The following is a 262,760-nucleotide window of genomic DNA, read 5'->3' as shown; positions in this document are numbered from 1 at the left end:
AAAACGATGGAGCAAAGTAGTATTTCATATATAAACTTGATCTAAACATTACGATACATCATACGTGCGATTCCCTTTTTCAAATGTTTGTATAGACGTCCATTATTGTACTGAAAAGGGACATATATTACCCAGATATTATTTTCTAGAAATTAAAATGATACAAAATGGTAAACTAAAAATATCTTAAATTAAACTTAAACAAAATTGATTTAGTATATATGTGTTGTAACTGGTTACATATCTTGCAAATCTAGGCTGACAACAAAGGAAAAAATCTTGCCATTATAGAGTACCTGCATTTTCTGAATTCTAGAAATCTTGCAAATATATGTTGAGTACTCGCATTTTAATTATACAAATAAATTATCCTTGTGATTCTGTTTAAAGATGGCGTACTTGTCATATATAAACTCTCAGCCTTAACGATATATATCCGTAACTAAGAATAAGTTTATTTGGAGAAGTATAGAAGCCATCTAATTAGTAGCATGTAGCCTGGATTGCTTGTGGTTTTATATTTTAACTAAACCTGATGAGTTCTAATGGATACTTTTCTTCCATTACTTTATTTTCTTCCAAATTCCAATATTCTATTGAGGAGGAAAAAAAATAAATAAAAAATTGTCTTTAGTTCAAAAACTTCAAACAACAAAGTACCAGACTTTATGCGTTGATACTTTGATTATTGGCTTTTAGCTATGTATTTATTTGGCAAAATACATATATTTTTTAGTTGGCCTTTGTATCGAGACTCAAAATTAAGTAATTTTTTTTTACAAGAACAAAAAGATATTTAGTTTCTCACTTTGTTACTAGTTCTCTTGTTTGTTGACCATTAAACAGTCTAAAATTAACCCGTAGAAAGAAGTGACTCATTGAAGTAAACTGTACAAGTATTGTTAGTTTGTTACACAAGCCCTACCTTGTTCCACAAGTCGTATATATCTCGCTTCTTCCCCAAAATCTTCACGCTCTTCTCTCACTCACCTCTGCAACACATTCTTGCGCCAGAGATTGTTCGAGCTTTCCTCTCTCTAATGGCGGATGAGAATGCTAAACAACCAGATCCTCCCGCCGGTATGTCTGTTCAACTGAATCCTCCCCGATCGGCTTGCTTGTAACATTTCGATCACGATCTTCATTAATTAGGGTTTTCGAGTAGGATTAGCTAGGTTTTCGGAATCCTCTGCTTTTCTTTTTCTCTTCTCTCTCTCTGCCATTGATAGAAACGATTGATCGTAAGGGTAGTTTCCTTGTCTGTGAACCGAGCGATCTTGATTCTGTTACTCCTCGTGATGCAGATGATCCAAAGTTTCTCCCAATAAAGAAGAGAGCAATGGCTGAAAAATCAGTTGCTGGGTATAATAACAGAGTCCCCGAGTCAAAGCCAGACCCCGATTCCGAGTCCGAGTCCGAGTCCGAGTCCAGCGATAGCGATAGCGATGACTATGACGATGACGATGACGATGAAGATGGGATGTATCTGTTAGGAGAAGATTACAGCAAAAATACTCTCGTAGAACTAAAGAAAAAGGCTTTATACTCTGTTCTCCGTGCTTTCAGAGCAGAAACCTCGACAACAACAAACGTAAACACTTTCTCTCTCTCGTGTACTCTGCTTCTCGTCATTGAATCTTTCCTCTTCTCTGATTTCATTCGGGTCTTAAGGGTTGTGTTTTTGTGTATCTTGTTGTTCAGAAGAGGACTCAGATCATAGAAAATCTGATGAACCAATGGAACATTGCTGAGGAAACACTTGTCTCTTTGGAGGATAACATTCAGAAAGAACTTTTTGCTCAACAACAAAGGTATATATATATATATATATATATATATATATCCTTTCATCAAAAAGCATTTGACTTTGAAGATGTTAATCACTCCCTTTGTTTAAAGATCCCATTTTTTGTTTCCTCAGGGTTGATTCATCTGCGCCTGATAACAAGGGGATAGTAAAACCGAAGCCAAGGACCATATTTGTAAGGCAGAGAAGTAGACAAACTCTGATTTGACTTGTTATGAAAAAAATCCCATTTTTAACTTTCATTTCTCTTTTATCTTCTCTGTTTGCTTTAGGAGGAAAAGAAGGAAACTTTGATTCCGACTTCTGTTGATAGATTTGGCTCAGGCTGGGGCAGTGTTGATCCCGAGTCTCTTATTGGAAAATTGGTCAGTGTAAGAATGCCTGGTGAAGATCGTTTTGAAGAATTCACGATCCAAATATATGACGCACAACAAGTAATAAACCCTTTCTTGCTTCTCCCATTGCCTTGTTCTCCAAGGAGCAATTTTAAGTAAAACCTACTTTGCATTCTATCCAGGAAATGCATCGTCTAGAGCCCGTATACGTAGAGTCGGATGCAATGAAGATAGATGAGATGCTAAACTGGGTGGATTTGAGAGAGGTAATACAGAAAACTGATATATATATATATATATATATATATATATATTATCATCTCCTTTCATCGAATAAGAAGATGAAAATCTTATATCTCAAACTGATTTATCTGCAGATTCCGCCTGAAGAGATCATGTGGGAGGGTGGAGAAAGGCCAAATTTTGATTCCACCTACGATTGTTTCCCTCGCCGATGATTACATTTTTGAGATCAATGATTAGAAGCAACTTTGATGAGGTAACTTTTTCCAACACACACATTCTCAGAGAAACTCTTAAACAGTATAAGAGAAACTTACCATTGAAACTCCTGCTTTCGGTGCAGGACAATGGTGAGAAGAGAGACTGACCAAAACCCTCTTATGCACTTGTTAGAGGTCTTTGAGTACTTTGTACAGTCACTGAGCACACTTTTCTTTTTGGTGTTGTTTTGCTGGAATTTAGAGAAGAAACGGGTCGGTGTAAAGTGTAAACAAGATTTCAGTAGCTTCTTTTGTTGTGAATAGTTGCATCATTAACAAAAAAAACTTGATTTTACTAGTTGATCATTGAAGTAGCTAGCTCACCACCTCCTTGAATTCTTGTTCGTGCGAGAAAATAGTTAAGTATTGAAATACCTCTTCTCTTCCTTTTCACCGGCCTCTCTCTTTAACAGAGGTTTCTTCTTCCTCACCCCTTCTCTTTTGAGGATTCTTCCTCTTGTGTCGTCAAGTGACAGTAATTTCAAGTATTAAAAATTGTTCGTTGTCGTAAAAAAACAAAAATGTTCGTTTGTGAAATTAAAATGAACAGAATAAATATGCCTAACCACATATTAATTCTCGAAATTTGCTACTATCGAAACAAAGAAAGAAGAAATTTGCTATTATCAGGTATCCGTCAATACTATTCCAGTATATCAATCTAAACAGTAATGACTATTGGTTAAATGAAGTTTAGATTTATTGCAGTTTAGTTCGTAATAACTCTATATTCTTTAACTTTTTAAATCACCTGACCTGAGTAAAGAAACTGCTGACGTGGCAGTACTTAATCCCGATTAAGTCAAGTTTATCAAAAGCCCAACAGCAACAAGCCCTACTTTCTAGTCTTTCTTCCACAACAAGTTTACTTTCTTTACATTTCCCTCGTAAACCCTTAGGACTTTCACGTCAAAACAAAATCCATAATCTCGCTACTCTTCTCTCTGCAACATTATTGGAGATCGTTCTCGTTCTCTGCAACTTTTTAGGGTTTCTCTCAAGATTCATCAAGAAGAGAAGAAGAACACCATTCTCGGCTTCCTCTCTTCGCTTGGTTCTCTACAATGTCGGACGAGAAAGATCAAGCCCCAAATTCTCCACCCCGTAAGTCTGTTCAATACTTTCTGATGCTTCTCGATCAATTAGGGTTTTAAGGTTTCGGATTCCTCTGTTTTCATCTTCTTTCTCCCTCTCTCTTGTTCTCTCCCACTGACGGAATTGACTGATCGGTGGTGATGTTCTGGTGATCTAGATTCCGTTGCAGAAGAATCAACGGGTCTCACTGGGTCAAAAGCCGAGACTATGTCGAGCAATAGCAATTCCGATGATTTCTTCTTCCACATGAGCAAGAAAAATAATCTTTACGAACTCCAGAGACAGGCTTACTATGATGTTCTTTACGCCTTCGCGGCAGAATCTTCTGCAATATCCAGCGTAATACATCGGTCTAATCTTTCATGTTTCTTATCCACTGATTCGGTTCTCGTTCTCGGAGGTTATGCTCATAGCTCATGTTCTGATTTTTCAGCCTGGGATTACGATCATCAAGGAACTGAAGAAAGAATGGAACATTACCTACAAAATTCATAACTTTTTTCAGGAAGAAATCAAAGCTGATCCACTGGTCCAAAAATTGAGGTATCCAAGCTTTTACTACCATAAAGATGTGATCTTCTCTCCTTTCTTCTCTGACCTTTCTTCTCTGTTTATTCAGGAGAATATCACTGGCTTCCGATGACAAGGAAAAGCAGAAAGTCGCTGCAGCCGAAGAACAGAAAACTACTGCTGTACAAGGCACTAAATTGAAACCCCGTCTGATTTTGAAAAACGACGACCTACTCCAATTGGTAGGTTTTGTAACATCATCTCTTTCCAAATCCTGTAGCCAACAACTCGATTTGGCTTTAACTTCCATTGTGTTTTTTTTCTTTTCTGTTTGCTTAGCTTGAAAAGCTAAATGTAGCTCCTACAAAGATGCCAAAAGAAAAGGCAAAACCGAGTTCTTTTCCTGACGATTCAACTATCCTCAGCTGGGGCCAAGTTTCTCCTGCGTCTCTTGTTAACAGATGGATCAACATAAGAATGCCTGGTGAATCTGATTACACTTCATTCCTCATCGAAGAGTATAACCCCAAAACGGTATAAATATCTTCATGTTCCTTGTGTTGTTTTCATCAGCTCAGGTCTACGCCATTCTAAGAAATGTTGTTTCCAATATACAGGAAATGCACTACCTGGTCACTGCTCCAAGCAAAAACGATTTGGTTGACCTTGACCCGTGCAATTGGATTGATATCAGACATGTAAAATCAAAATTGTTGCATGTCTTTTCTTCCAAGATTTCTATTTTTTCCTTAACTTTTTCCAGAAGCTTAAACCCCTGAGATCTTAAACTCATTGCAGTTTCCGGCAGAAGATGTTGTATGGGATGAGGAACATCCCGGGTTCCCATCACGTAAAGGCTTTCTTAAACCAGGCGAAACTATCTTGCACGCAACCAGTACAGCTCGAGAAAAGAAGCAACTTAAGGAGGTATCTTGCAAAACAGCTCCAGCAAAATTTCTTAAGATGCTAAACACTTCACTGACACATTTTTGTTCAATAAACCCTCTGATAGGTTGGAAAAACTGCCAGTGGGATTCCTATTATTATGAGAAAGCTTGATAAGGGAAAGTCTATATGCACATGAGCAAAGTCTCCACAGCAGTAGGATGTAGAGATGGCAGATGGATGACAACAATCCAGACCGGAACACTCTTATAACCTTGTTTGAGATCTTTGGTTCTTATACAATGAATAAAAACACATGCTACCTGAAACTAGCAAATTCTCCTTTGTAAACAAGATTCCAGTACTTCTTTGTACATGACTGCCTTATAAACTTGTTAGCAGATTCTTGATCCTATGGAAGAATAGTTAAGTGTTGCAATGATTCATAGCCTCCTTGAACGCTTCTTTGGGCGAGCTGAAGAACCTGCCTCCTTTTTACTAGTTTCGATGCCCCGCTTTGCCACCATAGGAGAAGACGGGGCAGCGCTTCTTTTAGAGGCGGCGCTACTGTTTTTCTTTGCAGGACTACCCTTTTCAACTGTTGGCTTCTTCCCGGTTGCTCGTTTCTGACTTCCTGCATCACCTTTGTCATTCTTACTGTTACCTCTTCTCTGTTCAGCTCCTTTCTTACCATTAGAGGAATCTGCCTTCATTGTCTCTATCACAGTTTCAGACGAAGAAACCCCTTTCATTCTCTTTAGAAAACTAGCAGCACTTTGCTTTTTTGATCCACCATTTGTGTTGTTACCTTTCTTTTCTTGATCGGTTTTCTTCGGCTCAGAGCTATCGTTTGAAGACCGGCCTTTACTAGGGAGACCAGCATTCAAACTGGTCTTAACGTTTCTGTTTCCGACTTTTTTAGCTGTTGAGCTTGTTCTCCCTCTAGCCATCTTCTTGGAAACAATAGGTTCCTGATCTTTGTCAGAGGTTTCAACTTCCTCGTCAGCCTCTGAAGCTGGACTCTCATTCATTGATGGAACTACTTTAGTCTTTTTCTTGAACGGTTCGGCGACTGACGCTGAAGATTTAACAGCCAAGGAACTACGTTTCCGACAAGCTGTAATAGGCACTGACATTTTCGGTCTTAGAGACAATTGAGGTGAAGAGACTGTGACTTCCTCCTTAGACGTCACCAAAGATTCCTCTTTTGGTGGTGAGGTTTGTTTAGGAATCTTGAGAGTCGTCATCTGTTTCTTGATGAGTTGGTTAAGCTCCTTTGCAGAGTTATACTCAGAAGATTGCTCGCCACAAAAAACCCTCGCATTGTTGATTAGTAGCAGTAAATCTCGAAAAAACTTGCTCCTGGAGCTTTCGTAATAACCTTCTTCCACACGAGTTCGAATCATCTCAAAGTCTATGTGCTGTCTTATTATCATCTCGTACCCAGGTGTTTCCTGCAGCTTCAGAATCAAACAAGACATTAAGACAAGCCGTATGATAGTAAATTTATCTTGATACTAAACTCTAAAATAAAGACTGCAGATTATAGTTCATTTAAAAAAAAAAAATTATCAGTAATCATTTGCTATTGTGTTTCGGTCATTATCAATTTGCCAAGATAAAGTTGTAACCAAAAACATGGAATTTAAGTTGCTTTTTTATAAAACGATATTTAAATCGTTGTCAAAAAAAAAGGGACTTTTAATTTTTACCTGGCTCTCGAGCCGGCGCGAAAACAGGGAGCCGCGCGAAAACAGGGAGCCAATGGGGTGAGTCTGAAGAATCTCGATGATATCAATTAACGGCCGAGATTCAATCGGGATTCTATTGACGGTCAGAGATTGATCCTCGTTATCCGGTTGGTATTGTTCTACCGTTTCCTTTCTCGGCAAGCTCACCGAGCTCTGCACATCACTCGTTTCTTTCGCTTCTTCTTCTCCCTTCGACTCGTTCATTGACTCAACAAACTCGGGCGAGTCATTTCCCTCTCTTCCTGAGTCTGCTCTACCCGAGTTCCCCGCCGATTCCTTCGCCACGCTCTCGCAACTTCCTTTACCCGAATCCTCTCTGGCCGGTTTCTCGTCTCCGCCGAACCGGTTCGGTTCTTCGTCCACTGGCTCGACGATTTTCCAATCTCGGTTTGTGTTCTCCGATCCGGTTCCGAGACTGTTGTCCTTCAGACATGGAGAACTAGGCGGCTCGGTGACCGGGACGCCGGAGCCGTTACTCGATTCACGGTGGATCTCTTTCGTCTCGGCGATTTTACCTAGATCTGAATTCTCGGTTTCCTTCTCCGACTCCTTCAAGCTCTTCTCTCTCTCATCTTCCAATCTCTTCACCTTCAACTGCAAGGACCTGCGTAACAAAATCCCCCGATTCAAAAACCAAGGTGATGCAAATCTGGAAATCGAAATCAGAAAGGGCCGTGCGGAGATTACGAGATGGATAGATCGTAACGTTCGACTTCGCGACGGAGCTCATCGACACGGAGCTTTCTCAATTCCTCAAGCCAGGGAACGGAAGAGATCTCGGCGACGGTTTCTCCATCAGCGGAAGAGAATCGTCGCTTGATGTGGTTGTACCTGTGACGACAGTCGAAGGCGGTGAAGGTACGAAAAGCGGAGTTGTGTTTCTGGATTTCGGCGGCGACGGAGTCCCATGAATCAGTACCGTAACGGTGAACGGCGCAGGCGAGGAGGAGCTCCTCCCATGTGCTCCATGTTTGTGTCTCTCGACAATTTTCGTCGTTTTCCGGTTTTGCCATTGACACAGACAGTAAAAATTAAAAGGTTTTTATCGTTAAAAAAGGAACAGAGTGGATTTGCGCTTATTGTCACTTCTCCAATTTGTAAATGGTTCGTCCTCCACTAAAAGACCTTTGGAACTGATTAATTTTTTATTTTAATTTATTTTTGGTTATTGGTTTTGGTTCGTCGGATGAAATAATTTCGTTGATAAAGTGTTCGTACAAGGCGCACCGATTGAGAAAATGTTAAAACAACTTTGCTCGTTTTGTCTTATCATGTAGTGGGCCGAACCTTAACCACTGGACTGGACTCATGACCGATTTGGAAACCAAATACCCCAAATCAAGAGTGTCCAATTCTGTGTTTATCGAATCATGCAAGTGCACCAAGCTGTGGCACTAAGCTCTACCAAATAAGTGCAAAAATCTTCTGATTCAAAATCCATATGATTCGATCTAATCCAACCACACTTGCCCTTGTAGTACATTCAAGCTCATTGCAAACAAGAATAACCAATCAAAGCTTTACATTGATGGATATAATGCTAATTCAAATCACGTCATTTCAAGTTCAAAACACAATCTTTCCCATATTAAACTCTAGCAATTTCATGGAAAGATCCAAAAACAAGTTCTGCAAATCTTTTTTTTTAAAACAGAAATTTAACGCATATATACAAAAGCCATAGCTAAATTAAGAAGAAGAAGAAGAAGAAGAATGTAGTGCAGTTCGAATAAAACTTTATCTAAAGCTCAAGTTCATGGCGAGTACCAAACACCATCGAAGCTTCAAGCAGCTCCTTTCAAGGCTTTCTTCAGCTCTTCTGCCACGTCACCCTCTTCCTTGTTTTTCTTCCCGCCGTAATCCGACGACGCTCTCTCGCTGCTCCACCGGTCAGCTCTCGATCTTCCGTTGTTGCTGTTATTGCTGCTCCTCTCGGATTCTCGGTACTTTGAGTGCGATCCGTAATCTATCGTCGCCGGCGAGAATGGACGGACGTTTGCTATTACTCCTCGGAGATCCTCGACGGCTCTCTTCAACTGTCTATTCTCTGATCGAAGCTCCTCGAGAGCCAAAGACACCTCCGCCACTTCTCCACTTCTTTTCGGTAGACCCGGACCCGAAACAGAACCCGGGTCGGTCTTTGATTTGGGCTCTTTAGCATCTGAGCCGTCAACGTGTTCGATCCCTATTTTATTCATCACGAGAAAAGGGAATCTCCTAAGAGAAATCGCAGCCGTTGGATCAAAATCTCGCCTTATCTCCGTTGGAACCCTAACGCCCCACCTGAAATTCACGACGGCGCGTCCTCTCACAGGCAAAGACGTCCTAGCCGCTACCTCGACGCCGGTCAGCAACCCGGCGATGTCTCCGGCAGAAGTCGAAGGCAAAACCGTGACTTTTCTAAATCCACCGCCGCATCCGTTGACCGCCGGCGAATCCACCACCTCGATCGAGGAATCCTCCTCCGAAACAGATCCGTTGATCGGATTGATCAGATTTCCGTCGAAGCCAGACGAAGAGTGAGACTTTTTGATTGAGAAGTCGCCGAATTGTGGTTTGAAGTGAAGCATGAAGCTAGGGTTACCTTTATTACCGAGGAGGTTGAATTCGGCGCTCATGAGCATGGAGCTTGAGATTGGCGACCCGAAAGATCCGGTTCCGGTTTTGACGATTAGGGAGAAAGGGTTCCACGAGTCGTTTGGACGGTAAGCGATCTTGAGAGATGGCCCAGATTCGAAGAAAGTTGAGAGATTGAGACTGAGCTCTTTGGATTCTCCGGCGACGATTCCAGATTGAAACGGTAAACCTAAGATGCTTAGAGGAACCTTAGCCCTGAAAAGAGGCTTCTGTTCCTCCCGAAACTTCATCGACGCCTTCATCTTCTTCGCCGCACAAATCCCCAAATTCAAAAATCGAGAAAAGAAATTGATCAATTTTCCAAACAAGTTCCTACGGAGAGTGTAGTGATCTAGTGGAAAATTTTATACGAGTTTCAGAGACTCTTTCTACTACTAATCTAAAGGGAAATTTTCATATATCTTATTTTTTAAAGAAAAACTCAATGGAAAAGTTCCAATTTTCTCCTAAGAATTGGAAATTTTGTAATATTGTTATCTTTTGTGGTTGGACATGAGGCTAGAGGCTCCAGAGGTCAAGCCTTTTCCGTTTTTACCCTCGTGTTATAAAAAGAATAACGGTTAACACCTGCTGGTCTGTGCTGTAATTATATGCAAGTCACAAGGCGAAAAGATAAGGCGCGTAAATGCTTAAAATGAATGGTGGACAGATCCCTGGTGTTTGGTTTCTTTTGTTTCTGTTCTGCTTCTGTCGTTGCTGTGTTTATTTTGTATCCGTTATACGTGATAGATAATATCAAGCCCGTAAAAAATTGGGCCAAAGTTTATACTAATGAGGCCTATAAGCTTAAGCTGCTCTCTTGTTTATTTCTCTCGCACGCCGTTTGTTTTGTTTTTTTGGGCCTTTAAATTTTTCAAATAGATTTTAAGAGAGTGAAAAGGGAATAACTAAACCCTTTAGCGATGGCTGATGAAGAACCTATGGGATTCTTTTCTTTCGTGCACATTTAGAGATGAACCTGTTCATTTATCTTGACTAGATAAACATATTTGAATCTGCATATATGACTAGATTACCATACTTATATCTGTATATATTTTATCCTCCCTTTTTTAACATTATATATGTGAGAGTTTAAATGTTAAGTTGGTTCGTCATTGTAGTTCATCCATTGTAGTTGCAGTAAGAAGTAAGGTCTATAAGGACATTACAGTAATTAGGGGTAGAATAAGAATCAGGTTCGTCATCTATGCTAGAATTTGTAAGTTTACGGAGCAAAGCAGATTTAAAAAAGTAGCTAGGATGCATCTGATAGTGATATGATAATATCTCATGCATGACTCTTTGCAATACTATCATTAAAGTTATCAAACAAGTTACTATCATTTCCTCAAATTAAGTCATGGGCAGTTGGATTTACAAAAAAAAAAAAAAAAAAAAAGAAGGTAATCATAGATTCATATTGACTTTGTTGACAGAATACAAAAACCAAAAAAAAATATGCAACAAAATAAAATAAAATAAAGTTTGTATGTTGGGGGTCCACATTCCAGCTGAGCAGAGATGTACAAAAAGATTGGAAGAGGGAACCACGTCAAACAAATACGGGGAGGACCACAATCTATACAGCTTAGATATGGACGCGTGTCTAACATCTAACGGCGTAGTTACCCGCATGTGGGCCGAATCTAGAAGAGAGCACAAGACTCTCGTGTGTTCGACTCTGTGTCTCTGACGCACGCCGTTGCTGTACAAACCAGACCCCTTCATTAGTTTAAGTGTTAAGTTTCAGCTCTCTCTCTCTTTTTTAATTCTAGCCGTTGGATGTCTTTCATATCTCTACTCTTCACTTCTACATCCAACGGCAATTAATCGTTGTATCTTGTAGTGATCGTTCACCATTGAAGTCTATTTCCCTGTATATTTATATATAGCTTACCTAATATTAAAAAAAAACAACCATAGTTTAATTTAGTTCGAACTATCTGAGACAAAGTTCAGATCGTGCGACAAAAACCTAGGGGGTTATTTAAGGTTTAATTTGTTTTTATTAAGATGATCGATACACGTATATGTACTCTAAGTACCAATTTTTGTGTTGAGGTATTTTAGTTATATATAGTAGGACGCTAGTTGTCTTCGTTATTTTATTTTCTTGTAAAGTTGTCATAGCTACATATATTAATTAATGATATATATATATATATAGCTATGCCTATGCGTATTGGTATAAAATTCTTTTCTTATTCGTGGTTGATCACTAATATAGTTAAGTATATGAGCTTGTTGTATATAGATTTCGATTTGTTTTAGATAACTAATATATATATATATATATGATATATGTAATAAATTGTATATACAGTAACTATATATATAGTACGTTAGATGAGATAATCCAGAAAGATATATATATATAATATATAAGTAATAAAACATTTTTGTTAAAATTAATTATTAGTATTAATCCTTTCTTTTCTACTGGTAAAATAAAGTTGTCAGTTTTGATAAAGAAGAAGGAAAAGAAGAAAACTTGTCAAAAATAGACGCACGGAAGTGAAAGTGTGAAACTGCCTCGTGCATTATGAGAAGAAGGACGTAAGACAACTAAAGGTAAAAGGTGAGTGAGAATCACCGCAGAGTCATGCCATCTCCATGTCTTCACATTCTACTTTATCATTTACCTCCAACTTTTCTACATTATATTTTGTCTCCATTTGATGATTAATATCTTCTTTTGTTTTGTTTTTTTGTTTGACAAAGGGCTAATATCTTCTATTGTTCTCAAATGGTCTTCTTTAATATAAACTCATGTGAATACATTAGGATGTGTGTATAAGGTAGTTACTTTGAAGATTGAACTATCAATTATATCGTTTCAACACACAATGCAGTTTTTTTTTCTTTTTTTTTTTGTGTGGCTAAAACTTAGTTAGAAACTGATGTGAGTTGAAGGTCCATAATATACTAATCTATGCCAAAATTGATATATATCATGACTAACATAATAATATAAATATAAGTAAATTTACTTTCATATACACCAATTATATATATATATGTTTTGTTTCACATTGAATTGTTGAGTCATATTATTATAATATGGGTATACATAAAGCCGTATTAATTCTTAACAGGTTAGTTAATTAATTCATATTATCAAGAAGTTTAGTACTTGTGGAAAGAACAAAAAAAAATACAATCATAAGTTTGTTGAGTTTGTGTGCATTACATGGGGCCAAGTTTGTGAAATCTTACTTATTTGTTTAATCAATGAATTAGGACCACCTGCATTAATCTATTATACACTAGCACAAACAGACACAAAACATAAAGATTTCAATTATTACGTTAAATATTAAAATGAGATATTAAAGAAATTACAACATGAGGACTTGGTTAGTGGGAGGGGATATGCCCTTCTTGTTCGTCTGTTTCATATATTGGGAGGCATACTTACACAGTTACACGAAATTAATTAATCCGACTAGTTTCATTTTTTTGTTTGTTTGATTAACAAGTGAATTTATTTTAATCAAATTCAATAAATATATATCAACAAGAGTACAAGACCAGAGATTTCTGTTAACTACATATGTTTGTAACTAACATAGAGAATTTACGTGGCAACTATAATAAATTTGAATATGTGTTTTGACCACAACGTGGGTTTCCCGGTTATCAACTATAACAACCATTAAATTAGTTGCCAATCGCTAGTTCATATATATAAACTCCACATATCACAGTATTTAACAGGATTTAAAATACTGATCAAGAGGAATGGTTTAAGATAATAAAAGTGTTTGTTGCTTATCATTTCCTCTCCTCCTATATAAGCTTTACATATATCCACTTACAATCACATTCACCAACTCTCTCTCTCTCTCTCTCTCTCTCTCTCTCTCCCTCTCTAGGAAAGAAACCCTAATTATTTCTAAAAATGGAAGCCACGATCTTCGAGAAAAGAAGAACCTCAACATCAACCATAGCGATGCACAAACAATCATACTCAATAACCAAATCAAAGCCAAAGATCCGAATAATTCACATATTTGCTCCTGAGATCATCAAGACTGACGTTGCCAACTTCCGTGAGCTCGTGCAAAGCCTAACCGGCAAACCAGAAGAACGTGGCGTTTCCAAAGCAAAACATAGAAGAGACATTCAGCGTCAAGTCCAAGACATGATCAGCATGGAGTCACTAAGAGAACCCGACCATGGTGATCAAAGGTTTTGCTTAAACTCGGAAATGGAAGATAATGAAGAGATCTCGATGACTTGGAACGGTAATAATGGCGTTGGTGAGAGCTCAGGAGGGTTCTTGAATGGTTTGGGAGATTTCGAAGGGCTTATCCAAGAACTTGGTGAATTTCCTTATTTGCCCTTGTCCATGGACGCTTCTGCTTCTTCTAATTCGTCTTCTTCCTCTCATTTACATGGTGGATCAATTTTCTCAGATTCTCGTCACCAATTCGCGTAACTCTTGTCTCTCAAACGAAGTAACAGTCTGTTTTCTTGTTTAATTTGTGTCTTTTATTCTGTTTATTAGGTTTTTTTTGTGGAAATAAATTTAATTTATTATTATTTTGTTTAATAGGAGACTAATTAATTTATTTGATGAAGAGCTTAGACTCCATTTTATGTCTCCATTAATGTCTTACGATTTGTTCATCGTGTTAAACACTAATACATGTCATTTAAACTATTTATTGTATCCATTTTTAGTTTGTTTTCTTCTACGTCCTCTATGCGATTTTGACACAAAAGTACACGCTACTGATTGAATTAGCATCTCTTTCAAAATATTTGCTTGAAACCCAATTCCTAATACTATAGAGGGAAGAAAAAACATGAAAAGATAGTCTTCGAAGGAGGACCTGTAAACTCCTCTTTTGTTCAAAGTGATGACAAATTTTTGATAATCGACTTAGACAAAAGACAACGTAGAAGAAGAAAAGAGGTCTCAGTGTGTCCGGAGATATATGTATTGTGTTCAAGGTTGGTAAGTTGTATACACTTTTTTTCTCTTTTACATTTACAGACAGAAACAGGGTAACATATGCATGGACCTGTTTCTAACTGTTGTATTCAAGATTATCTACAATGCTTGATGAAGACGATGTTTCCACCCTCGTCAGTACTTCAGGCACTCCCGCGGTATCTCTTACAATCTACACAACAACAACAGAGAAGACCCGTTTAATATTTTGGTAAGCTTCAACTTCAATGAACATAACATTTTCATGAACTTACAAGAATCTCGTCGTCTAGATAAGATATCATGAAGAATCTCTGGTAAGATCCACCTGAAAGTCCAACACCGCGTGGTTACAATGTTACCTTGTGAGGAGGAAAAAGTTAAAATGTTGGTTATGGCTTACCAAGTGGAATTCTTAGACCATTGGTTAGAGTGCCCTTGATAGGTTCAGGAAGCTGCTGCAACGTGGTGGTAGCTTGACCAAATAAACCTCTTAGCTGTTCAGGTAATGCTTCTTCGATCACCGTTGGCGACTCGAGCATTCCCTCTAGATACTCTTCTCTCATCCTCAAAGGCCCTTCCACTGTCAGTTTCGATGACAGAATGACTTTGTTTTCTATCTGCATTTTTTTTTCCAACAGAGACAAATAACTTTTTTTTTTTAAGTGTGCATTATAAATCCATAGTTCTTATCAGGGAAGAGTATATTAACCATGTTTAGCAGTTTGATGTTTGCGGTGGCCTTTGTGTTAGCATCCTTAATGACTATGTCCATATTGGATAGACTCGCCAATGTGGAAGGAAACCTCCTGAGACAATTCCAAACAGATAAGAGGAATGCTTACAAAAAAAATGTAGGGATATGAACAAAATGTTTCTAAGCTTATCGATGAGCAGATTGTAAGAAGACTGACTCGAATATAACCCGAGCAGCAAGTGAGCCAGGAGTGTTGGATCCAAACCACTCGAAACTCCATCTCCCTTCAAGATAAGGAGACCTGGAAAGCTATTAGGAACCAGTTAATGGCACTGTCCCTAAGAAAAAAGCACATAAGACCTTAAAAACCTGAAGCTGAAATCAAGACACATACGTGGTTGGTCTAGGAGTTGGGTTAAGACGCTCAAGAGTCGTTATCCTCTCATTCACATCAATCTTTTGCAAATCAGTGATCTTCCCTGTAACTAAAGCCTCGAAGCCTCCAGCATCATTGAACTGTAATCTAAAAATGGTTTTCAGAAATCTAACAGAGAGAATCAAAAACACTATTTCACTAATAAAGTTGCAACCTTTTAATTTCCATCCAAGCAATCTAAGAATTTCCGATACCGGATTACCAAATTCAACCTAATTCTCACCAATTTCTAAGCAACGGGGACATAAGGAGAGCATCTCAAAACTTCAAATTCAGATTTTGGAAATCAAAGACCTAAATACGAGAGAAAAATAAAATGGTATTTAAGAATGACTTTACGGCTAGAATCAGCGATTCCTTAGCAGAGAGACGCTCCATTTCTCTGGCGTAAACCGAAGGAATCCCTTGAATCGCCTCTTGAACCATAGCTCTACATATCATTCTCCGGCAGCAACTCCTCCTCCAACCCTTCTTCTCCGGCTGAAAATTGAGAGACGACGGTGGTGACGCGGCGGATGAGAAGCTCAACCGAACCGCACAAGTCCCAGAAACTGAACCATGTTGTATCAATGCCATTGAAGAAAAAGAAGGTAGAAAGGGGAAAGTCAAAGATTGGTTTGATATTTCGCTGCGTTCTGAGGAATGAAGAAGAAGAAGACGAGAGAGAGCGAGCGAGCTGAGTCTTTTATTTACTGTTTAATTTAATAAAGAGGACTCGCAATCAAATGTGGCCAATCATCTTTAGTCAATGTGGATTATCAGATTAAATTAGCTTTTCACATGTTTATTAGTTTTTCATTGTCAATAAATAATACTAATAATGTGGTTATTTTAAAGAGTAATATCACTATATACTAATAGATAATATAAAAATTAAGTGGTCTTGAAAAGTGGTTTTGACCACATACTATTCACTGAAAAAAGTTCATAAAACCCATAAGACATATATCTGAAAAATTAAGTTTTCTCTCATGCGGTAGATCTTAAAGATACGAAAAGGTGTCAAGAAATATTGTGTATATTTCACATACAATTGTTCGCTGTAATCGAAACAAAATAGAGGAAAGATAAAACAACAAGGTCAATAGAGAGAGAAAGTAGTTATTTACCATTTTTTAGTTGGGTCCAACTAAATTACAGATGCTCTCTTATATTTTACATCACTAACTAATATGTTAACATATTAACAATAATATTGTACTTATAACATTTGGACAATACTTGTTATTATTGTTACCACGCTATCAAATATCGGATAACACGCCAACAAACACTACATATTATTGTTAACATTTTAATAAATATCTGATATTATTATTAGCACGTTAACAAATATCATATATTTTACTACACCATAGTAACAAACTATGTTAACATGTTATAATACTTAGATATTATTGTTAACAAGTAGAAATATTAACATATATCATTGTTAACAAATATAGATGTTAACATATGTCATTGTTAACATGTAACAATAAGTATTGTTAACATGTTAATTTGTATTAGCATAATCCGGACAAATGATAACACTCATATGTAGTTATCGGATATATATACATCAAATTTAGCAAACGATAACCATAATACATAAACCGTTATATCGCATCTACCACATATGATACACCATATCTTGTGGCAGGTGACAGGTGTCATTATCCAGAAAATAATTATCAAGACTATCTCTGATCCCAACTGACGAGCATTAAATGCTGCTGTCGGTTAATTTCTCTTTTTTTTTTGCAAATGTAGTGACGTCAATTGGATGTATGGGTAAAAATGTGAAGTTTTGCTGATGTGGCATAAGCCACTTAATTTTAAAATATCTTTTGGTATATATTTAATTAAGTGGTCAAATTTTGGTATATACTAAATGATCCTAAAATTTATAACCTCAAAATTTACTGTTATAAGAAAAATGTGACATACTATTTCTTACAAGAAAAATGTGGTTATTTAATTTTGTTTTTGTGTGGCTTAGACAAGTGTCTTTCCTCAACAATATGATCAAATGTATGCATTGGTATCGGTACATAGAAAACCGATATCAAACCGGATAAACGGGAGGCGGATTTTCCCACAAAGATTTTCCCACAAAAGTTGTCAGCATTCATACCTCCAAACCTTTAAAACATAGTCTCCCATTATTTGTTTGAGCTTAATGTTTTTGTTTTGAAATATAAATGTTTAGAAAAAAAAGGAAAAACTTACAATACGTTAAAAAGAAAACTTGCCATTATAGTACGCGTACTTCGGAAAATTGGCCTATGCCAACTTAATCTATTGAAAAATGTTAAATTTAAACCTAAACAAATTTTCTGGTGTAAACATACTTAATTGTTATAAAAATTTGAATTTCATCCTTAAGCTATTGTTTTTGTGCGTAAACCAATTTCCATCCAATCAGTGTTAACAATCCGTTAAACGAACGTTTATGTGACATCCACGTCATCAACGGTGTCGTTTTGGATTTGCGGATTTAACAAAAGAAAACTAAAATTGTTTAGTTATAGGAGAAAACGGCATCGCTTTGTTTTTTTTTTTACTTCCTCCTCTTTCATTCAAACCTTTGACACTCGACGGCAACATAATCGATTTAGGGATTCAGAACCAGTCGGAAAAGTACACTCATTCATAATTTTATTCGAACTGCTCTCTCATGTATTCCCAATTCGATTGGAGAAGACGAAGAAGAGAAAAAACCTAAAGATAAGAAAATTAGTTCCAATAAGAGTCTACTACAATGAAGCTGAATCTGACGGTGTCGTCTCTATCAAATTGAATCTCTGTTTTTTGTGTATCGTGTGTTTTGTTATTGAATTTCTTTCTAAAAAAAACTAAAATTTGTTCTGGAGTGTAATTACATATGCCTATGCTTTTTTTGTTGTCTATGAATATATTTCAATGTCAAGCCTATACAATTTCTCGGACCAAAAAACTTGATATAACCAGTACGATTAGATCCTAAATCGCTGCAGTTTCAAGCTCTGCCTGCAATCTCTCTTCTTCTTCTTCTTCCTCCTCCTCTGCAATATCTGTCCAGCTCGTCTTAGATCCACTCTTCATACAATCTGCAGTATCTTTGATATAAGCATCAGCATGTTCCAGGTGTATTTTCCAGGAACACCTCGGAACACCTTTGCATCTTCGTTTTGCTTTGTTAATTTTTACAGCAACTGCCGTTTTATGTTGCCGCAGCCGCCGATGCAGCGTCCGAGAAAAGAACAGACCCATATTCATGGAAATTATGAATCATGTTCTGGTCGAGTTTCTTTTCCTTCTTGGGTTATTTTTCATAGTTATGTAGCTGTAAATGAACCCAGCTGAAGTTTCCTAGTACCCTAAAATGTGGAATGAACAATGGAGAAGACAGTTCAAGAGACAAAAGTACTCATTAAGAGAACAAGAGAGGAGTAAATTGTCACCTTGTTTTCTCTTGCTCGATAGTCATTGTGACATGTTTGCCTTATCTTTTTAGCTCTAATAAATCTACCACTAAGTCCCATTCCTTGTTCGAGTGATTTCAGTTTGTGCAAAGTAATTCAGCTTCTTCTTTGATCCTCTCTGACTTCTGCAAAAACCCATTTTCACATATTAACACTAAAGAAAACATACATAACACTTGCATAATAATAAAAAAAAAGAAGAGTTGTTCTCAATTACTTTGTATAGTTCGAGGAGTATGTTATCAATGGAGTCTTGAGCCTCGAAAGGACAGAGATACCAAAAGGACTTGATGGCTTCAATTCCTTCATCAGATTGGTTTAACTGTTTTATCACAACCGCCATGTCCTTCAATGCACTATCGACTCAATCTCCAATGTTTATTGCAGCCCAAAATATTTTTTTCTGCCTCTTTGTCATCTCCGATCGAATTGGGGATACATAAGAGAATGAAACTTCTGCTTTTAAAGAATCATTCTTGGATTTACCGGTTTTCTTCTTGGGAGTTGTAAAATTTTTGGATTTCTTCAACTCCTCTTCATCGTCGTTGGTCATGAAAATTCTCTTACCCATTTCGTCCTGATTTTTTTTTTCTTAACATTGCGGATGTGGCGGCCACGTCAACAAGACTTGACCGCTCTTGGTCTCACCTACGTTTTAGCATAAAAACAAAAGTTTAGATATGAAATTCAAATAACTAAGAACTTGAAGAATGTTTAACCACCAGATAAAGTTTAGAAATGAATTTAACATTTTTTCATAGTTTAAGTAGAAAAAAGCCAATTTTCCTGCGTACTTCATATCGTATTAATTGATGTTTTAACATACATACTTATTTCCATTAATTTGTTTTCTTGGGGAAAAAATGGAAAGAGTCGTCGTTCCCATAAAGGACGATACTCAAATCTAACTTAAGAAATTATACATTGCAGTATAGTAATTAATTGAGGTAATTAAGTCACGCTGCCACGCTGCCAAATTAATTGATGTCGAGTATATATATTAGCTGAGGCTTGGATCCATGCAAAACTCCAAGTTGCTATTTTCTTGAAGTTTTCTTTTCTCCGTTACAGTTTGAAATCAAGAGTGCTTGCTTGTCCTGTTTCTACGAGTTCCTTATTTTCCCTGAAGAAGATGATGAAGTCTTCTTCCTCACTCATGAAGATTATGGTGAAATTCATGACCGCCGGTCTGATCCTAGCCCTTTTGATAACTTCCGTCGCCGCAAGAGGTGGTGGTGTGGTCGTGGCGGTGGTGGTCGCGGTGGTGGCATATTTTGGTTCGGTCATCATAAGAATCATGGTAATAGCGTTTCCGATGACGGATCAAATATGGTTTTGACGATGACGTGTGTGTTGTCTTGTGTTTTGTTTACGCTGCGTTTATAAAAGTGTCTGAAATTTGAGATTCTGAAGAACATATCAGAATTATGACTTTGTTCTTTAGAAGGCTTTTTGTGTGAGTAAGTCACGCTGTCGATCATATTTAATCGAACATTTGAATTAAAGATTTGTCAATTTGGTAAACAAAAAGCCTTCGTAGAGGAATATATGAGAACAGAAAGTTGAAAAAGAGGCTTATGAAGCATGATTTGTTTATGCTCGTCCTATAATACTGTATATTTTCTCTTCCACTCACCATATGGCTTAATTAGAAGCATTTGCTGTGTGTGAACAATCGACGATCCAAATATATTGCACTCAGCTTTCGCTACTCACATCCATCCGTTCACACATCACAATGATACACGATATTAAGTTCACAATCACATTCAAAATACACCGTACAAAATAGCATCTGATTTGTATATAGTAAGTAATTTAATGGCTATAGAGAAATATAATTTTTGATCCAAATTTCAGTCTTTAGCCCCCCAAAAAAAAAATTAAAAGGTAAAAAAAAAAAGATAAACTTAAATTAAGCTAAACTTATGAGCACTTTATTTTATTTTTCGATTTTATCAGCACTTAGATTTACTATATATGCGGATATGCCGTGCTTCATATCGTATTAGTTTGGATTTGCTTCAAATTACTATAATCCTCTTTTAATTTATAGATTAAAACGAAGAGTGCTTTCTCCTGAAGAGAAAATGATGAAATCTTGTTCCTCACAGACAGACAATGCCGTGTTTAGATCTGCGGTGGCTTTAGGCGAACTAAAAAAATGTGACCCTTACAAAAAATTAGTATTAAAATATCATCTTAAACATACAAAAAAATAATAATAACCAAAATTATAAAAATTATAAAACATAATTTTTCTTCTTTTCTTTTCTAAAAAATTATTTACCAAACTCACATAATCGAGTTGTTTAACCACAAATCAGACGGCTATGTAACGTATAACCGGGAATCGGCTGACAATCCAGTCAGACTTTTAAAAACCAAATAAATCTAGAAATACTAATTAAAAATTTTCAAACCGATTGATTCAGTCAAACCCAAACTTTGTTTAAACATTGGTTTTTAAGCTTAAAAAGATTTTAATTGATACTAGATTTTGTGGGTACTTTTAAAAACCAGATAAATCTGGAAATACTAATTAAAATTTTTCAAGTCGATTGATCCAGTCAAACCCAAACTTTGTTTGAACATTGGTTTTTAAGCTTAAAAAGAATTTAATTGATACTAATGCTTATATTGAAGAAAAATTATAGACCTCCTCATTTAGATATGGATGTGAGACTTTTTTAATTATACTTATTTTAAGTTTTTAGTTAAAATTTCCTTTTTAAATTTTCCTTTTTTATGTTTGAATATCCATAAAAATAAATATCAATAATACTAGTATATTGGCTTATCTTAAAGGAATAACCCAACAATATTTACCTCATTAACTATATACATGAACTAATTAATAAAATTGTGGCCTTAAACTTTTTTCAATTTTTGGTGGCGTTAGGCTAATGCCTAACTCACAAGACATGAAGCACGGCTTTGCTCACAGAAGATGATGATAGTGATGCAATTCTTGACCGGCGGTCTAATCTTAGCCCTTTTGATAACCTCCGTCGCTGCAAGAGGTGGACACGGTGGTGGCGGACACAATGCTGATGAGATTTATAGGACTCTATTACGGTTGAGATAATACAAAATCATAAGTACTCTCATTGATCAAGGGTTTACTTAATTAGATCACATATCTACTTTGTTCATTTGTTGATGTCATGATCCACATATGATTGAGAAGGGTTTACGTCTCCACTGTCTTGCCTACCTTTCTTTCACACTCCTTCGTCTGCATTGCCTAGTAAAGTAGTAATGACTCTATGTGTCTAATGTGTGAGCGTTTCTTGACATGTAATTATTTCTTCCTTCTTCATAAAAGTTACAGTAGTGATAGTCTTAAATCTCAATCTCATGTCTCAGCCGGTTTACTTTTGCAGCGTACCTGTTGGGCTGGGCCTTGTAGAGACAGCTATATACATAACAAAGGGGTAGAAGCCATTAACTTAGATCATTTAGACCCACCGAATTAAAGTCCTTGAAATGTCTGGTTTATACTCTACCAAGTCTAAACCGATGTCAAAAAAAAAAAAAAAGTTTTTATCAACCGGTACATATGCCTCAACGGTGGGTTGAGTCAAGCCCGAGTCCAAAACGCCTCGGATCTTCTTTTCGCCGCCGGAGAATGATCGCCGCCGTTAGAGCAGCGATTCTCAAGCCGCAAGCCAATCCTTCTCACCTCAATACTGCCTTTTTCCATTCTACTCCCATCCTACAACGCAATCATCAATCCGTCAGTCTCTCTCTCTCTCTCTCTCTCTCTCTCTCTCTTCTTCTTCTTCCTCTTCTTCTTCTTCTTCTTCACATTTGCTTGTATATGTGCTATGGATTATATAATTTCTCCGATTTCTTGTCCAGATTTTGGATATGTTTTTAGTGTTCAGAGTTTGAACCTATGGATAACTTGAATTTCTCCATTCGTCATCTATATATCTGTCAGAATTCAAAAGCTCGAAACAGGAGCTCTGGAAGAAATAGGGCAAAGCCAGACTTACGTCGCAATGTGAATGCTTTTGCAGAACATTTATTTGGGGTAATGTCAAATGTTCGAGCTTGTTTATCGGAATTGAACATTTTTTTCGTTTCATTGTAAAAGTTCTCAGTTTGATGCACTTTAGATACTAATTTGTTTCAACAGATTTGGAGTGATGGGTTTGATTACTCTGGTAAGCACGCCTCGTGGTTTGAAAAACAGTACTCAAGGGTTTGCAAAAGAAACCGGATTGGTAGACACATCCCTCATAGTTTGGATAAAAGTAAGACAACTCTTCTTTGCTTCTGGTTCCTCTTCTATGGCTGAAAACTGTACTATATAGGGATATACTAGTTTGGTAATTGCTTATACAATGAGGCCTTTGTTTCTTTTGTTCTATAGACTGTTTAGCTGCTAATGGTGTATATTTAAGTAAACAAAAGGCAGTCTTATGAATTTCTAGATTTGTTGTTTTGTTGTTGGTTTCAGTTAATTTGGATGTTGATTTTTGGTCACCAACAGTGCTTTTTAATCTGTGTAGGTTGTTTTGATTTCTGCGGAGTTGATGAGGGATCTGAAATCGAATACTTTATACGGACTACATTGGGTGGATCCAGGGGTTTCTCTTGCTCATTCACACATAAAGAGAGCAAATCTCGATGGAGATCCCGAGATTTCTCTGGTTCAAACACCCATGAAGAGGGGGAAACTCGCTCGTGGAGGTATTCTTCTAACAGTTCTGGACGATCTTGGGGCTCGAGACGACGATTAGATCAAGACGAAGATAAACAAGAACAAGACGACGGATATACTTCAACAGAATTCAGCGACTTAGGCTCAAACCAAGAGTCTCATAGACAGGAACTTGGTCTGAGTTCCTCAGGTCCCTTAAATCTTGAAGATGTCAAAAATGCGTAAGTAAATTAGTCACTTCATCTCATCATAGGGAAACTATAATTACATATATCATGTTTTATTTCTCATCTTGACTCTTGCTGGCCAACTTTTTCCTCAGATACCGAGCTTGTGCATTAAGATGGCATCCAGATCGTCACCACGACTCTACCAAGGTAATCCATACAATCTCTAATCACGCCTCCATTGTGTTTTGAGCTACTTAATGTGTAGAGCTCGGGATGCGTTTCTCGTCACTAATCACAAATTGATATGATATGAAACACAGAATGCAGCCGAGGAAAAATTCAAGCTCTGCACTGTGGCATATCAATCGTTATGCGAAAAGCTTGCCATGAACTAATAGGATAGTTTATCTCCTCGGGTTTTTGAATGTACACTGTGATAAGAGTTGGATAGGGTTTATCGACTCACCGGGTGCCTTGGTCAGAGTGAGTCATATTTAAACTCAGCTTTGGTCCAGTAATTCTTGTGTTAACAATGGCAGATTGTAGAAGCCTCCATTTGTTGATAGCTACTTTCAGAATCTGGTTTTGAAAAAAGGGTTCATATTTTTGGCTGGCACTCATGACCTATAAATGGTCAAGGCAATGCAGATGATCCTGAGCTAATCATCTCAGAGATTGATAAAGACCTGCACTTCAAGGTTGACATTTTCCTTCCCCTGTAATTGTGTATTGTATCGATATTGGTCAAGTCAAGTAAAGATCCTCAGGTGAACAAGAACTTCTTCCTTTTTGGAATGGCCTATCTATAGCTAGTATCAGAGAGCTTTTGTTTTCAATTTTGGATAGCTCTTATCCTCTTGGTTTACTAAGAGTTGATGAGGAGAGAATAGGTACAAGAAGCTACTTCTTGGAATAAGAAGCTACTTTCTTCTGTATTATAGACCATTCTAAAACAAAAAGTTCAAAATAAAATTGGCAGAGTATATACACTTGCTAAATTATCATATTTATTGGACGTGTCAGCTAGCAGAGTTGATGAACCCTTTAAACTTAGCGAGAGTCAAAAAATGTGATTTGCATAATAAATTGCACTCCTATAACTTTGTATGAAAACGAAGAATATATAAAGATTAGCATCTAAATATGGGTTTTCACACCAAAAACGAAGGACACCTAATGAGATTTGGTATACATTTATTTATAGACATCATTGGGTATCTTTTTAAGAGATCAAATAATATATATAAACAATAGAGAGGTGCACATTAACAGCATATTTTTTTCTATAATCAGAAAAGAAACTCGTCTCACAAATGATTCTAATATTTCCCTAGCCGTCCGATCACAAGAGAGCGTGATCATCGCGTGGAACTTTAAGAGTTTTAGACTGTTCTTTGCCTGAACCGGAGCGTACCAGATTCCTCTCCCTCTCTTCTCTCTCTCTCTCTGCTTAGAGGTTTCGGTTCGTTTTCCCACTTAGCAAATTTTGACAAGATTTGGACGTTTGTGTCTAAAGGAAAAAGGGCGAATTTCCATGGCGTTGTGGGGTGCTTCAGCTAGCTTTCACGAGCTCTGAGCTTGGTGTTGTAGCTGATTGAATCAACCATTTTTCTTCTGATTTTACCGACCTAGTCCAGTTCCAGGTCGTTGATTGTTCCTCTCTCCAGCTCCAGATTTTCTGATTTTTTTTTTGTTTTATCATTTTTTTGGGGGTATGATTTGTATCGGTTTCTGGGTTTCGTAGGCTGATTTTTGCTGGATCGAGAGTCGACGAAAGCTTGGGTTTTGTTCAATCTGGGTTTTTTTATATATTAGAATTGCAGATTTCTCAGGCGGGGACTTGAGAGAATTAGGGTTTTCTGATTGGGGGTTTCTTGATGCTGTTATCCCCTAATTGTTTTTTGGAGATCTAGGGCTCAGTAATGGAATAATGGTTGGTCTCTTGCCATCTCTATTTGTAATTAGCGCCTTGTTCGTCCAGAGACTCGGTTTCTTCTTCTTCTTCTTCTTCTCTTCGTTAACCCATCGTTATCATTTGAATCTGAAGCAAATCTGAGATTACACCAACTCTCTCGCCTGTAAATTGCTTCCGCGGTAAATATCTCTTCTTCTGAATTTCTTTATGTTGAATTTAGATATTCAGGATTGAATCAGCATTTTTTCTATTGCAAAGCTCGAAATTTTGCTACATATTTGCTTCTCCTTTTGTTAATTCACCTGGCCTTAGCTTTTCTTGTGCACCATCTCTTAGCTTTTAAAGTCTGGCTTTGTCTTCTTGTTTCACTAATGTTTTTAACGTTGTCTATGTTCTTTTTGTTAATGGTTTTACTTATCTTGGGTGAATATATTACGAAAGCTTTCGCATTGTGTTTTTGTTTGTCGAGTGTGTGCCTGCAAAGAAGCTAGATTGATTGTTTTTATGAGATCTACCTATTTGATTTTGTTTGATATGACTTTCTTTGTTCACCTTTTTGAAGTTTTATCAAAACAACTTGTGAACCCGAATAAGCTTATATTGGGTCATCGTATCTCCTCCATGCAGGATAATAAAGATCCTGCGAAGTACAATTGTTTATTGATGGGTGAGGAGTTAGCTGACACAATGAACCTGGATTTGAATCTTGGGCCTGGTCCTGAGTCAGATCTCCTACCGGCACCAAACGAGACTGTGAATTTGGCTGACTGGACTAATGAGCCTTCTGAGAGATCCTCGGAAGCTGTGACGAGGATCAGGACCCGGCATAGGACGCGATTCAGACAACTTAATCTCCCAATCCCGGTTCTGTCTGAAACCCATACCATGGCTATTGAACTGAACCAGTTGATGGGAAGTTCTGTAAATGGAGCTTCTTTGCAGACTGGTGAGGGTAGTGAAAGAGGCAATGAGGATTTGAAAATGTGTGAGAACGGAGATGGAGCGATTGGGGACGGTGTATCGGAGAAGAAAGCTGATGTCGAGAAAAACAGTGGCAGCGACGGTAACTTTTTCGACTGTAATATATGTTTGGATCTTTCAAAGGAGCCGGTTCTCACCTGTTGTGGCCATCTTTACTGTTGGCCTTGTCTATACCAATGGTTACAAATCTCGGATGCAAAGGAATGTCCAGTTTGCAAAGGAGAGGTGACCCCTAAAACCGTGACACCGATCTATGGGCGTGGAAACCATAAAAGAGAAATTGAAGAGAGTTTAGATACTAAGATCCCTATGAGACCCCACGCGAGACGCATCGAGAGTTTGAGGAATACAATTCAAAGGTCGCCTTTTACAATACCGATGGAAGAGATGATTAGACGTCTACAGAGTAGGTTTGACAGGGATTCAACCCCGTTACCTGATTTTAGTAACCGCGAGGCGTCAGAAAGAGTGAACGATCGAGCCAATTCAATTCTTAACCGGTTGATGACTTCTAGGGGAGTTAGATCAGAGCAGAGCCAGGCTAGTGCTGCAGCAGCCGCCATTGCAGCAGCATCAGAGGATATCGACCTGAACCCGAACATTGCTCCTGAACTTGAAGGAGAAACCACCACAAGATTCCATCCTCTGTTGATCAGGAGACAGTTACAGTCGCACCGAGTCGCAAGGATCTCAACGTTCACCTCCGCTTTGAGTTCTGCTGAGAGGCTCGTAGATGCGTATTTTAGAACTCATCCATTGGGGAGGAACCACCAAGAGCAAAACCATCATGCTCCTGTTGTGGTTGATGATAGAGACTCATTCTCAAGCATTGCAGCTGTTATAAACTCGGAGAGTCAGGTGGATACTGCAGTTGAGATTGATTCTATGGTCACTCTGTCGACATCTTCTTCGAGGAGAAGAAATGAGAATGGCTCCAGGGTTTCTGATGTAGACAGTGCAGATTCTCGCCCGCCTAGGAGAAGGAGATTTACTTGAAACAAATAAAAAACAAATCTTTCAATCTGTGGAAGATGATGAAGAAGAAGATTGTAACTTTATTTTTCTTGGTGCTTGTTGGTTTGTTGTATTTGTTTTGTAACTTTCGCAATAGGGATGGTATTTTAATCAAAGTTTTATGATCTTGTCTTTTTCAGGAATATATCTTTTCTGATTGAACCTGGCCATATTTTCTCAATCCAGTGAATCCAATGTGGAATGTGTTCTTATTGGACTCGTACTGGATTATAGTTCTTCGAATATATTTTAGATCATACTAATCTACTCTAAATTATAAATATCAAGTTATCTCTATGGATAAAAGTCAAAAGCCAAGATTTTGATTCTATCTAAAAACTTTTATATCGAGAAATACTATTCCACTCTAAAGTCAACCTAACATTTTGTTGGATTTTAAGTTGACAAAAAAAATTCTTCAATAAGAAAATAATTGAGAAAAGTATAAATCATGAATCTTCTAAACATACAGACAATGTTGGCATCATGTTGACAGTTTTACTATAAATATATATTATACTTGCAGATTCCTGTCAGTAAGTCGCTTTGGCCGAGTGGTTAAGGCGTGTGCCTGCTAAGTACATGGGGTTTCCCCGCGAGAGTTCGAATCTCTCAGGCGACGTCATTTTTTTTTCTGTTTTTGCTTTGACGAATATGTTACAAAACGATATATGTGGTTCTCGAAAAAATCCAAAATACTTTAAGTAGTGTACATGTCACATGCGCACAGCGACATCCGACACGTAAATTATTCTTGTAAATTATCTTCATGTTTTCTTTCAATTATTTCACTTTTGATGAGAACAAAACTCTTGAGTTAAGATTTTTTTTATTTCTGGCATATTATTATGATATTAAAAAACCCCGCATAAATACATTCACACGATGGGGAAAACAATTAAACCCCACAAAAAGGGTCATCTTCAACTATTTTCAGGCTTTCAGCAATTACTATTAGAATTGAAAAAAATTCGTGAACATTTGTAATATATATAAGCTTCAGCCTTCAGCATGTTGCTAAAATCTATCAGCTTAATAATGCTCTGTTTAATTAAATATAATTTTTCGTTTATATCCTTAGACCATCTTCAGTGGTAGAGTTTTTAATTTGAGATTTTAAACAAATAAATATTAATATTATAATATAATATAATTATTTAATTAAATTTTAATTCTAAAAATTAAAATAGACTAATGAGAAAGTGACAAATGTAGAATCTCTGAAAAATGGGGTTTTCAAATAAGAGTTGTAAGGATTGATTCTTATTTTTTAATTAATTAAATTTATTTTTAATCTCTTAACATTTAAAAAAATTTCTAAGAACCTCCCCATTGGAGGTGCTCACAGCACAAAAATGATTGACAAATTCAAAAATACTCCATCAAACATGTCTAAGTAGACTAAAATTACGTCAATGGCAGGTATTAAAACTTTGTTAAACCTAAATTTTAAATTGAGAGAAGACTCATTTATTTAAGAAAAAAAACTCAAATGATGTGTGCGGGAAAAGAGCGTCGTCTCGGTATTCGATGCACGAACTCTAGCCAATAAGATAAATAATTTGAAATGGTTATTAGATATTTAGCAATTGGTCACTATTTTGTATTTTTACTCAACAGAAATTTACTTTTGGAGACCAAACTGGAGAGTAGAGACTATCATTTCAAAGTCTTTACCTGCTATTTACTGCTTCTTTTGTTTTTCACTTACAAGTCACAAACGTATAAATGGTATTATTTTAGGGGATAAAAGTATTATTGGAATTTTGCATAAGTGAAGAATGTGATGCAATAAAAATTTAAAAACGAGGAAATACTTTTCCTTTTATGTTCTGTTAGATATCTGAACAAATAAATACATAAAGAAAGTACTCGAGCGTTGTAAGTTGTAACGCACCATAATGGGAAAAAATACTCGAATAGTAATAATCATGAAGATAGTAGTACAAAATAGGATAAATATAAATAATTGTAATTAAGAGAGATTAATATATTTCTTAAAAAAAAAGGGAACCACCTTCGTGAATTGTGATTCGGTGGTTTTAAAAGTGGAATAAAGACAAAACAGAGACCACCATTAATGGCTTTCACCGATACGAACAAGACAGGACACAACCATCCTCCTCCGCCTCCTCCCGTCTGTTTTCGTTTTCTGGGAAATCCTCAAATATTTTTTTTTTTTCAAAAATCGATCGAATTCTCCTCTTAATTTGAATCTGAAGCAAACCAAAAACTGATAATCACGCGAACGCTGAGTCTGGAATTTCCTCCGGGTAATGAACTTCTTCTCCTCCTCCTTTTGAATTCGGGGATTTTTTTTTTTTTATATAATTTTGAAATCGGGGAAAAAGATCGAGCATCACCGAATTCTGAAATTGGTTTTCGGGTCGGATTCTCGGGCCGGTGGTGCTTTATCTTTGATATCAGGAGGCATCATGTGACGAATCTAGCTCACTTTTTTTTGGGGAAATATATCTCGTAAGGTCAAATAAAATTTCGAATTTTTGGGAAAACCTTTTCTCTGTTTTGTCGTCTTTGAATCGTTTTGATTCAATGGTGGATTGTGTGAAATCGTTTCAGTAGGGCAAAGATAATGTTGAGATTTATGATATTGGGGTTGTGCATTTTCAAACACCGTTCTCTATAGACTTCTGGTTAAACCTGGTTTAGATTGAACTTTGAAACCTTGCTTGCACGATCTTTGTTAGCTGTCAGAAGGTTAGATTTTCTTGATTTCTGTTCTAGTTAGATCCATTATTATGTTTCTCTGTCTAGTTAGATTGAAAAGGATTGTCTGTAAAGAGGCAATGTTTTTACTATTTGTTTTGTTATCTTCTTTGATGTTCTGCGATTGATTACTGTTAACTGTTAAAGTCATTGGAATGTGCAAAGGTCTAGCTTTTAGCATTGTTCATAGCTTTAGGCCTATTGCTTTGGTACCTACCTGAATGTGCATTTAATGTTTTACCTCAATTGTTTGTTTTCTTTGAATTATCTCATTTTTATTCTTTTGTTTTCCTTAAGAAGCTAACAGATGCCAGAAATAAAGTAAAAAGACTTGATCAAGTGAACTAAGTATCTGCCCCTTAGTCTACTTTTTTCTCAATTTATATGACATGTGAATCAGATAAGCTTATATTGGTCTTGATTCCTTTCTCCTCCTGCAGAATAACAAATAGATCCAAAAGAAGTAAATCAACTGACTACAAGTGAGATACAAGGGCATCTCATTCTATTGAATTAGGGATTTGGACTCACCATGGCTCCTGGAGGCAGTGCTTTGAAAGAGGTCCTGGAATCTAATTCGACGGGAATGGATTACGAGGTTAAAATGGCAAAAGTTGAAGTTAATAATAACAAACCTACAAAGCCAGGTAGCGCAGGCATTGGAAAATATGGGATGCATTCGAATAATGGTGTTTATGAGCTTCTTGAATGTCCCGTATGTACAAATTTAATGTACCCTCCAATTCATCAGGTCTGTCACCTTTTTCTACTTAAAGATTTGTAATGCAATGTTCATGTTCTTAACGATGTTAAATTCTACAGTGTCCAAATGGCCACACCTTATGTTCAAACTGCAAAGTGAGAGTGCAGAACACATGCCCCACATGTCGCTACGAGCTTGGTAACATAAGATGCTTAGCACTGGAGAAAGTTGCTGAGTCGTTGGAAGTTCCATGCCGGTACCAGAATTTGGGGTGTCATGACATTTTCCCTTACTATAGCAAGCTTAAGCACGAGCAGCATTGCAGGTTTAGGCCGTACACTTGCCCTTATGCTGGCTCTGAGTGCTCAGTTACAGGTGATATCCCCACACTAGTTGTGCATCTCAAAGATGATCACAAAGTCGATATGCATGATGGATGCACTTTTAACCACCGTTATGTAAAGTCAAATCCACATGAGGTCGAAAATGCTACATGGATGCTTACGGTAAAATTTTCTTCTTTCGATATGTTTCCTTCTCTTTTCAAAGGTCTTAAATTTAAAGTCCGACTCAGGTTATTTCTTTCAAATGAAATTTTCACGTAGCTTGTGTTATTATATCACTATTGACTTTTGCTTATTTTATTGTCATTTGACATAAGCTTCACATTCACCTTCTGTCACTCTCTTTATCCTGAAGCATGAATTTTTCTTGGCTCTAGCTCTCTTTCCAAAAAAACAGATTGGATCCTTATTAGGAACTATTGTAATCTCCATCTTTAGTTGAAGCTACTTGTGCTACTCTTATTTTGCCCAAGTTTGCATTAGATTTTGGATTTGTCGATCCGCTGCCATGAGCAGAAGGCATAGGTTCACATTCCTGCTCTGTTAGCGCAGAAAACTCCCTTATTGGCTGCTTTTCCGGTTCTCGCTTTGTTCCTCTTTCTAAGCCCAATTTTCTCTCAGTTTACTTTTGTTTCTGCTGGCTCAATAAGCCACATCTAAAACGGTTGCTCTCTCATTTTTATCTTAGTCTTTCATCACATGTTACTTTGCTCTTTATCTCGCATCTTGGTTTCTTAAGTTTTGTTTTTTAAATCGGATTCCAGGTGTTCAACTGTTTTGGGAGACAGTTCTGTTTACACTTTGAGGCGTTCCAGCTGGGGATGGCTCCAGTGTACATGGCATTCCTTCGTTTCATGGGAGATGAAAACGAGGCGAAGAAGTTCAGTTATAGCTTGGAAGTAGGAGCTCACGGACGTAAACTAACATGGCAAGGGATCCCTAGAAGCATCCGTGACAGTCACAGGAAAGTCCGGGACAGCCAAGACGGTCTCATCATCCCAAGAAACCTCGCACTCTACTTCTCTGGAGGGGATAGGCAAGAACTCAAGTTGAGAGTGACCGGTCGAATCTGGAAAGAAGAGTAAATCGAAAGGAAGCAACAAAGAGTTGATTGAAAAATTGATGTACATAAGAAGAAGCCTCATGGAGAGCTAATGATCATATGGAAGATTTGGAGTTTGTTGTCTGGTTTTAGTATGTTATAATTGAGTCTTCTCCGATGGGGATGAAGGTGAGATGATGATGATGATGATAATCTTCTATGATGAATCAGTTTGGAGGGAGCCATTGTTACTATTTTGTGGCTGCAAGAATTATATTTTCTCTGTACTTTTTTGGGTTTTTTCTGTTGGGTTTTTGTGGTTTCAGACAGGATGTAGGAAAAGTAAGACATGATTTTGGCTATTGTTCTTGTTGTAAAACAACCATATACGAATCAGTTTGGTGCGTTTTCTTTCAATTACAATGGTTATTGTGATGCAAGACCATCATTGGAACTTGTTAGAGACTACATGATGACAGTGTCCACAGGAAAAATACAAGATTTTTGTAAATGCAGAAATCCAATGTAAATGGGATTCAAAAATATATTTTATCAAACTTGAAAATGTTATATTTTATAAAAATGTGTAAATGAAAACTCAAACATTTTTTTTTAAATTACGATTAGACTGCAGATTTATATATAAAGATGTGAAAATTTTATTTGTGGGAAAACTTTAAATCTGTTACCATGTGTCCAACTCCCAACTAATCAAATTAGACTAGATATTGTTAGAGGTGAAAACCGCACTCCGGTTTTCTCCGGTACAAACCGAGATCGGCAAACCATAAGCTCGGTTTACGAAGAAACGTACCGAGAAAAGATGGGCCGAACAAAGATGGGCCGAATACGGTCCATCAGGCCGAGGTCGGTGAGAAACCTCTCAAAGAAATAGAGAGTTTCCGTGAGCTCGGTCGAAACAGGAAAGTTTCCTAATAGAAAAAGGAAACTTGGGAGAGAAAAGGAAAGGAACCGAGAGAAAAGGAAACTCCTCTCGGCCCCATATCGTCTAAGGCGGGCTTGAATACCGACTTAGGAGATATATATAAAGGGAGACGAATCGACACCAGAGAACACAAGTTATTTTTTCCCGAGAAGACTTAAAGACTGAGAACTCATTACGATAGCTTCTTAGTCGCATTAAGTCTTAGTTCGTTATTACCTATCGAAATAACCGAACTCAGTTGTATTTTGCTTGATTCGATCTAATAAAACCGAGCTTCCGATCTAAATTACTGTTTAGTCCCTTGTCGATATTTGCATATCAACAAATGGCGCGCTAGGAAGGGGGTTTAAACAGATTTCTCAAGTTTTAGATCGGACTTCGGAAAGATTGAATCAGCGATGACAGACCAAGCCAACATTCACGAAGAAGGAAACCCTCTCGGTGGAAACAACGCTAACGCCCCAACAGAACAAGGAGGAGGAACTCCTGGAGAAAGCACTGGAACTATAGCCGGCCAAACCCCCACAGCCGTAGGAGGTTATGGAACCGAACTACTGCTCCAAGTGTTCAATGCCCAGTTTGAGGCTATCAACAAAAGAAGCGGGGAACGCTTCAGTCAGATGACGGCACAGATCACCGAGCTCAGTGAAGCACGAACTCCTCTTCGAGTTCGGAACATCATAGACGATCTTAATACTGACGGAGATCCAGCCGGAACTATGAGATCTGCCGCAGTCGGGTCAGCGAATGCACCAGCGTCGGATTTAAGCCGAGACGCCGAGCTCGAAGCAATGAAGGCGCAGCTTCGCGATATCACCTCAAAAATACACCAAGCCACGAGCGCGGCTCCGGAAATCGAGCGCGTCATTCAGGAAACACAGAAGACTCCCTTCACGTCGCGCGTAGCAGGAACGCCGGTCAAACACATGGAGAAACTAAAGATAAAAGTCTATGAAGGCAACTCTGACCCCCGACACTTCTTGACATCGTTCGGCATCTGCATGAACCGATACCAATTCAGGTCCGCCGAGGAAAGAGATGCGGTTCAGTGCCAACTGTTTGTGGAAAGTCTGGGAGGAGTAGCCCTCGACTGGTTCTCACGGCTCGAAGCCAATTCGATCGACAACTACAAGGAGTTAACAACGGCTTTCGTCAAACACTTCTCCATGTTCATTGGACAGAACACCAAGAACTCCGAACTCTGGCAAATAGCTCAAGGACCAAGCGAGAGCCTTCGCGACTTCATCCAGCGCTTCAAGACGATCGTCGCCAATTGTACGATTAGCGATGAAGCTGCTCTCTTATGTCTTCAAAAAGGAGCTCGGATAAAGACTAGCTTCCGAAGCGCGATCACGCATAACCCTCCGCAGACGTTAGAAGATGCGTTGCACCGAGCTAATACTTACATTGCTGAAGAAGAAGAAGAAGCTGCGTACGAGCAAAGTCACTCAACGAAGCAACCCGAACGTCCGAAAGCCGCGACTAATGAGCCGCAGTCAGGATACGGTCGAGGATATGAGAATCGCAAGAAGTTCTACGCCAACGCAATCCAACAACCGAACAAGCAGTGGAACAATAAATGGGTCCGCGGTGAAGAAGACCAAGACGAGTCATTATTCTGCGAATTCCATAACCGTAGAGGCCACAGCACCGAAGAATGCAGACATCTGCGAGAATACCTACTCGGCCTATATCGAAAGGAACCAATCTCGGTCGATGATCTCCGACGTTCGAACGTGTCTAAGAGCGGCGGGCAACTCTCAATTGACGATCTCCGTCGTTCACATATGCCTCGACCAAACAATGAACAGCTTGAGAAAGCACCCGCCAAAGATCCACCAACTCCACCGGCTTTACCGACACTACCACCGCCACCACCAAATCCACCTGTTTTGCCCGAGCAACAGAAACGGAATCATGATGACCGAGCACCAGAGAATCACGCTCTTAAGGCGCGGAAACGCGTCAACATGATAATGGGGGCCATCGAAGCTTGCAGTTATTCGGTCCGAGCCATCAAAGAGTACAGCAGACAGGCCGCCAGCGCGCCCAATGCCCCGCATGATCCGCCGAAGGGAACGCCCTTGGTATTTACCGAGGCCGATACAATCAGGCTGCATAAACCACATAACGACGCCCTCGTCGTCGAGCTGCTCCTCGACGACGTCGAAGTTAGCCGCATTCTGGTCGATACGGGCAGCTCGGTTAACGTTATCTTCAAGGATGCACTTGACCAACTTGAGTTGGCATCAGATAGGATTGAACCGTTTATCGAACCACTTACCGGATTCGATGGGGAACGTTGTATGACGGTCGGCATGGTCAACATTCCGATCTACGTCGGCGGAGTCGCAAAGATTATCAAGTTCCTTATCCCCGATAAACCGGCGATCTACAACACTATTCTCGGAACACCCTGGCTACACGCAATGAAAGCAGTCGCCTCGACGTACCATCAATGCCTAAAGTTCCAGACTCCCGACGGTGTTTATACTCTCCGAGGAAACCAAGCCGTTGCTCGATCGTGCTACATAAACGAATGCAGACTTCATTCGGCCAACCAAGCTTGTGTTATTAGCTCGTTAGGACCGACTGACAAGCTCATCATCCAGAATACAAAACCTAAACAGGAGTCGATCGTTCAAGTTTGCATCGACGAACTAAGGCCAGAACGTCAAGTCGGAATCGGCGCCGAGCTCGACTCAGTCATCCGCAAGCCACTCATTCACTTTCTGAAACAACATTCATCGACCTTCGCTTGGTCGGCAGAAGATATGCCCGGGATCGATCCACAGATCGCGTGTCACGAGCTCAACATTGATCCCACGTATAAGCCGATCAAGCAGAAACACCGAAAGCTCGGACCAGAGAAAGCACAAGCCGTGAACGATGAGGTCGAGCGTTTACTCAAAGCCGGATCTATCACCGAAGTCAAGTATCTAGATTGGTTGGCAAACCCCGTGGTCGTAAAGAAGAAGAATGGTAAATGGAGGATTGGCGTCGACTTCACTGACCTCAATAAGGCGTGTCCGAAAGATAGCTTTCCATTGCCTCATATCGATCGCCTTGTGGAAGCAACTGCCGGAAACGAACTCCTCTCGTTTATGGACGCGTTCTCCGGTTACAATCAGATTCTCATGCATCCGCAAGATCGAGAGAAGACATCGTTCATCACGGACCGTGGCATCTACTGCTACAAGGTCATGCCCTTTGGCCTGAAGAATGCTGGAGCAACGTACCAACGACTGGTAAACCGGATGTTCGCGATGTCATGCCCTTTACATCGATGATATGCTCGTAAAGCCACTCATCGCTTCCGATCACGTTGGCCATCTTCGCACATACTTTGATATCTTGGATCAGTATGGTATGAAGCTTAATCCAACTAAGTGTACGTTCGGCGTGACATCTGGAGAGTTCCTCGGATACATCGTTACACGGCGAGGCATTGAAGCTAATCCAAAGCAGATCGCCGCTATTCTCGAGCTCTCATCGCCGACAACTAAACGCGAAGTTCAGCGACTTACCGGACGTATCGCGGCACTTAACCGATTCATATCCAGATCAACAGATAAGTGCTTGCCTTTCTACCAACTTCTTCGCGGTAACAAGCATCTCGAATGGAATGAGAAGTGTGAAGAAGCCTTCGCCGAGCTGAAGAAATACTTGTCCACTCCGCCAGTTTTATCCAAACCAGAAACCGGCGAGACGCTTTATCTTTACATCGCGATTTCAGAGTTCGCAGTCAGCAGCGTTCTTGTTCGAGAAGATCGCGGCGAGCAGAAGCCAATTTTCTACACAAGCAAGTCTCTCGATGGATCGGAGTATCGTTATCCAATTCGCCTTTGCCGTGGTTATTTCTGCGCAGAAGCTACGCCCGTACTTCCAGTCTCACGCAATCGTGGTCCTGACCGATCACCCTCTTCGTACTTTCCTCCATAGCCCAAGTCAATCCGGACGACTCGCTAAGTGGGCTATCGAATTTAGTGAATATGACATCGAATACCGAAATCGAATAGCAACGAAATCTCAAGTCCTAGCAGATTTCTTGGTCGAACTCCCACCGGAGCTCGTCGAAGATAAGCCGGTCATACAACCCTGGATTCTTCACGCCGATGGTTCATCGTCCCATAAAGGATCCGGAGTCGGAATTCTTCTAAAATCACCCGAAGGAGAAGTTATCGAGCAGTCGTTTCGTCTCGGCTTCCCAGCATCCAACAACGAAGCCGAGTACGAAGCATTGATTGCCGGACTACGACTCGCCAAAGGCATCGGCGCCGAGCACGTACACGCCTACTGCGACTCTCAACTCGTGGCTAACCAGTTTCACGGCGAATACGAGGCCAAGAACGACCGCATGGACGCATACCTCAAAGTCTTTAAGGATGTCGCTTCGGAGTTTTCTACCTTCGAGCTTACAAAGATACCTCGAGATGAGAATGCAACCGCCGACGCCTTAGCCACACTCGCGACTAATTCCGATCCTGACCTTCGGCGAACCATCCCAATTGTGGCAATTGAGCGACCAAGTATCGAGCCCGCTCCGAACTGCAACATCATTACAAGACGATGTGACTACGAAAACCAACCCAATCTCGCCCCACCACTCACCCGGAGGACGAAACCCAAAGAGATCATTCCCGATCACGACAACAATACGGACGAGCTCAATGGTAATGAATCCGATCCCGAAGACGAATCTGAAGGATAACACGTTCCAATCGATATCGAGGCCGAAGGCGAGGACGAACCCGAAGATTGGACCTTAGAAATCGTGGGATACATCGGAGACGGAACAGTCCCTGCGGCTAAATGGGCAGCTCGGCGCCTTAAGGCTCGCGCAGCTCGATATGTGGTCATTAAAGGTACTCTTCTCAGATGGGATGCTTCCGGTGTACTTTTGACTTGTGTTCGCGGCAACGACATCATGGAAGTAATGCAGAAGTTTCACGAAGGAGAAGGAGGCAATCACTCCGGAGCTCGGTCTTTGGCATTCAAGATTAAAAAAGGTGGCTATTACTGGCTCACTATGCTTTCTGATTGCGAGAAGTATACGGCACGCTGCGAGAAGTGCCAACGTCATGGTCCGATGATCAACCTTCCTACCGAGCTCCTGATGACCTCGACCGCACCATATCCTTTCATGCGCTGGGCAATGGACATCATCGGTCAATTTCGCCGATCTACGACTCAGAAGCAATACGTTCTCGTCGTCACGGACTACTTCACCAAATGGGTTGAAGCCGAAGCATATCCCGAGATTCATGGAATCGATGTCAAAAAGTTCGTCTGGAAGTTCCTCATCTGCCGACACGGAGTCCCGTACGAGATCGTTACGGATAACGGAACCCAGTTGACTTCGATCGTTTTCCAAGATTTTTGTGCTAAGTGGAAGATCCGACTTAGTTTCTCTACCCCACGGACTGAAGAAACGACTCGATACTGCTAAGGGAACTTGGGCAGACGAACTCGACGGCGTCTTGTGGTCTCACCGAACTACACCGCGACGCTCGACCGGTCAGTCACCATTCTTCCTCCCTTATGGCATAGAAGCTATGTGTCCAGCCGAACTCAACGTCCCAAGTATTCGCCGAACTATGCTTACCCAGCAACCCGACGCGAATGACAACATGATGATCGACGCACTCGACTTAGTTGAAGAACATCGCGAACGAGCATTGCTCCGGATACAGAACTACCAACAACTTGCAGCTCGTTACTACAACAAAAAAGTTAAGGGCCGTCACTTTGAAGACGGCGACCTCGTTCTTCGCAAAGTCTATCAAAACACAGAAGAGAAGAACACAGGAAAACTTGGCGCGAACTGGGAAGGACCATATCAGATTATGAAGGTTGTTAAGCCCGGTGTTTATCAACTCATGAAGTTAGATGGAACTCCGATCCCGCGATGTTGGAACTCAATGCATCTCAAACGATACTACTACTAGTTCGTTTCGAGCTTCGCAAAAAAAAAAAAAAAAAAAAATAAAAGCCTCCGAACTACTTAGTCGGAGCAAAAATCCCTTTTGTACTTAGAACTACGAATGGCTTGATCCCTTTAAAGGGTACGTAGGCAGCTCATAACCGAGTCTAGCTATAACATCAATAAAATTTTATTAAGTCAAATATGACTAAGTTTTAGTTCGGAAATCACAAGGGACCGAACTCCTTGTCTTTACATCGACTTCCTGGCCAGTTGTTCGATAGCATTCCACATGAATGCAAACTTAAAAGCCGAGATCCGTCTCGCGAGCACCCACATGGTGTCGTGGTTAAGCCACATATCAAAATCCGGGCCCAGTCCCGCAGTTGAATTTCTAATTCACCAAGAACAATAAGCCGAGCACATCTCGCATACTTAGCTTCGACTTAGAAAAACCTTGAACTCGTTTCGTACGTTTACAGGAGTTCGAACTAGTTCACTCTTCCAGTACGAAATGATTCACTTGGGTTCCCCAGGCCGAGCTCGTATGCTCGCACAATAAGCCGAACTCCTGAGATTCGCACTATAAGCCAAGTTCACAACACTCGCAAAACGTAAGCCGAATTATCGCAATTCGCTATCAAAAGATGAAAACCACGTTCAAATATCATCTCTTATATACCGATCTAGTACTTGAGCACTAATCTCAAATCATTACCGACGAAACAAAGTTAAAATTCGAGTTAGATGCCGATCTACTACTTGAAAGATTTTTTCTAAATTTTCAAGGCAAGAAATAAGAAGAACGAGCATATATTTAAAAGCCTCCTGAAAGGCAAACGAGTTCAAAAGAAGCCCACCAAGGGCCCAGAAAGAAATAAAAATTACAAAAGAACCCATGCAAGGGTAGTCGAGTTCGATTAAAAAGAAGAAAGGAGAAAAACTAAGCAGTCTTAGAGGTGGCAGTTTGATCGACCTTCAGCATCTCTTCGTTAGAACCGAACTGCTCACCAACCATCGGATCCTGAGCGCTTTGAGTCGCGTTCACAGCCGGCGCATCTTCTTCCTCAGCAAAAGGAGACATCCGTTTATCCTCTTCGGTAAGGACGCAAGCGTCAACCGAACAGAACTCCTCCAGGGCCTTGGTGTGCTTCGCCTCAATGTCCGCCACCATCTCGGGTGGAACCTCGTACAAACCTTTCCTCTTGAGCTGCTTGATAAAACCGAGGACCCCAGTGAGTTGGTTGTAGACCGGGTACGGCTTACGAGCTCGATCAGCGTCATCCAAGCTTTGGATAACCTTCTCTAGGCGCTCGCAAGCCTTTGCGTGCACACTCCTAGCCCGAGCCCTCCAATGTGCCACCATGTCCTGCAGCCGCCCTTTGTCTTTCTCGAACTCCCTGGAAAGTAGGCTCTGGGCCTCAGTCAACTCGGCCTTCACCGCCTTCAGCTCCGCGCTCTCACTACAAGAAAGATTGGGTTTTACGTCGGCATATATCGACGTAAAATCGACGTAAAACAGCATTTTCGTCGAATTAACGACGAAAAAAAATTCATCGTAAAACGATCGTCGTAAAACCAAAATCGTCGTAAAATCGTCGTAAAATTACCAACTCCGGAAAATCGTCGTAAAATCGTCGGAAACTATTCGTCGTAAATGCGACGTAAAATTTCCAACGGAAGTACAACGAAAGAACTCCAACATAAAAACGACGTAAAATCGATGTAAAATTACATCGATTTAACAACGATTAGGAGACGAACAATTTCAATTAAGGGAAACTAATTTTTTAATTGTCGATGTTAAATCGTCGTAAATTTTCGACGTAAATTCGACGTAAACTTATTCGACGTAAACTCGTCGTTAAATATTCGACGAATTAAATATTTAATTTATAAATCGACGTAAATTCGTCGTAAATTTACGTCGATTTATAAATTAAATATTTATTTCGATTTTAATTTAATTAATGAATTTTGAAAATAATAAAAAATTAAAAATAGAAAAAAACAATTTAAATTCAAAAATAATTTATAAATAAAAAAAAAATTTAATACAAATTGTTTTTTACAAAAAAACTAATCTACAATGTGATTTCGTTATCGTCGAGGTTCAGATCGACGTCACGAGGAGGCTCTCCGTCTTGGCCGCCCGTCGCTGCTGGACCGTCGTTTCCCGTCTGCACTACCGGAGCCGAAGACTGACCTTGCGTCTGCTGGTCCGATGGTCCAGTACCGGAAGTACCACCGGTCTCAAAGACCCCTCGTGCTCGCTGTTGCCTCGCTCGGATTGCGGAACCGCTTCCGCAATGATGTCGAAGAGACCGTGCATCTCGGTGAGCTCCTGCTTCTGGGCCACTTGCTCATGCCTGAGAGTGGTGATCTCAGCATTGGCCGTAGCAAGCTCCTGGCGAAGCTGACTCGGATCCTCCTGCGTGCGGAATCCGGAAGCCGAGGCGGCAGGACAGTCTCTAATAGAGCCCATCCCTAAAGTTCGGCCCTTCTTCTTCGGAGCAACCTACAAATAGAAAATAAAAACGTTAATTATTTATTAAGTAATAAATATAATAAATTTTTAAAAAAATTGAAATAGATCATACCGCTTCGAAAATCTGGTCTTGCTCAGCGACGGTCAACGGTACTTGGATAGTACCGTCAGGTGTGGCCTGGGTCTCCCGCTCGGCGATCCGCTGCATAGCGGCATTGTAGATCTCCTCGGACCGAGCGTCGACAAAGCTCCCGTCCCTCTTCCGGTGAGTGGTCTCGAAGAGCTTCGTCATTGGAGGTAGTTCTCCTCCGTTCTCCTCGGCCTACGAATTAGTAAACATTAGTGAAAAATATTTAATAAATTATAGCAATAAATAAAATTAAATTAAAATAATAATTACTTACCATCATGAGACGTCTTCCCGCAAAAGATATTTGGCCAGAAGTGTGCGGGGTCACTAACTTCTCACCAGTCACCGGATCGACCCGGTTTCGGACGGCCGAACACTTAGCAGCGGTGGTTTGGGCATGCGGGTCCAGCCAGTACGCCTTCAACCCGTTCCAACAGGTAGTGGACATGGAGCTCGGCTTTGCGTCGTCGCCGTCGGTCTCCCATTTCCGCTTCCAATCGGAAACGGTGTTGACTAGGCGTTTCTGCGCCTTCAGCCGGAAAGCTTCGTGGACCGTCTCGTTGATCCCGATGTCCCAGTTCCACCGTTGCTGCAAAAGAAAACAAAAAATTAGATAAATAATATAAAAGTAAGATTAATTGAATTTTACTACAATTTAAAATGATATAAATAATATTTAAAAAATATTACATACCGCAAAGCACTTGTACCAGGTGTCGAACGTCTCTTGCGACACCTTGCTCCAATTGTAGTGTGGCTCCACGAAATGACTCTTAATTGTGTCGGAAACGCTCCGACCGACACAATTATCCAAACTAAACCTATGAAACAAAAAAAAAACTTATTACATTAATATTTAAGTAAATTAAAACATTAATTTAAAAAAATATAAAAAACTAAAAAGTTTACTTACCAATAAGAGCCCGGTTCCGCTTTTTCGGGAACCAGACGTCGTAAAGCCCCCCGTCCCGGTAGGGCTAGTAAATCCTCAACCGTAAACTGGGCATACGGATGAGGAGGGGCGGGTACCGGTTCGGCAGCCGGCGGTGGAGGTGGTGGTGGAGGCGATGGTGGAGGCGGTGGTGGAGACGGCTCCGCGGTATTCGGAACCTGGGAGGCTCCGGAAGATGAAGGGACATCGGTCCCGGTGTTTCCCGAGGCAGACGCCCGGGAAGAGTGTCCGTCCGCCTAAATCTAAGAAATTCCGATCCTAAATCTACCAAATTCCGAGCCTAAACTAATTCCCGACCTAAACCGTTTGAATTTCTACCTAAACTAATTCCCGACCTAAACCGTTTGAATTTCTAAACTATTTAATAATAAAATAATTTAAAGTAATTAAAAAAAAATAATTACCTTTTTTATGCGTCAAAGGAGGAATGCAAGAGAGGACGAAGCAGAGAGAGAGGAAGGAGAGATAAGCGACGAAATGAGGAAGGGGTGAGGTCCTATATATAAAATTTATATTCGTCGTAAATTCGACGTAATAGTTACGTCGAATTTACGACGAATCCGTCGTAAATTCGTCGCAAAGGTCCCACCGTATAATAAAGCGAATAAGACAAACACACGTGGCTGTATCTGGGCTTTGCGACGATTTTACGATGATCCGTGTTATTCGTCGTAAAATCGTCGTAAAGTTACGACGATTTTACGATGATCCGTGTTATTCGTCGTAAAATCGTCGTAACTATAATCATAAAAATTTAAGACGGCTGTGTATCCACAAATCGTCGTAAATTCGTCGTAATATTACGACGAATTTACGACGAATTATACCAAAACTGATGAAATTCAAAAATTGAAACATCCATAAGGACATACAAGCATGTCTATTCATGATAAATGTGGTGTGTATAACTTTCTAGCATGTTTACATAACTTAATGAAGAATTTAGTAAGATGTAAGATAAATCCATACATCTTGTGTAAATGTATATAACACCTTAAGATTATTTGATAAACACATATATGTCAAATTTTGAATTTTTTTTTTTTTGTTTAGAAAGTTGTTTTACCTTATGAGATGGTAAGACATTTTATTCTCTTCATCAAAATCCCCCCTAAACCCGAGAAAAGATAGATTATAAGATTTAGGGGTTACATTTCGTCGTAATCTCGATGGTATATTACGACGGATTTACGACGTTAACACCCATTCGTCGTAATCTCGATGGTATATTACGACGGATTTACGACGTTAACACCCATTCGTCGTAAATTCGTCGTAATAAAACCACATTTCTACAAGTTCCTGAACCTTATACTACAGACCCTTATATAATACATCAGTTTACTTAGGAAAATAAACCCAAAAACCATTCTGTAAGTTGGGAAAGCTAAACCCTATAGGGTTTAGGGTTTGCATTTTACGACGAATTTACGACGAATTCCAAAAAAATCGTCGTAAATTCATCGTAAAAGTCAACATATGTCCAAGTCAACACTTTAACAAATTTTCATCAACATTTAATTAGTTTTCATTAATTGGCTTTAATTAATGTTACATTGAAACGTTCAAAGCATGCAATTAAATGTCAACATATTTAATTAGTCTTCATCAACATTTTCCTCGGTGTCCTCATCATCATTGTCATCATCATCACTGCATTGAAATTCGTCAGCACCTTCTTCAGTTTCGTCCCCATATAGATCTTCGACTTGTCGATTACGTGGATCAACATTTTCTTCAACATCCGGGTGCTGTAATGTCGACACAATCATCTTGTTGCATTGGCGGGAGATCTACACCATCAATTATACCCCTTGGAGCAACTTTGACAACCGCCAGCCATGAAATTCCCGTATTCCGAACTCGAGGAAATGGAACAAAGGTGACTTATTCTGCTTGAGATGCAAGTATAAAAGGCTCGAACTTATTGTATCGCCGAGATGCGTTTACATCTACCACTCCGAATTTGTTAATTCGCACTCCACGACCTACCGTAGGATCAAACCAATCACATTTGAATAGAACAGTTTTCATTCTGACTAATCCGGGGTATTCCACTTCAATTATCTCTTTGATGATCCCATAAAAGTCTACTTCACCTCGTACACAAACTCCATAGTTTGTAGTTGCCCGTTGAGTGCCATGACTATAAGTATGAAAAACATAGCCACGTGTGAAATACATAGGTGCAGTAGTTATCTTCGAAATAGGACCTAGGAGCAACTCATGAAACCATACTGCATATGTCATGTCATCATGCTCGACTTGACCTTTTAACCACAATGCATAATGTTGGTCTTTTCGCTTGTTAATTCATCTTCTGAAACACCGTCAATGTATTCTCGGACTTGACTGACGAAAGTGCTGAAATTTTAAAACATTGTTAAGGACATTTCGTCTGTTCAATCAAATTTTAATAATACATGGTTATAATTATGTACCTCTCGTAAGGTGCCAATTCCTCGCAATTCAGATGTATATATGTATGTGCGCTGTGGTAGTCTTGTTCGTTTGACCAACAAGTTTCTTTTAGTTTCCCACTTAGACGTCCAATTGGTGAGAATATATCAGGCACACCTTCTACTGCGTAACTTTGTCCTACACCCCCATCGTCGTAACGTCTTGGAGCCCGTTTGCGTGTACAAACCTTTGGAGCAAAGTAATAAGACGTGAAATGAGAAGTCTCTTCTGTCAGACTTCCCGCCACGATAGACCCTTCAACTTTTGCTAAGTTTTTGGCCTTACCCTTCAAATGCTTCATAAATCGTTCAAACGGATACATCCACCTAAACTGAACAGGTCCTCCTAAATCTGCTTCATGAGGGAGGTGTATAGGTAAATGTTCCATAACATCGAAGAAAGCAGGTGGGAATATTTTCTCTAAATTGCACAACAATATTGAAATATTTGTAGACAGTTGTGCAACTACATCTTCTGATAATGTCCTTGTACTTAGATCACGGAAGAAAGCTCCAATGCCTCCTAGTGCCTCATGGACATGTCCCGATAGGAGTTCAGCAAACGCAAAAGGAAGTAACCGTTGCATAAACACATGACAATCATGACTTTTCATCCCTGAAAACTTTTGTCCTTTATCCACAGATTTAGCCAGATTAGATACATATCCATCAGGAAATTTCACGGCTGATGATACCCAATTAAACAATGCTGTTTTTTGTTCAGCACCCAACCGAAATACAGGAACAGGTGCTTTCCCATTACTCACCATATGCAACTCAATTATGTTACATATATCAGGTAAGTCCATCCGTGATTTAACGCTGTCTTTGGTTCTTTCTTGGACGTTCAAAACAGTATGCATGATGTTATCGAAAAAATTCTTCTCAATGTGCATAACATCAAGATTGTGTCTAAGCAAATGATCTTTCCAGTAAGGCAGATCCCAAAATATACTTTTCTTGTGCCAATTGTGATGAACCCCATATCCGTCAGGCATATTCGCAGGAGTGTGCCAATTTCTTCCAAGGGGGACCGTTTCAAGTCCACCCCAATGATCTATTTGCGCTTCAAGCTCTACTCCAGTTAGGTACACTGGTGGAGGGAGACGAACCAATTTGTTCTTTATAAACAAACGCCTATTTCTTCTATATTGATGGTTTGGTGGTAAAAACCGACGGTGGCAATCAAACCAACAGGTTTTCCTAACATGTTTAAGCTGAAATACATCAGTCCTATGAAGACAATAAGGACATGATAACCTCCCATGCGTTGTCCAACCTGATAGCATTCCGTATGCCGGGAAATCGCTTATTGTCCACATAAGCACCGCTCGCATCGTAAAATTTTTACCACTCGAACAGTCATATGTTCGTACTCCAACATGCCACAACTGGTTTAACTCATGTATGAGTGGTTGCAAAAACACATCAAGGGCCCGCTTCGGGTGATTTGGACCAGGGACTAATATACTTAGAAACAAAAACTCTCTTTGCATGCACATATCTGGAGGAAGGTTATATGGCGTAAGAATCACAGGCCATAATGAATATTGCCTACCAGACATACCAAATGGACTAAACCCGTCAGTGCAAAGACCAAGATAAACATTTCGCTTAGACCTAGCAAAGTCTGGATGTACGGTGTTAAAATGTTTCCAAGATTTCCCGTCAGACGGGTGAGTCATTTTGCCATATGTTTGTGAATGTTCTGCATGCCATCTCATCGACGCAGCTGTCCGTTCGGATTGATATAGTCTTTTTAACCTATCAGTGATAGGAAGATACCACATTCGTTGGTAAGGAATCTTCTTACGCCCAGCAATTTGCGGTCTATATCTTGGCTTTTGGCAGAAACGACATTCTTCAAGCTTCTCATCATCTCTCCAAAAAAGCATACAATTATCAACACAAACATCAATCATCTCAGAAGGCAATCCAAGACTAAAAACCAGCTTCTGAATTTCATAATACGTTTCAGCAGCCAAATTATCATCTGGCATATACTCTTTAATAAGATCTGCCCAATCGTTCATGCAAACTTCAGATAGATTGTGATCAGTTTTTATTGTCATCATCCGAGCTGCCAATGATAATTTTGATAAACCTTCCCTACATCCCTCGTACAGAGGCTGTTTTGCTGCGTTTAACATATCATAAAAGCGTTTCGCATCTGCATTGGGCTCCTCAACAGTATCAGCATGTGTTTCATGAAATGCATCAGTAATCATTTCATGCATCCTATCATGATCTTCACCCTGAACTTGACTACTTTGATAATCATTGGACGCTTCAAAATCCACATGTTCTTGATGATTACTACTACTCCGTGCAGCCATCTGACCACTACTTTGACCATATCCCTTTCCATGCTGATACCAAATAAAGTATTGGGGCATGAACCCTCTATTCAATAAATGCTGCCAGACAGTGTCAATAAGAATATGTTTCCTATTTTTGCATTTCACACAAGGACAATACATTTTGCCGCTTTCAATTACAGTTTCCAGAAGGCCGGCTTGGTACATGAATATTTCCAATTCGTTTTTGAAGTCTTCAGTCAACGACCCATCACCATTTTTGGGCGTATACATCCACTTTCGTAGATCGTATATAGACATTTCAAAAACAAATATTTGACTTTTTGTTTCTGAAATTTGATAGAAATTTCAACTACTAAAAATATTACTTAAACATTCAAAGACTCAAAAAATTTGTGTCTTTATATGTTTTTTTGGTTGATGGAATAATGAGAGAAGAAAGGGTATATATAGAATTTTTTGTTTGGTTACCAACATATTACCATTGCATATTTACATCAAATTTACGTCGAAATAAAATTTACATCACATTTACATCGATTTTACGTCAACTACAAGATAGAGGACAATTCGTCGTATTATCGATGTAAATATTACGACAAGATTACGACGAAATAAAATTCGTTCTTTATTCGTCGTAATATCATTGTAACATTACGACGATTTTACGAGGGTTATTTTTTACGTCGAATTTACGACGAAATTTTTTATCGTCGTAAATTTACGACGACTACAAATCGTCGTAAATAATTCGACGGAAAAGCCCCTCTTTCTTGTAGTGTCTCCTGTTTTAATAGCTCCACCGAAGAGTGCAGAGTCTCGTTAATTTGAAGCTCGGTGGCGAGACGCTCCTCCGCCTTGGCTACCCTTTCCTCGAGCTCGGAGACCCTTACTTGCTCGTCGAACAGGGCTACTTCGTATGCAGCAACCAAGTTATTGGTCTGACTGGCGAGCTGCACAGAGGAAACAAGAATTAAAACTCATACTTGGAGAAATGTCCAAATCTATAAAACCGTAAGTAGATTACCACTGCAGTCGTGTGAGCGATTCCCATGTACATGTTGGGAAACCGGAGCTCGGGAACCGAAGGAAGGCTTGGAACCTCTGAGGAAATTTTGTGATAAAGCTCGGCGCAGGCATCTACGTTCTCCTCGAAAGGAGTCTCCTCATCATAGTCAAAACAAACTCGGACCCTCTTAGCCGGCCCGTGCTCTGGAGAACCCTCGACATGGTCTCTGGTTTGCCTCTTGCGGGAGTGCGAAGCTTCAGCTCGGTCTTGAGAAAGAGCGAGGTCTGACGCCACAGCCGCCGGTGGATCGATCTCAACGGGTACATCTTCCACCCGAGGAGAATCCTCTGTCTTCTTAGTCTTCTTCGAAGACTTCTTCTTCTTCGTCTTCTTCTGACCAACCTGGTCAGATGAGTTCGTAGCAGGTGGCAACTCCTCCGGCTGTACATTGGCCTGTTCGGTAGCAAGGACTGCGGTCGGATCAGCCACGTCTGGTTCCTCCTCGTCGAAGAGAGTTGGGATCTCGTCTATTGAAAGCATCCTGGCAGTTCGGGTGCGTTGAGTTCGCGACTTCGGTGCTTTGCGTTTAGGAGCGGCTCGAGGCTTGCTAGCTCGAGTTTTTGGTTTCCACGGTTTTGGTTCGCGAACAGAACCTACAATAAAAATCTGTCAAAGGAGGAAGTCGAAGCAAATAAAGAAGTAGACTGAGTAAAAACGGAATTTAGTAAACGGACCTGCTTTCTTAGCTCGGCGCTGAAGGATTTCTTCACAAACTTCAGGCCAACGACCCTTACCAGCTTCACTGAAGGCTTCTTGGAACTCAGAGGTGAGTCCGGAGTTGAGGATAAGGCTCGGGAGATGACGACCTGCGAAAGATGAAACAAAAGAAAGTTAGTCAAAAATGAGGTCAAAAATTAGTAAAAGTATAAGCTCGTCTAGTTCACCGATCGGAATCTTCCACTCCGATTGAGTTGGGATGTCAGAGTTGCTGACGGTGAGATCGTTCATCTCCAGATAAAAGTAGAGAGATTCCCAGTCGTTGAATTTACTGGGCTTCGGTCCAGTAACAATATTCTTCTTCGGCTTGGCGTTCGCAGCGAAGAACCACTCCTTCGATTTGTGGATGTTGACCGAGAAGAGATCTTCAAAAAGCCGACTAGTTGGATCCCTGCCGAGCTCGTCGCAAAGAGATATGAACCCTACGTAGTTCGTTATCGAAGCTGGCATCACTTGCGAGCAACGCCGCGACGATTGCAGTAGCCGATCAAACGAGAAGGAATTGGGAAGGAGAGCCCGCACTGCTTAAAATACGTCAGATAGATGCAGAGGAAGCCCTCGGGGACGTCCCATGGCCGATCTCCAGCTTCCGGGATGATAAAGACAACTTTATCTTCAAGCCCGTTTTCTTCAAGCACGGCACGAACGCCGCCAGGAAAAATGGAAGAAGAAGGTACGGTGTGGGGGCGAACGACTTTTCGTCTCGGAAGAGGTGGTGATGCATGAATTACCGCCTCAAGATCTTCTTCGGCACCTCCTGTTTCAGTAACGTTTTCCTCGGCATTGCCTTCTTCAATCTCCTCGACCCCTTGGATCTCCTCAATCTCCTCATCGATGTTCGGCCCAGCACGAGCATCTGTCTTACGAGCTTCTGGTTGTCCGGTCACTTCGACTCGTGGTCGAGAACGGCTACTATTGGCACCAACCGATTTTGAGTTTTTTCGGATTAACTGTGGAGGGTTATTCTCTTCTTGAGACGAGTTCGATAGATGAGGGTTTGAAGAGGAAGAGCTCGGTTCTGAGGATTCGCGACGATCTTCCGGAAGGATTTGGTTAGAAGAATAGTTAATTGAAGAGCTGGAAGACATCTTTGAGTTCGGAAAAGTAGATCTAAAGGGAATCTGAGAGAAATGAAGAACAGTATGAAGATCAATTGGAAAAGAATGAAGATTGATCGGATAATTTGAAGATCGAACGGAAAACTCGAAGGTAACTCGGAAAAATCAAGGATTCGCGGCGGCGAGAGTTGAAGAAACGAGAGGAAACAAAGAACAAAAGCTAGAGAGAGAAATGAAATCTAGAGAGAAGGGAGAGCAGCGTACCTTATATATGCTTGAGGCAAGAATAATGAATGCGATAAGAAGTTTGCCTTTTATACACAGTGGGAATCGTGGGTTCCTCGATTTTCGCAAGGATCCCGTAATTCACGCGCCTCATTGAAGACAGGGGCGAAACGTCCGGGAATGCGAATCGACGGCAGTTGCCGAGCTCGGTTCGTGATCCATTAACTAAGAAATGAGTTCGACTGAAAGTCATCCCCTTTCACCGAAATGAAGGGGGGGCTAACTGTTGGAGGTGAAAACCGCACCCCGGTTTTCTCCGGTATAAACCGAGATCGGCAAACCATAAGCCCGGTTTACGAAGGGACGTACCGAGAAAAGATGGGCCGAACAAAGATGGGCCGAATACGGCTCATCAGGCCGAGGTCGGTGAGAAACCTCTCGAAGAAATAGAGAGTTTCCGTGAGCTCGGTCGAAACAGGAAAGTTTCCTAATGGAAAAAGGAAACTTGGGAGAGAAAAGGAAAGGAACCGAGAGAAAAGGAAACTCCTCTCGGCCCCATATCGTCTAAGGCGGGCTTGAAGACCGACTTAGGAGATATATATAAAGGGAGACGAATCGACACCAGAGAACACAAGTTATTTTTTCTCGAGAAGACTTAAAGACTGAGAACTCATTACGATAGCTTCTTAGTCGCATTAAGTCTTAGTTCGTTATTACCTATCGAAATAACTGAACTCAGTTGTATTTTGCTTGATTCGATCTAATAAAACCGAGCTTCCGATCTAAATTACTGTTTAGTCCCTTGTCAATATTTGCATATCAATAGATATGTAGAATGTTATATGAGTTAGGAAAAAAAAAACCAGTAAAATGTCTAATTCAAAGTCAAACTATCAATTTTAATTTTACGCTTTTAAAAAAAATTCATTAACGCACATTTCAATAGCGAAGAACTTAAACTGCAATGTATCAAGCTGCAGATATAGTACAGGAGCATTAAATAAACAAAAGGAACAAAAAAAGCAGAAACACATATATATATATATAGTTATATATGCATATAATCCTCATAAATCGTTTGGGATTGTAGAAAGAACAGAGTGTTCAGGCTTGTGATGGCACTCGAAATCCAGATGAACAAAAGCCCTTTCCACTTCTGGAAGTTCTTCAAGCTTTATTTGCAATGACTCACCAATTGCATGAGCTTCTTTCAATGGCAAATCCTCTGGGAGTTCTATATCCACCTGCCAACACACACATAACAAACAATATATATAAACCTATATAACTATGAATTAATTAAACAAATGTAAGTAGAAATTGATTTCCAAAATCTAAATTTATTAATTTTATGATTGCGACATTAAGACATATAATAGACATACCTCGACAAAATAAAGAACACCAAAGGTATAGGCCCGGACAGTATCAACACGTTTGATCTTATCTGCGCCTTGTCGCAATACTAGGTATGTCAGTTTCTGTAGTACTTCTGGAGGAGCTGACTGTCCGATCAATGAAACTACATATATATAGAGAGAAAAAATATCATCGTAAGAATCTCAATAGATGTTATTATAGATTGAAGAACACAACAACATTGAAATAGAAAAAAAAGTTACCTGCATTTTCCATAACGGTCCCGGACCAATTGACAATAGTGTAGATGGCTAAGAGAATAGCACCAGCCGGATCGATCCACCAATAGAAAGCATTCCCAAGGACAGCCGCAATTAATCCAAGAACGTTTGTCACCACATCGAAATGATGATCCTATATATTTAAACTTATCAATCAATCTCCATTTTTTACATAAAATTATAAGAATATATATATACTATGTATACCTTTGCATATGCGCGGACGATATGATTTCTCGAGCTTTTGCAGTAGATCCATAAGACGAGTTTAATAGCTGTTGCGCTTAGCATGATTGAATATAACCAAACCAATTGGTCATGACTCATTTTCTCTGAAGGTTCATTTGTAATCAACTGTTCAGCTGCCACAAGCAGCACTTGGAACCCTACACAAATGTATATGGTTTATTTTCATCAACAAACTTATATAACATATAGTTTTGGGTTGTACAAAATTTCGGAAAAGAATGAATAATATACCAAGAGTGGCCATAACGGCGGCGAAAATGATGATTCCAACGGGTTGTACCCTAAGCTTTCCAATGGGATATTTGTAGATATTTATGTTCTTCATTGACAAATGTGTGAACCAAAGTATTCCTCCCGCCATTAGGTCAAGCAAAGAGTCAAGTGTAGATGCTGCAATGGCTATCGATCCACTCTTTATCGTAGCATATATCTACACATTATAGAACATTTTGATGAATATAGAGACATATCACTTAAATCAATGTATAAAAATATTTCGATAGAAAGTCACACCTTGAGAGCAAGTAAAAAGATGTTAGCCCAATTGGAGATTTGCATGGCTATTTCTTGTGCAGCTCTCTCAGCTCGATCTTCTTCTTCACTTTTTTCATCGATGACATACTCATCTGATCGAGCTAAGAAACTTTCTACTTCCTCAAATGATTTTAGTGTTGCCAGTTGCCGTTCATAGTACTCCTTTTCATCTTTAAAATATCAAAATTTTAGAAAACATTCTTGGTTTAGTAGTTGTGAGTCTTAATTATGACACTATTATCTAAATTTGAAAGTAAGACAGTTTGATGTGTGTGTGTATATATACTGTTACCTCTTTTGAGGCCTACGGCTTTGGAGACATCAAGGTGAAAAGGGTTCTCGGGATCGGTTTTGGATCGAAGTTTTTGAGGCAAATCCGTGAAAAAATTTGATTTCATTGTAGAAACCAAACCGGTTGACTTCGGTTTGTGATCATTAGCCTCATGATCGTTTGACGAAAGCAACGGTGTTTCCGTACAATTGACTTCCATTTCTGGAAAAGTATTAATCAAATGACCGTAAAAGAAAAAAAGTAAAGCATAAAGAGGCACGGATAATACTAGTTCAATATATTTGAAGGAGTTAAAAACCCTTAAATAAATAAATAAACGAAAGAACAAAAGAAATATATACCGATGATATCCAAGAGGAATTTTTATGCCTGCAGATGATGAACAAAGAAAAGGATTAAAGGGTTGTACACAAAAGATTGGTTTTTATAGATAGATATGAGGTTTTCTATGGAATTCGTTGAATTTTGAGGATTAATTAATAAATAATTGTATGGAAGAAAGAAGATGGTGATGATGATAGAGACAAGCCCTGGTACTTGCCCACATGCCTAAGCATCAAGAACGCTTGTCTGATCCACGCCTTAATCAGGAGCTTCTTGTTCCGTGACTATTTTGTCTTCTGCGTAAATAACAAATGTCAATTTATTATTTGCTAAACGACACGTATTATTTACAAGGTTGTAATCGCAAAGTACAAAAATGAATCAACTCTCGGAACCCTAGTCTTGCACTATGCTCACATGGGTGTCTCAACAAAAATAAAAATTAGAATTTCGATACAAGAAATTAAACCTTTTTAATAATCATGAATGGTCTGAAAATTTTGACAAATGAACGTTGAAGCTAGAAGAGCCCGAAGTAAATTATGTGAAAATATAAGGTCAACAACCTTTCGAAATATTTATCAAACTAAATTTGTATCTTTCGATCTAAATATCTATAAATTAATACATGAACAATTGTATAATAACACACTGAGATCACTGCAATCTATTAGTGAATATACTATATTAGAATAATTTTGCAAACATCACATTTAAACAAATACCCACACATTCCTACAGATTCACATATACTATTCATGTTTGACTGGTATATACAATGGATACAATCGATACTACATATAATATAATTTACCTGACGTGAACTTTCAAAAACTTATTTGACTTGAAACTTCACCAATCCAAAATGAGTCGAAAACGTATACAGAACTTTAGGTTATTAACTTTTTAAATCCTGGGAGAGTTAACAGAGAAAAGGAAAAAGTAGAACACCCCAAAATGAGCAACAGTGAAGAATATAATTTCCTAGTATTTTGTTTTATTTTTATTCTATGGAATTTTTTCTTAGAATTATTTTCAGTTTGCAGTTACAGACGATCGATATATTGGTAAGGTTATTTGGAAAACAGCATAGACCATTTTTTTAATATAAAAATAATTGTTTACCCAATTTTTTATATAGAAATTTTTGTATCTCCGGGAAGATTTCTTTCTTTTTGTATTTAACAGATTATTTATAGAGAAAATACATTATAGAATTTTTTTAAAAAATTTCCCTATCTAAAGATACACATGCTCTGTTCTCTTTGGGTGATTTAATAAAACGATCTTTTTGTGTTAAAAAAAAAAAAGATACACATGCTCTCTGGCTTATTGGTAGTTTTCTTTGTTTTTATTGAAAATCAAATAATTATAGAAAAATGTTTGTTATAGAATCCCCCAATATTTACAGTTACGAACGCTGTATATGACATATTGGTAGATTTCTTTATTTTCTTAGTACCCCCACGTTTTATAGAAGAGGAAAGATCCGTTAATTACAAATTTACAACCACGCTTGAGTCACAACCACGCTTCAGCGATAATACTTATAGCATAAACGTAAGTAAACCATTATGTAATTAGTGATTAATTTCCCCATCAGGAGACTTTAGGAACATTCCCGGAAGCTTAATAATGATTTTGAATCATGATTTCTTTATCTCTTTGACTTTTTTTTGTTTTTTAAAAAAAAGAAGAAATATAATAGAATAATTCTCGCAGTTTGCATCTTATTCAAATTAAATATTGATTATAGAACATTTTATATATACGGTATATGATGAGTGTCTCTAAAAGGAAATATTAGCAAACACCATCATTTTCTCATATTATTTATCTTCGTTACTGTAATATTGATAACACAATTCAAAGATTATTATATAAGATACATATACATTCTTGCTTATAATACAAGTAATTGCCCTTGTCATCATCGTTTAGGTTGATCGAGTTAACTTTTTTGATAAAAAGAGAAAACGATTTATCTAAGGTAACATCTCTTCTTGAAACTTACTTTTAACACTCAAGTTATTATTCATGATCATGCGAAAGTGTAAAATGTACGGATGATATACTATATAAAAATAATCTCACAATTGACATCACAAAGCCTTATTATAGACAAATGCAAAGTCACCAACCCTGCCCAAAAAGTCCAATCTTCTGTTTTCGTACGTTCGTCAAACGAATATTATAAAGTACACTATTTCATTTCGTCAAACGAATATTATAAAGTACACTATGTATATGAAATAAAGAGCTGAAAGACGTTCGACTGTATATTATTATGTTGCCTATATGAGCCGTGATTGGTCAACCATCAATCTAATTGGAATAAAACACCAATCTAATATCAATGGATTTGAGCCGATTGCGTCGAAGTCACAACTTGCTAAGGCTATCGATAATCGGTGAATTCTTTGTCTGCACCCAGTAGTAGTATCCAGCCTACAATGGGTTCAAATTTCATGAAATTTCCGTGTCTAGTCCGCCAAAAATCTCGTGTAGATAATGTTTTATAAACATTGCAATGTGTGCCGTATATTTTCTATATAAGACTTTTTGTATTTATTCATAAATGAAAGCACAATTCGTTGTCAATCTGATTCCGCGCGATATGTATCGTCAAGATCATCATAAGAAACAAAATCCATGGATATGACTATAATGCTGCAACTGATATGCTAGATCACTTTGCACAAATGAATAATTAATAAGTAGTACGTATATGATTGTGGCGACTGGTACAATCATTAGAATCATGACCATTCCAAATCTATAACTGTGATAGTCTGACAATAAACACAATAACGTTTCAATATAAACTTGCCAAAATTATGGTGATATATATGTATATATATAGATATATATTTATATTTTCATCTAAGCTAAGGTGTTGTAAAAGAAAATTTAGAAAACTATACAAAAATAGCAAATATTTAATTACTTTTACACAAATATCAATTAATTGTAAATTGTGGCAGTTTCGTGAGGTATGTTGTACTAATCCTTTAAAATGGATCTCATACTACGGTGGAGAAAATTCCTCTGTAAAGAGGGTAATTTATACAGTTAATGGTGTTTTTTTAAGACAAATTAAATGAAGTTTCAGCAAATATTAGTAAAGACAAAGAGGATAGCAAACGTTGTTTTCTAATTAATAGCATAAGACGAAATTTGAAGATACTTGGTTCGAATGGAGCCAAATTGATTATCATGCAGAAGCCATACCCTTTTTTCATCAAAGAAGGCCTATTGGCCTTAAAGACACACGTGAGAGCTTTATACTGTTAATTAGAAACATTGAGCGGGATTTTGATAAACCAATCCGTGATGATGTGATCATGTGAAACTTTGATATATATGTATATATAAAATGATGCGTATAAAATCTAGATCGATCAGCGTAATTCCGTTTTATTGGTCAAGGCTTCCTATCAAATCCGATAAACTAATGCACATAATACTTGATCACCGGAAATTTTATTATGTAGATCCTTTCATCAACATAACATTTATTTAAACGCTTCTGAAAAGAAGTGATTTACTGTAGAAATTTAGCTTCAAAAAAATATTTATTTAAAAAAACATTAAAAAAAAAAACAGATTGTTGTTCTTGGTTCTTATTTGTGTCCGAGTTAGGGAGGCCCAATTTTGAAAGTAGGACAACTTAATGGGCCTAAAGGGGATTCGACCGGTCCAATTGCTAATTCGGTCTGGGTTTGACATTCGCAAACCCGACCACTGGATGGAACCGTCCGGTTCGTTGGTCAAGTCATTTGTTTTACCCCGTTGGAGATTGAGAACAAAGGAGAAAGACATGTTTGGCACGAATCGATTTTCAGCTTCACTCTTTGGGTAATCTTTTCCAAAAATTCTGCTCCCGCGTACTCTCTTTTAGGTTTTCAGTGTATGTTTTTTTTTGTTTCAAAAGTTGGAAAATTTTGAAGGTGTATGCTTTTTTTTTTTGGGGTCTAAGAAGGTGTATGTTTTGTGTCAATGGTTTAGACTTTAGAGGAAGAGGATCCAGGTCTGTTTCTGAACCAGTTTGGGCAAGTAGTTACTGTGCATGATGCTTAAACTATCATATTTCTGTGCAATTGAAAGGTCCAAACAAAGGATTCTCAACTTCTTTTTCCTTAAATTTGGTTTAATCTGGTTGCAGTTTAATTGACCATTCCAAGGAAAAAATTTCAAGTTTTATTCTCACTGGCCATTGTTATGTAACCACGAGGGTATATAATCTATGAGTTGCACATTGTAAGGGAAAGAACAATGCGAGTATTATAATGAATTGCGATTCTGCTATGTTATGTGTTTTTTCAAGTGTTATGTTTGTAAGCATTTTTAGAGAAATTTTTTTTTTTTTTCTTCTTGGGTTTTGGTGCGAATGGTCCAAGGTGTTCAGCAATCCTTTTTCTTATTTAAGGTATTGAGTTTATTCCTTAGGGCCTCTGTTTTGATCAACTGACTTTTCCCCTTTAAATTTCGCTCTGTGTTCACTTTTAACAATAAAAATTAAAGATCAGTGTCCTTTTTTCTCAATCTTACTATTAGTTATAATTTATGGTCTGCATAACTAAACATGTTACCCTTTCGTACATGAAAGTGAAAGATAAATTACTCACATTAATATCACATTTCTCACCGTGTTCATTAGTTTTGTGTCTCTGTCTATATATAGAGAGAATGCAATATCTTCAATTTGATAGTGGTGCGTTTGGTATTAGCACCTAGCTTTACATGTGCGTTCTCGTTTTCTGTAGACATCTGCCACTCTTCAGAAAGCACCTGAATTATATAAAACTTTCTCTGAATATTGACATTTGTAGGTTAGGCACTTGAAAAGCTTTCCAAACCAAAAATCACCTCACATTATTGCCTCTTCTAAGTGCTTCATAATAATGGACTTCTCTTCTTGAGAGATATCTCTTCTTCTATTTGCTATCGTGCAAGCTGCATTATTGAGAACCAGGTCCATAAATTTTTTTAACTCTATTGTCTCTAATACTGTTTCTTTACCCTGTCCAGGAATTTTATGCTTTGCAGCTGCAGTATCTTCCTGGTCCCAAGTTGAAAATAGTCATGGAACTACATGAACCTCGGTATCTGCCTTTACCTATGGATTGATCTTTCTATATTACGGTTGCTAGTTTATTCTACACTCTGGTTTAACTTTCTTACGAGTGATGCAACATCACCAAAAGAAGAGCATAAAAAGAAAGGACACAAAGCATAGAGATGTTGAAATTTAGGAATCAATGGAAAACAGTCATCTCAGTTATCCAACCACATGGTCTTGGCTTTTAACCTTTAACTTTACCCAAACCGTCAGTTAGTGCTCTGAGATGTCTACTGTTCGAACTATCATCCTCAATATTGCAACTTTTTCTTTTTTTTGGCCTAGGGGTATGGGCCACTGTTCCTCAGATTCTACCAAGTTCTTTGCACATCTTAAAAAAAAAAAAAAATCTGAGCACAAAAGTGGTCCTATAAGATTTTATACAATGTCTTTACTTGTGCCTCTTTTTATCACCTTGTACACTCATCACATGCTTCCTTCTCAATTGCAGTAGCTGGTGGGTCCACTTGTTGCTGCTACTGATGTTAACTCGTTTGACAGTATTCTCCTAGTAGATAGTTTCCTTAAACTTCCTACTATATACGATAAGACGCTCCTCTAATTCTCAACTTGCACTGTTTGTAGCTGAGGAACTGTTCCCGGAGGGCAGATACGTCTTTTAACTTATTCTGTGTTTTGTTACAACTCTTGGTGACAATTGAAACATCCTTGTTGCAAAAGTTATGTTCAAACATGTCCATAACCTTGTCACTTCTATTTTAATCTACAGGCTGAGGTTGCAGCATCTGGTCCCTTCCCTGTAAAGTAGAAAACTGTTCCGCAGCTAAAGTCTTCAGGTCAGGAGAATCGCAGTGTCTCTCTAGGCTGGTGTCACTGATATTTCCGACGTTAGTTAGATCTTATCCATCGTGCTACAATGTCTAAACACATATAATTGGTTAGAGAAAAAGTACAAGGAAGAATTTTTGTGATGTTGCATCTACTTGCATTTCCGGATGGAGTGTCTAAAGATGTTGTATTAGCATATCCTTTTCCATTTCCATTCATAGGAGACTTGATTGAATCAGATTAGCTCACTTCTAAAAGAAAGCATATATGTAACCATCACGAGTTGGTGCATACTCCATTATACTGGTGGAGAGTGTTAATCAATGCTTCTCATATATTGTGTGATTAAAGTCTTGCCAAATGTGGAAACTCGTATGCTATTCTGAATCTTTGGCCTAAACAAAATCCGTAGCTACATTGTCATATATCATTAATGTTTGGATTTGATACTTTAACATAACAAAACAACATGGTTAATTAGGTACAAGGGTTTTTCCCATGTTATTGTCGCAGAAACCAATTCGGGTCATTGCCATTTTCTGGTATCATTAAGTAGTTATTGTAGGGCATATAGTTATATGGCTTCTATCAAAATATGTCCTTTTGAATGCAATAAGACGGACCCGTCATACTCTTTCGCGTTGGCATCTGTTAAGTGGAGTCTACCGTATGTGACTCACAACTTTTTGAGTTCATTGATTGCGATATATATATATATATATATAGAGGTTGTTGATTCTTTAGGATTTTGCCAAAAATAAAAGTTAAAATAGAAAAAAAAAAACACAAAAGAAGAAAGCATGAGGAATTTTGCTTTGCGTTAGCTTCTTCTTTATGTTTTTTACTAGAAATTGCAAAGTTAAGAGAGTAGTAACATTAGGGACAGATGAGAAAGCTCTATTACAAACTCTACATTTGTGTTATACGATGGACCACTTCACTCTCTTTGTCTCTCTCTACTCTTTTGTCTTGTCCATTGTCTTCACTTACCCACACGCACCAAATCATCAGAGCTTATTACCCATCTTGAGTTTTTTTTTTTTTTTTGGGTTTAAAATCTTGAGTCCCATTGGTCATTAGATCCCGTTTTAAATCTCGTAAAAAGTTTGTACTCAAGAAGTATATCTCTATATGATCTTACAGTTTCTACTGGCAGCTCAGTTTTGTACAGTGAAAATTTGAGTCGCTGTGTGATATTAATGAAAACTCCCCTCATTACTATGACTGACCATTTCTCTGAATTTTACCCAAAACAATAATGTTCGATGCTGAAACTTCAAGGCCTAACCGTGGGCACGTGAAATGATATTACAGTAATTCATTTCCCTCATTTACGCACGTTTGGAAAAATCATATATCGATGAATATCAAAACATCAAACTCTTAACGAAATAAATTACGGAACGTGAAATCTACATATCCTGCCGTTTCTCATTCAGAAACCTAAACACCGTGTCATTTGTTCTTTCCCTAATTAAGTTACATATAACAAACTCAAATCTTACAGAAAAGAAGTGTAAAAATGGATACCATAGATTTTTTTTGTTCTGTAACGTCAAAGATGAAGATCGAGACTCACGTGATCTTGCACATTGGGACCCAAACCGTACCGGTATGACGACATGCGGTTTTGAACTGCGGTTCCACCCACCTGTACCGGTGGATGCGGCTGAGAACCGGCCATGAACGGTAAAGTCGAGTTATTAGAAGAGTCATGACTAGTGAACGCTGCGTTTGAGTTATAAACGCCTTGAACGCTGGAAGACGAAGGCGGTTCACACCAATGTCCTAATGTACTCCCATTGACCTGTCGTGTGTAATACGAGGAGGATGGACCTGAAGTGTGTCCTCCATATAACCTAGCGGCCGGTAAAGAACCACTGTTCCACGAAGGGTAATGACGGTAGCCATAAAGGTTAGCGCCAGGATGATGAAAGTAAGAGGAAGCACCGCGTTTGGCGAGTTGGCGTTCACGTTTGTGAGCGTTTTGGTGTCCACCTAGGGCTTGTGAAGTAGGGAAGTTTCTAAAGCAATAGTGACACTCGAATCTCCTATTGTTGTTATTGATGCTTTTGTCCTTACCGTTATCTCCGGTTTCGTCTTCTTCGTATTCTTCTTCTTCTTCTTTGTTTTTGGTCTCGGAGGAATCGGAGTAGTCTTCTTGACCGGTGGTGGCAGAGTAATTTCCGCCGGTGAAATCTTTTCCGAAGAGACGAATGGGCTTAGGGTTCTTATCTTTGGAGGGAGGACGACGGAAGAATGGAAGCTGAGAGAAGGATTCAACGTTCATGAAATCTTGAGTTTCTGCTTCTCCACTTGCTTCGTCCATAGAGAGAGAGAGAGAGAGAGAGAGAGAGAGAGAGAGAGAGAGAGAGAGAGAGAGAGAGAGAGAAAGAGATGAATGAATATTGAGTTGTGAGGCTGAATGTTCCAGAGAGAAAGACAACGTTTATATAGAACTGGCTTGTTCCCATTAATTTTTTATGGTAAATCATGATTTTTTTTTTTTTTACTTTTTTGTTTGTTTGTTAGAAGGTTGATAAAACTTCTAATTATTTTTAACAAGGGTTGATAGTTTATCCATGTTATTTTAAGAGTGATGAACATATCTACTGATTTTGTTTCTTATTAATTTCTCAGGAGTGTTTTCCCAAATGTTGGGACATAAAACATTTATGAATATTCAGTTCAAAATTTCGAATATCAATAAAATTTTCAGTAGTCCTGACTTTAAAAGAAATATTACTGATTTTAACCGAATCTACGACATAATATTTTTTGTACAATTTTTTATTTCAATATTGATTCAACCTTTTTATAAGATATATATTTCTGTAGATGTTCTTATAAAGAATTTAGTCACCTAAAAAGTACCAAATTAAATTTCTTTAGGTCCTCAAAACAGTTTTTCGGTCCATATATGATCCATTCAGCTTTTCCGGATTTAACATTATTACTTCGAAGTACAAGGATTATGGTAAATTTATGATATTCAACTAAAACGAGTTGACAATTATTAGGTAAATGGGTTCATTATACTAACGTCTATGCCAAGTTAGTTTTGTACTCTTTGATCACATACTTAATAATTTGCTTGTAATTCTCTCTCTCTGTATTTATATGTACGTACGATGTTACTATTAATAGATAGAGAAAGATTTAGTTTCTCTCTCAAGGACTACCTTTTACTTCTTTCATCATCTCTCTCTGCATCATGCAAAGATGTTATGTAGAGAGTACTTAAAGGTCAGTGGTCCTTACATGCTGATCATTCAATAATGGCTAATCAACTTGTTGATGTCATCAGTAAAATTGAAAGCATTTGTCTGTGAGAGTCATCATCATGTAATCAAAATAAACCAAGTATAAACTAATATAATCATCAATATTTCATGATACTTCTAGACAAATTTAAACTTATGTGAGTTAATAAGTTTCCATGATTGGTCCGACACACATGATTTTGGCAAAATATCCGAATAAGAAAAAAGCATGCTATCTCACAGACAAATAATCGACCGATTCCCGACTCGATTTGAAACAGTTAAATAGTAAATATATAGTACACCAAAGTTATATTTCTATAAGAGTTTCGGTGATATCATACCATTACATGATTTATAAAACTTATATAACAAATGCGCCAATTCGGTCTACATCGAGACCACGAGCATGAAGACAAAAGAAGATAAAAATCTAGCTAACCACATCAAGAATATTTCATTAAAGAAAATTAACATCAAGAGAACCAAACAAACTTGTGCATTTTTCTTGCATCGATTAATATATAGTGTTCCATGTATTAGCTGTGTGGAGAGAAAGTATCTCGGTCGACTTTAGCTGAGTACAGAATCGTAATTAGTATTTTCATTGTGTACCACATTATGTGAGGTACGTATAGACTACGATCATGATACACATGTTAGTGAAGAGATTGAGGTTTTAGTCTTGAGGTTTTAAAGGCATAATCAAAAACTTAATATACAATATAATGGTGTTATTATCATATTTTAAAATCTGTCTAAAGCAAAATCTAAGACACTTTTACCTTATATACAATCGTGATTATGTACTTTTTAAGAAAATGTTGGGTAATAAACTGATAGCTAGCTTTGAGTTTTTGGTGGAAATTTAAAAATAAAAACATCATACTTTACAAACCAAACAAAACAGAAAATATTGGTGGGTCCGTAGAATGGAGTTGAACCCCACATGGCCTTAAAAGCCCACAAAGTCTCTCCGAAACCCTAACAGCAACACCTTTGCTTTGCCATTAAAGTCATAGTCATATGCTTCAGAGATTAGATGGCTTTTGGTGAAGGGACCATAAACCTCTCACTTTCTCTGCTTCATCTCCTCCTTTTCTTCGATGCAACTCCTCCACTACTCTGCTATCCATGTATCTATACTTTTCATATATACATTTACTTGTTCTTTCTCTTCTCCTTTTTTAAACAAAAAATAATAATAATAACAACAAAAAGATATATATGTGTTTATTTTGATTAGAGATGAGATTTTATCTAAAGTTAATTTGTACTACATGAAAAAATTCCGTAGACCCATAACATAATTCTTAGAATATCTGTTTTTGAAACAAGGTTCAAATCTAACTAGGTCGATCCATATAAAATAAATCATGCCAAAACGAACGCTTTCCAACGCGTCTAATTACGCACGATCACATGATTTGAACCGGATTAGACCTGAATTCTAAAGAATCAGAGTCAAATGAGGATTGGTTCGCAAAACCGCAAGACCTATCATAAACCTGGATTGAGTTAACTAATGAGCTCATGATCGCAATATACATTAATACATTGATAAGTAACAATTCAGTATATACATGAAAGAAGTGAAAAAAAAAAAAATCTTGAAAGACAAGCATGCCTTGTACCTTTAATAACATGTAACCCCACACGGTGTAATTACATCAATTTATCGTGATAATTATATGTTTTAGCAGATTAGAAACAGAATTTCTAACAGAACAAATTCAAGTGGAGTTAAAGAACATGAACCCACCAGTCTCTTTCAGAGTTAGACACTGTAGATTCTAACTCTATAGTATGTATACAATCAATGTTAATTAAAAAAAAAAACTAAGACTTTATTAGAGACCGGTCTAAAAAAATCTAAGAAAATGGTAACTTTGTTAGAAACCGATCTAAAAAATCTAAGAAAATGGTACCATTTTCGAAAATTAGACATATACCCTAATAAAAATGCATAGTTTTATATATATTTTTTTAATCACAATGTTTTAGGATTAAAAAAAAATGATAGATGAGTTTGATTTAATGTAAAATTTGTTTCGTATGGACCACCATTTATATTAATATAAATGGGGAAAGCATCTTTTCAGATATTGCATTAACGATGTTAGATGTATGTGGGGAAGCTTTCTCTAGATTGTCATATTGTATGTCTCCCGACCTCTTGTCAATTTTCATTTTTTCAAACATTTCCTATCTTGCTGAATTTAAATTTTGATAAGGTCAACAGCCCCTTGACTCTCCCTTAAATGAGACAGAAACTTTTTGAAACGAAACATAAAAATTAAATAGATTACGGTTATAATTCAAAATTTTAAAACATAAAACTAATGTTTGTAAACCGAATTGATATACCGGACCAATCCAACCTTAACCCGATAAAAAGGGTTTAGATTAGTCATTTCCGGTAATATTAGTTAACCATTAAATAAAACATGAACAATATTAAAAAAAAAACTATTGACTATGACATTGACATCTAATCTAGTGGTTTGTGTTAGTGTTATCACTTGGCTATTATTTTAGATTCGACCTCATATTATATGTTATTGACCAAAAAGAAAACTACTTGTTAAAAAAAAAAATTATCAATTGAAATCATTGTTCATATATAGCATTCGCATCTTCTATTACCAACTCAACCACATGATCCATGTGAGCGCGATTCAGTTTCAGAACATGCATCGGTTAGATTTTGGTATAGAATTTAGATTTAGGTTAATTGGCTTTAAATGTGATCAGATCCGTATTGGGCTTAGGCCCAGTTAGATCAAATACTCATCCACATTTCTGCAATGCAACATCGACAACGGCTGCCACCCACAAATCCGAAGGCGGTGATTAAGGATTATGAAATGTCTCACTCGTCGATGAGTGTTGTTAGACGCCAATGTTACACTATATTTTATATTTAAACTAATTTTCTTTTTTGTCCAAAGAAAACTACGTTTATTTTTAGATACATTAAAAACAAGAACAACAACAACAAGTGTAGCCAATCCATGTTGAAAATGGTCGTTGCTCTATAAAGTCAAGTGATCTTTTTAGTCGTTATATTGCGAAAATGGTTCAAGAGCTTGCATAATTGATACACAAAACAGAGTAATTATATTGTATTGGCTTGACAGCAAAACAGAGTAATTATTTAAAGCACGAATGTATGTATGTGTAAATTATATTCATATTGTTTGATTAATCAAAGCCACAGGGAAACACATAAGCAAGAGACGTGCTAACAAGCAAATTCTAACAAAATTTGTTCATTACCAATTCAACTACACATGACCCTAACGTAAAACTAATCCGTCGCTATTCGATTCGGCTTCATAAGCACTCCGCAAGACAAGCGGTGGCTCATTAGATTTTTGGTAAATGTACCGTAAAGATCAAATTATTAACGAAATAAAAGTTTCCACCAACGCAATGTTCCGAAGGTTAAATTATTTTGGTCATTGTCTCTATTATCTCATTGTTACTTTTACGGAAAATTTAACAAAACAATGAAATAATGAATAAAACTATTTTTTATATAGTAGGCAGTAAATCGTCTTGAAAAACAACGAAATATATATATTATCAACAAATTCACACCTACAGTACAGCTTTTAACCACAATCTCTTACAAGAAAATACATCAAAATCACAATATCAATTCAAAACTGAAAATAAAACATTTATTCCACCAATTTTTTTTCTTTTGGTATTCAACCAAAACTTCCGTTTTTCACCAAAAAAAAAAAAAAAAAAAATTGAAAAGAACAAAGAAGTCGATAGTTTTTTTTTTTTTATAAAAAAAAAGTAAAGAAGTCAATAGTTAATGCCAAACATAGACATTATACTCAACCACAGCATCTCCAGTCGTAGTATTGAACCGAACAGTCTTGGCTTGTGCATAACCTCTTCCGAACCTGAAAGCTCCCGTGCCTCCGACGATCGGTATCTCTCTCACCTTTGACATTACCGAATTCCGGCCATACATGGCGACGGTGCTGCCTGAAAACTCACCCTTCGTGAACACCAAGTTTAAAGCCATAAGCAGACCAAAAGTCTTCTGGTCGGACGATGAGTACATTCCTTGGGCTCTCCCAACTTCCTCTGAGGTGATGTTGGGCCCAACGGTCAACGGGTCGTCAACGACTGCAACCATACCAAAAGCCGATGCAGAGGAGTTTGTGTTGGGACCTGTAGCCACCACGACGGCCGTTGGTTTGTCTCCGGAGACAGTGTCGTGGAAGTAGAAATGGAGGTGGGTTAGCTTCTCCGGATTATGTCCTGGAAATCGTGACTTCACTGTTTTCGAGAAAGCTTCTGATTTTGTGATGGCTGTTACCAAAAGAAGAGCTGAGAACAGAGGAAGAAAAGGATGTCTAGCCATGGTTTAAAAAAAAATGGTCGTTGTTTCAGGCTATGTGTTGAATGTGATGGGGGTTATTTTTTGGAAGTGCTTGCATCATTTATACACAAACCAGAGTGATTAATTATTTGAAAGCAAACATGTATATAAATAATAGATTTGCTTGATAATAACAGCTAAAGTAAGAAGGATACGTGCTAACAAGCAAAAAGTATGAAAATCTTGGAATTATTCTTAAAATGTTTAAGGTAGATACAGATAAGTTTAAACAATTTGGAATGAATCAAGACAGAGAGATGTTCAATAAAAAAAAGTATGAAAAGTTGGAGACAATTATTAAACGCTTCCAAAAACATAGCTATCTAGTACCAAAGTTCTTTTTTCTCCGGACTAATACGAAACTTCATTCATTTTTCTAATTTGTTGTCAAACAAAAACCTTAAGTCTGACTTTTGAAATTTCATGATCATTGTACAAAAAAACGCTATTTATCACTAATGTTTCTACTATTCCATTGGTTCTAAGTAAGTAAGTTTTCAACAGTCTATTCAAATGTTACCAATATGAAGGCATAAAGGATGTAATCTTTCTTTCCTGCTTCACACATACTCACTCTTCGCGATAAGCCAAGACCCTTTTGTGTTGGAGTTCTTGGACTAGCGTTATTACATGCGTCCATATGCTTTGGCCTGTGATTGACGATTCTTGATGATCCACAACGAGATTGATCTGAGTGGGACAGTAACATCCAAAGGCAGAAGTACCTCTTCTAGCTCAGACCAGTCAAGTTCTTCAGAATCACCATCTTCATACTCAACCATGTACCACCCAGTATCTTTGTCGAACTTTGTCACCGTACCAGAATAGTACTGACCCAAGAAAAACTTCCGAACTTCTCTACCCTCAAGCCACTCGCCGCTTCCTACAGTGCCACTTGATATTGGCTCGTCTTTGGCAATTACACAATCTGTTTCAGGTTCTTCAGGCACACCATTGATAACAACTGCAGGCTCTCCCGGTATCTCAAAGATCTTTAGAGGAAGAGGCAGTGTTTCTGGATTAATGCTCACGGTGTTCTCCATTATGAGTTACCTTCAAAGAAAGAATATACAAGTGAATTTTTCAGATGCGATGGTGATCAACTGCAACAAATGCTTAAACAATATGATGAATGTGGATTCTGAAAAGATTCATACATTTTACTATAATGTTATAACGGATAAGAGATCATTAGGCCAACGAATTTCATTAGATTCGCATCTTTTTTCCTTCTAAATCATTCATCAACAGAAACAGAACCAAATTCAAGGAAAGTCAATCATAGCACATACGAAAAGCGCAAACTTGAACGAAACGAATCGATCTTTCTTGATATGCGATAGAAACCCCAAAATGAAATCCCTAAATCTTGTACGAGAACGATTGAATTGTCCTCGACATAATTCAGCATTTGATTAGCAGCACAAACCCTAATTCCACTTTAAGCATAAACGACACAATCGAGAGTCAAAACGTTAAAAGAAAAGAAGAGGCTCACCAATTTCGGCCGGAGATAGTCTATCGGAGAAGAAGATCGACGAGATTGGGCTACCGGCGTTCGTAGTTCGTCGAGTTTTCGGCGGCGACGGGAGGCGGGAGGTTTGCCAGCGCGAACAACTCTATTCAGGATGGACGAGGAATTCAAATCATTTATTAGGTCGGTTCAATTCGGGTAGGTGCAGGTACACTTTTCGGTTTTGCTAACCGGCTAATTTTATTTTCGTCATCTTCATTTCATTTTTAACTTCAAATGACCCAACTTTTAATTCCTCTGTCTTTGTGTTCCTTGTTCTGCATATTAATAGCGTATTATATGATTTTTCACATTAAATCTATAAGCTAATTTTGGTTGATAACATTACATCATTATATATATTCATTGACAAAGACAAATATCACTACCAATTCCCATTGAAGCTTATGTCGAAACAGACTCCATGCGAGATCGCAAAGTCAAAAGATGGCAGAAAATTAGATATTAGACCTATCTTCTTCATAGGTAGTTTGGTATAGATAAAAATGGCAACTTTCTCATGAATCATTGAGCTTGTGCGTGTGGCCTAAAGATGAATTATCCGTGTCATCGTCAATAATATGCTGCCAAAACCGATGAAGGCCAAGATCCAATTGCTGGAAATTCGTCTGCCATGGCTCATATCTGCTTGCCCTGCACCCATTGAAGTGTCTTCCGCTACTCGCCCATTGCTCACTCTCTTACTGCACATCCATGAGATTTACCAAGTATAGTCGAGTTACATAAGAATACATAACAAATGAGATCAGTTATAGATGGTGAAGGAGAATCATCAGTAAGAAAGAAAGCAACACAAAGAATACAAGATGTAAAACAAAAGGAAGTCAAAGACATTCCATTCATGTTCATCATGTATTGAACAGTATTAGAACCAAACCATTCTCCATTCATTCTTACCAAAACAAGATTTGCTCTTTTTAAGGAAACTGATGAGCATATAAGGAAATTGAAGAATTCATATCACCAAACCATCTTCCATATCATTAAACTTTACATCGATTTAGAAATGATCAAAAGCAGTTTGAAACATCACTCAAAGGGCACAAAGTTATTACCTCGAAGGGTATTTGCAAGTTCCTTGACCTGAAACACACACATGAGAAATGAATTCAACAAGCTACACAAATGTATATACCACATTGGAATCTGGAACTCAAATTCCCGAAAAGGTGATCAATATGATCCCTTATATTTAACTATCCTAACAGATAGAGATTTCGATTTCATGTTAAAAAAGAGAAGAGGCTATACTGGGATTGATAGAAGTAAGAGCAGCGTTGTTGTCGAAATTGCAAGCATCATCGGCGAGGCCGTTCTTCAGGTAGTAATTGTTGAATACATACGAAGCCATCTTCTGGATATCCGTCGGGTCGTTGCAGGGTCCACCTTGCTGGATCGGGCCGCAATCGGCGCCGCCTTGTCCACAAGCCCAATCGATCGCCGTCTGGAGCGACGAATCTTCCGCGTTGTTCTTCGCTACGCACCATAGCTCCACCTGCAACACTTGACCGCCGGCTTGCGCAGCCGCAACCACCATTAACATTGTCGCCGTCGCGGCGAGGAGAGAGAGATGCAGATGAAAACACCGAGAGAGAGACATAACCATTTCCGCAGAGAAAGAGAAGATCAAGCAAAGTAACGTTACGAAGAAGGTTCAGCGTTTTTTATAGCCCCTGATTCCCAATGGTACCAGAAAGTTACCGTTAAAGGTATCGGGAAAATGGAAGATCTAACAGTGACGCGATTCTGAGTGAGAATCGGAAGAGACGAAAGAGAGGAAGATTTGTGAATTTTTTGGATTTTAGCGGTTAATGATTGGAGATCTTGGGCCTCTCTTTAGGCCCATAAAAGAGGGAAAAGAGTGAGGTGGGGCCACATGAGGAGTTGGACTCTTTATCTCCCAAGGAATGTAAATTTGGGTTGCTCGGATTGATGACGTGTCTCTCTATGAATGGTTGATGTCCTTGAGAAGGGCGTTGAACTTTTGGCCTCGTGACCGTGAAATTGACTCAGTTAAGTTTTAGCATTTCCGAAGAAAAAATCAGCCATGGCTTCACCGTCAGATCCCACCGATTCTAGTCGAGAATCAGTTGCAGAGCCAGAAACACTTTCAACGAACCCTATTCTAATCCAGAAACCGAGCGTAGAGCAAGGAAGTGTTTCAACGGAGAATGCGAATTCTGTCGCTAACAAAGCCCTAAATCTAGACTCGACACAGGAGGAAACGCAGAACCCGCAGGATCCGGAGGAATCCGACGCTAGAGATCAGCAAACAGAGGCGTCGATTGAGGAAAGTAGGAACGAGGAGGACGATATGGACGCCACGCCAGCAATTAGCTCTTCGGTATACCGTCGTGGAGGTGGGTCGAAGCGAAAGAAAGTGAATCAGAAGAAACGCAAGCAGGAAGCGAAATCAAAGGAGAAGCTTGAGGTACTGCTAAAAACCTTGAAGCCCATTCCTTTCGTCCCAGCTGAAACCCTAGATTTTTCTCGGCATGAAAAGCTCTTGAAGACGCTAGGTCTCTGGGACTTTCTGCACTTGGAGTTCGACCAAAACATTCGTCAGGATCTAGTAGCGAACCTTGTAGCTTATTATAGTCCAGAGGGTAGATGCAGCTATGTGAATGGGGCTAGGATCAATGTCAGCCGTCCTGATTTGGCTCGAGCTTTGAAATTGCCTAAGAAGAAAGACATTGTCGTTACAGAGGAGGAGAGAGAGATTCTGGAGAAGGATGAATCAGTCAGGTTTGTCAAAGAGATTCTTTCAACTTGGGTTCTACTGCAAAGAGATGATATGTGGATTATGCCTGTTGAGGTAATTGAATGGGATAGGGATATAAAGCAAAAACAATTAGAAAAGTTAGATTGGGCTGCACTGCTCTGGTTCATGGTTGAGAAAGAACTGAAAGCGGAGCCTCCACTCGGTGACTGTTTTTTTGCTTCGCATATGCAGCTGTTGATCAAAACACAGAAAGAAGATTTGCTAAGGGAAAAATCTAGAGTGGCTGAGGAAGATGATGATGTAAAGGAGGTTGATTTTTTGGTAAAATCTCCAAAAGAAGATTCTTTGGAGGTTAAGGAGGAAGATGTTGTTGGTGCTGCAGATTCAGGAAGGTACGATTGTGCCACCGAGTCAAAGGAAGAAGAGAATTGTGTGCAAGAACATATGATCGAATTGAATCTTGGACAAGAGACTGTGTCAGAAATGGTCTCTGAGGAAGAGCAAGGTCCTGTTGAAGGACAGCCAATGGATGTTGAGGAAAATAAGAACGAAGAGGATGAAAAGTGGCCATGGAAGGAAGACAATCATGCTCCTCCTCCTCATTTCCTCCGCCGCTGCGATCATAGTAGTGCTAGAGAAGGAGAGGAAGAGAATAAAATAGAAGAACCCATGGAAATGGGAGAAGACGAACCAATTGAAGATTTCGAGGAAGAGGAAACCGAGGAAGATAAAGAAAAGCATGAAGGAGGGTTTCCCTTTTTTCCAAATGGGGATTCCCTTCATGGAGTTGGCCAAGAGAATCTCATGTTAGGAGATGCATCTCCTCTAGGTTATGGCTCTGGGTTACAAATTCATGGCAATTCGACTGGTGGTGATTTCCTTACTTCTAGGGTTGACATGCATATGGCTATGGGTTCAGGTAGTTCTTCACTGTTCGGAAATGGCAACAACAAGAGGGAGATTGATCACGAGAATGATATTTCCTATCATGCTCATAACCCCGGCAGTAAGAGGTTGAGGACTGAAGAACCCTCGTGGAATGAAAAACCTCCAGTTGAGATGTGCATGGATCAGATTGAGTACTGGATTGAAAAAGCTAGGATGTCATGTGCTGAAAAAGATCGAGAGCGTGGACAATCTGCTATGAACCAGGAATATCTGATGAGCGAACTGCAAAGAAAGGCAGAAATGATTCAGGATCTGGAAAGAACCAAGTTTGAGGAGCAACAGAGAAAAGATATGATGATCTATAGGCTTGAAAGTGAGCTTCGGATGATGACAAGCGTAGTAGAGGGATATAGGAAGGCTTTGAAAGAAACAAAAAAGGCATCAAGAGAGCACAGGAAACGTTGCCCTTTGCGTGATGAAGAAGCGGTCTACAAGGATGTCAAAGGTTCTGGAGGTTTAGTTCTGAGCAATACCGAAATTGAAAAGCTGAGATTGAAGCAAGAAGTGGAAGACAGGATTGCACGAGGTCGAATAGAGAGACAAATTGAGGAGTTTGGAAGTGACTGGCTTAAAGTATTTCAAGGACACATGGAAGCGGTAGAGTTGCTAACCGAGAGATTGACTGAGGTTGAAAATGAAGTGAAGATCTGTCGAGAAACACTTTCGGTAAGCAAGGATCATGAGACTTCTGAAGTTGCTGCTGCTACAGAAGAAACTTGAGATGCTCTTAAGGTACTTAACTACTCTCTTTTACTCAAATTTTCATCATAACGTTGCTCTCTTTCTTTGATTGGTGATAAAGCTTTATATTCCCTCCCTGTATTCATTAGATAGGAATCTTGAATCCGCTCTCGCATTTCCACGTTCCAAAAAGTACTTTGTGGTGTTAACGGATATATTAGATGAATAGTGAGAGTAGAATCGTGAAAGAGTGGAAAAACTATAGTTGAATAGGTTAATGTTAATTTAGTAGATAAACAGAATTTTGTTGTGGCTCAGTTATGATTCACGTATAATCATAATATTCCAATCATCTCAATTACATTAATCATTGTTTATCTCACAGTGTCGTTATAAGATCCACCACCAATGCTTGGTTTTCTTTTTCTTTCTCCTCTATGGCGTATTGGTTTTTTTTTTTTTTAAACTAAGTATATAGCTGATTTGTCTCGATGTTTTTTTCTTACCCTGTAGGTTTCTGCAAATCGGTGAAGCTGTTGAAGCTCGTTTAAACAAAAATCATTCTAGCCTCGTTTTGTATGAAAAAGACAATAATGGTCGAATTGCATCTCTTCTTAATCTTTTTCTAGGAAATGTTATCAACGGTTGTGATCAATGTCAGTCTTAGTTAGCACTGCCTTATATCAAACATTTAATCATCTTTGGGATTCGTTAACTAGTGCTGAACAGCTTCGATTTCGTTAACACATATCAGATTCCTGGTATTTCGAAGTGCGTGTCTGGTCTGTAGTATTCATATCGAGGTCAAATTGATCTAATCCAAATATATATTTTCAGTATTTTGAAAACCGGCCCGTTTGACAGGTACATAAGTTTTTTTTATCTACTTACTATATATTACATTACATCTATCGACCCATTAAACGGAAATGTTCTTTACCCATTTGACCTAGACCTGTAGTCTAATACTTTGTGATTATGTCGTTTGATCACTAAAAATTAGCGATATCCATTTTGTTGATCAGAAAACGATATCCCCGTTTTAAAAAAGAGAGGAATCTTAGGAAACATATAGTAAAACGAAACTTACAGGGAAAATGTTAATTTATTTTTCTTTGTGGTATGTAATACTGTAAAGATGTTAAAAAAAAGGGATATAAACATGTTTTTATACCCAATAAGAGGGATTGGGTGTTAAAACCAAAAAGAGAGAGAGAGAAATCCAATGAAAGGAACGAATTGGTATTGGCACTGACATAAGTTCAAACACTGAAACTGACAACATCTCGCTTTCATACATATCCCAACACAATACCACTAAGACCATCTCCAACCATGGTCTCTACTTAGAGAATTTAATCATATTTTTTAATAGTTTTTTGTTCACTTTAATGTTTTAGAACCTGTTATAGATTTTTTCATTTTTTGGTGTCCAATGGTAATATCTAATGGGAGACTCTAAAAAAAAAAATTGTTTTTATTATTTTTTTTTAAATACCAACAATTTATTAATACAAATTATTTCATTGATTTGAAATTTAAACATAGAATACAGAAAATTAAATTATAATTTGAAATTTAAACATAGTTGTAATCTTGAATTGTACTAAACTTATAATTGAAATATAGTTGAAGAAAATAGAATTTTGGAGTTTTAAATAGTTCAGCTGAGAAAAAAAATTTATTAAAAAAATAAAAATAAAAAATATTTAACCAATCAAACATTGTCACATATGAAGTTCAGAAGAATCTCTAAAAATCCTAAAACAAGAGACGTTTCTACTTTTTCTAACCATTAAAATATTAATTTTAATGCAAAAAGAATACTAGAACCCCACATCATATCAACGATGGAAGTGGTCTAAGCTCTGTCTTTTAAAACTTATCCTCTTCAGTTTTCTTTTTAATTATAATCCTTTTAAATTTAATCTTCCTATCTTTGGAGCTTTCCTCTGTAACTTTATTTTTTCCTCTTTTTAACTTTGACCGTCTCCTTCCACCTTGGAAAGAAATTTTAAAAGATCAATTTCTATTCATTTAAACATTATTTACCACGGCTAAGCAAATAAAACAAAACAAAATTAGAAAGAAGAGGAAACAATGCCAATCATGTAGCGAAACCGTAGTGGTCCAGCCCAAGGAACATAGCACGTGAACTTACAGCTTACTCTTCAGATGTCTCCACGTTCCCCCTTTCTTTCTTTCTTTTTTTTTCCCTTATTTTTCACCCCACATTTTCAGATTTGACCCACTTTGACCCCAATTTCTCAGAAAGGTTTTGATTATATAAAAAAAAGTTCATCAATACTTTTTTCTCTATAATTTCCGCCATTGATACTAGGGGTGATACTATTCGTTAGCTGTTTGTGTTTCTAATAATTATACACATGACCATCTAGATTCTATATGACATCATCTACATCCAGGCCCTACGTTAAGAAATAGTAACATTTTACATTCTTACTTGTTGTTTTTGTCAATATTAAATCATTATATAAGTAATTGGTTTTTCTCTCCTAATAATGAAATAATCTCGTATGAGTTTTTAAGGAATGAGAAATCGCTTTCAGGCACTTCAAATATAAAATCTTAAAACTATTTGTAAAAACTTTCATGGTTCGATAAGATTGTTCGTTCTGTCATTCGAAACAAGTAAAAATTATTACTTTTTTATTATATGGATGCATGAGACATATCAAAATTTGAAACATGTGATAAAAATGCAATCCTTAACTATTTGATCATCCAAACTTTGCCAAGAAATTGATGAAGAAACAACTATTCAGGAAATAAATCAAGAGATTAGTAGACAATGCTTAGACACTCCAACAAAAAAATTGAATAAACAACAAATCAGCTAAGTTCTTTTTACATATCATTCCCACTTTCCCCCCTCCCACTCCATAAGACAAAAAAAAAAAAAATCAGATACATTAAAGCAAATTCATCACAACTTAAAAAAATGTGATTAGATTAAATAAGAATGTCTTCTTCTTTGATAAATTAACTTCTTGACATAAAGAGGTTTTATTGTCAGGAATCTTTTCGCCACGCATGTAGAGATAAAATCTTAATGAATGAAGAGCAGCTTTAGGCATTGAGGAGCTGCTCTTTCTCAACGGACGGTTTGATATCGGCCGGAGATTGGTCGGAGACATTATTCTCCATCTTCTTGAGGCTCTGTTGGTGATATACTTGTCGAAGTCTCTCTATTTCTCTCTTCAATGCTTCTTGGTGAGCTGAAAATATTATTTTATAATCATTGTAAAATATTAATTTATAATCATTGTAATTATTATCAATAAACCTCAAAGTTCACATGTTTCATCTATACTTTTGTCATATGAACACACATGGACAGTTGTTGTAGCTTATTAATCAGGCTATTAATTGTTAATGTTATAATTTATGATCACTAGCTAGACCCATACTATATATAAAAATGTTATAATAAAATAATTAGTAGAAAGTCCATAAACCCTTAAAACTAAGAAAACCATATCAACAAAAATTATTCATGCTTGAACATACATATATATATATATTATAATATAATTCATGTAAAGTTTTTAGTTATATGAATTTATGAAGCATGCATATTGGCCGAGCCTAGATATAAATACTTTTTTTTATAAAAGCCTATATATTGTCAGTGATAATTAAATACATGGAGTGAAAATAATGGTAAAAATAGTAATAGAATATAACTTGATAGTCAGACATTTTTTTATATATCCTAAATAACGTAATTATAGAAAAATGAATTTAAAAGAAATTAAGATATATAAGGAAATTACCGTCTTTGAAAATCTTGTCTTGGGCCAGAGCGGCGATTCGTTGCTTGATAGCACTATTGTCGACGTTGAGAAGCAATCGCTGGTGATCCAAAAACGCAACTCTTGGCGATAACACTGAAACTTCCGTCTTCATTCCACAATTTTTCATCATAAGTTAGTATTATACAATTTTCGCTTATACATTAACATATATACTGTATATGTGTGTGTAAATTTTACCTGCAATGAAGTAACGCTCCGTTCGAGCTCTGATATGTATTGCAGTTTCCTCACCCTTGATCTCTGTGCTGATTGCCTATTTGCTAAAATTCTGTAGAAAATTTCAGCAAAAAATTAAATTATTGTTATCGATGTGACTCTAAAATTTTTAACTCTTTTTTTTTGTTGCTGTTTTAAATCGGTATATCTGTACGTGCATGCATGACCTTCTTGGTTAATTTTTTTTTTGTTTTTTGAAACACCTTCTTGTTTTTTTTTCTTTTATTTGAAATCATAATTTAACAAACAAGAAAATGATAAATTACCTTTTAACCCTTTTGGGATCATGAATCCGATTACCGGAGCTTCCGCCGGAGTTTTGATTCGCCGACGGACCGTCCTGTGGCTCCGTCTTGCATTGGCTTTGAACCTCGTCTGATTCGTTGTAATTGTTACCGGCGACGTTGTTTTGATTGGCTGTGGTGTCCATGTGATTATGATCGGACGGTGGTGGCTCTTTGTTGTCGTCGTCGCTGAGGCTATTGTGATCGGACGGCGTGGAGGTATTGGAAGAAGAACGCGTGGGACCTACATTGTTGTGATGATGATTGTGGTGGTTATTGTTGTTGTTGTGGTTTTGTTGGTGTACGTCGTCGTTGAACATGGACATGAATTGCTCGTCGTCGAACCTGTCGAAGTGGTGGTTTCCGACGCCGGAAGAAGGTGCTTCGAGGAAAGCGATGGAGTCGCTGATTGAACGACGGTGAGTGCCACGGCGAGTCGCTGAGAAGTCGAGAAACTCATCCATCCACGACGGGTTGTTTTGCTGACCGGCGGTTACTGCGGTTGCGACGGCGGTTGCGGCGATGGATGGGAGTTTTTGGGAGGAAAAGTCAGGCCAATGTGGCGTCGTCGTCGTCGTCATGGTTGGGATTTTTGGAGGGAGTTGTGCCATTAATGAGCTTTTTAATGGCACACCAAAACCAAAAACAAAAAACTTTGTTGTTTATTGGATTTTCAGAAATGAAAGGAAAAAAAAAAAAACCCTTGAACTGAATTACGAGGAGATGAAAATTAAACAAAGGGAATGATCAAAGTTTGAGTGAGGATCAAGGAATTTAGAAATTTAGATGATCAAAGTTCTAAAACAGATGAAGAGCTATTAGAGAGAGAGAGAGAAGGAAGGAATGGGGAACGAACCAGAGTAACTAAAATGGCTATGTATAACAAAGAGTAGTTATACAAAACAGAAGTAAGAGATATAGAGAGAGGGATGCATGAGATAAGATAAATTTTATAATAGAAAAAAGCTAAAAAAATCAATTAATAATATATATGGATTCGATCTCAAAGGGTTTATATCTCTGAGTGGGGTCACATGGGGGGAGAGAGAGATCGGACAGCTATGAAACAGCTGTTTGGGAAGAAAAAAGCTTTGAGAGGTCTTAAGAGAAAAATGGAGAATCAGGCAGCACGTGCTCTTAGTGAACCCCTCTCCCTTAATTTTGTTTGCTTAATTATTTAGTCTCCCTTTTTTTATTCTTTTACAAAAATGTATAATATAATAGTGATTCTTGGGAAACATTCTTATAGATGCTTCTCTCTTCCACATCTCCCGCTTTTCTCTCCTCCCGTTTGATCATTTCCTCCGCCTTGATTCCTCTTGGCCGTCCGTCGAGCTGACACATGGCCAAGTGCTACCGGATGCTCGTATTTTAATTTCTCTCTTTTATTATATGGAAATCTTTTGAATTTTATGTAAATGATTATTTGTATACCACTAATCGATTGAAAAGAAACGCTTGTATAACTTCTTAAGCTTTGGTTTAGGTTTCGCCTACCATAGATAAAGGATCCGGGCCGAAACCTAAATGATCAAGTGGTACATGCAAAAGTTTACAAAGAGTAAATTCGAACCTTGACTAGTAACGAGTTTACACCCTTAGCCCTAGCTAAACATGGTTTTATCTGGCACTTCATTAATTGTATGTTATGTATGATTTTAATGTTTTTCTTTTGTGGTAAATGTATGATTTGAATGTTACCAAGTGCATTTTTCATAATCATCTATAAATTAATATCTATCAGTAAATGTTACCATGTGACTCATTGTATACAGCAAACAAAATTCTCTAATGTTGTGACAAAAAAAAAAATTATAATGTTGTTTAGTTTAACGCACAATTACATACAATGCAAATATCATAATACATAAGGTAAATTGAAATGGTTATAATGAAATGATCATAAGCAGGAATATGGAAGCTACCCATCTTGATTTCCATGGGGTTGTAGTTCAAGCGGTCAGAGACCTCATTGTGTATGGACATTAATGAGTTGATAGCAGAAGAGTGGCCACTTTATCAAATGACAAAGAAGAATAGTCCACTACAATTAATACATTTCTCTTTCTGTCCTTCACATGTACAATTTAGTTTATAGAAAAGCATATATATATATATATATGTATATATATATCTATATGTAAATTAGTTCCCTCTTTCTATAAACAATCTAATAACAAGAAAATCAATCATTTGTATAAATTTATGACAGTGCAATGCTAATTATATATATTAAGATACAATGGAATAGAGGATATGAATTAAGTGGGCTGCTGAGAGTAGTGGAAGAGTGGAGAGATAGAGAGAGATGAGCTGTTGAAAGAGCAAAAGAAAAGGAGAAGTGAAGAAGGGAACCATGTTCATGTGTCAGAACATGTGCTTTGTTTTTATTTTTTCCTAAAATATTTTGTGACTTGTGAGACCTCTCCCTCTCTATTTGATTTGTCCCCAAACCAAAGCTCCATGTAGGCCAATCCTTTTTATTCATTGTTTTAAAACACTACCCAAGAGAATTTATTGAATCAAATTCACTATGTAGATAATATTTTCCTTGATAATAAATATAGGAATTTTAAAATATGTACATGAATAAAATGAATTGTTAATTAATGATATAACAAAAAACTATATATGTCAGACGACCTTGGCTCGATATATTTCTGAATTTTTCATCCAGGTTTCTTTTCATCCAATCTCACAACTTTTCGTAACACTTCATTATATTGTAAAAAGGTTTTCTATTGCAATAAAAGTTTACATAACATATATATATATATAATATATGTGTGCTAAATATCAGTAGTTCATTGACAAAAGAAATATATATATATATATAGGTAGTTAAAATAATTTTAATGTATTATTTTAACTATTTTTAGCTTTAGAACTATATATATATATATATATAACGGCCCAACGATCTATTGTTTTAATGTATCACTACTCATATGACACATACAATTCATTATTTTTTTCGTTAGTACCCTCTTTACTCAAAACAACCCAAACAGTAGTGGTTGTCTTCTAACAAAGTATTCTAGGAATATTCTCTTTAATTTTCTACATAAGACCAATCTTCAAATTCCTACAACAAGCCCGGCAACAACAACATTTAACGAGATGTTGCAGAAATTTAAATAACGGTTTTTTCAAAGTATATTGGACGACTTTGACACGAAAATAAATACTTTTACTTAAACAAAAAAAAATTCGCTAACTAATCAGTAAAATTTGGAAATGGTCAGTATTTACGGCATTGGCTGATCATATGATTAGCTATAGAGAGATACATAATTAGCTGTGTTAATTAGTGATTAGAATGTAATTTTTTTTTTTAACATTAAAATCTAAGTGAAAAAGAAACAAGACAAGAGTGTATAGAAAGCTGTTATTGTTTTGCAGTGTATACGCGAATTAAGATTCCACTTAAGAGGAAAATCCTTATAAAACCCCTCTTTTTGTTCGAAAAGTTTACATATAAAAGGTTATAATTTTTCGGTGTAAAAGAAGTAAAACATATACTATAAAAATGTTATGTAGTAGTAATGTTTGCAACTTCTCCATTAATGTATAAAATTGAAAGCGGTTTGCCTGTGAATACAAACATGTTCATGCAAGTGTGCTTCCATGTGCTTCTTCTCTCATTCTCAATCCACCCAATTCTACTTCACATGTGAATATATATATATATATATATATATATGTGTGTGTGTATAGAGTGTAATGGGGAAGGAATAATGTATGTATGCACATCTCTATTGTTTATACGTTCCGTGCATATACAAATACATACTGTGGTCCGCAATGTTTTTTTCTTATCGGTTTACGACCTTCAAAATATTTCTTTAAGCATTCTTATTTTTGATTTTTGACAACACAAATCGATTTCAATAAATTGTGTAAAAAAATAGCATGGCTTAAATTATTAATCCTACCAAAAACTTATATAAAATTTTAACATTAAAGCAAAAAAAAAACTTATATAAAAAGACGAAAGATTAACATCCTCCGTAAAATCAATACTCAATCAAGTGAGTTGTTCACATTCATTTGTAATATAGGCTCAAATTCAACTTTTTCAAATATTGGTTGGATATGAAAGAATGGGCTCATTCCCATTTTTCAAGTATTTTTGTAAGTGCACAAATTTCAAAAATGCATTTAGCTTAATAATATCTTGAGACCAGCAGAATGATTGAGCATTGAGAATCGGAATATCTGACACGACAAATCAAATGTGACAGATTATTATTAGATAAAGTAGTTAATGTAGGCTTAAAGCCTCATGACACCAAATTGTTAATATAATTCGGGTTTTAGTAGAAAGACTAAATACTACGTATTTACCAAACCAATTTTAACATCTCGTTTGTTTAGAAAGGTAGATTTTTCTCTTCAGGCCAAAAGAATATACTGTCGTGCATCTGATGATCATAAGTAAACCGAAAAATTAAACAAAATAATCATAAATAGGAAAATTGTGGAAATCAATTCCAGCCCATAAAATTGGGGGCAAAAGAGAAAAACATACGGAATCTTCCGTAACGGTTCGTACATGATTTCACTGTCATATACGGCCACAAATCACAACACTGCAAGTCTGCACATTTTCCCGATCCAAAATCTATTTAATTACTACAAAATCTCAATTTGTATAATATAATGATAAGATGGATCACCCAATTTTTTTTTTTAAAAAAAGTGTGTAAATATTTCTCTTTTGTACGAATCTGACAACAACAAATATACATGGTAAAAACTGTTGGGAAACAAACAACCAGTGTTTTTAATAGGGTTTTGCTGTTGCTCGATCGTACCAATTTTTTCGTGATACTAAAAACATATACTATAAATATATTTAAAACTGTTAACTGATAACTAAGTTTTTTTTTTTTAATTGACCAATGACTGATAACTAAGTTACACGGAAGCTACGCGTTCACAACATAAAATACAAAATAAAAGAGAAGAAAAGCATCGAATTTTAATACAGTTCAACTTGTGACTAATGATTATGCATGTTACCGTGTTTTAGTGAATTGGAAAAGCTTGATCTGAATGAATAATAACAAAAGGCAGTTTGTATATGATAAATATATAATCAGTATAATAAGGTGGGGAGCATAAGTAACGTGAAGGCAGTTTGATCTGTCGGGAAAGTTTTATACTTTATGGTCCTAATGGAAATTAGATAAGGTAAAGTAGTTTTCTCTCTCAACTCGTGAACCCATCATTTGTAAGAAAAAAAAAAACGATATATATTGGCTTAAAAATGTCATTAAAATCACAAATAAAAGTACTTCCTATCCTCTCATAAACTACACATTTTCCATAATTTGATTTCCAACGATTTTCAACAGAGGGTAGATAATTGAATGTGGGCCATAAATGGGCATCCAAAGCCCAATTATCTTCTTTGTGTGAACTAAAAAGTATCTGCAAGCTCTTGTTGATTATGTTGTAATGTTGGATCATTGAAAATTTGTATTCTTTCCTTTAGAATTAAAAAAAAACAATGTACATATATTTTATTTGAAGGTAATGAATTCTCTCCCAAAAGTAAATAATATAATATAAGAATTACAAAGTTGAAACTTGACATGTTCATCATCGTCTGCAGCAACTCTACTATTCAAAATTTCTCACCTTAATTCAACATTTAGCTTCCTCTGCACCTCATCACGCACCTTACTCTGTATTTGGAAAAATCACCATTTGAAAACAATTTAACACCAACACATAATAGTAACACCTCCCTACTAAGATTTGTCATATGACTATTTGAAAAGTATAACTTTAGCTATAAAAAGGTTTTCCATTCGTTTAACAAGTTCCCTTTAATTTATGCTTTTTCCCAATGGTAATTTATGGATCAATGACGAAAGGAGAAGCAAAAATGATTACCTGCAGATCATTAATCTCCTCGTCAGTAAGAGAGCGCTCCATGGAACGGAACACAATTCTGTAACAGTGACTCGTCATACCTTTCTTATTCGTGAAATTGTCAATTAACTTCACCTGTGCATCGACAATAAAGTCTATGAACAATCACACTGACGAATGTAGGAATGCTGAAATTTAAATCTTGATTCCTGTAAAGTAGGTATCCTCTCCCAACCAATCAAACGACAAGGAATGTACCTCTTCAACAAGATCCCCAGCAATTCCTCTAACAACTTCACAAAAGTTATTCTCTGTGAATGATTCACTGATCCAGAAACTGATGTCCTTGTAACATGGAGGATACTGCAGAACAAAATTTTGTTTATCCCCCGTTAAAGCTAGCAGGACAAATGAGTTTTGGGACTGAAATTCATTTGACAACGAGTAATGGACATGAAGATGGAAATAGATTGCTTTACCTTTGAAAATGGCTTGAATTTGACTCCGAGCTCTCCTTTTCCAAACTGCACGTAAACGTCAAATACACTGATATGAGAAAAGAAACCAAATTTTGAGACGATTAATTTCAACATCCTAATTTTGTAAGCTGGAATCACCTGGGACGTAAACCGTTCATCGTCTGACCAGAAAAGTCTTATATCAGGGATGTCAAACAAAACCATAGCAAGTCGCTCCAATCCAAGTCCAAAGGCCCAAGCAACATTATTTTCTAATCCGCTCTGCTTCAGAATTCCTTGTTCCGTCACCCCACAGCCCAAAACCTCCAACCAGTCTTCCTGAATCAATAACCAGATAACACTTGCGTTAGATGAGAAAAAGAAGTTTGTGTAACTACTATAATTGATAGCCAAAAACAATTCTAACATAAGTGTCCAGCCTTTCCCACGTGTAAATTTGAATCTACAATATGTCATAATCGATCCACCAAAAAAAGACCAATCTGTTTTTCTGTTTTTAGATAAAAGAGACCACACAAAAGTAGAAGTATGTCTCTTTAAATCAGAGCAAGCATATGATTATGCGAAGTTTCAGAATGGAAAAGATCACCTTAAAATATATCTCAAGCTCGAAAGATGGTTCGGTAAATGGGAAATATGTATCAACCCATCTCATCTCCACCGCACCTGGCAGCCAAAACAAAGTTAACATTAAAGAGTCACAGACACACAAGCTTGTTCTATGTTAAATTGTTTCATCAAAACATCTGCATCTTCATCTTAAAGTTGATGCTATAATCATTCATTCGTAACAACTCTCCTTTGAAATTAACTGTGAACTAGCTGAAGAATATACATAGCTGAGGATTACTTGTGTTGAATGGATCTTAATTTACCAAACAAGTGACGTGCCAATCCCTCGAGACATTTCTTTAAATCCTCAGCAGCATATAATGTGGAATCCATGCCAGACTCGCTCCAGTCCTCGGGAGAAAAAACACAAAAGCCTTCCATCTGTATGAGATTAAAGATAAAACATACACATCTTGTATAAGAAAGACATGATGTCGAGCCTAAACAGCCCAAGTAAGAAAAAATTAAAAGCACAGGGGCCTCAAGAATAGAACACCTGATGGAAAACAGGATAATGAGTAGAGTCGATAGAATCTCTACGGTAAACATCCCCGGTTACAAGGAAACGTCTATGACCTTTCCTCAACAGCTCAGCTTGATGAGCACTTGTATGGCATCTCAACACAGTTTGGGAGTCTACATAGTACGTGTCATTAAGGCTTCTGCTTACATGATCAGCAGGGACTAGCACATCATCAAAGTTCTGATACCGAAAACAAAAAAAAAAACAAAGTTAAAAGACACGCATAAACATTCCCAGACAAAAAAAAAAGCAAGCTTGAGTATGGAGAGCTTACTTGCTTGGTGGAAACAATTGGGGAAAGGTCTTCGATTTTCTCAAACTTTTTGGAGTAATTGGAATCGAAGTAGTCGTAAATAGCATTTTTTAAAATCCCAATCGGATGTTTATCCCTTCTGTGTAGCTGCATTCCTAGTTTAGAGAAAATCGAGTCTGGTACATTGTTTGTAGGATCATCATCTCTCACCACATCTGCAAATTCCTCCATTTGACAATCAAAAACATCCAAATTTACATTAGAAACAACATTAAAGTAATATAGAAAAATGTAAAAAACTCGACTTCTTATCGAGCAAGTCTGATGTTATAGCTCTTCTCTTGTTATCCATAACAATCCACTAACGAGCTTATACTAAATCAAATTCAAAAACTCGGTTTCACAAATCAGAAGTACGAACCATTTCTAGCGATAGTGACGCCACCGATGTCAACAGCAGAGACGATGGGGAACCGCCGCTTCTTCATTTTGGGGAGAGGTGGAGAATAAACTGCCGTCGAGGAGAACGAAGAAGCGAAAGAAAACCGTTTGAATCCATTGCTAGAGAAAAGAACTACTGAAGCTCGACTGAAGATAGTGGACTGAACTGAGAAAATGGTCATGGCGTCTCGAATTGGGTAGACGCAGCCAATCCCTTGAATTGTAAACGAAAAATAGCAACGAGACACACCGCGAAGATAAGCCTCCGATGACGAAAATCGCGGCGGCGACTGGCGGCTGCAAAGAGAAGCGAGACGGGAAGAAAACAAATATCGCCGATTGGGTGGAAAGATGACGTGTCGTTAGTAGCAGTAGGGTTGGATGGATTGAATTCAGTAATTGACTACTTTACCCCTTCTCAAAATTACTAAAAATTTGCAAATTGACTCTTTATCTTTTCATAAATGACGTACTGAACCTTCATGTTTTTTCAAGACCTCCATTTTCCCAAGTCGATGTCGATACCTGTACTTTTGATCTCTGATTTTAAAATCACAAATCTTAATGAAAAAGAAAAATGGAGAAATAGTGAAGATCAAATGAAGAGAAACCATATACGCAGAGAAAATAGTTTGATTTTTTTTTGTTGTTGTTGTTTTTTGATTCTTACACACCAATCTTGGTATTGAGTCTTCTTACAGGCTGAAATGAGAAAGCTTGAAATGAGGCTATTGACAGAGTCAAAAATCAAGAACAACCTCTAGAGTTTTCCTTTCACTGTAATAAGAATTTGGAGTTTTGGTTTATGAGACAGATGTTCGAAGCCTGAACTCTGAAGGAACACATATCTCTTCTCTTCTCTTCTGCAGACGTTAACCTATCTGGTTATATCTGAAACTATTTACAAGCAAAAGCTATTACAGCTTGCAAAGTAACGGATCATCTTTGGGGCTTTTGTTCATTTTTAGCCTTCCTGCTGTACTTTTTCAGGAGCACTCGGATAATACATGAAGTTGAAGAGCCAAGCGAGTCCTCTTGGTTTAGAAAGCTCTTCAGCAGTCGTCAGAGAGCACTCATGGTGTCTTTGTTTCATCTCTTCTAGCTCTTCAGCAATCTTCAGCGAAATCTCTTGGTATCTTCGTTTCAGCTCTTCGATTTCATTCTCCATCTTCTCATGTTTGCGTCTGATTTCCTGGTAATCAAATATGAGCACAGAGAGAGAGAGATCAGACTTTCAAGTGTTTGAAAGAAAGAAAGAAATAAAGAACAGTGGGGAAGAGTTTTGGAAAACTCTTAGAAACTAATGAACAGAGGAGATGCAAACTCACTCGTAGTTCTTCTTGTCGCTTCTCTTCTTTTCTAGCTTCTCCTCTGGAATTTTTCTGCACCTCATAGACAAGAGCAGCACCTGCAACCTATAAAAGAAGAAGAACATGTTTGTCAAATTTCATAACCAATTCCATTCATAAAAACAAGTTTAATTAAGAGGAGCAGGTGATCTAATGGGTATTGAGTAGTTGATGCTATGTTCTTGGGATCTTGCAGACGCAAAAGAACTTTCATTGAGATAGAATTCGAAGAACTACGGCTGTAAAAATGTCTCCTAATAAGTTCTTAAGAGCGATCAAAATCTCTTAAAAGACATGAAATTTAAGATACCGTGAAGGCGAAGAGTTCCCCGAGAAGATCTGCAGCGGCTTGAACAGCTCTCTCTTCGTTTAAAGGGCGAATAACTGCATCGGTTACACGACCAGAAGCGCGTCTCTGTAACTTCGTCGTAAATCTGTGATTCGCCTGTCACATTTCACAATTTCGATCATATCAATTCTTAAGCTTTTCATAAACCCTTGAAGATTCTTCTCCCTAAAATCAAGACTATGCATGTTCCGATCGATGATAATAAACCCAAGTCTCGATTTTGGTGGAGAATCAAACTCAAAGATGGGAAATTGGGGCGTTGAGAAAAGGGTTTACCTGTGCAATGTTGATGATGAATTGACGGAATCTAGGGTTGACTCCAGCTTCCTTTTTGAGGCGATTAGCGATGGGTTTGCAGATAGTTCGAAGAGCTAGGGTTCCTAGCTTCAGAAGCGGAGACACCATGCTCTGCTGCAACAGAGTCTTCGGCTTGCTCATGAGAGAATTACAGGTTTAAGTGGGTTTTTAGGCTTCCTCTTATGTAAGATCCAATCAGAACTTGTCCGGCAAGAAATTTTTAATTTTATGATGTACTGTAATTTACGAGAATTAGATTCGAATCAATCAATTGGTCGGGTTTTTCTTGGCGGGTCGGGTCTTTAAGGTAAACGGGGATACTGGTGTTTGCAAGTGAAAGTCTCTCCCGCTAAAAATGGGAGGGAATGAGAGAGAGAGACAAAGACAATGGCATCCACAGGAATGGCGAAATCGAAGGGGATGCGTCACTCTCTGCAGAAATCGATCACACGCCATGAGAAAGAATATTCATTTTTCAAATTTGCGTTTGAATCCAGAAGAACAAGCGATCAAGACCATGAAATTCGAGCCTCGTTCGTTTGGTGTTATACGAATACCGGATCCGATTTTCTTCTAAGAATCCGATTTTCTTCTGAGATTCTTCTTCTCGAAAGGTCTCATAGCTCCGCCGATCGGAAATTGGTGAAAATTTACGCATTCCTTCGAACGATTGAAGGTGTTCCTTTTTTTTTTTCAGAAGAAGAAATGTTGAGTCCATCGCTGCTATGTAAAAGAAATTTTGAGAAAGAGCCAATTTTTATGACCTTTCTAGCCTTGGATTTTATAGTTTGATTATGTCTTGTTATCTTATAGAATGGTAGCTATGTGCATCTAGATGTGAAATCACAAGAATGAACCTGTATATATGTACTTACTATCCGCTGAAAGTTTGTGGTGGTTGCTTAAATGCTAGGAAGATTCTTACGGAATGGCTGAAAATATAATGGTGGATTCTCATGTTTGGGTGGAAGACCCAGAAATGGCATGGGTTGATGGGGTTGTACTTAACATAAAGGGAGACGAAGCCGAGGTTAAAACCAATGATGGCAGAGAGGTAAAAAGACAATTTTTTTCTTTCTCCAGTTATCTAATGCTTGTGTAGCTCATATTGCTTCAATGGTTTTGTATTCAGGCTTTTGCCGGTGTTGTTTTGCTTCCTCTACTTCTGATTCACATTTCCTTTTACTGGTCCAGGTTATTGCTAACTTATCAAAACTCTATCCAAAAGATGCTGAAGCTCCTTCAGAGGGAGTAGAGGACATGACAAGATTATCTTATCTGCATGAGCCTGCTGTTCTTGACAACTTGGCTACCAGATATGAGCTGAATGAAATTTATGTAAGAATATTTCACTTCTGGTTGAATAACCAAATCTTTTCACCCTGGTCCTTGGTAAAAACCATTCCAGTGATAGGTGAGTCTGTTATAATATTTTGACATCATGACAGACTTATACAGGAAATATCCTTATTGCTGTCAATCCCTTTCAAGGACTCCCACATCTTTATGATGCTGAGGTTATGGAGAAGTACAAGGAAGCCTCGTTCAAAGAGTTGAGTCCTCATGTTTTTGCAATTGGTGGTATTGCATATAGGTGATTAATTATGAGCTCTTTATTTGTTCATTTCTATCCTTTTTTTTTTCTAATAAAAGTGGCAGAAGTGTTTTATTAATTAGTTTGAGAAATTTTGCAACAGGGAAATGATTAATGAGGGCAGAAATAAATGTATACTTGTCAGTGGTGAAAGTGGGTCTGGAAAGACAGAAACGACTAAGATGCTCATGCGTTACCTTGCATACTTTGGAGGCCATACTGCAGCTGAAGGAAGGACAGTTGAAAACCAAGTCTTAGAAGTAAGTCTGGAGAGATATCCCTGCATTTGAAATCCTTAGATTGGAGCTTGCTCATTATGTGATACCACTTGGGACTCTTCTTTTTTGGTTTTGGATTTAATTCTTTATCCAATTGGATTATGTTGCAGTCAAATCCAGTTCTCGAGGCATTTGGAAATGCGAAGACGGTTAAGAACAACAATTCCAGGTAAACTTTAAAGCTTTTATCATCGACTGCTTCCATTTTCTCTTCTTTTTTTTTTCAATTTGCTGGTCCTCCTGGCTCTTTTATCTGCCGTTAGTGGATATTAATACTTTTTCTTGTTGCAGTCGTTTTGGGAAATTTGTGGAGATTCAGTTTGATGACGTGGGTCGAATATCTGGGGCAGCCATCAGAACCTACCTTTTGGAGAGGTCTCGTGTTTGTCAAGTTTCAGATCCTGAACGTAACTATCACTGCTTTTATCTACTGTGTGCTGCTCCTCCAGAGGTAGATTATCTAAGTTGTCCATATATACCTATAATCGGATGAATCTTTGAAGTGATAGATGATATTATATTGTTGCAGGATGTCGAGAGATTTAAATTGGGGGATCCTAAATCATTTCGCTATCTTAACCAATCTAGCTGCTACGAACTTGATGGTGTAAATGATGCAGAGGAGTATCTTGCTACTAGAAGGGCTATGGATGTAGTTGGAATAAGTGAAAAAGAACAGGTTTGCAATTTGTTTTTTGCAAATTTTCCTATCACCTGTTGGTTGCTATACAGGGTTTAGGCATATCTTCTTTTGTCTCTTCAGGATGCAATTTTCAGAGTTGTGGCTGCCATTCTCCATCTCGGAAATATTGAATTTTGCAAGGGAGAAGATGCTGATTCATCATCTCTAAAAGATGAACAGTCAATGTTTCATCTCCAAATGACATCAGAACTGCTCATGTATTATATGTCTACTACTTTTCCAACTAAATTCTGATTCTTGTACTGCATGTGATTGCAACTTGTTGTTTTATAGGTGTGATCCCAATTCCTTGGAAGATGCTTTGTGTAAGCGCATGATGGTCACCCCAGAAGAAGTTATCAAGAGAAGTCTTGATCCTCTTGGCGCTGCTGTTAGCAGGGATGGTTTAGCAAAGACAATATACTCTAGACTCTTTGATTGGTAAATTTTAAAGTGCTCAAATATCTACTTTTTTCACTTGCCACTGAAGGGGACATCTACTAAGTACTTGTTATCATTTCCAGGTTGGTAAACAAAATAAATATCTCTATCGGGCAAGATTCTCACTCTAGGCGCTTGATTGGAGTCCTTGATATTTATGGCTTTGAGAGCTTTAAAACTAACAGGTGATGGCCGAGAGCATGCATGGCTCACTGTACATGCATATGTGCTTGGGGTGATCATCTTTATTGTCAAAATACACCGAGTGTCCTAGCATTTAATAGATAAATTTACTCTCAGCTGAGATATTATAAAACATATTATTTAGCCTTGACAATCCTCTAAACATTTGATCTTAGTAAATGGATGTCTTTGTATAAATTCCCAGGACTCAAGAGATATCTGTTGCATCACCTAATCTAACTTCTACTTCAGTTGTTCACTGACTTGTTTATACTTTCTGTGCAGTTTTGAGCAGTTCTGTATTAATTACACGAATGAAAAGCTACAACAGCATTTCAACCAGGTATGAGGTCAGTCATAGGTTATGGCTTCTAATTTGGCTCAAGATTCTGTCGATTAATCTGAACTCATTGATATTGTACAGCATGTATTTAAAATGGAACAAGGTGAATATCAGAAAGAAGAAATAGATTGGAGCTACGTGGAGTTTGTAGATAATCAAGATGTTGTGGATCTGATTGAAAAGGTTTGTTTTCTCTACTTATCTGTTTCTTTTCCCTTATAAAGACAGATTCATGGCTTGATGTTTGCAACAATTTGGACAATTTCAAATACTGGACAGTAGGAATCCCCTTTAGATAGCATTCTGGCATCATCTAGAGTAGTATATTATCCTACAGCTCACCTATGTGATTACAGAGAATGCTTTCACTTGTAGCTTAGAATCCATGTTGGATATCTTGCCTAGATAAATCATAAGAAGAACACCCTGAAAGATTCATGAAAGCATGCTCAAGCTCTATGTGTTTTCACTAATGCTCAAGTGTCCTGACTATGCATCATTCTGACTTGAACACACATGGACAAGCGGGTCTTTTTTCCATTACTTTGTGCTGCGTTTCTTTCGTTTCTTTTCTGAGTCTCTGATTTCAATCTTTTGCAGAAGCCGGGTGGTATTATTGCTCTTCTAGATGAAGCATGGTATAATGAAGTTTTCTCAACCTGAAGCTGTACTATAGTGTTTTTCTTACATAATAACCATATTTTCGAAGCACCATAGTTATGTATTATAAATCAAACGTATATTCTCTCTGCAGCATGCTACCAAAATCAACTCCTGAAACATTTTCTGAGAAGCTGTATCAAACATTCAAGGATCATAAGCGCTTCATAAAACCAAAACTGACTCGATCAGATTTTACATTAGTTCATTATGCAGGGGATGTGAGTTGCATTTCACACTCTGTTGCTTCTAGAAATAAAAGTATATATATGATTACGATTTTGAAGTCGTCTTTCCCATGTTATTTTTTTTTTCAGGTGCAATACCAGTCCGATCAATTTTTAGACAAAAACAAAGATTATGTTGTTGCCGAGCATCAGGATTTGTTAAATGCTTCCAAATGTTCTTTTGTGTCGGGCCTCTTTCCTCCTCTTTCTAAAGAGAGTAGCAAATCTAAGTTTTCCTCAATTGGTGCTCGTTTCAAGGTGACTTGCCTGCAAATCCTTTAAGACTTTTGAACTAATATGAAGCCACAACCATCATCTTAATGGGTTGACATGTTCAAACAATTGGTGCAGCTACAATTGCAACAGCTGATGGAGACACTGAATTCTACGGAACCGCACTACATCAGATGTGTTAAGCCAAACAATTTGTTGCAACCAACAGTGTTTGACAATGCCAATGTCTTGCATCAATTACGTTCCGGGGTCAGTATTTCCTTTGAATTGTTCATATTAACATGTTTTGAGGTGTTATCTAATCTTGTCTTATGCAGGGTGTTCTTGAGGCCATCAGAGTGAAATGCGCTGGATATCCAACAAATAGGACTTTCATTGAATTCTTAAATCGATTTGTCATTCTTGCACCAGAAATTCTGAAAGGAGAGTATGTATCAGTTCTATCCACTAAGCTTGAACTTTCTTCTGCTCTTTTCTACCTTATTGGTCCTGGAGTTTGTTATCTCAGTTTCCCTACCTTACACTGTAAGCAGGTACGAAGCAGATGTTGCATGCAAGTGGATTTTGGAGAAAAAAGGGCTTACAGGTTATCAGGTAAGGTTCCTATAAACTTCACTAAATGTATTACATGAACTGAATGCAAGTAGAATTTTCTGTATTCTATGAAATTTGAGTTTCTCAGGTAGCATAATTTTCCTTGGTGCGTAATGGTATAATATCTAATTTGCAGATTGGAAAAAACAAAGTTTTCCTGAGAGCTGGTCAAATGGCTGAGCTAGATGCACACAGAACAAGAGTTCTTGGCGAAGCAGCGAGGATGATTCAAGGGCAAGTTAGAACTCGCCTGACAAGAGAACGATATGTTCTCATGCGAAGGGCTTCAGTTCAGATACAGGCTAGCTGGAGAGGTGAATGCCTTAGGTTTTTTCTTTTTTAATATCCCCAGGAAATTAGTAATGCTGATAATGTCTCTCTTTCATAATTTAGGAAATCTTGCACGAAAGATATCCAAGGAAATGAGAAGAGAGGAAGCTGCCATCAAAATTCAGAAAAACTTACGTAGACAGATTGCAAAGAAAGATTATGTAACGACCAAATCTTCTGCAGTCACCTTGCAAAGTGGAGTGCGGACAATGGTTGCACGCCATGAATTCCATTATAAATTGAAGTCTAGGGCAGCAACTGTGATTCAGGTCTTTTTCTCACTATTCTTTTTCGTACTTCACAGATTCTCATGGAATCTTGCTAACTCTAGAAATAGAAAATGACTAATAACTCTAAGAAACTTGCAGGCGTACTGGCGTGGTTATAGTGCTATATCTGACTACAAGAAACTGAAAAGAGCTTCTCTTGTTTATCAAAGTAAACTCAGAGGAAGAATTGCCAGAAAACAGTTGGCGCAGTCAAATCAGGTAATCCAGACCAATCCCTGCAGCTTGTTTGAGTATCTATACAGTATGTAGAAATAAGTGGAACAAGACTCTCCTCATTAGAGGAAGAAGTATTTTTCTTAAATTGATGTAAAATCATGGGTGTAGGCTGACAAAAGGAAAGAGACAGAACATGAAAGAGAGGTGGAACTTTCCAATCGAGTGGAAGAGGCAGTTGATATGTGCTCTGTATTGCATTCAGAGCGAAGTGATGATGCAGAGATTGGAGATGAACAGAAACCAAAACTTCCCATCCAAGCAGAAAATGAACTTGATAAGTCCTTTGTACTGCATTCAGAGAAAAGTGATGATGAAGAGATTGGAGATGAACAGTACCCAAAGCTTTCCATCCAAGCAGACAATGAACTTGATAAATCCTTTGTCATGCATTCAGAGCAAAGTGACGATGAAGAGATTGGAGATGAACATAAACAAAATCTTTCCATCCAAGCAGAAACTGGACTTGATAAGTCCTTTGTAATGCATTCAGATCAAAGTGATGATGAAGAGATTAGAGATGAACAGAAGCCAAAGCTTTCCATCCAAGCAGAAACTGGACTTGATAAGTCATTTGTAATGCATTCAGAGCAAAGTGATGATGAAGAGACTGGAGATGAACAAAAGCAAAAGCTTTCCATCCAAGCAGACAATGGACTTGATAAGTCCTTTGTAATGCATTCAGATCAAAGTGACGATGAAGAAATAGGACATGAAAGACAGACAAAACATTCCATCCAAGCAGAAGATGGCATTGAAAAGTCATTTGTTCACGATTCAGAGAAGCCTTACAACAATTTTTCTGTTGTAAGCCAAGTCCCGGATCCTATTCGTGATACAGAGATTGAGTCCCTCACTGCCGAAGTCGAGATGCTGAAGGTAATGTTTCTATTTCCAACGTTTTGAACAGCTTCTAGACATGGCATGACAGTGATCTCCAGATTCTCCAGATTTTCAACCTGTTCTACTTTATTTTTTATTACCTGATACGCAATCTTATATCCTGAACAAAATGTATTTGCGGCCATCATCATAATCAATGCATCTGGAGGATAAACTGAAAAATTTATTGTACTCTTCAGGCCTTGTTGCAAGTTGAGAAACAAAGAGCTGACATTGCCGAAAGAAAATGTGCTGAAGCCCGAGAACTTGGTGAGAGAAGACGCAAGAGATTAGAAGAAACAGAAAGAAGAGTTTACCAATTACAAGACTCTTTAAACAGGTATTATTGATTCGTAATTTAACAACCAGAGATAATCTTAGATTCATCTTCCTTCAAATAATGTTAACTGTCTAGTGAAAAACTTAATATATGTCTTAGGTGCTTCAGTAAATGAAACCAAACTGCAGTGGTTTTTAAATTTTTTAAAATCTTGGACATTTCCTGATGCTAAGTCTTGTTTAGTGTATTCCAGGTTGTTATATTCTATGTCGGACCAGTTCTCGCAACTGAAGTCCATCTTGAGATCTCCATCTATGTCTTCAACGATGGCATCAGCACCAGTTGTACGAGATGATCTTGCTGACAGCTCTGAGAACTCTGAAGCTTCATCAAGTGATTCTGATTTCACATTTCCGGCTCCATCTCCTTCCTCAGACAGCTTTTCGACATTTAATCCGAATCAGCTGCAAGTCATTGTTCAAGATCTATCAACCACAGAAGCCAAAGGTCAGTGGTAATAGCACTAAAATCCCATGTTTTTCTATGAAAATAAATAGGTAGTATAGATTATACAACAAATTGGATTGTTTTTCCAAGTTATAGAAGTCTTGGTTAGTTTCTTTACCTCAAAATATAGATTTGATCCCGTTCTTTTAAATACACTAGCCTCTAGATCCGCCTTAATATAATAAACATTTTGCAGAAAGTATACATTTTTAATGGAATCATCCTTCTTCTCATCTTGTAGAACAATAATATTGCAGGAACAGAGGGCCATGACAGTGATAAGGAAGGGGGCTTTGAAGATTACTTTTGATGATGAAGGGCAGATTTGATATCTTCACCAGATATTTGGAGTGCTGATACATAATCTCATTTTCTCTTTACTCCATTGTTGTGCCACAGGGCAATTGTGTTAGTGTTTTATTACACTTAGTTCAGACTCCAATTGTAATTTTCTCATATGATTAGATGCTGCAATAAGCCGTGTAGGTTCTATATGTATAATGCATACAAAAGCCATGTTTGTTTCTTCAACTAATACAATTGCTACTGAAATCCAGAATTATCAATTTGCTTTTTTTTGGTTCTCATCAGTGCAATTTATGAGTTTGAGATCCCTGTCTTAGATCCATAAAAGAAATAATTTTGTGTTATGCTAGATATCCACGAGAGTATTGAAGTAAATGGAACTACCTCGCGGAGAAGACTATCTGTCAATATTTAAAACTATAGAAGCATGTCCACAACAAGCACCAGTGGTCTAGTGGTAGAATAGTACCCTGCCACGGTACAGACCCGGGTTCGATTCCCGGCTGGTGCATAAATATTTTTTTATTTATTTAGCCATTGAATTTCATTGCAGTCTACGGACAATTCACATTATTATAGGTTTTCATAAGCTCGATGCGGCAGTTACAACGATCTATAAAATCCATCACATGAATATTTTGAATTTTTGTCTTTTATCTTAAGCACTGGATCACACTATAACACTAGAGTCATATCATTCATTACACTGACAGTGATAATAAGATTGTAGGAATGAAAATATCATAAGATCATGGATAGATTGTTCAGAATACTCCGGCTTGCCAATTTTAACGAGTAAGATAGTAAATAACTAGAAATAAACCCACGAATGATGCCACGAGTGTCAGCATTCGTCGGCTTGATTTTGTCTCAAACACCTGCAAGGATTCAGTTCAACAGATCAGAGACCTTTTGCAACACTTAGTGAAGCTGGGGTAAGGGAGATTTACCGTTTTAAACCGGTCCATCGTTCCTGAGAGAATTCCCCTCGACGAATCCATATCGTTGCCCTACATAGAAACCTTGCAAAATGTTCAGTAACAATGGAATCTCTGAGAATAAGAAGAAAAAAAAAAGTACCAGAAAAAGTTGGGAAATACCATTCTGTCAAGCATGCGGTTATGAGTATCGACCTCTTCGTTTATATCGCCAGATAGCTGTTCATGAAAAAGAGACAAATCAGTATCTGTTTCAAACCATAGAGTCCAACTTCATGTAACAATCGTTGAGACATAACTATGTCACGGTTTCTATTCTACAACTATGGGCCTTGGTCTCAAATGTATTGCAAAGTATGTTACCACTACGTTTATGGCTTTTCCATCTACAAAAATTTGATCATTTCCATGTTTCATGGTTGTTGTGATGTTATGCTCGCCATTCATAAACTGGGAACACAAGTTTGAACATGACAGAAGAACCAGAAGAAGCAATCTTACTCGTTTCAAGAGAATGACTCTGTCTTGCAATCCTTCCAAGGCACGCTCGTTTTCATGTTCATTGATTTCATGAGAGTAAGAAGAAGCAGCTCTGATTCCTCCCTCTTCAATGCCATCAAAGAGTGCACTTCTTCCACCACGAGGCTCCCTGATTAGAAAAAAAAAAAAATAGACCTCAGCAAGGACACAGTACCATCTTCCAATCGGATTATGATTCCAAGAGATCGACAGATACAGAACTCAAAGGAACTACTCTCTTGAGCGAATTGCTTATGTGAACAACATGACTCACTTGCAAGCTTAGATGCTATGTGTATTCTTATCTCTTTTATCCGTTATCATGAAACAATCGCACAGGACATCGATTCAGCTAATTTCAGATCCAGATTTTGAATACTGAAAGAAAATTCTAAATTAGATGAACTGGGACTGATCTACATCTACCAGAATACAGAGGAACAGTCCTAACTCTATCGATATCTATATTCACTGCTTCTTCAGATCCGCCCGATGAACCCTAATCTACAAATTACAGAGCTCATGACAACATATATAATCATCAGACTCGCGAGATCATTACTTTCAGAATCGATAGAGATTTGTTGGAACATAAGTGACGATTAGAGTTAATGGATCTAACCTTCTAGGATTCATCGATCAATCGATTTCGTTCTCGATTTCGCTTCGAGGTTCCTCAGATGTTTCCAGATATCACTTTGGATCTATGGTTTTCGAACGCAAATTGAGGAAGAAAACGGTTGAAATGTCGAAAGAAAAGCTCTGATTATCCCTTAAGCGAATCAACACTCAACAGACCGACCGAACAAAATGTTTTCACCCACGTGTACACGCTGGGGGATAATGAAACTATGGGGTCAAATTAAAATTATAAGATTATTATAGGGACAAACAATAAATTTCGGTTATTAGCGGAATAGGTCCCGCGTTTTTCCTTCCCTTCACGAATCGGATTCTCTCTCCTCTGGAATAAAAAAACCCTAGTCGTCGGCTCTGTTACTCCGTCGTCCTCGTGTCGGAGACCAAATTTTTCAAACGCCGACGAGAGAGGTTTCTAATGGACTCTAAAGGATCAGTTTCAGCGACGGAAAACGGCGGCGTAAGTAACTTGGAGAAGTTTCTGTGCGAGCGATTGGTGGACCAGTCGCAGCCGATCTCGGAGCGATTTAGAGCTCTATTCTCTCTTCGCAACCTGAAAGGCCCGGGACCTCGCAACGCTCTAATCCTCGGTTTGGTCACTTTAATCTCTGCTGTTCTCTATCTTCTTTGTTTGTTTGAATTTCATTTGCACTAGCTTGAATCGAATTTGCAAACAACTGGTAGGAAAATCCTGGCACTTGATGAATATCCTAAATGTGGAAACTTTGATTTTTGTTTTCATTAAGCTTCTGTATAAAGGCTACTTGATTAATGTATCTAAAACTACAAGTTTCCGCATTCCCTTCTAGTCAATGATTGGACAAAACTTCCCCAGGCTTCGTGTGCTGATACTGCTTGTGTTTTTCTTTTGATTAGTCAAGGTTTGGTTCATCAAGATGTGGTTGATATGTTTTGATTTTTGTGCTACTTATGTCATTGCGGGTTGTTTCCTAGTTTTAAGTATGAGACGTTGGCATTAACTTGGCATGTATCTGTTTTTTCCTCCTCCTGTAGCATCGAGAGACTCCTCTAATTTGTTAGCACATGAAGCTGCATTTGCATTGGGTCAGATGCAAGATGCTGAAGCAATTCCTGCTCTAGAGTCGGTTCTGAATGATATGTCTTTGCATCCAATAGTACGCCATGAGTTGAGTACAGTCGATCCTTGTGTTAGATTTAATCTCAGATAATTCTCATTATCCTTATTTCCCCTGTCTCAGTATACACTTTCTGATTATTGCAAATCGCTGATGCGCTGTTGATATAACAGGCCGCGGAAGCTCTTGGAGCCATTGGTTTAGCGGGAAATGTTGACATCTTGAAGAGAAGCTTGGCCTTGGATCCAGCTCAGGAGGTTAGGGAAACATGTGAGTTAGCTCTCAAAAGGATTGAAGAGTTGAGCAATGTTGATGCTGAGAACCAGTCATCCACGACAGAGAAATCACCTTTCATGTCTGTTGACCCAGCTGCTCCAGCTGCTGCTTTCTCTTCTGTCCACCAATTGAGGTTCTTCTAAACTTAACCAACTCAGAAGATCTAGATGGTTTACCAGTTTGTAACAGGTTATTGAATAACTTCAGGCAAATTCTTCTGGATGAAACAAAAGGCATGTATGAGAGATATGCTGCACTTTTCGCTCTAAGGAATCATGGTGGAGACGAAGCTGTTTCTGCCATAGTTGATTCATTGAGAGCTAATAGTGCCCTTCTACGTCACGAGGTTTGTCAAGTTTTCTTCATTTGATGACCTTCTGTTTGATCATTGTTTTCTAGTGAGAATTTACTCTTCAAAGATGTTAATGAACTTGTATGAGTCTGTTTTGTTAAGGTCTTGTATATTGAGTTTTTGCTTTACTGTCTCCAACCTGAAGTGCTGCCTTGTAACTGATGCAAATCTCGTTTAGGTGGCTTATGTCTTGGGGCAATTACAAAACAAAGCTGCTTTAGCTACTCTAAGCAAAATACTGAGAGATGTGAATGAACACCCAATGGTTAGACACGAGGCTGCAGAAGCGCTTGGTTCTATAGCAGGTACCTCCCCTTGAATGCAATGCATCGCTGGAACTTTCACAATTCGGCTGACTTTACTTGCTCTGTTTGCATTGCTCGGCTATTTTCAGATGAGCAGAGCGTTGCATTGCTACAGGAATTCTCAAGGGACCCTGAGCCTATTGTTTCACAAAGCTGTGAAGTTGCATTGAGCATGTTGGAATTTGAAAATTCCGGCAAATCGTTCGAGGTAAATACTTTGATCTCAAACTCTTACCCTATTGAATGCATCTGGTGAAACTGTAATGACCCGTATCAAAACCTGTTTGCAGTTCTTTTTCACGCAAGACCCGCTTGTTCACTAAGAATGCTTAAGGATCTTACCATTCTTCTTCGACCATTTACCAAAAAAGAGACCCAAACTTAAGCAGAAAGCAAACATTTTCTGCACAGAGCAGAAACTGCTATATTAAAAACACCTCATTATGGACGATTATTATGATTCTCTTCATTGAGTTTAAGGTTAAGATAACTTGTCTTGATGGGTATAGAAGCTTTCCAGTGTTAATCTGGGCATATTGATTGTAAACAGTAAACCAAATCCAAGTAAAGTTTTGTTTTGCAACATTGATTAAAGTTTGAAATATCTATAGGTTTGGGAGGTAAAATTATGAATCCAATGTGACAAAAAAAATTGGGTTAATCAAAGCGCTTTTAGCAACATTGGTCAAAGTACGAGCGATCATTAACTTAATAAACCACTTAACGACCATTAGTTTATTTCAGTTTAGTGTTTTTGTCGAGGGAAAACTTTAATTAGCTTATAGTTACGCAACTTGATTAAATATTACGTACCTGGCTTCCTTAACACCTTTAACCGGCACTTTCCGGTTAACCTGGTCCCAAGACATGACAAACGGCAACATTTTCCAATGTCCGGCGTTCGGCGGTAGAAGTCAAGATAATAACACTAAAATCTGTTTTGTAAGGAAAAACTATTAAACAATATAAGCATAAAAGGGAAATATAGACATATAAACCAATAAGTTGTTATAAAATTAAACATCTAGCTTACTAATCGGCCGTCTAACTTATTAATTAATTGTCTGACAGTTAACTGAATAGCATTAAGTCAAGTAGTCAACTAATCATTCAAACAATTAACAAAAAACAAAATTAAGCATAATCAGAATAGTTTTGCTGGACTGCCAATTAATCGATATAGTGACTGAGCCTTGGAACTAACTGACAAAAGACCAGAGACCGGCTCACTATTGGCCAAAGCCTAGACTATTTTTTCTTTTTTATAGTAAAAAGTTATCAGAAGAAAAAATTTTGAATTCATCCATAAGACCATAAGAAATATAATTAGACTTAATTGAAAAAAAGTAATATAGTGTAATTATGTTGTATTGCCGGATTGCCCATTACTATTTGTCTCCGTAGAACCTGCACGATGACCTTGCATTGTCAACCATTCACACCCTTTAATTTGGTTCACTCAAAAGTTTTTGACATTTTCTGTTCTGTTTGAAACAAGGGTTGAAGTTTAACGTTAACTGCACATTTTTCGTCAAGTCAAAAGAAATCAAATCTCTCTTGGGCAACTTATTAGTTACTACTGAAAAGTTGAAACCAATCTTTTTTAGTAATAATCGAACACACATTTGACAGTTATAGTAAAAACAAGGATTCAAACTGAATATAGAAAACATTTCTAACGATTATTCTCTTAATGAATTTGTGTTGATCATTGAACAACATTGTATTTGTTTATAATTAGCAGTAGTACAACATAACATCAATAAAAACACTAAACAATCGTTGATTTCGTGGGCTACCAATAGCCTAACTGGGCGGACTTAAATTTGTTTTATGAATACGAAGATTTTGTTCAATGAACACGAGAATCAGAGTAATTATAAATTCGATTTACGTCATAAAAAACTGTAATATCTTATTTGGATTACAATTGTTTCATCATGCATCTACTATAGATGGACTAAAGGACATAATAGGAATCCAAGTTCTAGTGATGATACTCATAAGAAATAACAATGTAATGGGAAAAAGGTGACGCTAGTGGTAGAATTAAAGACGAAAGAAAACTAATTGTTATCATACAATGTATCGCAATGCTACCTATCTAAAATAAATAAACAAAAAAATACCAACACAACTCGTCATACCATAAGCCCTTTTTATAACCGAAGCAAAGACAGCAACACTTCTCCACCATCGGATCTTGTTTTTGTTAATATGTTCTACTTCTCTATCTTTTCAACTTGCACCATCTCCTAGTCCTAGTTTGCTCGTGCACATTTTCGACGACCTTTTTCGAGATTATTCCTAAATATACAATAACTGCATACATACGGTCATGTAGAGAACAAAACGAAGACAATTTCTTTGCTTTTTTACAAAAAGGATATTTTGGTTGTAACTAGCTACAAAGAAAAACTTTTGTTCTTATGGCATCTTCGAGCACCAGAACGGGTTCTCCTTGCGGCGCATGCAAGTTTCTAAGGAGAAAATGCGTGTTGGATTGCGTATTCGCACCGTACTTCTCCACGGATGAAAGTCCGGTGAGATTCGCCGCCATACACAAGGTGTTCGGAGCAAGTAACGTTTCCAAGATCTTACTCCACGTTCCCGTCCAACAACGGTACGAGGTCGTCTTCACCATGGCCTACGAAGCTGAGTCTCGTCTCCATGACCCTGTCTATGGTTGTGTCTCTCATGTTTTCGCACTTCAACAACAGGTGAAATCGATAAATATCCTTGTCTTTTTTATGCATAACAACATTGAATACTCATCATATAAAAAAAAAACAGCAACGTATATTTGAAGTTATTTAGTTGTATCGCTTTCTCTTTAATCCTATATCGTTGGAATTATAATATTTAGTATTTTTGGTTTAAAAAAAATATCAATTGTTTTGATTTTAATCCATATATTTATTTTATTTACTTAAACAAAGGTGTTTTATCAAACTACAGTATTTAAAAAATATATATTTCTGATAAATACTGTGAAAATTGTTTTAATATAAAAATCGATATGCGCATATATGTATATAGGTGGCGTTTTTGCAAGCACAACTGATGCAACTCAAGGCAAACCTCGCCCACCAAACCATCACCACAGTCGTCGGAGATCTGAGAAACAGATCGGAGATGACTTGGCAACAGACAAATGGGCACACGACAACGTACAAGCCCTACTACAGTTACGATCACTCTAATAAACCGGTTTTACCACCACAGAGCTCTATTGAATCATTGGAACACAGCAACACTAGTAGTGAAGTCACGACCAACGTGCCAAAAATTCAAATTGGCCGGTTTGGGTTTCTCCAGGACTGTTATCCAAACTACTGATGTAGCAATTCATAAGACAGTGAAAATTATATATATGTCATGTGCTTGAATTTCTTCTTATTATTTCTTTCCACTGATGACAGTTTTTTTCAAGAAAAAAATATCACAATCGTTGCCTACTATTAGTATTTATCGAAGAAATGCTTCTTCCAAATAAAAAAAGGTAACATTAAATCTAGTGAAACATATGTATTAATAAAAAAAAATGTTTCATTGTAAATGATTACAAGTCTACTGTACATCAATAAAACTATTGTTAATTGACTTATTAGTGTAAGAGAATCTGAGAAATAAATGAAATGATTTTTACATCGCAACTTCATTCTCCAATAGTTTAGATATTTTTTTTTTGGATAGTAAAAATAGTTTAGATTTATACGGCCTATAGTTGAACTATTTGCAAACAATTTTTGTTTTTGTTTTTTTAGATTTTGGTCTTTAAAGATTTGGATTTTAGCTATCTGAAAAATTCCAGTTAAATAGACTGAACTAATCAATTGGAATTCAATCCAATTTAAACTGGATTGAACAATAAATGATACAACACAATTGGCACAAAATTTTCATATAATGTTATTGAATATTACATATATATTAAAAAAGAACGAAGTTATGTATTTTAAAAGAAAAAAATTGTTAAAGAATTATTCAAACAACATACGAGGGGTGAATGTTAAAAAACTGGTTTTCGAAGAAGTGATAAGCAAAATCATCATCGAAAACTCATTTTTTATTCATGTCTAAATATAATCATAATCGGAGCACACGTTAGTTTTAAATTATAAAAGGTTAGACAAGCTCTTCTAACTTTAAATTAAGAAGTGTCTTAATATATTCATTAGAATGGTGTTGAGATTTTTAGACAAAATGTTCCCTAAATAGGATGCAACTCAACCACTTAATTTGTTGATTTGTTCTTTGTCACTTCCGATTGCTTTAAGTTATCTTTAAACCATTCATTGGTTTTGCTTTTGCTAACTCTGATTAGTAGTTTCATCTAATCCAATTTGGAAGTTCTCACCAAGAAGCTTCTCTAGTTGATCACACACCTACACGGCTACACCACAAAGCGTTACACCTAGCTAGAAAATACTATACTCATTCCGTTTTACAAAAAGTGTTATTCTGACATTCTTCACACAAATTAAAAAATAAGATAAAAAGTCTTTTATACATTTATTAATTTACAGAAAATGACTCTTGGAATTATATTTATAATTAATTTTCTAAATTTATTGAGGTTAAAAATAGTATTTTATGTTAAAAATTATATTAAAATTTTAAAACAACATTCTTTTTAAAATAAAAAAAGTGTCAGAACGACATTCTTTGTGAAACGGAAAAAATATTTTGTTTTGACCAAAAATATGACCTCAAGCGCTGCTAATGTGGCTACTTACTTTTCTTTGTAATCTCGAGGTAACCTACGATCGTTATTAAGTACTTATTAATTTATTAAACTCATAGCTAATGTTAAGCCAATCTTGAAAAAGGAAAAAGAAATACGAAACAAAAGGAGAAAAAGAGTCTTTAGTTTCTTAAGCAGGAAAGCGTTTGACTTTGACCATGAAAAAGCCCACACGTGCGACAACTCCAAATGAGCTAAACAGCTTAATGGTGGGAGTACTCACATCTTCAGATCTCTCAGCACTCTCGTGCCATCGGTGACATTGACACTTGTAATTTAGAGTATCAGTGACATTGCCGTAGAACAATTTTTTTTTCCAGCTTTTATTACCATTATAGAAATAAAACATATTTCTTTAAAACTATGAAATAAACCTTTTTAATAAATTCTAAGATCGAATTAAAAGATCAGATTTTGTATACTCCCTACAGTCCGACGTATACGAGAGAAGTTTACTCTCAAAAATCAAAATAACCTCCTCATGTTTCTGGGCCTCGAAAAGATAATTCTAATTGCAGAGAGTATATGGTGGCAGCTTTAATGGGCTTTCATGTTTTTCTACGCTATCGTGTAGGCTGAACTATTTGACGTATGGATTACTCAGTGAGAGGCCTGAATTTTACAGGAATCGGGACGGGAATTTACGGGTAAGAGATGGGAATGAGAATTTCGGGAATCTGAATATATTACCCAAAATATTCCCACAAAATAATGAGAAAAGAATTTACGAGTATGGGACGGGAACGGGAAATTCGGGAATCAAAATATACCATCGATACAATCTCAAAATAAAATATAATCGGGAAATGAACGGGAATAGAATGGGAAAAGGACGGGAAAATTTCGGATAATTTCGGATAATTAGATTAAAATCAATCTTTTTAAAAAAAATAATTATTTGTTAATAAATTAGAAAAAATCATTATTTATTATAAAAAAATTTCAATTAACCAAAATCTCTAAAATTTTACTTTATATAATTACCCAACGGGAAACTTGGGTAATCCTATTCTCGTTTCTATCCTTTCTCTTACCTATTCAAGAATTTTGGGATGGGTATAAGACATGGGACAGGTTACCTTTCCCCAAAAAATTCGGGCCTATGTGAGACCATGTGTTCTCTTACATAATGCTAGTCGGTAATGGATAAGTTCATGTTAGGTGGCTTGACCATATAAAGATATGGTCTATATATGTTTTTAACTCGATTATGTTCGGTTTTCCGTGATTAATGATGACAATATTGTGTATGCGTGTATTGGATGAATATTTCTTTCGATTTTTTTTTACGTATTTACTACCGATAAAACACTGCGAAAATATAATTTGAACTAGTTGATACAAAAAAAGCTGAGGCGAAATAACCAATTCGAGTTGTGCTTTAGATTCACATCAAACTAGTTTCTAAGTGGGTTGTATGCTCATATACTACTTTTTTTCATAGCAAAATATGTTATTATGTCCGGGTTTAATAAATGATTATATGGAATTATGGATGAACCCTAAATCCATATCTAGATATTAGCTACGACCTACTATCTTACTAGTTACCTAAATCCACATCTAGATATTAGCTACTACCTACTCCCTCCTAGCTTAGTAGTTACTAGCTAGTACTTACTAAAAGTAGGGTAGTTTCATATATAACCAGTGGTGGGGGGGGGGGGGGGGGTTAGCGTTTAGCTAGATAGAATTAGACATAGATACTATCGATCTCTTATAAAATGTAATCACATCTTTATTCATTATGTTTGCTATCAATTAGTTAATTCTAGGATTGCATTTTACGTAAACTATACATGAATAGACAAAACTAAAAACTGAAAGAAAAAAAACAATCCCAACAACCAAACAAACAATTAATTTAAGCAAAACAACTATTGTTAGGCCAAAATATTTTTTTACAGAACTTATTTTCAAAACAAAAACTATATTAGATGAGTGTATATTGTTATATATTATTATTATTGATAGACAAATGATAATCAGACGGAAATCACAATAATTGTAATGAACCAAAAAAAACTAAATTCATTGACGTGCTATATCTACAAACTTGAGAATAATGATGCAACAATGTCATTTTATTAAGAACATCAATGAAACTATGTATTGAAAAAACAACAACAACACGAAAACATATCAGATAGTCTGATAAGCAATTTTTGGATAAAAGTATCTAAATCTATCATGAGCAAATCATACCGAGTATAAACATGTATATAAGATAATATGCCAAGGTATCCAACTAATTTAGATGTATATATATATATATATATATATATATACAATTTGATCATTTCAAAAGAAATAAGAAGTAGAACAATTTCATTTGTAAGAAAAAAAAAAACCATAATTGGCTAGCCTAAAGAAGAGCTTCTTGTGTATGCTCAAGACAATTTTCTATCATGTATATATAAGTAAATCCAATATCATTTACCTAAATATGATCCAAAACCGGTTTCTCCAATGAAGGAAACACAAGGTTGGGTATACTAGACTGCACGTACTAGCAAAACCTAAATTAAGAATCAAGACAGACAAAGTTTCACTAGCTAAGGATGTGTGTTATTTTAAGTTAAGTTCGTGATAGAATCGAGACGGTATCAGGAATATTAACATGATTACTGCGGAAATATAAATCAAAACTTGAAATGTAGTTTAACACATCTTGAGGATATGCATATACTGTATTTGGTATCTATATATTTCTAGGGCATCTAGCATACTTTATTTATTTATGAGTACAAAGCCAGTTCTTTGAGCTAGGCAACATCATCAATCGAGAGACTAAAACCATCAAAAAGTCTTGACACATATAAACTATATATATATATAGAGAGAGAGAGAGAGTTATTCTCTCTATATATAGAGATATTGATACGAATCAACCCATGTCTTGATAGAACCATCAAGAGAAGGAGATGTAGCCTAAATTTGTTGACTGAATCTCTTTGAGATGAACTTGATTGAAAGTGTTCAAGTGTTGTCCCAAATCAGAGAAGATGGAGAATTCCCCAGTGCTTGAAGAGTTTTCGGTGGGGTAACAATTGGCCGTGGCATCCTCGTTGTGAACCATCCCTGAAATTCCGGTTTGGTAAACCAAATGGGTCTGATCATGGTGATAATGATTATGATGTTCGTGTTGATGATCATGATGATAAGAAGGAGCCTTAGTAGTATCTCCATAATAGCTATCAAGGTTTTCTGATGATGGTGAATCAGCAAACATCATGCTTTGTGCAGCTTGTTGCTTTAGAATCTCAAGCTGTGCTTGTAGATTCACAACCTATAATCCAACACAAATGAACATTTACCAAAAAAAATGAGTCGGCTAAATTAAAAATTTATACATATATTTATGTAGATATGGAGTATTAAAAATTAGGGTTTTGAAAGGAAGTACCTGTTGTTGGAGAGCAAAAATATGAGAGACGCAGCCATAGATGGGATCTTGAAGCCTAGCTTGAGCTTCATAAGAGATTGTAATGGCGGCTTCACAGCGATCACTAGTGGGAAGATTAGAGAGCAATTTAGAAGCATTGCTAGCTCCAAAGACCTTGTGAATGGCTGCAAAGTGTGAAGCTCCTTGTTCATGACAAAAGTATGGAGCAAACACACATCCCTTTGCACATTTCCTCCTAAGGAACTTACAAGCTCCACAAGGAGAGCCAGAGCTAGAGCTAGAGCTGCTCATGATGACGATTCTTGATATTATAAAGGTAAATCGAATTTTGGGATTAATTGTGTTTGTTGCTATTGTAATTAGGTTTTTGATTTAACCTTGAGTATAGCTATAAGGAGAGAGATTTTATAAACAAGACGAAGGTGAAGATGAAGGTGGGTTACATGTAATATTTCATTTGTTTAATTACATTTTGTCTGCTTAATGGCCTACAATTCTCACATTAATTTTATTCATTCCTTTTGCATTAGTACAAATTTGTTTTCTTGTTAAAAAAATTGACAATCCTTTTGGATTTTTGTTTGCATAAATTATGAGGGATGTTTTTAAAATTAAGAGATCAAATACAAGCTTGATTTTTGTTTTCTTAAGTACCACAACAAGATATTGCATTATAGAATCGACGTGTACATCTCTACTGAACCAATTTGATTAAACTTAAAGCAAAACATAAAAATAAAGAACAAACGAATTACACAATAGACCTTCTTATTTTTTTAATTTTTGTTGGGATTAGAGCTCCTAACCCAACCCTTCCAAGTTCCAACATTTGAGAATTTGTTTTTCTTTTACTTTAGATCCTTTTTGTTAAAAAAGATTTAGATGAAACTGCAGACAATTAGATAAACAAACCATAACAATTCCTAAATTTCTATAAAATCATCCAAAAATATATTAAAATTCAAATCACTCCAAATGTTTGGTTGAATACACTCCTTAGGTGCCAGCCAAAAAATAAATCATACTCATCCATTGGTTTCTTACCATGTTTCATAATAAATTAAATAAATGCAGTCTCACATTCTTCTTTTATTTTAGCTATACAGTCTCACATTCATTTTATTTTCTTTCACAATTTATTTACTTAAGCATGATCAAAAGTAACTCTCTTTTTTCTAGAATAATGAGTGTAACATCCTAATTGCATAAAATTTTCTCCATGCTCAATCAATTATAGTATAATGGTTGGAGCGCCCAGTATCGTAAGGACTCGTACTTCAATTATCCAAGAGCTGCTAATTATAATGTTGAAAACTTTTCTCCAGTACCAATAACTATAAGAAATCCATTGGTGAAGAATTATTATTGTATGTGTATACGTAGGACTACCTATACATACTCTAATTGTGTACCTACTCCATTCCACCCACATTCTTGCATATAATATATATTGCTAATTCCTCAGTCTTCTTATCGATCTAGATAGTAGATATGATCCCTTAATTTTTTTCTGGGGATCCATTAACTATTAAGAATTGCGCTAGATACACATGCGTTGTAAACATTCGAATTGATATATATACATATATATATATATATATATATATATATGAGACAACATAATTTTGTCAAATTATATCGTACCTATATTTTTCTATTTTCTTCTTTGTGTTGCCAACAAAAGAAATGATAAATCAACAAGAAATTCAAAATGCATACATTTAACATTTTGAATTTCATAATATGTATATATATATATATATATAATAATAAGGACTTTGATTTACTTTTATATTAGAAAAATAGAAAAGAAAATGTGCCAACAATAGAGACATGGACACGACGTAATGGTATATGATATATTTGAACAGGAGGGGTAGGGTTGTCGAGAAATATATATTGAGAATCATAATCTAAAACTTAAACAATATTTCGATATATATTAAAAATTGATTTGTCATTAAGTATATACTTAAATATATAAATATATTTGTGTCACACATATAAACCAACATGTAGACCTTTAATTTCTGAATTCTGAGCTCCCATAGTGACTCATAATCCCATAAGACTACTCTTAAGTTTCTAAATAATTATTCGATAATTAAAATGAACCAACTGTAATCATCATCAACCCGAAGAAAACTGATCGTTTTATCAGATGATTTAGATCAATGATTAAAAAACATTTGAGGTCTTAACCTTTCTATAGTGATAAGGTCTTATCAATGTACATTCTTCAAGTATCGATAAAAAAAAAACATTCTTCAAGTTTTTTAAGATTTTAAATATCTACATATAATTTATGTAAAGATGAGTTTAGTTAAATTAATTATACGCTAAATTTCATTAATTAAGAGCAAAAGAAATATGTAAATTAAATATACCTTTCTATAGTGATGAGGCCTCTTGGTGTAACGAAAGGACTTAGTTTTGTTTTTTCCTTCGATGCGTACGTACGTAACTTTGTTTAAATATTATATATATATATATATATAATTATATAATAATAAAACTAAGGAAATGATTAGACAGAAAAAACCTGATTAAGTAATATTCTATTTAATTAAGACCTGACACCAAATTAACTTTTGTCAGCATTATATGTTTAAGCAGACAACTTTTCATGTTCTCGCGCAACAATTCCTTTCGCCTTCTTAACTCTATCTCCCTCAATTTTCTCTATGTTTTTTTAATTATTATCTTATTCTTTTTATTATTATCTTATCCTGATTAAGTTAGTGATCATCTGACAAAAAACAAAAATCTTCGTAGCTGAATAATTCCATCCAACTTGAAATTGATCGAGTACCAATCCTTGGCGATAATTAGTGTCAGCGGATCCATATTCGACTCATTCTATTTCTCTGAACAATATGTTTTAGAGAATCACTGAGGGAAAACTAGAAATCCTTTTCAATGCAACAGGATTTCTTCATATTACATGTTTGCGTTTGCTTTTTATATTTGGTGTGCAAGCGTTTGCGTTTGCTAATGGAAATTTTATTTTATTAACTTTTAAGAATTGAACAGTCGGTGAATATCTAATGTATTACCAACTAGAGATTATACTAATTAAATTTTAGAAAATTTAATAGTTTACCTCTTAATAGTGAAATAATGTACTTTGTACTTTAACATAAAAACAAATAGTGAATTATTATAATCTTGAAAAAAGAACAAGTTATGTATCCCCATAATAAACCGCCTTGTGTTCTTTGTCGAAGTTAGGGTTTTTTTTTTGTTAGTGCCAGTTGTCCAATTCGTTATAGCATCCAGATAAAAAGGTAAATAAAGTTGTTTTATAAGATATACACATGTATTTTCGCATAATTCGTCGTACTGATTAGGGGTGAGCGCGGAGCGGATATCCATGATTCGTTCCGCTCCGTCCGGATAATCATTTTTCTTTCTGATCCGTATCCGTTCCGTAATTATCCGGATATCTGTTTTCCGGATATCCACCAAAAATCTAAATATTTGCCGGATATCCGATCCGCCCTATAAAAATATTTAAATAATAATATATTTAAAATAAAAGTTTAAAAATTCAAAATTTAGCTAAAAATTATAATATTTTTTTTAAAAAATATTTTTTTCTTAACTTATTAAATTTTAATATTTTTTTTTTGAACATCTAAATTTTAATATTTATAATAATCAAATTTAAAAACAAAAACTCACAAAAATTACATTTATATATAATAATTATACACTTTATATGAATTATTATCTATCTATATATACATATATATTTATAACGGAGCGGAGCGGATATCCGTCTTAAATGTTTTTAGTATTTGTGATTTGTTCTGTTTTAACGGATATTGAATTTTAGTATTTGTTTTGCTTCATAAAATTACGGATATCCGGATTTTTCGGATCGAATCAAAATGAATAACAGATCGAAGCAAATATAATGGATATTTTGCCCAGCCCTAATAATGATTGCGTCCATGATGTTGGAAATGAATGTAAAAAAACTCCGAATAACGGTTCAATCCCGAAAAGATGGTCAACTGAGGTCAATAATATACATTAGAAATAATGTTTATCGTACGTACAAATGATACAGACTGTACAGTAAGAATAATAATGATTCCGCCAATTAAACCTGTACAAAAATATATATCCAAGAAAATGGAAATAAACTACGGTTGGTGGACATACTAACGAGTTTATTATCTGGCTCTACTCTCCTTTCTATAGCTTCAGCTTCATTTTATCTTTGTGACTTGTTGTCTCATTTAATCAATTTGTCTGTTTGACACTAAAATATATCTTGTAATATTTGTTCTTCATTTCATTTGAGATTTCTTTATAAAGACCCTTAAAGGCTTAAAGTTCATAAATATTGCTACATTAAGAATTTATAAAATAATAAAATATGATACGCGTCGACGAAAAAGGCCAAACATAACGCCGCACGGGTGTACAACTCTTGGAGTGAGTTTGATATATCATGCGGGTCCTACTTTGACCATTTTTCCACGTCACGCACTTCCTCTTGACAATTCATCGCCCACTTTCACTTTATAATCATCATTATTACTCCATTTATGCGTTTATAAAATCATTATTGGTCTTTATAAAATCTCAATATATTAAGATCAGAGGGGTTTATACTATCATTTGAAGTTTTACTAATTCATCATCCGTACAATCAAAACTACCCAAGACGCTTTTTTTTTTGTTTTAAACAAAATATATACTTAATCAGTTAAAAACCCATGCCAATAATAACGAGTCTACATATTAAATATTTTTAAAAAAACGCAAGCATTTCATATTATTTTTACCCTTTTTGTGACGTTTACGATAAGCAAAAATATTAAACAGTTCTTTACTTCTCATGAATTTCTCAAATATTTAATTAGTGTTTGAAATTTTTTAACATTAGTTATATTTTTAAACGTAGATTGTTTTGATGAAATCCAAACCAGTGAAATTAGATATCTTTCAATGATAATAATTTTATAATAAATTTTATGAACTTTTTTGACTAAAAAATAATTGAAAATATCTTTTAATATATGATCTCATAGTCTCATCTATATTTTCGATGTGAGATATTCTTATATGTTCTCTCAAAATAATGATCCATCTAATCATCTCAATAATATTTTATCGGATTTGATCAATTAAATGAATTTTGGATTGGTCAAATTTAGATCAGATTAATAAACTACTTTTACTTGACCGGACTGATTTTGATTCAGATTAAATAGTGCATGTTCAATCTTTAATATCATGTCAAGTTATGGATCTACAACTCGAATCTGTTTAGTAATGTGTATATAACCGATATCTTTTATATATTACTTAAATTTTATCTGAAGTTGTTGACAAATAAAAATTTCTATCTTAATATAAAGTATTCTTACATAAATCAATATACTAAGAATAGTCATTATTGAATTTCTATCGGTAGCTTTATATTTAGCATTGAGATACAAGTGATGATACATATAATGTATGAGTTGCTTAACCTCATTACGTTAACAACACAAAAAGCGCATCGTTCGTTTGAGCTTAATGTACATAAATAACTACATATGAATAAATATGATATGACTTGTGGGGGAGATTAATGTTAGACTAAAATTGTGTATATATTTTTTGTTTGAGTATAGAAATAAAATGTTGGCAAATGATGCTGACCTTTCTGACCCTGAGGAGGGTCAACCCGACAAAATATGACCTCACGTGGGTCCATCACACGTGTTTGGAAGTTTGCTGATTATATACACTGAGGCTTCAAAATTAAATTAACACACATAAATACACACGTATTTATTGTATATAGATAGGTTATAGATAATCTTTTATGAGAAAGGGTTTCGATAGGTTATAGATATCTTTTATGAGAAAGGGTTTCGTTAGGTTATAAATATTGTACATTTATATTTGGTACGTAATATAGCATGGTCTCTATATATCTCTTTGTGCAAGTACCGCTCGTTTGATAATGATATGTACAGTATCATACACGCAGGTACTAGAGCATATACACGTAAAGAACATATTAAACTATCATTTTCAATATAACTTATAAAATACCACATTTTCCCTACTCTCTATTTAGGAAGAATAAAGCTCCAAAAAAAAAACGATGAACTTAATGATAATTATATATACTACAAGTGACAATTGCAAAAACCATTGTTAAACCACAAAAGTTCTATATTTTCTCATAACAATAATAGCTTGTCTTATTCAAAAGAGTAGTTTTATCAAGAGTACTGTATGTTGTTCAATGGTTTGTTTATATGGATAGAAAATTGTGTAGACATATAGTAAGGAATCGGTTTCATCATCTATAATGCTCGTTTTGATTTTTCAGCCATTGTAAACGGTTTGAAAGATAAATACATTTACTTTCGATATGTTTTGAGAATTATTTTGGATTTTAACCTATGGTTTATTTCGGTTTAGAAAGAAAATTTGTCTAATTAAGTTAAAAAAACGGTATAATTATATACTTTGACGAAAAGGCAATAATTCAAAGTCTAAACCACAATATAAGGGAATGGTTTACTATAGTCAATTAAGTTAGCGAGAGTAGTGACAAAGAAAGCTGTATTTTATAAGATAAACTACTGATGATCAAATTTGTATTTTGTGTGAAATGAATCGGTGCAATTTATTATAGTCAAGACGCGTAACAATACGAGAACCCTTTCTCAAAAAAAAAAATAAAAAAAAAAACAATACGAGAACCCTAGAAACGTCCTTTCTGAATGGACGATGAGTATGTATATATAATCTACACACACACAAAAGTATATATATATATATATGTATATATATATGTATATATAACTGCCTGAATAAAGCATTTTTATATGTGGTATTTTTCAAATATGATTTTTTCCATAAACACATGAATTAGCGTTTGAAACAAGACCCTCGAAAATTGAGGCTTAAATGATAAATCTGACATCTAACGTATTGGAGTGGGTTCAACCTTTAAATTATTAGTATGGTGAGATAAATATATGTTGGTCTATATATATATATATTTATATATATAGGCATAGGCAAAGGCTAAAAGGCTAAAACATAAAAAGTAAAGACCAATCATCCGAAAATTGGAAAGTAAAAATCTATATATATATATATATAATAAAAGATGATTACTTGTGTTAAGTTATTTCTTTCCAACAATATGTAATATAAGGGGTTTGAATTTAAATGACGACAAAAGTCACATAACGATAGAGCTAAGTTGTGGGAGGCGCGCGCGAGTCGAGGGAGAGTTAGCGTAGTTGGTTCGACCTATGCGACTGAGCGGATCTCAATGGCGAAGTGTAAGTTCTAGCTGGTTCGGTTATCTTATTTGTAAACCAGCTCTCAATTTGGGACGATATTAATACAATCATTTTAATTAACACAAACGATGGCAAATCCGATTGTCTTATACAATTAGATTTTTTTTTTTCGGTAACATTTTCTTGACATTTAGATTTCTTTTATCGTCTATTAACTCACAAAGACAATCGGTGTCGGTACTAATGCACACTAATTAAGTACAAATTTAGGCCTAATAGTAGTTTTGAACTTTTTTGGGTGGGAAAAAGGGATAACATAAATAAATATATGTGACTATTAATTAAGCCCGACAAATAGGAGAATTATGGCTAAAGAAAAGCTTAGAATACTATATATATTGCAAACTGCAAAGACACACTTGATAATGTCTGATAGAAGAAAACGACTTTATGTAAAGTGATGCACACAAGTTGGAGAATTTCCTTTTAAAATATAGATAGATATTGGACATAATGCATAACAGTTAGTTAACACAATTCAACATGATTCATATGTTGTACATTTCTTGTAATGAATAGTCAATATACAAGCCAACTTATAATTATTCATTTTATATCTTCTCCTTTGCAGAAGCTCTAATTATGTTTAACTAATTAACTATGATTGGATGAGTGTGTGGAGTGAGATTAGGCTTGAAAAAGCCCTAAGGCCGTAATCTTATGATGTTTATAATAATTCACAACTCAGAAGTGTCGTCTGAAAACAATAAACTTCAGAGAAGCACCTTAACTTCCATTGACCTGATCTCAAGGGTGTTCCTAGAACATATATTTAATTCTTCACACAATGTAACACATGTAACCGGAATTGCCTAGAAATATTTCCTTAATCGAAATTTCGAGGCATCAACAAACTAGTTAATGTTAGAAACCAGCTTACCAATTGGATTTCATTCCTTAACATTGCTAGAGAATCTGTTGTACTTGTCTTTGTATAATAAAGCTTTGGAAAATTGGGCCAAATTTTCCTCCCACAATAAAGCTTCACTGTCACAAAAACCTGGACTTAGCTGGGCCTATTTTCGGCCCTTTATAATTTGGTCAATTGAAAGAAACCACTAGGTATTTACGAGGAAACCCCAAAGAAGCCCTAGTTTTATCGATGTATATATATATGCCTCCATCTCAATGGGATTTTCTCTGAGCTCGCTTTCTCGATTACTCTGTTTCAATCTAGATTGAGTTTGTAGGAATCAAATTTCGAGTTTTCTGTGATGGGTTTACTTCGTTTTTTTTTTTGTTTCTCAATTCTCTGCTTTGCCGATAGAAAAGATCTCGTCTTTTAAGAAAAAAAAAGATCGTTTTTGTTTGTGTGATTTGAAGATAATTAAGGAGGAAAAAAGAGATGTGATGATGGAAATTGTTTTCCCTATTGGTTTGATCGCCGATATGATGGCATCTTACGTATTAGCTCTATCTGATCTTTCTTCTCCTCTCACTTTTCAAAAATTTCAATACGTTTTGGGTTATACATGGTTTTGTACGGTTTGTTTTCTGTTTTGGGTCATAAAAAGAGGGTTAGAGAGAAGAGAATGGAATGATGAATGTTGAACTTTGTTTCCCTATTGGTTTGATCGCCGATATGATGGCATCTTACGTATTAGCTCTATCTGATCCCATTCTCTTCACTTATATCCTTGTTTTGAATTCGTTTTTTGTTTGATGTCTGTGTACTTTCTCAATGTTGTCTCTTGAAATTGTTGTGCAGTATCATCAAAAGCATAAATGTCGATCCAATACCATGGAAACAGCTTTAAGGAGCTATGTTACAAATAAAACTTTAAGGAGCTATGACATATAAAACTTTAAGGAGCTAATGTTTCAAATAAAATCATGAAATCAAAATTTGCTTCGGAGCTGAGGACATTGCTCTTTTCCAATCGACCAACTTAGAAATAGCTTCGGGGCTGAGGACATTGTTGTTTTCTTGAGCAATTACTGTAATTTGGAAAATCTTTACCATATAAATACCAAAGATCAAGCTTTTAGAAAACCCAATTAAGTCGTGTTAACAAACAAAATGCTTCTATATGGAAGAACCACACAGCTTGCCGATAATTTTTCGAACACTTAAAAATTATTTGGGCCAAATATGTCCAAAGCCCATCTAGAGGTAATGAGGTACTGCTTCTATGGTTTATCATATGGGCTTGTGTTTCAAGCCTTTATTTCTGGAATTCGAGTATTCGACCCAATTTACCATTTCGTCCCAAGGTTTTGCCGTATTGTGTGAGTTTGTTTGTTTACAAATTATCTGCTTTGCCGAAAGGTTTAGCTTACGAACAACTCTTCTTTGTGAAAACGATCGATTTTTTATAAGACTTTGAAGAGAATTTCAAGAAGAAGAGTTGTGATGATCGAATCTAAGCAAGTCTGAAACTAAAAAATTGAGAGAACACCATAAACTCTGTGATTTATAATATAAGTTCATAGCTGATGAGACTTTGAGTTCTTTAGAAAATTCTCATAGAGTCCCTAAAAATTACTTCTTTACAGAGTATGGGAACTTCCAAGAGTTCAATGTTAAAACCTAAGTCATCAAACAACATCCAACGTTAGAACAGGAGCTCTCGCGGCCAACACCTTTGCCTCCTCTTCCCCTAGAAGGGTTTCAAGATCTGTGCACTTGCGCTTCAAATCCTTAAGTTCTTCCTCTAATTCTTGGATCCGAGTCTCACCAGTCTGCTCTTCCTTCTTCTTTTCCTTAACTTCCTCCACCTTCTGCTCCAAGCAATCCACCTTAATGCCCGAATATCTTAGGTATTTTAGTGCATTATCTGCTTCCATCAGATCATCATTGGAGAGCTCTTGCACTGACTTGCACAATGTCTCGATTAGGCTGAGGAACACATGCACGTATGCTGTCCTCACAGTTTTTGTCTTTGCTCGGAGTTCTAATGCAATGTCGGGATATTTTTTAAAAACACGGGTCACAAATTCCGCCTGCAAATGAGAGCGCATGAATAAAGTTAAATCCCATATGTCTACCAATATCCAAAAACCGAAGCAAATCAGGAAAAGCAATCTCTTATCCCCAAAATTCAAATGATACCGCCTCTTGAGGTTGAAATTTATATAAGTTTGCACCTCTATTAACTACTTACTTGTGAAGGAAAAACTTGAAACCCATCGACATCAATATCTTCCTTTATAGGTGAATTCTGGTTGAGCAAAACAGTAGACACTGCATAATTATCCTCTAGCTTTATCCTTTTTATAGGTTGGTTTGCCTCTTCGTATTCATCTACGTTGCCAATAACTTCAAGAACCTCTACCTCGGCAACAATTTTGACTTCTCCGTTTACTAGAAATCCACCATCTTTGGCAAGAAGTTGGGAGAGGGGAAGCATTGCTGAGTATCCCAATGCATGACTTTTCTGATCAAACCACTGGTGTGCTTCTATACAATCACAAAACATTAAAAAAAAAAACTCAAGTCAAAAACAAGTATTTGCACAACACGTAGACAGAATTTCACAGCAGAATCATAGAGTAGAAGAAGCGTAAAAGTAATCACTTTTCACTTGAGAGAGCCTTTCTGAAATTTGATTGACTATACTTAGAGAAAATTTTGTGTGTCTCCTCCATCCAGAAGGCAAAGTTTTAGAATCAGCAACCACCAGATAAAGAGGCAAACAACTTTTACCACTATCTCCCTTGGGATATGCCAGAAGACGCCTGAAAGCAGAAACCACTGAAAATTATTGATGTTCTCGATCCTAAACCTAAATTATTGGACTAAAAACATAAAACATTATCGTTACCAACTGCAGCCACCGATAACGAATTTATCGGAATAGATATGCTCGGATTGCAAAGATGCAAAATTCTTAATTACCCAAGTGAACTTGTTCACCATTGAAAACTCCCTCAAAATCAAACTACCAGAACATGAAAGATAAGATAATCCCTAAAACCCTAATGGCAAACACCCAAATTATCAAATAAAAACCCCGCCTCTCCAAATGGGTTTGTGTTGTTTCTTCTTCAGGTTTGGACTTCGGCCCAGTATACCATTTTAGCCCAAATTGTCTAAATTATGTCTCGGGGTCCGTTACTGTATATCATTACAAATTAGCTTCTTAAGATTTTATTTTATGAAACATCATATATTTTAAACTATACACAAAAAGATTACAACATTTTATAAATTGATGAAGTGTTATTATAAACATAAGTCGATTGTTCAAATAAGTCAACCTTATAAAAAACCTGTAAAAAAATAATATAAATTTATCACACGAAATAAGTCCATAAAGATAAAATATAAGTTGATGAGTAGAAAAATTTAAGTCAATGGTTAATTAAGTAAAATTAAATTTGTAAAAAAATCAACCAACCAAAATAAAAGTTGATTGCTTAAAAACAAGTCGATCAAAGTCAAAACTAAATCAACTTCTTTATTATAATATAAAGTCCATTTGTTCAAACAACCTTTAAAAACACCAAAATAACAATACTTATAAATACTTTTAGGATCTGAGGTTTTTTTCCATAAAACTAAAAAAAAAAAACTGTCTTTTATTCAATCGGTTTTGTAATTAGATAACGATTAACGACACATTTTCTGAAGTACGTGAGATGAAAGCTAAGAACAATAGACTTCACTGGTGATCACCTTTATTCAATTCAAACAACATCCTCAAAACCAAGTCGAGCACTGTCGGAAACAGCCTCGTTCTCTTCATTCTTCAGTTCGGCTTCAAGCTCAAGCAACACCTGTCTCTGTTCCACGATCATTCTGTCGAGTTCTCTCATGCGGGCCCCACGTGCTTCCATTTTCTTCTTCTTCACGCAAAGCTCCTCCAGCTTCCTCTTCAACCAATCCAACTCGAAACCTACCCCTACCAGATCCAAAAGCGTGTTCTCTGCATCTCTTAGTTCCTCCTCTGTGAGCTCCTGAGGAGCTAAGCAAATTATGTCGATGAGGTCGAGGAGGTTATTCATATAAGCATTCTTCACCAGTTGGTTCTTTGGACGAATATTCGACGCGGTTTCTGGGTGTCTTTCAAAGATTCTCCTCACATAATCCACCTGAGAACAAGTTTTATGTAAAAACCACAAACCAAAGAGAGATCATTTTTTAATGTTAAATGAAGAAATATATAGCGGTGCTTACCTCTGAATAGAAAACTCGAAAGCCATTGACGTCCACGGTTCCATCACCGTTCCACATTGATACGATCTGAGTTTCTTGTATGTGATACAGAAAAAATCAAGCTACTTGTAGATTCTTCAAATGGAGTTTTGTGATTTGAGGATTTTCTTCTTGTAACCGAAATATATACTAAAGAAGATGCATGCATCTTAAATAAACGTGAGTTATCGTTACTTAATAATAATACCTTGTCATAATTAATAACTTATAAATGTTAATGGCGTCACACGTCAAGCTACTTGTCTTGAGAAATGACTTTATGCTCTGTTCAGAGACCCAAATATATTTACTTTTTCATCAAGAAACACAGTGGAATTAAGAAAACCTAGGGAGTCCTCTACTTTCTTCGCAAAATGTGGAAACCTTTACTGATATAAGAGCTTCCTAAGTTAAAACAGAGGCTAAAACACCAAAAAAAAAAAAAAAAAAAACTAGAAGCAAATTCCAAGTCATTGAACAGCATCATTGTGCCCTCTCCTTGTGTAGCTGAGCTTTTAGGGCTTTGTACTTCTGCAACAAGTCATCTAGCCGTTGCTCTAATTCGCACACCCGGCCCGGGTACATTTCTTCTTGTTTTCTTTTACTCTATCAAGTTTCTTCTCCAACCAATCCAAATTAATTAAACCCTAATCTTGAATAGGCTGAGGAGGGAGGACATTCATGTATGATGTTCTCGTATCTTGGTTCTCCGTACGGCAATCTTCTAATGCAATCTCTGGGTGTCTTTCAAAGATGCGTCCGTCTCACAAAAGCCACCTGCGAGTGGAAAATGAATAATAAATATATACAAATATCTAGAAACTGAAGGATTATGATGAGGGACTTATTATTATTATTATTATTATTATTATTATTATTATTATTATTATTATTATTATTATTATTATTATTATTATTATTATTATTATTATTATTATTATTATTCTTATTATTATTATTATTATTATTATTATTATTATTATTATTATTATAATTATTATTATTATTATTATTATTATTATTATTATTATTATTTCTCTGTCTTTGTAAATGTTGTTTATGTTAACCAAAGTACTGTAATTGTAATTTAAAAAAAAAGGGAACCACATCTTGCCCAGTTGATGAGAACGTCCCAAGAGGTTGAAATTTCTAAAAAGTTAAACAAAGTTTGCTTAACAAATTATAGTACTAGTCACCATCATCATTCATCTTTATATTTTTTAGAGCTTGGGTTGGTGATACATCTAAGCGTTTAACAAAGTTTTGATTATTTTTATGAAATAATAAGAAATTAAAAAAAGAAAAACTAAATGGGAACTAAAAATTTGCCTTGTGAGTTGTATGATTTTCTCTGGTGAGACGCGTTCAGTTTTCTAATTGCATACAATTGGTTATGCTAATCTGAATATCAATTAATTCTCACATGTTAGCAATTAATTTGTTTGATTTATCAATCCATCCTCGGTTAAACGAATAAGCATTAAAGTAGTAAGAGATTAGAGTTTTTTATTCTATCAAGTCATTGTTTAAATTAATATTTATTATCATCTTATCATGCAATTAAATGAGTAGTCGGTTGAATAAGCCGAGATATTCCAATCCAAGGTGTCTACACAACCTCCTCTAATGTTTCTAAAAAAAAATTCCTTAAATCTTTTTAGTGGTCATAAAAAAAATCCTTAATCTTTTTAGAGATGAGAATTCACTCTGAAAACCTATAATATCCGAGCCTCACTATAAATTGATGGCGATTTCATCTCAAACACTGAAATCAAGTGGAGCACGGGCAGTCATAGACATGTTCTTTTCATTCTCTAGTTCGTTCTCAAAGTAGAACTATACAAGCTTTTGTTTCTGCACCTTTTCTTGGAGTTCTCTGATCCTGGCGCTACTTTCTTGCTCTTGCTTCTTCTTCACGTAAACCTTCCAAAGCTTCATCTTTACCCAATCCAACTTAAACCCTACATCTTCTAGGTCAAAAATCGTGTTGTCGAGAGGCGATGTTAGCTCATGAGGCGATCGACACAGTGTCTCAATGACGTCGAGGAGGACATCGATGTAAGCTTTCTTAAGCTGTTGTTACTTTGGACGGAACTCTGATGCAGTGGCTGGGTGTCTTTCAAATATCCGCCTTACCCATTTGACCTAGTAAGTAGTACTAAAGACGATGTACAACAATAATAGAGACTAGACGATCCGAGATTCAGTATTTGGTTACCTGTGAAGAAAGAATCTGAAACCCATTGACGTCAACTGTTTCATCATCACTATCTCCTATGCATCATCGGAATAAAATACGGTTAACTGACTCCCTTTCTTTCTTTCCCTCTTGAGTGGAATCCAAACTGCAAAGAGCATGTATAAAAAGAATTGATCTTAGTTGAGGAGAATTAACCTTTAATTTGTTTAAGAGAAACGGAGACAGAATAAGGCAATACTTACAAAAGAAACAAGTTGCCTTTGGGTTCCTGCAAGAAATAGATATATGAAGAAAATGCATGCATCTGTAAATTGACGAATGCGAGAAGCCTTGGATTTCTTGTGACTTGATACGTTTCAACAAATTAATAAATGATATTATATAATACCAATGGAGAAAGAATGGAATTAAATTCGTTTGGCTTTCAACTCTTCGTTTGCCTATTATTCAAAATATTTTTTTAAAAAAATCTTCGTTTGCACTAGACATTACATTACTATGTCATCAACAAACTTAAATCCAGCATTAGTCATGGATTCCAGTGCAAGATCATCCTTTGAGATTTTCTTAGGCGACTGGCGCAAAGTCTCAGTCAGGCTGAGTAGGACATTCATGTACCCTGTCTTCAGATATTGGTTCTTTACATGGAGTTTTGTTGCAATTAACATCTGGATGTCTTTCAAACAAACGGTTCACAGATTCCACCTGCGAGTGATGTAAATATAATAAAAATTGATGTAAGAATTAGTAAAACCATATCAGATAGCAATCTTGGGAGACAATGGAAACAGACCCAAAAACATATACTCTTAATTTGCATTGTTTGGTTATCACCGTATTAATGAACGGAACGCTGCGTTTCATTAATGGAAATCTTCCTATATGTTTCGTGGGAATGAAGAAACATATAGTGGGAAGATATCCATTGGAAATGTTTTGGCTATTTGTATTAGCCGATTTTGGTGTGTGGTTTCATTATTTCAAATTAAACAAGTATTTCTTCTTCTTCTTCTTCTTTCTTTCGTTTGTTAGTGTCTCTTTTGCTTTCTGAGCAAGTAATTTATCTTCAAGATATCTTTTTCATTTTGTTTTTCTATTGCTCTAAATGGAAAAATCGATCACAAAAATCAATTATGAAAAAGGTACATGCAAAAGCAAGAACATCACTTTTCAACACCAAGAACATCACTTTTCCATCAAAACACAAACGACAAACCAAAAGCATAACCAAAAGCCCAACTCAGACTAAGAACTCAAGTACTGATCAAACGAGTGAGGAGCTCTTGCTTCCAACAACTCTGCCTTCTCCTTATCCACCTGAGCTTCCAGCTCTAAGCACTTCTGCTTCAATGGCTTAAGCTGTTCCTTCATTTCTTGCAGCCTAGCCAAACAAGCCTCCTCTTTCTTCTTCTTTTCCTTTACTTCCTCCAATATCTTATCTAACCAACCCATATCAAACCCTGCATCTGCCATGTATGTCAGTGCAACGCCTGCATCTGAGAGTTCATCGTTAGAAAGTTCCTGGGGCGATTTGCCTAGCTTCTGGGTTAATCTGAGGAGAACATTAATGTAACCTGTCCTCAAATGCGGGTTCTTGGAACGGAACTCTAATGCAACTTCTGGATGCTTTTCAAATAAACGGCTCACAAATTCCATCTGCGAGTGAAAGATATATGAACAGAAGTATCCAATAACTATTTTATGATATTTTTGTATCTAGAAGTGTTTCTACTTGATATATCAGAAGTACTTACCATCCTTATCCCACAAAAGAAAAAGTAACGAGAAAAAACAGAGGATGCTAACAGTCTTTTGTGGTTGAAATTTCTACAAAGATTAAACAAATTTTCCGTCTTTCCTTAATTAAGTTTCTTACTTGTGAAGGAAGAACTTGAACCCCATTGACATCAATCGTATCCTTGTGCAAGTCACTAGACACCGCGCATTTATCGCTAAGCTTTATCTTTTTCACAGGATTGGTTGTCTCTTCAGACTCTTCTGATACATCTAGTTTACTAGTAACGTGAAGAGAACCAAACACTGCAGAAAAATTGACTCTTACATTCACCAAGACTCCGCCATTTTTGGCCTTAAATTTGCCAAGGGGATATGAGGACTTTAAACCCAACTTGAAGAGATTCTGATTATCACCAATCCACAAGTCGTGTGATTCTGTAAAGTCACGGAACATAGAACTGAACTAGTCAAACAAGCATTGCACACACCACAAATATAGAATCTTGCTGCAGCATAAGTCTCGTGAACAAGCAGAATCAACTGAATAAACTAAGCCAACATAGAAATACTAATCACCTCGCAGTTTGGAGAGTTTTTTCCGAACTTTGATTTACTAAAGTAAAATAAAGTTTTGTTTGCCTTAATAAAGAAAATGTAGGCAATGATCCAGAGTCGACTTCCAGAAACAAGAAACAGAGACAAGTAACCATCGTTATTTCCTTCATGATGGACACCAAAACGACTGCAAGCAAACTACGAATAAAAGAATCACCAAAACGAAGGAGAATATCCGGTTTAACCTAAACTGGACGAAGACAACAAGTTATCTTCTTACCACATGCTGCCACAGAACAAGAACTGATCACAGTAGATTTTCTCACAGAACAAGAACTGATCAGAGTAGATTTTCTCAGATTGCAAAGAGAGGAAATTTTTAGTAACCCACAGGACCTTCTTCTCAAATTGCTTCTCCATTGATGTCGATGAAAGACTATTCGCTATCAAATGACCAGAATATGAAGAGAACGCGAAACCCTAGAACTGGAGTGCCCCCACACCAGACTCGTGACTCGAAAAAATTAAACAGAAATCTCGAGCAATATGAACGAAACTAGGAGTTCAGATTACAATTTGGAATCAAAGCTTTATAAAACTTATAGATATTTTCCTTATAAATATTCTGATAATTTAAAGACAGACTCTTCGTGTACCACTCTCTGTTTCTCAGACACCAATGATGATAATTAAACACAAGTGCGTTAAAGAAAACGTAACGAGTACTCCTCAACAACAAAATATATATGTACTTCTTTACAGGATGCGGAAACTTATAACCCAAGTTAAGTCACTTATAATATATCGAACAATGATATGGCTCTTAGACTTCTCCTTAATTGAGTCAATAGTCTTTGTGATGATTAAATGCACTTAGCATCGATAGCATGTAGAAAATTGATTTTAAAATTAATCACAATATTTTGGAATTTAATCACAATATTTACTCGTCTCATCTCGTATCCCACGGATTCTATCAATTCTCAATCTCTCCTTGAATGTTATTTTGGGTGTTATATGCATCCTTTATAATTGTCTCTTTGATGTTCCAGTTTTGTATCACTCCTAAGCGAGTTATTGGGTTGTAATAGCATTAGTATGTATTTTCACTTTTTTTGGTAATAAAATTAACATTAAAACCAAAAAATTCGGTCTTTTGTAAAGTTTCTTCATACACCTCAGAAAATTTATGAATGACAGCTACAGACAGTGTTTGCTTGAACACAACTTGGTTAGAGCTTCCCATCTTTCAGAGAGATCCCATTGCTACATATTCATCATACCATGAATTAAAGTTAATTTGACTGTCTTTGTGCGCCAACAGTCACCGTTCAGACTTGGGACACCAAAACAATTCTGATTACTTTCCCATCAAGAAACAAACTGCAATTAAAGAAACCTAGCCACACCTTAAAGATGAAAACAAACAAAACTAGAACACTAGTTAGATCCAAACTCTTAAGTGCATAGTCCTTAAACAACCTCATCGTAAGAATTCAAGTAGAGCATCCATGTCTGAGCACTTATGCTTCAAATCCTTCTACTCCTCCTCGATTTCTTGCATCCGACTCTCACCAGCCTCTTTGAGTTTCTTCTCCAACCAATCCAATTTAAACCCTGCCATTGCTACATATCTCAGTGAAGAATATGCGTCGGCCAGATCACCATTGGAGAGTGCCTCAGGGGACTTGGACAGAATTTCAGTAAGGCTTAGTAGGACATTCAAGTATGTTGTTCTCAGATGTGGGTTCTTTGGACGGAGTTTTGATGCAATGTTTGGGTGCTTTTCAAACAGACTGTTCACAGATTCTACCTGCAAGTGAAAAAATGGACATATAAAGTAAAGCCATATTAGATATTGGTTTTTGGAGACTTGAAAATAGACCCACAAAACATATATGCAGCTTGTATATATCAAGGAACTACACTATAGTATGAGAGTCTTCCGTATATTTTTTTTTTTCAATTTTTTTCCGATTACCTGTGAAGGAATAACTTGAAACCCATTGATTTCCACTACAGATGAAGTTTCCTCTAACACATCTGATTTTCCAATAACATCAAGATTCTCCACCTCGGCAGCAATCTTGAGTTCCCCATTCACCAGAAATCCACCATCTTTGGCATGAAGATTGGTAAGGCAAAGCATTTCTAAGAAACCCCAGGCGGGAAACTTCTGATCATACACCTCTTGTGCTTCTGTAGAATCATGAAACATATAGAGATGATCTAGTAAAAACAAGCATTGCACAACACATTAATAGAATCTCGCAGCAGCATAAGCCCCATGAGTCCATTACAGATAGAATCATAAAGTAGAATCTCGGACTCCGCCTTAATCATAAAGTAGAGCTAGTGTAGAAATAATCCACCTTGCACTTGGGAGAGTTTTCCCGGAAGTTGATTAACAACAGTTAGGCGAAACTTTGTGTATCTTCTCCTTCCAGAAGGCAAAGCTTCCTTATCAGCAACCGCCAGAAACAGAGACAAATAATTACCCGCACAATTTCCCTTGGGATACAACTCAAGACGCCTGTAAGCAAAAACCATAGACAACAATGGATGTGTCACGTAACACTAGATAAATTGGACGAAACCCGTTAGAAAACAAGTTATCTTATCACCATTTGGAGCCACCGACGACGAATTGATCAGAGCAAATTTTCTCAGATTGCAAAGAGGAGAAATTCTTAATCGCCCAAGTAATCTTCTTTTCATATTGCTTCCCCATTGATTCTTGATGAAGAAGATTCCTCTGCAGCCAAACAACCAGATTTACAAGAAGTGAGGTTATATACCGTAGAAGCGGAGTGGCGCACAACCAAATTTTGTTGATCGGAAAATCAAATTACAATTTCAAGCAGCAAATTACGGGATGAACTCGAAGTTCAAATAACAAACACAACAAATTTTACTAGTAATTCAATACGAGAAAACGCGCATAATCAAGGAAATGAAGCATGAGAGGATCTAAATGGTCAAACTGTATAGCGTTTACTTTACTATTTACCCCTTAGAGTCGCCTTAAACTCAAAAAGATAGCCATTCCAACAGTGACAACACCACCGCTTAAATAGCAGCCAGGTTATAAAGTGAATCGTGTTGATTACAAACACTAAAGGCATACGAAAAAAAATAAAAATAAATAAGGAATACGAAACGCTTCGGCTTCTCCTAGCTCATAGGTAAAGTTTCTTCCTACAAATCGGATATACATAAAGAAGATGAATCTAGCATATAAATATAGGAATTCGAACAGTTGAGTCATCTTGTTTCGATGATCTGTCTTAATTACGAATTAAGGGACTTCTAAAAACGATTCTTCATGTGCCACTCTGTTTCTCAGACAATAATAGCATTGGCTTATTTATCAAGAAACATAACTGCATACCACAAAATACTTTTTACATGATGCGGAAACTTCCACACCATGTTAAGTCACTTATCTTCCAGAGTTTTCACTTCCACACCAAAGTGAACTAAATTCAAGTGAAGACGAACTCAAAATTTGAAGCCATCAAACAATATCATCCGAACAGGTTTGGCTCATCGTGTCTTGGTAATCTTTCATAATTACGAATTAATAACTTAATAAAAACCGACTCTTCGTGTGCTACTCTCTGTTTCTCAGACACCAATGACAAATTGACAATCAAACAAAAGTGCTCCAAAGAAACGTAACGAGTACTCCTCAACCACAAAATACTTCTTTACAAGATGCGGAAACTTGTAATCCAAGTTAAGTCACTTATCTTCCATAGTTTTAAGAAAATTCGAAACAACGACACAATCCACAGCCGAGACTGCAACAAAAAACATAACTAAAATCCACGTGACTAAGAAAACCTCAAATCTGCAGCCATCAAACAACGTCATCGAATGATAGTGAAGCTCTGGCCAAAGACACAACTTCTTTCTCCTTCTCCAGCTGAGCTTCCAAGTTTGAGCACTTCAGCTTCAAATCCTTCAACTCTTCCTCTATCTCTTGCATCCGAGTCTCACCAGCTTCCTCTTTCTCCTTCTTTGCTGACACTTGTTCCAATTTCTCTTCCAACCAATTCAAATTCAACCCCGCTTTTGTCAAGTATTCAAGAGCAGCCTCAGCGTCTGCCAGATCATCCTTGGAGAGTTCCTGAGTCGACTGGCACAATGTCTCGATTAAGCTGAGGAGAACACTCATGTTGGCTGACCTCAGGTGCTGATTCTTTGGACGCAACTTTGATGCAATGTCAGGGTGTCTTTCAAGTATACGGCTCACAGATTCTACCTGCAAGCGGAAAGAAAGGATGAATATAGTAAAAAAATATATTCATACGGCAATTATCAGAGACTTGAAAACACTCAAAACAGACCACAACATACTCAAATATTCCAGTTTTTTCTTTTTCTTATTTTCACTAAATTTAAAATTTGCTCTTTTAATACTTCAGAAATATTTGCAAAACATAAAATTCATACCTGTGAAGGAAGAACTTGAAACTCATTGACGTCCATGCTTTCCTTTACCGGTGAAGCTTCCTCAAGAAAATCGCTAGACTTTGCACCATCATCTTCCTCTAACTTGCTCAGTGATTTGGTTGCCTCTTCAGATTCATCTGGAACATCTAGTTTTCCAATAACTTCAAGAACATCTACACTAGCAACAATATTCAACTCTCCATTTACTAGAAATCCACCATCTTTGTCGTGAAGTTTAGAAAGGGGAAACATTGATGTAAAACCCCAGTCGGAAGACGTCGCATCAAACCAGTGTTGTGTTGCTGCAAAACAACGAAATAGATTCCATCTCATCATTGTCATCACATCAAATAACATTGCACCGAAACTTTGAAACTAGTCTAAACCCTAAACCCAACTCAAACACAGTCCAGCAACACAGAAACAGAGTTCAACAGCATAGTTACTGTCTAGTTGATTAACTTGTCACAAATAAGAATCTGGGGACAATAACTGTGTTGCAACTTGCAACTATTCGCCCAACGCATATCAAGTAGTGAGCGGTGTGGGAACAATCACCTTTAGTTTCAGAGAGTTTTTCAGAAACTTGATTCACAATACTGAGACGCAGTAATGCGTTTCTTTTCCATCCAGAAGGCAATGATTCACTACAAGCAACGTCCAGGTACAGAGACAAGCACTCAACATTATTTCCTTTAGGGAAGGCCAAAAGACGCCTGCAAGGAAAACAAAGGAATACAAAATCAATCAAACAACGGAAAAAAATACCCAAAATTGACCAAAACCATCAGAAAACGAGATCACTTCTTACCATTTGCAGCCATCGACGACGAATTCATCAGAATAAATTTTCTTCGCTCGTACAGAGCAGAAATTCTTAATCACCCAAGAGAACTTTTTATCAACTTCCTTCCCCATTGATTTTTACAAACACTCACTCACCTGAAATCAAACTACCACAACACTCAAATTTTGTAAAGCATACAATCGTGACACAAAATAACCCAAAATTGAGAATCTAACACTTCGTTCGACACTCTTAAACATCAATTTTTACAAATGACCATAATCGACACAGCAAACAGTGTATCGGAAAATCAAAAGAGTAGAAGAATCAGTGGTTTAGGATTTACCTCTGAGATTAATGCGTGAGGATTTACCACTTAGATCACTTCCACCAAGACAGAGCCCTAACAAGAAACTCAAAATGGTCGCAAAGAAAATGAAACTGAATTGGGCTGAATATAAAGACTGATGTCATATCCTAGTAAAATTGAATTGGGCTGAATAGACGGGCCCAGTAGAAAAAAAAAAAAACTATGATAAAATTAAAAAAGCACGGATTTATGATAAGTCCCACATCGGTTATAACAAAGAAGGAGAGAATATAAACTCGGTATAAAAAAAGAAGTGGAGACATCGACCAAATCACTTACCTGGACGGGGTCAACTCGTGATCAAGAAGACGAGTGGTCTAGGCTAGTGGCTACCATTGCACATTAAGGAAGGGTGCTTAGCTTAAGGTCTTCCAAATGGAAGAGCCTACGTCATTATTTGTGGCAGAGGGGGCCTGCGTTCGCGCGGTCCCTACCATTCTTCTCAGTCTTAAAATGCTATATAGAATAAGCTATAATATATATATATATGTGAAACAAAACCTCTCCTAGGTCGTTTTGTTTGCCTTTGAAAGTTCTTGGAAAGGCTTACTTTGGTGCCCTACAATTTTGTAGTATGGCTACATTTTCTTTGAATTTTATAACGATGTAGTGCAAAAACATTATTAAACGAAATCAATGTTTTAATAGTTTTATCAAGCTACTCTCTGCTTTCTTCTTTAACCACAATTTCATCACTACAACTGAAATTACGAGACTTTCTTGCATTCAAAACCGCAGGGCGTGAAGACGAATTAGCATAGAGATTGCTTAATTGGGTGATTATTTTTCAGTGTGGCAGAAAAACGACAGAGAGAAGGCTACGTACACACTTGACCATACATTATATTACTTTTGAGTCAAGAAACTAAAGCCCTTGAGAAACTATCAACTCAACAAAAGAGTGTGGAAAGTTCTGACATAAGTCTTTTAATATACCTAAGTTGAAATAGAGGAATTTGATTTCTCAAAATGAAGAAAGCTAAATAGAAAGACTGAAAGAATAAAACACTATATATTCCTAATAAACTTCCCACCATTATGGAGAAGACTCAAGTTATAAGAAGCATAGACTCACCCAAAAAAAAATCAGTCAGAAAATATGGTTGCAACCGAAGCCGCTGCTTTCTCTTTCTCCAGGTCGCCTTCAAGTTCTGTCAATGCCAGCTTTCGCTTTTTCACCTGTTTCTCGAGTTCTCTGATCCGTGTGTCATAAGCTATCTGTTTATCCAAACCCTGATCCAACTTCTGACGCAACCAATCCAAATTGAAGCCTGCTTTTATCAGATCAGAGAGCATATTGTCTGCTTTGTTCAGGTCTTCCACGGTGAGCTCCTTAGGAGCTTTGCACAGTGTTTTGATCAGGTCAAGAAGAGCATACATGTAAGCATTCTTGATCTGTTGATTCTTTAAACTGAAATTCGACGTGAGATCTGGATGTTTCTCAAAGATTGCCTTCACCTGAGTAACCTGTGGTAGTGATGTTAAAACAAGAAAAAAAGGGTCAAAATATCAGTTGACATTGAAACAAGAGTTGAATAAATCGTCAAGCTTTATGAAGAATTTGAAAGCCGTTTACTTGGGAATGATGTTACCTGCGAATGAAGAACTTGAAAGCCGTTTACTTCAATAGCTACATCATCTTTGTTCTGCAACTCGTCAGATGAAGATGAATAATCATGAGCTCTGTCTTCACTAATCTCTGCAACTTGTGACGGGTTTAATGTATCAATAACTTCAAGAGCTTCTACTTCAGCAATAACCATGACGCCTCCTCCGTTCACCAGGAATCCACTATTTGGGGCAGTAAGATTGAATAGGGAAATCATATCTGGCCAACCCCAGTTCGGAGTGTTCTTATCAAACCAAATTCGTCTTTCTGTAACATTTTCATCCATTAATGGGTTAATCAACATAGAATAGTTAAAGCACTACACGAACTAAAGTCCTCCCTTGGGGATGGAACATATCAAATTGCTACTGTCCAAACTGATTTTTATTCTTTCTTATAAAGTTTTCACTTTTTTGACATGCATAACGTTTCATTATATTTTCACGTTTTCGAAAAGGAAAAAAAAAAAATCTTTCATCACTCTTAAACACCAAGTCGTAGCTTTCTTTATATAAGCAGTTCTATCCTTCTGTAACAATTCACCCATTAATTGGTTAATCAACATAAATATATAATATATGACACTAAAATCCTCACTGTGGATTAGGAAAATCAAATTGCGATTGTTCCATAAGAGTAACCTCATGTTGTGAATTATTCCGTTATTCTATATCACTAGTCATGACCATTGTGCATATTATATACCTCTACGTACGGAGAGTTCCTCACAGGTTTGATTAACAATAGTTATGCTATATTCCACAAATCTTCTCAATCCAGATGGCAGTGCTTTCAAATCAACAGCTTCCAGATACAGAGACAATGAATCAGTTCCCTTTTTAGAGAAGGCAATAAGACGCCTGTCAGAAAAGGAAAAAAACAAAAACAAAAAACAACAAAAAAAATGAATATTCACCAAATCTGTATATGCATGATTTCAAGATTGATATCACGTTAGCTTAAATGGACGAAAACATCTCTGAAAAATAACAAAAGAAACTATGATTTTTACCATTTGAAGCCACCTATCACGACTGGATCAGAGTAACACAACTTCGATCGCAAAAAGGAGAAATAGTCTATCTCCCAACAAAACTTCTTATAATCTACTTGATTTGCCATTGAAGTGCGATGAGAGGTTACTTGCAATCAAAGGACCAGAACCTGGAGACAAGATAAAAAAAACTTCTTTAACTGGATGTCACGCACCCTCGAGATACAAAATTAGACCAATTAAAAACTAAGATTCCACTGCAAGCAATTGATTTTTGAACCACAATTATCTTCTCCTCTAGTTGCAACGCTCAGAATCGAATAAATTAAGGGTCAGTGCCTTAGTTAAATATTAAGCTTCAGTGTTTCAGAAAAGGAACAGAGAATGGTTAGCGAATTCGAGTAGAAGTTTCCTCGCAATCAAACTATGACGAGAAGCGGAGAGGACGAGGTGAAGAATTAAAAACCCTAGAACCTGAATGACGCATACACACTCCCAAAGTGGTAAATCGAACAAACAATAAATAAGTAATAACAATCTCGAGCAACAGAAAACCACAATAGATATCATTAAATCGAGATACCACTGGTCCACTGTGAAAATCGAGGGAAAAGGATTTACCACTTCAAAGTTTTGAATGCGAAGAGCTAGGGTTTACTGTTTGTTTGTGTATATAGAATGAAAATCATATATTTTTAGCCTTTAAATTTTGCACCTTTATATAAGATTATAGATCGAATTTATTTTGAATTTTTGTATTATAGATCAATTTTTGTTTCTTCCATCTGAACTTTATTCCGGAAACAGAGGATTCCAAACAGAGTATTCATGAAAAGTATTTGTATGTAACATCAGGATCCATCACTTAAAATATAGATTTATACTTATTTCATTTAAATAAATTGTATTCATATTTTACATCAGGGCTTTTATAAATCAATGAAAATATAGATTTTTATATTCATTTCATTTAAATAAAGTAAGCATATCCAAAATAAAACCCAAAATTAAGAAACAAAACAATATCCAAAAGAGAATTTGCTGAAACAAGAAAAGCTAAAATTTAAAGACCACTCTTAGAAGGTGATATAAACGCAGCAGATTATAATAAGAAACAAAGCTTAACCTCAAATCGTCATCTTATGACTTTTTCATTCAGACAATATCGCTGAAATCAAATGGAATTTCAGCAGCCAAAGCTGCAGCTTTCTGTTTCTTCAGATCAGATTCTAAATCCGACAAATTCAGCCTTCGCTTCTTGACTTGTTGCTCAAGTACTCTGATCCGTTCCCCAATGGCCCGTTTTTTCTCCTTCTTCAAGAAAGCTTCGTCCAGTTTCTGACGCAACCAATGCAACTTCAAGCCTGCTTTTGTCAAATCCAAAACCGTGCGGTCTGCTTTCTTTAGATCATCCAATGTGAGCTCCTTAGGGGATTGGCACAGTGTCATAATTAGGTCGAGAAGAACACCCATGTAAGCATTTCTGAGCTGTTGATTCTTTAAACTGAAATCTGATGCAATATCTGGATGTTTTTCAAAGATTGCCATCACTTGGTTTACCTGTGAAACAAGAAATGTCAAATCGTTGTTTTATTTTTCATTATTGATATTGATTTTTTTATTTCACACTGATATGATACAAGAGTTGTATTTGTATAATTTCATGACTTATAAGTCAAGAAGACTTGGACCATTCTTCAAATAATTATCACCTGGGAATCAAGAACCTGAAACCCGTTGACTTCAGCAATTTCATCAGCATGGTCTGATGCGTTGGACCATTCTTCAGATGAAGATGAATAACTCTGTTCATCATCGCTAGATTCAGTACTTTCTGTATTCTTCACCATTGATGCGACGATCATCACTCACTTTAAAAATTGGAGACTGTTAGTTGAGGGTTAGTTAACCTTCAGTGTTGAAGTCTTGCTGAGAGGAATGGAGACCACCGAGAATATATATTTGCGGAGTTAAGAGCGAAATATTTACAAAATGCATGCATTAGTGACATTCTTGTCATTATAACAAAACTAATAAATGGTAAAGCTAAACAACCGGTGGATATTAATGGTGTTCATCCAATTGAGACACTTGTTTGTCGTGTGCAATGTTTGTGGAGTGGATGTAATCACTTTTGTTTGAATTCAAGGTAAATAGTCTTTAATTACTTAAGGAAATGTTTTTTTTTCTTTTGAACTGAATGTCAAATTTATTCAAATAAAAAAAACTCAATGTTATATATTACAAAAGACTTTTACTTCTTCGTGATGAGGTAACTAAACGCATCATTTATTATAGGGTGGATTATTCAAGTATCCTGCAAACCAATGTTTATTAATAGTTTGACATACTTTTATTGTTTATGCTAAATTAACCTCGTATACCGATCTTGCCCTTTAAAGCTTTGTTGAAAAAAACATTATTACGAAAATGCCATTATTTTTTATATGCCACGTAAGCAAAAAGTATCGCGACATTATGCATAAGTCTACCACTATTTATAGTAGACTTGTTTGAATTTGGTCAACGCAATTTTTTGATGGTAGATTTATTTGAGAGTTGGTAGATTTGTTGAACCTTAGTAGACTTGTTTTGGTAGACATATTTTTATAGCATAGTAGACTTATTTTGTGTTGGTAGACATATTTATTGTTGGTATATTTATTATATTTAATAATAGACTTATGAAAATATCGTTAACTTATCGTAAGTGTTTGACTTTTTTGGTAGATTTAAATAATAATGGCGACAGATTTATTTATAATGGTGACAAATTTATTTAGTTTGATGTACAGTAGATTTATTTTGCTTGGTAGACTTATTGCTATTAATAGTAGCTTTATCAGGAGTTAGTAGACTTATTCGTATATATGGTAGACTTAAAACAGTTGTATTTTAGAAAATAATATGGTAGATTTTAATTATAAGTATGGTAGGTTTATTAAATTTTGGTAGATTTAATATTTGTAATTTACAATACTGGTAGACTTATGTTTGTATTTTGTTCTTACTCAAAATAATCTTCAGTTTAATATACATATAATTATTTGAGTGATGGTAGACTATACACCTATCCATTAAAATAATCTTCAGATAATGTACTGCGTGGACTATGCACCTATCCATTAAAGATCATCATCAGTGCTCGAAAGATTAAAGCTAATCTAAACCACTTAACTCAAACACCTCTTTACAACATAGAGATCCAATCTAGACAAGCGTTAGCTCGTAAAACTTTTGCAAACATTCACCTAATGAATCAAGACTGATGAGCCATATATTAACAATTACCTTTCCTAACGGAGAGTTTTTTCGAAACTTGATTTACTATTTTTAAGCGGAAATATGTTTTTCTTCTCCAATCAAAAGACAATGATCCACAATCAGCAAGATCCTCCAGATAGAGAGACATGTGATCATCAACGCCATTTCCATTGGGACATGCTAAAAGTTGCCTGCCAGAAGATAAACAAAGTAAGGAATAATCAGAACTTAGAGATTATCAAATGAACATATATATGTGCACACCAAATCATCATACTTTTTTATTATTATCTGCTTACCATATACAGCCACCTATCACAAATGGATCAGAATAAATTTTCTCAGATTGCAAAAAGGAAAAATTCTTTATCACCCAGACAAATTTCCCAACAACCTTCTTCTCCATCGGCGTTATGTAGATTTCTCGCAATCAACCTACAGCGCATGCAAGAAGATGAGGAAACATTACAACTCAACATAAAAAGCACAGACCCAAAATTGATAAAGCTACCACTCGATGAGCACACTCTGGAGCAAATCCCTCTAAGAAACCCTAGAATATTCCTAGAACTTGAGTAGTACACACTCAACAATATTAAATCGGACAACCAAACAACAATCTTGAGCAGCACAACCAGTACTGAAATTATATTATTCCAATACGTGTAATCGAAACCTTGACAAGTTCGGATGCCACTCTTAAATGAATTCTTTCTGCTATTCCTAATCCTAGGGTTTTAACATTTTGGTACATGTGCATCTCTGGATAAAAAAAAAAAAAAATAATTGAATTTATTCTATATATGCGGAAACTAATTTTTGAAAAACGTTTTATTCATAAAATATAATTAATTTCTAGGATATAAAATGAAATAAAATGTTATTTCAAATTTTCTTAACAATATCGTTTTAACGATACCTATATACACGGACAAGTGGTTAAAGGAATAAAGTTTATAGACGTATTAACAGCAACTTCGTAGTCAAGCTTTCACAGTGGAAATTTTCATGGCTAAAAATCTCTGCCGAGATATACTAACGAGAAATGAAGAACTTATAAAATTCGATTGTGCCAAAGTTAGATGGACCGACCGTAGTAGCGTCAATATGGTTTTTTCACAAAATGACATAAGATCAATGACAAGAAGCCTAACTGAGACAGACTAATAATCATCAAACAACATCGTAAAAAGACAGAGGAGTTCTTGTGGCCGACAACTCTGCCTTACGCTCCTCCGCTAAAGCATCCAACTCTGAACACTTTTGCTTCAGTTTCAGTAAATTCTCCTCTGTTTCTTGGAGCATGGCCAAATCAGACTTCTCTTTCTCCTTCTTTTCTTTGACTTGGTCCAGCTTCTTCTCCAACCAATCCACCTTAAATCCTGCATCTTTCACATATGTCAGTGCAATGTCTGCTTCCACCAGATCTTCATTGGTGAGCTCCTCAAGTGACTGGCACAGCGTCTCGATTAAGCTGAGCAAGAAATTCATGCACGCTTGCCTCAGATGTTGGTTCTTTGCACGAAACTCCACTGCAATCTCAGGATGTCTCTCAAATATACGCCTCACAGATTCCACCTGCAAGGGAAAAGCAAATGTACCGAGCAGTCTTTTGGACATCTGGAATAAAGCTTGCATCATTATTGATTTCATACCTGTGAAGGAAGAACTTGAAAGCCATTGACATCCATGTATTCCTTTCCTAATGAAGCTTCTTTGAGCGAACCATTAGATTCCTCTGATTCATCTAAAGTGCCAATAACTTCAAGAACGTCTACCTCAGCAACAACCTCGAGATCTCCATTATTCAGAAACCCTTCCTTCTCGTCATCAAGTGTGGTAAGGGGAATCATGTATCGAAACCCCCATCCCAATGACTTCTCATCAAACCAGCGATGTGTTTCTGTAAAACAATTCATTCTAATAGTTAATATAGCATCGAAGAAAGTTCTGCTTGAACTATATAATACTTGAGGACTAGACATCAGTGTTCACAACTTAGGCACAATAATTTACTATACTAAATCACTTGCATCCTTCTAAGTACCCTTGAGAAACATAGAACTTAAGAACAAACCTTGTACAGCACATCATATAGAAAGATTTGCGGCATATGATGGCAAGCAATATTCAAGAAAATTAATCAACAAGATTGAAGTAAGAATCACCTTTCACTACTGAGTCTATTTCCGAAACTTGTCTCGCTATAGTTAGCCGAAGTTTTACATATCTTCTCCATCCACAAGGCAATGATTCAAAATCAGCAACTTGCAGGTACAAAGACAAGTAATCAACGTCGTTTCCGTTAGGAAAGGCTTGAAGACTCCTGAAGAAAAAGAAACAAGTCACCTAAACAATGAATAATGATAGATCCTATTTCCAGATCGAAAAAACATTTGAACAAAGTAAAAAAAAAAACTTGCTCTTTTTACCATTTGCAGTCAGCGATCAGGACAGGAACAGAGTAACAGATCTTACATTGCAAAGAGGAGAAGTTCTTTATCACCCAAGCGAACTTCTTACCAACTTTCTTGGCCATTGATGTGATAAAGATTCCTCCGAATCAAATTGCTAGGCCCTGAAGAAAAAGAAATCACCTTAAATAAATGAAGAAAATGCATTGAAACTCTGAATAGTGTGCGCGAATGCAAACCGTCGTGGTCCTTCGTAAATTGATACTCTGCCATTATTACGAAACAAATCAGTTTTTAAAACAAATGACTATTAAAGAAGTCAACGCAGAGCCATTGGAAGCAACTCTTCGAGTACCACTCTCTGATCATATTCATTCCCAAAGAGATTGCTTTATCATCAAGGAACTCGGTACTTTATACAAACCTAAATAAAGAGAACTATAAACCCCAAAAAAAAAAATATAAAAGAGAGCAACTTCGAGCACAAAATATGATAGACGAACAGACTAGAAAACCGAACTCCAATTCTGCCAAGAACTCGATTCATGGAACAATAGAGGAACATTGGCGTTTGAAACTTCTGTCTTCTCTTCTCCACCAAAGCTTCCAGGTTTCAGCATCTCTTCCGTAATTCTTCCTCCATTTTTTGCAGGAAAAGTTATAACTTATAATTAAATATCCTAATAATAAAAAACAGAGTAGTCTGTTTCTCACCCTGTTCTTCATTATTTTCAGTCTCATTAGTCTGAAGTTATGATCCAAAACTGAAGAGTGACCACTTACTCAAAGAAGAAAAGCTTAAGGATTCTTCAGAAGAGTGGAGAGAGTAATCAGACGTGCGCAACATTCTTACAGCCTGTCAAACTTATTTTCAAATGATTCAACTTTTCAGGTTAATTTCACTACCGAGTCCACTTCGACAAAAAGAATCGGAAGATATGAACCTAAAAGACTTGTTCCATGACAACAAAAGACAAAGATTCACCTACAGTTCTACAAGAATCCTCACAAATCAGCAAACAACATCATTAAATGTGAGAGGAACTCTAGCAGCCAAAGCCTCCACGGCCATCGATGGTCATTGAAATTTTTTAATTAAAAAACAAATATAGGATTTTGATATAAAACAACTAAGATATTATTTTAAATTTTGTTCGTAGGTTTTTTTTAAAATAAATTTGTGATTTTACATATCACTGTTTGTCATGAAAATATTTATCAATTTTTTTTTGCCTTTCATAATATTCGTAAACATTAGACAAAAACACTGAAACTGAAAGCATTAATATATATATATATATATAGACTATATAGTAGTCTTTATTCTACCATTATGGTTACAAGTACGAAACCAAGTACGTAAGAACTTAAAACTTGTTATGCCATCATCCTCACGACCTTTTTCCTTCTTTAGCTTGGCTTCAATATCAAAATTCGCTACTTCATCTGTTGCTAAGTTATTCATGCATCCCTTAGTCATAGTCATAGAAATCACTGAAGTCTTCTGAATAAGCATCATCATGATCCCAATCATCTTCATATTCATAGCAATCACTTGGGGCCTCCGAACCAGAATCATCATGATCCCACTCTTCATCTTCATAGCCATCACTTGGGGCCTCTGAACCAGTATCATCATGATCCCACTCTTCATCTTCATAGCCATCACTCTAAACCCTAAAAGACGCAAGGCTTGATCACCATCAATGGCGTTAATTGTGCTTCTACTCACACAGATCCTCCACCCTACAAGCCTCGAATTTACTTCTTCTTCCTCATCCATGCTTCTCACATCTTCATCCTCATCTTCTTCCCGCCATTACACGCAACAGAAATCTTCTAGACCAACAACACTCGACGCGACGACGACACTATCAAGATCTCACCTCCTCACGAAGATCCTCAAGTTTCTAGAGTTATGATCGATTTGTTCTAGACTTATTATGATTTTGTGTAATTTTTGCCCTTTTTCCCCACATATTGCAGTAATATATATAAATAATCGATCAGCGAATTTAAACCTTTCACAAACAGAGTGTTCCTTAAAGTCATTTTTTTTTTTTTGGTCCTTAAATTGCAAAGCGTATATATAGACATGAAATTATTAGTTTGGGATTGCAGTTTCATAAGCACCTTCCATATAATAAAGTTTGGGAGATTTTGCGGTAAGAGTACAAACTGGAGGTGAATGGCACCAAGCCCAGCCCTAATGCTCATCAAGTCAAACAAACAAGGACTTGCAAGTCGGTTGGCTTTGACGGAACCGGCCTCACCATTACATAACACAAACCTTGGCGAATTAGGATCTTTCAAATTAACCACTATCAAAACCCTGCATTTAACCACGCAGCAGAGAGAGAAGGCTAATTAAATCCACTAAACCAAACACAGAGCATTCTATAAACATAATAAACTGTTCGGTAGATGAACTCATGAATGTAATAACTGTGTGATCTCGAAATCAAAATTTATTGCCTCATTTCACGCTTTGCAAAGAACATCGAATCGTATATTGCTTCCACAACACGGTACTTTCTTCGCCTCTGTCTCACAATCACATTCGGTGCAGTGGAATTGGCTTCAAGAATGACGAGAGAAATGCTTGCGTCCCCGCCGAACGGAGAAGAGATATTTCCATGGCGATCGCCACGATCAGATGAAGAAGAAGATAAGACCTTTTCTCAGTTTTGTCAAACTCTATTATCCGATAAACAACTTGTTCAATTGTTCAACTATGATAAACCTTCCCCCTCTTTCAGAGGCTTTTGATTGCAATAAACCTTTTTACGCTGCCAAATATGGCTTCAGTTATTATCAATTGGCCCATAAGCTCAGTGTTTTGGGTTAATTACATTTGCATATTATACGTCTTTATAAGGCCCGACCTAAGGCCCAAAACCCATTAATATATACATACAGTTACAATTAGTGATTAAAGAAAATAAAAAAATTACTTTGATAACACATAACAGAAAGCGAAAGAATATCTGACCTATATATATATATATATATATATATGCATAAAATTAACATTCGAATACATCTCTCTCTATATATATATAACTAATGTGTTTGCATAATGTGAGACAATATATAATCATAAGGACTTTAATTTACTTTTTATTTTATAAAATAGAAAAGAAAATGTGCCAACACTATATATAGACAATGGACACAACGTAATGGTATATTATATATTTGAACAGGATGGGTAGGGCTGTCGAGCAATATTGAGAATCATAGTCTAAACCTTAAAATAATAATTCGATATATTAAAAATTGGGTTGTGACTAAATATATACTTAAATAAATTTTTACCAAAAAAAATATATATATATACTTAAATAAATATATTTGTGCCACACATAGAAACCAATCATGTAGACCTTTCTGAATTCTGAGTTTGCAAATTAATCAGTCCTCACACCCAAAAGCTCCCATAGTGACTCTTAATCGCATATGGCTACTCTTAAGTTTCTAAATAATTATTCGATAAATAAAATGAACCAACTGTCATCATCAAATCAAAGAAAACTGGTCATTTTATCAGATGATTCAGATCAATGATTAAAGGGAAATATCACTAGATATCACAGATAATTTGGAAATTAATCATTCCTGAAAAGTGATTTTGACCAAATATTGTAGTCCGCGAAAACTCCATTTAACCTCTATAACATATATTACGTAGATGTGTTTCTCTTTCATGGCATGGACTCTGGTATCTGAAAAAGGTGTTAGTAAAAAGTTTTATATCTGGGCGGGCATACGCAACCATTCACTTTTGTCGATATGTTTTAGGAGAAAGAGAAACTCTTGAAACTGATATTCTCTATAACTCACATCTAACTGAATTTACATACACACTTCAAAACCGATATCATCTTCCATCGTTTTGTCTCCTCTAAACCTCTTTTCAAATCTGTTTTTTTTTCCAATCGGTGTCAGCCGGATTCCACATCGGTGTGAGCCTACTTACTCGAATAATTGGTATAGAGTTTTCTCTTTCATCATTCTCAAAGTTTTTATATAAAAAAAAAAAGAGAAATTCTGGATTTAGGGTTACATCTGAAGTTGCTAATAGAGTTATTGTTGCAGGTTTAATGGCGGATCTGGAGATTCTTCAGCGAATTTTTGCCGCCGATTATGTCCCCACCGCCGATTAGGGGTTAAATGGGGTTTTCGCGGACTACAGTATTTGGTCAAAGTCGCTTTTCAGGTTACATCTGAAGTTGCTAATAGAGTTATTTTTGCAGGTTTAATGGCGGATCTGGAGATTCCTCAGTGAATTCTTGCCGCCGATTATGTCCCCACCGGCGAGAGAGTGAATATATATCAAAAACTCTCTGTGCTTTCAGATATCGAACATGCACTTGACGACGAGGAACGAAAGTTATAAGCCGTTTAGAGGAAGTAAGAGTCATATCATTCCGGAATACAGTGGTGTAGTTCCATGTGTAGATAATAACTAACTGTGTTATATCGTTACTTATATTGTCGCTAACATTGTTTTGTAATCTGGATTAGGATAATTACACTAGTTGGAGCCAAGAATCGTTAATTACATTATCACTAAGCTAGGATAAGGTAAACATTATAACATTGTCTAAATAAATATATGATAACAACATTATCAACGTTAAAGTCCAAAGACATTCAGTGCACATGATAACAAAGTTAACGATCGAAGACATTGCATTTGCAAATCACATAAGGGTGTAATTCTATGTTATATTATCACTAAGTTATGATATTATAAGATTTGTCTAAATAAATACATGATAACAACGTTATCAACGTTAACGTCGGAAGACATTCAGTGCACATGATAACAAAGTTAACGATCGAAGACATTGCATTTGCAAATCACATAAGGGTGTAATTCTATGTTGTTAACAAAGTTAACGGTAAAAAATATTGTTATATTAGCACTAAGTTAGGATAAGGTCAACATTATAACATTTGTCTAAATAAATACGTGATAACAACGTTATCAACGTTAACGTCCGAAGACATTCAGTGCACATGATAACAAAGTTAACGGTCGAAGACATTGCATTTGCAAATCACATAAAGGTGTAATTCCATATTGTTAACAAAGTTAACAATAAAAAACATTGTTATATCGGTAACTTTTATCGTGTTAACAATATTATATATATGATTAGCAATTGCCAACACTATTAAATATGTTCGCTTGGTTATTTACAACCTTTTTACGCCATATGGTCTTGTTTTAACTCTTGTTAACAATATTACTTACTTGTTAACATTTTGTTCGTACGTGGTGGAAAACATCTAAGTCACACACATTTTGTTACTTGTTTACTGATGTTCTTATCTTTTATCTACCACACATTTTATTGATTCTGCATATCTTTATTGCAGACAGTATTTGTAGCTCCACAGGCTATTCTGTCCCAACTGAGCAGCATTAAATGCACATGTCGGTTTATTCTACCTTTTTGGCAGAAAATTCTTTACGTCAAGTTAAATAGTTATAGGGGTACTGAGGTCAATTTTTAATGATGTTGCATAGACCTCCTAATTTCCAAGTTATTTTTTGGTATATTGTTAATTTCTTAATCAACTTTTGGTATAGAGTGAAATGACTCATAATTAAATCATCGTTACTTTTATTTCAATTTTGTCATCCTCTATAAATTCTAGGATTCAACAGAGATTCCGCCTAGAATTATCCAATTTAAAGAAAAAAAAATCATTTTAGAAGAAAATGTACGTGTACAATAGGAAAATAAAAATATCGTTAGCAATTTTTTCCCTAAATGTAATGTTGTAAGACAAACGCAATCAAATAACCTAGTCCTCAAATTTGGTAAATGGATAGTTTATGTTGTGTCATTGTGTGAATAGGGAGAAGGAATAGTATTTGACAGTTAAAATAATATTTACGATAAACGTGACATGAATTTGACAATTGGATAAGAAATAATTTATGGTATGTGGGATATGAATTTTTTTATTTTTGTCAAAAGAAATATATACTATTAAAATACTAATATTTACGATAAACGTAAATTTAGGACTTTATCAATTAAAAAATTAATTAGTTTTAAGTGTATCCTTAATTTAATGTTTATTTCTGCTTTTTAAAATAAATTTTCTGATAAATAGTAAAATTATAATAATTGTTAATTAGATTAATTTTGTCATTTCACTTATAAAGTGTAGTTTCCAAAAAAAAATGAAATGACATAGTTTTCAAAATCTATCTTCTCTTCTTCTTTGAATATATTTTTTACAAACTGATTCTAATTATTATCTTATATATATATATATATATATCATAGGAAACGGATGATTTAATTCCAAACTCTACTATATATATAACAAAATTCAGGCTCCATATTTGATAATTCTGATATATTTGTGGTATGATACTGAATATTCCAAAAATATTTTAACCAGTAGATATGTAGCAGATTGCATTGCCCACCTAAAGTCTTATAAATTGACGGAAAATGGAAAAACCCTAAAACTCAAAAGGTTCCTCAAGTCTGTTTGAATTTCCCAAAAAATTAATTAATATCTTTTTTGACTTTTGGGTTTAAGCCTTTAAGGTAGTCAAAAGGTTCCTAAAGTTACTAGAACATGGATGCAACAAGGCGGTTTGGTCTGGTCAGTAGATAAGATAGAAGTTTGGTCGTAGAGGCAACACAAAAAAAAAAAGAGAGGAAGAAGAGCGATGGCCGCTGGTAATTCGTATATTGCTCACGATCTCCTTGAAGAAGTCCTCCTGAGGCTTCCGTTGAAGTCTATCATCAGATTCAAGTCCGTTTCGAGGCAATGGAAAATTTCAATCGAATCCCAGAGTTTCGTCGAGAGACATCGAAAGAATTCCCCACGGAAAATCCTTTTAGCTCTCAACGGCGGTTGCAGCGACGGCGAGCCGCCGAGTCAATTCCCCGGCGAAGAAGAAAAAATCTGCTATATCCGCAATTGCGAAGCTTCCAGAGTTTCGCTGACATGCGACGGCTTAATCTGCATCCCGGGGTCGGATTCGATTGAAGTTTGTAACCCGGTGACACGAGAATCCCGGCGATTCCCTCCCCGAGAACCTCTCGTCTCGACCAAACGTCCTACCGGAAACCCTATCCCCGTCAGATCAATTGTGCACAACAAAATGTTAAAGGATCGTGTGGCTCGATTACCGATGGGAGGAAGCTCTTTTGGATTCGGTAAAGATGAAGTGACGGGAGCATATAAAGTGGTTGTGCTACGTGGTAACGGTCTCTCATTTTTGGTTGAGGATTGCAATGTTCTTGATCTTGAAACAGGGCAATGGAGACAAGTAAGCGTCGTTGCTCACCGGATTTTTCCTTCAGAAAGATCGGTCCATGTCAATGGTTCGGTTCACTGGTTCACGGTTGATCTATGGGAACCGAGCGCAACGAGAATAGTTGCATTTGATCTTCACACTGAAGAGTTTAGAGTCGTCCCGTACCCAAACACTGGCTATTCATACCCAAACACTGGCTATTCAGACAGTGATCGACCCTATTTGTGTGAGCTTCTCAGCCTTGGAAACCGTCTCACAGTGTCCGAGATGAGGACATCTCCCCGTGTCCATCTAGATATTTGGAGAATGGTGGACGTAGAGGAAGAAAGATGGGCTAAGATGCATTCAGTATGTTTATGCGGTCGTTACCAACCACGATTAAGCACACATCAGCTATTCACACCCTTGACCATTTCTGAGCAAGGAGACGGAGTCGTGGTGATCATGATTTGGGATTATCAAGAGACATTGTACAAGTCCTTCTCAAACAGATTCTCTATTCACATGTTTTCTACAGGCGCTCGTGTTGTTGCTTCTTCTTATATCCCAACTCTGGTCCGGGTTCCCTACCACCTTACTTGATTCTAAGGCACCACACTAGCTATATGAGTTTCCTGAACTTGCCTTAGTTTCATTTTCGTGTATTTTATACCCAATTGCTTTAATATTTGCTCAATAAATCTTGAAGAGGCATACTTATGATTCCATCAATCTCTCTCATAGTACCAACCAATCGTTTGATTGTTATATAACAATGGCAAAAGTAGACTCCATGTGCCTAAGAACTCAAGAACATTAAACAACATCATCGAATGATACAGGTGCTTTTGCAGGCATAACCTCTGCTTCCCCTTCTCCAGCTGAGCTTCGAGACCTAACCACTTCAGCTTCAAGTCCTTCAATTCTTTCTCAGTTTCTTTAATTCGAGTCTCACCGGCCTCCCCTTTCTCCTTCTTTTCCGACATCTCATCAAGTTTCTTCTCCAACCAATCCAATTTGAATCCAGCGTTAGTAATGGATCTCTGTGCATCATATGCCTTGGCCAGATCAGCCTCGGGGACCTCGTGAGGCGACTGGCGTAGAGTCTCAATCAGCAAACTCATGTAACGTGTCCTTAGCTTTGGGTTCTTTGTGGGAATTCAGATGAAATCTCTGGGTGTCTTTCAGACATATGGCTCACAAATTCCACCTAGAAGTGAAAAAAAAAAAAAAAAGAAGCATGAAGCTGAATCCATTATTCAGCGATAAATTTTAGGAGACAACACTAAAGCACCATACTGTATGATAGAACACATAATGTTGTCTGTCGTGGCTGAAAATGAATGTTTACACACAAAGTTTGTAACATTTTTAATTTCTAACCTGTGAAGGAGAAAGCTTGAAACCCATTGACATGATGAGACATCCATGGTTTTCATTACTGATGATGTTGCCTCTGTTACATCTAACTTGCCAAAAACTTTAAGAACCTCTATCTCAGCAACAATTTTTAGTTCTCCCCTTACCACGAACCCACTCTCTTTAGCATGAATTTCATTCTTGATTCTATTTCTGGATTCCAAGGTTTTTATTTCTCCTTTTTTCCGCCACACCAAGATTCTTCTACTCTCTTCGAACTCCACCCTTCTCTCCTCTCCACTTTCTTCTTTTATTTCTCTCTTTTCTTCTTTCGACGTTTTGTACAGAGCCGTGCCTGACTTTTCACGGACTACAAGCCAAGAAAAAAAATTGGCCCCTTTAGACATTTTTCTTCGTTAAAAGCTCATTATTATTTTTAAACAAAAACTTTTATTAGTGCAGCTAATACCCGCAATTAAGTAGTCAAGAGCATCAGTCCACTCTTATTTATAGTGTAGCTTCCCTTTTTAAATTTTTAAAACTTTTCGATGTGGGATAGCAGATAGAACATTTTGTAAAAATAAGTAAAAACATCACAAAACATTTCTGACTACATAAGACCAACTGGACTAGTTTAAGTTTTGCAAAATTAGCCCCAAAATAAAATTTAAAGTCACCGGCTCTAAATGCTTCATCAACCTGTGTCCAAACACGACTCTGGGTCTGTACATAATTTACTTCTCTATTATTTCTCTTGATTTTGTTTTCGATTTATTTATATCAGTGATTTATTGCTTTGAAATCGAGTCTATGTAGATATGTTAACCACTCTGTATTCAGACATCAAGCTATTACTTCTTCCTCAAGAAACACAGATTTTAGCAGAATCCTTGACCACAAAATGCAGAAACTTCCCAGAAAAAAAATCTCTTTCGGTTCCTAAGACTATAATAGGACTCATTTCGAAAGAAATATGCAAACGAACAAAATCAACTCCAATATAAAGGCCGTAAGAACTCAGTTCATATATCAAACAACATCTTCCAATGATAGAGGAACGTTGGCGGGAAAAACCTCTCTTCACCTTTTCTATCTGAGCTTTCAAGTCTGAGTACTTCTGCTTCATTTCCTGCAAATGAGCATGATAAACATAAACTTTTTCCTTCTTCTCCTTTACTTCATCAAGTTTCTTCTCCATCCTGTTCACAAATGGTCTTTTCAACTCTTTGGTATCTAAGAGAAACATGAACTGAAAGCTAGAGTAACTACTGGTGCATGTAAATTATTACACATTTAAATGATCTATAGTTTCCCAAAATATCACGATTCACCAGGGTATGACTAAAATCATATATAGTCGTTTAGAACAAACAAATAAACTAGAAGCAGATACTCTGAATTTCTTGACACGCAGTTTTCATTTTACAAAACTAACATATTTTCCTCATGGAACAGTTAGATTATATTGTTAAACACATTTATGACCAATAACTTAATCAAACATAATAACATTTCCTAACAAGGTTATTTTAATAGACCTAAACGTAATTACTCAGAAAACAGAGACTCTATTTTCAATTAATCCTTACCATATAAGAGAACAGACATTGTATTCCTGTGATGCATATGTATCTGAATATACTCTAAAACCAAACAAGATGATGAAACACATATTGAGATCCTTCCTTTTCAAATTCTTCAACGTTAGTAAAATGAGAATCATACGGCAAATGAGAATCATACGGCAAATGCATGAAGAAGAGAAAACAGAGAATTAATCCTAGTTGATGATTAATCTAAAGTGTTTCTAACCATGACAATGGTAACTTAATCTTTAAACTATTTTTACACCCATAGAAAGACATTTCTTGTACATCATGAAATTAGCCATATCAACTTTACTTTCATAAGTTTAAAAGAACTCTCGTTTCAAAGACACAATCAAACATTTATAGTTCGCCTGAGCTAAAAAAAAAAATTGTATTGACAACTACGCGACGAAACAAAATTCTTGAACTATTTTAAGAATTCTATATATGTTTAATGTAATCGAGTACGAATATTTTACGTAAAAACCGTATAACAATATTCTGCCCTGCATTGATCTTTAAACCGCTGTCCAATAACTTTTTTTTTGTTTTTGGGTCCATTAAGTCGAAAGCAAGTCGCTTTATATTCCCATAGTTGATTACCAAGAAGAATTTTTATATCGCTTAGGGAATAGGTCTGAGCTAGAGTAACTCTATTGCTCCTTGCTTCCGAGTTTCTGCATTGAATCATCATTAGTTTCACAGCTACTCTGTTTTCCTTGTAGTTACTACGACAATTTAAAGAGAACCTAAATGTTACTGCTAGGTGGGAAAAGATAATTTTACCGCTATGAAAACAAAGAATGGAGGAAAACTTCATCTTGTTCAGTCTCATACCCTGTAGTTTTTTAGCAGAACAAAGCAGGGCCTTAATGCATGAGCATTCAGAGAAACTCCAAAATGAGAAATGGCACAATTGCTCAAGTAGAAAACATGTTTTTTGGATTCTCATAAGGAGTGGAGAGTGATTAGGTGCATGGAACATTGCAACGTTTTGCAGCCTGCTTGCAAAACTTAAATCCTCAGAGATACACTTTCGTTGTTAAAATGGTTAACTGAAAAGTTACTTTTCAGGTTAATTCACTACTCAGTCCCATTCGACAAAAGACTCCGAATATGAACTTGAGACATGAGACTTGTTCAGAGACATCAAAAGACAAAAAAATTACCTACAGTTCTACAAGAATCCTCGCAAATCAGCACATAACATCGTTGAATGAGAGAGGAGCTCTAGCAGCCAAAGACTCCATTTTTTCATTCTGCAGCTGAGTTTCAAGATCCAAGAACATCAGCTTCAGCTTCTGTAATTGTTCCTCCATTGTTCGTAGCAGAGCCCCACTACTCTGTTCCTTCTTCTTCTTTTCAGAAACCTCCTTCAGCTTTGTCTTCAGCCAATCCAATTTAAAGCCGACATCAATCAGATCGACTAGTGTGTCATCAGCATTGCTCAGATCATCTTCGGAGAGCTTCTCTGGTGACTGGCACAGCGCCTCGATGAGGCGAAGGAGTTCATTCATGTAAGCTCTTCTGATCTGTTGGTTCTTTGGACGGAATCCTAACGCTATGTCCGGGTGTCTTTTGAAGATATGGCTCACCCACTCTGCCTGCTAACCAAAAAACAACATAAAACTATATTGGCAACAAGATTGTGATTTTAAAACCTGAAAAGAGAAAAAGAAAAAGAAAAACCAGAAATATGCACCATCCAGAATTGTTTTCAAAATAAACGTTTTTCTCATAAAAATAAGAGATTGGGACATATGATATTAAACATGCGGTCACATTCAGTTTTCAGATTAGAGCTTTCTCTCTAAAAACAACAGAAGATGAATCATTCTTACCTGAGAAGAAAAAACGTTAAACCCATTGACATCTATAGTTTCCTTCGCTGGTTGAATCTCAGTGAGCAAACTATTAGCAGTCTCAGTAACATTTTCTACTGTCTGAGTCTGAGAGGCAACTTCCAAGGACTTCACTTGGTCTAGAGAACTCCCCTTTCGGGCACTACCATTCGAACCAGGATAAGAATCCTCATCATCAACATCTTCTTTAGGTGCATCATCACTTTCACCGTTGGAAACCTCAGTCTCAGATGCCTCAGTGTTAGACCTTAAACCATGATTTCCTACTGTACAAGATCCATCCTTCAAGGGATTTGATTGGTTCAAAAGACTTACGTACCTACCTCCATCATCTGAAACAGGAGATGAAGCATCATCATTATCCACATTCTCTTCACAAGAACCATCATCATCCGAACCTTCTTCAGATGCGGCGTCGTCATCATCATCATCATCATCATCATCATCATCATCATCATCATCTAAACCCTCTTCAGATGCGTTATCATCTTCTAAATTTTCTTCAGATGCATTCTCAGTTTTTTGCGCCTGAGATTTGCCATCAGGTGCATCAGAAGCTTGATTTCCTTCTTTGTTTCTCGGAAGTTCAATGATTTTCACAGTTTCCTCTGGTACAACAACAGCTGGAAGAACGTGAAGTTCAGTGATGATAATGAGTTTGTTATTCACGAGAAATCCTTCATCCTTGGCATGAAGTTTGGTAAGGGACACGAAATCAATGAAACCCCAGCCGTAATTCTTTGCAGTGAAACAGCGTTGCCCTTCTGCAACGAAACAGAAGATAAGAAAAGATCTAGAATTATACAGAGCACCAAACGAATTTCAAGGAGTGAAGAAAAATAATCAGACTTTGCATAGTCAACAAATGTAAAACATGGAGAAAAGACAGGGTATAAGGCTCAAATATCATAGGACAAGCAATAATCTTTCCTGGTTCAGAGAAATCAAAAGATAAGTAGGAATTGACACGCATAGCACAATTAATGGTCCCAAGAACTTCGCCAACCCAAACATGATTGGAAGAGAACAGTTACCCAATACTTTGTTGGATTTGCCCCAACCCTTAGTCACAAGAGTGAGGCTAAATCTAACGTCTCTTGACCATCCCGGTGGCAAAGACGCAGGATCAGCAAGTTCCAGATACAAGGCCAAGTGACCGTCATTCGTATTTCCCTTCCGATAAGCAACAAGGCGCCTGTAATAACAAAAACAAAACCCATCTAAAATCAAATCCCCACCCAAAAGAGAAATGTACGAAAATGGTAGATGTGAATCGTTTCTCTCTTTACCAATTGCAGCCAGCGACGGCGAAAGGGCGAGAGTAGCATCTCTCATCTCGCAAAGAAGAGAACTTTTTCAAAACCCAAGTGAATTTCTTCTCCATTCGCTCACCCATCAATACCGATGAAAAGTTATCGCCAGAACACGAAAAGAAAAACCTTTAAAAAAAACTGATTCCGATGCCCACGGTCGTAAAGCCAACACACTCCAGTGCAGTGAGAAACTTAGACCATCTCCATCAGGAGTTTTTAGCAGGTTTTTGACACAGAATCATAGGAGTTTTGGATTAAAAAAAATGAAAAAGCCCATAATTTTTATGAACCGCTCCTTATATAAGACCTGCAAGAGACGGTCTCATAAACCACGTGTAAACAGATTATTGGTTTGTTCGGTTTTTTTTTTATAAGTTTTTTTTGGGTTTTTGATGTTTGCAGAACAAAGATGGAAGCCAAAATGGTTCGTGAAAGACATGCAGAAAAGAAAAAGGGTCAGGATATGCCGGATGTATCGCGAGAATCGTTAGTTTATCGCTTGGAAGATTCGATTTCTCATCGAACCCTAGAATTTGAAATTGATTTTTCCATCTCGATTGAGCATTCCAAAAACCTTCAATGGTTTATGAGTTTCTATTTTCTTTTTTCCTGGATCTAATTACAGAATCGTAACTCAAACATCTCTACTACTTTCTTTTTCAAGTCTCTCTGCAGACTCAAACATCATGTTTGATGTTTAATGCTTTGGAATTCCTGTTTCAGATTTTGAAAATTAAGTCTTTGCTCTCTGTTTGTTTGTTGTGATTAGGATTCAATTGCAGAAGGCTCTTTCCCAGGGATACGACGACTGCACCTGGACTCTCCAAACTAAAACTGGGAGGTAATAACATTGGTTTCACTAATTATGTTTAGGAATCGATAGTTGCATTGTTCACATTGGTCTAGCTCATTTTTGGTGATGTACTTGCTCATTTTTAATGCAATTTTTGGCAGTGGTTCTGTTTGTAGCATAGAGTGCTTGAATATATAGTCTCCTCAGTTGCGTTACATGCGTGTTCCCTATGCCTTCTACTTGGTTGAATATTTTTCCATTTATTTACACTGTTCGCACTTGACATGGAAGCATGGTTTCGTTCACTTATCTGAGTCATTATGTGAGTTTCTAAATGTCTGTTTATCTTTGCATGAGAAACTTCAGCTTGAAACTGCCAGATTGTATAAACTTGCTGGAATAACCACTTGCAGGTACAGTTTGCTGCTTCAGATCTCCGTTTGATAACCACTTGCAAGAAGCAAAGAGATGTCGAGAAAAAGAAGAGGGGAGGCAGAAAGCTGAAGCAGCTCTGTCAAATAAAAATACAGACAACTGCTTTCTCCACTAGAAGAAACAGCGGATGACTCTGTCGTTTTGAATGTGAAGCCATTCATTTAAAAGAACGAGACTACAAACGGGAAATTAGGCGTTAGCCATGTAACATAACAACACCACAGAGAAGTTGTGTTTATGGATGGCCACACCACAGAACAACACGACAGGGAAACAGAACAATCTTACGAAGTTGTGTTTCTTAAGATTGTGATCTCTTGCTGTGTAGTATGCAATTGATATTCAAATAGACTTTCTGATGATTTATAACATATCAAAGTGATAAAACAGAACAAATTTTTGTAAGAATCCTAATGAAGTTCACTAATGGAGGAAGAAAAAAAGAGAGGTTCTTAACTATTTATTTGATCAAAAAAAATTATTAAAAAATTCTTTAAAACCTCATGAAGAGGTTCACTAATGGAGATGCCCTTAGTGCGTATAGAGATTCAGGAATCAGGGTTTAAGGAACCCACTCGCTTGCCTAGCTGGCTGCCTGGCTGGCTAGCTTGTGTCATAGATTTGTGATGCAGAGCATAAACCAGAAAATAACCAAACCATATGTAATCATAAGAAAACCAAATTAAGCTGAATTACTGAACTTCAGTCGGTTTACTGAAACTAAAGTGAAATTAAACCGACCCGTTTATAATCTAAACCAAGATATTGTATTGTATCAAATTGAAACTAAACCACAGTAAACAACATTATCCAAAATATGGTCGTTTTGGTAAATTTTCGCCCAGCCAAACCAATTAGCTATTTGAAACCAAACTCAATTCTAAACCAAAAGCCGTTTAAAAACTTTTTTCAAAGATCTACTACTACTACTACTATATATGCATTGAATATTCAAAAAGAACGAGCTTCCCTCCACAGTCAACTAACACAGTTGTCAACCACAGAAGCAAGACACGTTTCCAACTTTCCACATCACAAATGAAATGTGTCGATCGAAAGATCCATCGTAAACATCTGTTAACAATCTCCAGCTTCCACCTACTCAATATACACACTAGCACTACGTAACACATGGTACATATAAAAGTGTAGTGTAGTGCCTGATCCTAAAGCCGAAAGTAAAAATCATACGTACGAAAAATGGAGACTTACGTTGATGCGAGTGGTGTGGACACGGCAGGCCCAACAACAACGACGGAGACGGCCGCGAACGTGAGAACTAGCAAAAAGAAGTTGAACGTTATGGTTGCGATTGACGAAAGCAAGAACAGCTTTTATGCGGTGGAATGGGCTGTGCAACATCTCAGAGATGTTATTAGCTCCGAACCGGAAACCGGTCAGGAAGGCGGTTTACTTACGTTGGTTCATGTTCATCCAACGTATCTTCAATACATCTACCCTTCTGGTGGAACCGGTGAAGAGAAAAACTTCTCTTTTTTTTTTTTATCTATTTTTAAATTCACTATTTGCACATATATACTAGGGGAATTTATTCACACAAATATTGAGAGGATTTGAACATTGATAGCATCGGCGCTGTATGCGACAGACTCAGTTCCTGAATCAATGAAGAAAGCACGCGAAGAGAGCACGACCAGAATGTTCACACGGGCATTGGAGATTTGTCGTGGCAAAATGGTGCGTGATTATGAATAAAATTATGTAAAAAGTTTTATGAAGTTTAGATATGGTTTTAAAAAGTTTTAAAAAGTTTTTTAAAAAAAAGTTTAGATATGGTTTTTTCCTTCAAAATTCAAGAAATTGTTGTCGTTTTGCAAAACATGATTTTCATTTTTTTTTTTAATATTTCGAGTTTTGGTTTTGTGTTTTGTAGGTGAAGACGGAAACGATGATATTGGAAGGAGATCCTAAGGAGATGATATGCCAAGCGGTCGAGCAAACTCACGTGGATCTTCTTGTTGTTGGTAGCCGTGGACTCGGCATGATCAAAAGGTTACAACTCTTTATCTCCTCTTAACTAAAGAGTAGAAATATTTATTTAATTTGCGGTAATTAATTTGGGATATATATGCAGGGCCTTTCTTGGGAGTGTCAGTGATTACTGTGCCCAACATGCCAAATGTCCAATTCTCATCGTACGACCACCTAGAGAAACCTCAGCTACCGAGGACCACAAGAGCAAGTGAGAAAACCTGTGATAACTACTTTTCTTTTTTTTGAATGTGACACCTACTTTCTTTTCACTCCTCTTTTGTATGAACAAAAATATATAATGTCAATAAACAATTTGTTCATTGTAATTGCAATCACATGACACGAAACAATTAGTTAACCGAATCAAAACCGAACTAATTCAGGTTTCTTTGGAAGCTTTCTGAAAATAAGTAGGTTATTTTGCCACAAAAACGAAACTAAACCCAACCTTTCGTTTGTATAGATTCTGAACCGGGAAACCGGTTTTGATGGTCTGGTTAAAGAACATCCTTAGAGAATACAGACGCTATACACTTTCTAAATGCAAGTAAAAAAACATGGAACGAGACACAAGCGTTGCAATACAAGCCAACTTATGACTTGTTCGGACAACTTTTTATACTTGTTGGCTCATTAAGATCTCCACAGCTACGTTTAGATCGTCATCGCCAGCAGCAAGTGCAACCTCCACTTGTGTCTGAAGCAAAACCAAGACACTTTTTAAGACATTTACTTCACAACTTGTTACGGTCCGGTATAAATCAAGAAACGTACCCTGTCGAAGCCCATCGCAACGAGTTTCTGAATTTGTTCTTCGGAACCAGCAACACGACCCTGCGTCTAACAGTTCAGTCAGAGAAATTCTTATAGATGCCTTGAAAGTGCTCCGGCCTAAGCCAAGGAACTAACCTGGGGCTGAGGCTGGACTGCTGCATTTGCTATTGGCACCTGTCTGCAAAACGTTGACAAAAAGCAACGGAGGTCAATGAAATCGTGCATAATAAGCAAATAAGTTATACATTGTAGAAATCAAATACCTTGCGGCGGGGATTGGCTCTGCCATGCCGGTCACAGTTGAATCAGAAAGGCGGTCTGGAGTGCTATCTTCCAACAGTCTAGCATGGAGGTTTGGGTCTGTTTCTCCAGCTGGAGCGGTTGGATCACGGGAAGTGCTAAGAGTTCTACCTCTTCCCGGAAATCTACTGTCCTCGGAAGACTGCAAGTGAAGTAGTATGGTTAGATCATAAATGTGACTGCATCCACCAAGTCAAAGAAAAGTGGCTGACAAGATTAGCATGAATGTACCTGATTAGATACTTCCCTCTGTGGCAACCATGAAGACAAAGATCTCCAGGCATTTCCTGTAGAGAAACCACTGTTCAAAGAAAATGTCAATAGAATGTTCTCTAGGCAAACAGTTCAGTTTTTGTATATAGTTAGGGAATCGCACCTGGATGTTGCGTTTTGTGCAGAATAAGTGGGCATGTAGCTGGAAGGATTCCCGCCAGTGCACATAATGAACTTGGGTCGCCTAATTAGGCTAGACTGGAACAGAACATAGAATCTGAATAATCAACGACTAATTCAAAGATAAACGTATGTATTGCACCACTCACAGCCTCATATCAAAATTGATAGCAAGACTAGAAAGTTGTTGGCAATTAAAGTTGTAGTGAGTAGCTGAGAATAAAGCGGTATGACTTTTTGATTCTCGATGGCTTTTCATTTAACAAAATAAAAGAAGCTTTAAGAAGCCTGATGCGCTGGAGTACATACCATCCAGGAGGCTGACTCAATGGTGGTGAAAAATGAAGAGCCGGGCATCAGGAAATTGAAGAGGCCATAAGAATCTAAAATCCAATGCGACTAAAATTAAATGCACGTTTAGAAAGAAAAAAGCAATGAATAGGTAAAAAAATCATACATGAAAATCCAGACAGGATGCCACAGAGATGGCCAAGCAGTGAAACTTTTGTCATGAGAAGCTGGAAGGCTATCAATAAGATCCATGGATATCTGCAAAATGACACAAATTTTACATCATATGTGCAACAAGAAAGGTGGACATTAAGATGCCAACAAGCAAGAAAATGAGCTTACAGTTTAGCGGGCACGTTGAAGAGACCAAACACACTGCACAGAGAAAGAAAGCAGCAAGTCAAGATACAACCCACACTCGGAAAGCATTAAACGGCATATCTTAAAAATATATGAGCAAAAGTCACTTTCACAGGCATGTGGAGCATTAACATGTTTATAGAGAATGTTTCTGAAGTCTCAAGACAAGCTCATATTTGCTTGCACTTTAATCTTCCAGAGCATACTAAACTATTTAAATAGCCATAGAAGTGTTACCTCCTAGAGGTGACTCCACTGAGACTCGTCTCTATGACAATCATAGAAAACAAGATTCCAGAGAATCCAATCGCGCATTCATTCATGAAATGATCATATTGATAGAAAGGATTATATCCCGCCAAGGATGCTATAAGAAGATGCAATATGGCATTGGTTGTTGCCAGTAAAATTGTCAGGTAAAGCAAGCGAACAGATCCCATGATTCTCTCCAGTTCGGAGCCCATAGGAACCAATGCCATCATGTTGAACAGAACATGAAGCAGCGATCCATGGAAAATAATGGCTGTATAGAACCTATAAACTGCACAACAGATAACCCCAAAAAGAGTGAGTAAAGAAGAGAAAACAATCAGCACAGTTCAGGCATTCTAAGTAAAACGCAAAGACTTCACCTAAACCAGTTTATCAGACAGAAAATAATGTAATTTTTAATGCCAATAGAAATATCAACAACCTTGGATAATTTGTTTCAAAAAACAGAAATCAGCAAAGTTAAGAACCGATTATACATGAAATGCAAGCCTCAATACTACGAGAAGAATACCTTGGAACCGCGATATAATTGCCGAGGGTAAGAAGCATACTTCATAGAAAGTGTCATATCCAGTTAAGAGGCATATCAGGTAGATAATCCCACAAACTACCACCACTGATGACGTGAGGAAAGGTATTGCATTCCACCATTGTCCAACTCTAGTTTGAACCCCAGCCTTATAAGAAAATAAGAATCCACAGCAGAATCAAAAAACGACTCTATTACAAGACCTTTGTCACTTTAAAAACTAAACCTTGTGCCAATTTCCTACTTGTCTGGACATGGAAACCTGATTGTCTGATTCCATAACAGATAATCATATATTTGACCTTTTTATTGATTTCAGATATCTTGAGCTCCCAAGTGTGATATACAATAATAGTCTGATTCAGAGTCACAGTTTTATAGTAGAATAGTGGTGCTTTCTTATTCAAAGCTTTGAAGTTGTATTACAATACCTAGAACTCGAAGAACTAATGAAACAACACAACTTCACGGATCAAATTACAAATTCCTAAGGCAAAAGAATTTGCCACAAAGCTATGCCGAATCCAACTAAAGACTAGTTCATTCTTCCGAAAGAAACAGCCACTTTTAGAGACTTTAGCAATCGGCCATAGCTCTTTCACTAGCAGATTCTCGGCAATCAACCAAGCGAAAACTTCAGGAATTTCTGGTTGAGATCAAGGAAAATAGTTGAGCAGATGGGAAAATTTAACGGATCTCACCTCGGTAACAATGTTCGGCCTCATTTCCAAAGTCGCGAGAATTAGCCCCCTTCTCTTCTCTGCTGATTGTGTATTTGAATTTCGACGACTATGGAAGAACCTTACTTGTCTCGTTTCTCTCTCCACCGTAAGACTCTTCTCGAGATCTTAACTTCTTCGCCCGGTTTATAACTTTGGTTCCGGTAGAGGCTGGCAAACCGAATCAAACCGGTTTTTATTTTATTTTGTATGTTTTCCAGTTTTAAAAATTCGTAATGTTATTAACCGGTTTCTGTTGTCTTCGTTGGAGCTGCTACTTTTGTGTTAAATTCTTTTCTTTAAGCATCATGTGTATATTGAACCGATAACGAGTTGCTCTCTTAACATAACAAGAACAAGACAGGAAAGGAAGATTACGTCTCTTACAGACAAAAAAAATTGCTCTGTTTCTTGTGATCAGAAGGATAAAAGAACCAGCACTGGTTAACCAAAGAACAGTGTAAGACAACTTACAAGCAAATCAACATAGATGGTAGATGAAAAGATGGACAAGTGACACACAACTAGCTGTCTTCTTCCAAGCCCCCTAATCTGGTGCCTGGATCGTAACTTATAAATAGTCGAAACTCGTTTCCGAGTTTGCTAGAGTGATGAGGCTTAAACACACAAGGGCGAACACCCAATAGCTCAGCCGCCCGATCTCTCTGCACCTCTCCTGCAAGAGGTGTAACATCTCTCAGTTAAATAAACATAAAATCCTATGAAATGGAGAAAACAGAAGTTATTGATTGATGTACCTGTGAGTAGAAGCAACAAAGGATCCACTGGACTTGCGAGGAACGAAATTGTTTGGCTAACTCTTTCCAAACATTCTCTACTCTGCCAAGCATAAACAGATCAAGATCACTAAGCTGCTGACTAGAAGGTACTCAAAGACATTTATGTTTCGAAGAGTGGCAAACAATAGCAACCCCAAACCATCATAGATTACTGATGTGCTTACAAGCACTTTATCCCGGAAATGTATTGGATGATAACGTTAACAGGGCAGAGAGCCACAAAGCATCCCTCTTTACGAACCGAGAATTAAGCCATGACCATAATCAACTGATAATACTCCATTGTAAGAGTAGATCTTTAAACGTTCAAACAATCTGTTTAGCAAAAAAAGCATACTCTTTTTTCTTCACGTTGTTCTAAGTTATGACTTTCTATAATCTTTTAGAAATACTCTACGATAAAAGAGGTTGAGACTCGATAAATGACACTGTCTAAGAAATGCCCATCAAACATAAGCTTATTGAATGTTACAAGTTGAGAACTTTAAAAATGGGAAACAGAAAAGTTAAGAACTTGAAGAAAGGTTACCAAGTAGGGAGGATCTGCAACGATGATATGGAAGGAATGTTTCAGCTGCAGTGGCAGATCTTCTGGTTCGTTGTAATCATAAAACGTAAATTCACTTCCATATCTCTCGAATCTCATATCGTACTCCAACAATTGCACCTGGAGACTCGGATCCCGTTTCTGATCCAATCACACATCAAATCAGCAACAGCAACAACAAAAGTATCCATATTTAGCAAAACGGATTCGATACAAATGCAGGGTATTTCTTAAATTGATCTATAGTAGTACCTTGAGATAAACGTAGAGAGTAGGGCAAGCGATGCAAGCAACTCGACAGCCTGAGAGTCTACTGGAGAGAGTGACCACTTCCTCAGCTACAGTATCTGCGGTTTCAGGTTCGTACCAGAACTGGCTGAGTCTCCAATCTTCCGTAACCAGCTCAACTTTATCGGAATCCTCTTCTCCGGCGACTGAAGACGCCGGCGGCGTGCTCGAGACTGTCTTGTTCTGGTCGGCTAGAAATTCATGGAGCGCCGCCAATGCTTGAGAGCTCAACACTAGCGGATCGTCATCTTCAACATCTCTGTCTCGTGGAGCTGGAACTTCGCCGTTTAGTTTCCGGAGCTCATCTTCTCCTTCCATTGAGTTTGGGATTCGGAGTTTGGGATAAAGTCAGATTCCTCGGCAAGGAGAGGAGTTAACGGACACGACCCAAAATGATTTTTTAGGGGTTAGGGTTTTGGTTTAATTTGTTTAAAGGGACACTACAAAAATACCTCCGTGATAAACGACGTCAATATAACTGGACGGAAATCAAAATGCTGTCGTTTTGGGTTTGACTAGCCAAATTTAGGAGAAATGGGAAGCCAGCAAATAAAATTACATTGCGATCGTGAGAGCTCCTCTATGTTTAGTAGTTTGAAGAAAAAAACAGAGGATTCTATTTTCTCCCCGCCAATGGAACACATTCACGTCGATAGATTGAGATTTCATGAGAATCTCTTAATCAAAAAACGGCCGCCATTGTCGTTCTCTCTCACGTTCCCATCTAATCCTAGACACCAACCCCATTCAAGAGTTTTCGTACGCTTTCTCCTCTTTTTTTTTCAGGATTCTTTTTTGGCTCTGTTATGTTCCTCCATTAAAGTACCTCTTCTCTGTCTCATTTCGTCTCATGTGTTCTGTTTGACTCGAGGTTTGATTCTTTGACCCTTTATTGGTTTCTTTCTCCTGAAATACAGAACTTAGGAATCTCGTGCTTTTGGGTCAATGTTTATAAGATTCAAGTATAAATTTCTGTTTTTTTTTTTCTTTTTTCGGTGGTTAGAAAAGGCAAAGCATGAAACTTTAGAAACATGATGGTGACCATTTTGGAAAAGTGGAGTGCGTTATGTGTGTTTGATTGGTGATCTTTTTGTGTTCGATGTAATGTCTCAGAGGTGATGGTGGTTATTTGAATATCTGACATTTTCAGGGACGTAGCAAGGAAATGCTTGAATCTGGCTTCGAGTGAAAATGGGTTGGTATTCGTCACGAATTCGATTTGTTTTTGGAAGATTTGGCGATCTAGACTGAAAATTCAATGCATTAGTTCTGAGATACATTTTTCTTGGTTCTGCAGAAATGAAGACCATTCTTCGATCGATCAGCTTTAATGACAATGAATCGGATTCAACCATCACTGAATCACCTGAAACTATAAAGACGCTATACAACAGATCCCTTAGCGTCAAAGGGACACAACGATCTAGAATTTCTCCAGGGGATGTGGAGAACAATTTTTCTGGAAAACCTTTAACTTTTATGAAAGAACATGACAGATATAAAACGCGAAGATGGAAACCGTTTCTCGACAACGATATTGGAAACGAGTTTTTAGCTTTATTAGGTGACGGAAGATACCAAGCTGCGTTGAAGTTGCAGAAGGTTTATAGAAGCTTTCGAACCAGAAGAAGGCTAGCTGATTGTGCTGTAGTCGTTGAGCAAAGATGGTTCGTAGAGCTATATATAATTGTTGGCATTGTATTTGTAAAGAGAACACAATTATATTTTTAGTGACTAAATGGAATTTGCAGGTGGAAGGCACTTGACTTTGCTGAACTTAAATGAAGTTTCTATTTCGTTTTTTGAAATTTGAGAAGCAGAGACAGCAGTTTCACGCTGGTCTAGAGCAAGAACAAGAGCTGCTAAGGTGACAACATTAAGTTTATCAAACATGTCGGTTTGATGCACGCATTTTCTTCCCTTGATCCAATCTTTAATTAATGATTTGACAATTTTATCGCCTAGGTGGGTAAAGGCTTGTCAAAAGACGAGAAAGCTAGGAAGTTGGCTTTGCAGCACTGGCTTGAGGCAGTAAGAATACTATAGTACACTTTGTTCTTTTCTGTGGCTGTAAGTTTCAAGTAAAGCCATGTGATCTTAATTTTCTAGCTTTAACAGATCGATCCTCGACATCGCTATGGCCACAATCTGCAATTTTATTATCATGCTTGGCTCCACTGTGACAGTAAACAACCCTTTTTTTATTGGTAAATTTGCTATCACAATCAAAAGTTTGACTGTATCAGGAGTTCACACGATTTACGAGCTAACATCCAACTTTGGACATGTAGGCTTGACATTGGACAAGGAAAAGAATTAAACCACGAAAGATGTCCAAGATCAAAACTTTACCAGCAAAGCATCAAGTATCTTGGTCCGGTGAGTTTTACTCTCTACTTACTGTGCTTGGTAGACCTATTCTGATGAAATTCAGATATTCTCCTCAGCCAACTTTGGTAGAGCAATTATCTTTTTCGGGAAAACAAATACTCTTGCGATGTTGTTGACATACTTGTTAGATATCTTTTTGGTAAAGTTTTATTCTTTCACACGAACAGACTGAAAGAGAGGCATATGAAGTGGTAATTGAGAATGGGAAACTAATATATAAGCAAAGTGGGATAGTTCTCGACACAAAAGAAGGTCCTCCGGATGCAAAATGGATCTTTGTCCTAAGCGTGTCTAAAATATTGTATGTTGGAATGAAGAAAAAGGGGAACTTTCAGCATTCGAGTTTCCTGGCCGGGGGAGCCACATTATCTGCTGGAAGAATTGTGGTCGATGATGGTGTTCTTAAGGTGAGAGAATAAAGGAATTTCCATTGGACTGTTCCTTGTTTATTCTTACGGAATAGAAGAGAAGTAAGACTTGGTTAAAACTCTTTTAAGTTTGAGTTCTTCGGATGATCTTTTTAGGCAGTTTGGCCTCACAGTGGACATTATCTTCCAACAGAAGAGAATTTTCAGGCGTTCATGTCGTTTCTTAGGGAGAACAAGGTAGACCTCACCAATGTAAAGGTAAATCCATTCCATTCTGAGTTTTAAGTTAACAACATTTCATATTTTTGGCTAGGCTGCATGATTCACGCAATTACAGAGACTTTCTTTTTCGTTTTCTGTAGAAGAGTCCAGATGAAGAAGATGGAGAAGCTCTTGCTAAGGTCAAGAGAATGCCTTCAAGAATCAAAGAGACCGAAGAAGAACCATGTGACTTTGTGGACGCTGAGACCGGTGAAAGTCCAAACGCTGAACCGAACAGTCATCCAGAGCTACAAATATTAACAAGGTTCCATTCAAAACTTTCAAGACCGAAGATTGACAACCACATGACTGAGGACGATCAGGATGATCAAGAAGAACCTGAAACGCCATCAGAACAAGGGTATGAGACAGCAGAAGAGACATTCATAGCTGAGGAAGAGTTCACATATCCAAAATCGAATCTATTCGATGAAGACATTGAAGAATACGAGAAGCCTGTCCCGAAGGAAAAGATAATGAAACGGATAGATTCACACAAGGGAATTAAATCATACCAGTTAGCTGAGCGGCTACATTCGAGATGGAGTACTGGTGCAGGCCCTAGAATCAGTTGTATGAGAGATTACCCTTCAGAGCTTCAATTTAGGGTTCTTGAACATGCTCAGCTATCTCCAAGAGCTTCAAGCTCTTCTTCTAACCCATCTCCTTTTGCCCCGGTTAGATCACGAGGAACAAGTCTGGGGAGAAGTCCTTTGGCTCAAGAGCTTGAGGGGCTTTAGGTCTAAAATGTATATGAAGCAAATGCTCATTGATGAAGTGACCGGCTTGAATATTTTTTCATTTTTTGTTACGCAAGGTGCAGAACTAATGAACAATGATCTTCTTAAGTGCCTTCCTTCTTCTTCTAGTCACCTTTACATTATTATTTCATATTTTTGTCGTGTGGTTATGTTGTAATTCACTGAATCATATATTGTCGATGTCCCTAATGATCTTTGATCTTCATTAATCTAAATCAATCAAAACAATCCACTCTATACTGATGCTGTTCGTTGGTCAGTCTGTCTTTGGCGGTAGCGACCAGTGGCAACGACCAAAAATAGTTTATTTAGCTGATGTCGTGTAAAACCAAACCAAACGCTGCGACCAGCGATCCAAATTTTGAGTCGCTAGTTAATTAAGCGATGCGTTTTGGATCCGATAGAAAATGTGAATATTACTAAAAAGCCCTTGAGTTTTTTGGGAAACCACATAAAAAACTAACCCTAAATCGTGTTCTTCTCATCGTGTCGTTTATTCTTTACATCAACTCTTAGATTTGGAGCTGCTCTCAAGCTTGGTAATCTCTCTTCTCCAGGTGAGTTCTTCCTCTCCATTCGTTTGAAGCCCACTGTTAAATCTGATTTGATTTTGGTGATAATCTGATTTTGCCCAATTGATTGGTGCGGCGTGAGTGGTTTTGAGGAGTTACGAATCGATTTTTTCTTGCAAATAGCTGTTGCTCACTTTTGTTGAATCTGTTATTGCTGTGATTGTAATTTTGAGAAAATAGAAAACATTAAGCAGATAGATATGAATTGTAAATCATCGGAAGTTGTGAATTCACCTCTGTTTGTGGCCTCCATTGTCAATTTCAGTTTCATGGCTCTTATTAATTTGATTCATGTTTCTCGTGTTGGCTCTTGTTCCACTGATATTGTGGTTGCCTCGAGTTACTTTATCTTTTCAGCTAGCTTATTTTGCAGTGTCTTTCGTGAAATGCAGGTTCTCCTTGCTTCCATTGCCTAACGTTTACCTCTCCCGCTAAGAAAGATGTCTAAGTTCTTTGCTCAGGTTTCGCTCGAATCTTCTATACTTTTCAGTTACCTATTTAGTATGGTCTATTGCCTTGACCCATTGGTTTTACTTACATCACTTTCTCATTGCACCTTGTTCACCAGACCGGAAGTGACAGTGAATATGAGAGTGACATCGAGGAAGAGTTGGAAGAGGTTCAAGATACCAATGCTGGTGGTGCCGCACGTTATCTTCCAGGTGCCAGTGATAGTGACGATGAGGATCTCCGTAAACGTGTTGTTCAGCCAGCCAAAGACAAGCGTTTTGAAGAGATGGTTAACACCGCCGAGCAGATGAAGAATGCCATAAAGATCAATGATTGGGTTAGTCTACAAGAGAACTTTGATAAGATCAACAAGCAGCTGGAAAAGGTTATGAGAATCACAGAGGCTGTGAAGGCTCCAATCTTGTACATCAAAACCCTTGTGATGTTGGAGGATTTCTTAAATCAAACTCTGGCCAACAAGGAAGCAAAGAAAAAGATGAGCCCTAGTAACTCCAAGGCCTTGAATTCAATGAGACAGAGATTGAAGAAGAACAATAAGCTGTATGAAGACGAAATCAACAAATATAGGGAGTCTCCGGAAACCGAGGAAGTGAAGGAATCTGAGGATGGAGATACGGATGATGATGGCGATGAAGAAGAGGAGGATGATTTCGAGGAAGATGTGAATGTGGAGGCTGAGTCTGAAGAGGAGGAAGATAGCAACAAAGGTGATCCATCTTGGGAGAAGATGCTAAGCAAGAAAGATAAGCTTATGGAGAAGTTGTATAATAAAGATCCTAAAGAAATCACATGGGAATGGGTCAACCAAAAATTCAAAGAAATTGTTGCTGCCCGTGGCAAGAAGGGAACTGCCCGCTCTGAACTGGTTGATCAGCTTACACACCTGACGAGGATTGCCAAAACTCCAGCACAGAAACTTGAAATCTTGTTCAGCGTTATTTCTGCACAGTTTGATGTGAACCCTGGTCTCAGCGGACACATGCCTATCAATGTCTGGAAGAAGTGTGTGAATAACATGCTTACAATACTGGACATTCTTGTCAAATATGATAACATCGTTGTCGATGACACGGTTGAGCCTGATGAGAATGAAACTTCAAAACCAGAAGATTATGATGGAAAAATTCGGGTCTGGGGAAATCTTGTTGCATTCGTGGAGAGGATAGACACTGAATTTTTCAAGAGTTTGCAGAGCATAGATCCTCATACACGTGAGTATGTGGAGAGATTGAGAGATGAGCCGATGTTCTTAGCTCTTGCTCAGAACATCCAGGACTACTTTGAGCGGTCTGGTGACTATAAAGCTGCGGCAAAGGTGGCCTTAAGACGAGTTGAACTAGTTTACTACAAGCCTCAGCAAGTTTATGATGCCATGAGGAAACTGGCTGAGCTGGTGGTAGAAGAAGAAGAAGATAGTGAGGAGCCCAAAGAGGAAACTGGACCTCCTTCTTCGTTCATTGTTGTTCCAGAGGTTGTTCCTCGTAAGCCTACCTTCCCAGAGAGTAGTCGAGCTATGATGGATGTTCTAGTCTCCCTTATTTACAAATATGGAGATGAACGGACTAAAGCTCGTGCGATGTTATGTGATATTTATCACCATGCTTTAGTGGACAACTTTGCGACTGCTAGGGATTTGTTGCTAATGAGTCACCTGCAGGACAATGTTCAGCACATGGACATCTCAACCCAGATCCTCTTTAACAGATCCATGGCACAGCTTGGTCTCTGCGCGTTCCGGGTTGGAATGATTACTGAGGCTCACAGCTGCCTCTCTGAGCTGTATTCTGGTCAAAGGGTGCGGGAGTTGCTTGCTCAAGGTGTCTCACAAAGTAGATACCACGAGAAGACTCCCGAACAGGTAAATCTTTTTGTTTTTTGTATTATTTATTATTTGTCTGTTGCATCTCAGGTTCATCGAACTTGGTTTCCTCTTAAGACCTTGGATGTAGCCTAAGGCTGTTTTTAGTTTCTTGTAGTTCCTTGTAGTGAGGAAGGAAGTTCAATATCAAATGTAGTTTTCCTTATTGTTGTGTGGTAAACTTCAATTCGTTTGTTCAGTTGAGATTTTAGTTCCCTATTTGAGGAATAGTTTAATTCCCTGTATATCTGCCATTTTTTATGGGTTTGTCTGAACAGACAAAACTCTTTTGTCTTTTGGGTGGTGACGTAGGTTCCATGATAAAGGATTTGGATTTCTTCCCCGAATAGTGGAAAACATTATAGAACTTAGGACTCATTATGTTGAACATATAAATTACAAAATGTTAAGATTAGTATGAATAAAGGGGAAGCGTTTATTTATGATGTAAATTTAGTTGGTCCAAGAGCATCTTGGTTTGGCATCATTGTTTCTGCTCTGTTAAGTATGGATCGTTTAAGATGATACATGTCAAGTAATTAGTATTAAGTCGAAAATCAACTAGATATAGGTGTTATAATTGGTTTGGTGGTGAGATTCTCCCATCCATTGTGGTTTTTGATCTGAATTTTAGCTTAACTAAATGTTGATATCAATAATCGTGTTTTGCCATATTTTATGTTCATTCATATCAAAATGGTTCAATGATTTCCTATGTTATTCTCTCAGCTGAATTTATCTGTTCAAAGTGACATTTAGAACTGTAAAACTCGATGTTCATTGGTGTTTCTAATTAGATTTAAAATGGAGCTAACTGTTTACATCCTTTTGGTCCCACCAGGAAAGATTGGAGAGGAGACGACAGATGCCATATCACATGCACATAAACCTTGAGCTTCTCGAAGCTGTTCATCTCATCTGTGCCATGCTACTAGAGGTCCCTAACATGGCAGCCAATTCTCATGATGCCAGACGCAAAGTGATTAGCAAGAATTTCCGACGCCTGCTCGAGGTCAGCGAGAGGCAAGCATTCACTGCTCCTCCTGAGAACGTCCGTGATCATGTCATGGCAGCAACCCGAGCCCTCACCAAAGGAGACTTCCAAAAGGCTTTTGAGGTTTTGAACTCTCTTGATGTTTGGAAACTGCTTAAGAATCGGGAGACCGTCCTTGGTATGGTGAAGGATAGGATCAAAGAGGAGGCTTTGAGGACTTACCTCTTCACATACTCGGCCTCTTACGAGTCCCTAAGTCTGGATCATCTTGCCAAGATGTTTGATATCTCTGAGAACCAAGTACACAGCATCGTGAGCAAGATGATGATCAGTGAAGAACTTCATGCAAACTGGGACCAACCGACACGTTGCATTGTCTTCCACGATGTTCAGCACAACAGGTTGCAAACCTTGGCTTTCCAGTTAACAGAGAAACTTGCTGTTCTTGCAGAGAGCAACGAAAGAGCAATGGAGGCTAAGACAGGCGGTGGCGGTCTGGATCTGAGCTCAAGGAGAAGAGACAACAATCAGGACTATGCAGGAGGAGCTGGTGGTGGAAAATGGCAAGACAATAATATGGCTTACTCGCAAGGCAGACAAGGTTACAATGGCGGTGCTAGATCTGGTTACGGTGGTAACAGATCATATGGGCATGGTGGTCAGACAAGAGAGTGGTCTGGTCAGAACCGAGGGACAGGTGGGTATGGAGGAAGAGGTGGAACAGGGAACAGAGGAATGCAGATGGATGGCACGAGCCGTATGGTAAGTCTTAACCGAGGTGTGCGTGGATAGACTTACTTTGATCACATTCAATTACTTAAAAAGCCAAAGGAGGAGAGAAATCATAAGACTTTCTTGTCAGTCTGTAATAAGACCGAGAAACCATTTGGTTCGACTTTTTGTTCTGTTTTAGTTTTTATTGTTTGTCGTAAGAGATTTTGATCTCATTGGAGGAACCCCAATAGATGTTGTCCCTTCTCTTCTACCTCGAAATTGACAATTTTTGGTTGCTTATGAGTTGCTCTTTTTTATGCTTATGAATTTCTTGAGGGGTGAGATTTTTTATTGAGGAGATGAATTTCAGGAATTATTGAGTTAAGAAGCCATAAATAAATCAAAGTGCCATTTAATTATTTCTCGACTTACAAATTAGAGGTCAGAAGTGTAAACAAAAATATTATAAAGAATTCTTTACTTATCGTTTACACTAAAAGTTTTATTTTCAACACACTAATCGTTTGTTTAATTTGTCTTCTACGTTACACTTTATTTTTACAATTTCTTGTAACATATATGGACTCTTATACCGGCCTATTAGGCCCATCAGGGCATTGTACTTAACCTAGATTCCCTATGTACTCTATATATACATTCCAGTGATTAATAAAGTTTCTAAAAAGTTTTCACAACACGTTATCAGCACGATAAGACTCTCTGAGCGAAAAACCCTAATAAATCCGGCCACCACTAAAACCCTAAAAGCAAGTCGAAACTTAAAAGACGCATATCTTCCAAACCGTGAGGAACCAGAAGACGATCTACATATCAAATCGAAGCCCTCGACGAGACGAATCTACTGGTGAAAACCGTTTGTCGATCCAACGTCGGACGCGCCCTCACGCGCACTTACAGTACACGACGATCAACCGAAAAAAAAAACCAGATCCGAGTTTTTCCTTCTTCAACCAGCAGCTTCTCCAGTTTTGGTGATCAATCCTTGGAATTTGTAGCGGCTAACTGAGGTCTATTAGCTCCCAGTTTCATTAGCCTGTCAGAAATCCAAAGGTGGAAAAAGTATCTTCTAAAACTGAAAGCCATAGAACATGTTGTTTAAACACTTCAAAACCCTATAAAAAAAAAAAAAAAAAAAAAAAAAAAAAAATCGATCTCTAATTGATTGAAAGTGTTTGATACTCTGATGATTGATTGATAACTTGTTGATTGATTGTTTAAATTACAAGTTTATGCATGTTCAAAGGTTTTAAACTCGTTTTATAAAACCCTAATCTACAAAAACCTAACAACCGTTTTTGGCCATGTTTATGGCATAAACCTATTCGATTTTCTTCATGTTTAATAAGCTTGTTGCAGCTTATTTGATTGTTGATTCTCTTGCTTGAAACACTTGATTGAATAAACTAAGAAAATCAACCCTAAATCCTAAGCTTGATTCACGATTTTGTAATCTTCAAGGCCCATAAAACCCTAGATAAAACCTTACCAATATTCGGCTCCCCTAGGGTTCCTCCTAAACCGCCTAAAACCGGCTAAACCTGGTTCTCATTAACCGAAATTATATTCGGCTTTAACCGATTAAATCACAGCTATTAAACCGACATCATGTTCGGGGTAACTAAAACCATACCCTTTAAAATTTACTATTTCCGAGAAAGTTCCCTCTAATAGAAAGTTTCCTCATATAAAAACTTTCCTCATATAGAAATTTTCCCGACATAGAAACTTTCCTCATTTAGAAAATTACCCAAATTAGAAACTTTCCAAATTTAGAAACTTTCCTAAAATAGAAATATTCTCAAAATAGAAAGTTTCATCATCAGCATTCAAAATTTTCTCAAAACAATCCCTAACAAAATCAATCTCATGTTTCAGATGTCAAACATTCAGAAATGTGAATTCGAGGCCCTTCACGTCTCCGGGGATAACTACCTCGAGTGGGCCCTAGACATGCGCTTGTTCCTTGCATCGAAAGAACTCGATGCATGTATTACCGACGGTAACACCGCATCCCGTAAGGGACAGTCTCAGGCGATATGTCACATACGCCATCATCTGGCCCCGAGCCTTAAGCAGCAATATCTCACTCTTGAGAATCCACTTGAATTGTGGCAAGCGCTGAAAAAGCGATATGACCATCAGAAAATGGTCCAGTTGCCTCAGGCAGATTTCGACTGGAAGAACCTTCGGTTCCAGGACTACAAATCCATAGATGATTACAACAACGAACTCTTTCGTATTGTTGCCATCCGGAAACTCTGTGGCGAGGATGTGACAGATAATGATCTCCTCGAGAAAACATTATCCACATTCAGCACAGAGAATGTTGTGCTCCAACAACAATACCGTGCAATGAAACACACATTGTACGAAGACTTGTTGTCATGTCTTCTCCTCGCTGAGAAGAATAACCAGCTGCTTATGAGGAACAGCGCTATGAGGCCCCCGGGATCGGCTCCTGTCCCAGCTTCTCGTCAAGAGTCCTACCATGTTCAACCCGATAGATCCTCAGATCACCGCCGTGGACGTGGTAATGGACGTGGTAATGGCCGAGGACATGGACGTGGCAACCGACCTAACCTCAGTTATGGTCCTGGTCGTGGTCGAGGCATCACCAAGCCGACCCGCCACACCAACCCCGATCACTCTGCTTGTACCAGATGTGGGATGTTCAACCACCCAACAAAGCAATGTCGCACCCCCAAGATCCACTGCGATCTATATCAGAAGTACGGAAAAGCTCCTGCTGAAGCCAACATGACTCAGCCAGTCAATGCTGCTAACCTGGAAGGTGACGACCTCCTTGATGATGAGAACACCACAAACGAGCAGACCGACCCCATGGACTATGAAACAGCTGATCTCCTCGATTAATTCAATAATCTGAAACTCTGATACAATTTGATTTTGTTCTTTATTTTTTTTTTTTCATTCATTTTGGGATTTGTTTCATTTTTTTTTCCATTTGCCTTTATTCTCAGACACTGCTTTACTTTATGATTTATCACATTTTCTGAATTCCTCAATACTGAATTCTATCTTCTATTCATAATGAAGCACACCAGCAAATGGAAACCATAGTCGTAGATAGTGGATCCAGCCACACTATCTTAAGAAACAAAAGTTACTTCATAAACCTAACCTATCAAACCGCAAATATTAGCACCATCGCGGGTCCCTCAAACCTTATCGAAGGATATGGCCATGCCTATGTGTTGCTATCAAATGGCACACAACTTGAAATACCAAATGCTCTATATTCTCCTAGTTCGAAGAGAAATCTTCTGAGCTTCAAGGATATAAGACAGAATGGTTTCCACATAGAAACCCAAGGTCAAGGGAACAAAGAATCCCTCCTAGTCACTAAAACCGTAGACGGCCATAAACAAATCCTCGAAACCATACCCGCGCTCTCTACTGGACTTTACCATGCTAAAGTCAGTATGATTGAAGCTAATACCACTCTCAAAGCCCGGTTTACTGATTATACTATTTGGCACGACCGGCTCGGTCATCCCGGTGCAAATATGATGCGTAAACTAATTCAAAACTCTCAAGGGCATACCCTCAAAGAAAACCGAGCTTATCCTCAACACCTCATGTGCACAGCTTGTTCTCAAGGCAAATTGATCACTCGGCCTTCACCAGTTAAAATCTCTAAACAAACACTTCATTTCCTAGAAAGAATCCAGGACGATATCTGTGGACCTATACATCCATCTTCCGGACCATTCCGGTACTTCATGGTCCTTATAGACGCATCGACCCGTTGGTCATATGTTTGTCTCTTGTCCTCTCGGAACCAAGCCTTCGCTAGGTTCTTGGCCCAAATCATCAAATTACGGGCCCATTTCCCTGCCTTCCCACTAAAGACTATCCGCCTTGACAATGCTGGTGAATTTACCTCACAAGCGTTTAATGACTACTGTATGGCCATGGGGGTAACCGTGGAACATCCTGTAGCACATGTCCATACTCAAAATGGATTCGCTGAATCATTCATTAAACGCATTCAATGGATAGCCCGACCATTACTCATGAGATCAAAGCTCCCGGCCTCAGCATGGGGACATGCAGTATTACATGCTGCTGAACTCATACGCATCCGGCCATCTAGTGAACACAAATATTCCCCATCCCAACTACTCTCGGGTCATGAGCCAGACATCTCCCATCTCAAAACATTTGGGTGTTCAGTATATGTACCCATTGCTCCACCACATCGAACCAAAATGGGACCTCAAAGAAGGATGGGAATATATGTTGGTTTTGACTCTCCCACCATCATAAGATATCTCGAGCCAACCACTGGAGATCTCTTCAAGGCCAGATATGTGGATTGCCAATTCGATGAATCGGTATATCCCTCTTTAGGTGGTGAGACAAACAAGCTGGTCAAAGATCTTTCATGGAATCAAACATCATTAAATTGGCAAGATCCTCGGACTCTAGAATGTGATTCAGAGATCCAAAAGATTATTCATTACCAAAAGCTAGCTAATCAATTGCCAGATTCCTTTGCTGACCCGACCAAAGTAACCAAATCGTACATCCCAGCTTGTAATGCACCAGTACGAATAGCTGTCCCAACGGGACAGACCCAAGTTGCTACAGAGTCTGCACCACGTCTCAAACGGGGCAGACCTCTCGGTTCCAAAGATAAGAATCCCCGGAAATCAAAGAAAGGTGCAATAACCGAAACCGGGATTCCTGCAATATCAGACATAGCCGCGGCTGAGACTCAATCTAATGAACCCTCAATGGAAGTTCGGGACGCCGAATCTCCAGGTTCAGAAGATAACAATGAGATCTCCATCAATTACAATATGTCCGGAATACAATGGAATCGAAATGAAGTCGACTTAAATGCACTCTTTGCATACAAAGTAGCACTTGATGTTGCGCTCACGCAAGAGGATCTAGAACCCATGTCAATAACACAGTGTACACATCGAACAGATTGGCTAAAATGGAAAGAAGCCATAAACGTGGAATTAAAGAGTCTCAAACTCAGAAACGTGTTCGGTCCGATCATCCGGACCCCATCACACATCAAGCCAGTGGGCCACAAATGGGTCTTTGTGCGCAAAAGGAACGAACTCGGTGAAGTCGTTCGATACAAAGCACGGCTTGTAGCACAAGGATTCTCACAGAGACCCGGAATCGATTATGAGGAGACTTATTCTCCAGTGGTGGATGCAACAACATTCCGATTCCTCATAAGTCTGGCCATAAGAGAAAATCTTGATCTGCGGTTAATGGATGTTGTAACCGCATATCTCTATGGGCCCCTGGACAACGAAATATATATGAGACTCCCAGATGGCATTGAACTAAAAGACAAAAATGCATCTCGAGATCAATACTGCATCAGGCTGAACAAATCCTTGGATGGACTGAAACAAAGTGGGCGTATGTGGTACAACCGCCTCAGCGATTACCTCATCAAAGAAGGCTACAAAAATGACCCCATCAGTCCATGCATCTTCATCAAGAAGTACTCAAACAAAGGATTTGTAATCATAGCAGTATACGTGGATGATCTAAACATCCTCGGAACATCTGGTGAGATCTCCCAAACAGTCGACTGCTTAAAAGCAGAATTCGAAATGAAAGACCTAGGCAAAACAAAGTACTGTTTGGGATTACAACTTGAGTACATCAAAGGAGGAATCCTTGTGCATCAATCGGCTTATATCGAAAAGGTACTCAAGCAATTTAATATGGACCAAGCTCACCCATTGACCAGCCCAATGGTAGTTAGAAGCTTAAGTGATGACCCTCTTGGTCCCAAAAAGGATGATGAAGAAATCCTTGGTCCTGAAAAGCCATACCTCAGTGCTGTAGGAGCGTTAATGTACCTGGCTAGTCACACTAGACCAGACATATGTTTCGCCGTGAACCTCCTCGCTCGATATAGTTCATCCCCAACTCAGAGGCACTGGAACGGTATAAAACATCTCCTAAGATACCTTCGAGGTACTCAAGACTTAGGACTCTTCTATACTAACCAAAATAAAGATGGGTTAGTCGGCTTCGCCGATGCAGGATATCTATCAGATCCGCACACTGCCAAGTCTCAAACTGGCTACGTTTTTACGCATGGAGGAACAGCCATCTCTTGGAGATCAATGAAGCAGACACTCACTGCCACTTCATCAAACCATGCTGAAATCCTAGCCATTCATGAGGCTAGTAGGGAATGCGTCTGGCTGCGCTCCATGACTCAGCACATCCGCAGAGATTGTGGTATGGACGAAGACACACAGCCCACGGTGATGTATGAAGACAACGCGGCATGCATAGCTCAGCTCAAGGAAGGATATATCAAAGGAGATCGGACGAAGCACATTCTACCGAAGTTCTTCTCAACCTCAGACTGGCAGAAGGACGGCACTCTCAGCGTTCAGCAGGTCCGATCCAGTGAGAATTCAGCTGACCTCTTCACCAAATCATTGCCTACTTCAACACACCGGAAGCTCGTCAAACAGATAGGAATGTATAGACTTAGAGATCTGCAGTGATGCTACAATCAGGGGGAGTAATGCGTGTTGTACTCTTTTTCTTTCACCATGGTTTTGTCCCATTGGGTTTTTCCTGGTAAGGTTTTAATGAGGCAACATTCCCCAGCGCATTATCGAGATCCCGATTGAGTAGCTGGCCCGGTTCACTCGTCCAAGGGGGAGTGTTGTAACACATATCATATATGGACTCTTATACCGGCCCATTAGGCCCATCAGAGCATTGTACTTAACTTAGATTTCCTATATACTTTATATATACATTCCAGTGATTAATAAAGTTTCTAAGAAGTTTTCACAACAGTTTCAGTTTATTTTAACAATTTTATTTGTCCATTCAATATGTATTTATTTTATAAAAAAAATTAAACTTTGGTAGCACAAAAGTAATAAAATCCTAAAATGGCATTTGACTGAAATTTTAGGTTGACTTAAGTCAGGGGAATCCACACGTAGACCTCACTTTGAAAAAGTGGTGGCTCAAAACTGGTGGCTATGAATTTTCCCGATTAACTCGCTCTCAAATCCTTCTTCATAATCAAATCAAAATGCTTACTATATTTATTCTCCCATTCGCTTTATGACTCTCTCTTCTCTGCCAGCGAACATCCATTGGAGCTCCTTACTGTACGGCGCGAGAGACATCCCACGAGGATAATTTGGATAACTAGTCGTCTAAATCTGCTTCTTAGGTTTCTTGACTCCATTTTCTCGATTCTCTCTCTCTCCTCTTTCTTGGAACGGGAAAGAGGGAGGGAAAGAAAAAGGAGGAAGAAGAAGATTCTAGAAAGATCAATGGAAGGCTCAGGGACATGGCAAGGATTGATCCTCGTGGGTATTGCGACATGGATCTGTCTTTCTTCATATCTGAAATTGACCCATAAATTTAGATCTCTTCTACAACCATGGGTCGCTCGTCAAGTCGTCGGTGGTGTTCCTCTCATTCTCGAAATTCAGGTGCCTAATTTAGCCAAAAAACCAAACAGCTCTAAATAGTAGAATCCAAACTTCATTGTCTCTGATTTGGGGATCAGTTATAACCTTTCTTCTATGGTTATTGTATCGCAGAAACATCAGAATGGACTGCTGGATGCTTTCTTCTCGGGGCTATCATGTGTTGTCTCAGTGCCCTTTTACACTGCTTTTTTGCCTTTGCTCTTCTGGGTAAAATTCCAGACTTCTTCTTCTTCACCATTGAAGTTTGAAACTTCCTTTTCATTTGGATACCTTGAAGTTTACTAATCGGTGAGTGTAATTGCGAGGTGATCTTGCAGAGTGGACATGGTAGATTGGCTAGGCAGATGACTCTATTGATAGCATTCTGTGATTACTTGGGAAACTGCATAAAGGTATTAACTTTTGGGTCTTCTGTAAGCGCATTCTCTTAGTTTACAAGTTTAAAAGAAGGAACTTTCGGTTTATACAGTCTTCTGTATTTAGGATGTAGTATCAGCTCCTCGTCCTAGCTGCCCACCAGTTAGAAGGATTACTGCCACAAAAGACGAGGAAGACAATGCAATGGAATATGGCTTGCCTTCTTCCCATACTTTAAACACTGTTTGTTTATCCGGGTATGCTGTCGACTCTCGTAGTTATTTCTTAGCTAGTAATGCCTACCCTCGGTTTTACAATGTCGTGAGAAGATAAAATCGGCTAAAAGTTGTATCCGGAATGCCATCGAATCTGATAGTTAACAGTGGCTCACAACTGATGCTTACTGATAGTTGTTTATTCGGATATATACGAAACACTTGTGGTGTTATCTGTTTTCCTTGGTGTGAACAATGCATCGCTCTTTCTTAAAGCAAATTTTGCTTTGGGTATGAGGGTTTTAACACTTGTATCCTTATTGGTTGTTGTTACAGATATCTCTTGCACTATGTGTTATCCTCTTATGAACACGAAAATGCGTCTATCCAATACTATGGATTTGCACTTGCTTGTCTGTTGGTAGCCTTAATTGCCTTGGGTAAGATCATACTCATACCAGAGAAATGCACATACCTTATTAGTAATTGAATCCACAATTGACATCACTGTTTTTCTTCCTAGGAAGGATATACTTGGGTATGCACAGTGTAGTCGATATCATCTCTGGTCTTGCTATTGGAGTCCTGATTCTAGGTCTTTGGCTCACCGTCAACGAAAAAATCGATGATTTCATTACCTCAAAACAGAATGGTAAACATCATTCCTCCTAGTTTCACAAAATGCTTCTACTTGCAAACACTGAATAACAGAGAAGCCATGACTCTGTTGATTGTGCAGTTAGCTCCTTCTGGACTGCTCTGAGTTTCTTATTGCTCTTTGCTTATCCGACGCCCGAGCATCCAACTCCAAGCTACGAGTATCACACCGCCTTCAATGGGGTTGCGCTAGGAATTGTAAGCAATCAAGAGAAGTTATATAATGCAAGAGTGCTAATGGTTCATTCAGAAAATGGCCTTAAATTGATGGTTTTACTTGTCTTAGGTGGCTGGAGTACAGCAAACGTACAGCCAATTCCACCACGAAGGTGTTCCACGAATCTTCTCACCAGAGCTTCCTGTTTCAGCCTACCTTGGGAGAGTCATGGTGGGGATACCCACGATACTCTTAGTGAAATTCTGCAGTAAATCCCTTGCAAAATGGATCTTACCAACAGTATCCAACGCACTTGGGATCCCAATAAGGTCTAGCACATACATTCCCAGACTCAAGCTCGATAAAGAATATGCAAATGGGAAGAAGACGGACGAAGTTAAGATCTCGGTTGGGTATTTACAGAAACTATGCGAGTTCTTGAACCAGAACTCGTTTGATATTGACACCGGTATAAGGTTCTTACAATACGCAGGCCTTGCCTGGTCTGTCGTTGACCTTGTTCCTTCGCTATTCTCTTACATTAACTTGTAGCGACAGTTCCATTGTCTGGTATTATGAAAAAAAATCTTACATGCCACTGACCATACACAGTCTCCTCTGTAATGGCTTTGAAGAACTAAATATTCGTCATGTTCATAACAAAATGAAAAAAACAGAAACTGAAGGGAAGGGAAGGGAAGAATTGCGTAAAATTAAATCAAAATAATATCTCACAATGAAAAGATTCTGATACAAAAGGGAGCTGAATAAGTTCAGCAAAACACAAATATTCATGGGGGTTTTAAAGTTCATTGACCTCGTTGCCTATATTACACTATTCCAAGGAAAAGGGCTAAATTGATTTTAAAGAAAAGCAAGCTGGAACACAATGCGTTGAACCAAATGGAATAAGCAGAGATCTTCAAAAACCAACAACCGGACTTTGCAGCTAAGAGGAGGTGACTTGTGCTTATAGGAAGTAGTCAGGTGTCCTTCGAGTCACATCTGGTTCTCCTCTCCTCGGGGCTGGTTCAAACTGTTTCACAATTTAGACTTTGTTAGTTTTTATCCTTTCGCAGAGGTCAAAATGAAGATTTCTAGACAGAGTTTGCAAAAGACCTGAATGAAGGTGTGGTTCCTGCAGTCATCGACCTCAAGAATGGAGGCCATGTTTCCACAGCGATAGCAATAGTTTGGTGCACTGAAAATAGTAACCACCTTTTGCTCCTGTCAAAGGGAATATATATTTAGACATAGTTAGCAAAGATTCTCAGGTCTGGCTTATCTATGCAGGGAAGAGGAGTTTGATTGTATTACGTGTGCCCAGTTGAATCCATCCATAACCAGCTGATGTGCTCGGGCAATCAGTTTTAAGTTGTTAGTGTGATTGAATTGTTCGGAAATGTCCTATGGAAACAAAAATGAAAAAAACGAAAGTCAATTACATACTTCTTTGCAACCAAAAAAGAAAGGAGATTCAGGACAGCTTCTGAAACTGAGGCTTCATAATTCAATACCTGACCAAATGTATATCCGGCACCACGAGGAGAAATTCCCCAGCCACATCTGTCATCAGGATCAGACCATAATAAGTCACACATAGGCCCTTCATGAGGAACTTCTTGAACTCTATCAAAGTTCCTAATGTTGTCAAGGGTCTCAATAGAAGGTGACAATCCACCGTGAAGGCAAAATATTTCTGACTCCACCTGCAAACAGGGCATATGACGTGAGATAGATAGCCTCGTTATTTGTTGGAACTAAAACTCTTAGACAGCACCATCAGTTAATAAGAGCAAGTAGTAGCAGATGCAATTTATATCATCATTCACAACATTTCAGAATACAAACCATCTCTAATTGAAGGGCCACTTGCCAACCAAATATGCTAACACACGCACAAGCATGCAGACAAAAAAAAACAATCTATTCATTTTATCGAATATTGAGCGCGCCAAAATAGACAATAGGTCATCTATCGGATATTGAAAGCGCCAAAATAGACAATGGGTCATCTATCCAATATTGAGAGTGCCGAAACAGAATGGGTCATCTATATTATAAGAGTATACAAAGATGTACGTTATGACTAAGTACTAACCAAGGCTGTCAGAGGGAAATAGTCAAAGAGGTCTGTAAATATCTTCCAAACATTCGCATTGCCATACCTGCAAGTACAAGAAAGCTTTTTCAAACAAAATGCAAACGAAATAACCCAAATATTTTCTAACAGGCATAGAAGGAGAAATGTATGTCTTTGATTAGCACCACAAACAACTACGGTACGAAAAATATACCATTGAGAACAGTCAAATGAGAAAAGCAATATCATTCGCGAAGGTTAATACAAACTAGCCAGAACTTGGAAAAAGAAAATATTGATATTCGCCCATTAACAGACACGAGCAACAACAATGGAAACCAAAAGTACGTGCAGAATATTAGTGAAAAAAGAAGTTATATGACATGAACAAAGTGAGTTAACAGTTTATACAGCATAAGGATGTTTGAGACTCACTTTCGTAGGCATTCATCATAAAATCCATAAACCTGAGTAATCTGCCAGAGCAAAAACAGTGTGTTAAACCATGAGTCAGATAAAAAAGATGGAGGACAAAACTTACAGCAACAAAATATAGGAAAAGCTTCACTGACTTCTAAATGTATATAGCATAGACATGAATAACTAGATTGTAGTTGTGAAAAAGTCTCGTCTAAGATTTCAATGACACAACAGAAAAACGTTTTCCACACTGTATACCTCAGAATGTGAACGTACAAGTAAAGACAAAAGTAATTTTACCTGACGACTTTCATGGTTTCCCCTAAGAATAGTGATTCGCTGAGGATACCGTACTTTCAAGCCAACTAACAGCTGGAAATGAAATTGAAACAGAAAGAAAGTATGAGCAACGTTAATCTAACATACATACATAAACTTTACGAAGAGAAAACATCCATAGACACAGAACATTTGATTTAACAATATAACAAGAAAAATATGTCTTTCTACTTGAAAATCAGAATATTATTACTGAAAAAAAAAATCTGCAGATGATGTGAGCGTCGTACCGTAACAGTTTCGACAGAATAATATCCACGGTCGACATAGTCTCCCATAAATAGATAGTTGGTGTCAGGGCACTGCAAAAGAGTGTAAGATGAACATTCATCAGACAACAAAAATTAGAACCAGAAACGTAACTTAAGCACTACTGTCAAATATGACCCCTTATAGAAGGTTCCAAATAGTTCTGATTATTCAGAGAGCATCCACTCAGACTTTGTATTACCCAACCAGAACTAATAATTGCTAGAAAAGGGATTAAAAACCAGACTGCATCCTTATGTCCGTTGTGCATCTCAATAAGTGTTACAGATCTTACCTTTCCTCCAATACGGAAAAGCTCTGCAAGATCATGGAACTGTCCATGAATATCACCGCAGATTGTCACTGGGCTTTTAACAGGCTGCATGCAGGAAAAAAAAAATATAAAATTAACTATACTTAAACCAAACATAATGAATGTGTGCTTAAAATGAATTCAGGCTGGTTACACAATCTACCATATGGGAATTATGATAACCAAGGGATGCAAGATCAAAAACTAACCTGAACGTTGCTTTCATCCATCAAGATCTCCTTAGCTTTCTCGCATAATGATCTAACCTAAAGAAGATAAAGAAACAGCGCATGTGATAAGTTCATCTTCGCCTCTTTTAAGTGTTAACGAGGTGCAAGAGTAACAGTACAATCCAGTATCGATCATAGCACAAGAATGTAAATGTCAAACTGGAGACACCATTTTGACACAAGCAGCAAATAGAAAGATCATTTACAGCAAAAAAGGGCTTCTTTTTACAGATATTGACCAGTTTTCCCTCGTCATACACCAGCAAAAACTACTTTCATTTTCATTTTTGATCTGTTCGCTCAACTGAAAATCCAGTAATGCATCTAAATGATGAAATATGATCTTGTTAATCACCTGAGTCAGGCAAACCCACACTACAAGGGATATCAAAATGCCTATTCAGAACCCAATACAATCTTTTCAACCCATAAAACTGACGTGAAATTCGAACACCTGTGAGAATATTTACAAACGGACCTCTATCTATTCCCGAAGATCTTCTTAAAAAAAAACACCCTTTTCATTCAAAACAAAATCGGAGATCCAATCATCGATAGTGACCAAGTTAACCCGAAAACCAAAATACGGATCCAATTTAAACGACGAAAAAAGGGTAAGAAGAATCTGTTTTCTAAGAAAATCGCAGGCACCTGTTGCTCGGAGAGGGGCTTGCACTGCATGAGCTGTGAGATCTGCTCATCTAGATCGAGGGTTGAGTCCGTCGGAAGCGAATTCGCGCCCATCTTGTAGTTACTGCGTCTTCTTCCTCTTTCCTCTAGACGGATCCGGAAAACAGATCAGAAACCAGGACAAGGTTTCCAGATTAGGGGCAGCCCTAACCCTATATTTGGATGGATTCTGCGTATTCTTCGCTTTCTCTCTCTCTCTCTCTCGCTCCGTGTGCAGTGAGAGGAAATGGAAATGAGAGGGGCGCGTGAGGAAAGTGGCGAGTGGGTTTGTAGCTTTCGAGCCGTGTCTTCAATTTACTTTAATACCCTTTACTCTTTTGAGATCTAAATTTGAAAGAGAGACAAGTAAAATACTACTAAAATCTGTTTAATTAATTTTTGCTACTGTAGATTGAATGATCGGTTTTTAGTAATTCTCTCAATTATGATAAACTTTGAACTCTAAACCAAATATCATCCTTGTCTTTGACAAGAGTACCTAGACAATTTCTTGGTCTGCCCTTTTGTTTATTTATTTTTCTTGAGTGTGTGGTGACATGTTTTTTCTTTTTTGATAGATTTTGTTGCTTCATGTTGAGTTTGGAGCTAGTGACAACAAACAGAATGCAGAATGCAAGAGTAGAGATCAGACGGAATCCTCGCATCTTTTATGTCCTAATTCAATTATGATCTTAGCTCAAGAAACATTACTGCTACTATTATACATAGAATACACATTTGTCAATATTTATTATAATCCATGAATCTGGCCAGTAGCCACCAAGTCATGCAACAACTTAAGAACCTAAAATATGGCATTTTATCACCCTATACCTCTTACGTATATGTTGTTGACATGTGAAAAGTAGCAGTAACATTGCTAGCTAAACTTCAACCATTTATGTATACATTGCTAGCTAAACTTCAACCATTGTGATATGAATAATTTGAATACGTTTTTGTCCAAGATTTATGTATACATTTTCCTTGTTTCTCTAAAACCCAAACATTAAAAAAAAAAAAAATCAATGGCATCCGTCCTTAAGATTTTTAGAAATGGAAAGTTGAAAGAAAATGTTGGCGAAGAAATTATATTTTCACACTTCGTTAAAACAGAAATAGCAAAAAAAAAAAAACAGAAATAGCTTAAAAAATATTTTAGTTCTTTCTTAAAAATATCTAAAATAAAATTAAAAGACTAGCTAATCTCAAATTTTCGTAGGTCATTTGAAGTCAGATTAATAAAAGGTAATCATCTATTTTCTCGCGTTGTGTCCGATCCAAAAGCAAAACAAGGAATTTAGGGTTTTTCTCTCCCCGAGCTTTTCCGTTGGGTAAACGACTACCGTTGAATTGATTTCTTCGATTCGATTCGATTCTCTCTGCCGATTTTTGAGGTTCTATCTCTATATCCTCTCCTTTTTGTGTGTTCTGCGAACGTATCTCTCGATTTCGAGCTACCATTTTTGTCTCTTCTAATTTCGTCTTGAGTTGTTTGATAAGATTTGTTTGGGATTTTGGGGTTTCCTGTTTCCAGCTTATGGAGCTCGATTACAGTACCCAGATGCTATTTTGATTTCTAGGATTGCGTTTCTCTGCTAACTAGACCTATTTTGAATTTGCCAGGTTCCTTGTTTCCGCAGCTGCAATCGTTTTCATTATCTCCTTCTTTCGTTGATAAGTTTTCTTCTGGGAAGCTGCAACTTTTATTTCTAGATTTAGGACGTCACAAGTTTCAGTTATGAGTGCATCATGGGCAGATGTGGCTGATTCAGAGAAGGCCGGTTCTAGGGCAAAACCTGCTTATGTTCCCCCACATCTACGGAACAGGCAATCAGAGCCTGTTGCTCCTTTGCCTGAAAATAATCGTCCAGGGTATGGTGTTCAACCAGCTGCGTCTCGATGGACTCCTGGTGGTGCTGGTGGTGGCGCAGGCTACAGGGCTGATGCAGGGCGTCCCGGATATGGTTATGGTGGTGGAGGAAGCGGTGGTGGCTGGAACAACAGGAGTGGAGGGTGGGACCGTAAAGAACGTGAAGTAAACCCATTTGGAGACGATGCTGATTTAGAACCCGTCTTTACCGAGAAGGAGAATACAGGCATTAATTTTGATGCCTATGAAGATATTCCAATTGAGACCAGTGGGGGAGACGTGCCTCCTCCTGTTAACACATTTGCAGACATTGATCTTGGGGAGGCTCTGAATCTGAACATCCGGAGGTGCAAATACGTGAGGCCAACACCCGTACAGCGTCACGCGATTCCTATACTGCTTGGAGAGAGGGATTTGATGGCCTGTGCTCAGACAGGGTCTGGGAAGACAGCTGCTTTTTGCTTTCCAATAATTAGTGGAATCATGAGAGATCAGCATGTACAGAGACCCCGTGGTTTACGGACGGTTTTCCCTCTTGCAGTCATCCTCTCGCCAACAAGGGAGTTGGCATGTCAGGTAACATTGACAATCCATTCATTCCCTCAAAGAGTGAGTTCTCGGGGAAGATTATATGTATTTTATATACACTACTCTCATTATGTGGCTTTTTTGGTAGATACATGATGAAGCCAAAAAATTCTCCTACCAAACTGGTGTGAAGGTAGTTGTTGCTTATGGAGGAACCCCCATTAACCAGCAGGTAAAAACCGTACACATATAGTTCTTTTTTGGTTGTCAGATTTTTTCTTTGGTTATTGCTACATGCTTATATCACTGTTTTCTGGTTTATGTGAGTATCAGCTAATACTTGCTGATTTTGGTTGTCCTAGTTCTTTCCTTCGTAATGCCAGTCTCGTGTGTTGAAAATTGTTTTGATTTTGGAGTAAGTAATGCATAAATAATCTTGTATCTTAAAGCATTTTTTCCTATGTTGTCAACGTTGCCATTTCGCTTGGAGCATCATTACATAATATGCAGAAGCATTGGAGTTAATTTTCGTTGCAGGTGTTCGTCAACCAGTCTTCAAGCATGGATTTGTTGATCTCATCTTTAATTGTTTGTACAGCTCAGGGAACTTGAGAGGGGAGTCGATATTTTGGTGGCAACTCCTGGCCGGTTAAATGATTTGTTAGAGAGAGCTAGAGTCTCAATGCAGATGATTAAATTTTTAGCTCTTGATGAGGCGGACAGGATGCTGGACATGGGTTTTGAACCACAAATTAGAAAGATTGTTGAACAGATGGACATGCCTCCACGTGGGGTGAGACAGACAATGTTGTTTAGTGCTACATTTCCAAGGGAGATCCAGGTTGGTTTTACTTTTCCACTGTTTCCTTGTCTTGTTCTTGAATTCTATTCTAGTGAAGTAGAATGGTATGGAGAGCTTAATCTCTCAAAGGATGATAATGTTCTTCCCCTTATATCTGTAAATCATGATAGTGAACTTTGAGGGTTTAGTTTTAGACAGGCAAAGAGGTAAAATGCCTTATGAGTGTTAGATTTCGTATGTGAGAACTGCTGCGTAATATTTAGCACAAGAGTGTATGGTTCTTAACGTTTCTATTAATACCTGCATACTTGTTTCTTGTACAGAGACTCGCAGCTGATTTCCTGTCAAACTATATATTTTTGGCTGTGGGAAGGGTGGGTTCAAGCACTGACTTAATTGCTCAAAGGGTTGAGTTTGTCCATGAGTCTGATAAGAAAAGCCACCTCATGGACCTGCTACATGCGCAGAGAGAGAATGGCGCCCAAGACAAGGTGATCGATAGTGACCACTGTTGTTTGCTTATTTAAGATATCACGTCACATGGATTTGTCACGCCCTGACTAATGCTGGCTTTTCTTCTCCTTTCATACACAGCAATCATTGACATTGGTTTTTGTGGAGACAAAGAGGGGAGCTGACACTTTGGAAAATTGGTTGTGCATGAATGATTTTCCAGCAACCTCCATTCACGGCGATAGAACACAACAGGTTCGTTGTTAATCGTTTGAAGTTATATTCCATTGATGTAAATGTGAACATCTTACCTTGCTATTGTGAACTAGTATTATATACTTCACTCCAACTAAAGCTAAAACCAAATTACAAAACTATGATATTTATAAACAAGCTTGGTGATATTGCTGAAACTAACTCTTTCAGGTTCATCATCAAGAAGTTTGTTCTCTGTTGACTATTTCTGACTAAATTATGTGTGTTGTTATGCTTTAAAGGAAAGAGAAGTGGCACTGAGATCATTCAAAAGTGGGAGGACACCCATTTTGGTTGCAACAGACGTGGCAGCACGTGGGCTTGACATTCCACACGTGGCTCATGTAGTGAACTTTGATCTACCAAACGAGATTGATGATTATGTTCACCGTATCGGGCGAACAGGACGTGCAGGCAAATCTGGAATAGCAACCGCCTTTTTCAACGAGAAAAATGCAATACTGGCTAGGCCGCTCGCTGAGCTGATGCAAGAAGCCAACCAAGAAGTGCCTGAGTGGCTCACACGATACGCTTCACGTGCCTCATTTGGTGGTGGTAAGAAACGGGGCGGTGGTCGGTTTGGTGGCCGTGACTTCAGAAGGGAAGGGTCTTTCAGTAGAGGCGGAGGCGGTGGTGGTGGCAGTGACTACTACGGAGGAGGAGGGTATGGTGGCGGTGGATATGGTGGTGGTCCAAGTGGTGGGTACGGTGGTGGTCCAAGTGGTGGGTATGGTGCAGGAGTGACCAGTGCTTGGGATTAGCCGGTTAAGGCCTCCCAAATTTTCGTCCTTTTAACCTGACTTTATATTTCTTCTCTTCTACATTCACAAGAGAGAACATGTATTTGCCCCCACCTCTTAGATCTCTCATTCAAGAGATAGATATAACTAATCGTGCAATTAGGGGAGTCTCTGTTTTTGTTTTCAGGCTATTTTTAGGATTTGTCCTAAAAAAATAGACAGTAGTGTTTTCCGATTTTGATCTTGTTCTCGTGTTTCTTCTAACAAATTCATTTGTTAGTTTGAAATCCAATTTGTTTTACATTCCTTTGTTGTAGACAATCTTTCCTGGTGAAATACAATCTATCATTACAGCCTTTGAGAACTTTATGCTTACAGAGATCAAACTAAGTGCCATAAGACAAGATTGCAGTAATATTGTTGCTGTGTGAATCAACCGCAGATGAGAGAACATAAGTCTTACACTTGAATTCACCAGCTATAGCTATTCATCTTCTGAATCTTCTTCAAGTTCACTTCCTTCCACAATCTCTTCTTCTTCAGAGCCTTCTTCCTCAGGGCCATCATCGTCCGGCTTATCCAGCAAAAGTTCATCTCTCGAGACCATGCCTAACCCTCTAGCACGGTAAAGAAACCCTGTTCTCATCACATGATAGAACTTATCTCTAAGACGAGTAAGAGGATGCGGATCCACTAGTTTTCCTCGTCGATACCCTTCCTTGAGAATCACAGTTGTTGTCTTGCACTTCAATGAGAGGTAGAAAATCCCGGGGTATCGCGTGAAGAGACGAGTGAACTTATGAGGAATGTTGAGCTCTGCTCTCATGCTTCTCAAGTAGTTCCTCTTGGTTTTCTTGTGGATAGTCAAGCTTAAGAGCTCGTGCAAAACCCCAACAGCTCGTTTCTCCATGAGATCGCTTTCCGGGTCAATGTTACTCGAGTCATCGTAAGGAGATATGTAAGGAAGATTTTGAAACTCGTCCATCCATGCCTTGACCTTCTTCTGTGCTCCATATCCTCTGGGGAAACTCATAGGGAATGTTAATGCGGATTGACCTCTTTTGAACTCACGGTAACGAGAATCCTCCCCAGTGACTACATTGCTCTCGTTTCGCTTCTGCAACGCAGAGAATGCGAATTCATCACGCCAATTCACAAGCTTTAGACACGGGTTTCCATTAGAAGCCTTGACGAAGCAGAAATGATCAGGGTACTTCATGACTAGTGTCTTTTCGTAGTTGTCGGGTAACCCGAGATCGAATTTCAGAGAGTGTAGTGACCTTAAAGAGATGGTTCTTGTTCTCATCATCATTAGAACTCTACAGAGTCTCTCCACTGTATCAGCCTCGTGGCTTTGATGAATGATCTCTTCCTGTGAGTCAAGCATAAGTGCAGTGTCCGTTAGCTTGAAACACGGTAAGCTTGCGTAACGAGCATGCGGAAATTCGTGAAACAGAGTCGGATACCTGCAAAAAGTGTCAGACTTTCATCAGCACTCTCACGAGTTTTCTATCAATTCCGTCAAAATTCCAATTTTCTACAGCAACAACTTAAAGCCAGAAGATATTGAAGGAGAAGCTTATTGATACCTGCGCAAGAAGCGGAGAACAGGGACGGTGAGTCCGAGGAGTTTTTGCCAATCCGCGACGGATTTCGCAGTGAGGAAACCGGTGGGAGATCGTTTAATGGCGTCCTTGAGAATGCAAGCTGCTTTGAGATCGGTCTCAGTATCAATGACGTGATCCAGGTTCTTGTTCTTCACCCATTTCAATCTCACCTTTGTCATTCCACCCATTCCTCGCCATTGTTGATGCTGGTGAAACAGCTTACTCACTGAAAAGAGAAAGTTTTGGGATTTGACGAACATCTAAAGAGTTCTACAGAAAGTTTCGACTATCAAGTAACGCTTGCAGTTTCCACGATCTGATGAAATTGCGAGACCTGGATGATCTGCAATAGAAATTGCAAAATGGGTTTAGGGTTTAATGTTCTCTCGGAGTTTACATATGTTTTTGGAAGGGTAGAGATATGCGGGGAAGAGTAATTCAGACAAGGTGCTCGACGGAATTCCCGAACGAATCTCAAAGCGAGATTTTTCGACTTCTACTCTAAGGCCCACATGCTACAGTAAAGGTCTAAACCCTTTCAAAATAGCTTCACGATATGTTTTTACGGACAGAACCTAAAAGTTCCAACTTTTGTCGGTAAAACCATATTCGCAGAAACAAGTTTTAGCTCGTCGAGTCTCGCAGAGCTTGTACCGAGAATCATGGAAGCGAAGAAAGTGACAGAAGAGGAAGAAGAGACATGGAGGAGAGAGATAGTAACAAGCGTGATGAGAATAGTGAGCACGAGATTGCCTCAGAGAGATCTAATTTCACTCCTTCTCGTTAGCCCTTGGCTCTATCGCACCCTCGTCTCCTACCCTTCCATCTGGCTGGTAAACAAAGCTTGATTGCTTCTTAAGGTCTTTTCAAGTTTTCAAATTTTTGTTTTCAAATATTAATCTGATACCAGTTTTGATTGCTCTCTTTCAGAACATCGATTTGCGCGAGATGACCAATGCAGGGGATCGGCTTTTAGCTGCTATGTCCTTGGTTAGTGAAAACTGAAACTTTGATACTTAATTGTGCTGGAATTCTTGGGATTGATATCTTGTTGTTTGAGCTGAAGTGACTCACCGTGCTTTCAATTTTGTAGCCAAGATATCGTCAAGTGAAGCATATCAATCTTGAATTTGCCCAGGGTATTGAGGATAGTCATCTTAAACTTGTGAAAAGCAGGGTAAATTTTTTGCACTTTCCTACCAGTTAATACATGTGAATTTATATGTTTTCCAGATATTCAAGTTCATGAATGTTTGACCATGTGGTTCTTTCTAACCGGACAATATTGTATTGGTTTCTGTATGAACATTTCAGTGCCTGGATGCTCTTTTAAGTTTAGAATGCTTAAATCTGAATGGGTGCCAAAAGATATCGGACAGCGGAGTCGAAGCTATAACTAGCATATGCCCGAAACTAAAAGTTTTCTCTATCTACTGGAACGTGAGGTGATACTCTATCTGACTCATTTGTGTCATACTTCTTGATTTTCATCTTCTCAGAAAAGCGTAATTCTTGGTTTTATTACCCAGGGTGACTGATGCTGGCATTAGACATCTAGTGAAGAATTGCAGACATATCAATGATTTGAACCTAAGTGGCTGCAAGGTATCTTAATCTATATTCTTGGAGGTTTATGGCTAGCTATAGTTACGGCAATTTTTTACACACATGGACACCCCTTTCTCTTATTTATTCTCTGTTTGTATTGGATGGGGAATTTGATTTGGATGTGCACCAATTGATGCAGAGCCTAACCGACAAAAGTATGCAGCTAGTAGCTGAAAATTATCAAGGCTTAGAGTCACTGAATATCACTAGGTAATTTAAATATGTTAAAAGTATTACCTCTCAATAAATACCTATCCCTGTGGTTATTTGATAATAGTGGATAATCCGTAATATTGTTGGATAATGTCATTCGTCATTTTCAATTGGTTATAAAGATGACAGTATGGTTTCTAATGCTAGATTGTTATTTGAATACTTCTGGTGGTTGGTCTTGTTGTTTATGATGTCGCCAGGTGTGTTAAGATCTCAGATGATGGATTACTACAAGTGCTACACAAGTGTTCCTCACTCCAGACCTTAAATCTCTATGCTCTTTCAGGGTATGTAAGAAGCATAATTTTGTCTCTGACTATATTGAAAATATAGTTGTTCCAAATTCTGGAACTGATATGCAACACTTGCAGCTTCACAGACAAAGCCTACCGGAAGATATCACTTTTGGCTGATCTAAGGTTCTTAGACCTATGTGGTGCTCAGGTACTAGTTGGTGAATCCCAATCTCTTACTGGCTTTTAGAATATAACTAAGCATTCGATTGCTACCAATTCTTAGCACATATTAAATACACTAGTATGATTTCTTATCTTCGATATAATCTGTAACTAAGCTTGCCACTTTGGTTGTCAGAATTTATCTGATGAGGGGCTTGCTGATATAGCTAAGTGCAGCAAGCTAGAGTCCCTCAACTTGACATGGTAAGCTAAGTCTCCTCGTACAAGAAAGATGATGAGCGAAAAGCTGCGTCTTCATTCAAAATACCTTAACGCAAATGATTCTTAAACATGGCAGGTGTGTGCGTATCACAGATGTAGGTGTGATTACCATTGCTAATAGTTGTACCTCCCTCGAATTTCTCAGGTACTAAATCCAATCCTCGAACTATATTTGCTTCTTTTTCTTTATGCTTCTTTTTGCTGACACCATCCAATTAAAAAAAAAAAATGCAGCTTATTTGGAATAGTTGGGGTGACTGATAGATGTCTGGAGACCCTCTCGCAGACCTGCTCTGCTACACTCACCACTCTTGATGTCAATGGCTGCATCGGCATTAAGGTGTGTACTATGATGATTTTCATTTTTTTTTTCCATCCTATCAAATATACAGTTTTTACTTTGTGGAGATGCTCGAGACTAACACTTTCTCTTTACATAATGTTAACCGCATGATTTAATTATGCAGCGACGAAACCGTGAAATATTGCTTCAGATGTTCCCTCGTCTGACATGCTTCAAAGTACACAGCTAATTTGCTCATAACTCCAGGACTCTCAACAAATCTAGCCCCTTACTAAAGGTTAGTGGCTCCATATGAGGATTCTCCGCAGTTATGTAACTTATAGTCACATAGTATTTTAATCAGATGCTAAGTGTTCTCCATATGTTTTATTAACAAGCCATGGTACATTACAGCTGATAGATATGACTCGTATAGCGGTTTTGGTTGTATTTATCAACTTGCATAACAAATGATTACACTAAGTACCATACTGAAAAAGCTCCAGCCATCACCAAACCAAACTGCTTCTTATCTCTTCCTTTGACGCTTAAACCTGTGGAGGCTGCTGCAATAATTTTGTTTGTATGTTATTTTTTGCTTCTAGTTCTAAGAAACGAGATGAAAAACGTTTGCACGAGTAGAATTGAAACTGTAAAAAGAGTTGTATTAGTACCTCTAGGTCCAACATTCTGAGAGGATTCAGTAAATTGCTTAAAAATCTGAGCGGCTAGTGAATCTGGAGGCAAATGTAGAAGCTCTTCTTGCAACAAAATGAAATAATGAGAAAGATATAATCTTGTGACTATGCAAACCTGCTAATTCATCTTCTATATTGCCAGAAAAAACTGTAGAAGAGATTTGGGTATGAAATTTATCACCTGGGCATTGTGAGATATTTGTAGGGACATGACAAGTGGAAGGGAGACTCATTGCACGATTGGCTTCAACTTTGAACCCTAAACCAGGATCATCCCTGTCTTTGACAAGAGTACAAAGACATCTCTTGGTCTGCCCTTTGTCTAATATTTCCTTGAGTGTGGTGCAACATGTTGAGTCTGGAGCTTTAGCTTTGCTAGTGACAAAAGGAAGACACGAGTAGAGATCAGACAAGGAATCCTGACATCCCTTTATGTCCTGATTCAGTTCTGATCTCACACCAAGAAACATTATTGCTACTGTTATGCATAGAGCGAGCATTTGTCGATTTTGATTGTGACCCATGAATCTAACCACCAGTTTATGCAACAAAGAACTCAATATGCCTTTTTATAAACTTACCACAAACTTGTTTGTTGTTCACCAAGGTTTCCTTCAACTTGGATAACCAGAATTCTAATTCAGCAAGAAACTTGATTAAAATGTTTAAAATCATGACTACTAGTTGACATGTCTCATATCTGAATTGAAATTTGAGTTTTGTTACATATAAATATATATAAGTTGTTCACAGTTCGTTTTCACAATCTCTGCAAGAAATCCACAAGGAAAGAGTCTAGAACATTGATAGCTAAATCACAGGATTTGGATTTGTGTATAGAGCCATTTAAAAATGAGTTATAGAGAGAATATAATACTCAAGTGAAGTGACTGTAAACTCAAGCCACTATTTTCTTGAAGAAATTAAAGTTTACATTGTTACAATGACACGCCATGGAAGATAAAATCTACGGGCGAAGAGGAACAATTATAAGAAGAAAAAACATCCATCGGGACCAGTCTTTTAAGTACCAGTTACAGCTATGGAATCTCCATAAAATATTTGCTTTTCATCTGTGAGTTGCAGCATCAGCGTCTGGTCTTTGGCATGCAGCGGAATTCAGCCAAAAGTGCAATGTGATCAGAAGACCATTCTGGAGATGGAAGGGCCGTGTCCTTCCTCAAGCTCTCTTCATCCAGCAGTTCCAATAACGACTCCACTGCTAGCGTATCCGCTGAAACCAAAAAAAAAGGGGGAAATGTTTACAAGATAAAAAGAAATCTGAGTTGCAAATTTGCAGGGATTGGCTACGAACCAGTGTAAAATATGTAATCAAGTGTGCCTATAAAGTCCCTGGTACAGTTGGTAAACAACGGTTCATTTGACGCAGGATCCATTCTTCTCCTTTGCTGCTCAGCAGTAAGGCTACCTCCCATTCTTGCAAAGGATGAGTAAGCACTAACCTGCATTGCTCACAAGGTAAGATGATTATGCATACGCTGCAATTTGCTACACACAAAAGTATGTCTTTCATGATTCTTTGGGAAAGATAACCTACCAGTGGCAGCTGGTGAGTTAGCTTGGTGTGAGGCCGCAAAATTCCAAGAGGATCAACCATCAAATCTGGGTGCATTGGATCGACCTTCCCCATAGCAAGAAGTGAATGAGGAGCACTGAAAATAGTTGGAAAGAACTCTAAGTTAAAACGACTAGAGACCAGAATCAAAATCTGATCTAAGTTTTGACATTTTTTGCAATTTTGGCATAACACCTTGCTGGTACTGTATTGAAATCTCCACACACAAGCATTGGAATATCTGCACTGGCAGCTATTTTCTCCAGCCCCTTCAATAATGTGTGAACCTGTTTTGAGGAAGAATAAAATATGGATTATTAGTAATGATATTAGAATCCGAAATCTGCAAGTTTTTCGCAATCAGAAATAACGATCAACCTGCCAGAGCTTGACATCCTTCAGTTCATGAGGAACGTTTACATGCGTGTTAGCCTGCATTCAACAAATAATTAAAGAGCGAAAAATGATCAGCCCGAGACCTTTAAGGCATAAGAGAAGGTGGAAAAACAAAAATTTATCTTTAGAGCCATCTCTTGCCAAAAAAGAACAATATTAAAAAGATGGAAACTCACCACACAAAGTAGCTGGCGCTTCCCAGGAATGTCAGAAGCCTGATTACCGAATTTTGCTTCCAGGACAACTATTAATGCAACATTGTCCTAAAAAGAAAGAAACTAAGTCAGTTTTACATGGAAATTAAACAAGAAGCATTTTTGGAAACAAGAATCGCAGAGTAGAGCATCTTTGAATATACCTTAACCAATCGATTCAAAGCAATTTTCTTCTGGGCAACAGGAATCAGAGCCTCAGTCAAAGATTGGGCAGCCTTATTGAACTCAACCTGGAAGACCAGCTTGATGATTTAGCAAGAGGAACTAAACAGAGACAGGTAATAAAGAGGAAAACTATGAACTACCTCGTATTTTTTAACATGAGAAAACCTGTCTCTTCTGAAAAAAGTAGCACATCCATCAATCGCGTTTGTATTACCGACAAAAACCTAAGATTATCGAGTGAATAAAAATGTTCTGGTCAGCACATTTTGCCATAGAAGTGGCCAGTAAAAGGTTATGAGGGATCAAGGGGAGGCGCCTATACAAACCTCATTTGTTTTCCGTTTAAAAAGAGCTTGGTATCCATGCTTATCCAGCTCAGGAGCGAAAAACTCATCAAAATGATCATTTTGTACCTGCAAGATGAAAAAAAAGGAAAATATTTATTTCTCTCTAATAATTAAACCAGAAGCAATTGCATCGTTTTCCAAATCAGTACAACCTCGGCAGATTATTATAACATACCTCCTGTAGACATACTACATCTGCATGGTACTTAACAATTTCCCGTAATAAATTCTGTCTACGGTATGTCCATGAAAGAGCCCATGTGGGGCAATAATTGTATATATCGCTACTAGCATACGCATCAGCCAATATATTATAGGAGAGCACAGTGAATGATCCCATAGAAAAAGGTCGGCCATTGGAATCTAGGTGCCCGACAACATCAGCTCCACTAACAGGGATCAGCCGACGCGGAGAAGGTGATGGAGCTGGAATAACACGGGAAGTCAATATGGTACAAGAAAGGCCCACATTCTGTTTTGTCTCGGCATTGACAACTACACACTCAAACTTCAAAACATGGCCAACATCATCGGCCATTGGTGTGTATGTCTTGGAGCGTCCAACCTCAACAAGTGTTTCCCCTCCTGAGCCAGTCTTTTGAGTTATGGCTGGGGGATAAATTGACGATGATCCATTTGTTAAACTACCACTGGTGCTGAGAAGGCCAGAGCCTGAGCCTGTACTATTTAAACGTAGCAACTCTTCTTCATCGTTTCCTTCAGCAGCAGCACTGGCTGCACGCTCGTGCAAGACACGGTGATGCTGCCACGCATCTGTAAAGCACTTTGTTGAGCAGTGGTAGCTTTTGTTGACAGGAACCTTTGACTTTAGACAGCCTAGACATTGCAATGTGGCTGCCTCGGATGGATGCACACTACAAATCGCTACTTTCTTATCGCTCTGTACCCGATACCTGCAAATTGAAAATCCAGAGGATGCAACTCAATTACAGAATCAAACAAAAATAGACTGAAGACTTATCAATCCCGCTTTTTAAGGAAATGAATCATCTCTCACGCTCAATTTGCCCAAAATAGAAACTGAGCAAAGACTTGAGTGAGACAAAGACATTGGCACAACTTACCATCTGTATTTTAAGAAGTGACCTTCAAGCGGGGCTGACTCAGGCACATCATCGGTGGTGGCGGTCTTATCCGGCCGCCGGAGAAGCACGTAAGGCGTAAGTTCGCAGCCAACAATAGGTATCTCCGACGGTAGATGCACCCGTATAACGCTAAGCATTGCTTTTCCGTAACTAACTGTAATACTCAAAGGAATTCAACACTAACAAATCCCAAAGGTTGAGACTTTTAGCTGTGTATTGAAGCAGGAGAGCAAAAGAGATATAGCGGATCCCTAGTGGATCCGCCATTTACTTGAGACCTTAAAACCCACCAGCATTTGATGAACCCTAATAATCTCCGAACCCTAGATTACGCCCAATTTTTGCCAACAGAAAACTTCTCAAAACCCAAAATTACGACCTAGAAATTAATAAATCGAAGAGTGGGATCGATTGTTTTGTTACGAGAAAAACAAAGCAGAAAAAAAAGGTATAATTTCGGACGAACCAATACGGTGTATTTTTTTAATTTTCAAAAGGTTACGAAAAGCTGAAGACTACAGTTTTTTTTTTTATACACACACATTTACAAAGAGCTATCATCATGTCTGATATATATCATTTGTTTACGACTTGTATTTCAAAAATGCTTAAATAAAATAAAATTTATCTACTACAGTTTGTTTTTTTTTGAAAATTTTAAATAATTTTTTATTTGGAATAGTTTTTTTCTTTTATTTTCATTGCAACAAAATTATGATATTTTAAGTTCAAATCTGTGAGAGATTTGATTATTAATTTATTAGATACTTTTAAATGAAAATGATAGCACAGACTCTTTTCAATGAAAATTATAAAATTAAATTTATTTTCAGCATAATAGACTCATCAGTGACATTTGTTAAAAATAAGTTGGTAATACTTTTTTGGCAATTAATTTCTAAATTTGTCAGTAATTACTTTTGTCCAGACCACAATAAATATTCGTCTCTATCCAATCCTTGCTCGTCGTTTTCATCACGCGCTATGATAAATTATTACCGACACACAGTTCACTTCATTGTAGCCACGCCGTCACGCTTTTCGTTACTAGAAAACGGCAAACAATCTGAAATAAATAAAAAACGAGGAAGCTTGGAAATAATAAAAGTTCATCGAAATACAAATATCTCTTCATCTTTCTCTTTTGCTCATTTCCCAGAAACCTTGTTTCATTGCTTCGTGTACGATCGCGAGAAGAAGGGAAAATTAGGGTTTATATTCTGGAGACTTTCCGTACACCATCGATCCTTGATCTCGTTTTTGTTTCTATTCGAGTTTCTGAAGGTCTGGCTTTGTCTCTCTGTGCATGGTTTTGTTCCGTCTATGCAGCGATGTCCTGTTCGATTTCTCTTTGCTTCTAGGGTTTAGTGATTTGTGCATTTTTTGGTTGTAGGAAAGGATTGTTCTCAGCTTTGTGTTAGTTCGTCGTGATTGTGTGTTGTTACGACCTTTTATTGTTTTGATTATCGTCTTATTCGATTAGCTGAGGTTTTTCTCGATTGTTCTAGAGACAGCTTCTCTCCAATCGATCCGCATTTGCCTATTTTCGGTTCTTGGATTTGATGACTTTTATTTCCTACATGCACAGCTGCAACTTATTTCTGGAAAACGAACTTGTTCTAACTGAAATTTCTTACGATCTCCAGGGCTTTGATCTACTCAAAATCGAAGACTAAGAAATTGGAGTCTTCTGGTAAAACCAAAATCAGCTGATTCTTTCTGAGTTGTTGTAATTTGCAAGTATGAGTTCATCATGGGCTGATGTTTCTGAATCGGAGAGGGCACCATCTGGTTGGGGTTACGGGAACTCTCGTCCGTCGCGAACCAACTACGTTCCTCCACATCTTAGGAGCCGTACGCCATCTTCGGATTTTGCTGCTCCTTCACCTGGTAATGATCGTGTGGGATATGGTGGTGCACATAGTGGTTATGGTGGTCGGGGCCAAGGCTATGGTGGTCGAGGCTCAGGCTATGCCGGTAGAGGAGGAGGAGGTGGTGGTGGCGGTTGGAATAACAGAGGTTGGGACCGTCGGGATACTGAAACCAATCCGTTTGGTAATGATGTGAATGCAGACCCGGCTACTAACGAGCAGGAAAACACAGTCATTAACTTTGAGGCGTATGAAGATATTCCCATCGAGACAAGTGGGGATAATGTGCCACCCCCTGTTAATACATTTGCAGAGATAGACCTTGGAGAGGCGCTGAATCTAAATATTCAGAGGTGCAAATACGTGAAGCCGACCCCTGTGCAGCGTAATGCAATTCCCATACTGGCTGCTGGGAGGGATTTGATGGCTTGTGCTCAGACAGGGTCTGGGAAGACAGCTGCTTTCTGTTTTCCGATTATTAGTGGGATTATGAAGGAGCAGCATGGAGAGAGACCACGTGGAGTACGGGGGGTCTATCCTCTTGCTGTCATTCTCTCACCAACAAGGGAGCTGGCATGCCAGGTCTGAATCACTGGTCTACTATCAAAGTCTATGTGCATTCGTAGATCACTCGAAGATCTCATGAAAAAAGTTGTGTCTATTTTATGATTTTGTTGGCAGATACACGATGAAGCCAGAAAATTCTCCTATCAAACTGGTGTGAAAGTTGTGGTTGCTTATGGAGGAACACCAGTCAACCAACAGGTTTTCCTTTACTGTTTGATCACTGCTTCATTTTTTCACCTCTCATACACTGTGTGTGCGGGGGAGAAAGAGAAAGTGTGCTTTTCCAGGCTGTTATTATACTAGAGTTTTCTAGTGCGCCTTGTTAAATTTTGCTTTGATAGCTGTTTTAGCTCTTAGTTTTGTTGTTGACATGCCTAGCTGTTCTTTGCTCTGTAGTTTGCCAGAAATCCTCCTGTATACGTGGGTGTATAATAGTTATCCTTCAAATGAAAACTGCAGGAGTCGGCTACATCATGACAGATAATATGGTCCCTTTTAATCTGTTCTTGTTTTGTTGTTTTACAGATTAGGGAGCTTGAAAGAGGAGTTGACATTCTTGTTGCAACTCCAGGAAGATTAAATGATTTGCTTGAGAGAGGTAGAGTCTCACTACAGATGGTAAAATACTTAGCACTTGATGAGGCGGACAGGATGCTGGACATGGGTTTTGAACCACAAATCAGGAAGATCGTTCAGCAGATGGACATGCCTCCTCCTGGTGTCCGGCAGACAATGTTGTTCAGTGCTACATTTCCTAGAGAGATACAGGTTTGTGGAACTCACTCAAATGCCATTTTCCATGTTTTATCCTTACCGGTAAAGAGATTCAGCTGGCTCCTCCTTCGATCTCTCGTTCTCTGTTAGTGTCTTCATTGTTAGTACACTGCTTTATCTGGCACTTTGGGTATCTAGTACACTTGTACTGAGAATAACTGTTCTTTTTTTTTTACTTGGAGAATACTGACTGGACCACTTATTCTTGTAAATGATTTGATATTTGAATATTGGAATGAGGAAATAGCGTTTCTTATATTAGTGATATGAAAGACCAAGGTAGAGATGCAATTTCCAATAAAAATTAATATACTTGTGAGGAAGAGAGAGCTAAGGGTTGCTGCTTGCTTTATTTCCGTGACTACTGCTACTGCAATATTACTGTAGAAAAAAGTAAGATTTGGTAGGTCCGGGAAATGATAAGGATGGTCAGTAGAGAATCTTGCTTGGAAGGTTCACTTTGTTGTCTTAATTATTTTTGTTTTTACTTGATACTTCCAAAAGTTTGTCTCTTAAAATCACACGATAGAAGTTACCTACTATGCAGGAAATGGATTTATTTCCATGCCACATGCACTAATTTTTATTTTATTTTTATGTGCAGAGACTTGCATCTGATTTTCTTTCAAATTACATATTTCTGGCTGTTGGAAGAGTGGGTTCAAGTACGGATTTAATTGTCCAAAGGGTAGAGTTTGTCCACGATTCTGACAAAAGAAGCCATCTAATGGACCTTCTTCATGCCCAGAGGGAGAATGGTAACCAAGGAAAGGTAATGCAAACTAATATGATTGGTTTCTTAATAATAGTGAACAGAGTCAATACTAGTGCTCCTTTCGGTTTTGTTCATTGTCTCGTTGTTCTATATAATTAATCGCAGTTCAAGAGAACCTTGATGATCTTTCCATTCTATTTTACAGCAAGCTTTGACTCTAGTATTTGTGGAGACCAAGAAGGGAGCTGACTCTTTGGAGAATTGGTTGTGCATCAATGGATTCCCAGCAACGACCATCCATGGTGATAGGTCACAACAGGTTAGCGAGTTGTTGATATATATATATATATTAAAAAAAAGAGGAAATCGTAGAGTATATAGAATATAGTTCAGTGCAACCAAACCTAAAACCATATTTTGTTGGTTATGCATACAAGGAAAGAGAAGTGGCACTGAGATCATTCAAGACTGGGCGGACACCTATTTTGGTTGCAACCGACGTTGCTGCACGTGGGCTTGACATACCACATGTGGCTCATGTTGTTAACTTTGATCTACCAAACGACATCGATGACTATGTCCACCGTATCGGACGAACAGGACGTGCAGGCAATTCAGGACTAGCAACTGCTTTCTTCAACGACAACAACACATCAATGGCCAAGCCACTCGCTGAGCTAATGCAAGAAGCTAACCAGGAGGTCCCTGACTGGTTGACTCGGTACGCATCTCGTGCTTCTTTTGGAGGTGGTAAAAACCGACGGTCTGGTGGACGGTTCGGTGGGCGTGACTTCAGGAGAGAATCGTATGGCCGAGGCGGTGGTGGTGGTGACTACTATGGTGGTGGTGGTGGGTATGGAGCTGTTCCTGGTGGTGGCTATGGAGCAATGCCTGGTGGGTATGGAACCGTACCAGGTGGTGGATATGGAACGGTTCCTGGTGGTGGTTATGCACCTTACGGTAGAGGCGGTGGTGCTTACTATGGTGGAGGATATGGAACCGTTCCTAGCCAAGGGTATGGCCCTGGAGTGGCTAGTGCGTGGGACTAAGCTATTTACTTCAATTCTTCAAGAACCAATTATGGTCTCTCTTACTTATCTCTACTGTTTACTAATAGAGAGCATCGATGTGTATGGTTGCTCTTTAAATGGTTATTATGTAGACAGGAGTCTTCACTTGTTTCACTGTGAAAGAAGAAAAAAAAATCTACTATTTATTTTAACGAGTTGCTCTAGTCTTACAAAGCATCTATAACAAGCAACAATAGTTTGATCTAAAGACATACTTTTATTAAAAATGGTAGGATAACAAAAAAAAAGCAACAAGTGTTTTTCTAAGATTTAAGGATCAAAATGAGAAGAAAAGAGGTTAGACAAAAGCCACACAGAAGGTCATCATAAAGAATGACCCGACTTCAGAAAGTGATCTGCCTTAACTTTGGATCAGAACCACTTCCGACCTGTGCGTCATCTCTATCACAGATTTTGGTAGAGGTTTGGTTTTGTCTAAAGAGTTGCTGTCATAATCTGATGATTAAAAACCGGAAAACAAAAAAAAAAAAAAAAAAAAAAAAAAAACCTATCTGTAAGCGATTGCGAAGATGAAAAGGTGGTGAAGGCGGTTAGCGTCTGGTCCTAGGCTTGCATCGAAATTCAGCTAAGAGTGCAATGTGATTAGAAGACCATTCCGGGGAAGGAAGAGCTGTATCCTTTCTCAATCCATCTTCATCCAGCAATTCCAATAATGATTCCACCATTAACGTATCCGCTAAAACCAACCAAAAAAAAAAAACAAAAAATATCATCTTCCCGCTTAGTTAACTTGTTATTTTCTGATGTAGTCGAAGAAGGACAGTGAGTTAAAAAATGGTGAAACCTGTGTAAAATATGTAGTCATGAGTGCCAATGAAGTCCCTTGTGCAATTGGTAAACAAAGGCTCGTTTGTGTTAAGATCCATTCTTCTTCTGTGTTGTTCCAATCCAAGAACGATTCCCATTCTCACAAACGACGAGTATGCGCTCACCTGAAACAACAAATCCTCTTATCAAAGATCCAGACGAGAGGCAAACAAAGGGCAAATCAAAATGTTACCAGAGGCAATTGATGAGTCAATTTGGTATGAGGACGCAGGATTCCAAGGGGATCAACCAACAGATCTGGGTGCATTGCATCCACCTTTCCCATTACAAGAAGTGAATGAGGGGCACTGTAATAAAAATTCCAAAGGCGGAGATTTAGCTTTCTACATCAAGAATCAATCATTAAGAGAATACTGAATTTGATATATATCAGGTAGTAGGAAGTAACAAAACCTCCCGGGAAGCGTATTGAAGTCTCCACACACAAGCATAGGAATATCGGCACTAGCAGCTATTTTCTCCAGCCCCTTTAATAAGGTATGAACCTAAACTCAAAAGAATAAAACAAATACGGAGGTGAACACTAAATCTCTTGAGTTCAATGAAAATTGAGTTCTTTAGAAGAGAGAGATACACATACTTGCCAGAGCTTCACGTCCTTGAGTTCTTGTTGAACATTAACATGCGTGTTAGCCTAACAAGTTACAGCAACAAAATGAGAAAATTAGCCGGCTTTCACACAAAATAACCGATTTCACGAAAACACACTTCTTGACAAACAATTGAATGGGAAGAAAAAGGAAATTCTACCACACAAACAAGCTGGCGCTTTCCAGAAGGATCAGCAGGTTGATTACCAAACTTTGCTTCAAGAACAACTATCAGGGCAATGTTATCCTACGCCATAACAATCACCGGAATTAGCGATGTAAACAATAACTCTCTAAGAATCGGCTGTGACCATTACAAATGTATAGAATGTCAAAAATACCTTAACTAGTCGGTTTAAAGCAGTTCTCTTCTGCGCAGGAGGGATTAGAGCCTCAGTCAAAGACTGAGCAGCCTTATTGAATTCAACCTGGATTAACAGTCCTATGAATTAGTATGAGGATCTAAATAGGTAGAGCGCATAAACATATAGCACAGATACAAACATCATATTTCTTGACGTGTGTAAATCTATCCCGTCGGAAAAATGTTGCACACCCGTCAATCGCACTTGTACTTCCGCTGAGAACCTAGCAACAAGTAACTTATGGTTAAGAGACTTTCTAACATAAAACCATTAAAGGAAGGAGTGTGTGGAATCAATGACCAAACCTCATTAGTTTTCCTCTTGTAGAGAGCTTGATATCCATGCTTATCCAACTCAGGAGCAAAAATTTCATGGAAATGATCACTTTGTACCTGCCAGATAGAGAAAGAGTGATGAATATTTATTTCGTTTATACTGCTTAAACTGATAATTTGAAACGAAACATTAACAAGGCCTGGAAAAAAAAACATACCTCCTGAAGGCAAACTACATCAGCACGATAACCAACAATCTCCCTTAATAAATTCTGTCTGCGGTATGGCCAAGAAAGAGCCCAAGGAGGGCAGTAACTGTAAAGGTCACTACTTGCAGAAGTATCAGACAAAATATTATAGGAAAGAACAGTGAATGATCCTGCAGACTGAATCCGACCATCATGATCTAAGTGACCCATCACATCAGCTCCATTGACAGGGATAAGCTTACGGGGACTTGGAGAAGGAGCAGGAATAACACGTGAAGTCAAAATGGTACTAGGGTGTCCCACAAACTGTTTCGTCTCTGCGTTAGCCACAACACACTCGAACTTCAAAACATAGCCAATATCATCAGCTGTTGGCGTGTAAGTTTTGCAACACCCGACCTCGATTAGCGTCTCTCCTCCATTTTTCTGCGTGACATTAGAAGGATAAAACGGCGTTGGGCCATTGTTGGTAAGATTGAGATTTGACATAGACCCGGACAAGCTACCGGCAAGAACACCAGAGCCAGTGCTGTTGAACCGGACTAACTCATCTTCCTCGTTTCCGTTCTCGGCGGCTGCTCGCTCGTGCAAAGTCCTGTGATGCTGCCACGCATCTGTAAAGCATTTTGGAGAACAGTGGTAGCTTTTTGCAACAAGGGCTCTACGCTTTGAACAGAATACGCATTGCAAGGTGGCTTGTTCCGTTGGATGCACACTGCAAATCGTTACTTTCTTATCGCTCTGTACACGATACCTACCAAACAAAAAGTAGAAATCAAAAGAATGAATCTAAAACAAGATCAGAAGTAGAAAAGCATAGTATTTTCTTAAATTCCCCCTTTCCTACAATCGCCAAACCAATTATCAAAACCTTTGACGACCTGAATCAGAATATCGAAATCAGAAATCTCTGAAATCAGATCAAGTTTCAAACTTTGATTAAACCCCAATCAGCCAGAGGATCCAAGAAGAAGTAAAGGGCCAATCCACGAAGACAGAGACAGATCAGGAATCAGGAGGAACCTTACCATCTGTATCTCAAAAAGTAACCTTCGAGAGGAGCCGATTCAGGCACATCGTCAGTGGCGGCGGTCTTGTCCGGACGGCGAACAAGCACGTAAGGCGTTAATTCACAGCCTACAATGGGAATTTCGGAAGGTAGATGCACTCGGATCACGCTCAGCATTTCTTTCCTGACACAACTGGTGATTGTCGAAGCACTCTAACACTATCGAAGCACAGAATCGAACGCACAGCTTGATTACCGATATATTCTCGTAGATATACAAATGAAATAGAATCGACCGTAGGCTGATCCACCATTTACTTTCTCCACCTAAAGACCAGAGCTTTCCTCAAAAACTACCCGAAACCCTAAAATATTGTCTCCCCAAATTTTAGTAACCAACTTGGATCCAAATTGAAAGAGAAAAAAGAAAATCACGAAAGATTTTTGAGAAGATGGAAAACTTCCAGGATCGATTCTTACGCTGGGAAGGATGGAAAAAATCAAAGATTTTGTTTTTATTTTTTATTTTCTAATTTTTTTTTCTTTTGTTGAGAGTGGAATCAATAGCAAAGAAAATGAAAAAATATGAAGTTTTAGGCTTTAGACCAGACACCCAAAGAAAATGAATAATTTCCTTGGAATTTTATTGATGGCATTTTTGTAAACTACACCTACAAAAAAATCGGTTTTGGCGCTGAAAGATTGAAAGTTTTGGTTGTTTTTAACTATCACAAGTTCACAACAAATCAATTTGCGGAAAAGAGAGAATCTACAACTAAATTATTTATTAACCAAGGTAAAGCCTTAAGAAATCAAAACCATAAGCCTTTGGTTAAAAAAATAATAATAATAATCAAAACCGGGAAGAGGAGTCAATGGACAAGATTGTTCAACATTCCATATAAGGTGGGGTGCAATTTTGCTCGTAGAGATCAAGAGTCATTGATCCTGTAAGATTAAAAAATTAAGACGGTCGATAATAATTATTGTTTCATGAGAAAAAAGTATATTGATGTGGTAGGGAAAGGTTGAAGACTGCAAAATTATTTCGTTCGGTGTTTATATATCTTTTAACTAAAATGAATACCGTTGTGATGTCTTTCCAAATATTTTTGAATATTCAAGTCATAACTAAAATCACGCAAATTGTTGAAGATCGAGGGGAGAAAAAAGGGTTTGAGTCAGTTATAAATTAAGTGTAGTGTGATTGCTGTCTCATGACTGTGTCTGAATAGTCGGAAATCATAAAAATGTAAGACATGTACCTTAGAAAAGAAATAGCGAGTTTGAAGTGTGAAATGATGTAATACTTGCAGGATATATAGGCATAAATATATGTATACAAGACCTTTTCATCGTGCGGAAAGGAGTTGTATATATTTACAATGTCTATCTTATCTGAATTCGTGTATCTGATTGCCAGAGTTTTAAGTCAGGTATTTCATTTCATGTGGGAAGTGAAACATATGATCTGTAAGATTTAGCAGTTATATATCTCTGACATAGTTGACTAGCTAGTTTAACCTCGTGTCTCTACTCTCTAAGGTAAGCATGTCTACTAGGTTCCAAGGGTGATGGCAAATATTTCTTGTCGTATTGTATGGTTACGTATAATACGGTGTAAGGTGTGTTCAGTTAATTTCTAATGAAATGCTACTTGAATTGAGACCTAGAGCGATGCCTCTTGCTTCCTTCCTTTGAGGATGTAACCTTCTGTCTCCGGGTGAGGCAAAACCTTCATATAAAGTCATAAAACCAAAACCGGAGCCTCTAGCTCTGGTGGTAAAGGACCCTCAGCTGAGGTATCCGCCATCACGAATTCGAGCCCCAGCCATTACAAAATTTATATATGGGCTGCAGCGTTCCAGGAGCCGACACATGGAGTGTCATTTGGCCGCTCACGTGGCTAGCCTGGACCCACTTCGGTGAGGGCCAGGACACCTGAGTTATAAAAAAAAAAAAAAAATCATAAAACCAATGTGAAGAAGTTTTTCTGAAGATGATGATCCTTCATCTCCACCTATAAGCATTTTAGTCATTGTCATTGATAAATGAAAAAAGGTCCGTTGAGCTACAACGGGCCGGTCAAACGACCCATTTACTGGTAGGAGTCGGACTCCCAAAATGAGAAACGACGGCCACATTCTTTTTTTCAACTGACTAGAAAGCGCTTTTCTATTAAAATAAAATATTATTTCTAGCCGTTTCTTAGCTAATTCAAAACTTAGAAAAATATATTAAATAGTAACATTAATAATAATTTTTAAGTTATCATTTTAAGATATTTTCCATAAATACAGTCAATACTATAATTGAGAATACTACGAAATACAAGTACTTGACTACTTGGCCTATGTGCAAAAACATGGGTACAACTTTTGGTCATCGGTTTGGTTTGAAATGGTATTTTAGTTCGGGTTGTGAAGATTTTAATTGAATATAGTCACATTTGGTTTGAGTACGTTCAGTTTTGATCCGGTTTGCTCAATTTTAAACGTAAATTTTATTCGTTTTGATTTCGTTAGTTTGCGGATCTATAATGGTTTAATTCGGTTCAACTCTGCTCGTTTCGGTTTGAATACTTTTCAGACTAGTAAGCACTTTACTAAATTTTGACAACTACTAAGAAAATTATTTTTTATACTAATTAAGGAAAAAAAAAGTAATGTTGGGTTTTTCTTATTTAATATTTTGAGCCTCAAGCACTCTATATAACTAGCAAGAAAAGACAACGCTACTGTGTAACTAACATCTCCAAACCCGTCGAGAACAGAAAAAAACATTAGAATTTGATTTATGTCAACATCGATGATGATGAGTGAACGTGTAAAACTTTTCCATAGCGTTGTGGTAGCTGATGTGAGAGTGCAATATGATGGTAATTCACATTTCCTTTATCGATTAAACTTTGTTTTTTCCCTTCTCTATATATAGTGTAAATTGTTGAATAATTCTTTTGGTTGAATATTTTACCCTTTTATGTTAGTTTTGGTGGAAGCCCTCAAAAATATACAGAAATTGGAAGCTGAGCTAACAGTGGGAGAGAAGAATTGCATAAGAATGGTGCATAACAATCTAATCTGTGAGATGAAAAAGACATGGAACACTCTCAAAGCTATGAAGCTTAAGGAAAGAGTAGAAGGGAATGATAATCTGGAGATGGTTCAAGAGTATTTGCAGAAGCAATTGATTGACCTTAAAAGCACATCTGACGAGATAAAAAAATTATTGGGTATAACTGTCTAAGTTTAATTACTTTTACTGTGTTTTATCTTTCCAGAGTTTCAAAGGGTGTATTTTTTTTTATGTATTAGTTATGAAAAAGATGAGGTATCATCCAAGAAATGTGAAAGAAAGATGGAAGAGGTGTTGGACAACCCTTTTCTTATGAAAAACACTGAAAGAATGACAAATAAGTAGAATCATGATATAAAAAAGGAATTTAACATACAGTTGATTTTTCGTAAAACTAGAAGCATAGTAATGTTTTTTTTCCAATTGCCAAATTCTAAAATAAAATATTTGACATAAGTTTTCGACAAGCTTAGCTCACCATATTTCAAACATATGGAGTGAAGCCAACAACAATCCAAGTGACACAAACAAAAGATCAGAAGAGTGCAATCCTCTTTCTCTAAATCCTAGTCCAACTACAAGTAGACCACCGTGCTTGGGTTTAAAATGGGTAGTTTAGTGACAATGTTTTCAACATTTTGTATTTATTTTTATTTTCAGGTTTTCTTGATTTTATATAAATAAACTCAATTTTTAAATCATATTTTTATTTATATTAGATTTTTCTATATCAAATAATGGACAACTATGCATCTCAAATTTGGTAAATAGAAATTTAGTAATATGAAAGCAACTTTAGCTAACTTACTAGTAAAAATGGAATGTCAAATTTCTATTCTCTTCAATTTATACCATGTGATGAGTTAAAATCTATGGAGTTTAAAAATTACATGTGTTTATATTGAAAAAATTACCACATAATTTAGATCATGTATGAAATTTTTGTTTTTCAATTTACAAATAAATCTAGAATTTGGTTAAGTATGGGCGAAATTCGGATATTTTCTCTCAGATACGTCTCAACGAAGTTTGATGATGGTTTCCAATGGTATTTTGCCACCAGATAAAATTTTTTCTGTAAACTAGTTATTTTACTTTAATTTTAGTGATTTTAAATTTCAAAACAATGAGGTATTTATTGTAAAAAGATTTTTTTGGTGAATAAATTTTCCATTCTTAAAAAAATAAATAATAATAAGTATGGGCCAAATTGAATTTGTAGGAATTCAACGAGGTGTCGTGGAGATTCTTTAACTTTTAAACCAGGACCACGTTAGTCGGTTAGACCGGTCAATCCATGATCTTGTGAATAGATCAGCCGGTTAACGGTTTAAATCACGAGTCTTCGTGCTCGTGACTCGTCAGTCACTCGTAAAATCGTTTCAGATCATCGTGGTAACCTCAAATTCGACTTCTCGCGACTGAGCTGTTGTGATCGGTGCATACACTTAGCTAGATTAGTGAAACTGACACTTGAGTATTTGATATCACAACTTATTTTTTCTTCCCTTTGTATTCGCAGAACCAAAAAAATTGCTTCAAAGCCTGAGATTGAGCTCGGTTTTAAGTTTATTTATATGCATTGTGCCTAGGAAATTCTCTCTGTTTTCATTTTCCTCCTGCATGAGCCTCAGCCATGGAGATTTCGCCAATCACAACAACCGTCTACTTAGCTTGCTCAGCGTCTGCAGAAAATCTCCTTCCTTTGCAAGGACCAAAGCTCTTCACGCACTCTCCATCACTTTATGCTATACTCTTCAGCAGCCCATTTATATCTGCAACAATATCATATACCTTTATTCGGAGCTTGGCCAGGTTCCCTGTGCAGCCAAGGTGTTCGATAAAATGCCTGACAGAAACACGGCATCGTTCAACACGATCATTAGTGGGTATAGCAAATGCGGGTATGCGGAGAAAGCCTGGGGTGTATTCTCTGAGATGAGGCATTTTGGATATTCGCCGAATCAGGTAACTGTTGGTGGTTTGTTGTCATGTGCGTCGTTGGATATTCGTGCCGGAACTCAGTTGCACGGTTTGAGCTTGAAGTATGGCTTGTTTCTAGCTGATGCATTTGTCGGTACTCATTTGTTGTGTTTGTATGGGAGGCTTGAGTTATTGGAAATGGCAGAACATGTTTTTGAAGATATGCCATTCAAGAGCTTAGTAACATGGAACCATATGATGTCTTTGTTGGGGCGTCGTGGGTTTCTCAAAGAATGCATTTTTCTCTTCCGTGAGCTTGTTAGGACGGGGGTATGTTTATCTGAAGGCTCTTTCTTGGGTGTATTGTCTGGTGTATCTTGTGGAAATGACTTGGAAAATAGCAAACAATTGCATTGCTCAGCAATGAAAAAAGGGTTAGACTGTGAAATTTCCATCGTTAACTCTCTTATCAGCGCATATGGGAGATGTGGCAACACACTTATGGCTGAGAGAATGTTTGCGGAGACAAGTTCCCGGGATATAGTGTCATGGAACGCCATTATTGGTGCAACAGCCAAAAGTGAGAACCCGTTAAATGCACTCAAACTCTTTCTAAATATGCTAGAGCATGAATTTTCTCCGAACCAAGGTACATTCGTTAGTGTTCTTAGCGCCTCTTCTCATACACAGATGTTGAGTTTCGGACGCCAGATTCATGGCACATTAATCAAGAACGGCTGCGAAACTGACATATTTTTGGGGAATGCATTGACCGACTTTTATGCTAAATGTGGTAGTCTGGAAGATTGCCGGCTATGCTTTGATTCCATACGTGATAAGAACATTGTTTGTTGGAATGCACTGCTTTGGGCTTTTGCCAATAAAGATGGTCCCATTTGTCTCTCTTTGTTTCTTCAAATGCTTCAAATGGGTTTCAGGCCAACTGAATATACTCTTTCGACAGCCCTCAAATCATGTGGTGTCATAGAGTTACAACAGCTGCACTCTGTTATTTTGAGAATGGGCTATGAAGATAATGACTATGTGTTAAGCTCTCTTATGAAATCCTATGCCAAGAATCAATTGATGAGTGATGCTCTTCTTCTGCTGGATTTGTCTAGCAGGCCATCTTCTGTCGTCTCATCGAACATTGTCGCCGGAATATATAGTAGAACAGGCCAGTACCATGAATCGGTGAAGCTTATTTCGACACTAGAACAACCCGACACTGTATCTTGGAACATTGCAATTGCGGCTTGCTCTCGTTCTGATAACCACGGAGAGGTTATTGAACTTTTCAAACACATGCTTCAATCAAACATCCGCCCTGATAACTACACATACGTTAGTATCTTAAGTATGTGCTCCAAGTTCTGCGACTTTACGCTTGGAAGTTCTATTCACGGTGTAATCACCAAAACAGATTTCAACCGGGCCGACACATTTGTTTGCAACGTATTGATTGACATGTATTGGAAATGCGGAAGCATTAGGAGTGCAATCAAAGTCTTTGAAGAAACAAGAGAGAAGAACCTCATTACATGGACGGCATTGATTTCGTCTCTTGGCTTCCATGGATATGGACACGAGGCATTTGAAAAGTTTGAGGAAATGGTATCTCTGGGTTTAAAGCCAGACCGTGTCTCTTTCATCTCTATGCTAACTGCTTGCAGACATGGTGGTATGGTCAAAGAAGGAATGGAGTTGTTTCGGAAAATGAAGCATTATGGAGTTGAACCCGAAATGGATCATTATCGTTGTGCCGTTGATCTTTTGGCTAGAAACGGTTACCTGAAGGAAGCTGAGCAACTGATTTGTGGAATGCCTTTCCCTGCAGACGCCCCTGTATGGCGTACGTTTCTTGATGGTTGCAATAGATTTGCAGCAGAACAGAGTAGCACCCTCTCTGTTCAGTAGTTGTAGAATTGCAACAGGCTTCTCTTGCAATGTTCGTATTTTTGTATGGTGAATGAAAAAAAACTACAAATTTGATCTAACAAGCTCAGAGAAATAGTTTGTATTTTGCAATTGTACAAAAGGTCAGTAGCAAACAATCCAAACTTGGATCAGTCCCATTACTCATAAAACGATGTTGTGTATGGTAAAAAGATTTTACGGTTAAATCAACCCGCGGCCTGGAAATCTCCAAAGTCATCATCTGGTGCATCTTCAACGCCTATATCTTTAGCTTCTTGGTCTTCTTTCTTCTCTACTTCTTCTCGCTTTGTATCTAAATCTTGTTGTTCAGATGATCTCTGGAGGCTGACGCTTGGTGGCAGACTTGATGGGGACTTCTGAGCAGTTGTGGCAGGAGAAAGCGGTCCAGGAGGTGGAGGCGGAGGGATGATTGAAGGAATGGTTTCTAACGACTTGCCCTTATCCTCTAACGTTAGATTGCTCAGACTCTTCTCCACCATCTTCGACTTTGCGTCTTTATCGCTTCTCTGTTTTCATCGTTTTGATATGAGAAAACAAAAAAACTTGAGGAAAACGTATCTACACAGTAACTCTAAATCTTACGTTTTTCAGTTGGAGAACAATGGTTTCTCCTTCCTTTAAGCTGTAATCGACGGATGAAGTGTTCTGAAAGTGTTGTTCCATTTCTTCTGCTGTTTTCTTCTTATTCAAATACCTTAGCAAAGAGAGTGCGACACAGAGATAAGAGATGATTTAGTTGTCTTGAAAGAATTGCTTATTGTCTGAATCTAAAAGAACATTTGTATATTTGGATGGAAGTGGAATGTTACTTCATGTGGTCATGTAATGCTGCTTGGAAATCATATGCTTCAGTTCTTTCCCGGAATCCGATCCCAATAAAAGCATGTCGAACACGTCCAGCTGCAATGCTTCAAACAAGTATACTCAAAAACAACTGCTACAATTGTACAATCCGTATATCTTCATGGTAAGTAAGTACCTATCTTTTCTTCAACACGGAGGACAAAATATCTACAAGACAAAACATAATTGTTTTGTTAGACTAGCTGCACATCATGATAAAGACCAAGTTAAATTCTATGGTTATTTTTTTTGTTACCTGCTACTGTCGATTACAGCTTCTACTGGATGAGGTTCACCATCTCGCAGAAAGGCCTGAGCGTAAAGTTCCCCTGTGGTTTTATCTACAAGTTTAATAATGCACTCTTCTCCTTTGCTCACCACTTTCAATGCTCCTTCCCATGCCCATTTGTTCACGTCCCACTCATCTGCTCTGCACGGATCAATTATAAAAAAGGTATCACTGAATGTCTCTATATCAATCTATCTTCCAGTGGATTACTCGATGCATCTTTGACCTAAGAACCCAAGTTGAGCTGATCAAAATCGAATGTAATTAGAAAAATTACTATCTTGATACAAATTAAGGTTAAGTGAACATTCCTACTAGCTTTAACAATTGGTTCAATAAGGGTTTTGCAAGAATCTCCTAACTACAGATCAGAATGGCTTTCTAATTTTCTGTGATGGAGGCAAGAACGAACCTGTAGGAAGCTGCGCTTTTCCTTGGAGGTATCTGCATACACACAAGAACAAAATTAAGACGAAGACGAGCTCACTTGCTGTGACATTCCCGCAAATTAACAGACACAGGAGAAAACATAAACCGTAGGATAAAATTCAAAACAAATCCATCAAGCTCCAATGTTGTCTATAATCCATTTGTCTTTTGGGAATTCTTTAGTTTATCTAAATAAGGACACTTCACAATGTCAATGAGTTCAAGGCAACCAATTTGGAATCTCAAAACGGTACATGAATGAAGTAATTACGTCACAATTATCTCAAACAGATACTATGATTTCAGAGACCTTATCAAGAAATCATCGAGCCAACAATTTATACCAAAATCCTTGAGAATCTACTATACGAAATCTCTTTGAAAAAATTATGGCGTGATAGTTAACTGTGCAATCGATCATCGATCACTTAAACCATCTAACTGAGACAACAAATTAGGGTGATCAAGACATGAACTTCGACATATGCATATGAAGATGATTTTCTCAATACCTTTGCAAGAAATGATTTTCTCAATACCTTTGCAAGAAATCTATAATGCGAGACTGAGTTTACTAATTAACTTATGATCAGATCCAAATCCATCGAGGGAACTTACAAAAAAAGACCATAACTTCAGCATAAAAGACGCAAAATTCATCACAAATTTCAAATACCCATCTCACTAACTTAATCAAAGCTAGAAATTTACCAAATAAACATAGCATTCAGGCACTTGGAAGAGAGCGATCTCTATAGCTTCTCTCTCCTCGTTATCGTCGACGGACACAGGATCAATGGAAGATTTCTTGTTCTCCTCACTATTTGAGGAAGAAGAAGCTTGATCCATCACAAACCAGATTACTAATCGATCAAACACCTCGTAAAATCTTCAATGTTAAGTCTATGCCGTACTGTGATTACACAATCTGACGAGTCGCGAAGACGAAGAAACGCAGAGGTTTCGCGTTAGGTGTATTACCTCAAAACCATAAGATCTGATTAATTTAATTAAATCTAAACCGTCCATTATGTTGACTTTGAAGACCCGGATATAGCCTGGACACGTGTATTTCGTCCGGCGCTGGGAAGTGGGAAGTCAACATAAAACAGTTGATGGATCAAGTCAAAAACGCTCACGTTTAGCTTTATGGGCCTTAAATGATGGGCATTGGGACAGTCAATCTTTTTGGCATCTTCAGGCTTAATTTTTTTAATCTAGTTTCTGTGTTTGTTTTTAGATGGTTTTTTAATCTAGTTTGAGATATTTATTTTTCTATGTAGCTTGAGATGGTTTAACGTATCTTTGAATCAGTTTTATGGAATGAGACTCAGAGACGTTTAATTATTTTACCTTTTATGGAATGAGACTCAGAGACTTTTATGTATTTTATCTTCTTCTTTCACAATTTTACAATTTTTTTTTGTCCTAAATGGATTATTCCAAGAGGAATTGATAAACCAACCAATGAAAACACGTCCACTTTAAGCCTATGAGCTTTAATGAATGGGCTTTGGCCCAATATAAATATACTGGATATTTTGTTTAAATTAAAATATATGACTCTTCGTGGTGTTGAATAGGTTAAACGCGTGCTTTATTAATTTCTCCTTACCAACTCTCTGTGAGCCAACACTCCTTAAGTCTCAGTGACCCTAATTTGCGCACACGTTACATTGAGAAATGGCGGCTGCAACTTCATCCATAGCTCCTTCTCTCTCATGCCCATCTCCTTCTTCTTCCTCCAAAACCCTTAGGTCTTCGAAAGCCAGAGCCTTGGCTCTTCCCAATATCGGTTTCCTCTCGTCTGCATCCAAGTCTCTGCGGTCGCTAACTGCAACCTTCGCTGGAAATGGTATCGGTTCCGCCACTGGATCTTCCCTCTCCGCTCGGATGGTTGCGTCGTCTGCGGTCAGAACCCCTGTTTCTCTCGATTTCGAGACATCTGTCTTCCAAAAGGAGAAAGTCTCTCTTGCTGGTTACGAAGAGGTTTCTATTCGAATTTGTGGTGATTCTAATTTTTTTTTATTGGCTATCGCTGTTATTGTTGCTAATGTTTTTTTTTGTTTGCCACTGTTTGTTTAGTACATTGTGAGAGGAGGAAGGGATTTGTTCAAGCATCTTCCAGATGCTTTCAAGGGGATTAAGCAGATTGGTGTGATTGGCTGGGGATCTCAGGTAGTTAAATTGTTGGCTCTCTTATCTGATTTTGTTTGTTCTTTCCTTAATCAACATGTTTCCTATTTTTGTGCTTACTAAATTGGTGTGCTTCAATTTGTGAATTCATTACTTAAAGAGCTTGAAACTCAGCTATGATGCTTGTCTACTTTGAAATTGTGAAGATAGTATCTTGATTACGTCATGTGAAAAATTGGAACCTGGAATAAATATAAAGTGTTCTCATTTTCATCCTTTTGATATGTTTGAGTTTGAATGAACAAGATGAATCGATAGGTTGCATGTTCTTTCTCTTCTGCATTTCTCGTAATAAGTTCGATATCTATGTGCAGGGACCTGCTCAAGCTCAGAATTTAAGGGATTCGCTTGTGGAGGCGAAGTCTGACATTGTTGTTAAGGTAATCTCAACTGGTGTGCTGGCTTCATACTGTTATTTATTAGCTTTAGCTTTGCTTTCTGGTGTTACTTGAAGGATATGACTTGATTCAGTTTCCTTTTTTCCTCTACGGAATTGTAGATTGGGCTTAGAAAGGGCTCTCGCTCATTTGAGGAGGCACGTGCTGTTGGCTTCACCGAAGAAAGTGGTACTTTGGGTGATATATGGGAAACTATTTCTGGCAGCGATCTTGTATTGCTTTTGATCTCTGATGCTGCTCAGGTATGTGCATTTCGGAGTCTTAATTATCTTGAATTTTTTTTCTGTAGGTATATGCATCGAGTTTAATGTATCCTCTTTTTTGCAGGCTGATAACTATGAGAAAATATTCTCTCACATGAAGCCAAACAGCATCCTCGGTTTGTCACACGGGTTTCTGTTAGGGCATTTACAGTCCATGGGACTCGATTTCCCAAAAAACATCAGTGTGGTCGCTGTTTGTCCTAAGGGAATGGGTCCCTCTGTGAGGAGGCTTTACGTCCAAGGAAAAGAAATCAACGGTGCTGGAATCAATGCCAGTTTTGCAGTCCACCAGGTTTTCTATCTCTCTACCTGTCTCTACAGTGAAAAGTTATTAGACCCCTGTATTCATTTTTCATCACTGATGCTATATCTGTTTGCAGGATGTTGACGGTAGAGCAGCCGATGTTGCTTTGGGATGGTCAGTAGCACTTGGTTCTCCTTTTACTTTTGCTACTACTCTTGAGCAAGAGTACAGGAGTGACATCTTTGGAGAAAGAGGTGAGTTAGGCATCACTTATAGAACTGTCTTTCTATCGCTTAATCCCATATGTAAAACCTGTCTTTTTTTTTTTGTTAAAGGCATTTTGCTTGGTGCTGTTCACGGAATCGTGGAGTCTCTGTTTAGAAGGTACACCGAAAATGGGATGAGTGAAGAGTTGGCTTACAAGAACACAGTAGAGTGCATCACGGGAACAATTTCGAGAACTATCTCTACCCAGGTTAGTTGGTAGATATCTGTAGAGACCGGAGATATTCGTTTTTGGCCTAAACGGAAATCAAAATTCGAAACCTGTTTCTGATGAATTATAAAATTCAGGGAATGTTGGCTGTGTACAACTCCTTGTCTGAAGAAGGTAAAAAGGATTTCGAGACTGCATACAGTGCATCGTTCTATCCTTGTATGGAGATTCTCTATGAATGTTACGAGGATGTAGCTGCGGGTAGCGAAATCCGAAGTGTTGTCTTAGCTGGTCGTCGCTTCTATGTAAAGACTCCTCTTTCAAAGTTTTCCTTTTTACTTAACCCAAAACAAGTTTGTGCAGGCATGTTGATTGTTGTTTATTTTTACTTGTAACAGGATAAGGAGGGATTGCCTGCATTCCCAATGGGAAAGATTGATCAAACAAGAATGTGGAAGGTCGGTGAACGTGTCAGGAAGTCCAGACCAGCTGGTGACTTGGGTCCGTTGTATCCCTTCACCGCTGGAGTTTACGTTGCGCTTATGATGGCTCAGGTATGTCTTTTGTTTATGTTCGGTTCATGCGGTGTTTTGGTTTCAAATTGGATTTAGATATTTAAAAAAATGTAACTTTAATCTGAAGATTCGTTATTTGGTTTATCGTCGTTTTGGTTCGGTCTTTGTTTGAAGTGTTTTAAAGATAATGTGAATTCCATTGGTTTGTTTTCTTTTTTGTCTCAGTTTGGTTTTGGTTTTGAGAAATTGTGATATCAATTGGTTGGATCTGTTTTGGTTCGGATGTGGCTTAACCCAGATTAAAAGATCCCCTAATTTATTCTACATTATCCAGTGATTTCATGGAATCTAAATCTTGATTTCTGTGGGCTTATGTAGATCGAGATCTTGAGAAAGAAAGGTCACTCTTACTCAGAGATTATCAACGAGAGCGTGATAGAATCTGTGGACTCTCTAAACCCATTTATGCATGCTAGAGGAGTTTCCTTCATGGTGGACAACTGCTCAACCACAGCAAGATTGGGATCGAGGAAATGGGCCCCGCGGTTCGACTACAACTTGACCCAACAAGCTCTGGTGGCTGTGGACAACGGTGCAGCGATCAACAGAGACTTGATCAGCAATTTCTTCTCTGATCCAGTCCATGGTGCTATCGAGGTCTGTGCACAGCTCAGGCCTACGGTCGATATCTCTGTGCCTGAGGACGCAGACTTTGTTCGACCTGAGCTGCGCCAGTCTAGCAACTGAGTGAAGTATTGAAAAGTTTACGAGTCTTCTCTTATTGTAATCGGATTTTTCGTAAAAGCCAGAGTTTGGTATGTTTTTTCTTAGGCGTGAGTGAGGATTTGAATAATTATGTCTCTTTGTCTCTTTGGAAATCCAATAATGGGATGCTCTCTGCTTTTGGTCTTAAAATCTTGTTAAAGAGTTTCTCGCGAGACTAATTACTGATATCTATCTTCTTCTTCCTTGTTTTCAATCCATCGATTTCTATTTCATTCCAAGGGCAGCTAATGCTAGAGCTGACTCCATCGCAAAACAGGCTTTAGTGGGCCTGAATATTGTCTCTATTTAAGTTTCTATAAGAAGGATTTGAACACAAAAAAAAAAGAGTTTCTCGCGAGACTAATTATCATTTTTAGGACATTTGAAAAATTACAACTTAATTTTGGGTAAGAACGTCCAGAATTCAGGATAATTTGGCGGCTATGTGATTCTATCATCAAAGAAGCTAGAATTGTTTAAAGTTATTTATTGATCATTCGAGTTCTAAGGGTTTTAGCTGCTATGCATAATTTCACGAATTAATTTTGGTTCCAATAGAAAACTTGCTATGTATAATTTCACGAATTAATTTTGGTTGGTTTCGATAGTAACTTGATTGAAATTATATTTGCATGTTGAATGATTGAACAAAGGATAAAGGGATAAGTTTCTGCAAATGCCAGATAAATATTATTTTATTGATTGGGATATATGTATATACTATACTATGTAGTCACTAGTGACTCCATTTCCAAATATATATATATATATATATAACTATTATTACAATAGGAATAATAATTTCTGTTCTTTTTTTCAAAATTAAAGATAAAGAGAAACTTGGCAGAGCGCAATGCTTTTGTCTCTCTTTTAACTGTGAAATGAAGAATCTAAATTATTAGAATCACATGTAATGACATGTGCTCTCTCTCCCTCTGCACATTTTCATTATATGTCAAGTCTTTTTCTCTTCCCCCTATTTTTTTAAAAAAGAGAGATAAAAATCCACAAAGCCTGAAGAAAAAAGGGAAAACAGAGAGGAAAAAAAGTTCAGAATAAATAAACAAATAAAAATTCTGCAATCATATGATAGTGTGACTCAAGAATTAGAGAAAGACAAGACTAACATGTGTAGCCAATCATATTGTATAACTCTTTTCCCACATTTCATGTTCATTTATCCCAGAAAAAGAACACTAAAAACAAACTTTTCTCTTCTAGCTTCAAACTTGGTTTCCAGTCTCTCAATTGGTCTTAGTTAATCATAAACTTTGTATACACTATGGTTTTGTTCGATATGTGTTCCCATAAAATTATGCCCATAGTGTATCTCTTATTTCTCCTGTCCCCGTGAACACATATCGAGTCAGTGAGTAAACCATAATAATATGTCGTCTATTGTATTTTTAAGCATTAGAAAGTCATGGTTACCAATTACTATGAGAAATTTTAGTTATTTTTGGAAGTCAAAAAAAAATTAGTAACTAGTGGAATCTCATGAAGGGAGCAATACCCTTTCAGTTTGTTTATTTTTTTGTTATAAAGACAAAATCTTGTTGTTTACTGTCAAGAATCATATATGATTTTGATTTGACACCAATTAATGCTTTGTAATCATATCTGTTAATAGTAATATATATTCAAGCATGATGTCTATTTTTGTTTTTAATAGTAATACCAATTCAACTATTATCAATCTTTTTGATATTCTGTGATTATTTCTGTTAGTGGTAATACTAATTTGTTTTTTTCGTGATCACTCTTTTATGGTATCAGCAGTTGTTCTGTGTTCAGTTTAAATAAAAGGAATTATAAACAATGACTCGAAAGTCATACAGGGTTTTTGCTAAATTTATATGTAGTTATTCTACGACAGATAAATCTTCGTCTTTCATTTGCCAAACGTGGCACCATATTTGAATTCAACTTCAACAACGTTCAAACAACATCTATATAACTACATATAAACAACATCTATATAACTACATTTATATATATATATATATAAATGTATATATATATATATAACAATCTTCTAAATTTGATACACCGGCATGCGAAACGTTAAATAAACAGCACACATATATGATATCGTGCATAGTATACGAAAAGCTCTTCAACTTTTTCTCGTTCGTGATTATAATTAAGAAACAAAAATAAAAGATTCATTTTAAGAAACTCCTTTATTAATATGTTTATTGATGATGATAAAGGAGAGAAATTCACAGTTGAGCATATGCTCACATGCTTCGCCATATAACCTCAGGTGGCAACCAATAAGTATCATTTTTTTTTGTAAAATATTAGTATCATTGTTAGTTTTCTTAATGGTTTTAATTACTAATATAATTCTATAACTATATAATTTTGGATTTCTTTCTATTAGTAAACCTACTTGCCATCTCGTCCTTCTCATTTCCAGTATTACTAAATTACTAGTTACATTTTGCTCTACGTTTTTTGATAAAAAGCGCGATTCATTTATGGCCTTGTTAACACCATACCACAAAATTAAAGGATATGAATACAGAATACTAGTTACTGATATTTTCTGTATTTAATTTAGACCACCAGCTGATATACTTCTATATCAAATGGTTTATCATCATTAGAACAGGATCCAAATGCCGTTAAACAACTTTTTTTATTAGAAAAGAGTTGTTATAGTTTCAACATATATACATCGAAATACCAAATTAAATATCAATAGCCGCTATATTAATTAAGAGCCAAAGTACAAATCGATCTTCGGTCTGAGTTATAGAAAAAGCACAGTTTATCGTTGTCTTCGATCAACCATGACGCGATAATACTAAAAGCCTAAAAGAACATACATTCAATTAATTGAACATAATCTAACTGAATACTTTCAATTTGAACAGCGTATTTACAACAACTCTAAAATACGTATTTTGTTTTTGCATACTTGTACTGTGCATCAAAAAATAATGTTTATTTGAATCAGATACTATAAGTTAATTAGTTCTGTCTAGCAGTCTCGCTTAAACGTGGAAGAATTTTATTTATATATAAAATGCGAGTTGGACGGTAATGCGATCTACAAATATTCTTGCTTAGTGTTTTTGCACTGACATCATTTCGTTATGAAACTAAAATATGAATGATGAAACATTGGATACCCTTAATGTCCATATAGCTAAGCGTCGTTTGTCGTTAATTAAAATTATTAATCAAATAATTAGAAAACCAGATTATACCCATATGTGGTTTATTTGTCGTTGTACATACTATCAGGAATCATTATGTTTATTTACTCTATTAATTGCATTCACCATTAGACCAAATCAGAATACACAAATCTGATATGCTAACAAAATAATTGCTAGAACTTTATGGTTTTATATTATTTTTAGGTGTCTAGATCGTTTTGACGTCTAATTATTCCGTAAGCGAGTAGGTCATTTCAATAATAATAATAATAAACTCCAATACAACTTAAATAAATTAGTAGATCGAAGTATTAGTAGTTTCTCCCTAATTTAATAAAAACATGACCCAGTGTCAATATTTTCTATGTAAAAAAAAAATCCATATGGTTTATGTCAATACATATATTCTAGAGGTATAATCATATAAAGCATACCTAGTTAGTTTGTATTTTTTCTAATTTTTTAGTAGTTACCCAGAGGGTAGAAAAATATTATGAAATTGATTTAATACGAACAAATAACAACTTTTTTTGTCTGAAGAAAACAGTCTTCATTCATATGATTTTTCTTGGCGTGCATAGAGAGAGACTTATGCTTTTTTTTCTTTAAGTGTTGGTGTATTCATAATTTTTGACGAAATTTGTGGGTTTTTACTTTTTTTTTTTACTTTTTATTAGATTAGTTTGGTTATACATTTTCTTGGGACATTTTCTTTAGTAAAATTTGATAGTATAAGTGTATAACAATTTCGCACACATCTTGTTCGGTTCTATAACTCCTATATAGGTGGTGGGTCCATGTTCCTCCAGCACACCACCAACTATTATTAAGGCCATGCCTTGAGATAATACGAGCATCATCTTGATTAATTTTCTTATAAATAATATTAATTATCTATAAAGTATGTTCCCCAAAGGGAGGAAAGAAGATTTTCTCCTTTTTCCTTGTTTTTTTCGTCTTATTTCTCATTCGTTTCCTTTTATCCCAAATCTTTGTAATTCTAAATTACCGAGTGTAATGCCCCGACGATTATTTAAAGATGTAAAGCATCATAATTACCAGCTAACTATCTACAATTTTACCCAACATTTCCTCTTTTGTCGATTTTGATTGGGTCATAAATTGCGGCCGACATCAATACTAATTAATATTTCGTTTAATCCGTTTCTGAAAAAAAAAAAATGATTTGGCCACATGGATTAACTTTCTCTTTGTTTTTACATTTCACATGGCTATTTTCTATTTTTAGTAACTGCAAGATACCCATAATCAATAGTTGTAGTTCTATTTTTCTATTGTTAATTATTTCGATTGTAATGTAGTACCTAAATGGTATAAATTAAAAATGATATTGAGAGGTTTTAGGCTGTTAGCTTCGACAGATACATTTTCTGTAATTCCAAACTCATCTTTATGTTAACACATTCATGGATTTTAAAAATTATAATTGTACAAAAGGATATGTGTTTGGCAATGAATAAATCAATAATTGAGTTCAAATATTCATTATTATTAGTATGTGAAAGGAACCTCTCGGTCAGTGATTATTTTTAGTTGGGACCAATTTTTTTTCTTTTTGTTATGAATATGTGTACTTGATGTTTCTACTTATTAGACTTGCTATTTCTGGTCAAGATGAAAGAAAAAAAAGCCGGTTTAATTGATCCGAAATTTTGGAGGCACTCATGTCACGGACCGTCCGGTATGTGGAAATGTCAATCGCCCATATTGGTTTGGCGGAATTGGGGGACCGCTTTCTAATTTTTCCGTCCGGTTTAGCGGAGAATGCTCCGTTATGTTTAATTAGACGGCGTTATTGTATTCGGCGTGCTTAGCTGGCAACTATAGCGAAGAGGATGAGAAACAGCTGGCATGGTCACTCTGCACGTGGCCAGCATCGCACGGAATTTACCGTTTTTGCCATTATTCACGACTTCCAAATATTTCTGTTTTTATTTGTTCTACAGCTCCATTTATTATTCAGCTAATTAGCCTATAACTATAGAAAGTCTGTTTGTTCGACGAACTATAGAAGTGTGTATATATATAAATAGTAAATATATTCGAACACCGATTAAAGTTAGCTAATAAGCAAACATTTGTTATGAAAGAAAAAACTAAAAAAATAATTAGCAGGCTTTTTCTAAGGATGCCTTAAAAGAAATACCAGCTATGCATCAGTAAATGAGCCTTCGCTTCTCTTTTGCTTTACTTTCCCTATTTTTCTGTTTTTTTTTTTGGTTCATTTGCTCTCTTCTACTTATAAAAATATGCTTATTTTCTTTTTCATTTCGTGTGAGTGTATAGAAGAATATAATTTTAACTCACTGTTCTTTCACAAGAATATTACTGTTTGGGATAGAATTATTTCACCAAAAGCACTTTGTTTACATTAATTATTATCCATATAAAGTTAAAATTTTCAAAATCTTGCTAAACACATTTGTCTCACTCTGAAACGAGATGGTTCATAATCGGAAGGAGCATCTTCGATTTAATAAACTGCTAAAATTTTTCAAGTAAAAGTCAGTAAATGTTGTAAGAAAAAAAAAAAGGAAAAGGCAGTGGTAATCTGTTGGAGATGACTGGTTACTAGCTCTTGACAAAAAAAATAAAGAACACGAAGAAGAAAAAAGACTGGTTACTAACTTTAACATAGATTAGACATTTTTTCAAATTGATTATTACTCAGAAGTGAAACTGTAGAAGTAGTCGCCTCATTTTCATTTCATGACAGCAGAGAGCCTATTGTATTACATTGACTTATAATTGATAATTTGATATGATCATATGAAGTTCAAACAAAAAAGTTGTAACAGAATTCGAGAGTGAATGCGTATATGCGTGGCTTGTGATTTCGGAGAAGAAACCATAAATTATTCAATCCATTTTGATATAACACGACGATTATTATACCAAAACTCAAGATATATATAATTGCAGTTTTGCAGTTTATATAATAGAGGCTTTTTATATACTCTCTACATAGACTGTATAGTTCGAGTTTGGTCAACATAATTTAGGCCTGGTGGTTGCAGTGTTACACAGAGAAAATAACGGGGCGAATTAAATGTTTTAAACTATATATTGACGCAGGATATATCTTAAACTCTTGAAGCAGACAGACTATAATAATGTATTATGATAAATTATTGAAGAATTCATCTATCGTTACAAACCACAACAGTTGGGATACATTTTCCTTACCGGACTTGGAACATTACACCAGTTTATCCTTAATTTGATTTTCTGAATAGAAATTGTCCCTATGTCATGTTACACCAATAATATTCTACAGTTTCATAGCAATTTGTATTAGTACGTTTGGATGAAACAAATTCGAATGCGTCTTTTATTTTTGGTCAGAACCTTAGACCTAACTACAACAAAAAAAATATAGCGAACGAATAATTTACTGACCTCCAGAAGCATGCAAACTCACTTATTTACTCCAAAAAAAATATTGCGAACAAATTACGAATTTCATTATATTTTTTTGGGTGTGGTCGGCAAATACTATCTTCATCTATATTCTGTTCAAACATAAATAAACTTAAAAGTCAACCATACAGTCTCTATACTCTATAGTGTACATACTAATAAAAATGAAAATTTTAAATTACCGTATTTTAGCGACAAGCAGCCGTGAAAGACACGGAAGTCAGTCAGGGAGGATAAGAGAGAGACTCGTGATGAACAGAAGAAGAAGGAGAAGATCAATGTCTTAATCTATCTGACCCCCAAAAAAAAAAAAAAAAACAGAATTAGTCGCTGTAGTTAATTAATAAAAGAAATTAGCGCAATCTAATCTTAATTTTTAAAAATGAAGTTTTGATTTTTCTCTTTTCATTTTACCCTTCCCTTCATTCTTCTTCGCTTCCTTTCTTCACAAGACCTCTCTTCTCTCTCTCTCCATCACGAACTGTTCTTCGTCTTCTTCATTCTTCTTTAAGTTTCTGAGTTTACTCCCTTGAGGCCATTAGATTTTGTTTTGAAGATGTCACATTACAGAAGACACTCACTTGAACCTTCCATTGACTCCATTACCGGTAAATTCCGAGATTCTTTGAGTTTCCAGAGAAATGATGACGTCATCAACAAACCCGATTTCCGAGAACTCGATTTAGGCTCTCCGATTTCTCCGTTAAGGCCACGTGGATCCTCCTCCGCCGCCGCAACTCCTGCCGCTAGTGGCAGCAGCTCAAGCTCCTCCGGCTCTGCTTCCGGCAAACCCGCCGTCACGTCTCAGCTAGCTAAACGGAGTCACTCCGGCGAGCTCTCCGGTTTAACCGAGGTCAGCTCGGCTACACCCGGATCCGGAACCAAGAACCGGAATCCGAAACCTGGTCACAGAAGATCCGCTTCCGCTGGAACGCCGCTGATTTATTCCGGTTTGGGTTTCTCACCGGTGACTAATCACAATTCTCGCGGCGGAGGAAGCGGCGCGACGTCGCCTAATCCCGTCGTTTCGCCCACCGGAAACATTTGTCCTTCGGGAAGGATCTTGAAAACCGGAATGGCCACACGAGCCGCCTCCGTTAGACCCGAGACGCTGTTCACAGGCACGGCCAATTACGGCCACGGAAACATCGTACGAAGCGGTGGCGGAAATAACGGCAAGGCGAATCAAACGAACAGAGCGGCGGCGATGGCGGAATACGGTGACTCAGAGGAGGTGAAGAAGGCAGGTAACGAAATGTATAGGAAAGGGAATTTCGCTGAGGCATTGGTGCTTTACGATAGAGCTATATCAATGTCGCCGGAAAATCCAGCTTACAGAAGCAACCGAGCGGCGGCGTTGGCTGCTTCGGGGAGGTTAGAGGAAGCTGTTAAAGAATGCCTTGAAGCTGTAAGATTCGAACCTTCTTACGCTAGAGCTCACCAGAGGCTTGCTTCTCTCTATCTCAGGTATAATGTTGTTCCACTTCTTGTAATTGATTGGTAATAAAGTAATAACCTTTTATTGGTGTTTGGTTTAGATTGGGAGAAGCTGAGAATGCGAGACGTCATCTTTGTTTTTCCGGGCAATGTTCCGATCAAGCTGATTTGCAGCGGCTGCAGACACTTGAGAAGCATCTAAGGCTATGTACTGAGGCTCGAAAGATCGGTGACTGGAAAGCTGTAATTGTCGAAATCGATGCAGCCATTGCAAATGGAGCTGATTCTTCTCCTCAGGTCAGAGATCAATACGCATTGCCTCTTTGTGTTCTTTACTTTAATCAGCTAAAATGCCGAAAAGACTTGGACTTTTTTAAACAATGAGGTTTGATTTCGGATTTTGCAGCTTATAGCTTGTAAAGCAGAGGCCTTTTTGCGGCTTCATCAGATAAAGGAGTCGGATTTATGTCTATCCAACATTCAGAGATTGGATCATCATCATCATCATACTCTACCACAAGCTAAACTCTTTGGTATGATACGTGATGCTTATGTGCTCTGTGTTCAAGCTCAAGTTGATATGGCGTTAGGAAGGTGAGCTTCGAAATGCTTAAGACTCAAAAGGTGTTTGAATTCATTCTTTTAGAGTAGTGTTGTTTGGTTCTTAAGTGAGTGAGTAGAGATGATAGGTTTGTTGCAGATTTGAGAACGCGGTTGTAAAGGCAGAGAGAGCTATGACGATTGATCATAGCAATAACCCCGAGGTTGTATCGGTGTTAAACATGGTGAAGAATGTTGCGAAAGCTCGTACCCGTGGAAACGAGCTTTTTAGTAACGGGAGATATTCAGAAGCGAGTGTGGCTTATGGAGACGGACTCAAGCTCGATGCTTTCAACTCGGTTCTGTATTGTAACAGAGCAGCGTGTTGGTTTAAACTCGGTATGTGGGATCAATCTGTTGATGATTGTAACCAAGCACTAAGAATCCAGCCTAATTACACCAAGGCTCTTCTACGAAGAGCTGCTTCGTTTGGAAAGGTTAGATTCAAGACATTTTGATATTTTGGTTTCAATCGGAGTTTAGAATTGATGATTATTGTTGTTCTGTTATAAATGCAGCTTGGTCGATGGAATGATTCGGTTAGAGATTATGAAGTATTGAGAAAGGAACTTCCAGGAGACAGCGAGGTTGCTGAGTCTTTACAGAGAGCTAAAACTGCTATATCGAATAAATCTGAATACTTGGGATTCAATAACGAAGTTGAAGAGGTTTCGGCTTTGGATAAGTTCAAGACCGCGACATCACTTCCCGGTAAAAAACTAATTAACGCACTTTACGCGACTTTATTAGTTTACAAGACTCCTCTGTTTTCAAATGCTTAAAAATTGCAACTTCTTTTTTGTTTTTTCATTCAGGAATCACAGTGTTTCACTTCAAATCATCATCAAACCGACAAAGCGAAGCAATCTCTCCATTCGTCAACACCTTATGCTTGCGGTATCCATTAGTACACTTCTTCAAGGCAAGACAGATGCTCTCTTATGTTCAATCTATCCTTTGCATTCGAAGTAGCATTTAGTGCAAAAAGGGTCTCGGTTTGTGATTTAACAGAGGTATTGGGGTTTGTGTACAGGTGGACGTAGAGGAGAGTTTGGCATTGGCGAAAGCAGAGGGTATCAAGAAAGTTCCAACCTTTAAGATCTATAACAAGGGAGAGAAAGTGAAGGAAATGGTGTGTCCTAGTCACAAGTTACTTGAAGACTCGGTTACGCATTTCCTCGTATAAATATCACTCATTTTTCTTTTCTTTCCGAAATCTTTAAGCCTTCACGAACGTAAATTGATTCAAAGAGCCATTTTTTAATTGAAATTTCCATTCTTTTTCTGTGTTTTCACTGTATTGAAATCTGCGCTCTGATTGTATTAATCTGAGGGAAAATGCTTCTCCTAGCAATCAATTGTGAAGACTGAAGAGGCTTGGTCTCGCCGTCGGCGTCATCGACTAGTTAAGTGGGTTGGTAACCGGTTTAACGCCCCTGTTAAATGGTTCATTTCAATTGATTTCCTTATTTCTGTTGGTTAAGAAACTCTCAACACAAGTTGGGCCGTTATAAAAAAAATATGATACAAGCTGGGCCTAGTGGGCTGGATTTCAGTAGAATACCCATTAACAAATAAACTATACTGAAAATGATTTTATTCTTTTCAATTGAGGTAAGACCAGATCCTGATTAATGCAAAAGACTCTAATGAGTTTTTTACCTATTTTTTATTATTAAATTGGAAAAAAAAAGAAAAAGGAAGAAATAAAGAAGAGAGAGGAAGAGACAAAAAATTTTCCTAAATCTTTTCTCCACTCACCAAAAAGACACTTAATTTTAAGAGACGTTTCTTAAAATCCTCAAATAAGAAATGTTTTTTTAATAAAAAATTACTCTTCTGATTAAATTTAATACAAAATAAATATAAAATTTTTTGAAGAAGACCTCGATAATCATGGTCTTAGGATTAGATTTTTTAACAATTATTAGTTAAAAAATAAAGAAAAATGCCAAAATGTAAGAAACAATCTTTGCAAAAGAATTTTAAAGAACGATCCTTAAAGAGTTTTTCCGGACAGATGTAAGGCACTCATTGGTGTTCGGTTAAAAAAAATTAAGACTGATTCTCTTTCCAAACAAGAACCATATAAATTGTCCACTATTTTCTCTCTCTATCCATTTAACAAATATAAAAAACTAAAACTGATTCTCTCTCCATGAATTTAATAAATTGTCATCACTGTTCATAAAAATAAAAATTTAATATTTTTAAGAACCTCTTCAAAGATTCTCTAATCTAACAATATATAACACAAACTATTGTATACATACCAAACAGTATGTCTAGCTAATCTCTCCTCAAAACTTCGTAAATATTTAATTTAATGGGTATTCTGGCTAATCTCTTCGTAAATATGACGATGAAATTATTTTTTTATCTTTTTCTTTGAAAAAGAATATTTAATTTAACAATATAAATAGGAATGCATGGGGCTCAAATAAAGTCATGCACAAAACAAAAAGAAAAAAAAAAAAGTCATCAGAATGAGTTCGTCAAGTAGAGATCGTATGAGTCTTACCAAGGCGCAGACTAAGCTTATACAAGACGCACAGGCCAAATTGAGACAGGAGTGATACCATGGTATTTCTAATCTTCTTTGTTTTCAAATATTTCGTATGAATTGGATTGCCTAATCAATTACCTTCTTTAATTTGTTTCTAAACATTTCTTGGCTTATACCTTTACCTTTCTTCTTTATTTTGTTTTTCAAATTGTTAGATGTGATAAATGGTATACGATCATTGTCGATGTGGGGCACGTCAAGAAGGTAAGGTGTTGGCTTATGAAGCCATTGACCGATTTCTGACCGTCGATGTGACGCATACAAGTAAAATTCTCCTCGACAACTTCATCATTATTGCAACCGAGTTCCAAACATGCGATAACTATCATAATAACTACCTTCCTAAAATCTAATTTGAAATCCTTAATTGGTAAAAAAAAGCAAAATATAAGCAAAACATAACTAAAACATAAGAAAAAATGGAAATTATTTTTTGAAATTATAAGTTAATTTTTCATGTACACTAAAATTAAAAGGGATAACCACATGGTTTTAACTTTTAACTAAATAAGCTAATTAATTTATTCGTGTGCCTATTCTTTTGGATTATTGTACCATTAGCTTATTAATGTGCTTATTCTTTTGAAGCGTTTAAGCCAATGAATGTCGTGTAAGTTTAAACTTAAAAATGGAAGAAAAGAAGAAATTTCCCGAATTTATTTTTTCTTTCATCATATGGTAGAAAAGGAGCAAGATACGTCAATAGAGTCAGCAATCAGCATTAGTCATTAACAACTCATTTAGAAACTTGCTACATCAAATATATATAATTTGAATAATGGCAAATCGAAGGATAAAACTTCAAAGACATATATATAATAATGATATTCAATTTTGATATTAAGATCCCTTACAGTAATTTAATTTTAAAAAAGAGAAAAAAACCATTTTACTAAAGATAATATTTGTTTAGTTAACATGCTACGAAGTTGAGATATACTGATTTGTATAGAAAAAAATAAAATTATATTTATGTAAACATGTAGATATGTATGTACAACCTTGTATAGAAAAATATATTTGATGTTGTACATCAGGTAAAGTAAAAAGTCTCTAATATAAGTTTTAACACATGCCTTCTGATCACTTAGGTGCCTCATCTTCTCTCTGGAGGTCAGAACTCAGTGATTGTTCATCTTCATTTCCCCATCTCCATCGACTAGTGCTGTTAAAAGAGTAGTTTAAATTGATCCTTAGATGTTCGACTAAAAAAAAAAAAAAATTGATCCTTAAATGTATAACTAGCTGGTTTATCATTATTATGGGTTAGACCCAAAAACACTAAGGCTTTAGCTGGGCTTGTGTTTACTTTTTTTATTCAAGCCTTTTTGATTGAAAACTTTTTCTCGAAAAAAAAACCTTTAATGAACGTTATTACTTATGGCTCAAGTAGTGAGATTAGTGTACAATACATCGCCCACATTTATTATTCCTTTTTTTTTGGCGAAAATATTGATTCCAAAAGAAAATGGTCTACTTTTGATAGATAAGTGATAACTGAAACATTACCTGAATGAATGATAGTCGTAGATAGAGACATCATGCATATTTGGGAAAGTAATCTCTGTGTGTGTGATCATCGAGGAATTTCCGATACTCTTTCGACTGAATCATCCTGAAGGAATTAGCGTTCTTTGTAAGCGAGAATCCTACTAAAAGATCCTAAGAAGGGTACTAAAAGAAAACGCCATTATACCAAGATCCTAATAGATGATATACTGAAGAAATGACACAGAATTATTGAGATATAATAACAGATACCGCTTGGCTTAACAGAGAGACAAAAGAAGTGAGATTAGAGAAGCCTGGAATTACAGAGTGTAACTAATATTTCCAGAAGATGAGATGAACTCAGCAAAGTTGTTGTTGAAATGCAGAAGTAGCCTTAGCTAAATGGACAGACACTACAGCAGAATACTAATTCTCTCAGAAGAAGATCAAAGGAAGCTTCATTCACCCATCCCACTTGCTTGTCATCAAGTCTTGAACTGCTTTGCATCGTTAATATTCAGATCCTCTATATGATCTACAAAGACATGAACTCTACCACGTTTCTCAATCGCTTCAAGGTCAGCTCCAAAGCCTCGGATTTCAACACATCTGAGAGTGTTCTTCTCCGGATGGAAGTAGAAGACATAGAACGGTTTGGATGTGTAGTCCATACACAAAACAATCTCACCTGTTCCGGTCATTCCAGCGACGGAGAAGTTACAGGTATCAACGATCTTATCCTCAGACAAAGTGTAGACAGATTTCAACCACTCTGGTTTCTCAACATCCTCAAGAACCCACACACACAGCTCAAGGATGCGTCTTCCACCATCAGCTATATCATAGTTCCAGTTAACCCCACCTAATTTGCCATTGTAGCTTATCAGTTTGATAGTGTCTTCACCAGAGAAGCAATCTGCCTCGATGAGCTTGAATTCCTCAGACCTAACATCAAAGCAAACTATAACACGAGGCAAACCCCCAATGTTATAAGCTAAGTAATAGATAACCCCATTGATGCATATCCCTTGAGACAAAGACCTGCCGTATAAAGGACAATGCTTGTTCCTTGTCCAGCTCAGAACATCTCCGGTTCTTCCCAGTGTCAGAATCTGATGATGATCGCTATCATCAAAACTTGGATAAGCCTCGGACAATGCCTTGAATTGCTTGTCAATGGGATCAAACCCTAAGAAGTCTCTCGTCTTCCTGTACCTGTCCACAGGCGCAGGTAAGCTCTGATACTTACCCGTGATAGGGTTACATATCACAGGCTGCGGTGAATATCCACCACCATCACTATCCTCTTTTGGAATCCACATATCAGGGAAGTAGACAAGACCAGATGCATAGCTACACATGTATCGGCTTATGTCTCCAGAGAACTTGCTATGGAAATCGGCGGAGGAAGAAGAGGACTTGTCATATGGATACTGAGGCTGAGGCGACGAGAAGAAGCTCCACTTACAGTACCGTTCGACCGCGAATAAGAGTCGGGGACGAGCGCGAGACCTAGTCTGGAACAACTCTGTGAAATCTGGACTGCAAAGTGTGGAACCCCACAGCTTCGACAAGCTACGAAACCTAGCAACTGACTTGACCGGCAATCTCGAGAATATCTCGCGACTGACATCACTTGGGAAGGGTTCCATCGGTTGACCGGAACAGGGAAGATTTTGAGAGAGCTGAGAAACGCAGGTTGGGAGATTATGCGAGGGTTTATGCAACGGCGTCGTTTAGAGCGGTAATGAGGTCGCCGGAGAAAAGAAGAGAATTTTGGGAGGAGCAACTTATTTTTTTGCTAAAGCAGAGCAAGTATTGGAGCCAAAGCGTCAAGTTTTGATTTTTGAATCAACTACTTTTAAAAATTACATTTTTCGACTTTTCTGTTTAAGGGTTTACGGGAACGTTCAGAAACTTTGGGATGCCAAAAAAAAATCAAGAATAAAAACCAATAATTTTGCGTTAAAACCCATTTCTTGTACTAATTCATTGTGTAAATATACCAAAATAAACATCACCAAAGTCGTAACCAAAAAATGTCTATTTTTGGGTTTCATGGGATGGAATCGGAAAGGGAGCAAAAATTTACAAAAAGAAAGACAAACTCTTTTTTCTTTGTTTACCATATCCTCCTTCTATTGGCTGGTGGAATAACCTATTTAATGCTGACTCTTCCTTCTTCATCAATGGCCTACAATCACATCCTGCTGCAAATCACAAGCACAAGAGAAAAAACATCATGTTAGCCCAACAAAGTAAATTATGGGATTTTACATAGCCTCTTTAGACGAGACCAAATTATGTTGAGAGAGAGAGAGAGAGTGAGAGAGTTGTAGTAGCTCAAAGCAAATAAGTGGAGCATACCCTTAGAAGTAACTAGGGAAATCCATCATCCCATAATCAAGAGCTGCATAAACACATAAATATTCAATTATTATTACAAAGGTACTGAACTGCTCATTAGTATTCTACTTGATAAAAAAAAAATGTGATGCAAAGAGGAAAATATCAAATTTCAACAGGTCAACAAAGTGAGAATAACGAGTTGAGAATGAAAGCCAAGCAAAAGCAAAAGAAACAAGGTCTATTGTGTAATGCCCATAGCTAAGTTGCATGCAAAATTTGATGATTCACAAAAGCAAATTTCGACTCTTGGTGTTTATGACCTTGCACATTTCATGCCAGTTTGTTTTCTCAGTGTCATTCTTTAGCAGTATCTAAAGCATTCTCAAACGCTTTACAGACATATGTAGATACCATTATTTCCTAACTTTCGAAGCAATTGGTATGTAAACTCACAATCTTCTCAATCAACAAAATCCCAGCAATATATTAAAGGCTTAAGGCTACTCTTTTCATGCTAATTCTTTTTTGAACAAACTTCTTGATCGTCACACTTAAATAGAATACCAAACAGAGGAAACCAAACAAAGCACTCAATGCTTAAAGCTACAGCAAAAAAACAGAAGCAGATTCAACTTTCTAGCTCATGAATAGCTGCCCAACTAGTGCTCATGTTAGTCGTTGTAAGAACACTTCCATTCAGAAGCTATAATAATAATACACAGATGTAACATTGCAACAAAATAGAAGACAGATGTAACCAGAACAACACTTGCTACTAATTCCTCATCTATGTATTGCGTTCATAGCAGTATAATCGGTTACCACATCACTTGCTTTGGTAGTCAATTATACTGCATAACCTACCAAGGCTGCTGAATTATCCCAACCCTCTAAAAAAGATAAATGAATTTCATGTAGCTTATCGCTGCAGGAAGCAAAACCATTTTATTTTGATTTTTATTCAAGTCTTCAACAGATAATACTAGAACAATCCGTTGTGCATAAGTCTGGCGTTGGCACAGAGACTCACAAGTAAAAATGTAAATTCTATTCCCAGTCTTAAATGTTTGAAATTGGATCATTCCAGTTGTTGAATAATTTACTTCTAATCAGTCCTATTGGTTAAGAATGTCCTCAAAATCAAAAGAAGAAGCCATGAGTGAATGCGAGGGATACACAACAGAAACAATGGAGAAGGTAAAGTGCGGCGAGAGAAGAGTTTCAGGTCTCACCGGCGGAGGCTGAAGAAGTCGGGCCTTTGGATCCAGAGGTACGCCTGAGCTTGTGAAGACGAACCTGCATCTCAGTGAACAGCTGCATCCTATGGCACTCCAATTCCTTGGCGAATCGCATCCTCTGCTTCTCCAACTCCACCATTTCCTTTCGCTTCCTCTCCTCCACCCTCTCGTATATCTGCCCAAGCCTCTCAATTGCGTCTGCAACTTCCTTGTAACCTTGATTCCGCTCAATTTCCCTTTCGCGCTTCCTGTTACCTCCGCTCGATCTGGACCTTGACCCATCCGAATCATCTTCATACGCCGGGCAAGCGGCGGCCGCTGCAGCTGCCGCGAATGCGTTGAGATTTCCGCGAAATCCGAGCAAATTGTCACCTCCGGGAGGCATAATCGCCGGCGCCGGCGCCGGACGCCTGGGAATCGCCGATCGTGGAGCGACCGGAATTGGTATAATCGACATCGGCAGTGAAAGCCTCTGGTTATCAGTCGAATCAGGAGTACTAGACGTCGGAAAGCTTTCCCGGAGAAGTTCATCGAGAGCGGAGAAGAAAGGCCATGGGCTGATGTAGGCGGCACCGGGATTCGATTCCGAAACCCTAGCCTTCTCGACTTTGTACTTCTTCTTCAAGGTGTCGATCCGGTTTTTACACTGAACGTCGGTGCGGTACGGCTGCGATTTGGCGGCGGAAACGTTTCGGCCGGTGTTGAAGTGACGGTCGTTAACGGCGTTAGCCACCTCTTGCCAGTGTTTCTGACGGAGATTACCGCGGCTAAGGTCGACGTAGCGGCTGCCCCAGGCTTGGATTAGCGTGAAGGTCGCTTCCTCGCTCCAGCAATCCTCCCGAGAAAGCGTCGAAGGCGAAGGACGGGAAGATCCCGGCGAAAAGGAATCGTTGCCGGCGTCAATCATACCGTTGTCGACGGCGAGTTAGATCGGAGGAGATGAACGGTGAAGATGAGAGAAACGGAGGTTGACGCTGACGGTAACGGAATTGAGGAGGACGGAGGATTTTAAAAACAAACCAGTGTGTTTTGCCTTGTGTGCATGTACTAAGCCGTGAGCAAGCTTAACGAGCCAGCCACAGCTAATTTATATATACTGTTCCTTTATAGTTTTTTTTTTTAAACTAAATCAACTTTTTAAAACAAATTGTGAATGTTGTTGACTTCTTAAGTAAATTTTAGATATTTTTTTGTGTGCATCCATTTGAAATATTCATTTTAGTATTTTATGGAGATAACGTGTAAATATTTGTAGAGACTAATATCGTGTTTAATTAGAAATAAGTGAGGTAGTGCTAATCAAATTTGATTATGTTGTCTCTTCTATTTTCAATGTATTAGCATGTTTATCTAAAGTTATGGTTTCTTAGGTTTGGCCATTTTGGGTTTTTTTTTTTTTATCTCACACAACATATTTTACAGCTTTTGTTGATTTTCTTATACTATGTGGAAGTTTATTCGTTATATTATTGAAATAGCCAAAAAATGGACGAAATATTAATTAAGCCTTCTCTTTCTTACATACAGTATTGTTTCAAAACGTATGATTATTCTGGTAAGTACTTTCCATTTTTAACTAACTTTAATTAGAAGATCAGATATGGTTTGAATGGTAAGAAATGAATTGTTATCGGGCCTAAATAGTATGTAAATGGATTATTATCTACCATGGTGAAATTTTCAGGAAAATCAAAGTTACTCATCAGGGTAGGATTTGTTGGATATTTGGTTTCAAATCAATTATCTTTTAGTGTTCATACAATACAAAACAACACTAGTGATATTAAGTATATTTCTATCAAACTATCTTTTTTTGCTAATTGCTATATTAGGATAGATTATGGTTACGTTTAACTTATTTTGTGATTTAAATGATGGACTTGAATGGTAATTGTCTTAAGATCTAAAAACATCTTCTTATTCTTCTTTGTGGGTGTTTATGCCTTTATTTTTTCATCCAAAATATTTTTTTTTTGTTTGTCTTAATTTTAAAGGGTATCTGATTTTAAATAGAAACCTTAATCCCTACTAATCTACAACAAAAAAATTATGCTATTTTTTCCTTGTCAATCGAAGCACTTTTTCACCTTTGTATTTTTTATCTGCGGCAATGAGATATATCGAAAATATGCATATTTTTTAGAAATAAATATGGTTTCATTGTGTTGTGTAAACATTTTCATAGCAAACGCAATGCATGGTACTAACCTTATGGGCTTACATTCTTCTTAATTAGACTCGGTTATTTAATAAACCAAAGCCAGTACCACGAGGCCCAATTATGATACTTAAAAGAACAGAGAAAGTTTGATCATTTCTCAAACAGTCAAACCTGCAATACTAAAACAGTGAGCACTCACTTCTTGTAACTTGAAAAGTCTACTTTTGTTTTTAAAAAAGGTTTTTGATTTCATTAATATAGCAATGATAAAATGGAAAAGAGTTTCACAAAGCTTTTTGTGGATATGAAAACGCCAATTTTTGTACAAACTCGAAGAAGAAAGCCCACAATATTCAAAAAAAACGAAAACCTCTTCTTGCTGCAAAGTTTCTTCTATTCACAGAAGGAAAAAGAGTTGAAAGAAGTTAGCAAAGCGAATACTCGCAATCCAGCAAACGAGAAAGTATCTCATTGCAGCTCGGTCTTTGTTCCGGTTCTGTCCAACAATCTGCAGACAATATACAACACATCAGAAAAACAAAGATCCAGGACCAAAGAAAAGCAACTCTTTGAGAAGTCACAATGACCTGCAATAAGCTTTCCCAACGGCCCTTCAGGGATCTCAAGCCGAGCTCCCTCGTAAGCAATAGCATAAACAACCTGAGAAATATGCAGAAACTGGTTTATATATATATATATATATGTACATAAAAGTCATTACGGAGCCTTTTTCTTGCTCAGTTACATACCCGTTCAGGCGGTACTCCTTCCCAGGGCCTGGTTAAAGTGCATAGTTCCCACATTATTACACCTAAGCTGAAGATATCACACTTTTCTGAGAAGGGCTCATTGCGGATAAGCTCAGGAGCCATCCACTCTGGAGTTCCTGCAGAGACTGTGTCTCTCATTGTCGTGCCTGTCATTATTCTTGAGAGCCCAAAATCACAGATCTTGACTGTCCATTTGTTGCTTAAAAGACAGTTTGCGCTCTTTATATCACGGTGTACTATCCCCATCCGATGTATACACATCAACCCCCTGCAACATTTTTAAAGGTTTTGTTACTAAAAAAGAATTTAAAACTTTCTCACTGGGAAATACTTCCAGTTCCTATTTGGAATTTATTTTACCTTATCGCCAAGACGATATTTACCATGTTAAAAACTATATACTGTATCAACTTGGGAAGGGAAGCCTAAACAATTTTAAGAGAAATAAGGAAAGTACCTGCAAATGTCACGCAGCATCTTTAGCTTCCTCCGCCAGCTTAACTTCTTCTTTTGTCCACTCATGTGGAGCAAGTAATACAAAGATCCCATTTCCATGTACTCAGTGATCAGTGATAACCGTGGAGGCTTTGTGCATGCTCCAAGGAACAGTATAACTACAAGTAGCCCAAGGTGCCTGTTAATGAAAACTGATACTAAAATTCTTAAAAAATAAAAATTCAAAGAAACAGATGAGTACCGTTGGGATGTCTAAGTCGACTGGTAGTTATTTGGATGCAGAAAGAGAAGGCAGGAAAGAAAGTCAGAAGATAAGTCCAGAATGTTATGGCTAAATTTGAATTAAACAGAGAAATTCTAAAGAGATACCTAAGAATCGATATCTCGTTGCAGAAATCTTCCATGTTCTCAGCTGTAAGGTCTTGCTCAAGGAACACTTTGATCGCGACGTCTGTTCCATTCCAGATCCCACGGAAGACTTCTCCGAAAAATCCTGGAACAAAAAATCAACAAAGAAGTTTTAGTTAGATTGCTAACACAAAGGTAAAGTTTTGATAACAACATAAAAATGAGTAAAAGGGTAAGGAACGTAAAGTGATAATCAAGAAATACAAGCTGTAAGCCAAAGTCAAATTTGTTGAAGGAAAGACATGGCCAATAATTTTACAAGAACGCATAAACCCAATTCAAAAACATAAGCTAAAAATCCTCACCAATTCCAACACGAGTCCCAACCGTCAACTCGGAGAAGTCTATGTTCCATTCTTCATATGGTAACAATGGCTTATTCTGGAACATTGGAGATCCCAATACTTTATCCCAGATGTGGCTTATATTACGATGTGACGTTCCGCTCCGTTCATATGATTGGCCTCTGTAGTTCTGGGGAGAAGATGGCAGAGATATTGCCTTCTGCGGATCTAGTGGTTCTCTGGAAAGCGTCGACCTTCCACCAGACACTTGGTCATGGGCGTCAAGATGGAAACCAGAGACCTAGAAGCAGAAAAGTCTAGTTAAGACAAAATAAAGTCATAAATCGCTAGAGAAAACGATTCCAAAAACCATAATTTTACGCATGTTGGAATATGAAATAAACAACCACTTGAAATTGGTTATTGTGAGTTATTAAAACAGAAAATGGATGTTGTACTTTGATTATCTAAGGATCACGACACAGAATTCTTCTCGTATTTGTCTTTCAGATGATCAAATTCATAGTCTTCACATCGAGAAAAAAGATATGTAATGCAGCCAAAGTTTCTTTGTGTTCAGTATTTTAACTTCTATGATTAAAAGCTAGCAGTACAGCAGCCAAATATTTCAATGTATGTATGGATAAGCTTCATATATACCATGAAATCTTTACGTACATTTTTCTGGATGTGAGAGCTCTCGGTTCTGTCATTTGGGGAGTTAGGAGACGAACCATCATCACATTGCTCTTTTGAGAGGCGATTCTGCTTCAAGGCTTCATTCATCGCTCTTACCGCCCTGAAAATAATTAGCAAATAACTTTTAAGCAAAACTTATTAACACAAAATACAGAAGCTCCGTGTTCCAAATGGTTAATGGTCTGATTGTCAATGCACTTATGCAATGAGGTAACGATCATTGCAACTGCTTAAACTTCTCGTTCCAAATATATAAAAATTTATAAGAATATGTGATCCCAACTAGAAAAAGAATGCCGTCTATTTGCATTCTTTTAGTATTATCCATAAGATAGTACGACTAATTTTATCAGAATCGTTATATATATGAATTCACAACTGAGGAAAAAGATAATTTGAAACTACTGAAACCTATGTCACTGGAAAATAATGATAGCTTTGGATATACTGAAACCAGAGGAGGTTGTTATGGTGGGAACGATATATGTAACCAGAATGGAGATGTATCAAAACCCATCATACTAGCTCTGCCATGCACAGGGTTTAATGAGCCAGAAACTAAACACCCACCTGACAATATCATCGCCAATCTCGGGAGTTATACTAATGCTTCTCCTCCTTATTCTCTTAGTTTCCAATTTCGCTCCTCCAACAGATTTGCAGCTGCACATGAAAACAGAATACTTAAGCACATTTTAACAAACTTATGGTACAATAAATAAAATCTGTGACACCATGTTATTAAAGCAGAAATTAGACAAAAGAACTCGGGTAAGCACTAAACCAAACACCATGACCTCTTACAGTAATAAATTTGGATCCTTTCTAACTGAAAGCTCAAATCATAATCTGCAAGAACCTCTATAACATATCTAAGTTGCAAAGGAAACAAACCATAACCAACCTTGATGTGGCAACATCACCGGTGAAATCTCGTGCCAAGTTCGTGTCGCCACTTAGCATTGACCTTGTACGTGTTCGGAAAGAAAGATGCTCGGGACTGCAAAGCCATATAAATAAAGCATCTAAGTAATTAGATAAGTGGAATTATGAATGATGGGGAAATTGAGACATCGAAAGCCCTTGGTTTCAGAATGAATAAACATATCGAAAGCTTGGTTTCAGAATGCATAAACATATACAATTCGAGAGTAACCTGGAACCAGCAGTCCTCTGATCGGCAATGACCTTTCTCCGGTTCTGCCGCCAAAACTCATGAGCAATGTTTGACTCGCTCTGTGAGAAACTGGAGAATAAAAGATAATACTATTGACATACGGTCATCCATTCAAATCCTTGGTTTAAATAGAACAAAAGCTATCTTCAAACCTTGGGTTGGTTACCATAAAAACATAATAAAAACAATTAGGCTTATCACCTTAATTTTCTCTCTAGTGTGGAGGCAGATCGTAACAGCATATTCCTTGATGGTGGACCAGATATATTCGGAGACCCATCCAGTTTCCTATTCAACAGAAGGTTTTCATCTTTTTCTGCACTGTACAACAACAATATTTAGAAACTCTGCTCACTAAAACACTGAGTATTGAACAAAACGTGGAGTAATGTCACGCTATACTTATAAGATTAATGCATGTTACTGCAGTTAGATTTAACAGTTTAAATTTTTCAATACCCACTTACTTTTCATGGTCAATTCGGTCTGGATATCCAAACATGGGACTGTTTGGCTCCAAAGGTGAATCGCAAGAGTCATTCTCTGCAGAATCACTTTCCCCTGCCGCTGAGATATGACTCATATATATTGCCTTTGTTGACAGAGGAATAAGCTGACCAGGAAACCGCATTAGATCAACCAGCATTTCCACAGAATTAAGATGAACCGTAACGGAAATATGATTGTATGAGTCCACACTCTCAACAGCTCCATCACTTGACAAACCCTGATCAAACATATAAACCAAATTGCATTGTAAGTTTTAATCTGGTCAGACTATTCGGCATTTAAACCATGATCAATTATTTTCCTCGAGAATAACCCTCTATTAAAGCTAATCAATCACACGCGGAAAATGGAGTGATACTTAAGATCACTGATCACATTTTAATACTTACCACTACAAGCCTGCTTTGAAGACCAACGGTATCAGCCAAAACTTTAAACAGGATTGCTCGAGGACGACAAGAACCATGCTTGATCTGTCCTAGCAGTTGAATACCACAGTTTTCAAAAGATTGCGTAGTTTTTGCCGGGCTTTGCAGAGTAGATTGCTTATAAACATCTGCCACCTGCCAGACAATTTCAACAAAGGTTTCTTGATATCTAAAAGGACTAAACAAGAATTATGAAACGCTTGCTCGTACCATCTATGAATATTTTGATGTTCCTTGTAACGACTAATAAAATGAGATACATGGGAAAAGTGCAAGCAAACAAAGATACACATGTCCTAATTAACACTTTTTCCAAGTAAGCACAATGCACAAGTGACATTAGAGGAAGATTAAGGGAAATACACTAATAGTCTGGGGAAGTTTATCTTGAAGCATAGCAGAAACTTTGATAGTTTCACAATTTAGAAAATAAAGAAGAAGCTATGATCACATGGCCTCTTTCTTAGTATTATAACGGACACTCTCAGCATCACTTTTCGTAAGACAGACGACTCAATTTTATCCATAAACGATCAATATCATTGCATGCTGCTTTAGAATTGAGAAACAAAATGGTCATTTCAGTGATTTTTTACAGGAAACAAATATAGTTCACATCGCAGTTAGGTTTTACTAGCGAATGAGATGATGAAGCATGCAATGCATCAAGAAATATTCAATGATACATTGACCATTTAAACAAAGTATCTCAATAACTCTTACCAGACCAGCAATTTTCTTGATAATAGTAGCTGGTTTTGAGTTCAACCCACTGACAAGTTTGGTAATCAACTGCTTTTGCCTGAAAAGCTTTTTATCTTTCTGAAAATCTACAAGAATCACATCAGCCTTTAGACCTTCGTCACCCAGAGCATGAAGATCTTCCAATGTAGGAATGCTATTAAATAGCTGCTTCAATCTATTATCCTGTAAAAAAGTTAAATATCAACATAATGAAAAAGCAATAAAAGAAAAAGATTCTAGACTTGGAGGTATGGATTCTTGACAGGTTACGCCGAATAATCGAGTTCGACTAAATCTCACTGAAACGTTACTTAAACAGAGCTAATATCAACCTAAGAGAAGCTTACCGGGATCACAGAATAAAAGCCATTCGGGATCGGCTCAGAAAGCGAACCAGTGCTCCAAAGAATATTTGACGCACTATTAGATGGTAGCCCATCTTGCGCAAGATTTCTGGGTGAGTCTTTAGTAATGGAGGTCTCTTCTTGCGATCCCAGATGAACAGAGCCAAATCTCTCAACAAATTCTGAAGGCCACCAGGATTGATTAGAAGGTCCTTGCTCTGATGTCCCAGCATCATCTCGTGTCTCTCCCATTGCCTACTTCCTTAAGGTCTAAAATTATATCAGCTCCTCCTTATCCCATAAAAGGAACAGTTAGACACCAATATATTGAGAAGCGAACCTGTAGCCCTTAAGTTGGAGGTCATTCGATCTGCGTACACAGAAACGAAAACGGTATATTAAAAAAACCATGGTAATACAAAAAGTGGAAACAGAAATGGCGCAGTTTTTAATTTACTCAGAAACTTAAGGAATGGCAGCACGGTAAAGAAACAAACTAGTTGAACTTGTTTTTCCTTATCACAACCTAACTAGTGCAATGCCAAACAAAGGACACTTTCAAGCTTTCTACACTCCAACGATGGCTGTAACAGCTGCGTCTGTCTCAAATGATCAAAGCTATTCGTTCTGTTTAAACTCTAAGGAAAAGAAAGACTAAAGGATTAAACCTTTACCAGAAAATATCTCACTGGGTGCATAAAATGGTTTCATTTACAGCCAAAAATTACAAATCAAGAGAGAAAGGAATCATCAAAATTCCAAAAGAAAAATAGAATTCACTCTCACAATCCAATCTCACTCTTAGGTCAACCCAAAATCTTGAAAGGATCCTAACTGAATAAAGCCAGCCAACTTCAATCCCATGAAAAACATTTGGGTACTAAATACCACAATTCTACATAAATTTCCTCCAGTTCGAAAGTGCGATCGCATTCAAACTACCCAGAAAGTCAGTTTCAAAGCGAAACCAAGCCTAACGCAAAACCCACCAAACTCCGATATGAAAAGAAAAAAAAAAAGACGATCTAGAAACCCCCTAAGATCGATCCAATACACAAAGTACGCAGCACCAAGTGTCATCAACCAAATGAATCACAATTCCAGAGAACAGAAAAGGAAAGCAAAGTAAAAAAAGTTCAATAAGGGTTTTTAGTAAAATCACCGCAATCAGATCCACGCATTCAATTTCCGATCGAACTCCCGATTGACGAAAATACGAAATCAAACTGCATAAACCAAGAAACTCGATCCCACTGCGAAGACAGATGCAGTAGAAATCCCGATCAAAGACAACAAAGAGCTATATGCGTTACGTACACACACTCACACAAACAATCAGAGAGCATAAGTATGTATATGCTTTTAAAGAAGAGCGAAATTGGGATTTTATATAGTTTTGATTTTGATGTTTTTTTTTGTTGTTGTTGAGGGACCAAAAGAAAAGAGTGATGGGATTTTAGGAAAGTGATGAAGACGAGGGAAAGGAGAGGAAGAGGGAGACGACTGACGAAGTGACGATGGCGAAAATCACATGCGAGCTGATGAGTCACGTGTCAAAAAAAGCAGATGCACCTCTCTTCGATCGACACCTGGTATCACACGTCATCCCCTCGTGAATCACCACCGTCGCTTTTCTTTTTTTCGATTGGTGGTGGTAATCTGATTCAATTTTTTTGAAAAAGTAGTTTTTTATTTTCTAGTTAAATACAAAGATTGACTTATAATAAGTAGCGTAATTATTATTAGTTACATGACACATATCCATTTAATCTAATTAAAACTGAGATGTTCTTTGTTGGGTAAATGGAATGGACCTTAATTAATTAGTTCATGAATCTACTCTTTTTTTTTGTCATCAGTTCATGAATCTACTTAAGACCTTCTCGCAAAAGAATATCTGAATATCAAAACTATTGCTTCGTGTTGAAAGTAAACTTTAAACCCCAAAAAAAGACCTCCTAAAATAGTTAACTCCTCAAAAATTAATCCAAAAACTGTTGATTTCTTTATTGAGAGGAAACAAAGACAAATTCTTTACAAGTTAATAACACATCTAGAGAAAATTAAGAAAAGGTGGATCACGTCAAGGTCAATAGGATTTGGAAGGAAATAACATAAGAAAACAAAAAAAAATTGCACGTGGAGTATTATTATCATGGAATCTATTCCCTTTTCCCCGGTAATAATGTTTTTTGTTTGGCCAAAGGCCCAAGTATAATCACTAACTAATGAAATAAAATAAAATCAAACATGATACAATTAAATATTTTTTTCTTTGAACCAAAACTCAACTATTACCTTACCAAACTAACCTATATTTTATATGTACACTAATATTTTAAAGCTATTTGTTGGTGTTAACCTTTTGGTTTAATATATATATATATATATATATATAAAATTATACTTCCTCCGTTTCACAAAAAGTGTCGTTTTGACATTTTTCAAACAAATTAAGAAGTAAGATAAAAGATTTCTTATATCCTTATTAATTTGTAGAAAATAACTTTTAGAATTATATTTATAACTAGTTTTCTAAATTTATTTTTGAGGTTAAAAATGATATTTTATGTCAAAATTTACATTAAAATTCTAAAACGACATTCTTTTTGAAAAGTAAAAAAGTGTCATAACGACACTCTAGGTGAAACTGAAGATGTAATCTTTTCGTCGACAAGAAGGAACAAGATCTACAATTTATCAGTGGTAATGATTCTGTTTGGCAATTAATGGGGAATTTGTATCATCAAAACAATTTAAGCCAAAAACGAGAAGGAAAAAAACCAAAGTGCTCGTGCTCGTGCTCGTGTCATTTGAAGCTTCTAAGAAACAGAACCCGAAGCTTTCTAAACGACCGTTTAAGAACGGCAAGAGAGAAAAAGATCACAAACTAAATCATCAACCAACGTAGAAACTATCTCTCCTTCTATATCAATGCCTTCCTCAAACATCTCTCTCTCGTAACCAATCCATCTCCCTTCGGAACAGCTCATGTCATGATCCACAAGCTCGTCGATCATCATCTCTCTCATCTTCTTCAACCCTTTAACTTCTCTGTTCAATTCTTCAGCCAACAAATCTCTACGTTCCAACAAAATCCCACCTGACATCATCATCCCTTTGCAGCTTCCAGTTAACATCCTTTCGCATTTCACCGCTAAGCATTGATTCACACAGTCGAAAAGCGTCTTTCTTTCCATCTTCATCGATGTTGCAGCTCCTCGAGAGCGTTCCATTTCATCAAAGAGGCTCGAGGGTAATAATAATTCCTCAGTGGTCATTCCTAAAGCAAAGTCTCGAAACATGAGCTGGCCAGAGTTTAGGATCTCCGTTATGTACTCAAGCTCCCAATCAAGTGTTGCTGAATCAGTTTCATCGTAGGCTTGGTGGGACTCGTTTGATGAAACCAAAGTGACTTCTTGATCTGATGAACTCTGTTTCATGCCTGAAAAAAACAGCAACACTAAGCGTATTTAGCTGCATAATCCAACCAATTCCCTACAAAGACATTAGATTTGCATCCTGCATCCTAAAGATCCGAGATTTTATGAAAGTCAAGTTGGACTATTTGGTTTCTAATATTTACAACGTGAGCCACATAGAAAGGAAGAAAGAAAGACATAAATCGACGAAGGCATACCATATTCTCCATCGTGTCTGAAATCTGAGTAACCATTGCTATAGGAGAGTGAAAAATCAGTGGCATCTGTAAGAGTGCTGATGCTGCTAACTTCATGTTCTTCTCCTTGGATAATGTTCTTCTTCTTTAAGGAAAAAAATAAAAATTCTCAGAGACCGGTAAGCCAGAAAAACTTTCAACATAAGAGATCAGTGAAGTTGTTTTTATCGGAAACTGACCTGGAATGTCTGGTTGTTATAGAATGAAGTGCAGTCAGAAACAGATTCACTCTCAAGAGTGTTTTGAATTGATTTGTCACTCTTTGATATCGATGAAATCATCCCGCTCGCTCCTTCTTTTGAAATGGAACTCAAAGACTCTCCTTGGATCAAGCTGGAACTAGAAGATTCAATCTTCGAGGTCAGTTCCCTGAGCTTTTGCTCCAAAAGCGCATTTAAAGAATCACCGCCTATCACATTGAACCTAACAGCAGAGTCTGCATCTTGTTTGGTTCCTTGTGAGTGAGATGATAAACCTTTGATCGAAGATGAGAAAGTGAAAGAAATTACATCCATGTCCTTCTGATCATCTTTACTTGTGCTCGTGTCACCATCAATGCTAATGTTACATTTTATCGACTTTTCACCCCTTTTGATCCGTTTGTCTTCGTAGATTCCCGGTTCTTGCACCCCATTCCGCGGTTTTTTGTTTCGAGGAAGACTCTTCTTGTTGCGAGACATAGATAAAGAAGTGGGTTTTTCTTTTTCTGCCGATGTCATAGTAAAACCTGGGCTCTTCGATGAAGACCCACTTTCCACAAGGACCTTGTTTACAACTTTGTTCATTACTTTTCTGCTTTGCTGATGGTCTCTGCAGTTCTGCTTCTGGTAGTTCTGCTTAAGCACATTCTTTCCCGCGCTCAAGGAAGATCCTTTGAGACCATTCTGGCTTTTCACTGCACGGTTCTTAGCTTCCGCTTTCTCCTTTTGGCCTGAAGATGTCCTTTTGTTTACACTTGAGGACGTTGTTAAGCTGCCTTGCTTCTGATTACTGCTGGCCTTTGCTTGCGCAGAGAAAGAAGGCGGCTTCACTTCACCCTTTAGCCCATCACAACTGTTTTTCCCCAATGCTGTAGTTTTCTTCTCGTTGTGATCTCCTCTTAGGTATTTACTGTTACGAGTATTATCATTAGAGACTTGAAGGCTTGGATTTGAAGCTTTCTGTGCAGCTTCTAGTTTCCCTTTCAAATCTCTAATCCTCAATGGAACTGGAGAAGAAGAATCAGATGATGAAACCACCCGTGTTCTTGCCATCATCCGTGGACTTTGCTCGATCATTCTCGAAGCAGCTTCCATTACATAAGCAGGGTTTCTAGATGGAACAAATCCAGGATTCCTTATAGGAGACAAGAGCTTATTGTGAGTGACAGAGATCGGTTTAGCAGATCTTGGAGGCAAAGTTTCAGTCTGAAACCGCTCAATCATCCGCTTACGTGGCCCTTTACTCGTTCTTGAATCCAGATGATCCCAAGAAACGCCATCAAAGTCACTCTGATGATCAGCATTAGCATCCCAAGTGTTTGCCTGGCGCGAAGATCTGAGAAAGTATGGATCAAGATTAGGATTAACCCGTGGTTCCATAACGTTTGGCAGAGGTAAACCTTCTAATCCCATGAGCCTCGCTACCACACTCGGTGCTCTAACCACATTTCCATCATCGCTAGTTACAGAGGAAGCACAACAGCTCGAGTCACTTCTCGGGTTGTAAGTTGAGTTCTTCACAGTCTGATCAACCTCAAACTGTTAAAACATATCACATACAATCAGTTCCTTTTCTTCACTAAACTGACACAAAACAGAAAACATTGCATAAAACATGGAAAATGGTATTGAGAGCAAAAGGCTTACAACAGAATGCGGCGTAATTGAGGGGTTTTGAACATTCTCTTTTGCTTGCTTTGATTCATCTGTTTAAAAGAGGTAACTCTAGATTATCGAAACTGCATTTGCCTAATGTATATATATTGAAAACAAAAGTATGAAGACATACCAGAGAGTTGGGAGATATTGGATGAGAAAAGCTTCTTCCTTGATTTTCCAGGCCAATCAAACAGATTTAGAAACGCTCCTCTAGGTCGCTTTCTCTCAACAATCTCCATTTTATTTCACCTATGTGGATAACAAAAGTTGAATCAATTTCGGTGGAATGCAATTACAAGACACTGGATCCCATCAAATTAACATCAGACCGAAGAAAGGGACCACAATTTGCGAAGTAATTAATAATAAATCACCCAATTTTTAGCTGAAAGGAGATAGAGAATCTGAGCTCATTATAACAGAGGATCAAAGGAAGTTAGATCAGGAATGAATTTTTTTTTACCTCTCAGTTTCTTCGGAAGCTAAAGTCCTCGCCTTTTACTTATGGATCCATCCATTGTGGAAGATTTTCGATTTCAGCAATTGGGTCGTCGTAAGATCTAGCCCTAATTGGATCTCCACTTTACCGCTCTCGCTCGTAGTCGCACTGTGTAATCTCGACGTTTCTCCAAACAACAACGACGGGTGAATATGAACACAGAGAGAGATGAATCAAATCAGGAAAAGCAAGATACAGGATTTGGGATTTTGGCGAAATGGGTCAAGATCAGGAAAGTTCATATAGTTTCGAGATTGGGGAATCTGGGCATTTGAGATAAGCGATTTAGGTAGAGAGCTAAGAGAAGTGTAGAAGCAGCAAGAGATGTTAAAAAAGAGATAACCTGAGTTTGAATTGAAATGACGACAGAGAGAGCCGTTGCAAAGATTAGATGAAGAGAGAGAAGACAGAGAGAGTTTTGAATTAAGGAAACTGAAAGCTCCCTCCTTTGGGAAATTAAAAGTGTCGCTTTTTTCTATATACAAAAAGGAAATCTTTTACACTATAAGTCTTTAACTACAGTATTTGGCTCCCATTTGCTTTGATACATATAGCATCCGATGAAGTCGAATTGTTTACACGGCTAAATATGTACACGTTTCAATTTCTACTTTCTAGTTTCAAAGTTCAAACATAAAAGATTTTGAACTGGTTAGGGGACAAAGAAACACAATTTAAATAAGGTCATAACGTTTCAATTTTCAGTTGAAGAAAAAATAAAGGCAACAAGCCAACAACTTTATAGTAAACAGTGCCGTATGTAACAGTAATATAGTGATATATATGCCATTCTGATAATCTTTTTGATTTATTGGACATTACTGTAATTAATTTTGGGAAACACAATGGATTTCCGGGCTCCACTTTCGTATAATTTGAATCCCTTTGAATGTTGTGTAGTATGCTTATTTGCTTATCTTATCTAGCATTCTATAATCACTTGAAAGTTAATGTTCCACGCATTGTTAATAAATAATTTTTTCACCCACACATAGTGCTCTTTTCATATCAAACAAAACATACACTTAAAACGAAAACAAAAACCAAATTAGATTACTAAAAACTCAGGGTTTTTTATATGCGATGTTGAAATTTTGTGTTGTGTCTTATCAGGTTTCGTTGGTAATCTACCTGTTATTCTGGCAAAGCCACAAACTTACATGAACTTGAGCGGTGAACCAGTAATATCTGCTCCTCTTGTCTTCTTGTTTATTACATTCAAAAGTTTGTGTAGATTATGCCAATATTCTAGTTATAATAGCATAATCACATTTTGGTGAAAAAATTAGTGGAATCGTCAGTGTATCATAGTTGGTGAAGTTTTATGAGATTGATTATTCAACATTTGAAAAAAAACCTGAAAAAGATCTTCGATAACAAAAAAATCCAAAAATATACCGGAAGAAAGTTTAGCCCACATATTTTTAAGGGCCGAGAGAAGATAGGCCCATTAGTTCCTTCTTCAGATGAGTGATAAATCCTAAACCAGAGCCTCTTCTTTCTGTCTTCCTCCTTCTCCTTAAACCCTAATTTCTTTCCTCTCCACTTCTCTCAATGACCACCGTCGCAGTATCGCCGCCGCAGCAGCCAGAGCAACTTGTTCCCACTTTGCAGACTTCAAGAGTGAGTCCCAAGACGGTGGATGGCGCAGTCAACGCTCTGCTCAAATGGAGAAGCGAAAAATCAAAGACGGAGAAGCCTCAGCTTCTCGAGCAAGACGAATTCGTCTACCTAATCGTAACATTGAAGAAGATCCCACAGACGAGCCGTACGAATGCTTATCGTGTCCTTTTACCTCATCCTCTTATCAACCCTGCCGAAGATTCTCCTGAGCTCTGCCTCATTATCGACGACAGACCTAAGAGTGGTCTCACAAAGGATGATGCGATGAAGAAGATCAAATCTGAGAACATTCCAGTCACTAAAGTTCTTAAGCTCTCGAAGCTGAAGACGGATTACAGGCCTTTCGAAGCGAAGCGAAAACTCTGCGACTCGTACGACATGTTTTTCGCGGATCGGAGGGTGATTCCTCTGCTTCCGAGGTTGATCGGGAAGAAATTCTTCGCGAGGAAGAAGATTCCCGTGCCTGTAGATTTGAAGCACAAGAACTGGAAAGAGCAGATGGAGAAGGCTTGTGGGTCTGCTATGTTCTTCATGAGGACAGGGACGTGTAGTGTCATCAAAGTTGGGAAGTTATCTATGGAAAGCGAAGAAATCGCTGAGAATGTGATGGAGACATTGAACGGAGTAGTTGAGTTCTTGCCTAACAAGTGGAAATACGTTAGGTCTTTGCATTTGAAGCTTTCTGAGAGTGTAGCATTGCCTATATATCAGTCCGTGCCTGACTTGAAGCTCAAAATCGATGCTTTTGATACCGAGAAGAGTGTTGTTAAGGAAGTGAAGAAGAAAGGTAAAAGTGATGCTGTTGTTGTTGATGGTAGCGAGAGTAGTGAGAAGAGTGTTGCGGTGAAGGGAAAGAAGAAGAAAGGTAGGATTCATGAGGTTAGGTATATGGATAGTAATGTATCTGAGGTGCTTGATGAAGATGAGATCGGTGATGTGGAGGTTAACAATGAGATTGTCGAGTCCGGTGATAAGGAGAAGAAGAAGAAGAAGAAGAGGAAGAAGGAGATAAGTGAGGTTGCAGAGAGCGAGAAGCCGATGAAGAAAACGGCCAAGGGGAAGCTGAAAGAGAAGAGTAAGGATGTGCTAAAGCCGAAAAAGACAAAAGAAGTGTCTGGTGGTGGTTTGAAACCGAAGAGGAAGAAGAGTGTGCTTAGAAATTGAGGCACTCGAAAGACCAGGAGTTATAACCTTTTTGAGTGTTACTTTTCTTTTGAATTGAGTGATTTTGAGTCTGATTTTATGTTTTATCGTAGTTCTGATTACGTTACCTTGTACTGCTTCTCTGAAACATCGAACTGGTGAATGTGGTTTAATGGTTTTTTGGAGGAATCATACAACTGTTACCGTTTTTGAGTATTTCATTTTCTTATATAACCTTCGTTATACACAACGAGAGTGATGATGTACTTGCAAGATCTTGATCTTTGGTCTTTTAGTAAGTGGCCCGCACAAAGTTAACCCTCTAGATACAAAGCATCGAGAAGGTCTCCCATGGTAAACTTTTAGTGATAAGAACTTCTTTAAGTTGCTATGTTGATTTTAATATATACAAACATAAAACAAGGAAAGGCAAATGATCAATGGAAATACAAATTATGAAAACTAGTTATGACATCGTTCGTGAGCAATTGTCTATGTAAACAAAAAAAATAACTATACTATTAAACTAGTAAAGTAAACGTAAAGATGTATGTAGTAAACAATCTTATAGTATAATGAAATAGGTTGAAACTCAATTGGGTCACAAATATGTATGAATCTTTTGACCACAAAGCAGCACGCCTCTGAGTGGTTTACCAATTATTCTCTCCTGATGATAAGCTCCTTCCTCTTCCTGCTCTTTTCTTATATGCTTACACCTTTTTATTAATATATCATTTTCTAATCACAGGGCCTCTGTACGGAACTCTCCATATCACAAAGTTGTCTGGAGGTTGATACTCTTCAAGCCATGTCACATTTGAGATCACTTCTCCATTCATCACTTCTATCTCACCTAGTTTCACAGAAGACCATCATCATCAATAACATTGCCATAGTAACAAATGATAATCGTGGACCAAATATTGTAGGCTATAGATCTAATGCGCGTGTGCCATGAAATCTGCGGTTAGACTCTTATTTAATCAAGAACCTATTGGTTTAACTCATGATTCCTCAACAATGTTACAAAAGTAGTAACACTAGGAAAAATAGTAGCTTTTTTCAAGTCATAAGGTAGTGTCTTAGTTAAGTTTGAGTTCTTTACCAGGTAAGTCTCGTATTGGGGATTTCCGGAAGTAATTGCAGTGTCTTCCATGAGTAGAAGAGTATGGAGGAGATAAGATATCGAAGATTGCACAATGAGTAATGGCTTTGAAACAATGAATGTTGCCACCGGTTGTTGGATATAGTGTGGTTGTTGCGCAAGGGGCCGTCATTTCAGTGTCCTTGACCAGCTTTGCGGGTCTTGCTATGAATAAAATGGGAATAATACTAGATTACTCAGATAAGGGTTATTGAAATTATTCGCAGGGCACGGAAGTTACATTGGGCAGGTTACAAGTCGAGATTACCTTGTAATGGATCGTCTAGCTCAGATGGCTCAGGGTCAGCCCAATCATATGACTTGACGTGCATTGAACCGTAAACGAGCTTGCTTAGCACTGTCATGCCTGGATGATTATGAAGTGGTATGATAGACGAAGGTGGCATGCAGAAAATTCCAATCTGACAAAAACAATGATCAAAGCATAAGCAGGCAAGATTAGTAAGAAATCATACCAAATGACCGCTGAAACGAGGAATTTCATCAAGTGTTGGGAGATTTAAAATTCACAATCCTCATCATCACTATTCGTTCTGGTTACAACATGAGAAGCCTAGCAGATGCATTTCTAACTTAATACTATTACGTAATATATATTTCTATGCATATACGAATTCTCTCAAGATTTTATAGCCACGAATTATGCACACATTGATTAAGGCAAACTCAAAATCAATCTGAAAGAAAAGAGTTTGCTCACCGAGAAGCTGTCACACTCATGTAAATGAAGGTATTTTATTGCTGGCAGAGAATGATGGGTTCCATTACGCTCATCCCCAGGACCAGACCAGTTACGCACCAGTTGAGCTTCCTGGTCGAGCCCAACATCAGACGGCTTGATTTTCTCTGAAATGGAAAATTATAAGTATCATGTACGGCTTGCAAGTACTAGACCAAATAAACAACACTAGTCTAACAACATAAGAGAGTGACAAAAAAAAAAAAAAACCAAATTAGCACTGCAATTCATGAGGAAAACAGTGTGGCTAACGAAGGTGAAGGAGCAAGTTAAGAGTCTGAGATAAAAGAATGGAAGAAACTCAAAAACGTAGTCCTACCCAACACAGTGCGAACCTTGTCTAAGGCCTCCTCAGACACAGGTCCATTAGGCGACAGAGATGCCTTGCAAGTATTAAAAAGCCTCTGAATAAAATACGGCATGATACAAAGAGATGACAACTCCAAATTCTTGAGCTCCTAACTTGTGCTACTCTATTTGCGGCAAAGCGGCTCTAATCAAGTTTGGAGTTGGTAAAATGGACAGTGTCTGTTTCCAGTTACTGATCTGTTGTGTCAAAAAGCAACAGAGATCACCTTCTTCAATGATTCTCAAGCACTGCCCTGAGATAAGAGAACAAAAACAACAAATTTGACTTGATATAGAAAGTATATACACATCTGAAAACAGATACTAACAAATTCAGAGCTCTGGCTCTCTGGCAAAGCAAAGTGGTGTAATTGATGAAAATTTTATAACAAGTGATTGATTAACCTTTTTCTTTACACATGAAATTCAAAACACACTACACACGAAGAAAAAGTATCGCCAGGAATAGAATTTAGGTCAGTTATATTGCTTTAACTGAATCTTAAATCGACCCGAATTGAACTCTAAAGTACCCAATGAGGCAATGAATTTCATCGAGAATATTACAACGAGAAAATAAAACCTCCGTTAGAGAAAACATACACCACAGAGAGAAATGGAAGATTTGGAGAAGTTTCAGCGAGACGGAGAAGAGGAACAGTTAAAGTAGAAGTATGAGACATATTAAGAAGACAATTCAATTCCGATTTCAATTTCAGTGTCAATATATTAAAGACGAGAAAGAGACCTTTCGAGCAGAAGAGTGAAAATCCGAAGAACGGCGAGGAAGAAGGAAACGGAGGAAAACGATCCTGATGGAAATGGGTTAGTCGGAGGAATCAGAATTTGATCTTTTTGGGTCTCTTTTGCTTTGTAGGTCATTAAAAAACGTCAAGGCTCACTTTCTTCACCCTCACTTTTCGAAACAGTCAATTCGAACCCCTGCTTTTTAGCTCGAATCAATTCCACTGCCTTCTTGGACGAGGAGACAAGACCAGGCCACAACAATTACATTTCTTTCTTTTTTTTTTGGGTGCTAGTCAACAGTTACAACTTACAAATAGAAGTTGATACATTCCCTTACGAGTTGTAATGATAGCTTTTAATGGCATTGACTGGATTTGCTATATGCAAAATAGATCAATCATAATCTCGTACTATTCAATACTTTCAAAATTATGGTAAACGAGTAACAAATGTATCTGTGTTTGTGTAGGAGTTTCATAATTCAAGATTCAACTAAATTCTTTTTTTTCTTGTCACTCGAAATTCAACAGTAAAAAACAGTTTTTAAATATTTTCATCATCTGAATTTTGAATATTGATTTCATACTTGAGATTTTTTTTTGTGTCTTTTCAACTTTAAGATGGTTGTTTAGATCCTTTGTACAACTTTCATTGTTGGTGGAATATGAGGAAAGAAGAGATTTTTATTCTAAAATGTATCAATTTTTCTATATTTGACATCTATTTAGCATGAAAATGCCTTGATTTTTTGTACCACAATTCCTCTATTTAACTAGTAGTATAAAAGCTGAACCTGTTTCTGTTAAACAATCATTAAAAGCACGAAATTCTGATTTGATTTTAATAGTGTTGAATAAGTACCACAATATGTTCGACTACAGACCAATAAGTGCTGTTTTCTCTTTTGTCCATTCTTTTATGGTTACGATTAGTGGACTTTAAGACTCTCGTAAGCCCACAATGGCAGGAGTTGAATCTGAGATATAAAGATAAAGAGAGCTATACAGTCCATTTTATTTGGATTCGACGATTCTTCTCCTACCAAACGGGTTTTCTCGGCCTATTTTATCTGACTTTGCGTTGGTCCCTTACTTTTATGTTTTTTTATTTTCCCATTCCTTTATCTGTTTTTCTTCATTAGTTTAGAATCGAATTAAATCCGAATTGTGAAAAAAAAAAAGATTTAAAAATAATAAATACGACCAGCTCTAATATTTTATTTGTATATCAGTCCTCCGGCATGATATGTTGCTCGGAAGTCACTAAATTATTTCTCTGGGACCCATAATGTTTGGGCTATTTACTAAACTATCCCTATGAAATATCAGAAATATAAAAGGGAAAAACGATCACGGCTTGGTCTATTTTATCTTGTCTCTATCTTTCATTTCCTTTTATCCACGAAGAAGAAAATCTCGAGAGAAAGCCATGGCAGGAGTTGGACCGATGACTCAGGATTGGGAACCGGTGGTGATCCGTAAGAAAGCTCCCAACTCAGCCGCCAAGCGCGACGAGAAGACTGTCAACGCCGCTCGTCGAAGCGGCGCCGATATTGAGACCGTCAGAAAATGTTCGTTTCTTCTTTTCAACCTCCGTTTATCTTAGATATCGTCTGATCCGCCTTTGTATCTCAAGCTGTGCGATAAGATTACACTGGTTTAGCTTAGGTTTTCCGATTGAATCTAGATGAGTTTTGTTCCGTTGTATTTAATTTCCATGATTAGGGATATTCGCCTTCGCCGCCACTGGATTATTGTTATTTCCTTGAAGGTATTTGTGTTAAGATTTTCGTTTCTTGTGATTTCAATTCCGTTTGCAGCACTAACGATTCGTCTGATGTTGCAAATTGATATTTGTTGATATTAGGATGATATTTTTGTTTTCACTTCTGGGCTTGGATATTGCGTTGATATCTTTTACTGAAACTTTCTTGTTCCACATGTATTCGATATGGTTGTGATCTAACATGTGGTTTCTCTCTTTTGTATTTGCTGCATTTAGTCAATGCTGGAACCAACAAGGCGGCTTCAAGCGGCACCTCCTTGAACACAAAGAAGCTTGATGATGACACTGAGAACCTAACTCGTGAGTATCTTTCCTCTCTATTCTTGAACCACATTGATTCTAGTGGGTGAACTTGTTTCTCTCATTCCAATAAGGGCAATTCCTAGAGCCTGTCTTCTTTGATTGTTAATATTTTCTCCTGTTTAGTGAGAGGAAGTCTTTATTCATAGATAGGTGAGTGGATGGCAAGAGCTGAAGCTTTATATATTGTTTGCCAAAAATCACCGTGCTTCCCATTTCTCAGTTAGATTGATTAGTATCTTGGTTATTTTTAACAACTTGTTTCATGTGTATGGTTCTAAAATCAGATGAACGTGTGCCTACTGAGTTGAAGAAAGCCATCATGCAAGCGCGAGGGGAGAAGAAGCTAACCCAGTCCCAACTCGCTCAAGTACTTTTCTCTTCACTCTGTCTCTCTTTCTCTATCTTGTTTCCTATTGTATGTTAACTGAATTTATACTTATATATGTTTTGCCTCTGTAGTTGATCAACGAGAAGCCACAAGTGATTCAAGAATACGAGTCTGGGAAAGCGATTCCGAATCAGCAGATCCTTTCTAAGCTGGAGAGAGCACTTGGAGCTAAACTCCGTGGAAAGAAGTAATAACAAGAAAGCTCGTTAAGGTATTAATCGTGGGTGCTCCGGTTAGAGAAACTATCTATGCATATATGCCTGGTTTAATAGTAGAGTTCTGCAATGAATCTTTTATGGTGTGAAAAACAGAAAAGCTATTTGGAACCTTTTGTCACTATAAATAATCCGTTGTTCTCTTTGCATCATCATCATATCACAACCGAAAAACAAATTCTGAAACCGAATTGAACATCTGGATTCAACTCGTATTTGAAGAAAAGCAAGCCAAATAAACTACCGGAAAAAAATCCTGAATTCTGTACTTTTTTGTTTTTCTGGACCGAATAATATCCAATTTTGGGCCTTGTTTGCGTTCCATATAATTCTCAGGAACTTAGTTGTACAAATGGAAACTATAGGGGACTAATTTGCAAAGTTTGCGTGAAAACAACTATTCTCCGCGCCACGAAACAAGGCAGTACAGTGAGTCAGTGAAGCTGACATTCACACTACACACAAGCACAAAAATCAATAACTAATTTCACAAAACTCGAAGCTTTAAAGTTATTCCTCTACTGTGTCAAATTTCGTCTCCTCCTCCTCCTGGGTGACAATTTCTAGGGTTTCCACATTTTCTCGTCTTTTCCATTTCTGGATACTGGTAAAAAGCGTTCTTCTTTAGGGGAAACAAAACAAAAAATGGAGACAGATGAAGCGTACCAAAGGAAAGAGCGTGCTGCACTTGTAGCAATTGTCGTTCTTGCTTGTCTTGCTCTTTCTTCTTTGTTCGTCGCCTTCAGCTACTACTGCTATATTCGTAACAAAGTTTCTAAGCGTCACAGAATTAGCAAGAGTAAGTTTCTTTCTCTATTTCGCTCCTTATCCTTCTGTAAATAGAACGATGTTCTTCTTATCTTTACATACATTTCTTTTCTTTCGCCCTCTGCTTTAGCTGGATACTGAAATTGGTTACTAAATAATGCAAATCCGGATATTTTTTTTATAGAAATTTTTGGAGTATGATTTCAAATTAGGGTTCAATTCATGCTTTCCTGATTGGATTCGTTCTGGATTCACCTTTCGATTTAGGATTTAATTGCGAGGAGAAAGGCGATTGTCAAATTGTAGAAGATGTTACTGAAAACGGACTGCAGATTTTCAATTTCAAGCAGCTGCATTCAGCAACTGGTGGGTTTAGCAAGTCTAATGTGGTTGGGCATGGTGGCTTTGGATTGGTTTACCGTGGTGTGCTTAACGATGGGAGAAAAGTTGCTATCAAGTTTATGGATAATACAGGAAAGCAAGGAGAAGACGAATTCAAGATTGAGGTTGTTCTTAATTTAACCTTACTTTTGTTTAGCTCGTTGATCTTTGCTTTTTCAAGCTTCTGGACATCTTGCTAGCTGTTTGCAGAGGTTTTGATGACTTGAAACGATTGACCAATTTGTGATAGGTTGAGTTACTGAGCCGTCTGCGTTCTCCGTACTTGTTGGCACTTCTTGGTTATTGCTCAGACAATAATCACAAACTGCTTGTGTATGAGTTCATGGCAAATGGCGGTCTACAAGAACACCTGTATCCTAATAGCAGTAAGTTCCCTTTTTTCAGTAATGTTAGAAACTGAATACTTTTTCTTACTCTACATTTGCTCTGGGTAATAGCATTGTGAACAATGAATCCTAGATAGTGTATTGAGTTTGTCTGACAATAATTACTAAGTTGGTGAACATACCGTGTTGAGTTCTTGTTGGATTTGATATAGAGCCTTGTCTTCTTCTTTTTTTCTTCTTTTGGTTGGGATATAGGATCTGGTTCTGTCCCACCGAGATTAGATTGGGAAATTCGGATGAGAATAGCTCTGGAAGCTGCAAAAGGCTTGGAATATCTCCATGAAAACGTATCACCTCCAGTGATTCACAGAGACTTTAAGAGCAGCAACATTCTTCTGGACAGAAACTTCCACGCTAAAGTTTCAGATTTCGGATTGGCTAAAGTAGGATCAGATAAAGCTGGTGGACACGTTTCCACCCGCGTGTTAGGCACACAAGGATATGTTGCTCCTGAGTATGTTTTTCGCTCAATCATTGGTCTTCCATCCGTTATAGTTTGAAGAGCTCTAAATACTAATGTTCTTCATTTTCTTCAACAGGTATGCTTTAACCGGTCACTTGACAACAAAATCAGATGTCTATAGCTACGGAATTGTCCTGTTAGAGTTACTAACCGGCAGGGTTCCAGTAGATATGAAGAGAGCTAATGGAGAAGGAGTTCTTGTATCTTGGGTGCGCTTCCTTTCACAAATCGAGTTCAACATATATATTGTTTCTTTCTTTGCTGTAATATCTTCTTTTGCCTCTTCTCTCCAGGCTTTGCCTCAATTGGCTGACAGAGACAAAGTAGTAGACATAATGGATCCAACACTGGAAGGACAGTACTCGACGAAAGAGGTTGTTCAAGTTGCAGCAATAGCAGCAATGTGTGTTCAAGCAGAAGCTGATTACAGACCATTGATGGCAGATGTGGTGCAGTCATTGGTTCCATTAGTGAGAAGCCGTAGGTCAGCTTCAAAGCTTAGTGGCTGCTCTAGTAGCTTTAGCTTGGCTCGTTCTCCTAACTCACCGGGCAAAGCAAGTGTTGGTTCTCAATAAATCAGAGAAAATAAAATGTGAGGCTCTTTAGTTTGTATGTACTCCGGGATTTGTTAAAACATAGTTTGATGTAACACTTTTGAGTGATCAATCATGGGACATATATCATCAAACAATTTTCTAATCTAAAATACATAGAAATCTCTTACATTTGATGATCTAATGGCCTTATCTTGGGCACAAGTCCAACCTCACTATTATTGTATTCTACTCAAACCGGGTGATTAAACCGAAATCAAAATTTTATTTAACCGAGATTAATCGTAGATTCGTCACGTGCGGGGAACGTGTGTTTGTTGGAGGGAGGAGGGTAAAGCCGTCATTTGCACTCGTTCATTTGCTTAGAACCCTAGACGCTTTATTAGATCTAGGGTTTATATATTTTTTGCTGCGGCTTCACCGTTTTCTCTGTTGATTCGTGCTTTCCCGTCGGCCGGAGTTTTATCGCAACCCGAATCCCAAATGGTCCGTCGCCGTTGTTTTTTTACTCGTTCATTTTGCGATTTTGATATATGAAGTAAAGTAGTGATGATAATTTTGTTGGGTTGAATCAGGCGTCGGAGAAGAAGCTATCGAACCCAATGAGGGACATTAAAGTGCAGAAGCTTGTTCTCAACATCTCCGTCGGTGAGAGTGGAGATCGTCTCACCAGAGCCTCCAAGGTTTTCTTTTTATTTCATTTCTCTGGTTTCATTTCCTACTGTGAGTACTCAGTTTTTAAACGAGTAAGTTTGTCGACAATTTGTAGGTGTTGGAACAATTGAGTGGCCAGACTCCTGTTTTCTCCAAGGGTAAGTTTAGTTCATTGTTTGATTATCTGGGAAATCATGGTAAACAAGTTCTTGGATGAGAAATTAGTACAAAAAACTGTGTTTTTAGATTACTACTTACTAGCTCTTATTTTCTGGGCTAAGATTAGCCATTCTCCAAAATATATATGATTTTAGTTGTTACTGTCCTGGATTCTCAGATAATCGTAGTGGGAATCTGTAGCTATCATCAATTGTCGTCTCTGTTTTGAATAACGATTGTTTTGGAAAATCTTTATAATCATCCTCAGCCTCTGGTAGAATACTTTGTTTCCGACATAATTTAAACGCTTGTGTCCGTTTTGCAGCACGATACACTGTTCGTTCTTTTGGTATCAGGCGTAACGAGAAGATTGCTTGCTACGTGACTGTCAGGGGAGATAAGGCAATGCAACTCCTGGAGAGTGGACTGAAAGTTAAAGAATACGAACTCTTGAGAAGGAACTTTAGCGACACTGGTTGCTTCGGTTTTGGTATTCAAGAGCATATCGATTTGGGTATCAAGTAAGTCTCAATCTTTCTAACACAGATAAAGAACGAACAATGTAAAGTGGTGGCTTTGTGTAATCAATCACTGAATGGGTTTTGATTGATTCGAAATCTTAGGTATGACCCGTCGACCGGAATCTACGGTATGGACTTCTACGTTGTTCTTGAGCGTCCGGGTTACCGTGTGGCACGTCGCAGAAGATGCAAGGCTCGTGTTGGAATCCAGCACAGAGTGACGAAAGATGATGCCATGAAATGGTTCCAAGTGAAATACGAAGGAGTCATTCTCAACAAGTCTCAGAACATTACTGGCTAAAAAAATGTCTCAAACAGAGATCTATTTTATTATCTGTTCTTTTTTTCCCGTTTCAAACGTATTTTATCAGTTTTGTTTTTGTTTCTCTGATCTTCAGACATTTGAATTTTCTTTATAGATATATTGCCTATCTACAATAATTGCCATCAACAAATATAATTTCTCTTGAGATATATGGATGTTAATTACTCCGACAGAGAGTAGGTAATTAGCATTCTTAAGGTCTAATTAAGTGAACCCTGAAGAATGTTTATTTACAACAAGAGTCTCATAACTCACGAATTATCGAAGACGACACCTCGAAGGAATGTTTCTTATAGAAAAATCTACATTCACATTGCGTTCTCTTTTCGGGTTTTCTGTCGTCATTTCCCTTCTTCTTTTCTGACGTCATTGTCTTTTTCGAGTTTACTGTTGGATAGAGTTGTTCACTATGATTTTTGAATTCGTTTTGTTTCTAGCTTCTTCTTTTTTTGGCAAATAATAATCGAAGTAAATATATCTTGAATCTATTTTAATACTGTTTTATTCTAGGTTGAAAAAGGTTTTCGTATAATGTAAATCTTCAAAACTTTCAAAGAAAATTTAGTTTAAGGTTTTTCTCTCTTTTCGATTGAGTTAGATCGCAGGGCATTCCGGTGTTTCTGATATAAGATTAATGGCAAAATTCAGTTTAACTGGATTAGAGTTGGTTTTCATTTTTTGTACTGAATTTTCAGATTTATCCTGATCCGAGTTGATCTATGTTTAACTCATAAAAAAAAAATACTATGTGAAAATTATTGAACAAACGCGGAAATGAATTTTTACATTATTTTCTTAGAGAATCTTTGACTATGCGTATATTAAATATTAACAAGACGTGTCAATTATAAATTACGTTGTACTTGTACATCATTATTATATAGAAAAAAAAAACATCAAAAACATTATCCAACTATGTTTCATTGTCAATTCTCTATTGCATCAGATTCGAGCGAATTATTGATTGGTTCAACATTAACTATCATGAACAGAAATGACCAAATCAAACATATGTATGTGCCGCGTTACATATATAAATTAATCAAAAACCTATACAACCAGAAAATGATTTTTTTGGATGCATTCTGACAGAGGTTGGAAACAATAATGGAGAATTAAACTAATAATTATGACACAGGCATTTATAGTTTTATCTAATTTACAGTTTAATAACTGACTGGAGGAATCTTGACTTGATCCCACACAGATTTATAATAGCCATTTCCAGCCCAATTTCTTTACACATTTATAAGATTAAAATGTGAACAAAAGAAATAGAAAAATATTAAGTTATTTGTCTAGAGAGAGTGTCTAGGCTCCATGGTTTTCGTTATCTTTTTCTCTTTATCAAAAATAAGTTGCAGCTTTTATTTCCTCCACAAACATCAACAAATGTGTCAATCTAAAACTATATCTATTTGTCACAGAAAGGGCCGATGTCTCTCTCTACAAACTTTTTCGTCAAGATCTCATAACCTCTTTCCGTTGGATAGTACGAGCCAAAACGTAAAAGCAAGCAAATCATTGCATAAAAGTGATGAAAATTAGTTGATTTTGTCTAGTTCATGAATACAAAACTTCTAACTAATTACTTGACAAAGGGTGGATTGTCCCATGTTTAGTTGATATGTTATCTAAAAGAGAACATCGTACAAACAGTTTTGAATGATCAGAATTTTTGAATGAATGAAAAAAAAAAAAAAAAAGAATTTTTGAATGAAAACGATCTTACAATAGGATTGATCAACAGATTAGTTTTCACTAGATTAGAGACTAGTCTAATTAGATAAATCATAGATCTATAAAAAATAGTTATTAAATATGTAATTTATATATACAAGAATATTATGTCAAATTCTAAACATGATGCATTTTGGGAGATTGAAACGGACCAAATCAACTCATAGTTTAAGGTGTCAAAAACGCACTAATCGGATTCACTAGACAGGCTTGAGATCTAACCTCTGAATTGATAGTTTCACGCTATCATTACAACACTGACTAGTAACTGCATTATAAGTTTATAACATCTTTGATTCAGACATC

At 37.3% G+C, this 262,760-nt stretch overlaps 62 protein-coding genes, 1 long non-coding RNA gene, 5 other non-coding genes and 1 pseudogene across 78 annotated transcripts; 33 read left to right on the top strand and 36 right to left on the bottom strand.

Annotated features, from left to right (window-relative positions):
* Positions 1–1,339: 1,339 nt before the first annotated feature.
* On the top strand, positions 1,340–2,600 carry LOC18019800 (protein EMSY-LIKE 1). Its single transcript, XM_024157163.1, has 6 exons — positions 1,340–1,591; positions 1,702–1,811; positions 1,922–1,982; positions 2,080–2,241; positions 2,325–2,408; positions 2,520–2,600. Exons 1-6 carry the CDS (start codon positions 1,340–1,342, stop codon positions 2,598–2,600), a joined length of 750 nt encoding a protein of 249 aa, XP_024012931.1.
* A 1,291-nt stretch (positions 2,601–3,891) lies between these two features.
* LOC18019799 (protein EMSY-LIKE 1) lies at positions 3,892–5,334 on the top strand. Its single transcript, XM_024157159.1, has 7 exons — positions 3,892–4,079; positions 4,174–4,283; positions 4,360–4,492; positions 4,590–4,784; positions 4,868–4,948; positions 5,049–5,177; positions 5,263–5,334. The coding sequence occupies exons 1-7, from the start codon at positions 3,948–3,950 to the stop codon at positions 5,332–5,334; spliced, it is 852 nt and encodes a 283-aa protein (XP_024012927.1). The 5' UTR covers positions 3,892–3,947.
* Positions 5,335–5,372: 38 nt separating this feature from the next.
* LOC18019798 lies at positions 5,373–8,014 on the bottom strand. Of its 2 annotated transcripts, none has more exons than XM_006402756.2 (3): positions 7,574–8,014; positions 6,848–7,490; positions 5,373–6,595 (listed from the first exon to the last, which is right to left on the bottom strand). In XM_006402756.2, the coding sequence occupies exons 1-3, from the start codon at positions 7,897–7,899 to the stop codon at positions 5,579–5,581; spliced, it is 1,986 nt and encodes a 661-aa protein (XP_006402819.1). In that variant the 5' UTR covers positions 7,900–8,014; the 3' UTR covers positions 5,373–5,578. The 2 variants fall into 2 exon arrangements, with proteins under 2 accessions (XP_006402819.1, XP_024012837.1); XM_024157069.1 differs by having other exon boundaries at positions 5,373–6,589.
* A 384-nt stretch (positions 8,015–8,398) lies between these two features.
* LOC18019797 lies at positions 8,399–9,965 on the bottom strand. The gene has a single exon (XM_006402755.2). It carries the CDS (start codon positions 9,763–9,765, stop codon positions 8,671–8,673), a length of 1,095 nt encoding a protein of 364 aa, XP_006402818.1. The 5' UTR covers positions 9,766–9,965; the 3' UTR covers positions 8,399–8,670.
* A 3,424-nt stretch (positions 9,966–13,389) lies between these two features.
* Positions 13,390–14,023, top strand: LOC18019796 (VQ motif-containing protein 25). Its single transcript, XM_006402754.2, has one exon. The coding sequence runs from the start codon at positions 13,407–13,409 to the stop codon at positions 13,944–13,946; it is 540 nt and encodes a 179-aa protein (XP_006402817.1). The 5' UTR covers positions 13,390–13,406; the 3' UTR covers positions 13,947–14,023.
* A 365-nt stretch (positions 14,024–14,388) lies between these two features.
* LOC18019795 (probable plastid-lipid-associated protein 9, chloroplastic) lies at positions 14,389–16,247 on the bottom strand. The gene is made up of 7 exons (XM_006402753.2): positions 15,917–16,247; positions 15,536–15,657; positions 15,359–15,442; positions 15,157–15,253; positions 14,848–15,064; positions 14,720–14,772; positions 14,389–14,637 (listed from the first exon to the last, which is right to left on the bottom strand). The coding sequence occupies exons 1-7, from the start codon at positions 16,151–16,153 to the stop codon at positions 14,542–14,544; spliced, it is 906 nt and encodes a 301-aa protein (XP_006402816.1). The 5' UTR covers positions 16,154–16,247; the 3' UTR covers positions 14,389–14,541.
* A 6,384-nt stretch (positions 16,248–22,631) lies between these two features.
* On the top strand, positions 22,632–24,443 carry LOC18019794. Its single transcript, XM_006402752.2, has 6 exons — positions 22,632–22,762; positions 22,970–23,062; positions 23,168–23,285; positions 23,544–23,916; positions 24,018–24,072; positions 24,186–24,443. Exons 1-6 carry the CDS (start codon positions 22,655–22,657, stop codon positions 24,258–24,260), a joined length of 822 nt encoding a protein of 273 aa, XP_006402815.1. The 5' UTR covers positions 22,632–22,654; the 3' UTR covers positions 24,261–24,443.
* Positions 24,444–25,333: 890 nt separating this feature from the next.
* On the top strand, positions 25,334–27,918 carry LOC18019793. Its single transcript, XM_006402751.2, has 2 exons — positions 25,334–25,959; positions 26,408–27,918. Exon 2 carries the CDS (start codon positions 26,444–26,446, stop codon positions 27,755–27,757), a length of 1,314 nt encoding a protein of 437 aa, XP_006402814.1. The 5' UTR covers positions 25,334–25,959; positions 26,408–26,443; the 3' UTR covers positions 27,758–27,918.
* Positions 27,919–28,315: 397 nt separating this feature from the next.
* Positions 28,316–28,397, top strand: TRNAS-GCU. The gene has a single exon. It is a non-coding gene; the product is annotated as a tRNA-Ser (tRNA).
* Positions 28,398–29,839: 1,442 nt separating this feature from the next.
* On the top strand, positions 29,840–32,980 carry LOC18019792 (E3 ubiquitin-protein ligase SINAT2). The gene is made up of 4 exons (XM_006402750.2): positions 29,840–30,048; positions 30,943–31,253; positions 31,325–31,711; positions 32,314–32,980. Exons 2-4 carry the CDS (start codon positions 31,035–31,037, stop codon positions 32,632–32,634), a joined length of 927 nt encoding a protein of 308 aa, XP_006402813.1. The 5' UTR covers positions 29,840–30,048; positions 30,943–31,034; the 3' UTR covers positions 32,635–32,980.
* A 955-nt stretch (positions 32,981–33,935) lies between these two features.
* Positions 33,936–38,986, top strand: LOC112087144. Its single transcript, XM_024157158.1, has 4 exons — positions 33,936–36,785; positions 36,901–37,296; positions 37,406–38,210; positions 38,277–38,986. Exons 1-4 carry the CDS (start codon positions 33,936–33,938, stop codon positions 38,984–38,986), a joined length of 4,761 nt encoding a protein of 1,586 aa, XP_024012926.1.
* Positions 38,987–51,870: 12,884 nt separating this feature from the next.
* On the bottom strand, positions 51,871–54,015 carry LOC18019791 (putative metal tolerance protein C3). The gene is made up of 8 exons (XM_006402749.2): positions 53,933–54,015; positions 53,592–53,792; positions 53,279–53,469; positions 52,997–53,195; positions 52,724–52,902; positions 52,499–52,649; positions 52,262–52,398; positions 51,871–52,120 (listed from the first exon to the last, which is right to left on the bottom strand). Exons 2-8 carry the CDS (start codon positions 53,788–53,790, stop codon positions 51,944–51,946), a joined length of 1,233 nt encoding a protein of 410 aa, XP_006402812.1. The 5' UTR covers positions 53,791–53,792; positions 53,933–54,015; the 3' UTR covers positions 51,871–51,943.
* A 7,156-nt stretch (positions 54,016–61,171) lies between these two features.
* Positions 61,172–62,155, bottom strand: LOC18019790 (zinc finger protein GIS). The gene has a single exon (XM_006402748.2). The coding sequence runs from the start codon at positions 62,153–62,155 to the stop codon at positions 61,382–61,384; it is 774 nt and encodes a 257-aa protein (XP_006402811.1). The 3' UTR covers positions 61,172–61,381.
* A 4,760-nt stretch (positions 62,156–66,915) lies between these two features.
* LOC112087114 (dirigent protein 21-like) lies at positions 66,916–67,476 on the bottom strand. Its single transcript, XM_024156969.1, has one exon. It carries the CDS (start codon positions 67,474–67,476, stop codon positions 66,916–66,918), a length of 561 nt encoding a protein of 186 aa, XP_024012737.1.
* A 292-nt stretch (positions 67,477–67,768) lies between these two features.
* Positions 67,769–69,120, bottom strand: LOC18019789 (dirigent protein 17). Its single transcript, XM_024156970.1, has 2 exons — positions 68,993–69,120; positions 67,769–68,547 (listed from the first exon to the last, which is right to left on the bottom strand). The coding sequence occupies exon 2, from the start codon at positions 68,535–68,537 to the stop codon at positions 68,121–68,123; it is 417 nt and encodes a 138-aa protein (XP_024012738.1). The 5' UTR covers positions 68,538–68,547; positions 68,993–69,120; the 3' UTR covers positions 67,769–68,120.
* Positions 69,121–69,344: 224 nt separating this feature from the next.
* On the bottom strand, positions 69,345–70,796 carry LOC18019788 (PLASMODESMATA CALLOSE-BINDING PROTEIN 5). Its single transcript, XM_006402746.2, has 3 exons — positions 70,280–70,796; positions 70,084–70,111; positions 69,345–69,711 (listed from the first exon to the last, which is right to left on the bottom strand). Exons 1-3 carry the CDS (start codon positions 70,632–70,634, stop codon positions 69,555–69,557), a joined length of 540 nt encoding a protein of 179 aa, XP_006402809.1. The 5' UTR covers positions 70,635–70,796; the 3' UTR covers positions 69,345–69,554.
* Positions 70,797–71,032: 236 nt separating this feature from the next.
* Positions 71,033–73,949, top strand: LOC18019787. Its single transcript, XM_024157086.1, has 2 exons — positions 71,033–73,430; positions 73,893–73,949. The coding sequence occupies exon 1, from the start codon at positions 71,076–71,078 to the stop codon at positions 73,416–73,418; it is 2,343 nt and encodes a 780-aa protein (XP_024012854.1). The 5' UTR covers positions 71,033–71,075; the 3' UTR covers positions 73,419–73,430; positions 73,893–73,949.
* A 2,246-nt stretch (positions 73,950–76,195) lies between these two features.
* Positions 76,196–78,616, bottom strand: LOC18019786 (basic leucine zipper 61). Its single transcript, XM_006402743.2, has 4 exons — positions 77,701–78,616; positions 77,396–77,486; positions 77,177–77,303; positions 76,196–76,618 (listed from the first exon to the last, which is right to left on the bottom strand). Exons 1-4 carry the CDS (start codon positions 78,327–78,329, stop codon positions 76,470–76,472), a joined length of 996 nt encoding a protein of 331 aa, XP_006402806.1. The 5' UTR covers positions 78,330–78,616; the 3' UTR covers positions 76,196–76,469.
* Positions 78,617–83,220: 4,604 nt separating this feature from the next.
* On the bottom strand, positions 83,221–86,255 carry LOC18019785 (phenylalanine--tRNA ligase, chloroplastic/mitochondrial). The gene is made up of 10 exons (XM_006402742.2): positions 85,890–86,255; positions 85,490–85,683; positions 85,189–85,395; positions 84,956–85,073; positions 84,670–84,746; positions 84,219–84,398; positions 84,081–84,125; positions 83,860–83,964; positions 83,623–83,736; positions 83,221–83,411 (listed from the first exon to the last, which is right to left on the bottom strand). The coding sequence occupies exons 1-10, from the start codon at positions 86,089–86,091 to the stop codon at positions 83,361–83,363; spliced, it is 1,293 nt and encodes a 430-aa protein (XP_006402805.1). The 5' UTR covers positions 86,092–86,255; the 3' UTR covers positions 83,221–83,360.
* A 304-nt stretch (positions 86,256–86,559) lies between these two features.
* Positions 86,560–88,199, bottom strand: LOC18019784 (optic atrophy 3 protein homolog). The gene is made up of 4 exons (XM_006402741.2): positions 87,884–88,199; positions 87,569–87,703; positions 87,238–87,324; positions 86,560–87,101 (listed from the first exon to the last, which is right to left on the bottom strand). The coding sequence occupies exons 1-4, from the start codon at positions 88,043–88,045 to the stop codon at positions 86,874–86,876; spliced, it is 612 nt and encodes a 203-aa protein (XP_006402804.1). The 5' UTR covers positions 88,046–88,199; the 3' UTR covers positions 86,560–86,873.
* A 633-nt stretch (positions 88,200–88,832) lies between these two features.
* LOC18019709 (myosin-16) lies at positions 88,833–95,952 on the top strand. The gene is made up of 26 exons (XM_024157041.1): positions 88,833–88,958; positions 89,099–89,242; positions 89,353–89,498; positions 89,602–89,758; positions 89,887–89,945; positions 90,068–90,227; positions 90,306–90,455; positions 90,540–90,676; positions 90,753–90,899; positions 90,983–91,084; positions 91,368–91,425; positions 91,507–91,608; positions 92,026–92,063; positions 92,180–92,306; positions 92,403–92,570; positions 92,664–92,795; positions 92,864–92,973; positions 93,080–93,140; positions 93,277–93,454; positions 93,534–93,739; positions 93,839–93,958; positions 94,085–94,330; positions 94,448–94,852; positions 95,056–95,195; positions 95,389–95,642; positions 95,900–95,952. Exons 1-26 carry the CDS (start codon positions 88,833–88,835, stop codon positions 95,950–95,952), a joined length of 3,726 nt encoding a protein of 1,241 aa, XP_024012809.1.
* A 436-nt stretch (positions 95,953–96,388) lies between these two features.
* Positions 96,389–96,459, top strand: TRNAG-GCC. Its single transcript has one exon. It is a non-coding gene; the product is annotated as a tRNA-Gly (tRNA).
* Positions 96,460–96,558: 99 nt separating this feature from the next.
* LOC18019708 (bet1-like SNARE 1-1) lies at positions 96,559–98,216 on the bottom strand. The gene is made up of 5 exons (XM_006402739.2): positions 98,028–98,216; positions 97,388–97,535; positions 97,049–97,105; positions 96,899–96,958; positions 96,559–96,826 (listed from the first exon to the last, which is right to left on the bottom strand). The coding sequence occupies exons 1-5, from the start codon at positions 98,039–98,041 to the stop codon at positions 96,737–96,739; spliced, it is 369 nt and encodes a 122-aa protein (XP_006402802.1). The 5' UTR covers positions 98,042–98,216; the 3' UTR covers positions 96,559–96,736.
* Positions 98,217–98,328: 112 nt separating this feature from the next.
* Positions 98,329–100,652, top strand: LOC18019707 (deoxyhypusine hydroxylase). The gene is made up of 7 exons (XM_024157095.1): positions 98,329–98,634; positions 99,059–99,192; positions 99,315–99,550; positions 99,625–99,763; positions 99,948–100,074; positions 100,164–100,282; positions 100,365–100,652. The coding sequence occupies exons 1-7, from the start codon at positions 98,463–98,465 to the stop codon at positions 100,395–100,397; spliced, it is 960 nt and encodes a 319-aa protein (XP_024012863.1). The 5' UTR covers positions 98,329–98,462; the 3' UTR covers positions 100,398–100,652.
* A 1,851-nt stretch (positions 100,653–102,503) lies between these two features.
* On the top strand, positions 102,504–103,413 carry LOC18019706 (LOB domain-containing protein 16). Its single transcript, XM_006402737.1, has 2 exons — positions 102,504–102,794; positions 103,114–103,413. Exons 1-2 carry the CDS (start codon positions 102,504–102,506, stop codon positions 103,411–103,413), a joined length of 591 nt encoding a protein of 196 aa, XP_006402800.1.
* Positions 103,414–107,732: 4,319 nt separating this feature from the next.
* Positions 107,733–108,518, bottom strand: LOC18019705 (LOB domain-containing protein 29). The gene is made up of 2 exons (XM_006402736.2): positions 108,228–108,518; positions 107,733–108,110 (listed from the first exon to the last, which is right to left on the bottom strand). The coding sequence occupies exons 1-2, from the start codon at positions 108,516–108,518 to the stop codon at positions 107,733–107,735; spliced, it is 669 nt and encodes a 222-aa protein (XP_006402799.1).
* Positions 108,519–116,706: 8,188 nt separating this feature from the next.
* On the top strand, positions 116,707–117,556 carry LOC112087174. The gene is made up of 2 exons (XR_002899937.1): positions 116,707–116,962; positions 117,267–117,556. It is a non-coding gene; the product is annotated as an uncharacterized LOC112087174 (long non-coding RNA).
* Positions 116,899–116,985, top strand: LOC112087212. Its single transcript, XR_002899976.1, has one exon. It is a non-coding gene; the product is annotated as a small nucleolar RNA Z102/R77 (small nucleolar RNA).
* LOC112087213 lies at positions 117,089–117,180 on the top strand. The gene has a single exon (XR_002899977.1). It is a non-coding gene; the product is annotated as a small nucleolar RNA Z102/R77 (small nucleolar RNA).
* A 540-nt stretch (positions 117,557–118,096) lies between the features above and the next one.
* On the bottom strand, positions 118,097–119,417 carry LOC18019704 (MATH domain and coiled-coil domain-containing protein At3g58200). Its single transcript, XM_006402735.1, has 4 exons — positions 119,323–119,417; positions 119,076–119,236; positions 118,663–118,958; positions 118,097–118,501 (listed from the first exon to the last, which is right to left on the bottom strand). Exons 1-4 carry the CDS (start codon positions 119,415–119,417, stop codon positions 118,097–118,099), a joined length of 957 nt encoding a protein of 318 aa, XP_006402798.1.
* Positions 119,418–120,187: 770 nt separating this feature from the next.
* LOC112087117 (MATH domain and coiled-coil domain-containing protein At3g58210) lies at positions 120,188–120,734 on the bottom strand. Its single transcript, XM_024156993.1, has 2 exons — positions 120,678–120,734; positions 120,188–120,592 (listed from the first exon to the last, which is right to left on the bottom strand). The coding sequence occupies exons 1-2, from the start codon at positions 120,732–120,734 to the stop codon at positions 120,188–120,190; spliced, it is 462 nt and encodes a 153-aa protein (XP_024012761.1).
* A 3,406-nt stretch (positions 120,735–124,140) lies between these two features.
* On the bottom strand, positions 124,141–125,607 carry LOC18019702 (MATH domain and coiled-coil domain-containing protein At3g58410). The gene is made up of 5 exons (XM_006402733.2): positions 125,468–125,607; positions 125,272–125,374; positions 125,121–125,172; positions 124,772–125,067; positions 124,141–124,551 (listed from the first exon to the last, which is right to left on the bottom strand). Exons 1-5 carry the CDS (start codon positions 125,605–125,607, stop codon positions 124,141–124,143), a joined length of 1,002 nt encoding a protein of 333 aa, XP_006402796.2.
* Positions 125,608–126,559: 952 nt separating this feature from the next.
* Positions 126,560–128,231, bottom strand: LOC112087116 (MATH domain and coiled-coil domain-containing protein At1g31390-like). The gene is made up of 5 exons (XM_024156992.1): positions 128,198–128,231; positions 127,812–127,942; positions 127,560–127,720; positions 127,169–127,386; positions 126,560–127,000 (listed from the first exon to the last, which is right to left on the bottom strand). Exons 2-5 carry the CDS (start codon positions 127,916–127,918, stop codon positions 126,728–126,730), a joined length of 759 nt encoding a protein of 252 aa, XP_024012760.1. The 5' UTR covers positions 127,919–127,942; positions 128,198–128,231; the 3' UTR covers positions 126,560–126,727.
* Positions 128,232–128,860: 629 nt separating this feature from the next.
* LOC18019701 (MATH domain and coiled-coil domain-containing protein At3g58270) lies at positions 128,861–130,859 on the bottom strand. Of its 2 annotated transcripts, none has more exons than XM_024156989.1 (5): positions 130,779–130,859; positions 130,457–130,587; positions 130,204–130,361; positions 129,646–129,947; positions 128,861–129,454 (listed from the first exon to the last, which is right to left on the bottom strand). In XM_024156989.1, the coding sequence occupies exons 2-5, from the start codon at positions 130,561–130,563 to the stop codon at positions 129,050–129,052; spliced, it is 972 nt and encodes a 323-aa protein (XP_024012757.1). In that variant the 5' UTR covers positions 130,564–130,587; positions 130,779–130,859; the 3' UTR covers positions 128,861–129,049. The 2 variants fall into 2 exon arrangements, with proteins under 2 accessions (XP_024012757.1, XP_024012758.1); XM_024156990.1 differs by having other exon boundaries at positions 130,457–130,598; positions 130,779–130,812.
* A 214-nt stretch (positions 130,860–131,073) lies between these two features.
* On the top strand, positions 131,074–131,236 carry LOC112087210. Its single transcript, XR_002899973.1, has one exon. It is a non-coding gene; the product is annotated as a U1 spliceosomal RNA (small nuclear RNA).
* Positions 131,237–131,888: 652 nt separating this feature from the next.
* On the bottom strand, positions 131,889–133,533 carry LOC18019700 (MATH domain and coiled-coil domain-containing protein At3g58280). The gene is made up of 4 exons (XM_006402731.2): positions 133,424–133,533; positions 133,117–133,271; positions 132,395–132,678; positions 131,889–132,269 (listed from the first exon to the last, which is right to left on the bottom strand). Exons 1-4 carry the CDS (start codon positions 133,531–133,533, stop codon positions 131,889–131,891), a joined length of 930 nt encoding a protein of 309 aa, XP_006402794.2.
* Positions 133,534–134,560: 1,027 nt separating this feature from the next.
* LOC18019699 (MATH domain and coiled-coil domain-containing protein At3g58280) lies at positions 134,561–135,255 on the bottom strand. Its single transcript, XM_006402730.1, has 2 exons — positions 135,118–135,255; positions 134,561–134,965 (listed from the first exon to the last, which is right to left on the bottom strand). The coding sequence occupies exons 1-2, from the start codon at positions 135,253–135,255 to the stop codon at positions 134,561–134,563; spliced, it is 543 nt and encodes a 180-aa protein (XP_006402793.1).
* A 2,587-nt stretch (positions 135,256–137,842) lies between these two features.
* Positions 137,843–139,208, bottom strand: LOC18019697 (MATH domain and coiled-coil domain-containing protein At3g58410). Of its 2 annotated transcripts, none has more exons than XM_024156991.1 (4): positions 139,102–139,208; positions 138,838–138,995; positions 138,325–138,572; positions 137,843–138,247 (listed from the first exon to the last, which is right to left on the bottom strand). In XM_024156991.1, the coding sequence occupies exons 1-4, from the start codon at positions 139,206–139,208 to the stop codon at positions 137,843–137,845; spliced, it is 918 nt and encodes a 305-aa protein (XP_024012759.1). The 2 variants fall into 2 exon arrangements, with proteins under 2 accessions (XP_024012759.1, XP_006402791.1); XM_006402728.1 differs by having other exon boundaries at positions 138,325–138,549; positions 138,866–138,995.
* Positions 139,209–145,762: 6,554 nt separating this feature from the next.
* On the top strand, positions 145,763–147,249 carry LOC18019696 (F-box/kelch-repeat protein At2g43270). Its single transcript, XM_024156988.1, has one exon. The coding sequence runs from the start codon at positions 145,790–145,792 to the stop codon at positions 146,963–146,965; it is 1,176 nt and encodes a 391-aa protein (XP_024012756.1). The 5' UTR covers positions 145,763–145,789; the 3' UTR covers positions 146,966–147,249.
* On the bottom strand, positions 147,179–148,919 carry LOC18019695 (annotated as a pseudogene).
* Positions 148,920–150,387: 1,468 nt separating this feature from the next.
* LOC18019694 (MATH domain and coiled-coil domain-containing protein At3g58440) lies at positions 150,388–152,645 on the bottom strand. Its single transcript, XM_006402725.2, has 4 exons — positions 152,462–152,645; positions 152,207–152,367; positions 151,152–151,936; positions 150,388–150,914 (listed from the first exon to the last, which is right to left on the bottom strand). Exons 1-4 carry the CDS (start codon positions 152,566–152,568, stop codon positions 150,507–150,509), a joined length of 1,461 nt encoding a protein of 486 aa, XP_006402788.1. The 5' UTR covers positions 152,569–152,645; the 3' UTR covers positions 150,388–150,506.
* Positions 152,646–154,893: 2,248 nt separating this feature from the next.
* Positions 154,894–156,006, top strand: LOC18019693 (universal stress protein in QAH/OAS sulfhydrylase 3'region). 2 transcript variants are annotated; one of them, XM_024157214.1, is made up of 4 exons: positions 154,894–155,187; positions 155,323–155,411; positions 155,608–155,726; positions 155,809–156,006. In XM_024157214.1, exons 1-4 carry the CDS (start codon positions 154,914–154,916, stop codon positions 155,918–155,920), a joined length of 594 nt encoding a protein of 197 aa, XP_024012982.1. In that variant the 5' UTR covers positions 154,894–154,913; the 3' UTR covers positions 155,921–156,006. The 2 variants fall into 2 exon arrangements, with proteins under 2 accessions (XP_024012982.1, XP_006402787.1); XM_006402724.2 differs by having other exon boundaries at positions 155,302–155,411.
* A 97-nt stretch (positions 156,007–156,103) lies between these two features.
* On the bottom strand, positions 156,104–159,449 carry LOC18019692 (rhomboid-like protein 15). 2 transcript variants are annotated; one of them, XM_006402723.2, is made up of 12 exons: positions 159,330–159,353; positions 158,611–158,776; positions 158,064–158,367; positions 157,809–157,841; positions 157,633–157,724; positions 157,485–157,558; positions 157,159–157,253; positions 157,014–157,083; positions 156,746–156,924; positions 156,618–156,660; positions 156,483–156,542; positions 156,104–156,405 (listed from the first exon to the last, which is right to left on the bottom strand). In XM_006402723.2, the coding sequence occupies exons 1-12, from the start codon at positions 159,351–159,353 to the stop codon at positions 156,325–156,327; spliced, it is 1,221 nt and encodes a 406-aa protein (XP_006402786.1). In that variant the 3' UTR covers positions 156,104–156,324. The 2 variants fall into 2 exon arrangements, with proteins under 2 accessions (XP_006402786.1, XP_024012846.1); XM_024157078.1 differs by having other exon boundaries at positions 156,120–156,405; positions 156,483–156,548; positions 159,330–159,449.
* A 261-nt stretch (positions 159,450–159,710) lies between these two features.
* Positions 159,711–161,376, bottom strand: LOC18019691 (EEF1A lysine methyltransferase 1). The gene is made up of 4 exons (XM_006402722.2): positions 160,947–161,376; positions 160,677–160,835; positions 160,106–160,187; positions 159,711–160,023 (listed from the first exon to the last, which is right to left on the bottom strand). Exons 1-4 carry the CDS (start codon positions 161,298–161,300, stop codon positions 159,872–159,874), a joined length of 747 nt encoding a protein of 248 aa, XP_006402785.1. The 5' UTR covers positions 161,301–161,376; the 3' UTR covers positions 159,711–159,871.
* Positions 161,377–161,689: 313 nt separating this feature from the next.
* On the top strand, positions 161,690–164,865 carry LOC18019690 (IQ domain-containing protein IQM6). The gene is given in 11 exon segments (XM_024157249.1): positions 161,690–161,853; positions 162,133–162,177; positions 162,280–162,649; positions 162,734–162,770; positions 162,772–162,849; positions 162,948–163,013; positions 163,101–163,189; positions 163,274–163,361; positions 163,541–163,780; positions 163,898–163,999; positions 164,104–164,865. Coding segments are annotated over 10 exon segments (1,713 nt in total). The 5' UTR covers positions 161,690–161,853; positions 162,133–162,173; the 3' UTR covers positions 164,743–164,865.
* Positions 164,866–165,246: 381 nt separating this feature from the next.
* On the top strand, positions 165,247–169,672 carry LOC18019689 (eukaryotic translation initiation factor 3 subunit C). The gene is made up of 4 exons (XM_006402720.2): positions 165,247–165,320; positions 165,728–165,796; positions 165,904–167,664; positions 168,506–169,672. The coding sequence occupies exons 2-4, from the start codon at positions 165,776–165,778 to the stop codon at positions 169,448–169,450; spliced, it is 2,727 nt and encodes a 908-aa protein (XP_006402783.1). The 5' UTR covers positions 165,247–165,320; positions 165,728–165,775; the 3' UTR covers positions 169,451–169,672.
* A 6,805-nt stretch (positions 169,673–176,477) lies between these two features.
* LOC18019688 (lipid phosphate phosphatase delta) lies at positions 176,478–178,907 on the top strand. 2 transcript variants are annotated; one of them, XM_006402719.2, is made up of 8 exons: positions 176,478–176,871; positions 176,983–177,078; positions 177,189–177,263; positions 177,355–177,485; positions 177,780–177,883; positions 177,967–178,095; positions 178,183–178,298; positions 178,387–178,899. In XM_006402719.2, exons 1-8 carry the CDS (start codon positions 176,710–176,712, stop codon positions 178,807–178,809), a joined length of 1,236 nt encoding a protein of 411 aa, XP_006402782.1. In that variant the 5' UTR covers positions 176,478–176,709; the 3' UTR covers positions 178,810–178,899. The 2 variants fall into 2 exon arrangements, with proteins under 2 accessions (XP_006402782.1, XP_024013002.1); XM_024157234.1 differs by lacking the exon at positions 176,478–176,871 and having other exon boundaries at positions 176,993–177,078; positions 177,203–177,263; positions 178,387–178,907.
* A 43-nt stretch (positions 178,908–178,950) lies between these two features.
* Positions 178,951–182,828, bottom strand: LOC18019686 (serine/threonine-protein phosphatase PP2A-4 catalytic subunit). Its single transcript, XM_006402718.2, has 11 exons — positions 182,543–182,828; positions 181,871–181,927; positions 181,644–181,727; positions 181,330–181,401; positions 181,061–181,132; positions 180,776–180,816; positions 180,359–180,425; positions 179,775–179,966; positions 179,575–179,664; positions 179,377–179,484; positions 178,951–179,293 (listed from the first exon to the last, which is right to left on the bottom strand). Exons 1-11 carry the CDS (start codon positions 182,633–182,635, stop codon positions 179,228–179,230), a joined length of 942 nt encoding a protein of 313 aa, XP_006402781.1. The 5' UTR covers positions 182,636–182,828; the 3' UTR covers positions 178,951–179,227.
* Positions 182,829–183,830: 1,002 nt separating this feature from the next.
* Positions 183,831–187,567, top strand: LOC18019687 (DEAD-box ATP-dependent RNA helicase 11). Its single transcript, XM_006402716.2, has 7 exons — positions 183,831–183,957; positions 184,187–185,009; positions 185,110–185,193; positions 185,560–185,802; positions 186,087–186,254; positions 186,358–186,471; positions 186,714–187,567. The coding sequence occupies exons 2-7, from the start codon at positions 184,302–184,304 to the stop codon at positions 187,230–187,232; spliced, it is 1,836 nt and encodes a 611-aa protein (XP_006402779.1). The 5' UTR covers positions 183,831–183,957; positions 184,187–184,301; the 3' UTR covers positions 187,233–187,567.
* LOC18020267 (protein WHAT'S THIS FACTOR 1 homolog) lies at positions 187,543–189,113 on the bottom strand. The gene is made up of 2 exons (XM_006402717.2): positions 188,801–189,113; positions 187,543–188,677 (listed from the first exon to the last, which is right to left on the bottom strand). Exons 1-2 carry the CDS (start codon positions 189,076–189,078, stop codon positions 187,696–187,698), a joined length of 1,260 nt encoding a protein of 419 aa, XP_006402780.1. The 5' UTR covers positions 189,079–189,113; the 3' UTR covers positions 187,543–187,695.
* A 99-nt stretch (positions 189,114–189,212) lies between these two features.
* Positions 189,213–192,620, top strand: LOC18020266 (F-box protein At3g58530). Its single transcript, XM_006402715.2, has 14 exons — positions 189,213–189,344; positions 189,434–189,651; positions 189,749–189,808; positions 189,912–189,995; positions 190,133–190,263; positions 190,348–190,423; positions 190,566–190,636; positions 190,840–190,926; positions 191,011–191,083; positions 191,234–191,301; positions 191,396–191,464; positions 191,554–191,659; positions 191,787–191,900; positions 192,506–192,620. The coding sequence occupies exons 2-13, from the start codon at positions 189,481–189,483 to the stop codon at positions 191,850–191,852; spliced, it is 1,062 nt and encodes a 353-aa protein (XP_006402778.1). The 5' UTR covers positions 189,213–189,344; positions 189,434–189,480; the 3' UTR covers positions 191,853–191,900; positions 192,506–192,620.
* Positions 191,895–192,860, bottom strand: LOC18020265 (protein YLS3). The gene is made up of 3 exons (XM_006402713.2): positions 192,482–192,860; positions 192,277–192,360; positions 191,895–192,168 (listed from the first exon to the last, which is right to left on the bottom strand). The coding sequence occupies exons 1-3, from the start codon at positions 192,822–192,824 to the stop codon at positions 192,077–192,079; spliced, it is 519 nt and encodes a 172-aa protein (XP_006402776.1). The 5' UTR covers positions 192,825–192,860; the 3' UTR covers positions 191,895–192,076.
* A 317-nt stretch (positions 192,861–193,177) lies between these two features.
* Positions 193,178–196,631, bottom strand: LOC18020264 (carbon catabolite repressor protein 4 homolog 1). The gene is made up of 11 exons (XM_006402711.2): positions 196,085–196,631; positions 195,175–195,913; positions 194,979–195,065; positions 194,793–194,876; positions 194,631–194,717; positions 194,449–194,535; positions 194,255–194,308; positions 194,072–194,163; positions 193,859–193,973; positions 193,616–193,763; positions 193,178–193,534 (listed from the first exon to the last, which is right to left on the bottom strand). The coding sequence occupies exons 1-11, from the start codon at positions 196,240–196,242 to the stop codon at positions 193,389–193,391; spliced, it is 1,797 nt and encodes a 598-aa protein (XP_006402774.1). The 5' UTR covers positions 196,243–196,631; the 3' UTR covers positions 193,178–193,388.
* Positions 196,632–197,224: 593 nt separating this feature from the next.
* Positions 197,225–201,241, top strand: LOC18020263 (DEAD-box ATP-dependent RNA helicase 52). The gene is made up of 7 exons (XM_006402709.2): positions 197,225–197,389; positions 197,752–198,558; positions 198,658–198,741; positions 199,069–199,311; positions 199,922–200,089; positions 200,238–200,351; positions 200,470–201,241. The coding sequence occupies exons 2-7, from the start codon at positions 197,848–197,850 to the stop codon at positions 201,079–201,081; spliced, it is 1,932 nt and encodes a 643-aa protein (XP_006402772.1). The 5' UTR covers positions 197,225–197,389; positions 197,752–197,847; the 3' UTR covers positions 201,082–201,241.
* Positions 201,242–201,262: 21 nt separating this feature from the next.
* On the bottom strand, positions 201,263–204,937 carry LOC18020262 (carbon catabolite repressor protein 4 homolog 2). The gene is made up of 11 exons (XM_006402708.2): positions 204,419–204,937; positions 203,400–204,144; positions 203,212–203,298; positions 203,046–203,129; positions 202,883–202,969; positions 202,702–202,788; positions 202,532–202,585; positions 202,345–202,436; positions 202,124–202,238; positions 201,908–202,055; positions 201,263–201,799 (listed from the first exon to the last, which is right to left on the bottom strand). The coding sequence occupies exons 1-11, from the start codon at positions 204,574–204,576 to the stop codon at positions 201,654–201,656; spliced, it is 1,803 nt and encodes a 600-aa protein (XP_006402771.1). The 5' UTR covers positions 204,577–204,937; the 3' UTR covers positions 201,263–201,653.
* Positions 204,938–207,207: 2,270 nt separating this feature from the next.
* Positions 207,208–207,645, top strand: LOC112087142 (14-3-3 protein 1). Its single transcript, XM_024157155.1, has 2 exons — positions 207,208–207,277; positions 207,386–207,645. Exons 1-2 carry the CDS (start codon positions 207,208–207,210, stop codon positions 207,643–207,645), a joined length of 330 nt encoding a protein of 109 aa, XP_024012923.1.
* Positions 207,646–208,921: 1,276 nt separating this feature from the next.
* Positions 208,922–211,331, top strand: LOC18020261 (pentatricopeptide repeat-containing protein At3g58590). The gene has a single exon (XM_006402707.2). It carries the CDS (start codon positions 209,098–209,100, stop codon positions 211,312–211,314), a length of 2,217 nt encoding a protein of 738 aa, XP_006402770.2. The 5' UTR covers positions 208,922–209,097; the 3' UTR covers positions 211,315–211,331.
* A 67-nt stretch (positions 211,332–211,398) lies between these two features.
* Positions 211,399–213,866, bottom strand: LOC18020260 (uncharacterized protein At1g03900). Its single transcript, XM_006402706.2, has 7 exons — positions 213,608–213,866; positions 212,880–212,911; positions 212,435–212,608; positions 212,315–212,346; positions 212,145–212,235; positions 211,918–212,029; positions 211,399–211,841 (listed from the first exon to the last, which is right to left on the bottom strand). Exons 1-7 carry the CDS (start codon positions 213,743–213,745, stop codon positions 211,521–211,523), a joined length of 900 nt encoding a protein of 299 aa, XP_006402769.1. The 5' UTR covers positions 213,746–213,866; the 3' UTR covers positions 211,399–211,520.
* Positions 213,867–214,497: 631 nt separating this feature from the next.
* Positions 214,498–217,878, top strand: LOC18020259 (ketol-acid reductoisomerase, chloroplastic). The gene is made up of 10 exons (XM_006402705.2): positions 214,498–214,885; positions 214,982–215,074; positions 215,407–215,472; positions 215,592–215,732; positions 215,818–216,045; positions 216,134–216,251; positions 216,333–216,472; positions 216,571–216,738; positions 216,832–216,987; positions 217,327–217,878. Exons 1-10 carry the CDS (start codon positions 214,580–214,582, stop codon positions 217,693–217,695), a joined length of 1,785 nt encoding a protein of 594 aa, XP_006402768.1. The 5' UTR covers positions 214,498–214,579; the 3' UTR covers positions 217,696–217,878.
* Positions 217,879–224,750: 6,872 nt separating this feature from the next.
* LOC18020258 (TPR repeat-containing thioredoxin TTL4) lies at positions 224,751–227,643 on the top strand. Its single transcript, XM_006402704.2, has 7 exons — positions 224,751–225,791; positions 225,863–226,058; positions 226,168–226,355; positions 226,462–226,798; positions 226,880–227,072; positions 227,177–227,283; positions 227,395–227,643. Exons 1-7 carry the CDS (start codon positions 224,881–224,883, stop codon positions 227,545–227,547), a joined length of 2,085 nt encoding a protein of 694 aa, XP_006402767.1. The 5' UTR covers positions 224,751–224,880; the 3' UTR covers positions 227,548–227,643.
* Positions 227,644–230,860: 3,217 nt separating this feature from the next.
* LOC18020257 (F-box protein At3g57590) lies at positions 230,861–232,070 on the bottom strand. 2 transcript variants are annotated; one of them, XM_024157212.1, is made up of 2 exons: positions 231,892–232,070; positions 230,861–231,771 (listed from the first exon to the last, which is right to left on the bottom strand). In XM_024157212.1, exons 1-2 carry the CDS (start codon positions 232,068–232,070, stop codon positions 230,904–230,906), a joined length of 1,047 nt encoding a protein of 348 aa, XP_024012980.1. In that variant the 3' UTR covers positions 230,861–230,903. The 2 variants fall into 2 exon arrangements, with proteins under 2 accessions (XP_024012980.1, XP_006402766.1); XM_006402703.2 differs by having other exon boundaries at positions 230,861–232,070.
* Positions 232,071–232,385: 315 nt separating this feature from the next.
* LOC18020256 (trihelix transcription factor ASIL2) lies at positions 232,386–235,054 on the bottom strand. Its single transcript, XM_006402702.2, has 3 exons — positions 234,000–235,054; positions 232,786–232,828; positions 232,386–232,628 (listed from the first exon to the last, which is right to left on the bottom strand). Exons 1-2 carry the CDS (start codon positions 234,910–234,912, stop codon positions 232,788–232,790), a joined length of 954 nt encoding a protein of 317 aa, XP_006402765.1. The 5' UTR covers positions 234,913–235,054; the 3' UTR covers positions 232,386–232,628; positions 232,786–232,787.
* Positions 235,055–236,388: 1,334 nt separating this feature from the next.
* Positions 236,389–243,441, bottom strand: LOC18020255 (probable serine/threonine-protein kinase SIS8). Of its 2 annotated transcripts, none has more exons than XM_024157091.1 (18): positions 243,149–243,441; positions 242,327–242,356; positions 241,990–242,256; positions 241,622–241,825; positions 240,860–241,033; positions 240,428–240,687; positions 240,162–240,281; positions 239,940–240,029; positions 239,688–239,783; positions 239,354–239,446; positions 238,763–238,883; positions 238,106–238,385; positions 237,762–237,885; positions 237,634–237,653; positions 237,394–237,550; positions 236,916–237,204; positions 236,754–236,826; positions 236,389–236,674 (listed from the first exon to the last, which is right to left on the bottom strand). In XM_024157091.1, the coding sequence occupies exons 3-18, from the start codon at positions 242,236–242,238 to the stop codon at positions 236,592–236,594; spliced, it is 2,433 nt and encodes an 810-aa protein (XP_024012859.1). In that variant the 5' UTR covers positions 242,239–242,256; positions 242,327–242,356; positions 243,149–243,441; the 3' UTR covers positions 236,389–236,591. The 2 variants fall into 2 exon arrangements, with proteins under 2 accessions (XP_024012859.1, XP_024012860.1); XM_024157092.1 differs by having other exon boundaries at positions 241,990–242,248.
* Positions 243,442–244,699: 1,258 nt separating this feature from the next.
* LOC18020254 lies at positions 244,700–248,371 on the bottom strand. 2 transcript variants are annotated; one of them, XM_006402700.2, is made up of 6 exons: positions 247,988–248,371; positions 247,655–247,773; positions 247,513–247,571; positions 245,845–247,404; positions 245,627–245,750; positions 244,700–245,431 (listed from the first exon to the last, which is right to left on the bottom strand). In XM_006402700.2, the coding sequence occupies exons 2-6, from the start codon at positions 247,761–247,763 to the stop codon at positions 244,845–244,847; spliced, it is 2,439 nt and encodes an 812-aa protein (XP_006402763.1). In that variant the 5' UTR covers positions 247,764–247,773; positions 247,988–248,371; the 3' UTR covers positions 244,700–244,844. The 2 variants fall into 2 exon arrangements, with proteins under 2 accessions (XP_006402763.1, XP_024012882.1); XM_024157114.1 differs by having other exon boundaries at positions 245,627–245,747.
* A 1,163-nt stretch (positions 248,372–249,534) lies between these two features.
* On the top strand, positions 249,535–250,997 carry LOC18020253 (putative ribosome biogenesis protein C8F11.04). Its single transcript, XM_006402699.2, has one exon. The coding sequence runs from the start codon at positions 249,578–249,580 to the stop codon at positions 250,808–250,810; it is 1,233 nt and encodes a 410-aa protein (XP_006402762.1). The 5' UTR covers positions 249,535–249,577; the 3' UTR covers positions 250,811–250,997.
* Positions 250,998–251,228: 231 nt separating this feature from the next.
* Positions 251,229–253,988, bottom strand: LOC18020252 (plant cysteine oxidase 5). Of its 2 annotated transcripts, none has more exons than XM_006402698.2 (6): positions 253,793–253,988; positions 253,016–253,298; positions 252,658–252,803; positions 252,205–252,358; positions 251,898–252,101; positions 251,229–251,645 (listed from the first exon to the last, which is right to left on the bottom strand). In XM_006402698.2, the coding sequence occupies exons 2-6, from the start codon at positions 253,116–253,118 to the stop codon at positions 251,524–251,526; spliced, it is 729 nt and encodes a 242-aa protein (XP_006402761.1). In that variant the 5' UTR covers positions 253,119–253,298; positions 253,793–253,988; the 3' UTR covers positions 251,229–251,523. The 2 variants fall into 2 exon arrangements, with proteins under 2 accessions (XP_006402761.1, XP_024012861.1); XM_024157093.1 differs by lacking the exon at positions 253,793–253,988 and adding an exon at positions 253,450–253,498.
* A 1,158-nt stretch (positions 253,989–255,146) lies between these two features.
* Positions 255,147–256,634, top strand: LOC18020251 (multiprotein-bridging factor 1b). Its single transcript, XM_006402697.2, has 4 exons — positions 255,147–255,361; positions 255,793–255,876; positions 256,164–256,246; positions 256,339–256,634. The coding sequence occupies exons 1-4, from the start codon at positions 255,220–255,222 to the stop codon at positions 256,456–256,458; spliced, it is 429 nt and encodes a 142-aa protein (XP_006402760.1). The 5' UTR covers positions 255,147–255,219; the 3' UTR covers positions 256,459–256,634.
* A 189-nt stretch (positions 256,635–256,823) lies between these two features.
* Positions 256,824–259,209, top strand: LOC18020250 (probable serine/threonine-protein kinase PBL7). The gene is made up of 6 exons (XM_006402696.2): positions 256,824–257,281; positions 257,518–257,756; positions 257,882–258,017; positions 258,234–258,492; positions 258,578–258,710; positions 258,795–259,209. The coding sequence occupies exons 1-6, from the start codon at positions 257,128–257,130 to the stop codon at positions 259,074–259,076; spliced, it is 1,203 nt and encodes a 400-aa protein (XP_006402759.1). The 5' UTR covers positions 256,824–257,127; the 3' UTR covers positions 259,077–259,209.
* Positions 259,210–259,401: 192 nt separating this feature from the next.
* LOC18020249 (60S ribosomal protein L11-1) lies at positions 259,402–260,859 on the top strand. Its single transcript, XM_006402695.2, has 5 exons — positions 259,402–259,541; positions 259,631–259,738; positions 259,825–259,867; positions 260,194–260,389; positions 260,492–260,859. Exons 1-5 carry the CDS (start codon positions 259,539–259,541, stop codon positions 260,688–260,690), a joined length of 549 nt encoding a protein of 182 aa, XP_006402758.1. The 5' UTR covers positions 259,402–259,538; the 3' UTR covers positions 260,691–260,859.
* The last annotated feature ends 1,901 nt before the right edge of the window (positions 260,860–262,760 follow it).

Source organism: Eutrema salsugineum, unplaced genomic scaffold (genome assembly GCF_000478725.1).
Source record: "Eutrema salsugineum unplaced genomic scaffold, Eutsalg1_0 scaffold_19, whole genome shotgun sequence".
NCBI classification, from domain to species: domain Eukaryota; kingdom Viridiplantae; phylum Streptophyta; class Magnoliopsida; order Brassicales; family Brassicaceae; genus Eutrema; species Eutrema salsugineum.
Note: the sequence above shows the minus strand (reverse complement) of the source record. Positions and strands in the feature narration are given on the sequence as shown.

Excerpts from the sequence above, each read along its gene's own strand:
- LOC18020258 (XM_006402704.2), top strand. The coding sequence starts at position 224,881 with ATGTCACATTACAGAAGACACTCACTTGAACCTTCCATTGACTCCATT. Across the intron at positions 226,059-226,167 it reads GAGCTGATTCTTCTCCTCAG|CTTATAGCTTGTAAAGCAGA; the intron begins GTCAGAGATCAA and ends CGGATTTTGCAG. Across the intron at positions 226,356-226,461 it reads GTTGATATGGCGTTAGGAAG|ATTTGAGAACGCGGTTGTAA; the intron begins GTGAGCTTCGAA and ends GGTTTGTTGCAG.
- LOC18019793 (XM_006402751.2), top strand. The coding sequence starts at position 26,444 with ATGGGTGAGGAGTTAGCTGACACAATGAACCTGGATTTGAATCTTGGG.
- LOC18019788 (XM_006402746.2), bottom strand. The coding sequence starts at position 70,634 with ATGGTTATGTCTCTCTCTCGGTGTTTTCATCTGCATCTCTCTCTCCTC. Across the intron at positions 70,112-70,279 it reads TCTTACTTCTATCAATCCCA|GTCAAGGAACTTGCAAATAC; the intron begins GTATAGCCTCTT and ends TGTGTGTTTCAG. Across the intron at positions 69,712-70,083 it reads ACTTGCAAATACCCTTCGAG|TAAGAGAGTGAGCAATGGGC; the intron begins GTAATAACTTTG and ends ATGGATGTGCAG.
- LOC18019790 (XM_006402748.2), bottom strand. The coding sequence starts at position 62,155 with ATGGACGAAGCAAGTGGAGAAGCAGAAACTCAAGATTTCATGAACGTT.
- LOC18020249 (XM_006402695.2), top strand. Across the intron at positions 259,739-259,824 it reads GTCTCACCAGAGCCTCCAAG|GTGTTGGAACAATTGAGTGG; the intron begins GTTTTCTTTTTA and ends GACAATTTGTAG. Across the intron at positions 260,390-260,491 it reads CATATCGATTTGGGTATCAA|GTATGACCCGTCGACCGGAA; the intron begins GTAAGTCTCAAT and ends TCGAAATCTTAG.
- LOC18019792 (XM_006402750.2), top strand. The coding sequence starts at position 31,035 with ATGGCTCCTGGAGGCAGTGCTTTGAAAGAGGTCCTGGAATCTAATTCG. Across the intron at positions 31,254-31,324 it reads TGTACCCTCCAATTCATCAG|TGTCCAAATGGCCACACCTT; the intron begins GTCTGTCACCTT and ends TAAATTCTACAG. Across the intron at positions 31,712-32,313 it reads ATGCTACATGGATGCTTACG|GTGTTCAACTGTTTTGGGAG; the intron begins GTAAAATTTTCT and ends ATCGGATTCCAG.
- LOC18019797 (XM_006402755.2), bottom strand. The coding sequence starts at position 9,765 with ATGAAGGCGTCGATGAAGTTTCGGGAGGAACAGAAGCCTCTTTTCAGG.
- LOC18019707 (XM_024157095.1), top strand. The coding sequence starts at position 98,463 with ATGGACTCTAAAGGATCAGTTTCAGCGACGGAAAACGGCGGCGTAAGT. Across the intron at positions 98,635-99,058 it reads TCGCAACGCTCTAATCCTCG|CATCGAGAGACTCCTCTAAT; the intron begins GTTTGGTCACTT and ends CTCCTCCTGTAG. Across the intron at positions 99,551-99,624 it reads TCTTCTGTCCACCAATTGAG|GCAAATTCTTCTGGATGAAA; the intron begins GTTCTTCTAAAC and ends GAATAACTTCAG.
- LOC18019702 (XM_006402733.2), bottom strand. The coding sequence starts at position 125,607 with ATGGAGAAGCAATTTGAGAAGAAGGTCCTGTGGGTTACTAAAAATTTC. Across the intron at positions 125,068-125,120 it reads AGCAAGATTCTATATTTGTG|AATCACACGACTTGTGGATT; the intron begins GTGTGTGCAATG and ends GTGACTTTACAG. Across the intron at positions 124,552-124,771 it reads TTCAAGTTCTTCCTTCACAA|ATGGAATTTGTGAGCCGTTT; the intron begins GTAAGAAACTTA and ends TTTCACTCGCAG.
- LOC18019699 (XM_006402730.1), bottom strand. The coding sequence starts at position 135,255 with ATGGTGAAGAATACAGAAAGTACTGAATCTAGCGATGATGAACAGAGT. Across the intron at positions 134,966-135,117 it reads TTCAGGTTCTTGATTCCCAG|GTAAACCAAGTGATGGCAAT; the intron begins GTGATAATTATT and ends CTTGTTTCACAG.
- LOC18019785 (XM_006402742.2), bottom strand. The coding sequence starts at position 86,091 with ATGACCATTTTCTCAGTTCAGTCCACTATCTTCAGTCGAGCTTCAGTA. Across the intron at positions 83,965-84,080 it reads AATTCAAGCCATTTTCAAAG|TATCCTCCATGTTACAAGGA; the intron begins GTAAAGCAATCT and ends TTTGTTCTGCAG. Across the intron at positions 83,737-83,859 it reads CTGGGGATCTTGTTGAAGAG|GTGAAGTTAATTGACAATTT; the intron begins GTACATTCCTTG and ends GTCGATGCACAG.
- LOC18019693 (XM_006402724.2), top strand. The coding sequence starts at position 154,914 with ATGGAGACTTACGTTGATGCGAGTGGTGTGGACACGGCAGGCCCAACA. Across the intron at positions 155,412-155,607 it reads AGATTTGTCGTGGCAAAATG|GTGAAGACGGAAACGATGAT; the intron begins GTGCGTGATTAT and ends TGTGTTTTGTAG. Across the intron at positions 155,727-155,808 it reads GGACTCGGCATGATCAAAAG|GGCCTTTCTTGGGAGTGTCA; the intron begins GTTACAACTCTT and ends ATATATATGCAG.
- LOC18020252 (XM_006402698.2), bottom strand. The coding sequence starts at position 253,118 with ATGCCGTATTTTATTCAGAGGCTTTTTAATACTTGCAAGGCATCTCTG. Across the intron at positions 252,804-253,015 it reads CAAGGTTCGCACTGTGTTGG|AGAAAATCAAGCCGTCTGAT; the intron begins GTAGGACTACGT and ends TTTCCATTTCAG. Across the intron at positions 251,646-251,897 it reads CCCAATACGAGACTTACCTG|GTGAGATAGAAGTGATGAAT; the intron begins GTAAAGAACTCA and ends CTGTGAAACTAG.
- LOC18019696 (XM_024156988.1), top strand. The coding sequence starts at position 145,790 with ATGGCCGCTGGTAATTCGTATATTGCTCACGATCTCCTTGAAGAAGTC.
- LOC18020259 (XM_006402705.2), top strand. The coding sequence starts at position 214,580 with ATGGCGGCTGCAACTTCATCCATAGCTCCTTCTCTCTCATGCCCATCT. Across the intron at positions 216,473-216,570 it reads CGAGAACTATCTCTACCCAG|GGAATGTTGGCTGTGTACAA; the intron begins GTTAGTTGGTAG and ends TATAAAATTCAG. Across the intron at positions 216,739-216,831 it reads TAGCTGGTCGTCGCTTCTAT|GATAAGGAGGGATTGCCTGC; the intron begins GTAAAGACTCCT and ends TACTTGTAACAG.
- LOC18020262 (XM_006402708.2), bottom strand. The coding sequence starts at position 204,576 with ATGCTGAGCGTGATCCGAGTGCATCTACCTTCCGAAATTCCCATTGTA. Across the intron at positions 203,130-203,211 it reads ACAAGAGGAAAACTAATGAG|GTTCTCAGCGGAAGTACAAG; the intron begins GTTTGGTCATTG and ends ACTTGTTGCTAG. Across the intron at positions 201,800-201,907 it reads TGACTACATATTTTACACAG|CGGATACGTTAATGGTGGAA; the intron begins GTTTCACCATTT and ends GGTTGGTTTTAG.
- LOC18019689 (XM_006402720.2), top strand. The coding sequence starts at position 165,776 with ATGTCTAAGTTCTTTGCTCAG. Across the intron at positions 165,797-165,903 it reads TGTCTAAGTTCTTTGCTCAG|ACCGGAAGTGACAGTGAATA; the intron begins GTTTCGCTCGAA and ends CTTGTTCACCAG. Across the intron at positions 167,665-168,505 it reads ACGAGAAGACTCCCGAACAG|GAAAGATTGGAGAGGAGACG; the intron begins GTAAATCTTTTT and ends TGGTCCCACCAG.
- LOC18020256 (XM_006402702.2), bottom strand. The coding sequence starts at position 234,912 with ATGATTGACGCCGGCAACGATTCCTTTTCGCCGGGATCTTCCCGTCCT. Across the intron at positions 232,829-233,999 it reads GACTTCTTCAGCCTCCGCCG|CTCTTGATTATGGGATGATG; the intron begins GTGAGACCTGAA and ends GTGTTTATGCAG.
- LOC18020263 (XM_006402709.2), top strand. The coding sequence starts at position 197,848 with ATGAGTTCATCATGGGCTGATGTTTCTGAATCGGAGAGGGCACCATCT. Across the intron at positions 198,559-198,657 it reads CAAGGGAGCTGGCATGCCAG|ATACACGATGAAGCCAGAAA; the intron begins GTCTGAATCACT and ends TTTTGTTGGCAG. Across the intron at positions 200,090-200,237 it reads AGAATGGTAACCAAGGAAAG|CAAGCTTTGACTCTAGTATT; the intron begins GTAATGCAAACT and ends TCTATTTTACAG.
- LOC18019709 (XM_024157041.1), top strand. The coding sequence starts at position 88,833 with ATGGCTGAAAATATAATGGTGGATTCTCATGTTTGGGTGGAAGACCCA. Across the intron at positions 91,426-91,506 it reads TACAACAGCATTTCAACCAG|CATGTATTTAAAATGGAACA; the intron begins GTATGAGGTCAG and ends GATATTGTACAG. Across the intron at positions 92,974-93,079 it reads CCAGAAATTCTGAAAGGAGA|GTACGAAGCAGATGTTGCAT; the intron begins GTATGTATCAGT and ends CACTGTAAGCAG.
- LOC18019706 (XM_006402737.1), top strand. The coding sequence starts at position 102,504 with ATGGCATCTTCGAGCACCAGAACGGGTTCTCCTTGCGGCGCATGCAAG. Across the intron at positions 102,795-103,113 it reads TTTTCGCACTTCAACAACAG|GTGGCGTTTTTGCAAGCACA; the intron begins GTGAAATCGATA and ends ATATGTATATAG.
- LOC18019687 (XM_006402716.2), top strand. The coding sequence starts at position 184,302 with ATGAGTGCATCATGGGCAGATGTGGCTGATTCAGAGAAGGCCGGTTCT. Across the intron at positions 185,010-185,109 it reads CAAGGGAGTTGGCATGTCAG|ATACATGATGAAGCCAAAAA; the intron begins GTAACATTGACA and ends CTTTTTTGGTAG. Across the intron at positions 186,472-186,713 it reads ACGGCGATAGAACACAACAG|GAAAGAGAAGTGGCACTGAG; the intron begins GTTCGTTGTTAA and ends TATGCTTTAAAG.
- LOC18019686 (XM_006402718.2), bottom strand. The coding sequence starts at position 182,635 with ATGGGCGCGAATTCGCTTCCGACGGACTCAACCCTCGATCTAGATGAG. Across the intron at positions 181,928-182,542 it reads AGCCCCTCTCCGAGCAACAG|GTTAGATCATTATGCGAGAA; the intron begins GTGCCTGCGATT and ends TATCTTCTTTAG. Across the intron at positions 179,967-180,358 it reads ATTTCCCTCTGACAGCCTTG|GTGGAGTCAGAAATATTTTG; the intron begins GTTAGTACTTAG and ends CCCTGTTTGCAG.
- LOC112087117 (XM_024156993.1), bottom strand. The coding sequence starts at position 120,734 with ATGTGGAACGGTGATGGAACCGTGGACGTCAATGGCTTTCGAGTTTTC. Across the intron at positions 120,593-120,677 it reads TTCGAGTTTTCTATTCAGAG|GTGGATTATGTGAGGAGAAT; the intron begins GTAAGCACCGCT and ends ACTTGTTCTCAG.
- LOC18019796 (XM_006402754.2), top strand. The coding sequence starts at position 13,407 with ATGGAAGCCACGATCTTCGAGAAAAGAAGAACCTCAACATCAACCATA.
- LOC18019795 (XM_006402753.2), bottom strand. The coding sequence starts at position 16,153 with ATGGCATTGATACAACATGGTTCAGTTTCTGGGACTTGTGCGGTTCGG. Across the intron at positions 14,773-14,847 it reads TGGTCTAAGAATTCCACTTG|GTGGATCTTACCAGAGATTC; the intron begins GTAAGCCATAAC and ends TTGGACTTTCAG. Across the intron at positions 14,638-14,719 it reads ATCTAGACGACGAGATTCTT|ATTGTAAGAGATACCGCGGG; the intron begins GTAAGTTCATGA and ends GTTGTTGTGTAG.
- LOC18019700 (XM_006402731.2), bottom strand. The coding sequence starts at position 133,533 with ATGGCAAATCAAGTAGATTATAAGAAGTTTTGTTGGGAGATAGACTAT. Across the intron at positions 133,272-133,423 it reads GTGATAGGTGGCTTCAAATG|GCGTCTTATTGCCTTCTCTA; the intron begins GTAAAAATCATA and ends CTTTTCTGACAG. Across the intron at positions 132,270-132,394 it reads TTCAAGTTCTTCATTCGCAG|GTTACTCAGGTGAAGGCAAT; the intron begins GTAACATCATTC and ends TCACTACCACAG.
- LOC18019691 (XM_006402722.2), bottom strand. The coding sequence starts at position 161,300 with ATGGAAGGAGAAGATGAGCTCCGGAAACTAAACGGCGAAGTTCCAGCT. Across the intron at positions 160,836-160,946 it reads CTCTCTACGTTTATCTCAAG|AAACGGGATCCGAGTCTCCA; the intron begins GTACTACTATAG and ends TGATTGGATCAG. Across the intron at positions 160,024-160,105 it reads TTTGTTGCTTCTACTCACAG|GAGAGGTGCAGAGAGATCGG; the intron begins GTACATCAATCA and ends CACCTCTTGCAG.
- LOC18020261 (XM_006402707.2), top strand. The coding sequence starts at position 209,098 with ATGAGCCTCAGCCATGGAGATTTCGCCAATCACAACAACCGTCTACTT.
- LOC18019704 (XM_006402735.1), bottom strand. The coding sequence starts at position 119,417 with ATGGTGAACAAGTTCACTTGGGTAATTAAGAATTTTGCATCTTTGCAA. Across the intron at positions 119,237-119,322 it reads GTTATCGGTGGCTGCAGTTG|GCGTCTTCTGGCATATCCCA; the intron begins GTAACGATAATG and ends TTCTGCTTTCAG. Across the intron at positions 118,502-118,662 it reads TTCAAGTTTTTCCTTCACAA|GCGGAATTTGTGACCCGTGT; the intron begins GTAAGTAGTTAA and ends TCTCATTTGCAG.
- LOC18020264 (XM_006402711.2), bottom strand. The coding sequence starts at position 196,242 with ATGCTTAGCGTTATACGGGTGCATCTACCGTCGGAGATACCTATTGTT. Across the intron at positions 195,914-196,084 it reads CACTTCTTAAAATACAGATG|GTATCGGGTACAGAGCGATA; the intron begins GTAAGTTGTGCC and ends TTCAATTTGCAG. Across the intron at positions 195,066-195,174 it reads ATGTAGTATGTCTACAGGAG|GTACAAAATGATCATTTTGA; the intron begins GTATGTTATAAT and ends TTCATCTTGCAG.
- LOC18020255 (XM_024157091.1), bottom strand. The coding sequence starts at position 242,238 with ATGGGAGAGACACGAGATGATGCTGGGACATCAGAGCAAGGACCTTCT. Across the intron at positions 237,654-237,761 it reads AACGAGATATCGATTCTTAG|TCGACTTAGACATCCCAACG; the intron begins GTATCTCTTTAG and ends AATAACTACCAG. Across the intron at positions 236,675-236,753 it reads GTTGGGAAAGCTTATTGCAG|ATTGTTGGACAGAACCGGAA; the intron begins GTCATTGTGACT and ends TATTGTCTGCAG.
- LOC18020260 (XM_006402706.2), bottom strand. The coding sequence starts at position 213,745 with ATGGATCAAGCTTCTTCTTCCTCAAATAGTGAGGAGAACAAGAAATCT. Across the intron at positions 212,347-212,434 it reads GCTGTAATCGACAGTAGCAG|ATATTTTGTCCTCCGTGTTG; the intron begins GTAACAAAAAAA and ends TTTGTCTTGTAG. Across the intron at positions 212,236-212,314 it reads CCGTGTTGAAGAAAAGATAG|CTGGACGTGTTCGACATGCT; the intron begins GTACTTACTTAC and ends GAAGCATTGCAG.
- LOC18019786 (XM_006402743.2), bottom strand. The coding sequence starts at position 78,329 with ATGGCACAACTCCCTCCAAAAATCCCAACCATGACGACGACGACGACG. Across the intron at positions 77,487-77,700 it reads GATCCCAAAAGGGTTAAAAG|AATTTTAGCAAATAGGCAAT; the intron begins GTAATTTATCAT and ends AATTTTCTACAG. Across the intron at positions 77,304-77,395 it reads GGAGCGTTACTTCATTGCAG|ACGGAAGTTTCAGTGTTATC; the intron begins GTAAAATTTACA and ends TGTGGAATGAAG.
- LOC18020251 (XM_006402697.2), top strand. The coding sequence starts at position 255,220 with ATGGCAGGAGTTGGACCGATGACTCAGGATTGGGAACCGGTGGTGATC. Across the intron at positions 255,362-255,792 it reads TATTGAGACCGTCAGAAAAT|TCAATGCTGGAACCAACAAG; the intron begins GTTCGTTTCTTC and ends TGCTGCATTTAG. Across the intron at positions 256,247-256,338 it reads CCCAGTCCCAACTCGCTCAA|TTGATCAACGAGAAGCCACA; the intron begins GTACTTTTCTCT and ends TTGCCTCTGTAG.
- LOC18019701 (XM_024156989.1), bottom strand. The coding sequence starts at position 130,563 with ATGGGGAAGGAAGTTGATAAAAAGTTCTCTTGGGTGATTAAGAATTTC. Across the intron at positions 130,362-130,456 it reads GTCGTCGATGGCTGCAAATG|GCGTCTTTTGGCCTTCCCTA; the intron begins GTAAGAAGTGAT and ends TTTTCCTTGCAG. Across the intron at positions 129,455-129,645 it reads TTCAAGTTCTTCCTTCACAG|GTAGAATCTGTGAGCCGTAT; the intron begins GTATGAATTTTA and ends TTCCGCTTGCAG.
- LOC112087114 (XM_024156969.1), bottom strand. The coding sequence starts at position 67,476 with ATGGCTAGACATCCTTTTCTTCCTCTGTTCTCAGCTCTTCTTTTGGTA.
- LOC18019799 (XM_024157159.1), top strand. The coding sequence starts at position 3,948 with ATGTCGAGCAATAGCAATTCCGATGATTTCTTCTTCCACATGAGCAAG. Across the intron at positions 4,949-5,048 it reads ATTGGATTGATATCAGACAT|TTTCCGGCAGAAGATGTTGT; the intron begins GTAAAATCAAAA and ends AACTCATTGCAG. Across the intron at positions 5,178-5,262 it reads AAAAGAAGCAACTTAAGGAG|GTTGGAAAAACTGCCAGTGG; the intron begins GTATCTTGCAAA and ends ACCCTCTGATAG.
- LOC18020265 (XM_006402713.2), bottom strand. The coding sequence starts at position 192,824 with ATGGGTCACAATCAAAATCGACAAATGCTCGCTCTATGCATAACAGTA. Across the intron at positions 192,361-192,481 it reads AAATATCTCACAATGCCCAG|AGCTTCTACATTTGCCTCCA; the intron begins GTGATAAATTTC and ends TGTTGCAAGAAG. Across the intron at positions 192,169-192,276 it reads TCAGAATGTTGGACCTAGAG|CAGCCTCCACAGGTTTAAGC; the intron begins GTACTAATACAA and ends AAATTATTGCAG.
- LOC18019692 (XM_024157078.1), bottom strand. The coding sequence starts at position 159,353 with ATGAGGCCGAACATTGTTACCGAG. Across the intron at positions 158,777-159,329 it reads GGCCGAACATTGTTACCGAG|GCTGGGGTTCAAACTAGAGT; the intron begins GTGAGATCCGTT and ends TTTTCTTATAAG. Across the intron at positions 156,925-157,013 it reads AGAGGGAAGTATCTAATCAG|TCTTCCGAGGACAGTAGATT; the intron begins GTACATTCATGC and ends CTTCACTTGCAG.
- LOC18019694 (XM_006402725.2), bottom strand. The coding sequence starts at position 152,568 with ATGGGTGAGCGAATGGAGAAGAAATTCACTTGGGTTTTGAAAAAGTTC. Across the intron at positions 151,937-152,206 it reads CAAATCCAACAAAGTATTGG|AAGGGCAACGCTGTTTCACT; the intron begins GTAACTGTTCTC and ends GTTTCGTTGCAG. Across the intron at positions 150,915-151,151 it reads TTAACGTTTTTTCTTCTCAG|GCAGAGTGGGTGAGCCATAT; the intron begins GTAAGAATGATT and ends TTTGGTTAGCAG.
- LOC18020267 (XM_006402717.2), bottom strand. The coding sequence starts at position 189,078 with ATGTTCGTCAAATCCCAAAACTTTCTCTTTTCAGTGAGTAAGCTGTTT. Across the intron at positions 188,678-188,800 it reads GTTCTCCGCTTCTTGCGCAG|GTATCCGACTCTGTTTCACG; the intron begins GTATCAATAAGC and ends CACTTTTTGCAG.
- LOC112087142 (XM_024157155.1), top strand. The coding sequence starts at position 207,208 with ATGATGATGAGTGAACGTGTAAAACTTTTCCATAGCGTTGTGGTAGCT. Across the intron at positions 207,278-207,385 it reads TGTGAGAGTGCAATATGATG|TTTTGGTGGAAGCCCTCAAA; the intron begins GTAATTCACATT and ends CTTTTATGTTAG.
- LOC18020257 (XM_006402703.2), bottom strand. The coding sequence starts at position 232,070 with ATGGAACCCTTCCCAAGTGATGTCAGTCGCGAGATATTCTCGAGATTG.
- LOC18019789 (XM_024156970.1), bottom strand. The coding sequence starts at position 68,537 with ATGGAGAACACCGTGAGCATTAATCCAGAAACACTGCCTCTTCCTCTA.
- LOC18020266 (XM_006402715.2), top strand. The coding sequence starts at position 189,481 with ATGGAAGCGAAGAAAGTGACAGAAGAGGAAGAAGAGACATGGAGGAGA. Across the intron at positions 189,996-190,132 it reads TTAAACTTGTGAAAAGCAGG|TGCCTGGATGCTCTTTTAAG; the intron begins GTAAATTTTTTG and ends TGAACATTTCAG. Across the intron at positions 191,084-191,233 it reads TAGACCTATGTGGTGCTCAG|AATTTATCTGATGAGGGGCT; the intron begins GTACTAGTTGGT and ends TTTGGTTGTCAG.
- LOC18019784 (XM_006402741.2), bottom strand. The coding sequence starts at position 88,045 with ATGAGCAAGCCGAAGACTCTGTTGCAGCAGAGCATGGTGTCTCCGCTT. Across the intron at positions 87,704-87,883 it reads TCATCATCAACATTGCACAG|GCGAATCACAGATTTACGAC; the intron begins GTAAACCCTTTT and ends GAAATGTGACAG. Across the intron at positions 87,102-87,237 it reads AGCGACAAGAAGAACTACGA|GAAATCAGACGCAAACATGA; the intron begins GTGAGTTTGCAT and ends TTTGATTACCAG.
- LOC18019697 (XM_024156991.1), bottom strand. The coding sequence starts at position 139,208 with ATGGCCAAGAAAGTTGGTAAGAAGTTCGCTTGGGTGATAAAGAACTTC. Across the intron at positions 138,573-138,837 it reads AATAGACTCAGTAGTGAAAG|AAACACATCGCTGGTTTGAT; the intron begins GTGATTCTTACT and ends ATTGTTTTACAG. Across the intron at positions 138,248-138,324 it reads TTCAAGTTCTTCCTTCACAG|GTGGAATCTGTGAGGCGTAT; the intron begins GTATGAAATCAA and ends TTTCCCTTGCAG.
- LOC112087144 (XM_024157158.1), top strand. The coding sequence starts at position 33,936 with ATGACAGACCAAGCCAACATTCACGAAGAAGGAAACCCTCTCGGTGGA. Across the intron at positions 36,786-36,900 it reads GAGCAACGTACCAACGACTG|TATGGTATGAAGCTTAATCC; the intron begins GTAAACCGGATG and ends ATCTTGGATCAG. Across the intron at positions 37,297-37,405 it reads TCGCAGTCAGCAGCGTTCTT|AAGCTACGCCCGTACTTCCA; the intron begins GTTCGAGAAGAT and ends ATTTCTGCGCAG.
- LOC18019708 (XM_006402739.2), bottom strand. Across the intron at positions 97,106-97,387 it reads GAGTCATTCTCTTGAAACGA|CTATCTGGCGATATAAACGA; the intron begins GTAAGATTGCTT and ends TTTCATGAACAG. Across the intron at positions 96,959-97,048 it reads ACCGCATGCTTGACAGAATG|GGCAACGATATGGATTCGTC; the intron begins GTATTTCCCAAC and ends GTTTCTATGTAG.
- LOC18019688 (XM_006402719.2), top strand. The coding sequence starts at position 176,710 with ATGGAAGGCTCAGGGACATGGCAAGGATTGATCCTCGTGGGTATTGCG. Across the intron at positions 177,079-177,188 it reads TTTTGCCTTTGCTCTTCTGG|AGTGGACATGGTAGATTGGC; the intron begins GTAAAATTCCAG and ends GTGATCTTGCAG. Across the intron at positions 178,299-178,386 it reads ATGGGGTTGCGCTAGGAATT|GTGGCTGGAGTACAGCAAAC; the intron begins GTAAGCAATCAA and ends TACTTGTCTTAG.
- LOC18019787 (XM_024157086.1), top strand. The coding sequence starts at position 71,076 with ATGGCTTCACCGTCAGATCCCACCGATTCTAGTCGAGAATCAGTTGCA.
- LOC112087116 (XM_024156992.1), bottom strand. The coding sequence starts at position 127,918 with ATGGGGAAGCAATATGAAAAGAAGATTACTTGGGCGATTAAGAATTTC. Across the intron at positions 127,387-127,559 it reads AAAACTCTCCCAAGTGCAAG|AAGCACAAGAGGTGTATGAT; the intron begins GTGGATTATTTC and ends ATGATTCTACAG. Across the intron at positions 127,001-127,168 it reads TTCAAGTTATTCCTTCACAG|GTAGAATCTGTGAACAGTCT; the intron begins GTAATCGGAAAA and ends TTTCACTTGCAG.
- LOC18020250 (XM_006402696.2), top strand. The coding sequence starts at position 257,128 with ATGGAGACAGATGAAGCGTACCAAAGGAAAGAGCGTGCTGCACTTGTA. Across the intron at positions 258,018-258,233 it reads ACACCTGTATCCTAATAGCA|GATCTGGTTCTGTCCCACCG; the intron begins GTAAGTTCCCTT and ends GTTGGGATATAG. Across the intron at positions 258,493-258,577 it reads CAAGGATATGTTGCTCCTGA|GTATGCTTTAACCGGTCACT; the intron begins GTATGTTTTTCG and ends TTTCTTCAACAG.
- LOC18019791 (XM_006402749.2), bottom strand. The coding sequence starts at position 53,790 with ATGGAAGTCAATTGTACGGAAACACCGTTGCTTTCGTCAAACGATCAT. Across the intron at positions 53,470-53,591 it reads AGCCGTAGGCCTCAAAAGAG|ATGAAAAGGAGTACTATGAA; the intron begins GTAACAGTATAT and ends GATATTTTAAAG. Across the intron at positions 52,121-52,261 it reads GTGTTCTTTATTTTGTCGAG|GTGGATATAGAACTCCCAGA; the intron begins GTATGTCTATTA and ends GTGTGTTGGCAG.
- LOC18020253 (XM_006402699.2), top strand. The coding sequence starts at position 249,578 with ATGACCACCGTCGCAGTATCGCCGCCGCAGCAGCCAGAGCAACTTGTT.
- LOC18020254 (XM_006402700.2), bottom strand. The coding sequence starts at position 247,763 with ATGGAGATTGTTGAGAGAAAGCGACCTAGAGGAGCGTTTCTAAATCTG. Across the intron at positions 245,751-245,844 it reads ATAACAACCAGACATTCCAG|AAGAAGAACATTATCCAAGG; the intron begins GTCAGTTTCCGA and ends TTTTCCTTAAAG. Across the intron at positions 245,432-245,626 it reads CAGACACGATGGAGAATATG|GCATGAAACAGAGTTCATCA; the intron begins GTATGCCTTCGT and ends TGTTTTTTTCAG.
- LOC18019798 (XM_006402756.2), bottom strand. The coding sequence starts at position 7,899 with ATGGCAAAACCGGAAAACGACGAAAATTGTCGAGAGACACAAACATGG. Across the intron at positions 7,491-7,573 it reads CGTTACGATCTATCCATCTC|GTCCTTGCAGTTGAAGGTGA; the intron begins GTAATCTCCGCA and ends TTTGTTACGCAG. Across the intron at positions 6,596-6,847 it reads CGCGCCGGCTCGAGAGCCAG|CTGCAGGAAACACCTGGGTA; the intron begins GTAAAAATTAAA and ends TTGATTCTGAAG.
- LOC18019794 (XM_006402752.2), top strand. The coding sequence starts at position 22,655 with ATGATCGCCGCCGTTAGAGCAGCGATTCTCAAGCCGCAAGCCAATCCT. Across the intron at positions 23,063-23,167 it reads TTGCAGAACATTTATTTGGG|ATTTGGAGTGATGGGTTTGA; the intron begins GTAATGTCAAAT and ends TTGTTTCAACAG. Across the intron at positions 23,917-24,017 it reads CTTGAAGATGTCAAAAATGC|ATACCGAGCTTGTGCATTAA; the intron begins GTAAGTAAATTA and ends CTTTTTCCTCAG.
- LOC18019705 (XM_006402736.2), bottom strand. The coding sequence starts at position 108,518 with ATGAGCAGCTCTAGCTCTAGCTCTGGCTCTCCTTGTGGAGCTTGTAAG. Across the intron at positions 108,111-108,227 it reads TTTTTGCTCTCCAACAACAG|GTTGTGAATCTACAAGCACA; the intron begins GTACTTCCTTTC and ends GTTGGATTATAG.
- LOC18019800 (XM_024157163.1), top strand. The coding sequence starts at position 1,340 with ATGGCTGAAAAATCAGTTGCTGGGTATAATAACAGAGTCCCCGAGTCA. Across the intron at positions 1,592-1,701 it reads AAACCTCGACAACAACAAAC|AAGAGGACTCAGATCATAGA; the intron begins GTAAACACTTTC and ends CTTGTTGTTCAG. Across the intron at positions 2,409-2,519 it reads ACTGGGTGGATTTGAGAGAG|ATTCCGCCTGAAGAGATCAT; the intron begins GTAATACAGAAA and ends ATTTATCTGCAG.